Genomic DNA, 272,500 nt, shown 5'->3' on the forward strand with positions numbered 1-272,500 from the left:
TTTTGGGTCTAAACACTTGAAATTTTAGATATAGGTCCCTTGAACATGGATCTAACTTAATAATTTGATTTGAGCCCAAAACAATAAATGTTAATGGGTCATAATAGGGGTCAAAGTTTTAAAAAATTTGACCTCTGCAGTCTCTACCAAATTACTAAAGACAATTTCTGGTGTAAACATTTGAAATTTTACATAAAGCGTAATCAGAGATAGGGCAAGCTTTTTAATCAATTCGGGTCGAAAATTTGAGCTACAAATTGTAGAGTTGAATGTAATAATCAAAGAAGAAAGCGCCCCCGTGTGTGTCATACAACTTACCTTCGGATGGGATCTGAGAGAAAAAGAAATTAAAGATGGCAGCCATGGATTTATAAGGTGTAGTCTCGTGGAATCTCACAAGATCTCATCTTCCACTGCACACGTATGCAAATGGAATGGGGTCAGTTTTCTAATAAAATGCCTCTTGGCAGAGACAGAGGCGAGAACACGTACTGGAAGTTGAGAGAGAAAATTGACAGTGATGAATTCTAGCTGAACCTGTTCTTATTATTGTATTTATTTTATTTTGTTTTGCTGTTTACCAGCCTATTTAACTGCACAAATATATAAATGTATATTTGCATGTCTGCCTAAAACTCTCGACAGAGGTAAAGAGATTTTCACAAGATCAGTATCGTTTTGAAGCTCAACCCTTCAGACGACAAATGCAGAAAAATTGGCTAAAAACATTAATTTCTTCACCTTCAACTGGGTACTTTTCTACAGGGAGGGGTTGCTTTATTTGCTGATATTTTTGAAAGTCATCCCCTCTTTTTGATTGGCTAGCCTTAATTTAAACCTACGTCACTTCCGGTTTGGCGATGGTCGTAACAGCAAAGACATCACGTTTTTTTCCTCCTTTGCGGTACGGGTTTGAGCCGTCTTCCTACTACCATTTTTTTTTTTTTTTGCTCAACACACACCTCCAAACACCCGGGCAACACCGGGCACCCATGCTAGTAATAACTAAGAATGAAAAAAAAAAAATGCTTAAGGTTCTACTCAGTTATGGATGATGGAACGAGAACTATCTACCTCAAAGGATCAACTAAAGTATTGTTTGCAATTCCATATATGTTCACAGCTTTGAAATAACGAATCCTCAGTTTGAAATAGTTGCATCGGAAGATAGTCGGGGGGGGGGGGGCGTTCACTGGCCAAAACATAATGACCAGAATGAGAGCAGAATAATCATAATAATACAAAAAATGTATTTTTATTATTTCTTTTACTTCTTATAGTCACCACTCAAGGTATTCCCCGGTAAAGGTGTCACCCCGTTCAGCCGGTCGGTTGAGACGATTGTCGACCTCAGAACTCTTCCACTCCAATTACGGCAGCCTGAAAACGACCCGACTCTGGCGGTTTGCAGCTCACTATTTTCGTCCTTCCAGTGACCACTGCCGGTGATAATTCTTAGCCGTTTTAATGTTGCTGATATGGAGTAGTGACAGAATTATCAGTTGATCGTCTAAATTTATACTCCGGACCTGTCGTTGTGTACTCGCTTACCGGCGAGCATCGCCGATAAGAGAGCCGTGGATTTTAGTGTGGTGAAAAAGGAAATTAAAATGATTCCACACACGAATAAACAATTAATCTGGGTTTATTCACAATAATAATGGTCTAATAATATTTCAGAGTTTGAAGGAAGTTGGCTGTAGCTATTTTAAAACGGTAGCTGGTGACTCGAGTTCGGATAAGTTTTTTGGCCATTGGAGATACATGTTTTAAGTCAAAAGCCCTCTCTGCTCGACTTTAACACCATCTGAATTCGCCAAAATCGAATTCTCTCTTCTCCTTCTCTTCTCCTCTTTTTTTCTCTTCTCTTTTTTTCTCTTCTCCTCGTCTGTTTACTGTGTTCGAGGAATATATACATATCCATCAATGCCCTTTAAACATCACGAGTTTGTATTTGTTTACAACAAGAAAACTTGCCTGTCATCAGCTTTCAAACCTTGTTTTCTAAAATAAACAACCGCCTGTCATTTCATCTCGAATTCTGTGTTTCAAAATAAACAGCCAGCTCACTCCAAACTCTGACTGTTACAACAATAAGTATCTCTTGACATACTTTTTCCTTTGTTTGTTCTAACCACAGAGTCATTTGATCGTCCTATTTTCGTTCTTTTTGCTCTTTTTCTACAACGGCATATCAACCCCATAACTTGGTTACAAAGGCGCCTCAGGCGATCAGCAGTAAACTAACCTTTTCTCAAAGAGAGAAAGCAGAGCCTGGGAGGGTGGACCTCCTAGAACTGCATAGGACCAGCATTACACCGCAATCAATAGGGAAAAGATCATTACAAATATTTCAGATTTGCATTGAATTAGTTTAATATTCAGTAGACACTTATATATTTTAAAAATAAATATTTGTAAGGTTTAATAATATTTTTTTTATTTTCTTCTTTTGGAAAAAAATTGTCATTTTCAGCTAAATATTCTTTACATGAATAAAACATTTTATCTATTTATTAAAAGCTGTATCAATGAAAAACGTTTTTTTTTTTAATCAGAAAATCACCTCTCATCAAGGCCCAGAAGTCACTCAAGGATAAGGGTTAATGTGTACCGTAATGGAAATTCGGTAATTTATGTTAGAAGATGCCACTTCAAGAACCTGTTCATGTTGAAATTGAAAACAACCAGTCGGGAAGGAGCTTCATAGTACTGCAACTCTAGGAAAGAAACTGCTCATAGAATTTTCGCTTAGATTTAAACACAAATAAAGAGTAAGAGGAATTGTTGATAGTGGTTGTAGCTAGTCGAGTGTTTGATGCGAAAGATTTACTGGGGGGGGGAGGCATAGAGCGAGGCTCACTCAAACACCTGGCATTATTATTATTACTAGCAGGGACACCTGGCATAGTCTGGTCGTAAAATATGCTTAAATATGAGATTTTAATTTATGTAGATTTCATATATATTAATATAAAGTCAATTTTCTATCGATTCTTATATACTATAAAGTTGTGGTTTCAAAAATAAAAAAATGTATCCATATAATGTGGTTGCATCAGCTTGCATCGAAACTGAAACTAAAACTTATAAAGAAAAAAATAAAATTATATATATACTAGCATGGGTTCCCGGCGTTGCCCGGGTGTTTGGAGGTGTACGTTGAGCAAAAAAAAGCCGGTCAATTTTTTTATATCAATATTAAGTTAGATCCATGTCCAAGGAACCTATATTTAAAATTTCAAGTGCTTAGACCCAAAATTGTCGGAGGAGTTTGGTAGAGTTCTCAAAGGTCAAATCGTTGAACTTTGACCCCTTAACAGCAAATTTCTGGCCGAAAACCGATCACATAGATTTTCCCAAATCTCAGTACCCTGTATATCAAATTTCGAATCTGTAGACTGAAAATTAACAGAGTTATTGCGAAGGAAAATGTACACAGAACACACACACACACTTTTACAGATATATATATATATATATATATATATATATATATATATATATATATATATATATATATATATATAAAGAGAGAGAGAGAGATATATATAACTTGAGTTCCTTCAGCTGTAATCGAAACCGAAACCAAAACTTATGAAGAATTCTTGGTAAAATTATTTTTTACAAGATATGGAAGATCATAATTAAATGACAGTCACTAGGAAGAAAATAGATATAACTCCTATCCTTACATCATCAACGCTCTGATCCCCAGCTGGCATCAATTGTGATGGATGGCTCTCGTCTGGGTGAGGCCCCGTGTTTTGACAAGCTTCTGGGTTTGACCTTTACTCCTGATCTGAAATGGAACACGTACATCAAGTCTGTTGCCAAGGTCGCTGGAAAGATGGTGGGATCCTTCTACTGCTCAAGAAGATATTTCACTACTGATGCAATTCTCTATCTATATAAAAGCCAAGTACATCCAAGGATGGAATACTGCTGCCATATCTGGGCAGGAGCTGCTAAAAACAGCCTATCCTGCCTTGACAGAGTACAAAATAGACTTCGTGGTTTAGTGGGGGATGCCCTTTTCTCTACCCTGCAACCTCTCTCCCACAAAAGAGACGTTGCGAGCCTATCCTTGTTTTATCATTATTTCCATGGCAGGTGCTCGTCTGAACTCCAATCTCTGGTCCTCCCTCGCCAATCTTTCACGAAAAACACCCGTCTAGCTGAATCCACTGTGAAAAATTTCCCCCACTCTATATCTGTGACTAAATCAAAACATGGATTCCATGAACAAAGCTTCTTTCTTAGAACTGCACACCTGTGGAACTCTGTTCCGTCTGCCTGCTTCCCACCTGACTACAACTTGGATGTGTTCAAGTCCAACGTTAACAAATTCCTAATGAACCGCCCTCTTAAGTAAACACTTCATCAAATATCCACACTAACGTAATGTACTTGCAATAACCCTTATCCCTGAGTGGCTTCCAGGCCTTGATAAGTGGTGATCATTGTGTAAAAAAAAAAAAAAAAAAAAAAAAAAAAAAGCGTGACACACAAAATAACACACACACAATCGTATCTATATATATAAACTCATATTCCTGTTTGTTTGTTACAAAAGATCTACTACTTTATTATTTCATTTATTTCTATATATAGTATGATTCTTGCAAAATATACAATTGAGAGGTCATCTCATTTGCATATTACAGTAAGGAAAATCGATTTTACTAAATCTCTGTATGTTAGTTAATATTTCTAGCGTTCTATTTAAGATTGTTATGTAATCAACTTTAAATAACAATTATATTGATAATATATTTAATTTAATTTATTTGGAATTATGTCCGACATCAATGTATTTTTTTTTTAGAAACGTAGAGTTTTCTCCCCTGTAGTCTTTGAAACAAAAAAAAAAAAACCAAAAAAAACCTCTTCACCAAGTAAGTTTCTAGCATGAAAACAATGTTTTGCTTTTTTTTTTTTTTTTTTTTTTTTTTTTTAAATTCAAACAAACAAAACACTTATGAATAAACTGAAAGGATTTCATTTGTGTGTTTTTAGCCAGTGAAAGGAATTCCATTTTTTTCTTAAACTTCACTGAAGTCATGTATGCGTTAATGTTTATAAATATTACTTTTTTTTTTTTCCACCTATGAATTGTTCAGTCATTGTGGTACAGCAGGTAAAAAGTTTTGCTAATTACTTTTGCCTGTGTTGTAGTTTCAAGCCTGCCTACACGGCTAATTTTTTTTTTTTTTTTTGTCGGTTGCTCAGACACTCGCTGCTATTTTTATTGAAACAAAAAAATTGTTTTAATTCATTTATTTATTTTGGAGATGGGCAGCGCATGGCCAACAAAAAATGCTCAATATTTGTATCCCTTCTGCCGAAATATCTGGTGGAGAGGGTATCATATACTTCTTTTTTGAGCGATTAAATTTACATGTTTTTATCTGTTCTTTTATTTTGGAAATTGTTGTGTATGCGTATGGGGGGTATCGACATTGCCCACGATGAAAATGATTAATATCCTTAGTATTGCAGGTTTGCTCCAAACGGAACTTCCTGTTGACCCGGGAAATACTGGATACCCATGCTAGTTAATATATAAATTAAAAGAACAAATGAAAAAGTTGAACTGAAATTATATTCCACACTCCAATTATTTCTTTTTAATGCCTAGAAAGATATAATGAAGAAATATGAACAATGGCAGGTTCACCAAACTCTGGTTAGGGTTAAATTCTGGTATTAAGTATCGAATCTGAATTGAAATTTTTAAACAAATCTTTTACTTATTAAAGCCCAATAGCCATTCGAGGATAAGAGTTACATGTAAAAGAAAGCCGGAATAGCTTGTAAACCTGAAAGGAAAATTGACACAACTCCTCTTCACCAACACCGTGATTCACACCAACAAATCTCAGCTCTGATGTTTTTTTTTATTTAGCTGTCAAATACTCAGTGCCTTGTCCTCCCCAATTTGTTCTTCTTAAAGCAGCTATTCCCCTCGTATGCAAATAAATGCCACATAAAAAAAAAAATCCAGCTACAAACACTAGTTCTTTTTTTTTTTTTTTTTTTGCTTTCTGCGATACTCACGCCCAACAACAAACAGGTGTGCGGCTACTTTTGCAAGTAGTTTCTTCTATTACGCCATTCTCCCCATGCCCAAAGAAGCATAACCAACCAATGAATAAACATGAGTATAAACGGACATATTTTGATTTTGTGTTATTTTGATACAAAATTTTTTTTTTAATTACATAAGACAGTGTCAGCCTTAAAAGGTATTTGTTGACTGACCCAGATATAAACTGCCAATCCTTACAATTATTCTCTTTTCAGATGGAATTAGAACGAAACGATCATCAACTTCTTTTCATTCTTAAGGGTTGTTCATCTGTTGCATTTGAGTTTGAAATAACATTTTTGTTGGTCTTTCGAACCAGTTGTATGGTTTGAATTTAGTACTTACCAGATTTAATGCTGATTAGAAGTACATCACGGTACTGAATCTGCTGTTTTTCATTTGCGTCTTTGAAGTTTCGTCAACGTTATCTAGAAGAGTTTTTTTTTACAAGGAAATCACCACTTATCAAAGCCCAGAGGCCACTCGAGGATAAGGCTTAAAGACTGCAGTGGTCAAAAGGACAATATCATAGTAATCGTTAGAAGTGTAAATTTGGTAAATTGGATTACTTAAGGGGAACGGCTTATCAAGAACTTGTTTACATTGGACTTGAAGACGGCCATATTGTAGTCAGCTGGAAAGCAGGAAAACGAAAGAGTTCCACAGGCGTGCAGTTCTAAGAAAGAAATTTTGTTCATGGAATCTATGTTTAGGTTTAGGCACAGATAAAAAGTGAGGGAAATTATTGATAGTGTTTTCAGCTAGGCGAGTGTTTCTTGTGAAAGTTTGGCGAGGGGGGGGATCATAGATTGGAGCTCAGACAAGCACTTGCCATGAAAATAACGATAAAGCAGAGACAGGCTCACAACGTCTCTTCTGCGAGAAAGATGTTGCAGGGAAGAGAAAAGGGCATCCCCCACTAGGCTATGAAGTCTATTTTGAACTCTGTCAAGGCAGGATAAGGTCTTTCTAGCAGCTAGTAGATGCATGCTGAGGATTTAGAAGTTGCCTGTGAAATAAGGAATGACCTACATCAGGGGTCTCCAAACTACAGCCCGTCAGTCACATCCTGCCTGCCAAAGTCTGCAATCCGACCCACGGTGCTCTTATGAAAAACATAATATTCAAGAAAAAAATTTTTTTAATATGGAAATGTGTGAAAATAATGGTGTTTTTTTTTTGTGTGTGTGTGATTAAAAGGATGAGGTTTTGGATAAACAGTTTCGCTAAAAAACAAAGCTAATTAACAAAACAGTATGAAAAATGTCCAGGTGATTTTTTAATTTTTATTTGGGCCCACATAACTCTAAAAAGTCAGAAATATGTCTCCCTCTTCCCCTAAAATGGTGCTTTTTTTTTTTCTTTTTGTTCAGAAAACGAGTAAAAGAAGGAGGGTTTGGAGAAACAGTTTCGCTAAAATTCAAAGCTAACAAGCGAAACAACATAAAAACACGTTCAAGGTTTTTTTATTTTTTTAATTTTGGTCCACGTAGCTTTCAAACATCGGTAATATGGGGACCCCCACTTCATCTTGTTTGAAAACTTGAGATACGTGACGTACACCTTCCCTTTCATAGGCAAGTAGAAAATCATTAGCATACAACATCTCTTTTAGATAACGGATTCATAACTAATGCGTCTAAAACACAAATGAAACGCAACCAATTAAGTACAGAATCCTAATATACTCATGTTTTAGCATTAAAGCTGTTAATTTTAACATGACTTTGAACAACCTTCATCAACCATTATAATCCTAATCCTATCCACGGTTGTTTCTAATTCACACAATCTTAGCATAGTCTTCTTTTGAGCAGAGTCACTTAAATGTCTGGAATATCAAATCTGGCACAGATTGCGGCATTGGGAACCCAAAAAAGGCAATAAAGGCAGCAGAGGTTTTTCTTCAGAAAACGATTAAAAGAATCAAGTTTTAGAGAATCAGTTTCACTAAAAAGCAAAGCTAACGAGCTTAACAGTATAAAACACGTCCAGGTCATTTTTTTAATTTTTTTATTTTGGCCCATGTAGGAAGAACTCTGGATAAAGGTAATTATAATTACAGGGGCTTAAAGTTGATAGATCAGCTCCTGAAAGTGATTGAGAAAATAATTGAGCGCTAAACAAGAATTCAGATAAGCATAGAAAAAATATATTTTGCTTTTATGCCTGGGTAAAGTACCACGGGTGCTATATTTATCCTGAGACAAATTAAAGAGAAGTATCTTGGTAGGAAGAAGAACCTGTATTTTGCCTCTGTGGATTTGGAGAAAGATTCTGACTGAATGTCAAGAGATGTTGTCGGCTTTAAGTAAACTAGGAACTAATGATATAGAAGAAATGCAGTTGGGTTTTATGTCTTGGCAAAGTACCATTTATTCAGTACCAAATGCAAGAGAAGTATCTTAGTAGGAAGAAGAACTTGTATTTTGGTAATGCATATTTGGTGCAAATTTTTCATTTATGTCTCAGGGAGTTTCGTACAGGTTGCTAGCCTGTGAAACAATGGTTCCTGCTCCTCCAACTGTACTGACATGCAGAAGTGTAATGTGAACAGACATCTTGCTGCTCAACTCACTATGTAGTATCCCTGTAACTTATGTCCCTGATAGTAGCTCCCTACATCAAAATGACACTGTGCCTCGTTTGGGATAAAAAAAAAATAAATAAATAAATAAATAAAAAATAAAAAAAATGGAAGGTCTACTTAAGTTACCAAAGTATCTCGATAAAAAGAATCTGTATTTTTTTTTTTGTGTGTTGTGTGTTGCAAGCTTTTCGTTTGTGTCTTAGAAACATTGTGCAGGGAACTTCTTCCCGAAGAGATGTTGGATGCTGACGATTTAGTACTTGTTAGTGAAATAATGAATGAATTGCTTGCTAAGTTACCAAGACCAAAGTGATGATCAATGGCTGTAGATTGGTAACTGATTACGACTGTGAATTGTTACACATGTAAAATGGAAGCACTAGACAGATGTGGAGAGACCGAGGGATAAACGACCATGACTAGCATGTGCACGCTACAAGGAAAATGTAGCTGCACGTGGATGAGGACCTAGGACTGCTTGATTTTAAGGCAACAGTTGTGAAAGAAAGATTTTGACAGAATGCCAAGAAATCTTGTTGGTTTTACATAAACTAGGGATTAACGATATAGAAGGAATACAGTTTGGTTTTACATCGTGGCAAAATACCACTGTTGCTATATTTATCCTGGGACAAATTCAAGAGAAGTACCTTGTTAGGAAGAAGAACTTGTACTTTGCTTATGTATATTTGGTGCAAGCTTTTCGTTTTTGAGTCCAAGAGATAAGCAGTCATGACTACCACATGCACGCTGCAAAGAAAATGTAGTTGCACGTGGACGATTCGATTATAAAGCAAGGGTTTTGATTATGCAAGATAGGCGATGTTGGCAGTCCAAAACAGCTGAATAAAAAAAAAAATATAAATAATAAAATAAAAGAAATTTTTTTAGTTTGGACGCCATGTTGTCGGTGAGTGTTTTCAAAATATACACTGCAGACATCGGTTTATCGTGTTTTTTTTTTTTTGGCTGTTATAGGTGAATAGAAAAAAGATGATATAGAAGAAATGCAGTTTGGTTTTACGCTTTGGTAAAGTACTATTGCTACTATATTTATCCTGGGACAAATTCAAGAGAAGTATCTTGGTAGGAATAAGAACCTGTATTTTGCTTCTGTATATTTGGTGCAAGCTTTTCATTTGTGTCTCAGGAAGTTTTGTACAGGTTGTCCAGAAGAGATCTATGAGATAAAGAGCTTTGTATAGCAGTAATTACAAACCAAGAGATAAGCAGTCATGACTACCACATGCACGCTGCAAAGAAAATGCAGCTGCACGTGGGTGTGAAACTAGAACGGTTCGATTATGAAGCAAGGGTTGTGATTATGCAAGATAAGCGCTGTTGGCAGTCCAAAACAGCTGAATAAAATAAATAAAAAATAAATAAGATAAAAGAGATTTTTTAGTTTGGACGCCATGTTGTCAGTGAGTGTTTTCAAAATATATACTGCCGACGTCAGTTTATCTTATTTTTTTTTTTTTTTTTTTTTTGGCTGTTGTAGATGAATAGAAAAAAGACCAACTCCTGCTGCCGATATAAAGAGCGAATATCTTGCCTGCTGTTGTTGATGAGAACAAAAGAAAGAAAATAATTTGGCTCTCCCTGCATGGGTTCTGCGAGTTGGCATTCTGCATGTTCTTTCAGCTCTAATTTACTCGACTGTAATAGGAATTAATTAACCAAACACATCTTTTGGCAGGTAATTACAGTTAGGGTTAAAGTGGAGGGATCAAATTTCGAAAATGATTGAGGGAATAACCGAGCAGAAAATAAGAAGTCACATAAGCATGGATAAAATTCAGTTTGGTTTTATGCATAAGCAAACTACCACTGATGCTATATTTATCCCAAACGATCAACCTCCTATCTTTCCATCATCAACGCTCTGATCCCCCGTCTGGCATCAATCAAAATGAATGGCTCTCACCTTGGGGAGGGAGTGGGGGCTTCCTGTTTTGACAAACTTCTAGGTTTGACCTTTACTCGTAATCTTACATGGAACACGTACAACAAATCCGTTGCCAGAGTTGCTGAGAAAATGGTGGGATCGTTCTACCACTCCAATAAATATCTCACTGCTGATCCAATTCTCTACCTGTATAAGAGCCAGGTACGTCCAAGGATGGAGTACTGTTGCCACATTTGGGCAGCAGTTGCTAGAAAGACATTATCCTGTCTTGACAGAGTTCAAAATATACGTCGTAGCCTAGTGGGGGATGCCCTTTTCTCTTTCCGGCAACGTCTTTCCCACAGAAGAGACGCTGCGAGCCTGTCTCAGTTTTATCATTATTTTCATGGCAAGTGCTCGTCTTAGCTCCAATCTAGGGTCCCCCCTTGCCAAACTTTCACGAAAAACACTCGTCTTTCTGAAACCATTCTCAATTTCCCCCACTCTTTATGTGTGCCTAAACCGAAATGTACATTCCATGAACAAAGTTTCTTTCTTAGAACTGCACACCTGTGGAACTCTGTTCCATTTTTCTGCTTTCCAACTAATTACAACATGGTTGTCTTCAAGTCCAACGTGAACAAATTCTTGATGAGCCATCCCCTTAAGTAATTCAATTTATCAAATTTTCACTACTAACAATGACTACATTTTCCCCTTGACCACTGTACACTCATTAACCTTTATCCTCATGTGGCTTTCGGGCCTTGATAAGTGTTGACTCCTTTGTAAAAAAAACAAAAACAAATACAAGAGAATATTTTATTTTTTGTTGATCTGGAGAAATTTTTTGCAAGTGCTAATAGATCAAAAGATGTCTGCTGGACTTGGCGTGAATTAGGGGCAAATGAGTGGTTTATGTTCTTCCAGCAATGTACAGAAATCAAATTCTAAGATTTACTTTCAACTAGCGGAGGTACTTGGCATTGCCCGGGTGTGGAGAGGTGGAGTAGTAAAAAACCCCCAAAACAACAGTAAGCAGTCTGGGTGGTGGAGAGAGATGTTAAAAAAAAAAAAAAAAAAAAAAATGCAGGCAGGCTCAAACCCGTAATGCAGAGAAAAAGAAAGTGAAAAAAACCTAACGTCTTCACTGATGCATCCATCGCGAAACCGGAAGTTGCAAGCGTCGGAATTAAGGGTAGTCAATCGAAAAGAGACGATGACTTGCAAAAACGGCTTAGTTGAGGATAAAGGAATTAATGTTTTTGCACAATTTTTCGATATTTGTCGTCCAAGAGACCAAGCTTCAAAACGATACTAATTTTGCCACGTCTGTCGGAAGGTCTTGAGAGACATTCAAACACGTACACAAATATTGTGCCCATATCTTTGTCGGAGTACAAGAAAAAAAAAGTTTTGGTAGGAATGTAAGCTTGAACCTGAAGCCTTGACACAAAGGTGGAAAATAAAGGGGGGAAAAAAAAAACGAAAAAGGAGAGGAATGAAAAGTGTTTTAATTTAACGATTAAAAAGGTTAATGACAGGTGCGTGAATTTAATGAGGTCAAACATCACGCCATAGAGAGAATGAAATCCCGCACTTAACTTTTTCTGCGAGGCAGTTTTCCTCAACTTTGGCTGCACAGTAGGTTTTTGGTTTTGTTTCCCCAAGATGTTGGGAGGGGAGGGGGGAAGGAAACCAGCTCCCCATAAAAAGGGGAGTGTCCAAATGAATAGCAATTGTCTGATATGACGGTTTTGACCACATCGATCAAAGGAAGACACATCGTTTCAATTTAGTTTCACTTTATTTATAATTTGTAGCTATTTTCTCAAAAAGAGGGAAATATTTCTCTACTCTTTTTTCGTTAAATGGTAGTACTAATTTTATGTACCCCCCTACATCAAAAATTACATTAACAAGAAGGTTATTTGCATTTTAATTTGTGTTTTGTAACCTTAATTTTTTATTCTTTCTTGGATTTCTAATTTTTTACTTTCTAATTCAAAACCCCTATCCAATTTACCAAATTTCCACTACTAACAATGACTACATTTTCCCCTTGACCACTGTACACTCATTGACCTTTATTCTCATGTGGCTTCCGGGCCTTGATAAGTGTTGACTCCTTTGTAAAAAAAAAAACAAAAAGAATATGAATTTTTGGAGAAAAATCAAAATTAGCCCCAAAAGGGGGAGGTTTTTTTTTTTTACCCCCCCCCCCCCCATTTAATTTAAAGAAAAACCAATGTCGGAATTCTTTTGTTTTATTACTCGTATTGATCACATCATGGGTGTTATTTGTGCAACATTTTGGTCGGTGTAGCCTTTGACTGTTTTCAGGCACGTTGGTTTTTTTTCTAAATTCATAGTAGTTTTTATTTTTTCTACACATACGAAACCATGTCAAAGCAAACAAAAACAACTCCAAGAATATGAAACCATCAAAAGAGCTTGTAATTTTTCTTTCTTTTCCAGATGGCGATCAGCATACCTGATGAAGGTCGAACACTACACTGACCGAAACGTTGCACAAATAACACCTAAGATGAGAACAATAGTCTGATCAAAACAATACAAACTTTTAAATGTTACTCATCCTAAAGCAAGTATTATCCTTATAAACATTTGTTTTTTTTTGTTATTTTAAATTTATATTAGTTTATTTGCTTGTTGTATGGCATTAACTCTAAGCAGATTGAACCGACTTCCTCCAAAGGAGAAAGTCTCAAGGAATTATTAAATTCACAGGCAGTCCTCCGTCGGCTGTTCGATTTTAAGTTGAAATTTTCCTTCTCATAGATAAATGGCTAACCATGGCTAATGAGTTTCATCTACTCTTGCTGGTTGACCCATAGGTGGGGGCTGGCTTGTGGGCATTAGGGCGTATCCACACACTGCATTTCTGGAGACCAAACCTCTTCAGAGTCTCTCGTGTTTGTGGGCTGCAAGGTACTCAGTTTCCATGTGTCGTCAACATAGGGCTTTGTAACAGAGAGGTTGTGTACTTGCAGGGAGAGACTTACACACTCGGCACTCCTTTTTGTGGTGCTGTCAGACAGCGGTGCTAGAAAACAGTGAGGGCTGAAGCGAGAAGTAAAAAGCACACAGACACTTGGCCAACGCGCTTCATGTCAGCGATTTTGACACATCCTATTATCATAATCATCCATTCCTATTACTGTGACAAAGTTAAAATTATACATTTAGTGATCGATGATGAAAATGCTGGTGACCGCTGGTCTGCAGGACAATTATTTCACTAGTATGCTAAACAAAGTATAACATCTAATGACACATTAAACAACCATCTATATATATATATATATATATATATATATATATATAAAAGGCAAAACGGCCGTGCACATTTTTTTTATGTTTAGCTAGCAAAGGTTTTTTTTTTTGCCGGGGTTCTCGGGGGTGGGGGTGGGGTGTTACTATTTGAAAAAAATAAAAATAAAATAAAATAAAAAATTTTTTTTATATACTCCCTAGATTATAATAACTATGATTTGTGAACGGAGGTCGTCTATCTTTTATTTGAGTGACTTTTACAAAATTCACACTATTCCTTCCTCTTGCGTGTTTTTCGTATAAAAGCGAAACTAATCCAAAGCGAAGGCAGCTTCCTGGCTTTCGTTCCAAGGACGTCCAGAAGCAATTAGCTTTGATCACTGTGGTGGTGGTGTAGGGGGGAAACCCCTCATATCAGAAGACGATTGCTATTCATTTGGACGCTGCTAAGTGTTCCCCCTTCTTCAGGGGAACGACCTCGTGGGGAAGAAAATAAATACCATGAGAAAACGAAAGCTTCACTGGCCCCAGGCCAAGTTTAAAAGTCACTTTTGACATCACTAAATTTGAACACGTTTCACTTCCTCTCGTGTCACAATGTAGTGGTAAAACGCCAGGTTTTCTTTCACTTTCTTTTCCGCCTTTGTGTCATGGATTCGAGCCTGCCTGCCTACTGAAACATTTTTTTTTTCTCAACACACACCTCCAAACACTTCCGCTAATAGTCACTAAAACTCATATAAACCTTGAGCGATGATTAGGGCCGTGACAACAGAATATTCTTTTGACTCAAGTATATATCCGACACAGTAAGATACAGTCAATCAACCAAGAACTACATCAGTTTATATAAAAACAAGATATTAATGGATATATACTCAAGAGTCAAAACAATGAAAAGAATATGCTGTTGTCACAGCCCTAGTGCTGATTGACCGTTATGGGTAAGTGACGCCTTCAACTTAGGATTCAAGTTGTAAAGTAAATGATGAGATACAAATATAAATCTGTTGCCAAGGCCGCTGGAAAATGGTGGGATCCTTCTACCGCACAGGTAGATATCTCACTGCTGATGCAATTCTCTATCTCTATAAAAGCCAAGTACATCCAATGATGGAGTACTGTTGCCATATCTGGGCAGGAGCTGCTAGAAGCAGCTTATCCTGCCTTGACAGAGTTCAAAATAGACTTCGTAGCTCAGTGGGAGGATGCTCTTTTCTCTTCCCTGCAACTTCTTTCCCACAGAAGAGACTTCGCGAGCCTGTCTCTGCTTTATCGTTATTTTCATGGCAAGTGCTCGTCTGAGCTCCAATCTATGGTCACCCCTCACCAAACTTTCACGAAAAAACACTCATCTAGCTGAAACCATCGTCAATAATTTCCCCACTCTTTATCTGTGCCTAAACTGAAACATAGATTCCATGAACAAAGCTTCTTTCTTAGAACTGCACGTCTGTGGAACTCTCTTCCGTTTGTCTGTTTTCCAGCTGACTACGATTTGGTTGTCTTCAAGTTCAACATAAACAAATTCTTGATGAGCCGTCCCCTTAAATACAATTTACCAAATTTCTACTACTAATGATTACTAAGAAATTATCCCATTGACTACTGTACACTCAGTAACCCGTATCCTCGAGTGCCCTTTGGGCCTTGATAAGTGGCGTTCCCCTTTGTAAAAAATAAATAAATAAATTGAATGAAAATGATTCTGTGGAGATCAACAATATAAAATGATTTATTTAACAATTTTACAACTAAAAGAATTACTATGAATCAAGGAGGGATTAATTATCTGTCACTTAGCAGATTTCGGTAGTATTGTTTATTTTGGATGTTCCTTGTTTTGTTTTGTCTGGTCAATACAGGCATAGTTCATTATGAACAGATCAACGATGCATCAAAATAACTTTTAGCAAGGGCGATAACTTTAGAGTAGACAGAGTTATTTCCCTTCAGACATTCTTTAGGTTGTTGTTTAACAAAAATGAAACGATTCTCTAAATACACTGGGTTTCACATACATAGTTTCAGAATATTCAAGAGGGTTAGAGTCTAAAACAATTTCTGAGCAAAGAGAAACTACAACACATACGTGTGTATGACAATAAATCGATAAAATAAATCCGATTGTATAAGTTTAAAAAAGTAAATGCACATCTTAAGCAAAAGTTAGAGTATTAGGTCTTCTGCCTTCCCATTTTAACTTTTATATATAAGTATATTTAGGCAGCATTTTTTCTTTTATGCACGTTTCATTAAATAGCACAGATAACTTTTGCTTGTTTTTCTTGCAATCCTCCTTTTCTCTTGCAATCCAACAAAAAGAAAAAGAGGATTGCAAGGAAAAAAAGCAAGAGTTATCTGTGCTATTTAATGAAACGTGCATATATATATATATATATATATATATATATATATATATATATACACACACATACTCCTATAAATTTATTTTTTTGTATGTATTGATATTCATATTAAAAACCCTTTTTTCTATTTATTTAAAAAGAAAATGCCACTTTGTTATATATGAGCCGTGGAATTGCATTCATCTGCAAAAGATCTAATTTGCATACTTTTTTAAAACATTAATTCCCTATTAGTCTTTTTCGGTTTTCTTATGGGATGATCATCTTTAGTTAACAATTAGGTGTAATTATATTCATACAGATGTTATACATGATTTATACTTGCATAATATTTGTGTAAAAAGCTTATAGTAAGCACAAACCTCTTTCTATATATATATTTATGTGTGCGTATATACATTTGTTTAAAAAATTTTGCCTACCAAACCTCCTGTCAGTTTTTGCTCTACAAACATGAAACTTAATATATAGGGTATTTGGACCCCTGCAAAACTTTATATTTGGGTTTTAGTCGGGGGAAAATCAGTGCAAAAGTGTTAAAATTTAAAAAAATGGAATTTGCCAGGTGAAGGTCGAACGATGGTATTATGAATATGTATACGTAATGTAATACCTATTGGTTCAGGTTTTAGTTTTTAGCCTTGCAACAAACATGTCTTCATACCTCAGGCATTAACGTCAAAAAAAATATAAGCTAAACATTTGGGTTTGGATTCTTAGTGGTGCACGAGTCATGTTTTTTTAACCTATCTTTTTTAAATCATTACTATATATTGGATCCAATATAATTTAATAATAAATACAAAATCTGCATTAATCAAAATATCATATTTAAGCGTATTTTACGACCGGGCAGTGCCGGGTGGCCTGCTAGTATATATATATATATATATATATATATATATATATATATATATATATATATGTCTGTGTGTGTGTTATTTATTTGTTTTTGTGATACTTTTTGAATGAATTCAATTATTTATATGAAAATGCATTTTTACCTAAATGCGAATTGGGAATAATTTTCTGTTTTACCAATTTGATACCCTCAAATGGGAGCGGCATATATATTGTTTAAAATATAATTATCCACTGACGCGTGTTTCTTCGCCGACGACTCATCATCTATATATAAAAGGCAAAATGTGTGTGCACATTTTATGTATGTCCGGCAAAAGCTTTTTTCGCCGGGCTTCTTGGGGGGGGGGGGTTACTATCTCTTAGTACTGCTTATGTACCCGCTAGATCATAATAGGTACGATTTGCGAAGGGACGTCGTGTCTAGATTTACTCTGATCGACTTTTATAAAAATCGCGCTATTTCGCTGTGTTGCCTGTTTGTCCGGCATTTTAGCATAAATAAAGTGAAACTAAATTAAGCAGTGCCTGTTCTTGGCTTTTGTGCTGGAACATCCAGAAAGCAAATCAGCTTTTGATCAATGCGGTCATATCAGACAACTGCTTTCATTTGGTCACCCAACATCTTAGGGAAACAAAACCAAAACAAACTTAACTGCGGGATTGATGTTTGACCTAATTCACTTTTTAGTTAAATCATTACGTTTTTTTTTTTTTTTTTTTGCTTTCATCTCAAACATTCGGATTGGAGCCTACCACCCTCCTCCCCCAAACTTTTTTTTTTTTTTTTTCAAACACCCGGGCACTGCCGGACCGTTCGCACTGTTTTTTTTTTTTGTTTTTTTTTTTTATTGTTTTCTTGATATTTTTTAGAAGTTTTAATAGTTTTTTTTTTTAGTTTTTTTTTTTAATAATATTTAAACAGGGTTATTACTTTGTTTTGATTCGATTTTACCCCCCTCCCCACCTCTAAACACCCGGGCAATGCCGGCTACCCCTGCTAGTCTATAATATAAATCTCACCTGTCTGTTTAAATGTATGCATGTATGTATGTCTGCCTAAAACTTTTAATAGAGGCGATGGACGTTCAAGAGATCGGTATCGTTTTGAAGCTTGAACTTTCAGATGACAAATATTGAGAAAAATTGACTAAAAACATTAATTCTTTCACTCTCTATTGGGCACTTTTCGACAAAGAGGGGTTACTTTTTTCTCCCCCTGATATTTTCGAAAGCCATCCCTTCTTTTCGATTGACTAGCCTTAATTTAATTTAAACCTTCAACACTTCTAAGGGAGATAACCAATATAGACATAGCAAAAATAAGCGTATTTTACAAGATATAATTTATGACGCTGAAATAATCAGTAGAACACTGAAAGAATGTTAAATGAAAAAATGATTACACGATTACTGTAGCCGAGTTCCAGAAATTGCTTACAGAAAGGAAACAAGTTAGCGAAGTTAATCCACGAACTTCAAATATAACAATGTTAAGTAACAAAATAAACGTATTAATTAATGTATTACACAAAAAAAAAGTAAACTTTTTACAATGTAACGATGGTACTTAATCCACACCAAAAATTAAATAAGCTTGTTTGAAACGATGGTAAGGGAGAAGTATCCCCCCCCCCATAATTATTGCCATCAGGGAGCAATATGTGATGCAAGTGATTTTTTACTTCCATTAATTAACAAGTTTAATTAATTTTTGTTTTTGGTTAATTAATATCATTTCATTGTACCTATTTACTATGCCTCCCCACGGGATAGAGTTAGACACCAGGGTCGTTTTTTAACGTGGAGAAAAGGTACAAAAATAAAAATTGTCTCAGTCGTGAAGGATTTCTCCTCCACCGAAAGAGAACAAGAAATGGAAGTGCAGCATCTGAAGAACAGATGGTATTTATTTGCTCCCCCACCGAGCAAATTAGGCACAAGGCCGATTTTTAATGTGAGGAGTGAAGGGAGGGGGAAGGGGAAAAGGGGACCAGCTCCCGAGAGGTGGGAAATGGGAGCTGGTTAAAGGTCAGGCATGTGGGGTTGCCCCCACATCTGGTCTTTGCTAGTCATAGCTTGCAGTATCTGCCGGAACAGATACTACACTTTGATCTTTACCAAAAGGCCAGGATTTCATTGTAACAGGTTGTTTACTTTTGTTTTATGTGCATTAATTAATAAGTTTATTTTGTTATATTTGAAGTTCGTTGATTAGCTTTTTCTTTTTGTTGAAATTTCTGGAACTAACTTCAACTTCACCCGGCGATTGCAGGTATAGTATTTGTGTAATCATATTTCTTTCTCTCTCTTTTTTTTCCCCCATTTGACATTCTTTCGTTGTTCTACTGATTATTTCAGTGTCCCAAATTATATCTTGCAAAATATGCTTATTTTTGCTATGTCTATGCCGGTTATCTCCCTTAGATTTAATGATCCGTTGACATAAGCGCCTACACACACACACACACACACACACACACACTAGCAGGCGTCTGGCATTGCCCGGTTGTAATATACGCTTAAATATATTTTAATTCATGTTGATTACATATTTATTATTATAGAGACAATTCTCTATTGATTATTATATTGTACCTAGTATATAGTAGTGAGATCAAAACTAAAAAACATGCCCATACACATAATATATATATAGATAACGTCACCTTTTACACCATTTTTTTTTTTTTTTTTTAAATATGGAACTGCCCAACCATTGAGGACAAGATGCAAGCAAGAAAGATCCACAGTTTTATAATTATACATATGTCTTTGAAGTTTTTCAATAAAAATCCCAACATTACTTAGCATCTAGAAATTTATGCTAGTTCTAATATTTTTAAGATCAATATTTTACCAGCAAAAACTATTTTGGGATTTAAAAACAAAACAGTTTGAAAATATTCTCCATAATTACAAGTTTTTTTTAACGCATACTGTCGGATTTATTTTATCCTTTTATTTTTATTGTTATATTATTTTTAAGACATATCTACCTATTAGGGATATGCTACACATATCCACCTATTAGGGATATGCTAAACAGTCTTCTAGCTAAATTTGTTGATATAAATATTTCATAGTCTATAAGTGTTTATTTTTAGTATTAACAGTAACATTTTTACTTTTTAGCATGATGAGTTATGGAGGAGAGAGTTATGGGGGAGAGAGAGAGTTTAAAAGAAAAAAATTGTGACATTTGAAACTTCCTGTCTTTAATATAACTTTCTTAACACATCAGCTTAAATTCTATTCTTGGATTTCTAGTAATTTTTTTCAACTTTTTACATAATCTGTAATTTCTACCTGAGCAGAGTTAGCACAGATATTTTGGACAAAATTATTCTTTATACTAAAGTAAATATGGTTTCATTTATAACTAAATCCATTGATCCCATCAGAATGTCGAAATCTTCAGGTGTATTATTTCTTGTTCAGTATTTGTTATCAAATTAATAGATATTTTTCTGGCCAAGATAATCAGATCTATTTCAGAGGTAATTCTTTTAGCCATCCAAACGATTATTGGTGAAATGGATTGATAATTGGCATCATATATATTTGTTGGGTGAAAAGAAATCCAATAGAATGCTCAATTATTCTATAAGAGAATAATATTTATTCAGGGATAATTTTTTTTTTTTTACAGAAGTTTAGATTGCCTCATGATGTGACACAAGGCAGGCGGTGGTGCTCCTTTTTGCACAACTTTGAACCAAAAATAGCTAAAAAGGGGTCAACTAAAATGACCCCACTCCATTGCTAATACAAGGGGCGAAGTACTACATAGACACACGACTGAGGAACTGCATCGTCATCCTCATCCTGTCTCGTACCGAAGCAACAATTGACTTGACTTTGAAATATCAGGTGAAAGAGTGTGGCAAGCTAAAAACCACACGGAGATGATGGTCCACAGTCAAGCAGAGGTTGGAAGGTTGTGGGGGGGGGAGGAGGGAAGATGCTTGGTTGATTGGCAACTGTTGCTTTTTCTTTGTATTCTATTTTACTGAGGATTTTTAGTTTTATACAACGCGGCGAGTGAAACAGTTGTTCTCTGTCAGCTGCTCTATGAAACAAAGAATTGATACATGGAACATGGAGGAATGGAACGTTAAGAAATACATCTTTCGTAAAAAAAAAAAAAAAAAAAAAAAAAAAAAAAGACATGAAATATCCTCATCTTTTATGAAGCTACTCCATTTTGCAGCTGCAACACTCAACGACTCCTGAAGTCAAGACAATCCATTCTCTGCATTTAAATGTGAATTTACGTGAGCAGACCCTCGCCCAACTATTGTCTGGACAAAGTGACATCATCCTCAAAAGGTTTTGACAATTTATTCATAACGTGGGACCAGGATGATGGATAATGTTATCGGTATACACTATCGTAAAACATTTGCTTAGTATCATTGGTGCACACTAACAAAACATTTGCTTAACGTAATTGGTATACACTAACAAAAAGCATTTAATTAGCATCATTGATATACACTAACATAAAACATTTGCTTAATGTAATTGGTATACACTAACATAAAACATTTGCTTAGCATCATTGGTATGTACTAACAAAAAACATTTGCTAAACGTAATTGGTATACACTAACATAAAACATTTGCTTAGCATCACTGGTATACACTAACATAAAAGAGCTTGGTAGTGTCATTGGTATACATTAATATGATAAAATAAATCCAAAATAATTGGGATGAGTTTGGTAGGCACAATGGTGTCTTCATTACATTTCCGGGAAACATTTAAAAAATAAAATATCTTGGAGAAGTTTATGTTGAAGTTGGACAAGAGATTCTTCATTGTTACAGTTTTGTTTTTGTTTTTTTTTTGTTTTTTTTTTTAGAGAGAAACAATTTTTTTTTTATATAAAAGTCTTTAAAAAAAAAAAAAAGTAAAGAAATTATCTAAAGAAACAAAAATTAACTTATTTGTTAATTTTAATCGATTTGAGTTATGAACCATCGCTCATAGTAACCGCAATCTGTTTTTTTTGTTGTTGTTTGGTATGCAGTTTTAAATCTGACGTCTATCAGAATACTTTTGTCGTCAGAAATTCCTAGCAGACTGGAAGAAGGGAGAAAAGGATAGAGTGTGTTACTTTGTTTGGACGACAAGTCTACCACTCCAAAGTAACGGGATAGTCACCAGTCAAGCATGCCATGCAATGACCGTGCTTGCCCTCTTTGACATCTTCTTTGATGCCTTCTTCCACTGCAATACGTAGCCCTTCAACAGACAGATATTCCAAAGAATCCACACCTGAAAACAGAAAAGAGGTACAAAAATGAAATAAAATAATCACATTAAACAACATTTAGAATTTTTCCAAATGTTCATTACTTAAAGAAAAGTTAGTGGAACTAAACTGAAAGTTGGGCTGATCTTATTAACAGATATTTTCTTTTATTGGTTGTTTAACAGCATATCAAGAATTTTTGGGTTACTATTCTAAATCCAGTAATTTTGGAAAAACTTTATGCTTTGAGTTGTTTATATTTTCAAATATTTATACATGGAATTCAGTTTGGTTGTTTTGTTTTACGGCATATCAACTTGTTTCAAGTTATTTAATGCTGAATCTGGAAATTTTGGAAACATTGGTTAATCTTGCAGAAAGTTTAAACAGCATTTTCAGAAGTCATACAGAAATCTGAAGTAGTTTCCTTGTGAGTAGGTCAGTCATAATACATAGCGAAATAATACCTTCACCGGACAGTCCCGCCGAGCTAAGACGGGCACTTCTGCCAGACAGTTCTGCAGAGATGAGCACCTCTGCTGGACAGTCCCGCACAACAGTTCTGATGAATTTTCTTTAATGTAACTGAACTTCAAGAATTAAATACAGAAGTACTGAATACATTTGTCTGTAAAGTTATTTGAAAACTTGGACCACCAAATAATGTCATAACACTTTTTTTTTTATTACATGAAAAATATGATTAAAAATTCTAAAAACTTAATCTTTTTCAGTCTTTTTTTATATACTTTATTTTATTTTTTTCTAATCCTTTGAGATGAGGCATCATAATTTGTGTATTCATTTTTTTCGGACTGTGGTCCTCATTTTCATAGTTGTTTCATCACGTTTTGGTCAACCCACCCCTTGATCTTCTTCAGATGGTTAACCGCGACGGGATAAAAATGCTGAATTTTATAAATGCATTCCCAGTAATTACTGCCTCCCATAGTTGTTGTTGTTGTTCTCTCACCACGTTTTGACCAACTAATCCTCTGACCTACCTTGAATAGGATTGAAACCACTATCTTCAGACAATGCTCACCTAGAACCATAGAGACTCAACGGTCTATCCACTGTGCCATAGGCTCCAAAACAGATCAGAGGATTAGTTAGCAAAACCGCGGTGAGACAGTTTTGGAAGGTAGTGATTGCTGGGGATGCAGTTACAAGACTCATCATTCCTATCCCATTACACAAGCCTTTGTTTTTTTCATCCATCTTCATTTTGCTGGTATTAACTCTTTAACTACAGGTTAAATAGCATTACTGCCTGTAATGATACATAAGTACATCAAAATTTTTTTACTGGGAATGCAATTTTCATGGATGTCTTTTTTTGTATAAGCGCCTGAAATATGTAAAAAAAAAAAAAAAAAAAAAAAAAATTGTTTAAGAATTTTTAATGGAAAATGTTGTTCTGAGAAAAAAAAATCTACAAACATTTTGCCGACAGAAAGACGCAGCATTTAAATGGGATCAAACATGGCGTAAAGCTAAATCTGCTCCTTTATACTCTCAGCATAATTGGTTGGTTTTGTTTTACGGTGTATCAGCCCTTTTATTTATTTAATATGGAATTCTTTTTTTTTTTTTTTCCTTTTCCTCCAAATTAAATTATGTGAGTTAGGTATTTTGACTTATTTGTTGAATTTTATTTTTTATTTGTGAGATAATGTTGGATTTTTTTTTTGGGGGGGGGGGGGGGCTTAAGATGAGGTCAAGTAACATTAGATTAAGGTTACATTTTCTTTTATAACTTCACTTTTTTCTTGTCCAAAAATGTTAATACTGTGTTAGGATTTATTTTTTCAAATAGCTCTTATGTTGTTGACAGTGTAAATACATCAAATATGGTGTAAAACTAAATCTACTCCTGTCGACTCTCAGCAAACCAAATAGCATGAATAAATATTTGAAGATATGAAGAACTTGAAGCATAAAAACTTTTTCAAAAACCACTGGATTCGACATTAATCCGAAAAGGGTTGATATGCTATTAAACAAAACAACGAAACAAAACCAACTTTTCTCATCTTGCATGTTATTCTTGCAACATTTCAACTGATATAGTCTCAGACTTTCTTCAGATGTATCTCGTTGAACATTAGAATTTGTATGGAACCGTTTAATCCACAGAGGTAGATTGCTTTCGTTCCATTATACACAGAGTGAAACGATAAAATTCTAGCTCTAAAGAAAACAGCAATAAAGCTTTATTTTAAAACTATTATTGAAAAAAATCAATTCAGGTTACTTGATTGATTATGTAGTAAAGCTGACATCTATTTAATTCAATCTATTTAATTCTTCAGCCTCAATCACTGCCTTGATACGGGTCCAGAACTGGAGGCATGCCTTATCCTTATGCGCCAATGAGAGTTCAGTGAATACTTGGTGGATGGCGGCGATCAGACTTGGCTTCGGTGTTGTAGGAGGTCATGTTGGTGATGTTCTTAACGTATGACCAAACAATGTAGTTCAGCATGTTCAGGTCGGGGGAGCAGGAGGGGCAGTAAGATAAGGGTACAAAGTCATAGCACTCCTGAAGCCAAATCTGGGTCTCGTTGGACTTGTGGGTCAGCTGCCACACCCAGGATCTGCCAGTGGCCACCTGATTGCACCAGATCACCACACTCTTCAGCACATCCGGATACACTTTGATGTTGACTTTCAAGCTGACTTCGAAGATGTGAGGTGGCATGATGTGGCCCTCACTTGAAACCACACCGAAGACCATAACTGTGGCCGGAAACTTTGTCGAATTGTGCAATTCAGCATTGAACCATCCAGATTTGTATTCTGAGAGTGCTGGCAATGGTCCTGTTGTCATAACTTGGATCGGTAGAGAGCATGAGTTGTACAGCGCTGCATCTCTAACCTCGCTTGCTGAACATTGTGTCACTTTCAGACATGACAGATGGCTCCTAGAACTCTTAGGATTTGTACACAACTGGCCAACTAGTAGATGGTCAAAAAAAAGAAAACTGGTTTTCATCAAATGGAAATGGAATCAAGTTGTTTTGTCTAGGACAATTTTTATCATTCCACCTTGTATGATCAGGTGGAAGTCTTCGGTAATGTAGTCAGTGTGTATATAACATTGTCAGTGTATATATAATGAGTTTCTATTATCGTCTAATTTTGAGAATGTGTGCGAGTGTATCTAAAATTTGTTGCGTGTGTATAACATTGTTAAGTTCACATTCCTAAAGTAATATAAATTAATATTTATTCTAAATATTTTTATTATTCTAAAACATTTTTGGCCGGAATAATCAGAATAATCGTCGACCAGCACAACTTTTGGTATTGCCTGGTCAATATTAAACCATAATTAGTGATTATATTCATAGTATCTTGCCTGCAGTGAGGATTCAACGTTAACCTCCAGAAGACTGTTATTAAGAACTGATGTTACCGGGGAAAACATCAAGTGACCGTCAATAGTCGACTTAGAACATATTAAGATTGGAAGAGTAGTGCGACTTATCTTCTATATATTAATACGATAGCGTGTGTTATTTTCTGTGTCACGCTTACATTCGGGTCGTTTAGTTGTTATGTACTACTATTTCTTGTCATGACTAATTCTACCAAGAATTCTTCATAAGTTTTGGTTTCGGTTATAGCTGATGGCACTTAAGTCATCTATTTTTTTTTATAAATAATTTTATCAAGAATTTGTCATAAGTTTTGGTTTCAGTTATGGATGAAGGAACTCGAGTTACCTTTTTTTTTTCATAAGTTTTTATTTCGGTTTCGATTCAAGCTAATGCACCCAAGTCATATGGATATATTTTTTCTATTTTTGAAATTGCAAGTTTATAATATATAAAAATCGATAGAATATTAACTCTATAATAATCTATATGGAATCAGCAAGAACTAAAATATCATATTTAAGCGTAATTTACGACCGGGTTTGCCAGGCGTTTGTGCTAGCTTAGATAAATACTTTTGCAGTTTTAACAAAAAAAAAAAAAAAGCTACAATAATATCAGAGCATCTCCATTTACACTGAACATCTACAAAATGCCAACATGAATATATTACATATGAATGAGTCCCCTGTAGAATTTCCACAGGTCCCACAAATGAACATTATTATTGTTTTGTAACTTATGTAGAAAAAGGTATGCAGTGTGAATGTTTTGAAAAAAAAGAATGTTTAGTTAAATATTTTGGTTAACAATCAAGGAAAGGATGCAGTGATAAATAAAATGTTTCTAAGAAATATTAAAACAGAATTCAAAAGTCACATGTTATGAGATGGGAGTTGAATTACGTCGTAGCATAGAATAGTTACACATACACAAAGAGAGTTAGGAATTAGGAGACAGAGCTAGAGAAAGGGTTAGACAGACGAAGAGAGTGTTGGAGACAGGGCCGTAATGGCCCTGTACAGGGGTGAAGCAGAGTCTAAGACAAGCATGCAATCTTCTAGCATGGAAACAGTGAAATAAAAGCCGTCCAAAAATACAACCAAAGACTCCGGGTCGTTTCTTTGAAAGAAATATTAATTTCAGCTTTTGCAGATTCATCAACCAAGATCCGGATGAACAAAGTTACGATTCCTTTATTGGCAAGATGCATAACCACACAAAACTGTGTTCCGTCCCCTTTGTGTTATCTGTATTATCCATGTTGTAAATGTTACCCATGCCACATACACACATCCACAAGGATTATCAACACTAAATGACACAAAGAAACTTCATCTATATATATAAAAGCGAAAATGTATGTGTGTATGTGTGTTCTCTTTTTCTCTATGTCTACAAAAGGCTTCTTTCAGAGAAGCGGTCAGTCGGTTCACAACTTTTTAAAACTTTTTATATCACATATAAATCGTAATATCTCAGAGTCAACAACGGAGCTCACCTGTCTATTTAATTTGCTCGACTTCGGGAAGATAAATATTCAACATTTGTCGCTCGCCACATGTGGATTAGTCTTTTTCCTATAATAAAAGCGACACTAATTCTGGCGGTATTTTCCGTCTATCAGCGGAAATGCCCAAAAGCAATCGGCTTTGATCAATGTGGAAATATTTTCCATATATCAAACAATTGCTATTCAATTTGGACAAGGGGAGATCCCCCCCCCCCAATATCTTGGGAAAATAAAAATAAAAGAAAGCATTCCCGCAGTAAATGAAATACTATCCCGCAGTCAAACTTGACCTCATTAAGTCATTAAAACATGCACCTGCCAAATCCAAGTAATTAAATAAATTCAAACGTCTTTCCGTTAGCATCTTGCGGTGGCCCAATGGTTAAAACCGTCGCACTCTTTTTTTTTCACACTTTAATTTCTAACTTTGCCTCAAGGGTTCGGGTTCGATCCTCATACTTACCTACCAAAACATTTTTTTTTTATTTTAACCCTCCCACCCCCGGAGTTTCCACACACACCTCCAAACACCCGGGCAATGCCGGGTACCCCTTGTTAGTCTATACATATAAAAGGCAAAAGCGGTGCGCGCATTTTTGTATGTCTCGAAAAGGCTTTTTTTCGTCGATGGTCCCAGGGTCATTACTATTGCTTAAAAGTGTTTATATACCCCTAGATAATAATATCTACGATTTCGGAATGCGGGTCGCATCTAGATATATTTACAGCGACTTCTTTTACAAAATTATTGCTAGTCTAGTTTAGCTTCTCACATGTTGATTCGGCTTTTTCGTATAAAAAGCAAAACTAATTGAAAAGTAAGACGTTATTCTCAGCAATCAGCTTTAATGCGAGGAAAATTCCTTATATCAGACAATTGCTATTCAATTTGGACAATCCTCTTTTGATGGGGGAGCTGGTTTCTCCCCAACATCTTGGGGAAACAAAACCAGCCAAAGTTGAGTAAACAAAAAAAAAAAATTCCTGCCCCGCAGTAAATGTTAACTCCATTATTTCTATTTGACCTCATTAATGAGGTCAAAATAATGGTGTTAACTTTATAGCAGGCACCTGTCAATTCAAACATCTTTCTGTTACTATTTCTTGGTCAGCGAACGGTTAACGTCGCACGTTTTATTTTTTTTTCACACTTTATTATTTTCCAACTGCGCCTCAAGGCTTCAACTTCAATTCTTCCTACTTACCTACCAAAATGATTTTTTATTCTTTTGTTTTGATTTACCCAAAACCACATACATCTCCAAACACCCAGGAATTCCCCCCCCCCCCAGCTAGGTATATATATAACGGGCCTGTACCGCAACCTCCACATCGGGTGTCTCTAACCTCGTCGGACTGCACCCGATATGACAGGTGCTCTTTCGATTGTACGTTGTCCTGTCACAAGTTGGCCTATTGATCGTTTTCACACGTTGTGTTTCCATGATGGGGCACTTTGCCTCTCGACAAAATTATCTCCTACCCTACATTGGTCCCTCCGCTGGTCTTTGCAGCTCACTGCATAAAGAAGTGAGTCCTCACCACAACCAAACAGAACTCCGGTTTATAATAATAACAACTATTTATTAAGTTCATTACTTCACAACGGCTACTGTCTAAATTGAGGTGGCTGACTATAGCAGTAAACGATGTATTACCAGACAAGTAAAGTCAAATATTTCCTATTAACACAGGCTAGTTAACATCATAATGTCAGGCCCTGAGAGCCCTCAAGTTGGGAGCGCTTGACCAGCCCAGCCATTCAGTTTGCTGGCTACAACTATAATCATTTTAAAATTCCTTTTTCCAAATCCAACACTTTTTTCTCACCTCTTCCTCGGAGAGTAGTTACAAACATCCTTTCTCTCTTCCTCTCAGAGCCTCTCCTTGTCTCATTCACTCAAAATTTCTCTCTCTCTCTCTCTCTCTTTCCTGGGAGGGGGGGGGGTTGATCACACTGATATCTATTGGCAGTCTTCTGGGTTTCTTCGCCCATTACTGTGTGCGGCCCTTATCATATATCACTTCTAATACAAACATCTCCTTTGACATCTCGGATGTAACTCCAATTCTGTCTCCATTTTTGAGATAATATACCATCTTGTTTGCTTGTAACAAGCCCATAATGACAACTTGGCAGTTGGTCCTATTTTGCTAGCTAAATCTATGCATTTCTCTGAACTCCTTCACCTCATCCCATCCGGTCAAACATTGCACCTCGCTGCATGCATTCATGACACCAAAGTGTCACATATACTCATGCAACCTGGATATAAGAGATAACTTTTATTGTCCCTATAACTCTCTTATATCCAGGGTAATTTTTCGATATTTTTCAGGCGAAGGATGCGGCTTCAATATGAACACATGAAAAATGGCTTAAATAAGCCTGTTTCGATATTAAAATTTAAAAAAAAATCGGTGGGTACCCAGGTGTTTTTGGGTGTGTGGCCGGGAGTGGATAAGCGAAGTAAAAATACCCCCCCCCCCCAAAAAAAACAGAAAAACGAACGCTACGTGAAAAATGGCTTGAATAACACTGGTTCAATATTTAAATTTAAAAAAAATCGAAAAAAAAAAAAGAAGACATCTCACACCACGATTTAGATAACGAACCAACGCACTAACCAACTGAGCTAATGCGATGTACATGAAATTTAGCCAGTTCTTTAACTATTTAAAGTAAATCAGGTCATGACGTCATCTGATGCATGCGTAGAACTGGTCGTTGTCACGAGGGGACGGTTTCTTTTGACCCCCCCCCCCCCCCCGCACCCTGTCGAAAATTGTCGATTTTGGGGTGAAAAAATGAACGTTTTTGGGTAATTTTTCAGGCGAAGGATGGGGCTTCAATATGATACTGAGTTTGTGAATTTTCGTTGTGTCTGTATATAGGCTCTTATATCCATTTTTCTGATATTCGAGTTTCTTATATTCAGGTTACACTGTATATAGAGCTTATACACACACAACGTAATACTGATTATCACCCAGCACTTTATCCATAGCACAGCAGATAATATCGCCCTGCATTGAGGATTAGACCTGAATTTATTTTAGCCATTAATCCATTATACTATGAATTCTTGTAGACATGATGAGAACAATAGTCTGAATGATCCAAATTATCCTCATCTAAAAAAAAAAAAAGAAAAAAAAAAATCTAGAAACATAAAAAAATATATTAAAGTTTAACGCACCCAAATAATCTGCTAGTTCTTCAAGGTCATACTGATTAGCAATTAGTTCCTCTCTTGTGGGTATATTTATACCCATGTAGCACGGGTATTTCACTGGTGGAGAAGCAACTCGAACATGTACCTAAAAAATAAAATAAAAAGAAACCATTGAACGCGAATCATTTTTTGTATTATTTGGATTCATCGGACTACTGTTCTCATCTTCAGTATGATTTTCGCAACGTTTTGGTCGATGTAACCTCCGACCTTCTGCAGGTTTATCCTGAAGAACGGAAATGTTTTTATTGAGCTCGAGATTTGGACTGAATTTTGATTTGAGTAGAACCCTATATTTACTTCACTGGGGTAGTGTGCTCATGTTCTGTCAGCCATAACTGGATAGAGGTCCTAGTTATTCCAAGTACTCTAACCACTGCGACATGGGACTCATGGTGCAGTGGTTATGAGTACTTGGAAAAATCAATTGTAAAAAGTGATATTCTCCTGAAGGTTGAAGGTTCAATCCTCAGTGTGGGCGACTGAAAAATACACTTGCTAATTACTTAGAACCATTATCCAGTTATGGCTGACAGAACAAGAACATGCTACCCCCGTGAAGGGTTCCACTTGAAATTCCATCCAAATTCCCGAGTTCAACATACACCTGAAGAAGGTCAGAGGTTACATTGACCAAAATGTTGTAAAAATCACTCAAGATGAGAACAGTAGTCCAATGAATCCAAATAATCCTCATTTCAAAAATTTAGAAACACCATAAATCATTTCAGCATAACCTGACAATGTCAATCATACCAGTTGAAGTATCTGCAGTGGAAATTTGACAGCGTGTATTCCAAATGAGGCAGTTGTGGGATAATTAAGTGAGTCATATCTTATTATGCAAATTATTTGTTCCGCTGATATTTTAGACTTATGTATACACACACACACACTAGCAGATGTACCCGGCATTGCACGGTGTTAAACAATGCAAAATTCTTAAAAAAAAAAAAAAAAAATGAAGTAAAAAAAAAAAAACAGAAAGAAACTGAAACATGTGCATGTGAGCATTGTTTTTTTCTAAAAAAAAGTTGAAAGAAAAAAAAAAAGTTGAAAGAAAAAAAAAAAGTTGAAAGAAAAAAAAAAAGTTGAAAGAAAAAAAAAAAGTTGAAAGAAAAAAAAAAAGTTGAAAGAAAAAAAAAAAGTTGAAAGAAAAAAAAAAAGTTGAAAGAAAAAAGTTGAAAGAAAAAAAAAAAGTTGAAAGAAAAAAAAAAGTTGAAAGAAAAAAAAAGTTGAAAGAAAAAAAAAAAGTTGAAAGAAAAAAAAAAGTTGAAAGAAAAAAAAAAAGTTGAAAGAAAAAAAAAAGTTGAAAGAAAAAAAAAAGTTGAAAGAAAAAAAAAGTTGAAAGAAAAAAAAAAAGTTGAAAAAATAAAAAAAAGTTGCAAAAATAAAAAAAAGTTGCAAAAATAAAAAAAAGTTGCAAAAATAAAAAAGTTGCAAAAATAAAAAAAAAGTTGAAAAAATAAAAAAAAAGTTGAAAAAATAAAAAAAGTTGAAAAAATAAAAAAAAGTTGAAAAAATAAAAAAAAGTTGAAAAAAAAAAAAAGGTTGAAAAAAAAAAAAAAAAAAGTTGAAAAAAAAAAAAAAAATAATACTTGAGCTGAGATTGAAACCAAAACCTAAAGGCAGTGAGTCAAGTACAATGGCAAGCTTCACACATAATGTAAAAAGAGTTTTCAAGCCTACTTATTCTTAACAATGTGAAGGATTCGAGCATGTGCATTCATTGAACAAATAAAAATCCGACCACATACCAATTTTTCAATTTATACCCTTCAAAAACCCTTTTTTTGGATTAAAACTGATTAAAATATTTTCCACATGTCTGATTACCCTATATACCAAATTTCAAGTTTGTAAATCCAAAATTTGTTGAGTATATAGGTTGATAAATGTCCTCACACACATTCTCACTTATAATAGCAGGTTAAAGATATTCAAGAGTAATAACTAGGGCTACGACAACAAAATATTCTTTTCATCATTTTTACTCTTGAGTATATACCGACACAGTTAATCAACTGAGAACCACATCACTATATAAAATCATATAAAATATACACGGATACACACTGGAGAGTCAAAAAATGAAAAGAATATGTTGTAGCCATAGCCCTAGTGATAACTCATGAATTTAATAACGTTATTAAGCATGCTCATTAAAAAATGAGCAGAAGAGGAAAAATCCTTCTTGACTGGAGTAATTTTTATTTTTGTCTCATCCAGAGTGCACCTTTTTCATTCGTCCATCAAAGTTTAAATCGGCCAAAAGCAGATTAATTTTTCACCTTTCTATAGATCTCATTGAATGCACCGGAGGAATAAAGGCACAAACAATACCCAGATATATGACTCCACCCTCCCAAATCTATGAGTTCCTGCACTGTCGGCCAAGCTCCAACTTCTGTCCCATTGTTGCAATATTGCATTTCTGTGCTTTTTTTTTTTTTTTTTTTTTTACAAATACTTTAACATAATGTGCTCTGATGAACTCTTACCACTTGTGTCCCCTCGATATATACTCCTGACAAGTAGCAAAATCCCACCCCTTTATTGTTGTGGTCCTTGAATGCCTATTTTCTTCACTGCAAAAGTTAAAATTTAATTTGAACAGACGTCTCGTTGCTCAACTCCCCAAAGTCCCTTGTTAGACATGATCCCAAATGGTAACTATTACGTCCAAGTAGGAATATGCTTTGTTTAAAGTAAAAAACAAAAAAAACATATCATAACAGATCATTTTTGGGGAGCTAAGTATTCTTTCACAAAAAAACTGACAGTGTGTTAAACTTTTCCCTCATGGGGAGTCAAGCAAATAAGAACTCTTGGTTTGTTTATCCATCAAAGTTGAAGCCAGTCAAACGCAGATCAACTTTGACCTTCCTGTAGATCCCGTTGAGTGTACTGGAGGAGTAAAGGCACAAACGATACGTGAATATACCCCCCCCTCCAAATCTAATAGGACTTGCATTGTTGACTAAGCTCCAACCTCTGTTGCACTGCTGCAATGTTGCATCTCTGTGCCTATTTTACAAATAGCTTAACGGAATGAGCTCTGATGAACTTGTTGCACTTGTGCCCCCTTGACATATATACTAACTAACCTGACAAATTAGCAAAATCTCGCCCCTTTATTGTTGACCTTCTTAACTGTACTAACCTGCTGAAGTTTAAATTTAATTCGAACAGACATCTCGCTGCTGAACTCTCCAAAGTCCCTTGTTAGTCATGATCTCAAACAAAAACTATTGCATGTAAGCCTTGTTTGAGGTAAAAAAAAACAAAAAAAACAAAACAAAAAACACAGACTACGTGATGGAAAGATGGTAGGACCCTTCTACCGCTCCAGAAGATATCTCACTAATGATGCAATTTTCTATCTATATAAAAGCCAAGTACGTCCAAGTATGGAATACTGCTGCCATATCTGGGCAGGAGCTGCTAAAAACAGCATATCCTGCCTTGACAGAATTCAAAATAGACTTCGTGGCTTAGTGGGGGATGCCCTTTTCTCTTCCCTTCAACCTCTCTCCCACAGAAGAGACGTTGTGAGCCTTTCTTTGTTTTATCGTTATTTCCATGGCAGGTGCTCGTCTGAGCTCCAATCTTTGATCCCCTCCCCTAGCCAATCTTTTACAAAAAACATCGGTCTAGCTGAATCCACTGTCAAAAAATTTCCCCACTCTTTATCTGTGCCTAAATCAAAACGTAGATTCCATTAACAAAGCTTCTTTCTTAGAACTGCACGCCTGTGGAACTGTTCCGTCTGCCAGCTTCCCACCTGACTACAACCTGGATGTTTTCAAGTCCAATATAAACAAATTCCTGATGAATCGCCCCCCCCCCCCCCAAGTAGACACTTCATTAAATCTCCACACTAACGTACTGTACTGGCAATAACCTTTATCCCTGAGTGGCTTCCGGGCCTTGATAAGTGGTGACCACCGTGTAAAAAAAAAGAAAAGAAATTTTGAACTTACCTGAGTTGCCCCAGAAGATTTCAAAAGTCGAATAATTGGTGCCATCGTGGTTCCTCGCACAATGGAGTCGTCAATGAGGACAATACTTTTGCCTTTATAGTTCTCGTACAACGCTCCGAATTTCTTGGCAACTCCAAGTTGACGCAGTCTTATGCTTGGCTGGATAAAAGTTCGACCAATGTACCGATTCTTGCACAGGACCTCACAATATGGAATTCCAAGCTAAAACAAGGATGAAATTGTTTACTTAGAAATTCCAAGAAATATGACGATTGTTCCAAGAGTAAGTATTTTTAACTCAAAAGTTGAAGAGTTATGAAGACTGAAGTGATACGATTAAAACTGGTCACCTTTTGTGCTCAAGATTTTGTTTTTTTTTCTACAGTCACCACCAAGTTCCTGATAAACCGCCCCCTTAAGTAAGACACTTATCAGATCTCCATTACTAACGATTATTACGATATTGTTCCATTGAGTACTGTACACCCAATAACCCTTATCCCAGAGTGGCCTCCAGGTCTTGATAAGTGGTGACTTCCATGTAAAAAAAAAAAAAAAAATAAAAAAAATAAAAATAAAAACATTCTCAATGCACTTTTGCCAGCCTCTTTTACTGTCTCCGTCGTAAAAGTCTGAAGCGCGCTTTGTCACTTTTATCTGTCGTCACTTTGAAATCAACAAACCCATCTCCTAACTGTGCTGACATGGACTGCATCGGCTTCGTAAATGTTCAACAGGTGCTGGGAATGTCGATCGGTTCAATTTTTTTCTGCATAAACAATTCAATGATGCATCCCTGCTCCTGACGTACGTTCATGACAGGAATTGCTTTCTTAAGAATTTCACACTGTCAATATTTGCAACAGAGACATGAAATTTTCCTCTCTCCGTCGCAGATATTGACTGTGCATGGACGGTGTAAGCAGAGATGTGTCATTGAATTCCTGGCAAAAGTGCATTGAGAATGGTGGTGACTATGTAGAAAACTAAACTCTGGAACACAAAAGGTCGCTCAATTTATTGGTACCAACTCCCATTTTTGAAGCTCTAACTTAAAAAAAAAAGAAATAAAAAAAAAAAGGCTTCACTGATACAATAAAGGAGAACATAATATTGGGAGAATTCCCTTTAAAAAGGTAATTCTTGAGAGAACAGTCTTAAACAGAAACAGAATCCATACCATATTACCCACTGCAATTAAGATATTCTGATTTTATATTCATCTAAAAAAAAAAAAAAAAAAAAAAAACTTGCCCTACATGTGAATACACTTTATGTAAGATTTCAAAAGTTTAGATCAAAATTTGAGTAATTTCGTAGAAACCACAGATGTAAATTTTTTTTTTAACTTTGACCCCAATTTTGACCCCTTAACATTTATTATTTTTGTATCAAATCAAAATACAAAGTTTTTCCCATGTTGAAGTTACCTACATCTAAAATTTCAAGTCTTTAGACCCAAAATTGATTGATTGATTGATTGGTTTTACGGCATATCAACCTATGTGGTCATTTAATGCCAGAGTCCTTTTTTTTTTTTTTAACTTTTTTTATTGGGAGGGGGGGAATGACTTTTTCAGCCTTTCCTCCCTTTTTTTATAAAATTGAATTAAGAAATTAAATGTTGTATTTATACATGGATGTGTATATTTGGGTGACTTTAAATTTCCTTAAATTTTCTTATATAAATTTACTTTCCTTAGGTATGCTAGAATATTTGCTGAGTTGACCTTTTCAAAAAGGTCTTCCATATTGCTTTCTGTATAATATAATTTTCTAGTTGGGGCAAGGTCATTACACCCAACTAGGATATGTTTTACTGTGAGTGTCTCCTGGCATGGGATGCACTCTGGCGCCGATTCTCCATTTAGTATATAAGAATGAGTAAAGTTGGTGTGCCCTATGCGCAGCCGAGTCAGTATCACATCTTCTCGGCGTGATCTCTTGATGTCCGGACATCGTTCCTTAAGTTCAGGTTTGATCGAGTATAATTTGTTGCCCTCTTGCTGACTCCACCGCAGTTGCCATTTTTCCTGTATGTATGCTTTTATCTGGGGTCTAAGATCAGTATGTGGAATCTTAAAATTGTCAGTTGGAAGGTGAGAAGATCTTTTTGCAGCTATATCTGCCCTGTCATTGCCTTTGATCCCCACATGGCTGGGGATCCAGACAAGAATAATGTTTTTAGTAGTTGAAAGGATATTGATTTTTTCTATTAATTTTGTTGTTAGTGGATTTTCTTGTTTTTGATTTTGTATAGATAATAGGACTGATAGAGAATCTGTGAGAATGATGAAGTTTTTGGTGGTTTCCTCTGAAATTATGTTGAGTGCTAGATCGATAGCTATAGTCTCTGCAGTGAATATAGATGCTTCATTTTGAAGATTTCTCTTCATTGTGGTTTTATGGTACGTTGCTGCACATCCAGTGTGATTGTTGCTTTTAGACCCGTCTGTGTAGATAAAGGTGTAGTCTGAATATTGTAATTTTAAATGTTGAAGTTCGTCGTGGTATTCAATAGGGTTTGTGGTAGATTTGGACTTTTTGTTTAGGTTGAGTTTTATTTCAACTTGTTTCATGGTCCATGGGGGTGTTTTAGGCAGTATGAAGTTGTGAATGCTGGAGATTGGAATTTTCGATTCTTCAATGCTTTCCTTCATTCGGAGCCCGAACGTTTTGATAGTTTTTCTTCTCATGTTAAAGAGTTCTTCATATTTAGGATAGAAGGTACATTGGTATGCAGGGTTGTTTGGGCAAGACTTCAGTTTCAGTAAATATTGAAGGGCTAACTTTTCTCGCCTTAGATCTAGTGGGGGTTCGTGTGCTTCCGTGTATAGACTGTTCACGGGGGAAGTTCTGCATGCTCCTAGGGCCAATCTTAGGCCAGTATGGTGAATAGGGTCTAGGCTTTTTATATATGATGTTCGGGTTGATCCATATATGAAACAACCGTAGTCTAGCTTTGAGCAGACTAGTGCTCTGTAAAGTTTAAGGAGTGTTTCCCTGTCTGCACCCCAATCGGTATGTGCTACCACTCTCAAAAGATTTACAGCTTTGTTACATTTTTTTTTCAGGTAGTTTATGTGTGGGATGAATGTTAACTTTTTGTCAAATAAAATCCCTAAGAATTTGTACTGGTTAGTAACGGGTATGGGCATTCCTTCCATGGTTAGGACAGGATCATTATGCATGTTCTTTAGTTTGCAGAAATGCATGCATTTCGTTTTTCTTTTGGAGAATCTAAATCCATTCTCTTCCGTCCATCTCATTACTTTGTTTAAGCACAATTGAAGCTTCCTTTCTATTATAGATATATATCTAGATCTACAGCATATTAGGAAGTCATCCACATATAGGGAGCAATCTACCCCAGGGTTAAGGTTTTTTACAATGTTGTTAATTCGGATACTGAACAGGGTCACTGACAGTATACTCCCTTGAGGTACTCCATTCTCTTGTTCTTTCAAGTCTGAGAGAGCTGTGCCAACCTTTATTCTGAACCGTCTATTTTTTTAAAAATTTTCAATAAAAATTGGCATTCTGCCTTTTAGTCCAAGCGCCTTCAGATCCCTTGTAACACCGTACTTCCACACAGTATCGTAGGCTTTTTCCATGTCAAAAAACACTGCTGTTAAATGTTCCTTCCTTACAAAGGCTTCTCTGATGAAGGTTTCAAGTCTGACTATGTGGTCTATTGAACTTCGGTTTTTCCTGAATCCTGTTTGAAATTCTGTAATAAGATTCTCTGTTTCCAGGAACCAGATTAGTCTTTTGTTTATAATCCTCTCCATGGTCTTACAAATGCAGCTTGTTAGAGCTATTGGCCTGAAATTCAATGGATCTGAGACGTTACTTGATTGGGATTGGATGTTTGAGTTTTCAGATTTGGGGATTGGTATTATTGTGGCCTCTTTCCAGGTCTCGGGTACGTTTCCACTGGACCATATAATATTGAAAATTTCAAGTAGGTATTTCATTGAGGTTTCTGGAAGTTTTTTGAGGATTTCATATGGAATTTCATCGGGCCCTGTAGCTGTGTCATGGGATTTGGTTAGCGATTCTTTTAATTCAGGCAAGGTAAGAGGTTGGTTGTATTTTTCAGTATTTTGTGATTTAAATAGAATTTTCTTTTTCTCTTCCTTTTCTCTAATCTTTTTGAATTTCTGTTTGTCACATGATGAAATTTTTGATAAATTATCTGCCAGGTTATTGGAAATGTCTTTTTGATCGGTGTATATTTTGTTGCCTTTTAGAGATGTGGGATATTGGTGTACTACTACACTTTCCTTCTATTTTCCTCATGTTCCAAACTGTCTTCGCCTTGGTATTCACATTAATTTTGGATATATAATTTCTCCAAGTTGTTCTTTTGGATTCCTTTATGATTCGTCTAGCTTTTGCTCTGTTGTTTTTGAAGAAATCCAGATTTTCGCTTGTTGGATACTTTTCGAATTTTCTCAAGGCAGCTCGTCGAGCTCTGATGGCTTTTCTGCATTCTTTTGTGAACCAAGGTTTGTTGTGATTGTTGGTTTTGGTTGTTTTCGGTATGGTATTATTTGCTATGTTTGTGAGTGTTTTAATGAAGTAGTTCAAATGGTCATCTTCATCATTCTTTCCGATAATTAATTGGTTTTTGCACTGTTCCTGGAAGTCTTCCCAATCCGCTTTATGTAGGTTCCATTTGGGTGTTTTTTGTTCAGTGCTAGTACTTAGACTTTCCAGGATGATTGGGAAATGATCACTCCCACAGGTGTCATTGTGTACTTTCCAGTCATAGTCCATATATATGGAAGGATCACATAAGGTAAGGTCAATGGCGGTGAAAATACCTGTTGCTGGGTACATATAGGTGTAGTTTTGATTATTAAGGAGGCATAGATTATTTTTATTCATTATGTTTTCTATTTCTTTTCCTTTTTTATTTGTTTCTTTACTTCCCCATATTACATTGTGACTGTTGAGATCTCCTAGTAGAAAAAAGGGTTTAGGGAGTTGTTTTATTAATTGAGTTATCTCAGTTTCGTTGATTGTATCTTTTGGAGGGATGTATATTGAGCAAAGTGTTATAGTTCTATGTAGAGTCACTGAAACTGCAATTGCTTGCAAGTTTGTGTTTATATTTATTTGTCTTTGAGGGACTTCATTCTTCACAAGTATTGATGTGCCTCCAGAAGCTCTGTCCGTATCTTTATTTATGTAGTTGTAAGATGTGTAGTGTTTTATGTTGATGGTATTATTTTCTTTCAGAAAGGTCTCCTGTAGACAGACAAGTGCTGGGCTCATATTTGTTATTAATAATGTGAGTTCATTTTGGTTTGCTTTTATCCCTCTGATATTCCATTGTAATATTTTGTTCATCATTTGGAATTGTGTTCAACTTCCATCGTCTCCAATCCCTCAAATCTATTTTCTGTCGGAGTCCCTGTTCGAGATATAGATCGGGATCTTTCTTTTCCTGTTTTTGTTTGTTTTTTTTTTTTTGTCTGGGGGGATTTTTGATTCTTTTCTGGCTTGTGATGTGTTTGATGGTTGTTCGGTTGTTTTTGTAGAAATGGTTTGTGGTTTTGTTTCTTTTTGTGGTTCAGTAGTGTCTTTACTTAATAATATCCTTGGATTGGTTGCAGACATTGCACTATACATTTTCCTCATTTCTTCTAATAGTTTTTTCATTTCCTTTATTAGTTTGCTTAGGACATCAATTTTCTTGTCAGTTGTATCCGTTACATGTATATGACCATTTTGATTGTTGATTGGATTAGTTTTTTTTGTTGCATCTGCATATGTTTTAGTTTCGATGATTTTCCTGGCCTCTGGGTAGGATATATTCTTTATATGTTTTAGTTTGGTCACTTCTTTTTCTCTTTTCCATATTTCGCAATATCTAGAGCCAGCGCTATGGTTTCCCAGGCAGTTGGCACACTTGAAATCTTTTCTGCAGTCAATGTGTGGGCCACTTTCTCCACATCTTCCACACACTGGTAATCGTGTGCACCGATCTTGATGGTGTCCAAACTTCTGGCACTTGAAGCATTGGAGGGGGTTTGGAATATAAATTTCTACATTTATTTTCATATATCCGACTTTCACTTCTTTGGGTATGGTGAGGGAATCGAAAGTTAGTATATATGTATTGGTATCGATTTTCTCAGTTTTTTTTAATTTGAACTCTGCGAACATCTAACACATTCTGTTTCTGTAAGTTTGTCCTGATTTCCTCCAAGGGACAAAGTGCAAGTTCGTGGCTTTTCACTACTCCTTTGCAGGTATTTAGGGTTGGATGTCTGTAGCATTTGACTTTGATGTTTTCAAATAATTTTAGTTTCAATATTTCTTTAGTTTGTTCTTCGTTATGGGTTTCTATTAGTAGGCTGCCGTTAAATTGTTTTTTAATAGACTTTGGTTTTAGAGTTTTAAGATTTTTTTCAATTTTAAAAGGTGATAGTTTGCTCAAAGGAGTTTCCTCCATTGATTCTATTACTACGAATGTTGAGTTCCTTGGTTTTATCGTCTCTTCGTCAGAGCTACTGATGTCAGAGACATCAGAGTGGGTTCTCTTTGGGTGGTTGGGTGGTTTTTGGGAGGAATAAGCCATATATTTTGTTTTCTTTTTTCGTCATCTTTGTTCCCCACCCACCTCGGAGTCCTATTTGGGAAGAGCCTGGGGGGAAACCCATTCGCCCAGCCTCTACAGGGATACAATGATGATATAACCGACTTTGGTGGTATCATAATGATTATCTGTTCTCTCTTGATATTGCTATGGGATCTGTAGCAATCCTGAGGGGTTTACAGCCTCGTCATCGATATTCACACCTAATCGATTGACCCTCAGCCACCGCTTTCCATCATATATTAGGGAGTAGGGTTATTTTTGGGAGAGGGGGGATGTGTTGTATTAGTAGTGAGTTTTTGGAATGGGCAATATATGGTGGGGCTTGGCGTGACTGGCCAGATCGGGCCTCTCCGACCGCCCGTCTAATCGAAGTAAGGGCCAAAGTAATGTGTTGCGGTGCCTAAACTTCTATGTATCCTGGTTTAGGTTCGCTCAATCACCAGGATCACGTCCTAAGACTTTACGGGTAGCAACCCACGGCTAACTGGTTGCCCCATTGAGGGATTTTTACCCTCTGCAGGGGGGCAGTCAGTTTGTTCTCATGCCCTACCGACAGGGCAAAAAAATAAATAAATAAATAAATAGATAATTTAATAGAATATATTTGTTTTCTTTTTCTTTCTTTTTTTGTTGTTTCTTTTCCTTTTTAAAATCTGTTTCTATTTAACCCATAGTTGGGACCCTAACAGGTACTACCACTCCGGGTCAGGGTGGACCTGGGAGCAATGGCAATTAAGAGGTGGCTCCACACTCCCCAAGCCCGTAAGCCGGATCTCACCATCGGATGTAGTTTAAGGTCATATCCAGGACCGGGAGTAAGGTAGGAAAAAATAAAATAAAAAGGGGGGGGGGGGAAATAGGCTGTTGTTTTTGTTTTTGCAGAACATAATTAAGTTTTACAAAAAAGATCAGAAAACAAAAAAACGTCAATGTAGGTGCATTTCGTCTCAGGAAGCCACAGGGCAGCCTGATCTGGTAGCACCAGAGACCTAAAATTGACGGAGGAATTTGATAGAATCTGCAAAGGGCAACTCTTTCAACTTTGACCTTTTGGCAGCCAAATTTTTGCCCCCAAACTGATTAAAATGCTTGCCACATGTCTGAATACCCGTTATCTATAAATTTCAAATGTTCAGACTCAAAATTGGCTGAGTAGTTTGCTAGACACTGGAAAGGTCAAATCTCAAATATTCGATACAAACCAATTAAAAGCTTGCCCCATACTCTTTATGTAAAATTTCAAATGTTTAGTCCAGAAATTAGCTGAGTAATTTGGTAGAGACTGCAGAGATCAATTTCTTTTTAGCATGGACCCCAATTTTGACCCCATAATATTTAATTTTTTGGGCTCAAATCAAATTAAAAAGTTTGATCCATGTCCAAGTAACCTACATCTAAAATTTCAAATGTTTAGACCAAAAATTGGTGGAGGAGTTCGGTAGAGTTCTCAATGGTCAAATCGTTGAACTTTGACCCTTTGACAGACAAATTTCTGGCTGAAAACCGATTAAAAAGATTTTCCCAAATCTCAATACTTCTGTCAAATCTCTAGTCTCTAGACCGAAAATTGACAAAGTAGTTTGGTAGGGAAATGTACACACACACACACACGAAGGTTGGAACGTAGACCCCTGATGTTGGAGAAGGAGACATAGTAGTAGGGGTCTACGTTGGAGGATGGGGTTCTAGGTTTATTCGTGTTATTTTTTTTTGGAGATATTTCATGTTGAGGATTTTGGGATTTGTGGAACAGGTCAGTATACACACACACACACTTTCACTTTTATGGATACTAGCAGTTCCACCCAACTTTGCTCGGGCCCTATGTACTTTTCATAAGATTATGTGCATTTGTATATATTAAAAAGTGTGAATATGTAAATTAATGCCTTTCTATATAATAGTCTTCCTTAACTACCATAGAGAAAAAACAGACAGACATTTTCACTTTTATAGCTATATAAATAGATAGATAGATAGACTGGATGCAATATATAGTAATGATTTAAAAAGTATAAAATAAAAAGACTCATGGACCACCACCGAGAATCAAAACCAAAACGTTCAGCTCATGATTTATTTTGCCTCTACCGTCAATGACTGGGCTATGAAAATATGTTTACTGCAAGCTTAAAAATTAAAACATGAACCAATAGCTACTACTTTATGCATTCGTAATGCCGGCGTTCGACCTAAATCTGGCAAATTTCATTTTTTTTTTTTTTTTTTTTTTTTTTTTTTAATTTTCACACTTTTGCTCCAACTTTTCCGGGCTAAAACCCAAATATAAAGTTTTGCATGGATTCAAATACCTTAATATATGAAGTTTCATGTCTCTAGACCAAAAACTCTAGGAGGAATTTGGTAGGCAAAATTTGTTAAACAAAAATATATACATATACATAAATTTCCTCCTGTATCAGAAAACACGCTATGTGATATACGTATATCTGTACGTGATGTTGCCAAGCTAATCAAAAACCTTGATTCCAGTAAAGCAACTGGCCCTGACGGTATTCCAATTATAGTACTCAAAAGACTTCAACCTGAACTAGCGCCCATACTTACAAAACTGTTTAAACGTTGTCTTAAGGAGAATAGTTTCCCATCTCCCTGGAAAATCTCATCAGTATGCCCTGTATTTAAGAATTCAGGTGATCGCTCATCCCCCTCTCAGTACAGGCCAATAAGTCTCCTGTGCGTCATGAGTAAGTTGCTAGAATCTGTGTTAAATCCAGAAGTAATCAACCATCTCAACAAAAATAACCTTCTTAGTGACACTCAATATGGTTTCCGTTCTGCTAGATCTACAGCAGATGTGCTTACAGTTATATCGCATAGGATTAGCAAATCTCTCGACGGTGGCAATCTTTCTAGGGTAATTGCTCTTGACATATCTAAAGCCTTTGATAGGGTATGGCATAAAGGTTTACTTCATAAGATCGCTAGCTATGGTATAGCTGGAAAAGTCTTCTCAATTATTAAATCATTTCTTTCTGATAGGTTCATAAGAGTAGTAGTTGAGGGGCAAAAATCAGAAGCTCACAGTATTAATGCCGGTGTCTTTCCATCCTGGGCCCAACTCTTTTCCTGATCTACATTAATGATCTTCCAAATCACATCCTTACATCATTTGTAGACATTTATGCTGACGACACTACCATTTATGGTAGCACATCTAAGACAGTAAACGACCAAGTTCTCTCCAATTCTCTCTCCTCTGATCTTGATCACGTAGTACAATGGGGAAAGGAGTGGCTGGTTACTTTTAATGCATTTAAAACCAAGCTTCTCTCTTTACATCATCAACATCCTAATCCACATTTGGCATCAATTGAAATGAATGGCTCTCGTCTTCAGGAGGCCTCAAGTTTTGACAAGCTTCTGGGCTTGACCATTACTCCTGATCTTAAACGGAACACGTACATCAAATCTGTTGCCAAGGCCGCTGGAAAAATGGTAGGATCTTTCTATCGATCCGGTAGATATCTCACTGCTGATGCTATTCTCTATATAAGAGCCAGGTACGTCCAAGGATGGAATACTGTTGCTACATCTGGGCAGGAGCTGCTAGAAAGGACTTGTCCTGCCTTGATAGAGTTCAAAATAGACTTCGTAGCCTCGTAGGAGATGTCCTTTTCTCCTCCTTGCAACCTCTATCTCACAGAAGAGATGTTGCGAGTTTGTCTCTGATGTATCGTTATTTTCATGGAAAGTGTTCGACTGAGCTTCAATCTATGGTCCCCCCTCGCTAAAATTTCACAAGAAACACTCGTCTAGCTGTAAACACTATCAATAATTCCCCCCACTCTTTATCTGTGCCTAAACCTAAACGTAGATTCCATGAACAAGGCTTCTTTCTTAGAACTGCACGCCTGTGGAATTGTCTTCCGATTTCCTGCTTTCCGGCTGACTACAATATGGTTGTGTTCAAGTCTAAAGTAAATAAGTTCTTGATGAGCCGTTCCATATAAGTTATCAAATTTACCAAATTTTCATTACTAATGATTACTATATTGTCCAATTTCTACTGTACACACTTTAACCCTTATCCTTGAGTGGCCTCTGGGCCTTGATAATGTGGTGATGCCTATGTAAAAAAAAAAAAAAAAAAATATATATATATATATATATATATATATATATATGGAAACAATTTTGTGTTTACTATAAACTTTTTACACAAATATTATGCCAGTATAAATCATGTAGAATATCTGCATGAATATAATTACACGTAATAGCTAACTAAAGATGATTATCCCATTAGAAAACCGGAGCAACTAATCAGGAATTAATTAAAATGAATGTTTAAAAGAATATGCAAATTAGCTAGATCTTTTGCTAGTGAATGCAATTCCACAACCCATATATAAGAAAATTGTATTTTCTTTTTAAATAAATAGAAAAGAGGGGTTTTAATATGAATATCAATACACACAAAAGAAAAACAAATTTATAGGAGTATAAATATAGAGTTGTCTTGTTGATCTTAGAAAATCGACTTATTATGAAAAAGTTCAAATGTTAGATAATGAACATTATCATTTTGTTAACTGTTATGTAGAAAAAGGTATGCAGTGAGAATGTTTTGAAAAAAAGAATGTTTACTAAAATATTTTGGTTAACTTAGAAACAACCAAGGAAAGAATGTGGTGGATAAACAAAGTAAAACGGGATTTAAAAAATCACATTAAAATATGCGAGTTGAATTACGTCATAGCAAGGATTAGCTTGAATATATATGCAAACAGAGAGAGACAGAGCTAGAGAGTCAAGAGACGAGGAAGGCCAGTTCTTAGCTTTTTGCCCGGGCGTAAAATACGCTTAAATATGATATTTTAATTTGTCCAGATTTTGTATGTATTATTATGGAGTCGTGATTTCAAAAGTAAAAAAGTATTTGGATGCCATCAGCCAGAATCGAAACCGAAACTGTAACATTCAAAGCTAGTGACATTACCACTGTACCAACGTGACATGCACATGAACCAATAAAAAATTAAAAATAAACTAATGAATGTAGTCATGTTAAGAAAGAAAGACAAAAATAAGTGACATTCTATATATATATATATATATATATAAAAACAGTGGACATTCAATTGTTTTTCTGAGCATTTTACAGTCAATGGAGAAAAAAAAAGGCCAAAGACCCTAGTGTCTTGATGTGATGTTTTGAATATAATAAACTAGTTATGACCAAAGTTTCATTTCATTCGGACAAAACACTAAGACACAGGGCCTAATTAGAGTTTGGGCCCGTTTTTTTAGGTCACCCTGTGTATGTGTATATATATATATATATATATATATATATATATATATATATATATATATATATATATATTATGTTAATGTCTTACTTGAAGAGTCTAACTTTTGCACAGTGGTCTATTGTGTGTGACAGTGTTCCATGATATATTTCAGGGAAACCTCTTTGTCAAATGGTGGATGTTACAAACCTATTCAAAACATGCTAGATGGAAAGTTGGACTCTTCAAGTAAGACAAATTATTGATACCTAACATAATAAATATATATATATTAGTGATGGGACGATTCCAATATTTTTCCCCCAATTCCGATGCAAATTCCCAATTCCGATACACTTACTGATTCCGATTCTTTATAAATCTCTTAATACTTAACTATAAAAGTGTTATTTTGTTCCGATTACTGTAAAAAAACACATCTTAAATGTGCATGCATTTTTTCAAACGTAAAAACACACTTGTGAGGGGGGGTGATCTGGAGATTTTAGTCTTACTGGAAGTTTAAATCAGGAAATATTTATTTTATTATTACTGCAAGCAGTGGAAATTGTTTCTTAAACCAAAATCAAATAAAAAAAAGATAAATTAAGGAATCGGTTTTGGCATCGGAAAATAGGCTAAAATTTTTTCCGATTCTGATACCGATTTCAATACTCCAATTTTTTCGATTCCGATTAATTGTCCCAACACTTAATATATACATATATATATATATATATATATATATTGATTTATAGATTGACACTTGTCTTCATCTTTCTTCCTTTAAACTGACTACGTTCTATTCCCTGCATTGTGATAGCCTTCTAAATCTCTTCTATATACTTAAATATATTTCATGCAGATTTCATATTTATTATTATAAAGCCAATTCACTATTGAATATTATATTGTACCTAATATATACCACAGATTTCAAAAGTTAAAATAAAAATGACTTCAGTGCTAGCATCTAGAATCGTAACCAAATCATTTAGGGATCTAGCCATGTTCCCAACATTTTTTAACCCCCACCCCCGTCACGGAAACAAACACTCGGGCAACACCGGGTACCCCCGCTAGTAATATAATATAATATAATATATATATACACATATATATATATATATATATAACAAAAAATACAATTATATAAAATGTGTTTTATTTATGTTGTCCAATATTTAAAAATGGAAACAAGAAGTCAACTGGATACAAATATTTAATCATGTACCTTACTATTCAAATATGTAAAGAATAATAAAATTGTATACAAGAACACGACTTCGGTGGTTGACTTTTAAAGGTTCTTGTATTCTTGGATTGTTGTTAATTAGAAGTGATTTAATACGTCAGCTAATGTTTTATGAGTATATTTCTTTGCATTTTCACTCAATTTCTTTTTGAAGCAGGTACTGATATCACATTCTTTCTTAATGTCCATTTCCGCCTTTTTTCCTATGTGATTTTCTAATATAATCTTTGACGGTTATTTTAAATCAAATCAAATTTATTGACAAAAACAAAGTTGGTTAACTCGACAGATAGATAAAAAATTTTTTAAATTAAACAACTTCTAGTTATAACTATGACTATATAGTAATACTAGCAAGATCCCCCCCCCCCCAAATTCCACATCTAAAACCTGTCCTCTGCTATTAAGTAATTACTCTTTATATTATTATTTTTGATGTTTGGCAATAAATAACTATTTAAATTATACAAAATAGAGTTTCATTTTGGCAAAAACCTCCAAAATAAACTCTCGAGTTGTATAAATTTGAAGGAAAAATAATTGCGCGCACACACACAGCCGTACACACACTTGTATGAACACACAAAAGCCCACACACACATATAAAAGAAAACACTATCAGATTTAAATTAAAAATATTAAAAACTCACATACTTGCGCGTGCAGACACAAAGAAACACACACAAACGAGTATAAAAAACAGTTGTATTAAACACACACACCAAGAAAAAAAAATACTATAAATAAAACCCAAATTCTCTAACTTTAAAAAGATACTAAAATGAGTAAGTGCATAAGAAAAACCACTGTCGTAATGAAAAAAAAATAAATAAATAAAAAATAATGTAAAAATAAATTAAAACACAAAAAAAAAAAAACTTGTTCATTGTAGTTTATATAAATGGTATTAGTAGTATCGAAAAACAGTAACCGTGATTTATGTTTGTAATAGAAACACGCACACACGGATATAAAAAAATTGCTGTCATAATAAAAAAAAAAAACCAAAGAAAATTTCCCTATTGTAAAAAAGTCATTTAAAAAAAAAGAACCTGTTTGTTGAAGTTTATATGAATGTTTTTAGTAATATCAAAAAACCAGTAACTTTTATTTATGTTTGTAATGATCCACCCTTCCCCGCACACAACCAGTTATAAGAAAAAAAAAAAAAAAATTTCCATAATGGAAAAAATATGGGTATAAAAGAAAATACTGGCATGTTTTAAAAACAAAATAAATGTCCTTAATGTAAAAAATAAATTACAAAAAAAAACTTGTTTGTTGCAGTTTATACAAAAATGGTCTTAGTAGTATCGGAAAACAGTAACCGTTATTTATGTTTGTAACGCAAACCCACACACATACACAAGCAAAGAAAAAAAAAAACACACACACAATTAAAAAATAAAAATGTATTAAAAGAAAATAAAATTCCCTTAGTAAGAAATTAGTTCCATCATGTAGAGTGAGCGGCCATCTTGTTTTAGAGTTTATAGTGTTCGTTTTTTGGAAGAATGTGGTATTCCAGAATAATAGAATGTTATGTTCTCAGCCAATGAGAGTAGCTGGAAATTGTAGTGGGGAGAAATCATTATTTTCAACTAGGGTATGAGTCTGTGTTCAACTTAATAAGGGTGTTTGGGCAAGATAAGTATACTGGTTATATAATTACCCAATCTCCACTGGAAGCGGCAAGAGTACTTTTGTTTTAGAGGGGAAAATACGAACTACTTCGTCTAAACATGATGATGGTACTCATAGGAAGTAATGTAAGATTTTAATATACCCAATAAATGTGTATGTAACGGCGTTCAAAAGTTACATAAGATGGTGGGTAATAATTTAGACATGAAAAATTTGTATGTGGCATCTGTTGTTGCAAACCTACGGTATTTTGGTCCAGAGGGGAATTTCTGCAATCAAAATATATACAGGAAGTTGAAATGAACATTTTGCTTTTTCAACTTGCCAATATATTTCTGTATGCATTATTCATCTATCCAAACAAAGATTTTTACTCGTTATAAACCATTCTTGGTGTATGACTATTTCTTGTTAATTTCAGTAGTTTTTAAGACTATCAAACGTATATCGATGCGAGGAGAATACAAGTTATCTCCCTTCCGTTTATGTAAAAGGCTGGATGAAAAAGAAAAGAGACAAATTATAGGTACGCGAATCATAATCTGGCAGCAGGATTAAGTCGAAATATACACGGAATATATACAAAATGAACCGACAGATTGTTCACAGTATTAGATACAAACAAGTCATAAAATCAAAAGTGTTTCTGATCGTACATACTTCTTGAGCGTATGCCATGGCGGCAGGAGTTGCCGATTCAGGAACAGTGCTGACTATGTCGACATCCATTGGGTGCTCTTTTGCAAGTTGTCGGCCACATCGTTTGCGTACAGAGTAAACCATTTGGCCTGCAAAGCAAGAAATAACAAGAATAATAAAGGCGTTTTGGGGAGAGATGGTTACATTGTCAGAGATAACAGGCAATGTCAAAAAGAGAAAAAACAAGAAAAGAGAAAAAGATGAAAAGAAAAAACAAGAAAATAAGAAAAAACAAAACAAAACAAAGAAAACAAAAAAGAACAATGAAAGAAAAAAGAGAAAAGAAACAGGAAAAACATAAAAAGAAAAAAAGGAAAAAAAAGGAAAAAAAAGAAAGGAAAAGTCAATTTACCAGATTTCCATCAAAAATAAATTTGTTCCAGATGTGTATAGACACTGTATACCTATTTCTACTTATATATAAAAAGCACTGTGTGTGTGTGTGTGTGTGTGTGCGCGCGCTTGCATGCGCGATTGAGAGTTTATTGCCTATATGGACTCCGAAACAGTTAAGTTGATTATTTTTTAATTTCACCCAAATGTACTGGGAGTGTTCTTTGTATCGGAATGTTTTCAATAAGTATTGCAAATCAAAAAAATCTGATTAAAGAAAGAACACTATGATTTTGATCAAAGTTAACACTCTTATACAGCTTAACATCACAAGTGAATCGAGAAGTTTTATCACCTCGCAAGCAGAACGACCCAGCATATATACAGCAGTTTCTTTGATATGACAGGCACATTCAAAACAAATGTTCCTGTTTAGAGCACAACTAAACCATGATACTTGACTTGAATTTTTAACTTTAATTAAAGCCATTATACATAAAAATGATTTTATAAAATCAGCATCAGGTTTTCTATAATGTAATGTGGACGAAGTCACTGCAGGGAGGCATGTTGAGCTTCCTCCAGATGCAGCTCAATGGGTTCCCGACTAGAGCAGGCAATGAATTTGAAAAGTGGGTGATTTCACAGATTTCGAGACAATAAAAATGCTGGAAGTCTGGAACATTCATTGGTCCTCATTCAACCATGGGCAATGTCAAGTCTCCCTGCTAGTAGATATCATAAAGATATAAAGCAACCTAGATAAAAAAAGATATGTTTCAAATTCAATACGAATAAATTTAAATGTCTCATGTACCAAATTTCATATTTGGAAGAAAATGGGGAGGGAAAAAAGAAAGGAAGGGGGGAAAAAGAAAGGAAGGGAGAAAGTAAGGAAGGGAGGGAAATAAGGAGGGGTGGGAAGAAGGGGGAAGGAAAAAGAGGGAAAGAAAGGTGGGAGAAAAGAAAAGGAAGAAGAAAAGGGGAAAAGAAAAAAGAAAGGGGGAAAAGTAAGGAAGGGAGGGAAGTAAGGAGGGGGAAGGAAGGGAGGGAAGTAAGGAGGGGGAAGGAAGGGAAAGGAAGAAGGGGGAAATAAAGGCACGAGAAAAAGAAAAGAAAAGGGGAAAAGAAGAAAAGGGGAAAAGAAAAAAGAAAGGGAGGAAAGTAAGGAGGGGGAAAGTAAGGAGGGGAGGGAAGTAAGGAGGGGAGGGAAGTAAGGAGGGGAGGGAAGTAAGGAGGGGGAAGGAGGGGTGGAAAGAAGGGAAAAGGAAGGGGTGGGAAGAAGGGGGAAAGAAAGGCGGGAGAAAAAGAAAAGGAAGAAGAAAAGGGGGAAAAGAAAAAAGAAAGAAAGGGAACTAAAGAAAAATACTAACCTTCCAAAATTGAATCCGGTCGCGCAAAATAAACGTATTCAAAGATACAAAATGCTGGTGGCGCATTTTCTTTTCTTGGAACGACACACAATGATTTTATACCCGTTTTACTCACTTCAACTATTTCACCTGAAAAATTAATAAATATGTATTATTTAGAGGATCGCTTTACCTTAAAGATCATAGTTTATCCAAAACAAAGTATCCCCCCTTCTCTTTGGTATACAAGATCACAAAATGATGAGGTCATCCAGCATACATACAAAAGCAAGGTCCATAGAATTTTTTTAGTTGTTGCAATGAAAATTGGAAAGTTTTATTTGATAAGAATTGACCAATAAAATGGAGCCACGCTCTGCTAGCAACCAAGTAGAAACCAGAATCACCCCATAAAACATACTAGGTATTTTAGGATTCGGCACATACTTTTCATTCTTCACACAAGGGGGAATTTTGCAATTCAAGACTTTTATGGATTGACTATTCAATGGGAAACCTCATTCTTCATCTTCGCTTGTCCAAAAAGTCACTGAAGTGTTTTGAACTTAAATAGATTCTTAATAGTAAAAAAAAAAAAAAAAAAAAAAAAAAAAAAAAAAAATGCAAAATTCAACCAATCTTTATTTATGAAAAATAATGTCTTAAATGTTGCCTATTTTCTGCTTCGCATATTTGTGCTCTTTCCAAAACATTATTCATGACAGATTGCAGAATATCTGGATTGCGATTCAACTCCCTTAGTTCATTCCTGATGTTTTCCTTCAATTTTTGCAGGGTTTGGGGTTTGATGTTTCGAGATCTGCCAGCTCATGGAATGATGGTTTGAATTTTGCATAAAAAAAAAAATTCCCCAATGTCTTAGTCAAATTGTGTTAAAATTACAAAAAAATATCAAAAATAAAGAATCTATTAAAGTTCAAAACCTTCAGTGACTTTTTGGACACCCCGTATAATTCAAAGTTGGACGACCGCCATTTTGTTTGGAACAAAATCTCTTTTCTTCTGAAATCAAAATGGCTTACAACTCAAAAGTAGTAAATGGGACGTTTTTAAAATTGCTAAAATATTTGGAGAGTTGGCGTCATCATGTTATGAAGACTTAATACAATTTGAAAATCGGACTTTTTATTTTTGAGCAAATGCAGATTTTCAACTTTTCACTGCAAACTAAGAAAGAAGAACACAAGCTACAGATGAGATGCTTCCAAAAGATGCTCAACATTTCATACAAAAAACTCATTACACACGAGGAAGTGAAAAACAGACAAGTCAGGTCATATGAAGATCTGACACTGAAATGATAAGCAAAAAGAAATAAGAAAATAATCTAACATTTTCTAAACAAATATTTTCACCCTCACCACAAACTCCACTTTCTAAAATACTAGCAGTTCAGCTAGCTTTTCTTGGGCCCTATGTACTGTTTATAACTTGTCCTATGTGTGAATACACTTTATGTAAGATTTCAAATGTTTAGACCAAAATTTGTCTGAGTAATTTTGTAGACACTGCAGAGGTCAATTTTTTTTTTTTTTTTTAACTTTGACCCCACTTTTGACCCTTAACATATATTATTTTGGTCTCCAATCAAAATACAAAGTTTTACTCATGTCCAAGTTACCTATATCTAAATTTTCAAATCTTTAGACCCAAAATTGGCGGAGGAATTTGGTAGAATCTGCAAAGGTCAACTCTTTGACCTTTTGGCAACCAAATTTTCACCCCAAAACTGATTAAAATGCTTGCCGCATGTCTGAATACCCATTATGTATAAATTTTAAATGTTTAGATGCAAAATTGGCCGAGTAGTTTGCCAGACACCACAAGGTCAAATCTTTTGAACTTTGACCCCTTGGCAGCTCAAATTTTCAACCTAAACCGATTAAAAAGCTTGCCCTATCTCTGAATACCCTTTATTTAAAATTTCAAATGTTTAGACCAGAAATTGGCTGAGTAATTTGGTAGAGACCACATAGGTCAAATTTTTTTCATCTGTAGCTTGTATCCTTCTTTTTAACTTTGACCTCCTTAACATTTATTTTTTGGGGCTCAAATCAAATTAAAAAGTTTGATCCATGTCCAAGTAACCTACATTTAAAATTTCAAGTGTTTAGAGCCAAAATTGGCGAGGGAGTTTGGTAGAGTTTTCAAAGGTCAAATCGTTTAACTTTGACCCATTGACGGCCAAATATCTGGCCAAAAACCAATTAAAAAGATTTTCCCAAATCTCAATACTCGTTACGTCAAATCTCGAGTCTCTAGACTGAAAATTGACAGAGTTATTTGGAAGGGAAATGTACACAAACACACACAAACATTTTCACTTTATAGATATATAGATATTTCACAAAACTATGTGTTTAAGAATTATTTCATTTATTCCAAACAAACGGAATTACTAGAAATGTACAACTAAAAATTATGTACAATCAATGTACGACTAATTGCTGCTGCTGATTAAAACAACTTTGACACAGGAAATCAACAGGGTCTGTCGGCATAAAATATCGTAAAACAATCTTGTTATAAACAATAAAACAAATTTACTCAGAAGTTTTGAGATGTTATTTTTGGCAAATATTTTTTGAAGTTTATACCTAAAAAAATATTTATTGAAGAAAACTGATTTTATTAATTATTCCCTCTCACACATGCGATCTACCGAGTCTGTTAGCGCAAAAAAATGTTAGTAAAACAAATAAAACAACATTAGATATCAGTCGCAATCATTTTGTGCAAATCCTTAAAGACTGAGACTTTTTTTTCAACTTAGTATCCCACTTTTTTTTATTTTTTAATATTTATAAAAAAATAACAAGCAAGCTTATTTTCTTTATTATTGAAAAAAAATAAAAAATAAATAAATTTAGTGAAAGTCATAACTTCCAGCTGAGAGTTTATTTTTGCAAATTAAATTTTACAATTGACCTTTTTTGTTTAAAATTTGCATTTTGTAACAATAACAATGTAACACTAGAAAAACTTTGTAAAAAGTAGAAATTCTTCTTATTATAAAATATTGCTTGCTTTTGTTTGTTTGTTTTAAATTAAACTTAAACTGTCGAAGTTGCTTTTACTAATTAAACACTTAACGACTGAGAATTATTTTTTTCCAATACAGTGTGCCAAATCATTGTCTTTTGTCAAAGTCTTTTAGGATTTAATTAGACGTACATAAACTCATGTTTAATTTTTAGTCATGCATAATTAGTAAAACCAAGGCACGAATAATCTAAAAAATAAACTTGTTTATTTTTATACAAAGATTTTTAACGAAAAAAGTGGCACACAGAATTGGAAAAAAATAATTGTTTCAGTCTTTGAGCAGTTCATTACGTAAATAAATACTTATGTATATATTTACTATTTGCAGTAAGAGAAAATATTAAAAAAAAAAAAAATTATTTTTTGTAAATACTTTTTATATAAATCTAGAAATATATTTGCAAAAAAAAAAAAAAAATAAATAAATAAAAAAAAATAACCTCTCGACTGAAACTTGCGAGTAAATTAATTTTATGGTTTATCTAAATAATACCACAACAGATTTTTACAATATTTTGCGCTCATAAACCCAAAACTGTTGTGGTTGCTTTAATAGCAAATCAGATGCAGGAGTAATAATCGTACATTAATTAGTCGTACAATTTTAGTAAAGTGCCTTATGTACGACTAAAATCCAGCATGAGTAAATGTCTGATTTGGCTCCTGCTGATTCAAGCAACTTTACACGAATACAGAAATATTAGATTATATAGTTTGAGTATTATATTTACTATTTCTTACAATTTATAACCGGTTTTGGATCATAGCATTGCTTAAAGAATAGATAAATTCAAATAAAAAACTTGTAAGTTTCCGGTTTTCGAACAGAATCCTATCCTCCTAAAATATAGGTAAAAAAAAAAATTAAAAAAAAAAAAAACAACTGGGAGGGGGGGGAACAAAAAAGAAACAGAAACAAAACAAACACAATGTAAATACATTTTCTCTCAAACAGGAAATCTGTTCTATTAATATTTAATTTTCTTTTTAGTCATATAAACATATGTATAACTGTATGCATGTATCTATATAATATATTAGAAAAGCAAATTTGGCAACCCTGGACAAGAATATGAGAGTAATCTCCTTTTGATGTAGCTGTGTTTTTAAATCTCATAACAATATATGATCATTGTTGTAATTATGCAAGAAAAAAAAACTTATAATTTCAACATGCAGCGATCCTTCACTGAAGAAAGTGAAATCTATAAATATAAAAGCGAAAATGTATGTATGTTTGTATGTGTGTTCGCTTTTTCTGTATGTCTACAAAAGGCTTTTTTCAGAGAAGCGGTCGGTCGCTTCACAACTTTTTAAAACTTTTTTTTATCACACATGAATTGTAATATCTCACAGTTAACAACGAAGCTCGTCTGTTTATTTAATTTGCTCGATTTCGGGAAGATAAATATTCAACATTTGTCGCTCACTGCATGTGGGTTAGTCTTTTTCCTATAACATCTTGGGGGGGAAAAAAAAAGCGTTCAGCAGTAAATGAAATACTATACCGCAGTCAAACTTGACCTCATTAACTCCTTAAAACGGACACCTACCAAATCCAAGTAATTAAATAAATTCAAACGTGTTTCCGTTAGCTTCTCACGGTGGGGCAATGGTTAACGTGGCACTTTTTTTTTTCACACTTTAATTTACAACTTTGCCTCAAGGGTTCGGGTTCTATCCTCATACTTACCTACCAAAACATTTTTTTTTTTAACCCCACTCCACACGCCCAGAGTTTCCACACACACACCTCCAAACACCCGGGCAACGCCGGGTAACCCTCGCTAGTGTTACATAAAAAGGGAACATTCAAAAGAAACGAGACAAAAAAATGGTCTACCAAGCAGTATTGGACTGAAAGAGTAAATTAAAGATTGTCTCTTACAATGTGGTTTTATGATTTGTATTGAACTATGTAGCACAATATTACTTTTTGAGTACTCATTAGTATTTATTAAAGGTAAAAACCTTGCTTTGAACGCTGTTTGTAAACTGTGCATCTGTGAATGGTCAATTTGTTGTTTTGTTTTAAAAAAATATATTTGCAGTATCATAACATTTATGTTGTCATAGTCTGGTCGATAATACATTTGCTTAAAAACTTAACTTTTACGTGTTCGCACCCAGCATATGGCATTTAAAAAAAAAATTTTTTTTTATTTATTTCTTATTTGCTTACAAAATTTTGCTTTTGGTTTTGCTTAAGTCTGTTTTTTTTTTTTTTTTTAATGACCAAGCAACAATATAGGATTTTTTTAATGATCAAGCAACAATATAGGATTTTTTTAATGATCAAGCAACAATATAGGATTTTTTTAATGATCAAGCAACAATATAGGATTTTTTTAATGACCAAGCAACAATATAGGATTTTTTTTAATGACCAAGCAACAATATAGGATTTTTTTAATGACCAAGCAACAATATAGGATTTTTTTAATGACCAAGCAACAATATAGGATTTTTTTAATGACCAAGCAACAATATAGGATTTTTTTAATGACCAAGCAATGATATGTCTGATCTAGCTTATTAAAAAAAAAAAAAAAAAAAAAAAAAAGATGATGTCATTTACCAGGAAGAACTTCACGGCAGAATTTGCCACCAACTGCTTGAAAAGCACATGATTCAGATGATATAACCCAGCCATCAATTCGCTCTTCGACATTATTACCTAAATAGATTAAACATAAAAATGAAAAAGAGAAAGAGAGGAAGAAAGAATGAGAGAGAGAGAGAGAGAGAGAGAGAAAGAAAGATCGAAAGAGAGGGAGAAAAAGAAAAAGGGAGAGAAAGAAAGAAAAAGACAGCAAGAGAGAGAGAGAGAGAAAAAGAGAGAAAAAGATAGAAAAGAGATAGATAAGGTCACTCATATATATAAACATGTAGAAAATATTCATAAATAAAACTGAGCTTAATAGTTAAATGAGACCAATCATCCAATAAGAAACCATAAAAATGAATAAAGTTCGTTTTTCAAAAAATATGCAAATTAGTTAACCTTTACTTAGTCGCATGCATATCCATGACTGAGTATATGAAGCAGTTTGTTTTAATAATTTTTAAATAGAAAAAGTAGGCTTTTAATATCAATGTAAGTGCGACAAAAAAACTCAACTTCACTCACACACACACACACACACACACAATTTTAGTTTAAATGATTTTTGTTGTACAATATTTGCTTTTGGTCATAAGTACATACATCGTTAATTTTTCTTTATTTAATAAAAGGAAAATTCTTGATAAGCACCAAAATCTAAACTAAATGCAGTATTATAATTTATAAGTTATCATGCCGTACCAAAATCATTCTTGGATATAAGTTGGCCGATACATAGTGGACGGTTTCCATACGGATCTCTGATTGCATAGATTTTAGACTTGTGCATCACCAAAAGAGAATACGATAAACTTGTTTGGTTCATCAAATTCTTTATTCTGAAAAAATAAAAATTAAATAAAATTATAAAAAATAAAAAAAGAGAATTATTTTACAATTGTGACATTTTTCAATAATGGCCAACATGCCAATAAAAGCAGCAGCAGACTATTACATCTATTAAGGTTCAGATTTATCACATAAGCAATCAGGGTTTATCGTCAGCTAATATCCTCCATAATTTTCTATAGGGCACAACCAGAAGCGGTAACTAGGCAAATTAGTTCCTTCATTGAAATAAAATATAAAAAAGGACTTTATTGAAAAATATACAATAACAAAATTATGCAGATATAATAACAAATGTCTTGATTTGGACTTTTAATAAAATTAAAAGAAATTTTTTTTTAATATATGTTTATGAAATAAAAAAAAAAAAGATTGGAAAAAAAAAAAAGATTAAAAAAAAAAGAAAAGTGTTTTCAATAATATATTGAAGAGATATAGGCACGAGAGAAAAAAAAATGTGAAGGAACTAATTTGCCTTGTCACTGCTTCTGGTAGTGCTCCGCAGAAAATTAAGGAAGATGTTAGCTGAATATAACTGCAACCAGCTGTACATAGCTCATACAATAAGAGATCAGACAAAATATCTTTAGGTTAGGTTTCTAATCAGAGTTCTTGTTATCCACTTTTCTTTTTTGTAAATCCATTATTTATATAAGAATACATTATGACATTTCATGTGAGTATGTACATTATCACCTTACACACATCTATTAAAAAAAAAAAAAAAAAAAAAAAAAAAAAAAAAAAAAAAAAAAATGGACATCGTCTGATCAGTAAAATTAGTGATTAATTTGATATCACCAAGGTAAAACAAATTCCGACTTTACCCATTTTGCAATTGTTTCCGAATCAAATTCTATTACCCCATCGTCTAAAACAGCATAATTTTAAATAAACATGCCAAAAAGTGATATTAGTTTTAAAGAATACTAGTAGGCCGTCCAGCGTTGCCCATTTGTAAAATTTGCATAAATATTATATTTAAATTAATACAGAATTCTTATTTACAGTAGAACCCCAGGATACGGTGGCCCTGGGATACGTTTTTTTCAGGTTACGAATCAAATGTTTTTCCGGTCCCTGGTTATGGTATTTGGCCCCCACCCCTTATCGTGTTATTTATAATGTTATTTGATTATATACATGTGTATTATATACTATACTGTATTGTTACTAATTTTTAATGGGTTCTACTGCATTATAAACAGAAATAACATGGGTATTAAACATTACATTAAATTTGTTAAAAAAAATTAAAATAAAAAAGAATGAAGGAAAAAAAAAGAACTGAGACATGTGGATGCAAGTATTATGTTTTTTCTAAACAGTTCACTTCTTGTAAGAAAAAAAAAAAAATTGAGCAGAGATCAAAATCAAAACCTAAATAGTGAGTACGATAACCATTAGGCCAGCTTAACACAATCTTTAAAAATGTGTTTTCAAACCTACTTATTCTTAACATAAGTAATCTGTCATGTTAACGAAACAGTTGACAGATAAAAATCTGATGACCCCCCCCCACCACATAGCAATTTTTCAATTTTGACCCCTTACAGCTCCTCTCCCCACCACCCCCAGATAAAAATTGATTAAAAAGTTTTCCACATGTCTGAATACTCAATATATTTCATGTCCGCAGATCAAAAATTTGTTAAGTATTTAGGTTGAGAAGTGTCCTCACACACACACACACTTTTTTTTAGATATAGATTTTACTGCCAATTATTTCCACAAGAGAGAGAATATTTGTATGAAAAAGAATCAACTTACTACAAAAACAAAAAAAAAAAAAAGTAATTTGTTTCTTAATCTAATATATAAAAAGCTATATGTCTGTCTGTCTGCCTCCATATTTTCAAACTATCTCTTCTGAAACGAAAAACTGCTAGGGGCATCAAATGATTGGAGTTTTATGGACCGTTCTTTTTATGGATCTTTAGCCGATTAAAATAGTTTTTAAGGGGTCAAAAAAATTGGGTCAAAATTGAAAAAAATCGTTATGCATTTTTTACATTCAAATTAATAATTATAGATCAGTTTATAAGCGTGTCACGTTGGTACAGTGGTAACGTCACCAGCTTTGACTGCTACAGTTTTACTTCTGGTTTTGATTCTAGCTGATGACACTCAAGTACTTTTTTTGTTACTTTTGAAATCACGACTATAATATATATATATACAAAATCTGGACAAATTAAAATATATTTAAGTGTATTTTACAACCAGGCAAAGCCGAGCCCCCTCCCCCACCTAGTAGTATTTAAGACATTCATCATTTTTTTTTTTTTTTTTTTTTTTAAATCATGTTCATCCCAAAAAAGGCATTATCACTTGGCAATAAGAGGCTACTATCTGGGACTATATTTAGGAAATTAGAAAGATGTTTGTTTACATTACATTTAAACTTCTGCATATTAGTACAGTCAGGGAATCGAGTAATAGGGAGAGAATTCCAAAGCCTAGCAGTCCAAGAGAAAAAAACTACTTGAATAGAAGGCCTTCCGGCATCTAGGGACCTCTATAGTAAAAGGGTGGAACTTTGTTGTTAAATAGGTTTGTCAGGAGGAGAAAGTACATCTGGAGGAGGGGTCACAAGTGCGATGAGTTCATCAGAGCACAGTTCATTAAAATACTTATAAAACAGCCACAGGGATGGAACACTGCAGCAATGGGATGGGGTTGGAGCTTGGCTGACAGTGTGGGACTTATTAGATTGAAAAATTTTTTTTGGCCCTGTCCAAATAGGAGAGACTAGTGGTAGATGCACCAGCTCAGATGTGGTAACAATACTCCATACATGAGTAAATGGTGGCCTTGTACAGATACAAGTTACTCTCAGGTGTGAATAATTTTCTAGCATGATAAAGGGAACCTACCTTCTTTGCAGCAGCCTTTGTAATGTCCTTAATGTATTTTTTTCAGTTCATGATGCTTGTGAATGTTAAGTTGAAGCGTTTGAATGGTGAGCTCCCAGATAAAGAGTCATGGTTATCAGTAGTTAAGAAGGCTTCTTATAATTGTTAAAGGAAAGCAGTTTAGTCTTAGTAGTATTAAATGTTACCATTTAAAAAGGAGTATTATTATTAACAGCTAACTGTAGAGATTGATTATGACTGATTTCTACAAACTGCGATCAATTTTAAATTATGCAGACACACACAGGCACTTGTCAGATCACCAAAGTTAAGCAACATTGAGTCTTAATACTTAAAATGGGTGAGCCTTTGGGAATATCAGATGCTGTAAGCAAACACTCAGGCGAAAAAATGGTTGTAGTGAGACAGGTGAATACAAATAGTGTTTCCAAAACAAATTTCCATGAACAAAGTTTCTTTCTTAGAACTGCACACCTGTGGAACTCTTCCGTTTTCCTGCTTTCTTGCAATTGTAAACCATATGGTTGTCTTCAAGTCCAACATAAACAAATTCTTGAGGAGTCATCCCCTCTTAAGTGATCCAATTTACCAAATTTTCACTACTAACGATTACTATGACATTCTCCTATTGACTAATGTACACTCATTAACCCTTATCCTTGAGTGGCCTCCGGGCTTTGATAAGTGGTGACTTCTTTGTAAAAAAAAAGAAAAAGAAAAAGTAGGTGTTAACAGCTGAACTCAAACTACTGGTCGCAAAACACTGAAATTAACAAGAAATAGTAATCATACACCAAGGATGGTTCATAACGAGCAAAAGTTTTGAATGGATGGATAACGCGTACAGAAACATGTCAGCAAGTTGAAATGCAAAATGTTCATTTCAACTTACCGTCATATTTCTATTACTTTTGCGCATGTGCAAATTCATTCATAGCTTGAAGTGTTTTGATTAAAAACTTTTCTTATCTATTCATCAACAGCTCAAATGGCAGGGAATACGGCTACAGTGCTAAATGTTTTTGGTTTCTATTCACCCAAGTCATTTTTTTAAACTTGGGAAATCAGCACTTTCGTTTTCTAACCCATTTTTAGTCATTACACAAAGTTTCAACTCAACAAATAATTCTAAAAAAAAACAATCTATAAATGTCTCGCTTTCCCTATATTTTTGTGTTATTTATTTCGTTATTAAATATTTTTGCAGTTTTTGGAGACATTTATATTTGAGGTTCACAAAACGGCTGGTAGAGGGTGTTTCTCATTCAAAGAACAGGGGTCGATAACTTGTCTCAGTCGCCCCATGGCACTGTCATACAGAAGTGCCGAATTGTCTAATAAGACATTGAGTACTTACAAGAGACCACAAAAAGGTTTCCAACATAAGTACAAGTTTTTTCCGTAGAATAAACTGGATTTGAAACAACTCTTGCAAACTTTATTAGATATATACATACGGAAAGAGAGTTTGTGATATATTGTTAGATCGGTTCTAAGAGATGATTTGCCTATAAATTAATTTTGAGATAATTATTAATCATTTTATTGTTGGCATTAGTTTCCTAGATATCTTTCTAGTTAGAATTATCTAATAAGACAAGAGAGACCACAGAAAGGTTTCCAATATTCTAAGTACAAGTTTTTCCGGGGAATGAACTGGATTTGAAACAACTCTTGTAAACTTTATTAAATACATACAATTTGAGGTTGCTATTTTTCAAAGGTAGAGTAATCAGTGAAATATAACGAGGTTAATACAAGAGTGCTCAATACGGAAGTAGGGCAAGTTTTTTTTTTTTTTAAAGTCAATTAAGAATTCTGCTCTTGAATATAAGTGTTGTTGCCTGAAGAGGTCTCTAGTTACTGAAAACTAGAAGACTGAAACATGCTCATGACTGTGTAGCAACAAATTACTGCTTATGTAAAGATAAATTGAAAATGTGAAATATATACATATGGAGAGAGAGTTTGTGATATATTGTTAGATCGGTTCTTAGAGATACGATTTGCCTATAAATTAATTTTGAGATCCAATTATCTAATTCTATTTTTATAGCAACTTTTATACTTCATAAAGGCTTTTATAGGCTGCAAAAGAAGAGTTTTTATGTTAACCTTGTGACCCAGTTTCCACCATTTGGCTCTCCTTCCTGCGGCGTGTGCGTCAACACTTGTGTTATGAGTTCGCTGTCTGTACTCGTTGAAAGGCCAACACCATGGCGCAGGAGCTACAAAGAAAAAAAAAAACAAACAAATAAAAAAATATATAAAAACAACAAAATTGGTTTTACAATAAGAAACAGACAATAAACTTTGCAAACATTTAAAAAAAAAAAAAAAAAAAAAAATTTCTTTTAAAAGTCAACTTTTTTTTTTTTTTAAGCTATGGAATGTCCAAATCTATTACTAAACTGCAGTTAAATGGGCTGGTAAACAAAAAAAAAAAAAAAAAATAAAATAAACAAAAAAGTTCAGCCAGAATTCGTCACTGTCAACTTTGTCACACACAACTTTCTCAACTTCTAGCAGGCATTTGGCCTCTCACCACTACCAACAGGCATTTTATTAACAAACTGACTCCATTCCATTTGCATATGTGTGCAGTGGGCGGTGTGATCTTGTGCGATTCGATGAGACACACCTTATAAAGCCATGGCCGCCATCTTTAATCTCTCTCTCTCTCTCTCACAGATCCCACCTGAGGGTAAGTCGTATAGCCACATAATGCACACACATGTGGGCGCTTTCTTCTTTGCGTATTACATTCAACTCTACATAAACATATAGGAGTTAGTTACATCATTTAAAAGTATTAAGGTTAAATTAGAAAATTTTAGAAAATCAAAATAATGTTAAAAACAAAGAAATAAACACTGTTGCTCGTTTCCCAATGCACGGCCAACAAAGTTAACTAAATTAACGATTTAGAAACAAAATTTTGGAAAACCAAGTAATGTTATATATATATATATATATTTTTTATGAAATGAAAAATCATTTAAAATTTTTTTTGTTTTCTGAAACTTCAGTGGCATCCAGCCTTATCAAAGACTTATTTTGTCATTTTTTTTAAATATTTTTTCCCTCTTTATTGTATTGATGTTGCCATTGGTGACTCCTAACAAAGAAAATTGTATGTCCAATCTAATTCTTCTTTAACTATCCATTTGGGACAACACCATATCCATTATGACATCATCCTACAATGTCTAAATTTTGATGAAGAAAACTAAAAGCAAAAAATAAATAAATAAAAATTTCTTTGTTCACAAGGAATTAGTTACATCTCTTTCGTAAGGTTAAATTTGAAAATTTTAGAAAACGAAGTAATGTTGTAGAAAAAAAAAAATCTTCATTGAATAAAAATTTTAATTTAATAAAAATTTAATTATTTTCTCAGACTTTGTTAGTATATAATTTCTTTTTCTTTTTTCCCCTCATTTGTGTCAAAAAAAAAAAAAAAAAAAAAAAAAAAAAAAAAATTACTTAGGTGCCATCAGCTAGAATCAAAACCAAAATATTTAGCGCTCCAGCATTACCCTTTCAGCTATTGCTAGATGCATAAAAAAAAGACATGTTAAAATATATCTGTCTTCAACGTGTATAAATGTATATTTGTGTATGCATACATAAGCACTTTAAGTCGACGTACACCTGCCTAGTTCCAATTTTTTTTCAATTTTGACCCTTTACAAACTATTTTTACTTGCTAAAAACCAAATTAAATTTGTTCCACAGGTTAAAATGTCCTATATATAACGTTTCAAGTCTGTAAACTAAAAACTGACAGTGGAATTTGGTAGAGATTGTTCTTCAGACAGACAGACAATGTCACTTAAATATATACTAGCAGACCGCCCGGCGCTGCCCGGTTGTAAAATATGCATAAATATATTTTAATTCATGCAGATTTTTTATAGAGCCAGTTCTCTATTGATTACTATCCAATCTATAGTGATGATTTCCAGTTATAAGAAAAAAATATAACTTGGGTACAATCCACTAGAATTTAAACTAAAACATTTAGTGTTTCAGCCTTAATCGTTATTTATCTTTCCTAAATGGCTACCCTGATTTAAAAAAAAAATTTCACATAAATGTACTTTATGCGTCTGACAGTGTTCTTAGATATGTAAGGTATTCCAACACAAAACCTAAGTATAGATAATCGAAAAAATCCGCTGAAAGAAAGAACTGGCGATTTTGAGTGAAGTTAATGCCTTATATAGCCAAACATCACAAGTGAATTTGAGAAGTGTTGTAACCACACAAGCCAAAAGGACCAACATATAATCGTGCTTTTAACAGTAACATTAATTTTGAAGACGCCCGTTATATCAAAGAACCCACTGTTGATTTTATATGCCGAACCTTTTGGTTTGTATGGTAATAAAACTTCTCAAACGCATTCATGATGTTAGGCTGTGTAAGGTGTTAACCTTGGTCAAAATTGCCTGTTCCTTCTTTCATTGGATTATTTCGATTATCGATACTTATCGAAGACATTCTGATACAAAACCTATCTAAGAACACTGTCAGCCATATAAAGTACCTTTGTGTAATTTTATAAAAATCGGCCCAACCATTTTTGAGTCCATAGGGATTGAACTCACACACACAAAGTTCCTTTTATATAATAGTAGATATTGACATTTGCAAAATTGATAAAAAAGCAAAAAATCAAAAAAAAAGTATTTATTTTTTTTACCTTTTTCTTTAGAGAGCTCGCATTAACAAGTTCTCCATTATGGGCAACCCCAATCTTGCCGTGGAGAGTTTCAACAATAAACGGTTGACAATTTATTACGTTTGACGATCCGGCAGTGGAATATCGAGTGTGACCTAAAATAAATTAAAAAAGAAAAGTTTTTTTAAAAGTTTGCTGTCTTATCTTTCATTTCCTTCTTATGAGAGTTGTCTCTGAAAACATGAAATAGAAATTTGCTGACGATAACAAATGTCTGGCATCTGTTAGGATGCCGCATCCTCAGCTAAAACAAAATGACTAGAAAATTTAAAAAAATAATTGAATGATTTTAAAAATATTTTGTGAAATAATGAAAGTTTAAATATTCCCTCAGCAATGCCGTCTCAGGACAGCTAGTTGATCATAACTGCAACAATGTATTACTAGCGGGACCTGTGGAAATTCCACAGCAGCATCTTTCATATGCAATATATATTGCTGCTGGCCATTCTGTGGGCGTTGAGCATGAATGAAGACACCCTCATATTATTCTAGCCCTTTTGTTAAAACTGTAAAACATATTTATCCAAGCAAGTCTATAAATTAATACAGTAGCGTGTAGCACAATAAAAAAAGAGGGGAGTTATTTATTTTTCCCTATTTAATAATGTAAGCATGAACGTTAAAAAGCAATATAAAGTAGTGATTTCAAAATGAAAAAAACAGGAGTTGAGTGCTATCATCTATAATCGAAAACAAAACCAAAACTTATGAAGAATTCTTGGCAAAATTATTTATTACAAGAAATGGAAGGACGCAACAATTATTAAACGACAGCCACTCGAAAGAAAAAAAACGATGTAAGCGTGACACACAAAGTAACACACACGCTATTGTATCAATATATAGATTATTAGCAACAAAATTTGCTACTTGCAAGAAAGATGGCAGCCATTTTTATATAAATTTGATGCTGAAAACAAATGGCAACCATAAAAAAAAATGTTCCTAGTTGAATGAAGCATTTTAAAATTATATATACATACTATTTATTATATACTAGCAGACTGCCCGGCATTGCCTGGTCGTAAAATACGTTTAAATATGATATTGTGATTCATGCAGATTTTGCATTTATTATATTGACTCAATATACAGTAATAATTAAAAAGAAAAAAATAGAAAAAAAAAAAGACTCGTGTGTCACCACCAAGAATTGAAACCAAAATGTTCGGTTTACGATTTACTTTTTCCTTTGATGTTAATGACTATACTATGAAGACATGTTTACTGCAAAGCTAAAAATTAAAACATGAACCAATAGCTATTACGTCACGCATATTCATAATGCCATCGTTCGATCTTTACCTGGCAAATTTCATTTTCTTTTTTTTTTCACACTTATACACCGATTTTCCTCGGCTTAAACCTATATATAAAATTTTGCATGGGTTCGAATACCCTATATATGAAGTTTCATGTCTTTAGCCCAAAAACTGACAGAAGATTTTGGTAGACAAAATTTTTAAACAAAAATATATTGGCATATATAACTATATATAGAAAAAGTTTTGTTTACTATAAGCTTTTTACACAAATATTGCACAAGCATAAATCATGCAGAATATCTGCATAAATATAATTACACAAAGATGATCATCCCATCATAATATTCCTTCATTTTCTTGAGTTGCTTTTTTTCTGATGAATAAAGGCGGAATAAATTCAAAAATTAACATAATTACATAAATGATTTTGCACTACGAAACAGGTGCTGTTAAGAATTGAACATTTTAATATGCTTAAACGCAGGGCTCTATGGACAAACTTATCTTTAGTTGACCTTTGACAACTAAATATTTTCGTTTACTAGCCAAATAGAAAAGTTACTAGCCAAACTCACATGATTTTTAGAATATGACATCTTCGTTCTGTGACGAGTATGTACATCATAAAGATTTTTCTGTGTTTTTTTTTTTTTTAATAATTGTAATTCTAAATATACTACAAATTTTATGTTGATATTTGAAGGTATAAACATTCTGATTTCTTCAGATTTTTTTTTAAACAGCTTTCATTAAAAACTAAAAAATAAAAAGTATATTATTCTATTAAACTTTTGTTGTTTAAATAATTTAACTTTGTTCGTTTTATTAAAAAAAAAAATTGAAAAGATATTTTTCACTCAGTAGTGAGCTTTGGAAGATTGTCAGTGAAAGAAATACAATCGCCAAAAGATAAGCGTTTTATTATTTCTAGTCGCCACTTTGAAAAATTACTCGCAAATGCGACTGTTTCACTTGCAATGTAGAGCCCTGTTAAAGGAATAAATTGTAAGATGGAGAATATCTTGAAATCTCTATTATAGAAAAGTCACTTTGTGTGTATGTGTTCCTTCATCATAGGTGCTGAAATGTCTGAGCCCATCTTTTTGCAAATTTCACACAAAGCTAATTTATATGTCTGGCAGTGTTCTTAGATATGTTTTGCCCAGAAATTCATCCAATATGTATCGAAAATCGAAAAAATCCGATCCTAACAATAATCTTTTTTTTTTATAGATAAAAAAGAATTTTTTACAGGGTAATATTTTATGTTACACCGGCCAAGGCAGATAATTCTCAGTAAATAATTTCTTCTTAAAAAAACAGATTTATTGTTATCTGCAGATGTAGCTCAGTGATAGAGTATTCGACTACAGACTGAATGATCCCCTGTCCAAGCTGAGTGTACCTCACTATCTTATTTTAATTTTTTTCTTATTAATGAATTCAATTTACAATAAAAGTAGAGGTACCATTTAAAATCGTTGCAAATCATTTCTTTGCACATTTTTAAACTAAATATTAATCAGAAGTGACTTTTCCAAGGCATCCATCGTCAACCCCAAATATCAACTGACATGATATTGTGAACAAACACAGACGGAATTTGATAAAAGACATTATCATTATATTTTATTTTTTTGCAAATGAGTCCACTGGGCAAATTATCGTTGATTCTATTATAATATATACGCAATCAGCATAATTAAAATATCATGTTGAAGCGTATTGTACAATTGGGCAACGCCGGGCATCCAGCTAATATATATATAAATTTTTACTGTCTTTGTAATTCTTCAATGTTTTAGTTTTTGAATTAAAAGTAGGAGACTTTACTTTTGGAATGGCTCCTTGTGTGTGTGTGTGTGTGTGTGTGTGTATGTATGTATGTATGTATGAGGTGCCTTCAATAAGTTCCCAGACTTTTTGTACAATTTAAAATTGTCATAGACTCTTAAAAATACAGTATGTTACATCTTATGAGACGACTGACCATATTTTTATGATTTCAGGTTCAAATGAACAACTACAGCAGGAATTGGAATACACTCTACTAAAGTCTGATTGTCACAGCTGGTGAATTTCAAAAATGCAATCTGGACGAGAAGACACTTTTGAAGAAAGATATGCAATAAACTTCTATTTTAAACTTGGAAAAAATGCAACAGAAACGTATGGAATGCTTCACACTGCTTTTGCAGCATCCTGAATGAATCGACTTCAGTTTTTGAGTGGCATAAGAGATTCAAGGAAGGCAGGAGTCTGAGAGGTGTGATGAGGTGTGGGAGGAGTAAGGAAGTCAGAACACCAGAGTTGATTGGCCAAATAAAGAATTTCATGGATAAGGACCGTCGTGTGTCTATAGAGACAATGAGTGCACAGTTTGATGTGAGTGTGGGAACTCTACACACAATTATTGATGAGGGACTGAAGATTTGCGCAAAGTTTGTCGCAAGAGTGCTCAGAAAAAATTAGAAAGATGTCGTAACAGCAGGGAGATGGTGGAGTTGATCAATTCAGATCTTATACTTCAGACCTTACCCTCTGTGACTTTTGGTTATTACCTAAGCTCAAGGAAAACCCCAGAAGCTGTTGCTGTGAGACGAATGATGCAATGTAAGAGGATTTCTATGGCGTGTTCCAGAAGTTGTTGGAATCGTACAACAAGTGCATTGCAGCCGGAGGAGATTACTTCGAAGGGGACTAGAGTTTCATGTGTGTACTATCAACAAAAGTGTCCATACTCGTACAATGTGACCTTTAGCATTTGGAAGATGGATGGTGTCACATGCACCCGAAATCCAACAAAGATGCATAGAAAGTATCAGAGTCTGGGTTTTCCTTTGGAGTTGTGTTTTATTTAAGGCTTACATTCGTCTGCTGTGTAACTTTTACTTCCTATATTTTGTCTTTTAGTCCTCACATTCTAGAAGCGAGGTTTCTGACAAAGGGGGAAGAATGCCTGTTTTCGGGGTCAGAATTTATTCAATCTAGCACTTATCTTTGGCAAAGACTAGAGTTTCATGTGTGTACTATCAATAAAAGCGCCTAGATCGAAAAAGTCTGGAAGCTTAGTGTAGGCACCACACACACACACACACACAAATATACGTTCATAAACAAAATAAAATAATTGTTGACATTTAATGTGAATATTGTGTCATAAACAGGGATGAAAAGATGTTTGAATGACATTTGTATTTTAACAACTTCAAAAACTACAAACATTTAAAACAATAAACAGTTGGGAACAACAGTCTTTAGTGGGTAGTAATGACCCTTTTTTCTCTCTCATGCTCTCTATATGATATTTATCTTTTTTTTTTTTTTTCAATTGATTGACAGAAAGGGCAAAGAAAGATTTAATTGCAAGATTCATCATCCAATGAATATATATTATGATATTTGAAAACAAAAATTAAATTAAAAGGGAGGTAACTCTCCTATTCTTATCCGGTTTACCAGATTGACCTTTCTAAATCCAATTTTCGTAAATTGGATCCTTTTTTTTTTTTTTTGAAGTAGTTTGGCCTTTAAAAATTGTACTTTGCTTTGTTGTGTATGATTAACTAAAAGAATACCCGTCCCAGGACAAATAAAATTAATTCCCCAAACAGAACAGTTCTGCACCACTTTTACATGAAGATTAAAATCAATATATACTCATACTAAATCTTATGTCTAGAATCATTCTTCTAATGTTGATCAAAATCCATTACATCATTTTAGACGTTTTTACTAGTGACGAAACTATTATATATACATATAAGAAAACGTGGCAATGCAAATTGTTATATATAGCAGCAGGGCAACGCCAAAGGTATTGCTAGTCAATTGTTATGATTGTTGTAGTATTTGTAAAAATAGAATGTTGTCATAACAAACTAAGTATTTACAGAGAAAATTATTTATGTTGAGATATTTTAATAGAAAAGAATGTTAGAACATAAACAATAATTTAAAATAGATTGACCTCTAGAATCTGACGACTCTTACGTAGAGGTCATTATAAAGTGATGTGGACTTTAGGTAGAGTTTTGTGAAAAGATATGATGATTTGATCAATCAGAGATCAGAAGCAAGAGAAAGCAAACGTAGTCAAGGATCGGGAGTGAGAGAGAGTGGATAGAGTCAGACGGTAATGGCTTCCAATAAAGGGGATCAGAATGTTCCCATGGGGAAACATCGGTAATAAAAGTTGCTGAAAAGAGATTTGTTGATTCATTAGGATGAATCTTTTTTGCAGCTGTCCTTGAGGATCCGTCATACAAGATCAGGAACAGACCAGGTATGTTTCTCCGATTGGCCTGATGTTACAACCCCAGCAAACTGTTATTTGTCCCTATTGTTACAAGTCCTTTTTTAAAATGTATCTGTTGTCGTAAGTTTTATACGTTACTAGACATTACACGAGTTAGACACACATATGTAATACATACACCTCTCCAGGTGATACAGACCCCGTAATGTAACAAAATTACAAATGTATATTAATTTATTAAAAACTGTTTAAAAATAGATATACAAATTAGGAATACCTAAAACGATGAACGTTTGCAGATTACTATAGATACAGCATTATAAAATCACTTAATTAAAAATTTGATCTTAATTTAGTTAGGACAGGTCAACAAAAATGTTAAAATAATGATAGAGCAGAGACAGGCTCGCAACGTATCTTCTGTGAGGAAAGAGGTTGCAGGGAAGAGAAAAGAGAACTATCTAGTAGGTTTCAAAGCCAGTTTTAAACTCTATCAAGGCTGGATCATATGCGCTGAGCAGCTCCTGCCCAGATGTGGAAACAGTACTCCATTTTAGGATGTACCTGGCTCGAGGATTGCACTGGCAGTGAGATACGCACTGGAGTAGTAGAGCGATCCAACCATTTTTCTACTGATCTTGACAATAGACTGATATGTTCCATTTCAGATTAGATGTGAAGGTCAATCCCAGGAGCTTCCCCAAGAGGGGAGCCATTCATTTCACTTGGGTCATGATGGGAGTCAGAGCGATTAGAATGAAGAGAAGCTTGGTTTTCGATGCATTAAAATTAACCAGCCACCTTTTCCCCCACTGCATAAAAATTGTTGCACCTGAAAAAACAGGATTCCATTTGCCTTTAATGAAAACCTGCTTTCTTTTTTTGTTGCAGACCATCCACTAGTTGGCCAGTTGTATACAAATCCCAAAAGTGATAGGAGCCTTCTATCAAGTCTGAAAGTGACACAATGTTCAACGGGTGAGATCAGAAATGCACTGTTGTACAACTCATTTTCTCTACCGATCCAAGTTAGGACAACAGGACCATTGCCAGCACCCTCAAAATGCAAATCTGGATAGTTCAATGCTTAAGGGCACAGCTCAAAGTTTCCAGCCATGATTATGGTCTTTGGTGTGGTTTCAAGTGAGGGCCACATCATGCCACTTCACATCTTTGAAGTTGGTTTAAAAATCAACACCAAAGTGTACCTGGATGTGCTGAAGAGTGTGGTGATCCCTGGTGCAATCAGATGGCCGTTGGCAAACCTTGGGTGTGGCAGCAGAACTTGCCACTGACCCACAAATCCAAAGAGACCCAGGCTTGGCTTCAGAAAGAGTGCTTCGAAAGCACGATAGAAAGATCGCATAGCGTAGAAGTTGATCATCACGGTAAAAGTTAGGGCGACATGGAATGAGATCTACTATGCCTGCAATTAGTCAGCTCCTTGAACGGAAATCACCGGTGTGGACAATGCCCACTCAACTTGTACATTAATAATAGGCCGTAAATGATAAAGTTTTCTCTGATTCTCTCTTCTCTGATCTTGAGTGCATGGTACAGTGGGGGGAAGAGTTGGCTGGTTACTTGTAATGCATCTAAAACCAAGCTCCTATCTTTACATCATCAACGCTCTGATCCCCATCTGGCATCAATTGAAATGGACGGCTTTCGTCTAGGGGAGGCTCCATGTTTTGATAAGCTTCTGGGATTGACCTTTACTCCTGACCCAAAATGTACATCAAATCCATTGCCAAGGTCGCTGGAAAAATGGTGGGATCCTTCTACCGCTCCAGAAGATATCTCACTCCTCATGCAATTCTCTATCTATATAAAAGCCAAGTACATCCAAGGATGGAGTACTGCTGCCACATCTGGAAAGGAGCTGCTAAAAACCGCCTATCCTGCCTTGACAGAGTACAAAATAGACTTTGTGGCTTAGTGGGGGATGCTCTTTTCTCTTCCCTGCAACCTCTCTCTCACAGAAGAGACGTTGTGAGGCTGTCTTTGTTTTATTATTTCCATGGCAAGTGCTCGTCTGAACTCCAATCTCTGATTCCTCCTTCACCAATATTTCATGAAAAACACCCGTCTAGCTGAAACCACTGTCATTAATTTTTCCCACTCTTTATCTGTGCCTAAATCAAAACATAGATTCCATGAACAAAGCTTCTTTCTTAAAAGTGCACGTCAGTGGAACTCTCTTCCATTTGCCTGTTTCTCACCTGACTACAACTTGGATGTCTTCAAGTCTAACATAAACAAATTCCTGATAAACCGCCCCCTTAAGTAAGACACTTTATCAAATCTCTATCACTAACGATCACTACGATATTATTCCTTTGACTACTGTACACACAATAATCCTTATCCCCGAGTGGCTTCCGGGCCTTGATAAGTGATGACTACCATGTAAAAAAAAAAAAAAAAATGCAATTAGTCGGAAATCACCAGTGTGGATAACACCCACTCAACTTGCACATTAATAATAACTAGCAAGACCTGTGGAAATTTCATGCGATGAGAAATATATTTAATCAACAAATGTCTCGCAAAAAGCTGATAGTCATTTTGTATAGTGTGAAAAATTTGTTTTTCTGGAGATAGAAAAACAAATAGCATTTCTATGAAAACAGCGTCCATTGTATTTTAAATATAGAACTGAATTCAAATGAGATAAATAATTAAGTACTAATAAATACCCAGAAAGTAATATTGTGCTACATAGTTCAATACGAACAATAAAAACACACTGCAAGAGACAATCTTTAAATTTACTCTTGCAGTCCAGCACCTCCAGGCAAACAATGTCCTTTTTGTTTTTTCCCTATTTCTTTCAAATGTTCCCTTTCTTACCTAACGTTTCGCTAACTTCTTTCTTCAGTGAAAAACCACGTTGAAATTTCTATGAGTGGCTTTCTCACACCATTACAATAATAATCATATTATAATATTTGAAAACGAGGCTACGAGGGGCGTGCAATAAGTAATGCCCCTGACTCACTTCCCATAGCAGTAGAACAACGAAACTTGGCACAGTTATTAGTCTTTCTCTACATAGGAACCACCCAGAGTTATGCATTTCTCCCATTGTTTGATGCAGCTCTGGAGACCGTTTTTGTAGAACACCCCAGGTTGGTCCTCCAACCACAACGTGACTTCAGAAATCAAGGCTGCATCATCTGGGAAACGCTTCCCTTTCAAAAACAACTTCATGGCTGGGAAGAGGTGAAAGTCAGAGGGTGCAAGGTTCGGAGAGTAAGGAGGATGGGGTAGGATTTCATAATCACATGCCTGATCTGGTGACATGCGAGTTATTGACGAGAGCGTTGTCCTGCAGGAGGAGGGTACCTTTGCTGATCTTGTCCCGCCCCTTGATTTTGATAGCTTCCCTTAATTTCCTCAAAAGTGAAGCATAATAGGCTCCTGTAATTATGGTACCCTTTGCCAGGAAATCTGTCATCACTACTCCGTGCTGGTCCCAGAAGACTGTGAGCATGACCTTGCCAGCGGAGGGCTGCACCCTTGCCTTTTTGGAGGTGGTGAGTCCAAGTGCTTCCACTGCATTGACTGGGCTTTGGTCTCTGGATCATAGTGATGGACCCAGGTTTCATCCTGTGTAATCAGTCTTTTGAAAAACTTTGACTCATCAAAGGGAGGTCATTCATATTCTTGTCCAGGGTTACCAGACTGATCTTTTTTAAGCCAAAATTTTGTGACTTTTATGAAGCAGTTTGATCTTCAAAAATTGTATTTGTCCTTTTCCAAATAGCAACAGCTTTTGGGACAAGACCACAGTGTAGTATCTGTTCTGATGCTGCACTTCGCCTTTTCTGTCCTCAGCCAGTGGAGGAGATATCCTTCATGACTTGAGACAATTTTTATTTTTGTTCCTATCCAGTGCCTCTTTTTGGGGAGCTGGATTTCCTCCCTCACATTAAAAACCGACTGTGTCTAATACTGTCCTCGTGGGGAGACAAGTAAATAAGATTAAAGGAACGAGCAAACAGAAGATTATGTAGAGAGAAAAAAAAAAAAAAGGAAAGAAGATATAAACATTTATGTTTAACATATTAACACGTGGACGATGCTGGAGTGATCCTCTTTCATGTACCTATTTACTATGCCTCCCCACGGGACAGAGTTAGACACCAGGGTCAGTTTTTAACGTGGAGAAAAGGTACAAAAATAAAAATTGTCTCAGTCCTGAAGGAGTTCTCCTCCACCGAAAGAGAACAAGAAATGGAAGTGCAGCATCTGAAGAACAGATACTACACTTTGATCTTGACCCAATGTTGAATATGGTCATAGTTGCAGCATTCACTCTGGGTTGGTTGGGTCGTCGCTTTCCGACGAGTTCAGTCCTGGATATGACCTTAAACTATATCCGATGGTGAGGGCCCTGCTTGCAGGCTTTGGGGAGTGTGGAGCCACCCTTTAATTGCCATTGCTCCCAGGTCCACTCTGACCTGGAGCAGTAGTACCTGTTAGGGTCCCAACTATGGGTTAAATAGAAAATGACTTGAAAAAAACAAACAAACAAATATACTCTATTTAAAAAATTTTCTTCAAAATCACTGGATTCGGCATTAAATGACCTGAGAAGGGTTGATATGCTGTAAAACAAAAACAACCAACCATCCAACAAGTTCATGTCCCGAACCCTGCCTGATCAGACACAGTGATCCAAAGCTGCTTCCATCATACATGTAAGCCAGTCGCAGTTCCAGTGATGGACCCTGTAAAGTCTAGTCTGGCGGTGGTGTTGGGTCAATGAAATCACAGATAAAGTCACCTGGGTGTTGTCAAAGAGCGTGGCTAAACTAAGGAAAGCGTTTAGCGAGGAGAGATTTTTGGAGAGGGTGGATCTCATAGCGAGCGTGAATTGTATTGTTGGGGAAAAACTGTTGCAAGTGGACAATACGTGAATGACAATTGAAAATTTTAAGGTCTATAAACTTACCAATTCCCAAGTTTCCACGCATCTGTAACATATCTTGTTCTGTGAAAATGGTGTTGACCAGACCCATGCCTTTCTTTTGGACGAATTCAGTTTCCTTCCCATAACTAGTTGCAATTCCTGCACTCTCCTGTCCTCTGTTGAGAAAAAAATAAAATAAAATAAAGAACTACAATTTACAAAATTAATAATAGGTGGAATCTCGTGGAAACTCTGCGGGACTTTCTGCATCAATTTGCATAATTTACTGTTAATGATGATAACAATAACAACAGTAACAATAATAACGATAATGATGATGATAATGATAGTGATGATAACAATAGCAGTAACGATAATGATGATGATAATGATAACAACAGTAACAATAATAACGATAATGATAACGATAATAATGATAACAATAACAATGATAACAATAACCATAATAACAACAACGATAACAATGATGATGATGATATTCCTTACAAAATTTCTGGTGCTACCAGATCATACTGTCTGAAGATATCGCTTTCCCAACTTAAATGCACCAAACATTGATGTTATTTTCTTCCCCCCTTTCCATTGCAATGTCTTTCTATAAAGATTCTAACTAGAAAGATATCTAAGCAATGAATGCCAATAGTCATCCGATTCACCCCACCACCTAAAAAAAAAACCCAAAAAACTTTTTATCTAGTACTGCAACAACATTAAAAACTGATCAGCACCACGCACACACATGTAATAAAAGTATACCCGTCCCAGGACAAGTAAAATTACTTTCCCAAAACTTCTATGTTCCCTTACTACTACTAATAAATAATGCTTACGAAATTTCTGATTAGACTGTCTAAAGCAGGGATGCCTATCATGTCGATCACGATTGATTGGTTGATCGCAGAGACATTGTGGATAGCTCGCACGGTATTGGAAAAAAAAAAAAAAGTTGGCACTGGCAAACTTCCAGAATCTCGTGGCAGACACAAGAGCAGTCACGAGCACAGCTTGAGAGTACATGCTAGTTAAAACAAATTGGCAATTGTCTGTCAGAGTTTGAAAAATGCTTTAAAACAGCCTTACTCGAGCTACTCGCTACATTCATGTGCTAATCTTCCTAAGAAGATGCTGCGGTTGTTTCATTTGCATCGAATATTGTAACACCGTTTCAACTGAACTCTTCTGGAGTGAGGGATAAGATTCTGACACTATGAGGCAACATTCAGCTGATGCAGAGCTCATGAACAATTGTGGAACTTGTTCGCAGAGGACCCCCAACATCAGTAAATGTGCTATCTTCTTGCCTTCTGATAAAATGATGTCTTAATATATTAACTAGTTGTGGAACTTGCTCGTAGAGGACCCCCACATCAGTAAATGTGTTGCCGTCTTCACTGCATTATTTACGTGCACTTGTTCATGCGAGTCAGCCTTTTCCTACATGAAGATCAAAATCCAAATACTGACTGATGAGCATCTAGAAGTCTGCTTGAGGCTGGTTGTTAGCAGCTACTGTCTGGGCTATGCATCCACGACTCCAATATAGGTTGACATAGTAATGCGAGATACAAATACATATACTGTACATATAAAAATATTTTTTAATATATTTATAATGTTTTGAAGTTTCTGAATTTTTGAGATGAGGATTAGTTATTTGTATTATTATTCATCGGACTACTGTTCTCATCTTGAGTGTGATTTTCACAACGTTTCGGTCAATGTAACCTCCGACCTTCTTCGGGTGTATCTTGTCGAACTCGGGAATGTTTCTGTCAAACTCTGAAATTTGGACGGAATTTCGAGCGGGACCCTTTATTTATGTCACGGAGGTAGCGTGCTCTTGTTCCGTCAGCCATCACTGGATAGAGGTCCTAAGTAATTCACAAATGTATTTTTTCAGTCACCCACACTGAGAAACATTCTAGAGTTCGACAAAATACACCTGAAGAAGGTCGGAGGTTACATCGAACGAAACGTTGTGAAAATCACACTCAAGATATAAGAACAGTAATCCGATGAATAATAATACGCATATTTATAATGTGTTTTGCATTTTTAATAGGTGGTAGATCATTTTAACTTAGTAGTCAAAATGATCTACCACAATGATGAGTAGCTCTCATGCACCTCTGGTCTATAGATATCTTCTTCCAGACTTTAAGGCACCAAATATTCTTGCTTTTGTTTCTCCTTTCCCATTGCAAAACTCAATGATGTTCTCAAAAAAAAAAAAAAAAAAAAAAAAAAAAAAAAAAAAAAATTTTTTTTTTTTTTTTTACAAAACAACCAAACCAAAAAACTATAAAGAATATGAAAGCATAAAACCATTTTTTTTTTTTTAAAGTTACCAGATTCAGCATTAAATAACTTGAAAAAAAGAGTTGATATGCCATAAACCAAAACAACCATACAAAATTACAGCAACATCTGGGAGGCTAAATGATTAATGATACAAACGGACAACATAGGTGTGCCAAATTAAGACTCCAGTTTGGACCAAAAACACTTTCACCTGGGAATGTTAGCAACCATCACATGGTCCTTGTCGTAAGTACCCGATGTCTTTCTATAAAGATTCTAACTAGAAAGATATCAGGGCCACGAATGTCAACAATGATCATCTGATTCACTCCAAAAGAATCAAGATCTTTTTTGTCTATTACAACAACAATATTAAAACTGATCAACATCATTATATATATATATATATATATATATATATATATATATATATATATACACACACACACACTAGTAGTAGTAGTAGCCGGCATTGTCTGGTATTAAAACATAAATTCCTAAAAAAAACAAAAACAAAAAAAAAAACGGAAAGAAACTGAGACATGTGTATGCGTGTATCATGTTTTTTCTAAACGGTTCACTTCTTGTAAGTAAAAAAAAATCCTTGAGATGAGATCGAAACCAAAACCTAAAGACAGTGAGTCAAGTACGATAATTATTAGGTCAGCTGGACAATCTTTAAAAAGTGTTTTCAAACCTACTTATTCATAAGGAAGCTGTCATAGGAATGATTAGCACATCCACAGTCCTGAAAAAGTTGATAAACAGATAAAAATCCAATGATCCATACGTACAAATTTTTCAATTTTGACCCCTTAGCAGCCGTTTCTCCAGATGAAAACCGATTAACAAGTTTTCCACATTTCTAAATACTCTATATATTAAATTTTTAAAAATTAAAAAAAAAAAACTAAAACTTATTTTAATTCAATAAATGTTCAGATGTTTTATCTTGTGCTATTGTTAATCTAGTCTGTTTTGCTTTTATTAATGCGTTAAACTTTAACTTTTTGAATCGTCTCCCCTTGAAATTCGTCAAAAATGAAAAAAAAAAAAAAAAAAAAAAAATTCTCCAAACCTAAAATGCACAAGTGCCAAATAACCGATTGTAAAACTTACTGTTAGTCAGAAACTCCAAATGCTATAGGAATGGCCATGATAATAATGGAATCCTCCTGTTTTTTTTTCCCCCATAACTTTAATATGAACACACAGTCCCATTATTTTGCAAACACACCTCATTTTATTATGCAAACATGACGAAAGTACTGTGTCCCTGACAGGTAAACAAATCGAAAACCAAGTTTTCTATTTCTACTTCCCAGGGACTTGTCAAAATTTTCCCACGAAAAATGATACATTATCTCACCCCCCTCCCACACACACTCACATCATCGTTTGCCAGTAACAGTGCAGTAACAGGCAGTAAACGGAATTTGTTAGTTGATAGTATGTAAAAAAAAAAAAAAAGCATCAGTCTCATAAAAGGAAGTGTGTGTGTGTGTATGTAATGAGTTCCCTATTGACTCCTAAATGTTTGGACCCATTTAAAAAAAAAAAAAAAAGATTTCACACTTTATGTGACTGGCAGTGTTCTTAGATAGGTTTTGTAGCAGATTGTCTTCAATAAGTATAGATAATCAAAAAAAATATGATGAAAGAAGGAACAAGCGATTTTGACTAAAGTTAATGCCTTATGCATGTTCTATTATCACACAAGCAGAAAGGCCCGACATAAAAATCAACAATAGGCTCTTCGATATGACGGGCACGTTCGAAAGGGAGCTTTCTATATAAAGCACAATTGTGTCATGATACTTGACTTTTGCATTTCAACCTTTAATTCAAGCCATTACACATATAAAAAAATAATTTTGTAAAAGCAACAGTCGGTTCATTACAATGTATTGCGGACTAAGTAATTGTGGGGAGGATTTAAAAATGGGCGATTTTACCGCTTTCGAGCACAATAAAATGAGAGTGAAACATTAATTGATTCTCATTCATTCCCGGGCAATGTGAGGTCTCCCTGCTAATTAAAAATAAACGTATCTTTAGTTTTGCTGTTCCAGTTGGCCTAATAAGTCAAAATGGTGGAAAACTTTTTATTTTTTATATAAAAATTTTTTTTTTACTCTTGTTCACCATAAAGCAAAACATTTTGCAACTTGGACATAAGAACCCATGTCTACTGGGGACTATGTGAGGAGATGAGAGCAATTACTGTTCACATTACATTTAAACTTGTGCATGTCAGTACAGGGAAGCAGGAAACAGGGAAGGAATTCCAAAGCCTGGCAGTCGGTGGGAAGAAACTATTAGAGTAGAAGGCTTTCTGGCATATAGGGACCTTAACAGTGAAGGGGTAAGATTTTGCTGCTAGATGGGTTTGTCTGGCGTATGTACGTCAATGGGATACAAGTGAAATTAATTTGTCAGAGCACATTTCATTGAAATACTTGTAAAACAGACACAAATGCAACATTACATTATGATGGGACAGAATTTTCCTGTATTACCGTTTTCATTTTGAGTATTATTCTCACGTTTCGGTCGAAGGAACTTCTGACCTTATTGGGGTGTGTTTTGTTGGCAATCTACACAATTTAAAACGGAACCCTTTATTTAATCTACAGAGGTAGCATGCTCTCGTTCTGTCAGCCATGACGGGGTAGAAATCTTCTAAGTAATTTGCATACTTAGTATCCCCAACACTGAGGATTGAACCTTCGATCTCTAGAAGACTGTCACTTAGAACTAAATTTTACTTAGTACCGTATTTGTTACATCATGGGTCCTTATAAATTTCTACTCAGTCACGACTGATGTAACAAGAGCATGCTACCCCCAAGAAAAAAAAAAAGAAAAAGTTTCATTAAAAATTCTGTGAAAATTCCAGAGTTCAACAAGATGCACCTGAAGGTCAAAGGTTAAATAATTAGCCAAAACATAAGAATAAAACCAAAGTTAGAGACAATAAATAAAAAATATTTTTAAAAAATTTTAATTAAAAAAAAAAAAATCAATAAATAAACGCACGATTGAAAATAGTAATGTAATCTAAATAAAAAAATAATTTCCATCCAAATCTTATTAAAAATAAAAATAAGTAAACTGTTTATCTATAAATCTATATTTATGGCGAGATGATGTGATAAGGATCAGAAAGTGAGATTTAAAAAGTCAACATCCCAGAGGAAGATAACTGACTAAAAACAAACAAAAAAAACAAACAAACAAAAAATGCTTAGGCAACCCAGTCTGCAATCCTCGATAGAAGACTCATAAGCTATTTGTAATAAACTAACCGTTTTTCAAAGGGAGAAGATAAAACCTGGGAGAGTGGACGCCATAGAACTGCACACCACTAGAAGTATACCTCAGTCAACAAAGAACAAACTCTCAACAAAGGTCTATATTGCTAGTTTTGATGCTGTTATCACGAGATGAAATTGAAAAAAAAAAAAAAAAATTTTTTTTAATCACTATTTAGGATGGTTTGTGATATATATTAGTAGCGGGGATTATTTTCATTTCATCAACCAAATTTGGTTGGGAACTCAAAATAAAAAGATTGTCAATGACACAAAAATAATATGGCATGTAATTATTTTAACAACCAAAGCAAAAAAACAAAAAAAACAAAACATTTTTTTAAATGCTGAAATATATGTCATTAAGAGGCTAAATAAATAAATACAAACAAAATGGCTGACATTTAATAAACAGAAGATAAAAAGGATTCATTGAAAGCAACAGCTTGATTAATAGGCAAAAAAAAAAAAAAAAAAAAGATAAAAACAAAGAAATACATATTATAAAGTTGCGATTTCAAAAATAATAATCATCTCATTTGGAATGCCATTGTACATTCAGAAATAATATTCGATTCAATCTATCTATATATCTATAAAAGTGAACGTATCTGTATGTCTGCGTACATTTCCCTACGCAATAACAGTCAATTTCAGTCTACAGACTCGAAATTTGATATAAAGGGTACTGAGATTCGGGAAAATCTTTGTAATCCGTTTTCGGCCAGAAATTTGGCTGTTAAGGGGTCAAAGTTCAACGATTTGACCTTTGAGAACTCTCCAAACTCCTCCGCCAATTTTGGGTATAAACACTTGAAAGTTTAGATATAGGTTCCTTGAACATGGATGTAACTTAATAACTTGATTTGAGCCCCAAACAATAAATGTTAAGGGGTCATAATAAGGGTCAAAGTAAAAAAAAAATTGGACCTTTGCGATCTCTACCAAATTTCTGGTCTAAACATTTCAAATTTTATATAAAGGGTATTCAGAAATATGGCAAGCTTTTTAATCGAGTTGGGTCGAAAATTTTTAGTTACCAATATGCATGTATGTATGCATGTTTGGATGTCTGGCTAAAACTTTTGACAGAGGTGATGGATTTTTACAAGATCAGTATCGTTTTGAAGTTCGATCTTTCAGACAACAAATATCAAAAAATTGGCTAAAAACATTAATATCTTCACCTTCAAGTAGGCCCTTTTCAACCGGGGGTGGAGAGATCGCTTTTTTCACCGATATTTTTGAAAGTCATCCTCTCCTTTCAATTGTCTAGCCTACGTCACTTCCGGTTTAGCGGTGGTCATAACAGAATGGTTAATTGTAGGTATAGACCGTTTCATACCCTCAAAAAAATTCCAGCAAAAACCTAACAGCTAGCCGTGGTTATCTCTGGTATGTGTTGCTGCCATTGCGCATCGAAATTACTTTTTCCATTGCTCCCAACATAATAGATGTACTGAGACTAAATCCGCTTTCAGAACTGCCAGCAACCACTGTAAAAAAGTAATAAAGAACGCAAGAGAGTAGTATGTTCAGTTCGTCAAGTCCAAAGTAGCTGAGCAGCGGATTTGTTCCCACCAGTTTTGGCAAATAGCAAACAGAATCCTGAACAGAATCGTGCGCTCTATCCCAACTCTCATAAATGGACCTGAGGTAATCTCGTCAGCATCAGAAAAGCCAAACTCTTTGCCAAGAACTTTTCAGCTAATTCTAACCTTTGCGACCAAGGCTGCCAACCTCCAATATTTCCTCCTGTATCAGAAAACATGCTATGTGATATACAAATATCTGTACGTGATGTTGCCAAGCTAATCAAAAACCTTGATTCCAGTAAAGCAACTGGCCCTGACGGTATTCCAATTATAGTACTCAAAAAACTTCAACCAGAACTTGTGCCCATCCTTACAAAACTGTTTCAACACTGTCTTAAGGAGAATTGCTTCCCGTCACCCTGGAAAATCTTAGTATGCCCCGTATTTAAGAATTCAGGTGATCGCTCATCTCCTTCTCAGTACAGTCCAATAAGTCTCCTGTGCATCATGAGTAAGTTGCTGGACTCTGTGTTAAATAGAGAAGTAATCAACCATCTCAGCAAAAATAACCTTCTTAGTGACATGCAATATGGTTTCCGTTCTGCTAGAACTACAGCAGATGTGCTTACAGTTATATCTCATAGGATTAGCGAATCTCTCGACGGAGGCAACCCTTCTTGGGCAATTGCTCTTGACATATCAAAGGCCTTTGATAGAGTATGGCATAAAGGTTAACTTCACAAGATCTCCAGCTACGGTATAGCTGGAAAATTCTTCTCAATTATTAAATCATTTCTCTCTGATAGGTTCATAAGAGTAGTGGTTGATGGACAGAAATCAGAAGCTCTTAGTATTAATGCTGGAGTCCCTCAGGGGTCCATCCTGGGTCCAAATCTCTTCCTGATTAATGATCTTCCAAATCACATCCTTACATCATTCGTAAACATCTATGCTGATGACACTACTATCTATGGTAGCACATCTAAGACCGTAAACGACCAAGTTCTCTCCGATTCTCTCTCCTCTGATCTTGAGCAAGTGGTACAATAGGGAAAGAGGTGGCTTGTTACTTTTAATGCATCTAAAACCAAGCTTTTATCTTTACATCATCAACGCTCTGATCCCCATCTGCCATCAATTGAAATGAATAGCTCTCGTCTTGGGGAGGCTCCAGGTTTTAACCAGCTTTTGGGCTTGACCTTTACTCCTGATCTTAAATGAAACACATACATTAAATCCGTTGCCAAGGCTGCTGGAAAAATGCTGGGATCCTATTGATCCAATAGATATTTCACTGCTGATGCAATTCTCTATATAAGAGCCAGGTACATCCAAGGATGAAGTACTGTTGCCAGATCTGGGCAGGTGCTGCTAGAAAGGACTTATCCTGCCTTGATAGAGTTCAAAATAGACTTTGTAGCCTTGTGAGGGATGTCCTTTTCTCTTCCCTGCAACCTCTTTCTCACAGAAGAGATGCTGCGAGTTTGTCTCTGATGTATCGTTATTTTCATGGCAGGTGCTCGGCTGAGCTCTATTCTATGGTCCCCCCCCCCCGCCAAACTTTCACAAGAAACACCTGTCTAGCAGAAAACACTATCACTAGTTTCCCCCACTCTTTATCCGTGCCTAAACCTAAACGTAGATTCCATGAACAAAGCTTCTTTCTTAGAACTGCACGCCTATGGAATTGTCTTCCGTTTTTCTGCTTTCCAGCTGACTACAACATGGTTGTCTTCAAGTCTAACGTAAACAAGTTTTTAATGAGCCGTTCCATATAAGTTAACAAATTTACCGAATCTCCATTACTAACGGTTACAATATTGTCCAATTTCTACTGTACACTCTTTAACCCTTATCCTCGAGTGGCCTCTTGGCCTTGATAAGTGGTGATGCCTATGTAAAAAAAGAAAAAACAGCAAAGCATTCTTTTCCTCCTTCGCAGTACTGGTTCGAGCATGCCTACCGAGTACCACTTTTTTTTGTTTTTTTTTGACACATCCAAACACCCGGGCAATGCCGGGCTGAAATGCTAGTATATCTATAAAAGTGAACGTCTGTGTGTATGTGTGTGTGTCTGTGTGCATTTTCCTACACAATAACTCTGCCAATTTTCAGTCTACAGACTCGAAATTTGATATACAGGGTACTGAGATTTGGGGAAATCTTTGTAATCCGTTTTCGGCCAGAAATTTGGCTGTTAAGGGGTCAAAGTTCAACGATTTGACATCTGAGAACTCTACCAAACTCTTCCGCCAATTTTGGGCATAAACACTTGAAATTTTAGATATAGGTTCCTTTTGACATGAATGTAATTAATAACTTGATTTGAGCCCCCAAACAATAAATGTTAAGGTGTCATAATAGAGGTCAAAGTTAAAAAAAAAAAATTGACCGCTTTTTTTTTTTTTTTCTTTTTTTGCTCAACATATAACTCCAAACAGCTGGGCAACGCCGGGCAGCTATGCCGGGCTGAAATGCTAGTAGAGAATAGTTGTAACATGTTTTTTTACCTGTTAATGGACCCAATACGTAGATAGAAGTCTTGCAAAGAAATGGAAGGAAGGAAAAGGTAAGAAATCCAGCTCACTTTTCCACTTTTAACAAAAAAGGTATTTATTCTTGGTATTTCCAACAACGCAAATCATTTTTTAATTTTTTCTTATATTATTATTATTATTGCTATTATCTTTATTATTTATGTCTTTCCACGTTTTCTTTGGCCTTTCTCTGTAACCCGAATTTGCTAACTCAATGGTGCTACATCTACTAACCCGAAGTTTCATCCCTCCTTTCAACGTGGCCATACCATAAAAGTCTCCTATTCTGCATACATCTCTCTCTACTGCCTAGATTCAATCTTCCTCTGGAAACCTTTCTTCAAGACTCGTATTACATTTCCATTGTATCATTCTCATATCATTTCTTACCATGCAACGCATGTCCTCAATCCTCCCAGATCAGCTTTTACACTTTCATACACCATTACTGAGGAGACGATTCCAATAATTTTCGATTCTCTGAACATTGCTTCTTTGTCCACATGTGTCCTTCTGTCTCTCCTGTGACATCACTTTGTGCAGCTGGCTTGGTCATTTGCATACATCAGCTGTTATACAGCTGCTGCAGCTAACAGTGCTAGTGGCTTTATTACATAGTTAATAAATTGAAATTCTTTTACGTTGTTATTATTTTTATTATTTTCATCTTTATTACTTTTTATAATTTTTATTTTATGCATTTTCATATTTTATTTAAAATATTTTTCATGCTGAACGATGTTGCAGGCAGCATAACGTTCGCCAAATCTTTTCACGTCCGTCGCGTGTGCTCGGATTGAATCTGTTCAGATCGGTAAAGAGCACAGGGTGCCAGTGGTGTAGTTGCCAATTTAGACCTACAATACTGGGCAGTGAGAATAGCGCCCCCTACAGGATGTCAGGTCCTTAGGCCACCCACACGGAATCCATTTCTGATTATTTGGTCAGAAACATTAACACTGCTGGAGGTCATTTTGTAGGGCTCTGGCAGTGTTCATTCTGTTCTTCCTTGCATAAAGGTGCAGAAACTGATCCTGCTACAGGTTTAAGGATCTTCTACAGCCTTGTCCTATTCTCCTGGAATAACTACCTGTAATCTCCAGGTTCTTGAGACTGTGCTGAGATAGCGAAACTTCTTGCAATGGCATGTATTGATGTGTTATCCTGGCGGAGTGGCATTACTTATGCAACCTCTGTAGCATCCATGTACCGCATCATGCTATCAACAGAGGTTAATCCAAAGTCCCCCTCTGGTGCTGCATGTGAGATGACGCCACAAAAAAAAACACTGAAGAAATGATGAATGTAAGAAGTGTAAAGGGCCAACATTGCCTTCACATTTTCAACAAGTTTCAGAAAAATCTAATGGATGCGGCAAAAGTTATGGGTTAAAAAAATGTCATTTTTTGCAATTTGGGGGCATTTGTGATCCCTTTTGAGCTCCTGGGAATGCTGAATCCCAGTGAAAATGGATGAACGGTACAGTTTCACGTCTTAAGACATGTTTATTTGAATTCAGCACCATGGAAAACCACTACGTAGACATACATATTAAGTTTTTGAGTAATATGAAAAAAGAGCTCCAAAAAGGCACGTTTTTTTAGCCCTGAAAGTCTCCGGGGATGCGAACCAGAAGTTTTCCAGGATCACCCATACTGGATTTATATTACGAACAATGGGCTCCACATTTTGGCCAAGTTTCAGAAAAATCGAATGGATGGATCAAAAGCTATGGGGCAAAACCTGTCATTTTTTTTGCCATTTTTTTTTTATACCTCTTGAGCCCCTGGGTATGCAACGGGAATTTTCACAAAAAAAAAAAAAAAAAAAATTCTTTTTACTGTACACCATCTATTTAATGAAATACAATTTGTGGCAAAATTTCAGGAAAAACTAATGGATGATTATCTGACAATCGTCCGGGATAACGGACCGACGCCACTAAAAACATAGGTCCCTCTCTGATAAATCGGAGGACCAAAAACAAAGCAGTAGAAAGTAAGTAAAAAAAAAAAAAAAAAAAAAAAAAAAAAATCAACCAAAATAGATGAGAAGGAAAAATAAGTATCAGTAGCCTTAACCATTCCTGTTTTGGAAGGCGTTTCATTACTGCCCATTCTGAAGCACCTGTTGTTGATTTCATAAAATAACAAAGCAGCTGAAACTGCTACTCAACTGACCAACAGATCAATATTCCAAAAAGTTTGATAGGTTGCTATACTCTGATTAAAAAGTGTTTCTCCAAATTCTTTTTAACAGTGTGTATATACATAAAAACCATCAAGTGCTAAACATCGATCCGAATTAACCATTCAGGATCAACATAGTATCGATAACCTTTACCCCTAAGTTGTTTTGTAATGTTGTTGTTACATGTCTCCACTTGGACCCACACGTTGTACGCAAACAGTCGCAAGGAAAAAAAAGACAAGGAAAGAATTTGACTCATTTACTTTTTCGTTGAAACAGACATTTATTTACAGGTACTTTCCAGAATAATGCCTTGTCTCTTGTTCTCAAGTCGTATTGAACTCTAATATGCTTAATATATGTCTGGCGTGCGAACATATGATACTCTTTTAGTCCAACCATGTTTAAGATGAATCACATGAGGGATGTCACAACAGTAACGAGAGAATGAGGAAATAACTGTAAAAAAAAAAAAAAAAAAAAAAAAAAAAAAAAAAAAAAAAAAAAAGCTAGTTAAGATTTCCAATTTTTTGTCTTGTTACAACATGTTGGTTCCCAGTCAATGTTGGAGATAGGTCCTGAATATGACCTTAAACTATATCCGAAGGTGAGGCTCCAGCTTGGGGGCTTTGGGAAGTGTGGAGCCACCCTTTACTTGCCATTGCTCCCAGGTCCACTCTGACCTGGAGTGGTAGTACCTGTTAGGGTCCCAACTACGAGTTAAATAGAAACCGACTTGAAAAAAAAAACATTCTGTTAAAAACTTTTTCAAAATCACTGGATTTGGCATTAAATAACCTGAAAAAGGTTGATATGCCGTAAAACAAAAACAACCAACCTTCCTGGAGACAGTGCTGTGGGGAGCGCTAGGGGTGGATACCCTGGGAAGTAGAAGGGACTTTAACCGAGGAAGAAAATGATTCACAGAAGGGAGCGGTTAAAGTTGTTTGCGACAGTTCATTTTACGGCCTGGACAAACAGGAGCACATTATGGTCGATGCAAAGAAGAGGAGCTGATTAATAACAGACAGCTACAACGTTTTTTTTAAGGGGGGGGGAAATCCTTTTTCTGTGCTGACGGTATCGCACACATCCAGAGTATAACTGATTTGTACAAACATATTAAAATGGAAATAAATTGAACATTAAAAAAAAATAGAAGGGTCACCAGTTAGCACGTGCTAACAAAAACAGAATTTTGTAAATGGAAAAAACAAAAAAAACAAAAAAAAAAAAACAATTTTATATCACAGTCTTTTCATACAAGAGATGAGAATAGAAAAGTTATTTTTCAATCAGGAAGTGTTCATTCATGCGAAACTTTGGGCAAAAAAAAAATTGAAGGAGTCGTCAAAAGGCTTAGAATTATGTAGGTCATTTGTGTCAGAGTTTGTATTATAATATTTTTTTTTCTGGGTTAGTGTAATGAAAAACGTCTTGGCCGAGTCCATTTTGTCACCACCTCACAAAAACACCAAAACAAACAAACAAACCAACACAACGACAACCCAACCAACCAAATGACAACCAAACAACAACAAAACCAAATGACAACCAAACAACAACAAAACCAAATGACAACCAAACAACAACAAAACCAAATGACAACCAAACAACAACAAAACCAAATGACAACCAAACAACAACAAAACCAAATAAACAAACAACAAAACCAAACAAACAAGTTAAAGGGAGACCACTCTAATCAAAATTCCTTTTATACAGAGACAAGAGGAGACAACTAAACAGTCTTAACTCAGCTTAACAATCCGGCCTATAAAAAATCTTATCTCAAATGAAAACAAAAAAAAAAAAAAAAAAGAAATAAAAAAGAAAAAGGATAAAGAAAGACCTGACCAGAGATACGTTAGTCTGGAAGTCAATTTCTAAAACGCATGCCAGCATGTAAAAATGCTCATCAACCCAAATATAGTGACATGCGAAAACATCTCCAACGTGATATGTATATTCAGATGTCTGTCTCACTTTGCCATGACCTTGAAAAATCAGACAGATCAATTATAAAAAAATGAGAGACAGATGTTAATTACTTGCTTTGTTGTTTCAATGAATGAATTTAATTTATCAATGAACATAAATATTAGTATTAGCAGGCCACCCGGTGTTGCCTGGTCGTAAAATACACTTAAATATGATAATTCAATTTATGCAAATTATTATTATTTATTAGAGCCAATTCTCTATTGATTAGATATAATATCTAATATACAATAAGGGCTGCTCGGCATTGCCAGGTCGTAAAATATGTTTAATAAACTATATCTGATGGTGAGGCCCCAGCTTGTGGGCTTTGAGGAGTGTGGAGCTACCCTTTAATTGCTATTGCTCCCAGGTCCACTCTGACCCGGAGTGGTAGTACCTGTTAGGGTCCCAATTATGGGTTAAATAGAAACTGACTTGGAAAAAAAAAAAAAAAAAATTCTATTAAACTTTTCTTCAAAATAACTGAATTTGGCATTAAATAACCTGAAAAGGGTTGATATGCCATAAAACAAAAACAACCCACCAATCAATCAATGTATGCACATTTCACATTTATTATTATTATAATTATTATAAAATCAATACTCTATTGATTATTATATTGTACCCAATATATAACCGTGATTTCAAACAAAAATAACTTGGGTGCTATCTGCTACAATCGTAATCAAAACATTTAGCATTTGAGCTTTAATTGTTTGAACTCTCGCCGTAAGGAAAGGAAAATGTTAACATTTAACCAACTTTAATAAACAAATGTATATTTGCGAATGTGTAGAATTGAACTTTAAGTCAACTTATGCCTGCTAAGTTCCAAATTTTTTTTTCCATGTTGACCTCTTAACAAATATTTTTACCGTCCAAATCCCCTATGTATCAAGTTTCAAATCTGTAGACCAAAAATTGACAGTAGTTTGGTAGAGACCTTTCCTCACACAGACAGACAATGGATGAAAGTTTTAAAGATAGGCTTAAGAAGATTAAGTCTGGACAGTATAGAGTGATACATGCAGAAGAGGAGACTTTGTTGGTATGGTTACATTGAAATAATCAGGGCGCTATGGACAAATTTATCTTTAGTTGACCTTTGACAACTAAATATAATCGTTTACTAGCCAAATACAAAAGTTACTAATCAAACCAACGTGATTTTTAGAATATGACATCTTCGTTTCATGACGAGTATGTACATCATAAAGATTTTTGTATTTTTTAATAAAGTGTAATTCTAAATATACAACAAATTTTATGTTGATACTTGAAGGTATAAACATTCTAATTTCTTCAGGTGTTTTCTTTTTTTAAAGTCTTTGTTAAAAAAAAAAAAAAAAAAGAGTATATTGTTCTATTAAATTTTTTCTTGTTTAAATAATTTAATTTTGTTCGTTTTATTAAAAAAAAAAGTTGAAAATATATTTTTTATTCTGTAGTGAGCTTTGGAAGATTATCAATGAAAGAAATGCATTCGCCATTATTTCTAGTCATCACTTTGAAAAATCACTCACAATGTAGAGCCCTGATAATGAATGGTTGGTAGACGTAGAACAGTTGAGATTGGAAGGTTAGTTGACATGGATAGAGCAAAGAACATGGGTGGAAGTGATAAGGATGGATTTCAGAAAAAGAGGCATAAAAAATTGGCTAGAGATAAATTTGTTTGGAAGTGAATTTGTTCAACACAAGCCAGTTAATGTTCTAAAAATTAATATCCGTTCAACGAATATTAGTTTTTAGTGTGAATAGTTAAGTTTTCTTTCATAATCAAGTTGAATTCAATGTTATCAAATTTCAAACGGTTTGTTTTGATGAGACTGGAAGAGGCTTGCAAATGATAAATGGTGGTTTTGGAAGACATTAATTTCTACCTCATCATTGATAGCAAAGAAAAAGAAAAAAACGAAAAGTAAAAAGAAAAATGAAAGGTACTGAAAAAACGAAAATTAAAACAGAAGAAAAAAAGAAAAAAAAAGACAAGAAAAGAAAAGGACAAGAAAAGAAAAGGACAAGAAAAGAAAAGGACAAGAAAAGAAAAGGACAAGAAAAGAAAAGGACAAGAAAAGAAAAGGACAAGAAAAGAAAAGGACAAGAAAGAAAAGGACAAGAAAGAAAAGGACAAGAAAGAAAAGGACAAGAAAGAAAAGGACAAGAAAGAAAAGGACAAGAAAGAAAAAAGACAGGAAAAAAAGAAAAAAGAAAAAGACAAGAAAGACGAAAAAAAACGAAAAGACAAGGAAAGAAAAAAAAGTGAAGAAATAAAAACGCAATAAAGGAATTTTTATTAAATATTGTTGAAAAAAAAAAAAAATCCGCATTTAATATTTAACAAATTTAATAACATTTTTTTTATATTGTTTAAAAAAAAAAATTCTTTTCGTCATAAATTTCGTAAAGTTTTATCAAAAAAAAATCCATTCAAATTATCTCTCCTTACATTTGCAACAGCATTCGCTTAAATAGCGCCTTTCTATTTATAAAACATTTTAGTGATGAAGCTATCTTGTATTCACAGAATCAGTTTCTGTTTTTTATTTTTATTCTACCGATCATGATACACAGCGTATCGCGAAAAGTGCACCATGGTACTTATGTGACCTGCTTGCCTAGTAACGTGCCTATTCACAAGATAGGGGGGCGCATGGTGATTAGGGGGACATGGACTAAATGTCAAGAAATAAACAGATTCAGTTTGAAAAAGTGTACCAGCCTGCAGGTGTAACTATTTACACCTGGGTATGCGAAGCAGCATCTACCATGAATGGAACTGCATGTTATCGTCAAACATTCGACTCCAAGTAACCGGATACCAACAAGTTGTTGTCTGACAATGTCATTATCAAAGGTACTATTTATTTACAAGTGAAGAAGTACTGACTCAGTACGTACTGGTATCAGTGAACATGGCTTGCAAAGACTATTTATAAACACTAGAAGATGTACCCGGTGTTGCCCGGTATTAAACGTAACGTTAAATTCCTTGAAAAACAAGACGAGCATGCAAGGTCTCCCTCCATCAGTGAAAAATTTACTTTCACCATGACTAATGTTTGTGGAATTTAAAAAAAAAAAAAAAAAATCCAAGGTGTGATTATTGAGAAAAGTGAACAAACGAACAGGAGTGAATTACTAGGCCCAATCCCTCCTTTGTCGAGGGACCAAGAACCCCCCCCCCCTCAAGAAAAAAAAAACCCAAAGAAACCAAGACATGTGCATGGGAGTATTTTTTTTTTTTTTTTTTAAACAGATCACTTCTTTTAAGTGAAAAAATAAATTTTTTTTTAAATACTCGAGCTGAGATCGAAACCGAAACCTAAAGACACTGAGCAAGTATGATAACCATTAGGCCAGCTTGACACAATCTTTACAAAGTGTTCTCAAACCTACTTATTCTTAACATAAGTAATCTGTCACGTGAACGATTCACACATGCGCATTCGTGAAACACTTAGCAAAGAAATAAAATTCCGATGACTCCCACACACCGATTTTTCAATTTTGATACCTTAGCAGCTCTTTCTTCCGGACGAAAACCGATTACAAAGTTTTCCGCATGCCTGAATACCAAATTTCAAGTCTGTAGATCAAAAATTCGTTGAGTATATAGGTTTAGAAGTGTCCTCTCTCTCTCTCTCACACACACACACACATTCTCAGTTTCATAGATATATAGATTACCTATAACGATGAAAATTCAAAAGAGCTAAGATAACATCAATAACTAACTAGCAGGGTTACTTAACACTGCCCTGAGGGTAAAAGTGTAACATTTTTAGTAAAATTTCTATCTCTTCCCTCTTTTTCTTCTGGCCAACTCATTCTTTCTGGGCACACACACATGCACACCTTTATGGATTCATCAAGAAAGGAGTTGGCATAAAGGAAGTAATTCCTTCATTGAATAATCTATATATCCATAAAAGTGGGAATGTTTGTGTGTGAGGACAATTCTCAACCTATATACTCAACAAATTTTTGATCTACAGATTTGAAATTTGGTATATATGATATTCAGACATGTGGAAAACTTTTTAATCAGCTGCTAAGGGGTCAAACTTGAAAAATTGGTATTTAGGGGGGTCATCGGATTTTTATCTGTTTGTCAATTGTTTTATGAATGCGCATGCACGAATCGTTCATAATCATATGACAGTCCTTATGTTAAGAATAAGTAGGTTTGAAAACACATTTTTAAGATAATGTCAAGCTGGCCTAATGGTTATCATACTTGACACACTGTCTTTAGGTTTTGATCTCGATCTCAGCAAGAGTTTTTTTTTTTTTTTTTTTACTTACAAGTGGACGATTTAGAAAAAAAACGTAATACTCGCATGCACATGTCTCAGTTTCATTTCATTTTCTTTTTTTTTTTTTTTTACTTAATTTTTTTTTAATAAAGGAATTTAGCATTACGTTTAGTATGTATGATATTTATGTTTATAATAAATAAGAAATCTGAATTAATAAAAAATAATTTAATAATAAATAATAATTTAATATAATATTTATGCATATTTTATGACTGGACAATGTCGGGCGGCCTGCTAGTAGTAATAGTAGTAGTAATTATTATTATTATTATTAGTAGTAGTAGTAGTAGTTCCTTTTGGTAAATATACTAGCTGAAAAACCAAACTCTCCTGATAGAAACCAAGCAAGTTTAGGGATGAAGAATTATTTTTTTTTTTTAATATGATTTTTCCAGAGCAATGCTAGTCAAGAAAATACTAACTTTGTGGGTTTTTGTTTTGTAGTTTTTTGGGGTTTTTTTTTTTACTTTTAGCTGGACATACAGACAACTGACCTTTATATAATAGATAAGGATTTGGTATCTGTTTGTCTGAAGCTGAACCTATACTATTACTTTCATTATTAACGGAGATTTAGTATCTGTTTGTCTGAATCCAAAATTATACTGTTACTTCCACGAATGCTCAATTTAGGAAGAGTGGTAACGTGATACCATCCTTCCAGACATTACTGTAGTAGTTTACTCGATGTCATGAAACCATTCTCCCAGGCTTACCTCCTCATTTTTTTTGGGGGGGGGGGAGAAGCATGTTTATTAGTTATGATACCAGCTTTTTAGGTATTATTCCCCCCTCCCTTTTTTGGGGGGGGGGGGTAAAATAAGTGTAGTATTTGCTTTATGGTAATGTTACCATCCTCCCAGGAATTATCTTCTCCATTGTTTTTTGGTGAGGGTGGGTATATATTGGTGAAAATATACAATCTCTGGTTACATATTTTTCACTAGCAAAAGTCACAGATAATTACGATGGTAGCAATTCACAGAGAGCAGTCAATATCTGTCTGCAATTTAAAACTGCTAATTTTGTGCATTTTTTTTTTTTTTGTTTGAGACTATCAAAATACATTCCAATATTATTGATAATGTTGCCTCATTCATTTTTTTTATCAGTTTTGTATGAATTCATATTTTGAAACATGACGTAAATCATAAATTTATGATGTCACACCAAAGCTATAATGATTTTGTCAAAGTAAAGTTTTAAGCCCTGTTTGTAAGAAAGTTCAAATAAATCGGTTGGTAGAACCTCAGACTGAATGTTTTTATTTTATTTGTTTTTACAAGAGAGTAAACATTTAAAAAGTTCAGGTTAAGATGGTCACTGAAACAGTGTAGTGATCACTAATGGGGAAAATTTCAACATATTGGACTTAAAAACAACTGTTTGATATTGAAGAAAAAGAAATAAAAAAAAATAGGAAAGAAATGGAAATAAAAGGGGGAAAAGCCAAAGAAACTATAAAAAGGAGGGGAGAGGAAAGAAACCGTAAAAAGGAGGGGGGGGGAAGAAACCGTAAAAAGGAGGGGGGGGAAAGAAACCGTAAAAAGGAGGGGGGGGAAAGAAACCGTAAAAAGGAGGGGGGGGGGAAGAAACCGTAAAAAGGAGGGGGGGGGGAAGAAACCGTAAAAAGGAGGGGGGGGGAAGAAACCGTAAAAAGGAGGGGGGGGAAAGAAACCGTAAAAAGGAGGGGGGGGAGAAACCGTAAAAAGGGGGGGGGGAAAGAAACCGTAAAAAGGAGGGGGGGGGAAGAAACCGTAAAAAGGAGGGGGGGAAGAAACCGTAAAAAGGAGGGGGGGAAAAAGAAACCGTAAAAAGGAGGAGGGGGGGGGAAAGAAACCGTAAAAAGGAGGGGGGAAAAAAAAAACCGTAAAAAGGAGGGGGGAAAAAAGAAACCGTAAAAAGGAGGGGGGAAAAAAGAAACCGTAAAAAGGAGGGGGGAAAAAAGAAACCGTAAAAAGGAGGGGGGGAAAAAAGAAACCGTAAAAAGGAGGGGGGAAAAAAGAAACCGTAAAAAGGAGGGGGGAAAAAAGAAACCGTAAAAAGGAGGGGGGGGGGAAAGAAACCGTAAAAAGGAGGGGGGGGGAAAGAAACGGTAAAAACGAGGGTGTGAAAAGAAACGGTAAAAACGAGGGTGTGAAAAGAAACGGTAAAAACGAGGGTGTGAAAAGAAACGGTAAAAAGGAGGGGGGGGGGGGAAAGAAACCGTAAAAAGGAGGGGGGGGGGGAAGAAACGGTAAAAACGAGGGTGAAAAGAAACGGTAAAAACGAGGGTGTGAAAAGAAACGGTAAAAACGAGGGTGTGAAAAGAAACGGTAAAAACGAGGGTGTGAAAAGAAACGGTAAAAACGAGGGTGTGAAAAGAAACGGTAAAAACGAGGGTGTGAAAAGAAACGGTAAAAACGAGGGTGTGAAAAGAAACGGTAAAAACGAGGGTGTGAAAAGAAACGGTAAAAACGAGGGTGTGAAAAGAAACGGTAAAAACGAGGGTGTGAAAAGAAACGGTAAAAACGAGGGTGTGAAAAGAAACGGTAAAAACGAGGGTGTGAAAAGAAACGGTAAAAACGAGGGTGTGAAAAGAAACGGTAAAAACGAGGGTGTGAAAAGAAACGGTAAAAACGAGGGTGTGAAAAGAAACGGTAAAAACGAGGGTGTGAAAAGAAACGGTAAAAACGCGGGAGTGAAAAGAAACGGTAAAAACGCGGGAGTGAAAAGAAACGGTAAAAACGCGGGAGTGAAAAGAAACGGTAAAAACGCGGGAGTGAAAAGAAACGGTAAAAACGCGGGAGTGAAAAGAAACGGTAAAAACGAGGGAGGAAGAAGAACCGGTAAAAAGTGAGATAGAAGAAACGGTAAAGGGGTGGGGGAAAGAAACAGTAAAGGAAAAAAAGAAACAGGGAAGGGAAAAAAGAAACAGGGAAGGAAAAAAAGAAACAGGGAAGGAAAAAAAGAAACAGGGAAGGAAAAAAGAAACAGGGAAGGAAAAAAGAAACAGGGAAGGAAAAAAGAAACATGGGGGGGGGAAATGAAAAAGGAAAGGGAAAAGAAAATAAAATAAAAAGAAAGATCTAAAAGAAAAAAAAGAAAAAAAACAGAAGTTTTCATCAAATCAACAAATATCCAATGAAATTCCATGAACCAGTCACCAATTCTATTGATCTAATCCAAATATATTGTCTTATTTTCCCTTTTTAAAATTGAATCAACCAAACTGTTTGTGTAAGTACTTGCCATAGAAACAATTTTTTTTCATATATCAGAAAACATGAAAACACTGGTAAAGCTTCCCCAGCACCATCAACTCACTTCTTTACACACTGATAACGTAATTGACTAAAATTGCATTAGACACATTTTAATAAAGGAAGTTAAAAGGTTGATTGATAGAAATTTGTTTTATCTGTTCTTTATTTCTTAATTGGTCAAAGAGAGTTGGGTTTAATTGATGTATTTAAAGACTATTTGTCTTTAAGTACAGGATGACCCACTTTAAAAGTAGCCGAATATCTCTTCTCTTTCTTTTAATGACCAACTGACACAAGACAAAATGCAATTCTTTTTCCAACAAGATGGCGCTACATGCCACACATCTCACAGATCACTGACACGAGTTCATGGCATGTCATGTTTGTATGTCTGCCTAAAACTTTTGACAGAGGCGACGGATTTTCACAAGATCGGTATCGTTTTGAAGCTCGACCCTTCGGACGACAATATTGAAAAATTGGCTAAAAACATTAATTCCTTAACCCTCAACTGACCACTTTTCTACAAGAAGGAGCCGCTTTTATCGCCGACATTTTCGAAAGTCATCCCCCTCTTTTCGATCGACTAGCCTTAATTTAAACGCACATCTAAGACAGTAAACGACCAATTTCTCTCTGATTCTCTCTCCTCTGATCTTGAGCACGTAGTACAATGGGGAAAGGAGTGGCTGGTTACTTTTAATGCATCTAAAACCAAGCTTCTCTCTTTACATCATCAACATTCTAATCCACATTTGGCATCAATTGAAATGAATGGCTCTCGTCTTTAGGAGGCCTCAAGTTTTGACAAGCTTCTGGGCTTGACCATTACTCCTGATCTTAAATGGAACACGTACATCAAATCTGTTGTCAAGGCCACTGGAAAAATGGTGGGATCTTTCTATCGATCCGGTAAAGAGTTCAAAATAGACTTCGTAGCCTCGTAGAAGATGTTCTTTTCTCTTCCCTGCAACCTCTATCTCACAGAAGAGATGTTGCGAGTTTGTCTCTGATATATCGTTATTTTCATGGAAAGTGTTCGACTGAGCTTCAGTCTATGGTTCCCCCCTCGCCAAACTTTCACAAGAAACACTCGTCTAGCTGAAAAAAATATCAATAATTCCCCCCACTCTTTATCTGTACCTAAACCTAAACGTAGATTCCATGAACAAAGCTTCTTTCTTAGAACTGCACGCCTATGGAATTGTCTTCCGTTTTCCTGCTTCCCGGCTGACTACAATATGGTTGTGTTCAAGTCTAACGTAAATAAGTTCTTGATGAGCTGTTCCATATAAGCTATCAAAATTTACCGAATTTTCATTACTAATGATTACTATATTGTCCAATTTCTACTGTACACTCTTTAACCCTTATCCTTGAATGGCCTCTTGACCTTGATAATGTGGTGATGCCTGTGTAAAAAAAAAAAAAAAAAAAAAACCTTTGCGATTTCTGGATGTCACTTTTTTTTTTTTTCCAGATTCTTTTCCTCCTTCGCGGTTCGAGCCTGCCTGCCTAATACCACTTTTTTTTCTTCTCTCAAAACACACCTCCAAACACCCGGGCACCCAGGCTAGTTTATACATACATATATAAAAGCTATTGATGTGTGACTCTATAAGAATAAATACAAAGTCTCTATAAATTAAAGTATATTTAAACATATTTAAGGACCAGAAAACGCCGGGCGGCCTGGTAGTTTATATATAAGATCTAATGATGTGGCTACATAAATCTTAGTACAATGTAAACACATATAAAAATTTATTTTGATAGGACAGTTGGGATTGTTCAATAGAAATTAAAAAATATGTGTCATCAGTTCAGAAATAAAAACTTCATACTGTATAAAAAATGCTGGCTTCAAACAGATGAAATCCTTAAAAATGGAGCGCCATCTTGGAAATGAAAATTAATCACAATCATCTAACATTTAATATAAATTTACTGCTTGGATGAAGTCAGAAAGGTGAGCTTCCTTTGATGGGGGTAGGTCTGTTTTTAGCTGAAAGAGGGGATGAATTCCTTATTGAACATCGGTAATATAAAGTTCAACTTAAGAGGGAGTTTATAAATAGCAAGTAGATTTATAATTAACTAGTGGCGTTGCCCAGGTGTTTGTAGGTTGGTTGTTTTACGGCATATCAACCCTTTTCAGGTTATTTAATGCCAAATCTGGTGATTTTGAAGAAAAATTTTTTTAATAGAATATATTTGTTTTTTGCAAGTCAGTTTTTGGGGGCCTAACAGGTACTACCACTCCGGCTCAGAGTGGACCTGGGAGCAATAGCAATTAAAGGGTGGCTCCACACTCCCCAGAGCCCGCAAGCTGGGGCCTCACCATCGGATATAGTTTAAGGTCATATCCAGGACCCCCATCAAGGGACTTTTACCCTCTGCAGGGGGGCAGTCGGCGTATTCTAATGCCCCACCGACAGGGCCAGGTGTTTGTAGGAGTAAAAGGAAAAAAAGTTTGGGTAGGGAGGTAGGCTCGAACCCGAAGCCTTGAGGCGAATAACTTGGTAACTTACTACGACGTGACGAAGGCAGGGGAGTGATAATGGTTGAAATTAAACGTTTAAAAAAGCAAGTGGTTAAACGAACGTCAATGTGTGGTTTTCTAGGTCAAACATCACGTCATAGTAGTAGAGCGCAAATTTTTTTAACATAAAATATACAGATGACCTCCTTTCGTAAATCGGACATATAATCTAGGGAGTATATAAAAAGTCCTAAGAAACAGTGACCACCTTGAGCGCCTCCCACCCCAAACCTTTGGTGAACATATGAAAAAAAATGCACACAAACACATTCTCGCTTTTCTATTATAAATAAAAAAGAATAGCTAAAGCCTGTAGTTTATTAAATTCATCCGGTTATGTCTGACTGAAAAACTTTAAATAATTAAATTTACAAGTCGAGAAAAATTATTGAATTAGAATTAGCAATAAGTTGCAAATATTTTAAAGGATACGGACTAAAATAAAAAACTAAGCATAATCCATTCAATAGATACAATTTAAAATCCCGGAATCCCCTTCCTTCTCCCATACCCCCTATTATATAAAGAAATGTTGGATCAGTATATTTTAAAGCAAAAGTTAAATCAACTCTGAAACAAAATAGTACTAATTAGTGTAAACATTATTTTAGGTACAGTAAGAAAAAAAACTTTTAGCCGCTTGGTAAAATAATTTCAAACAATATCAGCAGATATTATTAAATCTGGAATACCATGAACTCAAAAGTACGCTAGGCAAGTATAAAAACAGGTGTTGAAAATGTCACTAGTAAAATGACAAAAACTATTTTAGCTAACATTATATATATATAGTCTTTGAAGTTTTTTAACATTTGAAACTACACAAAAAATTACTTTTTATCATTCGTTAAAAAAAAAACAAAAAAAAAACACTTAGTCAGTAAGTCATTTAATCACCTGCAATCACTGCATCAACTCTCTCGAATTTACTTTATTATAATACCAATTTTTTTATTTTTCAAGGGATCATCAGTTGTTTACCATGAAACACTGTTTTGGGGATTTAAAAACAAAACAGTATATTACTTCATGGCTCCCCAGCAGTGTTGATCAAACACCACCACCCTTAATCTAAGGAAGAAGACATGTTACAAAAATTTTTTTTATCCAATTTCCTATTCTTAATTGCAATTACTAACCTTTTCATAGTATAAAAATGAATTTCTTACCTGTGCGATTCATCAATTTCCACATTTAAAATGGATTATATTTATTTGCTGTCCACTCAGCAAAATGTGGCACAAGGCCGGAAAGTGGTAACCCAGCAGGCTCCCCTAAAGGAGGGGCACTCCTGCAATTTTAAAAATTGCCTGAGTAACCCCGTCGGCATTCCCCGGTCGGGGCGCCTCAGGCAGCAAGCAATAAACTTGCCCCACCGGAAAGCCCAGTGGCAAGGCCTGGGAGGGTGGACCTCCTAGGTATTACCCAGGCGGTGTACCTCAGTCCAACAGGTGCTGGGCCGGTCTCCGGCCCCTCACCTGTTGGGCTGAGTGTCAAGTGACGGATCCTTGACTGGTACTATCCATTTAAAATGGATACATTTTTTTATCTATCAGTCTTGTATTTATAAGCTTTGGATTAATCCATTTAACTACTTATCACCCCCACTATAATTAGTAGTTTTTATATTTACATTCTTATTTATTTAAAATTAGATATATAAAGGTTAAAAATATTTTATTTTTACACATATACATTTTTTTTTTTTTTATATATATATATAAATTTATTATATGTAATTATAAATACATTTTATACATTGCTAATATAGTTTTGGATTTCCTTTATTAATATAGTCTGGTTTATCTTAAACGATTCAAAAGCATCAGGATAACGAACAAATGCTTTATTTAACTGTTTAAATATTTTATTTTTATCCCCACCTTGTTTTATCATCCTTATTACTAAGCTAGAAACTGGTGGTATAAAATCTGTTAATTTTAGAGTAACGCGAGCTATTCTCAAAAACTCTGACATAATGGTTCCATAAAACACAAAAAACAGGGCAGGTGCTATCTTTATGGGGCATACGTACTATTTTAAAGGGGAATGCGTTTCTTTTATCAAATATTTTATAAAGAAAAATCCCATCCTCAATTTTTATATCTAAATCCAGAAATGTAGCCTGTTGTCCTCTATGTTCACAATTCAATTTTAGTTCGTTTGGATATATATATATATGTGTGTGTGTGTGTGTACGTGTGAACATACATATATGTACGTATGTATGTATGTACATATGTATGTGTACATACATGCATACATATACACACTAGAGGGCTTTATAGGGGTAAAATTGCCCTCCAATTCGTTCAGCCATTGATTTGTTCGTACTTTTCATAATGATGTTTCAGAATTTTTGAGATGAGGACTGACGACTTGGATTATTCGGACTACTATTCTCATCTTTGTTATTTTACGTTTCTTTTTTTTTTACATATACATACATGCATATCTATATCATAGATCAAACCGGGCTATAAACATTTGTTACCTCTTTAACAACATAAAAAAAAAATAAAAAAATTAAAAAATTAAAAAAAAAACCCAAGTATGTGGGGTTCCACTCCAGGAGTTAAAAATTTACTTTAACCATGACTAATGTTTGTTTAAAATTTCAACAAAAAAAATCCAAGGCATGGTCATTGAGAAAAGTGTAAACAAATGAACGGATGAATGATTTGAAGGCAATTTTACCCTTCTAATGCCCTCTCGGGGGGGGGGGATAACCAGAGTTATCCCAGAAAATCCGTTATGGCAAAAATTTACTTTCACCATGACTAATGTCTGTGCAAAATTTAAAAAAATCCAAGGTGTGATTATTGATGAATGGAAATTAATTACTAGGTCCAATCCCTCCTTTATCGAGACCCCCGTCTCCTCAAAATAAAATGTTTATATAAAATTCATTTCAACAACTAACACATTGAATATTTGTAATATGATTCATAGCATAGTAGAGGTTGAGTTAGATTTTTCGTTTTAATTTTATAAAAAAAAAAAAAAAAAAAACGATAATTAACTAATTATAAAAAAAATAACTCGGTTTTGGTGTCTTCCACATGACGTAGACATTTTTCAAACATACTTTTCTCAGTTTTGAATCTATAATCTTGATTATAAAACTCTGGTGGACAGTCCCGGCATTCTTGCTTACTTGAATTTTGCCTTCAATGAGTGGGCGATTCCACCTTTTAAAGAAGAGATGCAGGTAATTATATATATATATATAAATAAAACTAGCATTTCAGCCCGGTGTTGCCCGGGTGTTTGGAGGTGTATGTTGAGCAAAAAAAAGCGGTCAATTTTTTAAACTTTGACTCCTATTATAACCCCTTAAAATTTATTGTTTTGGGCTCAAATCAAGCTATTAAGTTAGATCCATGTTCAAGGAACCTATATCTAAAATTTCAAGTTTTTAGACCCAAAATTGTCGGCGGAGTTTGGTAGAGTTCTCACAGGTCAAGTCGTTGAACTTTGACCTCTTAACAGCCAAATTTCTGGCCGGAAACGTATCACAAAGATTTTCCAAATCTCCATACCCTGTATATCAAATTCCCAGTCTGTAGACTTAAAATTGACAGAGTTATTGTGTAGGGAAATGTACACAGACACACACACGTTCACTTTTCTAGATATATAGATTATTTACTATAATAATTATTAAATACCTACAGACACTACTGTTTCATCCTTTCGGGAATCATCAGTGCAGGGTGTCATGATTAACACTGGTCAACAGATTCGAACCCGGCAACAGAAGCCACCTCTGACTCCATTACCAAGAACCTAATCCATTCGGCCACCGTTAACCGCAAGAAACACTGTTGAAATTTAAACATTTATTTTTAAATGCTTTTTTAATGTCTGTTAGAGGGACGTAACCATCATATGATGATCTGCACACCCACCCACACACACACACACACATATATATATATATATATATATATAGATAGATAGATAGACACACACAAGTCAAAATATTGTTAATTTACTACCCAGCATAGCAGCAGCAGCCGAATAGTGTAATGGAAAGAAGCGTCAACTGTTGTTCGGGCGGCGAGTTTCGATTCTGGTTTGAGGTAGTTGCTTGTCTAACTGCATTGATGAGCTGTGATACTGCAAAATAGTAGTGTATGTAGATGACTATAATGCTCCCTATCTTGGGTTGAGCATATTAGAAAGTGATAAACAAACTGCCACTAGCATATTAAGTGATGCTCTTTGTGTAAACAGATTGAGCTTAGGCGTTTGGACAATGTCAAAACATTGTTAATTCACTCCCCAGCATAGCAGCAGCCAAATAGCGTAACGGTAAGAAGCGTCGACTGTTGTTTGAGTGGTCGAGTTTCTAACCTGGCTTGAGGTAATTGCTTGTCTAGCCGCACTGATGAGCTGTGATGCAGCGAAACAGTATTGTGTGTGAATATATATAAAATGAAATAAGAATTACAAATAAGATAATCCAAAATAGCAAACTTAAAATATATTAAAGACTTAATATTTATAAAGTAATTCTAACCAGATATAAAAAGCTCAATAAAACCAAATAGGAAATAAAGTTTATAATAAGAACAAAGAATTAATAAAATGTTAAAAAAATATTTTAACAAGAGTTAAAAACATATATGGCATAGCTCAGAGGTTAAGGAATGAGGTTGGAGAGTTGTACATTTTGATTTGGATTCTAGATGATGGCACCCAAGTGATATATATATATCGTATTAGTTTTGATCTCACTACTATATTTTAGGTTTGATATAATAATTGATAGAAAATTGTCTCTATAATAATAAATATGTAATCTGCATGAATTAAAATATCATATTTAAGCGTATCTTTTGACCAGGCAACGCCAGGCGTCCTGCAAGTACTTATTGGATTTCTAATGGAAATGATCCTTCATTTAGTAATATGTAGCCAGAACAGAAAAGTACTTTTAATGCCGAGTTTGTTTTTTGTGTTCTTTCATGGCTGACATCTTTGAAGATTATTCAGTTTTTGTATATGAAACGGATTGTTTTGTGATACCTAGGATTAAAAAAGACAGCTTTCAACACAGTATTGCACTTCAATTTAAGCATTTAAGCATGTAAAATTTATTAACTCCGTTGCGCTTGAAGTACCCTGTAGGGCAACTTACGCCTTTTGTTGACACTCAAAAAACTTCAACGACACTATTCTCATTACATTCCGGATCTAAAACAGTTACTATTTCGTGTCATTGAAAAAATGACAACGATTTTTTTTTTTTTAATTTTTTTTTTTTTTTTTTTAACCAATCCTAAAACAGTTCAAATTCATTGAAAACTGCAGAGTAATGACTTATTTTTTTACCAATCATAATTTTATCAACATCCTTTATGCTCAGAAATGTAACAAAAATTCCATGAGATCACTTTCCTACAATTGCCCGTCTGTGGAACACCATACTGTGGAGCTGCTTCCCAGCTGATTATCGCATGATCGTTTTCAAATCTAATGTAAATAACTTCCCGTTGAACCGTACTTTTAAATAATTAAGGCCTATCCAAATTCCACCATAACTGATCATGTTTCACTATCTTGTGCAACCTTGGTTGATGGATGGATGAGTTATTTAACCAGAATATCAGCCTTTGTGGGTCATTTAATGCTGAGGATGTTATTTTGTTGTTTGTTGTTTATTAGGTAATTTGATTTTGCTGGAAAGGTTGTTTGGTTGTATTTTGTTTGTTAATTGGGTTTTAGGTTTTTCTGAAGTGGTTATTTGGTTATGTTTGTTTGTTGTTTATTAGGGTTTTAGATGTTGTTATATAATCTTGTTTCTCTTAGGAATTTCAGGATATTGCTAGGGTCCACTCCATGAAAAAGATCTTTTAGACTACCTTCACAGTAGTACCTCATTCGTATCTGCTGGAGATCCACGCAGTCTATCAGGATATGTTTCACCGTGTAAAGCTCATGAAATGGCACACAGAATGGGGCCTCTTCGCCTTTTAACAGGTATGAGTGAGTAGCAGTATCAGAATTTTGGGGGAATTTTTGACACCCCTAACAGAAAACTGCGATTAAAATATAGAAAACTATATAAATAGTAATTTCTCTTTCTAAAGTGGGTTATTTATTTTCTTTATAGAATATGCTTCCAAAATAAACTATTTAAGTTGTTTAAAAAATAATAGAAATATTATTTTTCATTGTTTAAAAAACATTGTTTACAAAGTGCGTGCGTGCGTTCTGGGAAGCCATTTTGTTACGTAGTGAAATCAATTGATTTTTATGAGATGAATATTTTTCAATTTTTAAACTTTAAAAATCTATCAAAATTTTCCTATTCGTTCAATTGTTACGTTTTTTTCAGGGTGAATGTAAAATTTTATGCTCTTTCCGATAAACTAAATATAATATTTTAGACAAACGTTGTTTTATAAATTCACCCCCCCATTTTGGAATGTCTATGAGAAATTTAATAATTTTGCTTGAAACGTTTTATATATCACAAATTGAAGATAAAACATGAATAAATAAAATACTCAAATTTAAAACAACAAAAAAATATCACTTATCTGGTAATTTACCGGTAAAGTCCAAAATTTAAATCCTTCTTTTTTCGATAACCACGTGTTTTTTTTTTGTTTTTTTTTTACGTGGAAGCTTAAGTTTTGTTTAGAATGTTCCAGTAATTAATAGTCCATCAGTTTATATAATTATATTTAATTCCTGGTTTCCTTTTTTTCGATATATAAAAAAACAAAGACGAATTCGGATAATGCAGATTTATAGTATAATAAAAAAAATATTCAGGTATTTCTTTAAGATATTAAAAAAAGAAAAATACCATTGAACATCTGCGTCATATAGTAATCCGTGTTAATGAAAAAATGAAAACTATCAGATTTTGTCTACGATAGCGTCAAGGCACAAAAATAAAAAAACCGGACAAGTTATCTCCCTTAAGTCAGGCAAAAACGTACTGCTACCGTCAATCTGTTCATTGCAATGTGGCCATAAAGTGGGTGCCCATCTGACGTCACATCATTATAGAAAAGTGACCCCCCACTTTGTGACCATTTGTAAAATTTTTTATCTTGGAAACTATTAGTTTCGTTTGCCGTATATATAAATGTTTATTTATGTTTTCAGCGCCTCCGAAAACCTTTAAAAGTGGAAAATTTGAAGGAATATAATCCAATATCGAGATTATTAAGGTTTCTGAATTAGTGGGGTTTTTTTTACACTTATAGGCCTCCGTACATAAGTAAGAGATAATTTCTCACTTCCTGTGTCGTTACAACTTGCTTTAAAGACACGCCGTCGTCGCCGTGTGTTGGAAAAATCCTTCCATTTAAAAATACATGGATTATAATACATAAATATGAATAAATTCTCATACAGGAAGATTAAAAGAAAGAATATCTTACTCATTAACCAGGTAAGTTCTTTATTTTGCCGTTAAAATAATTATCGTAAGATTCAAGTAATGTTATTGTTCGAATGTTAAGTGTCACTTAAGTGAAGAAATCGACGGAAAAATAAATTAAATTGTTTATTTCTCTATTAAAGCTTTTATGATATTAAAATTTGGTCTTTGCTCGTTTTATTGAAATAAAATTTACGGGTTTAAATTACGTTTTACTATTATTAAAATCTGATAGAAAGATAGGTGTATATTCAAAATGGCGACTTCGCCTGCGAATGTTCCCAAAATTCTGATACTGCTAATGAGTGAGTGATCCTGGTGTGTCCTATTTGAAGTCTTGTCATTACTGTTTCTTCTCTTGTCTACTCCCAGCTAGAGGTCCCGCCCTTCATTCTTTTACCCGAGGTTGGGCTTCATCTGCTGGAGCTTATTATTTTTGCAGGCATTCCATGACTCCTGCCACTTGGAAGTGATGTATTTGTTGATTAGTGGTTTGTAATCAGGGTGAGGTACTTTTGTATTGCTGATATTCATTTTTCAAGATTTTTTTGCTGCTGTATCAGTTTTTTCGTTGCCTTTGAGTCCTATGTGGCTGGGAATCCAGCAGAATACGATGTCAGTGTTTTTGGAAAGGGAGGTGATTCTTTCCAGAAGGTTTATGATTAAGGGGTTGTTCAAGTTTTTGTTATATAATGACGTTGAGACTGAAAGTGAATCAGATAATATTAAGTTTTTTTGGACGATGTCTAAAGCTAGGTCTATGGCTGTTGATTCAGCACTAAAAATTGAGCAGTTGTCTGGGAGACGTTTTTGTAGTATAATGTTGTTAGATATGCCTGCACTTCCAGCTTTGTTTAGTTCTTTGGAGTCATCTGTGTAGATGTGTGTCCAGTTTTGATCTTGTTCTAATATATTATTGAAGTTATTTGTATAAGTTAGGGGATGTGTGTTGGATTTAGAAGATTTTGTTACATTCTTGAGTTTTAAATTTACCAATGACTGTTTAATTAGCCAAGGGGGAGATTTTGGTTTGAGGGAAACATGGATTTCTGTGGTATCTATTTGGGCTTCTGTAAGAATGTCTTTTATACGTAGGCTGTATGGTTTAATAATATTTTCTCTCCCATTGAAGAAGTTTGTGTGTTGTGGGTGGAAAACAATTGTTTGCAGGGTTTGATGGACATGATGAGAGTTTTAAGCTGTATTGAAGGGCTAGTTTTTTTCCGTCTACTTAGTCAGTGGAGGTTCATTAGACTCGGTGTATAGGCTTTCTACTGGTGAAGTGGTGAATGCTCCGAGAGCCAGTCTTAAGCCTTGATGGTGTATTGTGTTTAGTTCTTTTATATATGATTCTCTGGTTGCCCCATATATGAAGCATCCATAATCCAGCTTGGATCTTATTAAGGAACGGTATAGTTTAAGTAGTGTGGTTTTGTCAGCGCCCCAGTCAGTGTGGGCTAGGACTTGTGACATTTTGTTTTTAGATTTTTTATGTGAGGTATGAAGGTCAGTTTCCTGTCGTATATTAAGCCCAGGTACTTGCGTTGTTCAACAAGAGGGATGATATTGTTATCCAGTTTTAGGATGGGATTATGGTGAGTTCTTTGGAGTTTACAGAAATGGACGCATTTTGTTTTTTCTTTTGAGAATTTAAAACCATTTTCTGTGGCCCATTTGTTTATTTTATTTAGACAAAGTTTCAGTTTTCGTTCAGCTGTGGTTATGTATTTTGATCGGTAGCAGATGAGTAAGTCGTCCACGTATAGGGCAAAGTTAGTACCAGGGTTTATGTTTTCAATGATTCTATTTATTTTTAAATTGAAAAGGGTGACGGATAAGATGCTACCCTGAGGTACCTCCATTTCTTGTTCTTTTGGGGCCGAGAGTGTGTTGCCTAGTCTTACTTTGAAGTGTCTATTATTTAACAGATTGCAAATGAATTCTGGCATTCTGCCCCTAAATCCAAGTTCATATAGATCTTTTTTAATGCCATATTTCCAAGTAGTATCATATGCTTTTTCTAGGTCGAAAAAGATTGTTATTAGGTGTTCTTTTCTGGCAAAAGCTTCTCTGATGAATGTTTCTAATCTGATTAGGTGGTCGATGGGACTTTATTTTTTCTGAAGCCTGATTGATATTCCGTTATCAAGATTTTGCTTTCAAGATACCATGTTAGTCTTTCATTGACTATCCTTTCGAAGGTCTTGCATACGCAGCTGGTGAGGGCAATGGGTTGGTAATTTGTTGGATCTGAATGGTCTCTTTTTGGTTTAGGTATTGGAATTACTATGGCTTCTTTCCAGTTTTTGGGGATGTTATTGTTCATCCATATATTGTATATTTGTAGAAGGTAGTTGAGAGATGGTTCTGGTAGGTTTTTTTAGAAATTGATAGTGAATTTCGTCAAGGCCTATTGCTGTATCATGAGATTTTTGGATTGCCTCTTTTCGTTCTGTTAAATGGTTGGTTGTAATATTCTTGTTTTTTTTTGATTTGAAGTTAATTCTTTTCTTCGTTCTGTTTTAGGGTTTGGAATTTCTTTGATTGGTTTTTTGATGAAGAGTTTATGGAGAATTGTTCAGCTAGTTTGTTTGCAATATTTTCTTTGTTAGTAATTTTTATGTTATTGCAAGTAAGGTGTTTGATTGGGTCTTTATTGTTTTTCCCAGATATTTTCCTTACCATCTCCCATACTTTTTTGATTTTGGTGTTCGCATTTATTTTTGATAAAAAGTTTTTCCAGGTGTCCTTTTGCTTCTTTGATGATTTTTCTTGCTTTTGCTGTTTTTAAATTGATCTACGTTTTCCTTAGTTGGATTCTTTTTAAACTTTCTTAGTTTGGCACGTCTCATTCTCACTGCTTCCTGGCATTCTTTGTTGTACCATGGTTTGTTGACTTTTGTAGGGGGAGAACGTTTTGGTATGTTTTCTTTTGCAATGGAAAGGAGTGTATTGTTGAAATATATTATGTGATCCTCAGTCTGGGTGTTTGCTTCTGGTATCAGTCTAGATTTGCAGGAGTTTTGGAATTTTTCCCAGTTTGCTTTTTTAAATTCCAACAGGCGGGTTTGTCGTCTGGTTCTGGGTTTTTGTTTTCTAGTATAATTGGGTAGTGGTTGCTTCCGCATGTATCATCATGTCTTTTCCAGTTGTAGTCCATAAATAGAGTTGGGTCGCAAATTGCTAAATCAATAGCTGAGAGAGTGCCTGTTGCTGAGTGTAGATATGTATTTTCTTTGGTGTTGAGTAGGCATAATTGATTTTGGTTAAGTAGCGTTTCGATTATTTTACCACGTTTGTCATTTCTTGTACTACCCCATAGTTCATTGTGGCCGTTTAGGTCCCTCATTAGTATGAATGGTTTTGGTAGTTGTTGGATTAGAGCATTTAGTTCAGTTTCTTTTATTCTTTCACTTGGTGGGATGTATAGTGAACAGAATGTTATTGTTTTATGGAATGTTGCGGTTATTGCAACAGCTTGCATGTTTGTTTTTAGGTTTATTTCACTGTGTGGGATGTTTTTGTTAATAAGTAGTGATGATCCACCTGTAGCTATGTTTGAATTCTTGTTTATGTAGTTATATGAGCAGTAGCGTTTTATATTAATTGTATTATCTTCTTTTAGGTGGGTTTCTTGTAGGGCAATTATAGCAGGGCAGACAGTGTTTATAAGGAGTAATATTTCTTCATATTTGGGTTTTGTTCCTCTTATGTTCCATTAAAGTATTTTATGAGCCATGGTTTGTCTTTTTCTGGTTTTGGACTGTTAGTGCTTATGTCTACATCCATAGTTTCGATGTTTGCTTGGGTATTTCGGGTTTCAGATCTCGAATGGGGTCGCGGTGGGTGGTGGGGTCCTGATCTAGAGGTTGAGCGGGATCTGTTTATTTTGCTTTTATTGGTAGCGGTCTTGTGGGGTTCTTTTGGGGGTCTGTTTTTTATTTTTTCTGTTGTAGGGGTTGTTTCTATGGATGCTGTTGTTTGGAGTTTAATAGGTTTTTGTGGTAGAGTTTTAGTTTGGGGACTTTGTTTTATTTTGGCTATATTCTTTAAAAAATCTTTACTTTCTGTGATGGTTTGTTTCATGGTTTTTTTGAAGTCTTCTATTAGTTCTCTCATTTCGTTGAGTAATTTCATGAATACTTCAGTTTGGATGTTTGAGGGATTTGTTTTTGTTGTATCATTTGGTTCAAGGTTAGGCTGTGTATTTCTTTTTGTTATCTCAGAGTGTTTTGTGTTTTCTGCTAGTTTACTGTCTTCTTGGAAACTTATGTTTTTGGTGTATTTTATTCTGAGAGTTTCTTTTTCTTTTTTCCATTTTTCGCATTCCTTGGAGTTTGCGCTATGATTTTGATGGCAATTGATGCATTTTGGTGCGTTTTGACAATCAGTATGTGTTTCTTTGTCTCCGCATTTCATGCAAGTTGGTGGTCGTGCACATCGATCTTTATGGTGCCCGTATCGATGACAATTGTGACACCTGAATAGGCTTGGTATGTAAATTTCAGTGTTTATTTTTTCATATCCTATTTTTATGTTGTTAGGTATTTGAGGAGTATCAAATGTTAATATGTAAGTGTTTGTGTCTATGATTTCGCCGGATCTTGCTTTTATCTGAATTCTTTGGATATCAATCAGGTTTTGACTTTTAAGATTATTTTTTGTTTCTTCTAAGGGGCACAGGGCTAGTTCGGGGCACCTGATAACACCTTTGCTAGTGTTCAATGTTCTGTGGGGGTAGGTTTTTATTTTTCAATCATCAAAAAGTTTCCATTTGTAAATTTCAGTTGCTTATTTCTGGTTTGTTATTTCGATTAACAGTGTGCCATTTTTTTGTTTTTTTATAGTTTTTGGTTTGATTCCTTTTGATAGTATTCTTTCTATTTTGAAGGGAGACATTTTTGTTATTTGTTCTCCTTCAATTGTTTCTATTACAAAAAATCTCGGGAAGGTTTGTTTGTTTATTTCAGTTTCTGAGTCCGAGCTAGTCAGATCAGAAACTTCTGAATGACTACTCTTTTGAGGCTTATAGTGCGCCATTTTTGTAGTTGGTAATTTTTCTTCTCTCATGCTCCCCACCCACCCATTCGCCCCAAAAGCAACAGGGATACACGGGAGGTATACTCATCTCGTTGGTGGACCTAAGCACCTGTAGTTCATCCATTTTTACTAAAAAAAATTTTCAAAAGCCTTTCTTTAGTAAGAATATTTGTTTTTCAGCCATGATAAGTCCATTTGTCCAGCGAGTTGATTGACCCATGAGCCACCGCTTTCTAAATCTGTTTATTGTAAAAAGGTGGGGAGTGCGAGTGAATTTTCTTGTTATGTTAGTCAGGTTTAGAGCTTGACGTGACCAGCCGATTGATTGTATCAGGCCCGTCCAACCACCCGTCTAGCCCAAAGTGGAGTATTGCAACTGATACCTTTGTTTTCCCTAGGTATCAGATTCTCAGCCACCAGGATCCCTTTCCTAGGCATTATGGGTCACCACCCACGGCCAACAGGTGGCCCCATTGAGAGGTTTTTACTCTCTGCAGGGGGGGGGGCAGTCGGTGTATTCTTATGCCCCACCGACGGGGTTGGGTAGTAGGGATAGAAAAAGGATAGTGGAAGGGGGGGGAATGGGAGGCTGTTGTTTTTGTAGAACATAATTAAGTTTTACAAAGGAGAATAGAAAACAAAAACAGAAAATCGATGTAGGTGCATTTCGTCTCAGGAAGCCAATAGACAGCCTGATTTGGTAGCACCAGCAACCTTGGTTGAAGCGAGTGTCCCTAATGATGGAGGTCTGAACAGAGCTGAAAGGGTTGGTTGTTTGGTTGGTTTTGTTTTACAGCATACCAACCCTTTTCAGGTTATTTAATGCCGAATCCAAAGATTTTCAAGAAAAATTTTTTTTAATGGAATATATTTGTTGTTTTCAAGTCGGTTTCTATTTAACCCATAGTTGGGACCCTAACAAGTACTACCACTCCGGGTCAGAGTGGACCTGGGAGCAATGGTAATTAAAGGATGGCTCCACACTCCCAAAGCTCGCAAGCTGGGGCCTCACCACTGGATATAGTTTAAGGTCATATCCAGGACCAAGAGCTGAAAGGGAGAAACAGAGCAAATATCAAGGTCTCATGTATGATATGAAAAGAAACTGGAATCTTAGAGAGATATCAATCATACCAGTTATTATAGGTGCCACAGGGCTTATGAAGAAGAACCTGAAGTCCTACCTAACTAATATTCCTGGTGAACCAAGTGCAAAAGAGATCCAGACAATTGCACTTAAAAGAACAGCAAGGATACTAAAAAGAGCTCTCGGTTGGTTTCAATAAAAAGCAGGGCAATGTTGGCAGCTGTTTTGGCTGCCCCATACCCAGCATTACAATCTTTAAAGGAGAAAATTAAAAGAAAAAAAAAAATGCCTCTGTTCCGTCTCAAGAGACAACGGACACTCCTGTAAGGGTAGTTGCGCATGTAATTGTGAGGCAAGGGTGCGCAATCCTTAACCACATCTCTCCTGAATCGGCACTGCTTGGGTTCAGTGGCAAGGAGAGGCCCAAGATTGACTGGAAACAATGCAGAGATAAGCGGAAAGCACATACAATACCTGGTATTTTCAAATGGTCACTCATTTTAGTATTGACCAGGCTCAACATTGCTTAACTCTGGTGACCCGACGGGAACCAGTGTGCCAACATGATTATGCCATAAATCTGCCCTTATCCTAGAGTGTCTTCTGGGCCTAGATAATTGATGATCCTCACCCCCAAGTAAAAAAAAAAAAAAAGGGAGTCACTACTTATCAAGACTCGAAAGCCACTCGAGGATAAGGGTTAATGAATGTAAGGTGGTAGTGTAGTAATCGCTAATGGTGTAAATCGGATAGAATGGGATTATTTATGGGGACGGCTCAACAAGAACTTGTTTACATTGGATTTGAAGGCTACCATGTTGTATTCAACTGGGAAGCAGGCCAGCAAAACAATATTCCACAGGCGAGCAGTTCTGAAAAAGAAGCTTTGTTCATGGAATCTGTGTTTAGATTTAGGGACAGATAGAGAGTGGGCGAAATCATATATAGTGGTTGTAGCTAGTCGAGTTTATTTTTTGTGAAAGTTTGGCAAAGGGGGAACCATAGATTGGAGTTCAGCTGAGCACTTGCCATGGAAATAGCAATAGAGCAGAGACAGGCTCACAATGTCTCTTCTTTGGGGGGAAAAAGGTTGCAAGGAAGAGAAAAAGGCATCATCTATTAGGTTTTGAAGCTGTTTTGAACTCTATCAAGGCAGGATAGGTCACCGAACAGCTCCTGCCCAGATGTGGTAAGAGTGTTACATCCTAGAGCATAAAACAATCCTCACCTGGAACCGTAGAGTCTCAACATCTCTATCCACTGCGCTATGGGCCACGAAGAGTGATGAAGGTCGGATTTTTTGGTCTTATAAATCCAAGTTTTTATTTATTTTTTTTTTATATCTGATCTTTCATTGCCAGGTTTGTACTAAATAGTATTATATTTTTTTTTTTTAATTTCAGATGAGCATCGTTTGAAGATAGTTTCAATCCTACCCAAAAGCAGACCAAAGGATTAGTTGGCCAGAACGTGGTGAGACTACAGCAACTATGGAAGGCAGTAATTACTGGGGATACAATAACAGGACTCAGCATTCCTATCCTGTCGCGGTTAACCACCTGAAGAAGGCCAGAGGATACATTTGACAAAAACGTGGTGAAACAACAACAATAACTATGAAGATGAGGATAACAGTCGAGAAAATAAATTAAAAAAAAAAAAGTAACAAAATTAGTTCCAAACAATTTATAATGAAAATCACTCCAGACAAAGCATGAAACCACTTGAGGTAAAAAGCTTAAAAAAAATATATATATATATATATATATATATATATATATATATATATATGTTGTGTACAATATAGTAATCAAGAAAATTTGCTCCATAATAATACAAAATCCGCAGCTTGCTAGTTATGTACTGTTTTGAAAATAAAATGTCGATTAATTCCACAAGGAATCTATTATATAAAGGAGAGTTGTGTATGTATGTAAGTCCAGCTAGATAGGAGAAATGGGGGGTGGGGGTGGAGAGAGGGATGATAAAAAGAGGGGGGTGGAGAAGGATGATAAAACAGAAGAGGGGGTGGGGAGAGTGGGATGATAAAACAGAAGAGGGGATGGGGAGAGAAAGAAGTTTTAATAGAAATATGTGAGACTTTTGCCCAGACAACACTAGATAGCCTTGCTATATAAAAAAAAACTAATTCAACAATCCAGCAATGTCTCAATTACAAATGAAGTCTTGCTTTTGTTTTAAGAAAATCAGGACTGATAACTCTTCCTAAAAAGAGAGTTCCCACCCTTTTTTTGTTCGTCTTGTTTTTTTTTAAGGTGCATACTAGCAGAGAGACCCAACGTTTCTCCGAGATTGAATGAGGATCAATGAACGCGCCACACTTCCAATACTTTTGTCACTGAAATCGGTGAAATCACCCATTTTTTAATCAAATCGATTGACTCTAGTCAGAGACCCAGTAAAGTAGATTTATATGAAATATAAAAAAACTTTTTTTTAAAATCAGCCCAACCGTTTCGGAGTCTATAGGGAACTCGCATGCACGCACACACAAACACAGACAAAGTGCCTTTTATATAGAAGTAAATTTAAGAAAATCCATATTCTCAGACTAGCAGATCTGATTAGGTACTTTTCTTACATAGATTATGGCAGAGAACATCAGTTTATGACAAATAACATGATACAAAAATAACAAATGACAAGTGGCTAGTCAAAGTCAGCATTTGATTTCTCAGCATACATGCTATTTAGGTCTAACCTTCGAAATCCAGCTGATACATTTGCGTTTATTAGATGTTTAATATATTTGATAGCTGGGCAAATCTGCAAGCTTATAATGGAATGAAACAAAAGTTCAACGATAGAAAAGCCAACACGACCAGCATGCTCAGACTTGTGTACAACAACAAACTCATCATGGGACACAAAAAGGTTCATTTTGTCTTGACAAACAGCAGCAGGTTGTTTGCAGCAGAAATAAATTAGCAGATTTGTTCTTGCTTTGCTATTAAGAGGTTTTATTCTACCAAGCTACAAATTAACATCAAGTAACAATTAATAAGCAGCCAACTGACCGCATTTTGCATTTATTCAAAAATAAATCATTAAGCTTAAATGGAGATTATGTGTGTCTGAAATCAAAATTATGTCACAATGTTTGGGGGAAAATTAAGCTTTTATGGCCCCATATATATGAATGGACTTTTACCTAGAGCAAAAAAAAAAAAAAAAAAAAAAAAAAAAGCTAGCAGGATTTTTTTCCCGACATTACCTGGGTATAATATAAAATATTGATTTAACTTGGGGGGGGGGGGTGAGTTCTCTTCAAGTTATGCATTCTCTGGTTTACATTGGTTTGGTGCGGTCCTTATGTTCAGCAAATTTCCTTGTACTGATAACCAACAGTATACATAATTTAACATTATAATCTTGATAAAAAAGTTTGTTTTGTTTTTTTTTAAATAAAGTCTTTATTCAAACTTTTTTTTTTTAACATAGAAAAAACTTTTACAGAGGTTTTAATTTTTTTTTTTTTTTTTTTTTAAATCAAACAGAAAAATATAACTTTTATAAAACATAAAAAGTACTTAAAAAATAAAACTCTTATAATAAATGTAGATTTATGAAATGTGTTTTTATTAATGAAAATATTATTGAACTGGTTTTTTTTTTGTTTTAATCAAACTCCCAACTTATATTCCAACTAGCGGGGATACCTGGCATTGCCTGGGTGTGTCGAGGTGGTGTAGTAAGGAACCCTGGGAAGTGTTTAAAAAAAAAAAAAAAAAAAAAAAAAAAAGTGATAGTTGCAGAGGGGGGGGGGAATCAAAAATCAAAACAGTAGGCAGCCCGAGCGGAGAGAGGTGTTAAAAAAATGTGGTAGTAGGCAGGCAGGCTTGAACACGAAGGAGAAAAAGGTTAAAAAAAAACAAAAAAAAAAAAACATAATATCTTAGCCGATGCGTCCATGACGAAACCGGAAGTCGCGATCGTTGAAATTAAGGCTAGTCAATTCAATGGAGATGATGACTTGCATAAATGTCGACAAAAAAAAAAAAAAAAAAAAAAAAAAAAGCAACCCCTAAAGCTGTCCAGTTGAGGATGAAGGAATTAATGTTTTTGGCCAATTTTTCAATATTTGTTGAGCTTCAAAACAATATTGATCTCGTCAGGATCCATCGCATGTGTCTGAAGCTTTTGGCAGACATACAAATATACACACATTTTGCTTTTTATATATTAGACTAGCCTGGGTGCCTGGTGTTGCTCGGGTGTTTGGATGTATGTGTTGAACCAAACAAACAAAAAAAAGGCTCGAACCCGTACCACGAAGGAGGAAAAGAACGTGAAAAAAAAAAAGAAAAAGAAAAATGTGACGTCTTTGCTGTTGCGCCCATTGCAAAACCGGAAGTGATGGAGGTTTAAATTAAGGCTAGTCAATTAAAAAGAGGGGATGACTTAAAAATATAGGTGAAAAAAGCGACCCCTCCCTGTAGAAAAGTGTCCTGGTGAAGGAATTTTTCAATATTTGTCGTCCGAAGGGTGAAGCTCCAAAACGATACCGATTGTGAAAATCCATCGCCTGTCAAAGGTTTTAGGCAGACATACATACATTTAAACAAGACAGGTGAGATTTATATTATAGATAATAAAATAAAGTGTGATTTTCATATAAAAATAAATTTAAAGTTTTAATGTGGTATATTTAAAAACTTTTTTTTTCTTTTTTTTTTTAAATGAAAAGTTTTTTTTTTTTTTTTTTTTTTTACTCAATATTTTTTAGAATAATATTCCAATAATAAAATGAAGTGAGATTTTCATACTATATTAAAAAATTTTTTAATTAAATAGTAACATTTAATGTGTGTTCCAACAAGATGTTTTCCATGCGGGTATTAATGGTATTTTGTTTAATGGGAGATTTTCTTTTAAAGTTTTAAAATGAACAAATCGGTCAATATTGTGATGCCAGCAGCAGAACTTTGCAACACAAAGACAGTTTTAAAAGACATTGTTGAAGACACACGAGATATATTAAAAATAAATTATGTATACTGTTATTCATCCATACAACAAAATTTGCCGAACGTAAGGACCACACCAAACCAATGTAAACAAGGGATGCATAGTTTGAAGAGAACCAAAAACAAGTGAAGCATGCATGGTCCCCCGTGAGTACACTGTGAACGAGGCATTAAAAAATGACTAAGTTCAGCATTGCCCTCCCCGCTTTAGCCCCAAAATTCCCCAGGAGATGTCAAATCCTGGTGAAAATGAACAAACGGTGCAGTTTTAAGCCTTAACATATGTAAATTTGAGTTCTGCACTAAATCCATCATTTGTCCCCCTTTCCCCCCTCATTTAGCCCTAAAAGTTCCCAAGGTCTTAACATATTTAAATTTGAGTTCAGCACCATACAAAACTGCTAAATAGACATACACGGAAAAAAGAAATGACTAAGTCCATCATCATCACCACCTCCCCAAAGACCTTAAAATATTTAAATTTTAGACAAATATGTTAAATAGTCCCCCCCCCAAAAAAATGGAGTGTTTTTATTAGCCCTAAATGACCCCCTGGAGCACACCCAAGAGTTATAGCGAAGTATAGACAAACAAAATTGTATGTACTTAGTTACAACTTTTCAGAAAGTTTTATAAAAATCTAAGGCATTATCAATTTTTTTAATAAGCAAAAAAATGTGTCAATTTTAGCCCGAAAGCCATCCTTAGTTTTACCCGGAAAATTCGTTCTGTTACCTTTTCGTCATATCATGTTTAATGTTTGTACAAAATTTCCAAAAATTTCAAAGCGTACTTATTGAGAAAAGTATGAACGGACAAGGGTGAATATTTACAGGTCCATCCTACTTTTGTCGGGTAGGGGGGTGGGATAAAAAAAAATTAAAAATAAGCATAATTGTACAGATTACATAATTTCTGTACGGGGAATATGTATTTGAAAGATATTTTGATGGAATAAATGTAATAATTTGTAAACGAAGGACATCAAATGAACAGATTTTTTTTTTTTTTTAAACACTTTACAAAGTACTGTAATTGATGCATGTAAAAGATTTTATGAAGTATTCGATTATTTTTCTATGAAACTGTTAGAGGCAAGGGGGGGGGGAATAGAGATTATTTTATATATATATATATATATATATATATATATATACACACACACATACATACAGGGTGTCCCAAAAGAAGCTGATGGTGAAAAAAAAAAAAAAAAAAAAAAGATTAATAACTTTCTTAATTTTTTAAGATCATCTAGAGCAGGGATTCTCAACCGGGGTCCACATGGACCCTAGGGGCCCATGGAATATTTCTGGGGGTCCACAGCCAAAACATAACAGAATGGGGGTTCACAACGATATTTTGGTGGTCCATGAAGAAAACCAACTCAGAATAGTTTTTATTATTAAAAATTTAATTTCTACTGTCTGATCGCCATCGGCTTGACCATGGAAGAAACATTGTAATATTGTAATACAAGATATTGGTAAACAATTATTATTACTCTAATTTAGATTATTATTATTATTACTTATTATCATTATTATCATTATTATAGTTGTTGTAGAATACCTTATTTGCATTAAATTAGTTTTCATTTAAAAATAAAGCTTAATTTTATATTATTTCTTTGATTATTAAAATCTCAAAATTTATATGAGTGAAAAATAGAAGATTGTCTTATGGCCAATAGTTATGAAGGGGTCCACCAAGATAAAAAGAAGGGAAAAGGGGTCCATGAGTAAAAAAAGGTTGAGAACCACTGATCTAGAGTAACCCTTCCAAGGTCATCATGAGTCATTACACTACCGAGGAGCTGATATTTATCGTAGAGTTGTATTTTCGGTTGAATGAGTCAATATCAGAAACTCAAAGAGAATTTCAACGAAACTTCAACACAAGAAATTCCCCTTCTCCCAAAGTAATAAAAGCTATGGTGGCTCAATTTCATGAGCAAGGGTCTGTATGTGACCTCTCTAAATCTGGTAGACCCCGTACAGCAAGAAGTGATGAGAATCTTCAGAGATTAGCAGAGAGTGTGGCCGAGGATCCATCCACATCAGTAAGGAGATCAAGTCAAATTGGAGTCTCTCGATCATCTCTTCACAGAATGCTTCATGAAGAGAGCAAATTTCCATATAAAATTCAATTGGTGCAAAAGCTTCAGCCAATGACAATGGACAATGTCCAGCAGAGAGCACAAGAGTATGAAAATGAAAATGGTGGACATTTGAGTAACATCATTTTTCATAACTAAAATTAAACCTTGTGAAAAACATACCTTAGATTAAGTTGTGTAAATAAAATTATAATAAGTAGACTATGATATCTTACTCTATTTCAAAACATCACGGAGAGGCTCATCTACGTACATATGTATATTGGTAAGCATAACTTAAATATTGAGGAAGTTAATCAAATTTTAAATCTGTACTCTTCTTTTGGGACACCCTGTATATATATTTATATATATATATATATATATATAAAATAATTGTATTTTTAGTTTCCTAGATATAAATTCACTAAAACTCATGTGGGTGCTTCTACAGAATGGGGACGAGATTTCATAGTCAATAAATAGTTTTCAGATAAAAAAAAAACAAAAAAACAATGGTTTCAACTGATTTTTTTTTTGCCAATTCTAATAAGTTACAATGGTAACTTCCAAATTATACAGTCGAAATTACCTGAATATTACTGAATTATTAAACAAAACTTTAATCATGTTAGCAGCTAAAAAATTGCCGCCATCTTGTTTAAATCAAAATGGAAACTTACATCCCTTTTGAACCTTCTTGTGTCTTATGATCGTTGTCATCAAATTCTTTTTTTTTTTTTTTTTCTTTAATAAATAATTTTCTACCTTATTGATTTTCGTAATTTTTGAATACAAGGAATACTAAGACACCATTGTTTTTATGTGAAATTCAATATTACGATTTCCGAAATTTCGTCATAATAGCGTAGAAGCGCCCACCCGTGTAAGGTGTGCTCGATGAATGAACAGAGTATGTTTATAATGTGTATGTGTACATATACATAACTCTATAGACTCTGTGTTTGTGTGTGTGTGTTGTATATCTTGTAGATTTCAACATCTTCATAGGCATATATACATATGAGCGAGTGCAGACGTGGGTGGGTATATTTAGATATAAATTTACATTTATTTATATACTGTTCTTTGAGTTTAATAATGTAATGAATCCAATTAACAAGTAATAAAAAGGAAACATGATACACCAACCCTAAACAAGCCGTGCACGAGTGGTTTCTCCCCTCTGATGCTGCATATGAGATGACGCCACAAAAAAAAAAACGTGAAGAAATGATGAATGTGAGAAGTATGAAGGGCCAACGTTGCCTTCACATTTTTGCCAAGTTTCAGAAAAATCTAATGGATGCAGCAAAATTATGAGGTAAAAAGTGTGATTTTTTTTGTAATTTTAGAGCATTTGTGACCCCTTTCGAGCTCCTGGGAATGCCGAATCCCAGAGAAAATGGACAAACGGTGCAGTTTCACGCCTTAAGACATGTATATTTGAATTCAGCACCATGGAAAACTACTATATAGTTTTTGAGTAATATGAAAAAAGAGCTCCAAAAAGGTATTTCTTTTTAGCCCTAGAAGTCCCAGAGGGATGTGAACCAGAATTTTGCCAGGGTCACCCATACTGAATTTATATTATGAACAATGGGCTCCACATTTTGGCCTAGTTTCATGAACATCTAATGAATGGATCAAACCATTTTGGGGCATTTTTTACCCCTTTTGAGCCCCTGGGGATGCCGAATCCCAGTGTAAATGGATAATGGTGCAGTTTCAGGCCTTGACACCTGTATATTTGAGTTGACCACTGTGAACAACAAAATGATACATTTCCACCTGGATTTAAATAAAAATAATGGATTCATTATATTCCGTGATCATTATTTGATAAATGCTGAAAATTTCATTAAAATTGGTTAATTTCCTGATTTTTGGTGAATTTTTAAGTAAATGGAGGGGTCAAAATGTTTATTCATTTTGAGCACCGGCATTCATTTTGCACTTACCTAGTATAAATACAGTAACTTCATCAGAAGATATTCTGTGAAAGAACTTGCAAAAACATGGTCTATTAAGTTAGAATTTGTTTTTGTTTTGTGCCCTTTACAGGAGGGGAGGACCCCCAGGTAATGATTGCTACACCACATGTGTCACCTAAAACCATTTTAAAAACAAATGTGGATTTACAGCGTTAAGTTTTATCAAGAAGATAAAATTTAATTTTAAATTTGGAATTAATTCAAAACATCTATTTATTAGTGTTGGGGCCTTTAATCGGAATCAAGGACAAAGGACTGGCTAGCTTCACTTAGAAAAGAACAGTTTTACCTTCACCATAGCAGGTTTTTATTTCTCGCTTTTTTTTTTGGGGGGGGGGGGTCAAACCTGCCTTTTTTTTTTTTTTTTTTTTTTTTTAATTTTTTCATTTGTATATTTTTCCGATGCCAAAACGATTCCTTTAATTTTTTTAATTTATTTAATTTTATTTATTTTTTTTTTTAAACAAAATCTTCCACTATTGGTAGTATTTAAACTTTCAGTTAAACTAAATTCTATAGATCACCCCCCCCACCCCAAGTATTTTTTTTTTACATTTGAAAAAAAAAAAAAAAAAAACACTTGCAATGTAAAGCCCTGAATGTAAATTTTTTCAAAGATTATGACATGCTGAAAGTACTGAAGTTAAAAATTTAGTATTACATATGAAATAGAGAGAAAAATACTGTATTGGTGTTCTTTAAAATACAAAGGCATTAAATTGCATATGAGAATAATGACTGCATTAAAAAGGACAAATTGGGAAGGACATCGAGTCAAGCGTTTGGCAACTGAGAGTACACAAAGTTAAGACGTGGTACAAATTACAACATCAGTGAAAAGGAGTCCTGTCAATTTTTATTTCAGTGTGAAATAAAAGGTGATGCGATTAATTGGAGTGATGTCGAGTTATCAGCAAAAGAGAAAGAAACAATGGCTTCATGTTTGGAAGAATTGTTACTTATGATTCGAGAGTCACATCTTTTGGATTTTGTTTTTTGTATTTGGAAGTCAACCATGAGAACTTCAAGACTGCACATGGAGGGCCACTTGTGCCTGGCCGTGCAAGGAGGGCCAATTCTGCCTGGCCGTACAAGGAGTATGCAAATACAGAGCTATGTGCAAAATGATGTCAGACTAAGGAAAAAAAAAAAAAAAAAGACTATAAAAAAGAAGAGAGACGTTACAGCTATGATGAGAAGTCATGTGCGGTGGGAGAATGAGGGGATAAATGTCGCTGCCGCCCCGCCCCTCCCCAGTATAAACAGAATTTTTGTGAAATGTTAAACGGTGTTCTACTCGGTAAATGCCAGCACGTTACTTACGGAAAAAACGGCTGCTGTTAAACTACACAAGTTCTATAATTGAATACCCCCGCCCAAAAAAAAAGAATGAAAAACAATGTTTTTGTAAACCACTTGTGAAAACTTTACTTTTAGATCAATTAAAAAGCATTAAAAACCATGTAGTGCGCACACACACACAAAAATAAACCACATCTTTTTTTAAAAACATTCTTGTTATTTCAAATGTCTGCTAAAGATTCCTCCGCGATATAACTTACTTCACTATGCTCGATGTAAAAGTCACTTCACTATAAGAAAACACTACCGAAGGCAGTGAAATGGTGTAAAATAGTCCCGGGGCCCAGGGGTTCATACCATGCAAACGGTAAATTTGCGATGGATTTGATTATCAGATTCATTGTCAGCGACCTCGAATACCTCTAAAAAGCAAATTAGTAGTCGGTGTTCTGTTGTAGCGTAAGGTAAAATTTACCAAATTTTCCGCGAATAAGTAGTTTTCCGGATATTAAGCAATGTGATTCTGGCACTTGTGCCATTGTGCTGAAATACACAATATTATTTTGAAAGCCATCTTTAACATCGGGAGGTTGTTTTGTAACTATTCTGTGCTCCCACCTAACAATTTAATACAAAAAAAAAAAAAAGATATCGTGAAGCTTCAAATTAACCTGTAAAAACTATTTAAAAATAGCGTGGTGGCAAAAGTGCACAAGCACCAAAAAGATGAACACAGGTCGTCCGAAGACAATCGACCCAACAACTAAAAAGGTAGACATGGGCAAAAAGTAAACAGCACAAAAAAGGCAAAGAAGAATCAGAGACACAGGTTGTTTGGTTAAAGACGACGGTTCACCTTTTATTTGCAAAGAAAGCGAAAAATCGTATGATCTGGATGCTGGTTGTCCGGAAGGTCACGCGTCACTGGAGGCTAAGTTCTGGAGGTCTGGAACAGGTACTCCAGACGTAGCGTGGTTCAGCGTTGCTCGCTGGGTCTGGAACAATCAGCTGGATGTTAAGGCGATCTGGAAACGGACGGTGGAGACTGAGAATGAGGTGGTTAGTGTTAAGGAACGGACGACACCGAGAACGGAGGATCAGCGTTAGGGAACGGACGACACCGAGAACGGAGGATCAGCGTTAGGGAACGGACGACACCGAGAACGGAGGATCAGCGTTAGGGAACGGACGACACCGAGAACGGAGGATCAGCGTTAGGGAACGGACGACACCGAGAACGGAGGATCAGCGTTAGGGAACGGACGACACCGAGAACGGAGGATCAGCGTTAGGGAACGGACGACACCGAGAACGGAGGATCAGCGTTAGGGAACGGACGACACCGAGAACGGAGGATCAGCGTTAGGGAACGGACGACACCGAGAACGGAGGATCAGCGTTAGGGAACGGACGACACCGAGAACGGAGGATCAGCGTTAGGGAACGGTCGACACCGAGAACGGAGGATCAGCGTTAGGGAACGGTCGACACCGAGAACGGAGGATCAGCGTTAGGGAACGGTCGACACCGAGAACGGAGGATCAGCGTTAGGGAACGGTCGACACCGAGAACGGAGGATCAGCGTTAGGGAACGGACGACACCGCGAACGGAGGATCAGTGTTAGGGAACAGACGGTCGGTAGGGAGCTAGGTGCAAATGAGGTTGGAGACTGGAAGAACGAAGTGCAAGCTAGTTTGCAGGCCAGAGGAATGGGGTGCAAGCGAGGTTGCAGGCCCGAGGAGCGAGGTGCAAGCGAGGCTGCAGGCCCGAGGAGCGAGGTGCAAGAAAGTTTGCAGGCCCGAGGAGAGAGGTGCAAGAAAGTTTGCAGGCCCGAGGAGCGAGGTTGCAGGCCGGAGGTGCGAGGTGCAGGCGAGGTAGGTTGCAGGCCGGAGGTGCGTTGTAGGTTGCAGGCCGGAGGTGTGAAGTGCAGGTGAGTTTGAAGGAAAGCTGCTGGAGGTGCTGAAGTGAGCTGGAAGCACCAAGGGCTGAAAGCTGCTGGAGTGAGCTGGAAGCGCTGAAGACTGAGAGTGAAGTTCAGTGCTTGTGGGTCTCTGGAGGCAAGCAGTAGTGAATCACATTAGTGAACAAAACTTATTAGCCTTGATAAAGGCTGGTTGTTTCTGCTGCTGAGACGACTGGTGTCGCTGGGAATCCTTTGGCAGGTGGGTTTGGTCGACATGACTGGTAGTGTCAGTCGTCGCTTCGGAAGCCTCCTCCTACTCTCTGGTAGGGGGCTGGCACTCGGCCGAAACTTGGTTCTAGTTGGGGTGAGGCTGGCTGTATTCATTTGACTAGCGTAATGTTAGTGATGTCGCTCCCAATAAGACAAACAATCGACTCTAGAACGAAATTTATGCAATCAAAAGTAGATTGCGAGTTTATTGATTCCATTTAAATTAATTTCGTCTAAAAAGTAAAAAGTCAATTGCTTGTTTTGTTGGTGTTTTGTTGATATATTTGAATTCCGACGTGCATCATCGAAATCGATGGTGAAAAGAGAAAAGGAAGATGAATGTATTCACTGAACCCGGATACGTTTAGCTAGTGTTAGCTTATCGCGTCCTTTATTTAAGGGAAGGGAAAGTGAAGAGAAACCGCAACACACTTCATTATCTAGAAAATTCATTACATTGTTTAGTTTTACCCAAATATGGCGGCCATGTGACATTACTACACGAAACATGCGAAAACGTATCTTTTCAGTATCATGAAAACTAGTTGCCGGTCCCAATTGTAAATTCGATATTCGTTTTCGGCACATCTGAAAACCCCTAGAATACAATTTTTTTTCAGGTAGATTTTGTTTTGGTCTACCAAATCACAATTACCCGAATGTGTGTGTGTGTGTGTGTTTATATATATATATATATATATATATACATACACCCACACACATGTATGTGTGTGTGTGTGTAGGCGTATCAAAATTTTTTGTAGGAATTTTTGACACCCCTAACACGAAACTGCAAATAAAATATAAAAAACTTGCAATTTCTCTTTTAAAAGTGGGTTGTTTATTTTCCTTATGGATTATACTTCCAAAATAAACTAATAAAGTTGTATAAAAATTTTTATATTGATTCTATTTTTACGATGTTTTCAGGGTCAATGTGAAATTTTATGCTCTTTCCAATAAACCGAATATAATATTTTAGACAAACGTTTTTTTTTTAAATTCACGCCCCCCCTATTTTGAAATGTCTATTAAAAAGTAAATAATTTATGTGCCAAAGTTTTATATATCACAAATTGAAGATAAAGATCAATAAATAATATATTCTAATTTAAAACAAACAAAAAAAGTACAGTTTTTTTTTGAAAATTACCGAAGTTTAAAACTTTTTTTTTTTTTAACCACGTTTTTTGTATTTTTTTTTTTTTTTTTTTTTAAATGAAACCTTGGTCCTTTAATTGGAAAAAAAAAGTAGGGTTTGGATTACATTTTTCGAGTAGTTATAAGCTTGGAAAGATAGGGGGGGTCAAATTATTCAATATTTTTCACGAAGTTTCTGACACACCTAGTGTGTGTGTGTAGTCAGCACCAACCCTATTCGGGTTTAACCGGCTTCCTCCGAAGAAGGAAGTTTCATGGGAGTATGAAATTCACAAGCTGTCCCCAGTCGCATGTATATCCCCGTTAGGGGAGATGACAAGACGTTAGGTTTTTGCAATTTTTTGCAGGGAGGTGTCGACGTCCTCCTACATACAGCACCTGGACTTCAAATTGGTCACCCATTTTAGTAATGACCAGGCTCAACGTTGCTTAACTTCGGTGATCTGACTAGGGAACCGGTGTGTCAACGTGATTATGTGTGTGTGTGTGTGTGTGTGTGTGTGTGTGTGTGTGTGTGTCACACACACACACGACATGGTTTAAAAAAATAAATAAATAAAATAAAAGTTATTCCCGCCAACATAGGAGAGCTCAAATTGGGTTTGTTTTTCTTACCTCTGTAAAACAAAAAGTATTTTCTCAATAAGTGTTATAAAAATTAAACTATTTCAAATAAATAGCTTCAATCTCTAAGTTAGGAAATTGTCGAGGCATTAAACAAAATCGTATAACTCCAAAACTGGTAACGAAGTTTAGAAAACGGAAAAGAATTTCGAAAATCAAGCACGTGTGTCATTCGTTGTTTTTTTAGAATGAACAAAAAGAGAAAAAAAAAGAAGAAAAAAAGAAAACGCACAAATCCGAAAACAAATGTTTTGTTTTGGAACTACGATAAAACAGAAACGACACGTGAAATGAAGAAAAAAGTATTTAACGTAAAAATCAAATACGATATGAAAGTTTTTACAACACAAATGCATAAAGATAAAGAAAAAAAAATGGTTCTTATCGAGTATTCAACCTTCCTTCACGCAACGAAAATGTCATATTCCAAAAAAATAAATAAAATAAAATAAAAAAATAACGTACCAAATAATTTTTTTAGAAATAGAAAACCATTTTTTTAACGATTTTTTTTAGCATTTTTAACAGTACATTTTAACTATTAAAAGGCCGATTTTGATCTCAGTAGTTCGAATTAAGTTGTCTGTGTTTATTAAACATGATGGAGCAAGACATTAATGTGGGAGTGCATCATCAGAGGTCGATCCTTGGACCACTATTATTCCTGATATTCATAAACGATCTCCCTGATAATATTGTGTCCGAGATGGGCATCTTTGCTGATGATACAATGCTCTATAACATGCATGAGGGAAGAACGAATGTACACAAATCTAAGACAATGGCAAAATCGTAAGACAATGACCGCCAGACCATAGTGGAATGAGGCCGCAAATGGATGGTAAGATTTAATGCTAGTAAGACTAAGTTACTCTCCTTCAACAATTACAATACCGTTTATATCCATGACAAATAACACCCTACCTGGGAATTCTTCCTTCGAACTCCTTGGCCTAACATTTGTGGGTAATATGAACTGGAACAAATACATAGAGGATATTGCAAAAGTGGGTTCCCTCTATCGAGCTAGAAGACTACTCACACCTGAGAGTATCCTGTACCTCTACAAGGCCACCATTCACCCATACATGGGGTATTGTTGCCACATCTGGGCTGGTATATCTACCACTAGCCTCTTCCTCTTGGATAGGATCCAAAAAAGAGTTTTCAATCTAATAGGTCCCACTTTGTCAACTAAGCTCCAACCCCTGTCCCATCACTGCAGTGTTGCATCTATGTGTTTGTTTTACAAGTATTTTAATGGAATGTGTTCTGATGAACTTGTTGCACTTGTGCCCTCTCGACAAACCCGCTCAGCAACAAAATCTCACCCCTTCACTATTGAGGTTCCTAAAAGCCATAGAGCTTTCTACTCTAATAGTCTATTCCCCTGAACAGCTAAACTTTGAAATTCCCTTCCTGCTACCGGCTTTCCTGGTTGTGATGATTATGGAGAAATTTAAATATAACAAACCAACATCTTGTTACTCTTTCTTAGGCATGGTCCCAAATAGTAGCCCCTTACGTTCAAGTGGCGATATGCCTTGTTATATGGGTAAACGTGAATTTAAAAAAAAAAAAAAAAAAAAAAAAAGAAAAGAAAGAAAGTTCTCGCTTACTTATAAAATTTGATTTTCTTGGTTAAAAAATACTTTATCAATTGACATGATTTTTTTTTTAATATGCCATTTTTGTTCCGTATTAAAAAAAAAAAAATTAGGTTGAATTTTGGGCTAGCACATACACACAACATAAATGACTTTTATACAAATGCAATTTTCTTGGCCTTTTGGTTAGAGCAAAGTGTAGTATCTGTTCCTATATCACACTATCTTTTCTTTCCTACGTCACTTTCAGGGGCATATTTTTTTAAAAAGATTTGTCCAAAGTTAGTAGGACCCTTTCAAGGGGAATGGCACTTGTACATTTTAGGATCCCGATAAATCTAAGAAGCCATTCATATAGCCAATAAACATAGTTTTATCTAGATTACCAATATATTAACAAGAACTATAACTTGAACATAAGGCAAATGACAAGTATTTTAATGGTGAATACTCTGACGAACTGCAGACACTTGTGCCCCCACGATGTAGACACCCGCGACAAACCCAACAGGCAGCTAAATTCCACCCCCACGCAGTAGAGATCCCTAGATGTAAAAGATCTTTCTACTTCAGTAGTTTCTTCCCCAGAACCGCTAGACTCTGGAATTCCATTCCAGGTCCCTGCTTCCCCAACTGTACTGACATGCAGAAGTTTAAGTGTAACATCTTGCTGCCCAAATCCCAACATAGTGGCCCAGTAGTTGCTGCCCCTGATAGTAGCCCCCTACACCAAAGTGGCAATGTGCCTTGTTTGGGGTGAAAATGTAAAAAAAAAAAAATTAAGAGCTTAGTGTGATACTTATTCCAAACATTTCGGGCAAATCCCCTCCCCAAGAGTATCCTGTTATTTCACCCCAACACAGTCAAAATGGTATTAACTGTCGCAAGCGTCACAGCACACCATAGGAGATGATCCATCATTTGCAACGGAACAAGTTGGACAGAAGAAGGGACTACCTTCCTCCATGAATTCTGCCGAAAACAATGCAGAAACACCCTTTAAATCCAGGGGAAATAACTGTTCTAAGGAATGAACCTGTTCGCAACCGCTCCTTAATACACAGGCAGAGCAAACTTTACCATCGTTCAAATTAATGAGTCTAAGTACCATTGCCTAGACTCCAAAAAGGTTGAGTTTTATTCGGATAGTTGGTTGGTTGTTTTACGGCATATCAAAATTTTTTTAATAGAGTATATTTGTTGTTTTCACGTCGGTTTCTATTTAACCCATAGTTGGGACCCTAACAGGTACTACCACTCCGGGTCAGAGTGGACCTGGGAGCAATGGTAATTAAAGGGTGGCTCCACATTCCTCAAAGTCTGCAAGCTGGGTCTCACCACTGGATATAGTTTAAGGTCATATCCAGGACCCTCATTGAAGGACTTTTACCCTCTGCAGAGGGGCAGTCGGCATATTCTAATGCCCCACCGACAGGGCCAGAGTTTTATTTGGAGATTTAATTAATACGATTTCTCCCATCGTCACCTTCTAAGGGCGATCACCCAACATATTAGCATCAACTTCTCTTAAGGACAACAAGTAATTATTGCGCCTCTTTCTCATTTTTCAATATACCTGTATCTCAATTCCAGAGATTGCAAAAGTTTTGCTCTACCGGGAAGATCAGGACACAAATCGTTGGATCCATAATTATTGATCAACAAACGTGGATTTTCACCAGTTTGTAAAAAATGTTTAGCAGTTAAAATTTTGAGACTCCCTTTAGAAGCAGTAATATATGTAAGCAGTCAGTCACTGATCGTTTTCTCCGCATCAGAAAGGATAGTTAAGTCAAAGTAGCTGACTTTCTTTCTATGTATTAATTTTTTCAAACATTGTTTTTATCATCACCTCCCATGCATCTTTTTGTCAAGCTGAATCAAGAGGAATGTTGAGATGACAGTTGACCTAAATTTTTCTTTGAATTTGTTAGAAACGAAAATTTTGGATAACATGATGCCGGGCGCTAAGAAGGTCTTTGCATTGTCCAAATAAACACGTGTAAGAACACCAAAAAGATTGGTAAACCTAATAGACGCTAATATAAAGGATCTAGTGCTCATGTCCGGTAATAACTCCAGATGTACGGCACATAGACGTATACACGTAAACAAGACATACATTGTCACATCTTCATCTTTGTATTTTACTAAAAAAATGACCAGTAAAGTATATACCCACTTGTTGAAATGGGTGAACAAAATTTGCCCGGCGAGTGGGCAGTCGAGAACTTGAAGGTGCTTTATATGGCAACGAATTGATTTTTTTTTTTTTTACAAGTAATATAATCACAGCCAATTTTCTTTACAGATTGCCTCCCTTGGAGAATCCAGAAACCAGATAACCTCAACTTAGAATTGGTTCCCATATGGCAACAATGTAAATGCGCCTCTTTAATAATCAATTCAGTTAATCGATGATGTTTTCTCAAAAGTATAGAAAATTTAACTTCAAAGAGGTGAATGTTGGAATTCGGTATATGCCCTTTAGTCTGAAACAGACTATCCTTATCAATAAACAAACCAAGATCTGATACCCTTGGAGGCATAACTTTATTTGAAGTTTGGTTCAAATATTCCAACTCATAGGGAAATTCTTCCCTCTGCATACAGGAAAAGAGCAACAATTTAGCTCTATGGTTGGTATCTGTGCATCAGTGTCTGAACTTATCACAGAAGTGCAAAACTTTCTTACGGATGTTGATAACCCTAGTCAATGATGAAAAGTCAGAAATATCTATTGGCAAACCATTTTTTAGAACAATATATATATATTTTTTTTTTTTTAAATTATCGATTTTCACTTCATCATAAGATAGTTTAGAATTCTCATTGATTCCGACGGAATGAAGAGAAAGTTTTCGATTCCGCATTCAATAGAAGGTTCTTAAAAAAAACAGACCATGTGTCCGGATAAGTGGACACAGGATTCAACAAACTTTCAATCAAATTAGGAAGAACATTAAGGTAATGATCGGCAAGCTGGATCAAAGGGAGACAACTCGAGCTTAGTTATTAGATCTGGGCGTCAAAAAATTACACCTGTTACCAAAAGGGATAATTTTATTAGAAATTTTCCATACTGTCTCATTGAGACATTTAACTATACGGAAATTTTTTATCTGCTGGATTAAGTCCAAGCCGACGAAGCCATGAAGCACGGTGTAATTTAAATCCTTATAGCCATAATAGACACAAAATCCTACCTCCATTATATTAGATGTAAATGGAATACGTACATCAAATCTGTTGCCAAGGCCGCTGGAAAAATGGTCAGATCCTTCTATCGATCCAGTAGATATCTCACTGCTGATGCAATTCTCTATCTATATAAGAGCCAGATACGTCCAAGGATGGAATACTGTTGCTACATATGGGCAGGAGCTGCTAGAAAAGACTTGTCCTGCCTTGATAGGGTTCAAAATAGACTTCGTGGCCTGGTGGGAGATGTCCTTTTCTCTTTGCTGCAACCTCTACCTCGCAGAAGAGATGTTGCGAGTTTGCTTTATCGTTATTTTCATGGAAAGTGTTCAACTGAGCTTCAATCTATGGTCCCCCCTTGCCAAACTTTCACAAGAAACACTAGACTAGCTGAAAACATTATCAATAATTTTTCCCACTCTTTATCTGTACCTAAACCTAAACAGATTCCATGATCAAAGCTTCTTTCTTAGAACTGCACGCCTGTGGAATTGTCTTCCGTTTTCCTGCTTTACAGCTGTCTATAATATGGTTGTCTTCAAGTCCAACGTGAACAAATTTCTGATGAGCCGTTCCACTTAAGTTAACAAATTTACCGAACTTCCATTACTATCGATTACTATATTGTCCTTTTGACTACTGTACACTCTTTAACCCTTATCTTTGAGTGGCCTATCGGCCTTGATAAGCCTATGTAAAAAAAAAAAATTTTCGTCAAATCTGTTAAATTGAAATTTTAACTTAAGACTGTCCGTGAATAGGGTAGCGAAAGGAAAAGGTTTCTGAGATCACAATTTTAGGAAGACATTGAGCGCTAGAAGGTCCAGGGATCTTGTTCCAATAAAGGTGTTCAAAGGTATTACTACAGCTCTAGGTACTAATTTTTCCCTAAATCTCAATTCCTGCAAAATAGCCTAGGAGAAAAAAGATTTTTGACTACTGGTGTTTAAAATGTAATGAAAAAACACTGGACGTCCTTTTCCTTGCAAGGAAACTGATAACAGGTAATGTACAATTATCCTGATCAGATAAAGAAGTCCTTCCTACAAAGGACTGTGATGTCTTTGGGCACATTACAAAGAAGTGAGTACACATCTCACATTTAATACACGAGTAAGGAAATCTTTTTTTCTTTATAGTCTTGATCCAAGTGATTACTAAGACATGTGGTACAGATTTGAAGTTCTTTGGCTCATAGAACCTTCGAGTCATAGAAAGAATATTTGGAGCAGTCCTTAACTGTAATGGTCTGTCAATTTACACAATTTAAAAATTTTATACGGTTCACAATTTAAAAATTTTTTATACAGTTCACAATTTAAAAATTTTTTATACAGTTCACAATTTAAAAATTTTATACGGTTCACCAGAATTTTTAAGTTTTAAGGGATCCATATCCCTTTTATGATTAACCTGAGCCAGCTCCCATTTTGTGTTGAACTTCTGATGAAGAAGATAAAAATGGCGGTTTTGGCAGGCAACTTTCTCACTTCTTTACATTCAAAGGCACTGCCTGTAGAAATTCTATTATGTCAAAAAAGAATGACATAATAGATATAAACGAAGGATAGCGCTCTTTCGTTCTTGACATTAATTCCCTTCTGACATTAATAGGGAACTTGTGGAACAGAATGTAAGCAACCATTGATTCAGAAATAGAGCCTTCTGTGAAAAAATCTGCGCCGAAAGATTTGTCCAATTCAGACAAGTCCAGTTTAACTTGTTCTACATAGATCTTGAGTTCTTCCAATTCAGTTTTCTGCACCGCCTGAGGAATAGTTTCCTCTGAAATTCGATCCTTGATAAAAGAAAGATTCAGAAATTTTTCCTTCAAACAATCCAAAGCTATAGTATAATTATCAGAAAAAATATCCATATTTTCCCTTCAACTTAGATTTAAAGAGAAGCAATTCATCCGCTTCCCTTAAATTGATAGTGTGAAATTCAAATTTGTTGCCGGATAGAAATCCACTAAAACTTGGACTTTCCAAATACAACCTTAAAGGCTGAAAAGAAACAGAGTTTTTAACATCAGGGTCAGTCTTTAATTTATGCAATACTTCCCTAATATTAGAAGAAAATATTTCAGAATTTTGACAAAGTGTCAATCTCTGCTCCTGGGAAGATTTCAAAATTATCTAGTCATATAAGTCATCCAATTCATTTAGCCATTTTTCCACATCTGCTTCTCAACTCAATCGTAGTCAGGGAGGAATTATCATTCGGCCATTTGATTGGTCGTAATACGGCACATTTTAGCTTCCGTTTTGGTAATTAAATCCTTAGAAGCAGCCATAATGATAATTAGAAATTTCACGTAGTCTGAGAACATGCAATAATATTCAAAAACTGATAATGGCAACAAAATTAACGTGAAAGGAAATTATAAAGGACCCTTGCTAAACAAGATCAGGCAATATACACAATATGGAACAAATGAGAATAAATACAAAAGGAGAGAATAATACCTAATACCCCTCAAATTGCAACAAATTGTATTTATATAGGCAAGACAATTACATTAATTATTAAAGAGAAAAAGGAAAAAAACAATTTTTAAGAAAAAGTTTTAGTTAAATAAATATCATTAGTAATTAAAGTTATTGCAAAATGGGGCAAAAGCCCCTTAATAGGTATGAACTTTATTTTTTTGCTATTAGCAGCAACTTTAAAAGAAGTAATTATCTTATTTTGCAATTAAGTCAGAACTAAAGTAACTAAATCTTAATTTTGCAATTAAAGTATGCGAGAAATTTATTCACTCATAGCTTAGAACTCTAGCAGAGCTGTAATTAACACGACATTGAAAAGTGCACATCTGGTGGATTAATAAACAGGTTGTTTCTTGTTGCAAAATTATGTTGCATAATTTTGCGGCTTCTGCTGAGCCTGGTAGGTTAGACTTCGTAAAGAAGTGGTATGGAAAAAATCTTCTGTGAACATTATCATTAATGTTTGGCTTGTGGTTCATCGAAAACAATATTCGAATTGAAAAAAGCGGATAATTCCAACGAAGTGGTAAAAACAAAATTCAACATTCTTTACAGATTAGAAAGACGATATTACATCTTGAAAGAAATCTAACTTAGGTTAAATTGTCTCAAAAGGTATTGAGACAATATTGGGTGCCAAAAGGCCTTTAAATTAATAAGAAAATCAGGGTTTGTATTACTGTACACATAGATTGGAAAAAATTGTCAAAAAACAAATATATAACAAATAAATATTACTTTTTTTTACTACCTTACTGGATAATTTTTTTAGTGTTTTTATTTAATGTAACATGTTTATTCAGCTTGAAAAACATACAGTGTTTACCAATGTATTGTAAAATACAAAATGGCGCCCAACTCTCTCTCTCTCTCTCTGACATGGTAAGTATGGGAAAAGGGGTTAAAAATAAAAAACTAGGCAAAACACTGTTAGAAACTCGCTCAATATATGTTACCGTGACATAGGCCAAAATATATTTGGTGGATTTTTAACAGTATTTTGTATATTTTTTATTTTCAACTCCTTTTTCCAAACTTACCATGTCAAAGTCATTTTGTATTTCCCAATACATCGGTAAACACTATGTTTTTCGAGCTGAATAAACATGTTACATTAAATAAAAACACTAAAAATTATCCAGTTAAGTAGAAAAGTAACTTATCTTGCTTTTGATAACATTTATTTGTTATATATTTGTTTTTTGGCAACTTTTTCGAATCTATATGTACAGTAATACAAACCTGAAAATTAATATGAGTCCATCTCATACAAAAGTTTTCAGTTGAAATATGCCTGCGCTCATGGGTTAAAATTCAAATCAACCAATGAAGTGACACGATTCAAGACGTTAATTTCTCACAGTACTTAATTATCATGTCGAAAATAGTAATATATCCAAAATCACGAAAATTCATAGAGTAGAAAATTATTTATAGCTAAAAGTAATCTTTACGGAAAGTTGGGGGAAATGGAATTTTCCCTAGATGTGTACACCTTGAAGATTGCGAGTACAGGGGGGCACACTTATCTCCCACTTTAATTTTAATGGCTGACGTTTTGTTTTAGCAGATAGCTTTTTCTACTAACAAGGCCGATAGCCATTAGTCGCATGCTCTCGTGTAATGAATGAATGCGTGAATGTAGGATTGACATGAAATTCTTAAAGATAACCTAAAATGACCGAAAAATGGGCTGAAATGACTTAAATAAATAAAAAGTAAATGACTTAGAATGACTTTAATGAACTTAAGGATGAATTGAATGACCTTAAGAATGACTTGAATGCTTAAAAAATAACTGGAATCCTTCAAAAACAACTTGAATGATCTGGAATGACTTGAATGGCTTTGAGACTGACTGGTTGTAAAGTGGGTGATCATTTTACATTAATACAGAAAAGTAATCCCCCACTTTATATCACAAAGTTACAAACATAAGTACAGCATGTAGTAAAAACAGATACTACACTTTGATCTTGGCCAAAAGGCCAAGAAAAGGGTATTTATTTGCTCCTCCACCGAGCAAATTAGGCACAAGGCCAATTTTTAATGTGAGGAGTGAAGGGGAAATGGGGACCAACTCCCCGGGGAGTAGGGAAGCTAGATAGTGACAATTGGTATGAAGGGTTGCCCCTACATTGACCAATAACATATGTGGGGGCAACCCCACATCTGGTCTTTGCTTGTAGTATCTGCCGGAACAGATACTACACTTTGAGACATTAAATCTTTTATTCAGGAAAAAAATGAACATGAACAAAAAACTTAGGCACAAGGCCAACTCAAAAGGGGGGAAAATGGGGGTCGTTGGTCATCCTTGTCACTAGAACTAAAGAAAAGTTTCTCTTAGCTAGAATCTTCTTTCACCATAATACCGCATTCACCCTTTCGTACTTTGGGACGTCTTACTTAGCACCCAATTTTTAAAACATTTTTTATTAGCGTGTAAAAACAAAAGAGATAACAATAAAGGTAATACAATAATTCATTTGTGTCGAGGGCGGGAAAAAAAAAAAAAAATCCCAGTAGTGATTAGTAGGGCCCTCCCAACCCCGTCTAGTTGATAGACTGCCCGTTCCACTTTGGTTTGTAAAGGAACCTGAGCTCCTGCGGGCCAGTCTCTAAGTGGGGATGCTCTCTAGATGGGACGAAATGGAGAAAATAATTTTTTTTGGGGGGGGGGGGGTTAGTGATTGATTTCTTTCTCTCCAAGATGGGTGAAATTTAGAGAGAGGGGTGAAAAGAAAAAATTGCAATTAGGTGGGGATGGGGATCTTGGAGGCTTCTTAATCGGGAGGGGGGCGGTGGAGCACTCACTCAGCTAGCTAAGAGGCTAAGGATAAAATTACTCTTGACGGAACTGCGTGTTCCACACCCTCGCGGGGAACACGTATTCAAATTTGACTCCTTTTCGTACACACAGACTTGCTACATGTATCCATCTTCTGTCAAATGCTGCGCGATGCAGCCTTCTATCACATCGGATCTTCACCCGTAGTTGGTGTTTAAAGAAAGCGATCAGATCCTGATCAGAAAAAGGCAACACCCCCCTCGGCCACCCTGCAGACGCGATGTCCAAATCACCATTCTCGCCACAGCCAGGATCGTAATGTAGACCATTTGTCTTTCCCTGTCCCACGGCGGCCTCACGTTGTCAACGACATTGGATACAGTAATCGGGCAAGAATGCTTGGGATCGATGCGAGCCGTCACCTTGCTGACATACGACCAGTACTGGTGTAGTTCGCGGCAATCGAAGAAAGCGTGATCAGTCATCTCTACGGCTGTTGTTCCACCACAACTGGGACAAGCAGGCGATTCCAAAAAACCAGAACTGTATTGTATGTTGTTAAGTGAAAGTGCATTTCGGGCCAATCGCCAGGTCAGAGAGAACTTCAAATTATTCAGATGACTAACCTGGTGCTCAACTCCACGCGGAGCGGATCTCACTCTGCTGCCAACCCAAACGCACGCATAGCGGGTCGTCGGCAGCCCCCCTCACAAGATCCCTGTGGTGTTCCCTACGGGTAGCAGTCACAAGGTCGCTGCAAAAAGGCCAAGAAAAGCTTAAAAAGCTAAGAACAGCATCTATTAACAACAGACCTTTGATCTTAACTAAAAAGACCAAGCACAAAAGTGTTACGAACAGACCGACAGACCGACTTATAGTCGCTTGCATGCGACTAAAAACACAATCATTTCTCTCAGATAGGTTCATAAGAGTAGTGGTTGATGGGCAGAAATCAGAAGCTCTCAGTATTAATGCTGGAGTCTCTCAGGGGTCCATCCTGGGCCGAATTCTCTTCCTGATCTACATTAATGATCTCCTAAATCACATCCTTACATCATTCATAGACATTTATGCTGATGACACTACAATCTGTGGTAGCACATCAAAGACCGTAAACAACCAAGTTCTCCGATTCTCTCTCCTCTAATCTTGAGCATGTGGTACAATGAGGAAAGAGATGGCTGGTTACTTTTAATGCATCTAAAATCAAGCTATCTTTACATCATCAACACTAATCCCCATCTGGCATCAATTGAAATGAATGGCTCTCGTCTTGGGGAGACTTCATGTTTTGACAAGCTTCTGGGCTTGACCTTCATTCCCGATCTGAAATGGAACACGTACATCAAATCCGTTGCTAAGGTCGCTGGAAAAATGGTGGGATCCTTCTATCGATCCAGTAGATCGATCACTGCTGATGCAATTCTTTATCTATATAAGAGCCAGGAACGTCCAAGAATGGAGTACTGTTGCCACATCTGGGCAGTAGCTGCTGGAAAAACTTTATCCTGCCCTGATAGAGTTCAAATTAGACTTCATTGCCTAGTAGTGGGTGCCCTTTTCTCTTCCCTGCAACTTCTTTCTCACAGAAGAGACGTGGCAAGCCTGTCTCTGCTTTATCGTTATTTTCATGGCAAATACTCGTCTGAGCTCTAATCTATACCCCCCCTCACCAAACTTTCACGAGAAACATCATCAATAATTTCTCCTACTTTTTTTCTGTGCCTAAACCTAAATGTAGATTCCATGAACAAAGTTTCTTTCTTAGAAGTGCACACCTGTGGAACTGTCTTCCGTTTGCCTGCTTCCCAACTGACTACAATATGGCTGTCTTCAAGTCCAAGTTCTTGATGAGCGATTCCATTTGAGTTAACAAATTTACTGAATTTCCACTACTAAGGATTACTATAATTTTGATACTGTACACTTTCTTTAATCCTTATCCTCGAGTGGCCTCTTGATCTTGATAACTGGGGACCTATGTAAAAAAAAAAAACTTGTTCTACTCGAACTTTCGTAATTTTTGGAAATATTACTATTTTCGACATAAGTACTGCTGTTTTGGCTGAAAGCCACATATTTAAAAAATCGATCTGTCTTCTATCTTGACAACAGTTTATCTTGTTAGGGGAAAAAGAATAGTTACAAAACACCCTTCCCTCCCCATGTTAGGAATGATTTTCAAAATATTTCAACACAGAACATTTTTCCTGCATAAGTACCAATAAAAGTTAAGAAAGCAAAAATTGAAGACCCCCCTCCCCCAATATGTTTAATTGGGCATGCTTTACAATGGAAAATAGTACGAAAACGTGGTCAATAAACAAATATATAACAAATAAATGTTACCAAAGGCAAGATAAGTTACTCTTCAACCTAACTGGATAAGTTTTCAGTGTTTTTAAATTATTTTTAAAGTGTGTTTTAAATAATATTTATACGCTATATATTTGTTTCTGGACCACTTTTTCGTTCTGTTGTCTATTCTAAAACATATCCATTTTTGTTAGGTGAAAGTACAGAATAATTTGGCTTATTTCTAAATAACGTTATTTTAGCACTGTCCGTATTCTGCACAAGTACAAATTTATACATCTACATATAAACAAATTGTAAATTTTTTCGACGTGCCCCAGCGACAACCTCCCTATGTTAAGAACGGCTTTCGGAATAACCCCAACCTCGAAAGAGAGGTTAGGTTGGCGGTTGTTTATTCCGAAAGTTATTAACGTCGCTGGACGCTGGGGTAGGTTGTAAAAAAAAAAAAAAAAAAAAAAAAAAAAAAAAAAAATACCAAACAAATAAATGTGTGCTTGTACAATTTAAGGATCGTGCTTTTTTTTTTTTTTTTTTTTTTTTGGTTTACTTTCCAAGCTAAATTCAATTTTTACGGTATCTTGTTTATTAAATTGTTAGACAAAAGTGCAAAATAGTTAAAAAGGGCTTTCTAAATAATAACGTCATTATTTCAGTTGTTCGTAAACTGCACAAGTAAAAATGTTACACAAGGCAAAATAAAATAAAAACAAAAAAAAAGTGATCGTTTTTATGCGTTATTTCCTTTTTCCTACGAATACAAAGTTAGACACGAGGTGTTACTTTTTTTTTTCTTTTTCTTTTTTTGTTATGTGGTGGGAAATTCAGCAGTTCAGCAGTCAGCACCCCAATTGAAAAGGCGCGGATAATTCCTGGGATGATGCCTTCCACAGATAAAACAGATACTACACTTTCATCCTGGCCCGATGCTTGTTGGGATTATAGATAGTTCATTTTATTTTAAGACTTTTGTTGGTGCATGTACAGTTCAACACCTCCGCCCAACGCCAAATTAATTGCTTTCATTATAGTAGAGTTCCGTCCGCAGCAAGGGAAGAGTTTAAAAAAAATAAAATAAAAAAGTCGACGCTTATGCACTTATGTTACCGTGCTATATATGTGTACAGTAATACAAACCCTTTTTTTTTCAAATCGTATTTTCAAGTTAAATTCGAGTTTTTTTTTTTTATTTTATTAATTGTTAGGTAAAAGTAATAAATAGTTATAAAACTCCTTCCTCCCTCCCCCATGGCTTTCTAAATAATAACATTATTATTTTAGCACGGTACCAATAATAGTTTCCTAAATTTTGTACAAATTCCCATTTGTTTTCTTTTGAAAAACTTAATGATGTTAACACCTGATCCTGATTCCTTAAAAATTCCCAACTTTCTAATTTCTCTTATTACATAAGACACAGACACACCACACCACTACCACCACCCGCTCGCTCGGCTATTACTTATATAAGAACATCGGTATTTTTTACGAGAGTACCCAGCATAGTACAAACACCCCCAACCTCCACATGTGAAAAACGGTTTTTGAGGTTGGGTGGGGGACTGGGGGGGGTGTTTATTCCGAAAGCCGTTCTTAACATGGGGAGGTTAGTGCTTATAGTACGTTGGGTACTACTGTCGTGAAAAGAAATATATATCTTTGATATTTAATGCGTTTTTTATTGTTGGCAAACAGTTATCTTCTCTACTTTGAACCAAATATAAAAACGACCGACGATATTTTTCAAAGACAAAACAAAACAAATATATAGCAAATAAATGTTATCAAAGGCAAGATAAGTTACTTTTCTACCTAACTGGATATATTTTTTGTGTTTTTATTCAATGTAACGTGTTTATTCAGCTTGAAAAGCATACACTGTTTACCGATGTATTGGAAAATTCAAAATGGCGCCCGACACTCTCTTTAACACGGTAAGTTCAGGAAAAGATGTTATAAATAATAAACTAGACAAAATACTGTTAGAAATTCGCTCATTATATGTTACCGTGACACAAGTTGATATATATTCGGTGTTTTTTAATAGTATTTTGTCTAGTTTATTATTTATAACACCTTTTACGGAACTTACCATGTTAAAGAGAGTGTCGAGCGCCATTTTGAATTTTCCAATACATCGGTAAACACTGCATGCTTTTCGAGCTGAATAACATGTTACATTGAATAAAAACAAAAAAAATGTATCCAGTTTGGTAGAAAAGTAACTTATCTTGCTTTTGATAATATTTATTTGTTATATATTTGTTTTTTTGACAACTTTTTCGAATCTATGTGTACAGTAATACAAACCGGAATTTAACTTAAAGTTAATTTTGGTACTTTTGCAGAGAAGGTACCGTGCTTTTTTTTTTATATAGTCTTCTTAAAAACACTTATTTTCAAGTTAAAAATCCAAGTTTCACAGCGTCTTTTGTTTAGGTGAAAATACAGATTAGTTACAAGAACAACCTCCCCACTAAGAACGGATTTCTAAATAACGTGGTTATAATCTTAACACGGTACAATTTCAGCATGAGTATATGTTTTGTTTATTAAATTGTTAGGTGAAAGTACATTTTAAAAAATAGCTTCTCCTGATTGATGTTAAGCATGGCTTTCTAAATAATGACACTATTTCAGCACGGTCCGTAAACTGCACAAGTAAACAAAAGTTGGGGGATTGTTTTACAATAGACGTACGAAAAAGTGGTATACGTATAGATATGTGTTTTTATTTAGTTGAAAACGTTTATTCGGTTCGAAAAACAAGTAGTGTCGAGCGTTACGCGAAATAGAAAAAACGGCGGAGGTTACTCTTACATCTTTGAAGTCTCTATAATGACTTAAAAATAAAAAATTAAATAAAATACTGTTAGAAATCCGCCAACAGATACCAGGATAATACTTATTGGATGGGGTTCTGCCAATATTTTATTTAATTTTTTTACCATCAAGACTTCAAAGATGTAAGAGTCACACCGCGGCCATGTTTTACTTCCTTTCAGTTCAACAACACTAGTAGTTTTTCGAAGTGAATAAACGTTTTAAAGTAAGTAAAAACACTAAAAACATTTAGCTGGATAGAGGAAGAACTTATCTTGTCTCTAATAACGTATATTTGTTATGTGTTGTTTTTTGTTTTATCACTTTTTCGTATGTCTATTGTAAAACAACCCCCTTTTTTTTTATTCACTTACCTGTGTTGTAATCCGACGAGACCAAGGCAGATAATGTGTGGAACGTCCAGGTTGGTAGATTTTGGCGGTACAGGCCATTCCCCGGCTGCGACGCATCCGAAAACTCCGCATGCCTCGTGTAACTCGTCATCGCCATCGGGATATTTTTTACTCCGAGGGGCGAACAGGTCTTCGTCGGCAGTGGCCATGGTTTTCTCTTCTTAATCAACGAAAAGAAAAACACTCACGCGCGAGCATTAAAGAAATCTGTTGCTATGGTGGGGGGTGGGGGTCCTATTTTTATTTTTTATTATTATTATTTGCTTTAATACGCAATGCAAGGGGAGGGTAATACGAGGAGAAAGGTATTAAATATTTTTTAGCAAGTAAAAAAAAGAGAGAAGAGTTCGTGATACAGAAAGATAACTAAAAAATACTCCACGTGGTTGTCCCTAACCTCTTGTGTATATTGGCGTTTTTGTTGTTGTTTTTTTTATTTTTTTTTGTACTTTTATTATTTTTTTTTTTTTTTCTATACCAACCATTCACACAAATGCGATCCGCCCTCCCCAAAAGCCCTTAACTCGATTCCGATTGGCTAACTTTACATCAACTCTAAAAAGCGCGTTATTAATATTAGCAAGGTTATTATTTTTTACAAAAAGGACAGTTGCGTTTTTTTTATGTTTATTACTAGTTAATTATACTTTTGGACTTATATTAAATATTACGATCAGTTAAGTTTAAAATGTGTGTGTGTATATATATTATTTATATATAATAATATATATTATATATATAAATAAAATACACAGGGTTGTGAAGCCGGAGTCTGACTTTTTAATACTTTTAGGAGTCGAAGTCGAACGTTTGAGCTGCCGACTCCATAGATCTCCTTTGTTGTTGTTTCTATTATCGTATATAACTTTTCGATTAAGTTCAAGTTCCGTATGTGATGGTTTACAAAAGGATTTCTGCGAAGCAAGCGGTCGGCTGCACGGTGAACTCCCTAAAACGTCCCTTTGAAATGTCTTTTGTCTTGTTTTTTTTTGTTTTTTTACAAAAAAGGCAAAAAAAAAAAAAAAAAAAAAAAAACGAACAAAAAAGAAAACGAAAGTGCTCAAAGAGCCTCGTAAACAAAACAAACAAGCAAAAAACGTCCGTGTTCTTTAAAAACCAAAACGCTATAAAGAAACAAATAATGCAGAAAAAAAAAAACAAGAAAAACAACAAAAAAAAACTGCTGCCGTCTCTATTACGAATCTTCGCTGAAGATTTATTGTAAAAATAAATAAAATCGCATTTTCTTTTAACATATTAAATTATCTTCTCAGATTTTCCATGTCAGACCCAAATGGTATTTAAGCTGATAAATCCGTGTCCTCTGGGCAATGTTTAAAAGTCGCGGCTAAGGAAAAAAGTCTTTTATTTGATTCTGATTAGTTAACTTTCCTTAGACATTAAAAAGGTTATTATTTTTTAAATCATACTTTTTAACATTTATCTTAAATATTAGGAATGCCTGCTTTTAAAAGTCTCGATTAAATATCTAAAAAAAAAAAAAAAATAATAAATCTATATAAGTGAAATTGTCTGTGTTCATTTCCCTACCAAAAACTACTCTGTCAATTTTCAGTCTACAGATTCGAGATTTGACATAAGGGGTATTGAGATTTGGGAAAATCTTTTTAATCGGTTTTCGGCCAGAAATTTGGCTGTCAAGGGAGCAAAGTTCAACGATTTAACCTTTGAAAACTCCACCAAACTCCTCTGCCAATTTTAGATCTAAACACGTGAAATTTTAGATGTAGGTTACTTGGACATGGATCAAACTTTAATTTGATTTGAGCCCAAAACAATAAATGTTAAAGGGTCAAAATTGGGGTCAAAGTTTTAAAAAGTTCGACCTCTGTGGTCTCTACCAAATTACATAGCCAATTTCTGGTCTAAACATTTGAAATTTTACATAAATCTAGACATTCAGAAATAGGGGAAGCTTTTTAATTGGGTTTTGGGCCAAAAATTGGGCTGCCAAGAGGTCAAAGTTCAAAAGATTTTACCTTTGCGGTCTCTAGCAAACTATTCAGCCAATTTTGGATCTAAACACTTGAAATTTTAGATGTAGATTACCTGAACATTAGTCAAACTTTTTAATATATATATATATATATATATATATGCACATAAAGTTATGAACAATACATGGGGCCCAAGCAAAGCCGGGTTGAACTGCTAGTAAAAAAGAAAACTGAACAAAATACACACAAGTAGGGTTGTGAAGCCGGAGTCTGACCTTTCAATACTTTAGGAGTCGGAGCTGAGCATTTGAGCTACCAACTCCATAGACATCCTTTTTTGTTGTTGTTGATTCTTTCATCGTGTATCACTCTTCTTTGATCCCCCGACATACAAACAAATAAATACACAAACAAATAGATACACAAACAAATAAATATACAAACAAATAAATACACAAACAAATAAATATACAAACAAATAAATACACAAACAAATAAATATACAAACAAATAAATACACAAACAAATAAATATACAAACAAATAAATACACAAACAAATAAATATACAAACAAATAAATATACAAACAAATAAATATACAAACAAATAAATATACAAACAAATAAATACACAAACAAATAAATACACAAACAAATAAATATACAAACAAATAAATACACAAACAAATAAAGATACAAACAAATAAATACACAAACAAATAAATATACAAACAAATAAATACACAAACAAATAAATACACAAACAAATAAATACACAAACAAATAAATACACAAACAAATAAATATACAAACAAATAAATACACAAACAAATAAATATACAAACAAATAAATACACAAACAAATAAATATACAAACAAATAAATACACAAACAAATAAATATACAAACAAATAAATACACAAACAAATAAATATACAAACAAATAAATACACAAACAAATAAATATACAAACAAATAAATACACAAACAAATAAATATACAAACAAATAAATACACAAACAAATAAATATACAAACAAATAAATACACAAACAAATAGATAAATAAATAAAAATAAGTTTATGACGTCTCTGAATTTTTTTAGATGAGGATTGGTTATTCCTGTTATTTGCATTCTTCGGACTACTGTTCTCATCTGGAGTGCGATTTTCACAACGTTTCGGTCGATGTAACCTCCGACCTTCTTCAGATGTCTCTTGTCAAACTCGAGAACATTTCTGTCGAACTCGGGAATTTGTACGGAATTTTAAACGGCACCCTTTATTTACTTCATGAGAGCATTCTTCCCCAAATAAAGTAAATAAAAAGTTCCGTTCAAAATTCCATACAAATTCCCGAGTTCGAGAGAGACATTCCAGAGTTCAACAAGATACGTCTGAAGAAGGTCGGAGGTTATATTGGGCGAAACATTGCGAAAACCGCACTCAAGTTGAGAACAGTAATCCAATGAATTTTAGAGGCATAATACTAAATGGATTTTAATGGAAATGATCCCACATTTAGTAACATTGTGGAGATTTTATTCTGCACAGCTAAAAAGAATCGTGAAAGACGGAGAATTTGCAATTAGGATTACTCTCTTAACGTTGCACCGTTCAAGCGTTCGTAATTGCAAAACGATTGTGAGTTAATCCAAATCTACTATCCAGATCTGCTAGCAGTCACTCATAGTTTCTTTTCCTCTAACTGTGGCTGGCTAAAGTTAGAGGTTTTCTTTTAGTAGAAAGCTGAAAAGTTCAATGAAAATACTGAAATTTCTGAATAAGGGAAAACGAAGTCCTTGTAGACTGAGGAAGGAAGGACGTGCGAATCTTGATGAATCACAATTTAATCATCGCAGCAAGTTGAACATAGAATAAGGTTCAGATATGTTTTCCAAAATTTTTTAATGTAACATAGTGTGGGCGGTAATATGCAAATGTATGCAGAATGACGTCACCAGTAAAGAAAAACGACTATAAAAGGGAATGATCATGTAAGAGATGTGGATGATGTTCGAGAGCATGTTTGAGAAGACAACCAAGTGAGAGACATCACAATGGTAATGAGAGAATGAGAAAATAAATGTCATTATACAACAACAAAAAAAGCGAGTTGAAGTTTTTTTTCAGTTCTTTGCCTGCTTTGCGACTGAGGCCACAACGCGTTGGTTCCCAGACAACGTTACATTAACAATATAAATCCGTAATAGCAGAGGCTTCAAGTTCCTTCTATGTCTTCTGCATAAATACCATGCAGGAATTACTTTCCCCTAAATTGGATTCGATCTGATGCAACAGACTGCGTGTTGACGCAGTAAAAGATTTCCAGGAACTATATATGCATATATCGGATTTTGACCGTGCGACAGATCGCGTGTTGACACAGGGGAACATTTTCTTGAAACTTAGAATTAAGGCGTTTCAAGTTTGCACTTTTTCTTAAAATCATGTTCGAAATAACGTTCATGCGTTATTTCGTTTTGATAAGAACAAGTGACGCATGCATGGTCCTCTGTGAGTGCACAGTGAATGAGGCATAAAAAAATGACCAAGTTCAGTATCCCCCCCCCCTATTTAGCCCCAAAAAGTCCCCAGGGCACGTCAAATCCTGATGAAAATGAACAAATGGGGCAGTTTTACGCCTTAACATATGTAAATTTGTGTTCTGCACCATGCAAAAAAAAAAAAAAAAAGAAATGACTAAGTCCATCATTTACCCCCCTCCTTCCCATTTACCCCTAAAGTCCCCAAGGCCTTAACATATTTAAATTTGAGTTCAACACCATGCAAAACTGCTAATAAATAGACATACAGAAAATTTTGGACAAATATGGTAAAATAGTCCCAAAAATGGAGTGTTTTTATTAGCTCTAAAAGAGCCCCTGGGGCACACCCAAGAGTTATTGTAAAGTATAGACAAACAAAATTATATAGAAATCAGTTACAACTTTTCAGAAAGTTTTATAAAAATCCAAGACATTAATTTTTTATAATAAGCACAAAAGCGTCAATTTTAGCCATTTTAACCCAAAAGGCACTCTTAGAGAGGGAAACCGGTGTTTTCCCAGAAAATCCGTTCTATTATATTTGATTCCTATAATTTTACTTATTTTAATGTTTGTGCAAAATTTCAAAGGATTCCAAGATGTAGTTTTGTGGACAGAGGAACGGACAAACGAACAAGGGGGAATTTACAGGTCCACCGTCCTTTTGTCGGGAGACCAAAAAAAGTTTTTCATGCAACTCCCATAATGTCACAGTGAGTTTCTAGTTGAGAATTCCAACAACATATAACAAAAAACAGCTTAAAACTATTTTTAAGGTTTACAAAAAATTTTCACGCGTTCTTCCATAGTTGCACCTTTAATACATTATCATCTGTTGTTTGAGAAAGAGGGGGAGAGAGAGGGAGAGAGAGAGAGAGAGATTTTTATTTGATCCAGGACTAGTTTATTACTCCATTCTTCAATACGCCCCCCCCCCCCGAAACAATTCCATCTTTAAAAAGCCACTTTACTATAAGCCACAATCATGCCGGCACACCACTACTCATTAGATCACCAAAGTTAAGCAACGTTGAGTCTGATCACTACTAAAATGGGTGAACATTTGGGAATACCAGGCGCTGTATGTAGGAGGACGTCGACGGTTGGCGTATATCAAATATTCAAACACTTATTTTCACATAAATACTTTGAATTCAGCAATGATTTTTTTGTGATTAGATTCTCCTTTGATATTTTACGCGTTTTTGCAACAAAAATCTCAAAATTTCAACTTTTGGCGCTCACCTTGTTCTTCCATTCTACATTTCGGTACAGTTAAGATGTTGGATAGCAGGGGTATATATTTAAAGATGACGGGACATATATAACGATGATGAGGGAGACATTTATACCGTTCTGGGATTCTTGGGGACTTCATATTAATGCGGACTGAGTGATGTATGATGCAATTCTTATAACACCAATATTAGAATGATAATACCATTTATATATCAGACAGGGGATTGTTCTTAACATACACCGAGGAGAGGGTGATATGACGCACAGTTCCTAACACAGAGGAGGGAAAGTACATAATCTTCAAAGGGTTTACACAAGAGTTCATTATAAGATGATAAACACAATTACCTTTCGTTCATGATGAAGGATGTGACACAAGACAACAGTTAATGATGACTTCTTTATTCATCTGATCGGCCGATCGATGACGTCAGGAATTCAATTGGATCTACATGGTTAGTCTTCTACCCTTCGCCTCTAATGGACTGACCCCAACTCATCAACTGACCAACTGACTGCCCAACTCTCTGACTCTCAACTCAACTCTCTCCTAACTAACTCTTAGATCCTATAGTGAGAATCTCCTTTGTCTATGACGTCAGAAGTGTGTTTTTCAAACGTGACCAATTTCACGTGGCTTTACATATGTTTGTCCAACACACTCTTGACAAACAAAAGAATCCTCAATTCTAATTCTAACCTATTTTTAAACAATATAATTTAATTTGCATTGTTCATTCTTTTAGCTGACATTTTTAATATTCCGATTTCTAAAACAATGGACAATCAACTCTTTTTCCGATATAAACAATATTTAACTATTCTAATAGAATTTAACACTAGACTAAATTTCTAACATTCCATTTCTTAACCTTCACTACAGGGTTCGATTCCAGGCTTATCCTAAACTCATTTTCACTTATCTAATATTCTTCTTATTTACATGGAAAAGGGCTGTCCTTTTCCATGTAACAGTGGAAATAGGTTGTAGGAAGGGAATTGCAGAGGCTAGCCATTTGAGAGAATTTGCTATTAGAGTAAAAAATCCTCTCCACTGTGAATAGATGGGATTTAGCTGATCGTTAGGTGTATTTATGTTGAGGGGTGGTGCGACTAGAACGACAATTTCATCAAAGCACTTTCCATTCGAGTAAGCACACGGGGTGCAACAGTATTGCGGCATAATCACATTGACACACGGGTTCTCGCTAGATCACCAAAGTTGAGCCTGGTCATTACTAAAATGGGTGACCAATTTGGGAATACCAGGCGTTGTATGTAGGAGGGCGTTGATGCTGCAAAAACCTAACATTGTCATCTCCCCTACCGGGAATATACATAGAACTGAGGACCGCTTGTGAACTTCATACTCCCATGGAACTCCTTCCTCCTGAGGAATCCAGTTCAACCCACCTAGGGTTAGTATCACTTTGGTATGATAAGCCACCTTACTGTAGTCGAATTTATTGACTATGTTCACCGCATAAAAGGAGAGTAGAATGTGAATCTTGGGTTTCCTTTCAACAGCTTCGTAATTCCGTCTTATTTTGTTCTTTAGTCCTCATATTCCAGGAGCGATGTTTCTGATAAAGGAGGAAGAATTGCTGTTTTCAAGGTCTGAATATATCCATATAACCCTGAAGCAACATTGAGCCAGGCCATTACTAAAATGGGTGACCAATTTGGGAATACCAGGCGCTGTATGTAGGAGGGCAACGCTTCCCTGCAAGAGCTGCAAAAACCTAAGCTTGTCATCTCCCCTAACTGGGATATACTTATGACTGGAGACTGCTTGTGAATTTCATACTCTCGTGAAACTTTCTTTAGAGGAAGTACAGTATATAAGGAAGTGGGTGAGTTGTCTGTTTATATTATATTTAGACTTTTGTATGTTAGCACAGTCAAAGAAGCATGTAGCAGGAAAGGTGCTCAGAAGTCAAGCAGGACTAAGAAAGAATCTATTAGAGTAAAAGAATGGAGAAAAGTCGTTAAACCAATCTTGAGTTGGTGCCATAGTTGTTTTTTGTTTTCTCAATAAGACAAGGGGTTGGAGCTTTATAGACGCCGAGAGACCTGTTAAATTATGGTCTCTTGGGTTTCCTTTGAACAGTTTCATAACTCCCTCTTACCTTATTTTGTCCCTTAGTCCTCATATTCCATGAGTGATGTTTCTGATAAAGGAGGAAGAATTGCTGTTTTCAAGTTCTAAATCTATCCGTACAACCCTTATCATTCGCAAGTTTTTGACCTTCAAGTGTATTTTTTTTAACATCTCCTTTCATCAAATGGCTTTGTATATATATATATATATATATATATATATATATATATATATATGCATGGAATATGTGCCTACATTAAAAATGGCTTCCCACGTGGCAGGAATATCTCTAGAGAAGATCCTAATTTACCTTATATGTGCTTCCGGGTTGCACTTGCTTACACCACTGCATTTATATTTGCCCTCTATCGGCCCCATAACAGCGGAGTTACTATCTTTAAGAGTATATCTGAGAAAATAGACAACATCCTGCTTGCACATCCCTCGGCTAACTGTGGTGACTTCAACGTCCATAACGTGGAATGGCTGATCCACTCAAATAAAACAGAAAATGAGAGGAGGTTCTGTCATGATTGTGCCATTGCTTATAACCTCACTCAGATTGTTCGCGAGCCCACCCGTGTGCCCGATACTACAGGTCAGTATGCAAACCTTCTAGACCTTTTTCTATCCACTTCCCCTGAGCTATGTTCATGTTCCGTTCTTTCTCCTCTAGGATCCTCCGACCACTCCATCGTATCAGTTAAGATAAAAATGAAATGTAATAAATCCCCAGACGTACCCCTCCACCGTACTGTATACCGATACTCCATGGCTGACTGGGATAGCTTCCATACATTCATATCTGATCTACCTCTGTATTCCATGTTTAAAAAGGATGCGTCCTCTATAGTATCAGACCTGACTGAATGGCTAATTGTAGGCATAGACCAATTCATACCATCTAAAAAATTCCAGAATGTGCTACTGCCATCGTCCACGGAAATCACTTTTTCCATAACTACCAACGTAATAGATGCACTGAGACTAAAGCTGCTTTCAGGAATGACAGAAACCACTGTAAAAGAGTAATAAAAAATGCAAGAGAGCTATATGCTCAGTCTGTTAAATCCAAAGTAGCTGATCAGCGGCTTGGTTCCCACCAGTTTTGGCAAATAACAAATAGGATCCTGAACAGAAGTGTGCGTTCTATCCCAACCATTATCAATGGACCTGAGGTCATCTCGTCAGCACCAGACAAGGCCAGACTATTTGCCAAGAACTTTGCAGCTAATTCTACCCGATGCGACGAAGGCCATCAACTCCCCATATTTCCTCCAATAACACAGAACATGCTAAATAACATACAAATACCTGTGCATGAGGTCGCCAAGCTAAAGAACCTTGATTCCAGTAAAGCAACTGGCCCTGACGGCATCCCAATTATAGTGTTAAAAAAGCTTCAACCTGAACTTGCTCCCATACTTACAAAACTGTTTAAGCTTTGCCTTAAGGAGAAGTGCTTTCCATCACCCTGGAAAACCTCATCAGTTTGCCCTGTATTTAAGAATTCAGGTGATAAGTCATCTTCCTGTCAGTACAGACCAATAAGTCTCCTGTGTGTCATGAGTAAGTTGCTGGAATCCATATTAAATAGAGAGATAGTCAACCACCTCAGCAAAAATAACCTTAGTGACATGCAATATGGTTTCTGTTCTGCAAGATCTACCGCATATGTGCTAACAGTTATATCTCATAGGATTAGTGAATCACTTGACAAAGGCTTCCTTTTTAGGGCAATTGCTCTTGACATATCAAAGGCCTTTGACAAGATATGGCATAAAGGCCTACTTCACAAGATTTCCAGTTATGGTATAACTGGAAATGTTTTCTCTATCATTAAATCATTTCTCTCTGATAGGCTCATAAGAGTAGTGGTCGATGGACAAAAATCAGAAGCCTGCAGTATTAATGCTGGAGTCCCTCAGGGGTCCATCCTGGGCCCAACTATTTTCCTGATCTACATCAATGATCTCCCTAAACACATACTTAAATCATTCGTTGACATCTATGCTGATGACACGACCATCTACGGCAACACATCAAAGGCTGTAAATGACAAAGTTCTCTCTGATTCTCTCTCTTCTGATCTCGAGCGTGTGGTTCAGTGGGGGGAAGACGTGGCTGGTTACCTTTAATGCATATAAAACCAAACTCCTATCTTTGCATCATCAACACTCTTGTCCCCATCTGGCATCAATTGAAATGGATGGCTCTCATCTAGGAGAAGCCCCATGTTTTGACAAGCTTCTGGGCTTGACCTTTACTCCTGATCTGAAATGGAACACGTACATCAAGTCTGTTGCCAAGGTCGCTAGAAAGATGGTGGGATGCTTCTACCGCTCCAGAAGATATCTCACTATGGATGCAATTCTCTATCTATATAAGAGCCAAGTACACCCAAGGATGGAATACTGCTGCCATATCTGGGCAGGAGCTGCTAAAAACAGCCTATCCTGCCTTGACAGAGTACAAAATAGACTTCATGGCTTAGTGGGGGATGCCCTTTTGGCTTCCCTGCAACCTCTCTCCCACAGAAGAGACGTTGCGAGCCTATCTTTGTTTTATTGTTATTTCCATGGCAGGTGCTCGTCTGAACTCCAATCTCTGGTCCCCCCTCGCCAATCTTTCACGATAAACACCCGACTAGCTGAAACCACTGTCAAAAATTTCCCCACTCTTTATCTGTGCCTAAATCAAAACGTGGATTCCATGAACAAAGCTTCTTTCTTAGAACTGCACGCCTGTGAAACTGTTCCGTCTGCCTGCTTCCCACCTGACTACAACCTGGATGTCTTCAAGTCCAACATAAACAAATTCCTGATGAACCGCCCCCTTAAGTAGACGTTTTTATTAAATCCCCACACTAACGTACTGTACATGCAATAACCCTTATCCCTGAGTGGCTTCCGGGCCTTAATAAGTGGTGACCACCGTGTAAAAAATAAAAGAAATAAAAAAGATTATATATATATATGCACACACTATTAAATGCGGAATAATTTCAACTTAAAATCCACTTATTATTACGCATATAATCTAAGAAAAACATGTTTGAAATGTGTAAATATGTATAGAACCTAGCAGGCCGCTGCAGATTTCATATTTATTTGGTTGTTGCAGAAGTCCCTCCGCCATTTTTTTTTTAAGACAATCAAAAGATTTTAACAGCAAAAGTAACTTCATGTGGGACCCAAGCTCCAAGGTATTTTTGTGTGAATCCCATCAACTGAAGGTGGCATGAAACTGTCGCAAAATCACATCTTCATCTTTTCACTCAATTCTCTACATGTTTGATGGCCATCTTCCTTAAAAAAAAAACCGGAGTTGGTCTTCGTCTATCTTGATTGGTCTTCTGGAATGAGGAGCATCACTGAGGTGAAAATTACCGTGTTTGAATCTGGTAAATCAATCTTGAACAGTTCTCTTAGCTATAGCGTTTTCTCCATATATGGCACAAATATTCTTGGTCACTTCACTTGCTTTTTGACCTCGATTAAAAGGCAAAAAGGTGTCAAAAATGTGATTTTTTTTTATCTACTTGACAATCCATTTAACGGTTCTGAAAAACGAGAAAAAAAATTATATGAGCAAAAAACGATGACCATTATCTTGTAAAGCAGAATACATGCTTTTTAATGATATATAACACTTTGCCAAATATCAAAACATGTTTTAGAAAAAAAAAAATGTTTTATGAAACTTATGCAACAACCTGATATTATTATAAAGCCAATTCTCTATTGATTATTATATTGTACCCAATATATAGTAATGATTTCAAAAGTTAAAAAAAAAAAATGACTTGGGTGCCATCAGTTAGAATCGAAACCAAAACATTGAGGTCACTAGCCTCATCTGTTACTATCTGTACTATGTCTATATATATATATATATATATATATAGAAAACCTTGCAGAATAACGTTTTAAAAAGGTATAAATGTGCATTTGTGCATGCTTAGAAATAACAGGTTTAGTCGACTTTCCAAGGTCAACTGTTTTTGTTTTTTTTTTAATTTTGACTCCTAGCAGCTATATTTCCCAACTAAAAGGAAATCAATTTTTTTCGACAGGTCTAAATACCCTATGTATCAAGGTTCAAGTCTGTTGGCCAAAAATTGACAGAGGAATTTGGTAGAGACCTTTCGTAAACGCACACAGACAATTCATTTTTATATATATATATATAAATATTTTGCTAAATCCTACCCTCTGATGAGAAGGAAAGTATTTCTTTGAAACTCCGCGGATCAAGGACCATCCACTTATTTAGTGTTTCCTTTTTAAAATTAAATATGTTTTTAACCCTTTTTCAAAGTGTTTTTTAACATGTTTTATTAACTATTTGTTCTTATATATATATATATATATATATATAAAATAAAAATTACAATTAAATTTACCAAAATGATCCAAGATGGTAAAATTAAAGTATATTATAAATATTAAAGAATTAATATTTATAAAATTATCTCAGCCGGATGTAGAAGCTCGATAAAATCAAATAGGAAATAGAGCTTATAATGTGAGCAAACAGTTAATAAAATATGCTAAAAAACACTTTTGAAATGAGTTAAAAACATATTTAATCTGAAAAGGAAACACTAGATAAATGGATAGCCCTTAATCCGCAGAGTTTTTTTTTTTTTTTTTTTTTTACATAGGCGACACCACTTATCAAGACCGATAGGCCACTCAAGGATAAGGGGTAAAGAGTGTACAGTAGTCAAAAGGACAATATAGTAATCGATAGTAATGGAAGTTCGGTAAATTTGTTAACTTAAGTGGAACGGCTCATCAGAAACTTGTTCATGTTGGACTTGAAGACAACCATATTATAGACAGCTGGAAAGCAGGAAAACGGAAGACAATTCCACAGGCGTGCAGTTCTAAGAAAGAAGCTTTGATCATGGAATCTATGTTTAGGTTTAGGCACAGATAAAGAGTGGGGAAAATTATTGATAATGTTTTCAGCTAGTCTAGTGTGTCTTGTGAAAGTTTGGCAAGGGGGGGACCATAGATTGAAGCTCAGTCGAACACTTTCCATGAAAATAACGATAAAGGAGAGACAAACTCGCAACATCTCTTCTGTGAGATAGAGGTTGCAGCGAAAAGAAAAGGACATCTCCCACCAGGCCACAAAGTCTATTTTGAACCCTATCAAGGCAGGACAAGTCTTTTCGAGCAGCTCCTGCCCATATGTAGCAACAGTATTCCATCCTTTGACGTATCTGGCTCTTATATAGATAGAGAATAGCATCAGCAGTGAGATATCTACTGGATCGCTAGAAGGATCACACCATTTTTACAGCGGCCTTGGCAACAGATTTGATGTACGTATTCCATTTAAGATAAGGAGTAAAGGTCTAGCCCAGAAGCCTGTCAAAACCTGAGGCCTCCCCAAGACGAGAGCCATTCATTTTAATTGATGCCAGATGGGGATCAGAACGTTGATGATGTAAAGATAGAAGCTTGGTTTTAGATGCATTAAAAGTAACCAGCCACTCCTTTCCCCATTGTACAACGTGATCAAGATCAGAGGAGAGAGAATCCGAGAGAACTTTGTCATTTACTGTCTTAGATGTGCTACCATAGATGGTAGTGTCGTCAGCATAAATGTCTACGAATGATGTAAGGATGTGATTTGGAAGATCATTAATGTACTTTCCTTCTCATCAGAGGGTAGGAATTAGCAAAATGCGGGATCGGATTTTGCATGCAGAAGTATTTGATGGAACAACAAGTAAGTCAAAGATCTTACTTGAAAACAAAAAAAGTGAAGCAGAGGGAATATGGTGAAGAAAAAGGTGATTACACATGAATGGATAGTCTGGTGGAAGATAAAAAATCCAGTAACGGTAAAATCCAAATGTATAACTTCAAGAAAGTTAAAAGAATTTCCATTTGTACAAGTAAAATCCAAGGAAATCCCGTAATTGAAAGAAGATGGTCCATAATAATCCAAAGGCAGAAATCCATGGAATAATTAACAAAAATGTGTACAAGGAAAAAAGAAAAGATTCCAATAATAATAATGAAAGAAAAATAAGATAAGCTTTTCACTCTACTTCTGAGACATACACATTGATCTTCTTAAATAAGGATTTGTATATAGAAAAAGGAAATATAAGTGAATAAAGAATATTTCCACAGAAATATATACATATATATATATGGACATGTCTGATTGAACACGACAGAGTTATTCCTTTTTCCGACCTTTCTGGAAATCCTTTCGATTTGCCGAACTGTCTTTTTAATTTCGGCAGGCATATTATATAGACTCACCGACCAAAATAAGAAGATCAAACTAATAATATATTATACTAAATTTAAAACTTCTAATTTAATAATTAAAAACAATAAAAATACAAACACTACACTAAACCAAACTAATTTAGTGTATGAATATATTTGCCCCTTCAAAGAAGGTCTCCGAACCCACTCGAAAAACTCATACAACGCATACATAGGCCACACAACAACACTCTCCCAACGACTAACCTATCATTTAGCTGACAATAGTGCTATAAAACAACACCTAACTTACAAATATCTTAACTAAAAATACTAAAATTCAATATCTTAACAACTGCACATGACAACTAAAATCACTAGAAGCCATCCTTATCAAAAAACTACAGTCCTTTTTAAACCGGATCTCATTTAAAACCGGGAAAAATACAGTAACAATATTTAATAACTAACATGAAACTAAATTAATAAAGTATAAAATAAGAAAATCGAAAATAAAAATAAAATAAAAATAATTCGCCCCCAACCCTTCTGCACCCACCTTTATAGCCAATTAAAAAGAAAAAAAAAATTATAATACACCAAGCCTCAAAGGAAAAGAAAAGAAAAAGAAAACAAAAATTGCTCCGGACGATAATCGGATGCACTGATTGAAAGCGCTTGAGAAAAAAAATATGGTCAAGCAACAACTTTTTGGCGCCATTCTATATATATGCCTTCTAAAATTAAAAAGACTGCTTGGCAAATTGAAAAGATTTCTATAAAGATTGGAAAAAGGAATAACTCGTATTCAATCACACGTGTCTAAATACTGACTTGCTGCCAAAATATACAAATATATATATATATATATATATATATATATATATATATATATAATTGCTGTATAAATTGGTTTCCTAGATGTAAAACCAATGAAACCCACATAATTATTAATGAGTACTCAATGGAGGACAGAGCAGGTATATAATCTGTTTATTATAAACCATTATTGGTTACATATGTGCATACATGTTTCAGTGGAGTCCCAATTTAAAGGGACCTTCTCGTCAGACCAAGGAAGGACACATTATTTTTTGGTCTGATGAGATGTGTCCCTTTAAATTAGGACTCCATTGAAATATGTTTGCACATATGTAACCAATAATGTTTGCATAATAAACAGACCATATATATCCTAGCTTGAGGTAGTTGCTTGTCTAGCCACACTGATGAGCTGCGAAACAGCGAAACAGCACTATATGTGGATGACTATAATGCTCCCTATCTTAGATTGAGCATATTGGGAAGTGATATACAAATTGCCATTAGCATATTAAGCGATGCTCTTTGTGTAAACAAATTGAGCTTAGGTACTTTAGACAATGCCAAACATTATTAATTCACTGCCCATGTAGTAGCAGCAATATAGATCAACAGTTAGAAGCTCCGACTGTCGTTTGGGCGATCGGGTTTCGATCCTGGCTTGAGGTAATTGCTTGTCTAGCTGCACTGATGAGCTGTGAAACAGCAAAACAGTACTATATGTGGATGACTCAATCAAATAAATGACAAAAGTCTATATCCAAAATTTCATGATGTTGACCATCTTACAATTTATTACTTTAATTCTTTAAGAGAAGTTGCAAATAACTTATATTTTTCTTTCATTATGTCATTTCGAATTTAGATTTCTAAATTCAAAATGCCGTAATGTAAGCAAACTATAGTGTGTTTGCAGCTTCTCTTCCAATTTTTGGATTTTTGAATCATGTCCAAACGCATTTTATTTCCCTTTAGTGGATTGATTGTTGCTATTTCTTCTGATGAGTTAAGGGCAAAATAGATTCATTGACTGATAAAATTATATTTTGATACATAATTAAGTGATTGATTTTGTGCTAGGAAACAGATACTGTCAAGAATTGTAAGTGTCAACTGAATTAAAGAAATAAATTGTAAGATGGTCAACATCATGAAATTTGGAATATAGAATTGTCATTTATTTTTATATGCTCTGTAATTACATTGAGCTTTTTAAATAAGGATTGGTATATCTAAAAAGGAAATATAAGTGAATAAAGACTATTTCCACATAAACATATATGTGTGCATGTGTATATATATATTGTTATATTGGTAGAGAGGCTGGTTGATATCGGTTGATAAATTAGGAAATAATCATGACGGAATAAGAAATAGTTTGTTTTTTTTATCTCTTAGGGAATGCCTACGACGAACGGTGAATTTAAATTCAATAAAAAATAAATAAATAAATAATAATAGCAACAAACAAATGAACGCACTAGCGTTCGAAACGTACACACCACCCCTCCCTCCTGAAAATGCAATGCGCGAGAGAGCCCACTATCAGCGAAGCTGATGAAAAGGGAAGAGAGAGAAAGAAAAAGTGAAATCAACGTGAACAAAAAAAAAAGAAAAAAGCAGTTTTGAACTGAGCGTTCTTTTTAACAGTGATAAACGATAGCGTTTGTATAAAAATATTGAGAGGCAAGAAAAAAAAGAAAAAGAGACTGCGGAGAGCAGTGAACGATGTCAAATGGACCGGTTGTTTTGTTTACGTTTGAGCGAATAATGAATAAGAAAAAATAACAAAAATTCGATATGAGCCGGTGATGCTTAGGAATGCCCAAAGCGCAGCGTAAACAGATTTCCCTAAAATAAACAGGAGTTGAATTCTTTCGGCTGAGAATGGACATCATGAAAAGTTCACGGCGAAGATATTAAAGATCAATCAGAAGAGAGTTGCAACGAACAAAAATATCATTATGTGGACGGACGTCCCCATCCAAGAAGTAACCAAACAGGAAAAATCTTGTGAACGATGAACTTTGCAGAGACATTATGAAATACGAAAGTCCAATTGAATAAAGTTAAATGACTATTATGATTTCCCCATCCCGATATCCCCACTCCTTGTCCTTAGCCGAACTGTCATACCATAATGGAAATGGTATATACATTTTCTCTCATATTATTTTTTTTTTGTTTGTCACCTTGTTTTCTTTTCTTTCTTTTATGATGTTTCCTTTTTTTATCATCCGACCTCACCCCAACCTATTGTGGTGTGATATTAAACTTTTTTAAGGATGTTGAATAAAATTTGTGTTTTAAGATTTTAGCGTTGTGTCATTCTTGCTTTGAGTTTGAATCGTTCAGAACAAAATGTGCTAATGATAACCTCAGACAACGTGTCAAATAGGTCACAAATCGTGGACGACACTTTACTTGTCATTATTTTATTTTTATTTTTATATTGTGTTACGGACAACATAGGGTGAAGTGCTGACATAGAGTCATAAGATTCTTACCAGGAGACATCCACCCCGACTCAGCTTCATACCAGTCCGTAACTATACATACATATATATATATAAGTAGGTTGTCGTTTGCTTGAAACATTGTTGAAGAAAATTATAAGGTGAAATTAAAGCCAAGAACAATGCGAGATTTTTTTTTTTATTTTATTAAATTTTTTTTTATATTATTATAATTTTCTTCAACAATGCTTCAAGCAAACGACAACCTACTTATATCCCTCAGTCTCGGCCAGACAGAGTTTGCACTCATGAAGAACACCCTTCCGCTGTCTTCTTTTGAAAAAGGACTAATAAGTCCGAAATATATTGAGATTTATAACACCATTGGATACAACAGGAAAAAAAAAAAAAAAAACTACTGTTGTTTAGAGTTGAAATAATTTTACTCTATATAAAAAAAAAAAAAAATCTCGCATTGTTCTTGGCTTTAATTTCACCTTATAATTTTCTTCAACAATGCTTCAAGCAAACGACAACCTACTTATATCCCTCGGTCTCGGCCAGACAGAGTTTGTACTCATGAAGAACACCCTTCCGCTGTCTTCTCTTGAAAAAGGACTAATAAGTCCGAAATATATTGAGATTTATAACACCATTGGATACAACAGGAAAAAAAAGCTACTGTTGTTTAGAGTTGAAATAATTTTACTCTATATAAAAAAAAAAAAATCTCGCGTTGTTCTTGGCTTTAATTTCACCTTATATATATATATATATATATATATATATATATATATATATATATATATATATATATATATATTCGCGTGTACTAGAACGTTGGCATTCTAAATGCTATGCAATTATGCACAATCCTGAAACTATGCATAAATAGAATTCAATGTAATAATGAAATGAAACCAATCATTTAATAAGAAACCATAAAAATGAATAATTAAAGTTTGATTCTCAAAAAATATGCAAATTAGTTCACCTTTATTTAGTCACTCGCATATCTATGATTGAGTATATTAATAAGTTCGTTTCAATAATTTTTTAAATAGAAAAAGTAGGCTTTTAATATCACTGTAGGTGCAGTGAAAAACTCAACTTTATATAGGTATAGATAATCGAGATTTTAACAAAATGGTGGAAGCCAGTTCAACTCGACTAGGGTTAATACCACTGGCTAAATGACTAAGACAAAAACTTCTTTCATAAGAGTGGATGTTACCGAAAAATCTCAAAAAAATTCAAACTCACTTTTCAATTCATAAAAAATTCTATAACATTACTTATTGTTCTAAAATTTTGAAACTTAACCTTACGAAATAACGCTTTCAAAAGATATTATAAACTCTTCTGAACAAATAAACTTTTATTTATTTATTTATTTTTTTTATGTTTTCCGGTTTTAGTTTTCTTCTTGAAAATTTATACCGTGTAGGATGACGTCATAATGGACGTCATAATGGATATAGTGTTGTTTCAAATGAAGAGCAAAGAAAAATTAGATTGAATATGCAATTTTCTTCTTTAGGGATCACCAATAGCAACATAGAAATCGAAAATGTCAAAAAAAAAAAAAAAAAAAAAAAATTCAAGAATGGTGGATGTGGGGCGACGTAATTGTAGCGTCGGATGTTATCAAAATGCATAAACACGTTTGTGAGCACGTCGTCTGCGCATACATTATCCTAAATAAAAATAAATAATTATATTTTGGACCAATCAGAAAACTTTCTGAATCTATTTGAAATGTTTTTGGTTTTTTTTTTTTTTCCTGGAGATTACCCATATCCTTTAAAAGAACCAAATTTTCTTTATGGTGTTGTCTCAAATGATAGTCAACAGCACACCTGCAACCGCACAACCTCAGAAAATTTAGCACAATAGAAAATTACTGAAAAGTATCGAGTTCTTTCATTTTTAAATTAGAAAAAAAAAAGGTACTTCTACAGTATCCTACCCAGGAAATAAGGTACTTGTACACTGAATTACCAATATTAAAAACAAAGAAATTCTTATCCGTGACGTACATAAGTTATCAAAATCGAAAATCATGTAATATATTCGAGTAGTATAACATTTATATAAAAAAATCCGGTGCTTCTTCACTATAGCACTCTAATGTAAAAACAAACTTACCTGTGAAATAAAGAAAATTATGCAAATAATTTTAAATATGTGTTGTACATTACCCACCCTAGGTAAGGAAATTTTTTTCCACATACGTGCTGTAAATTTCCACATACGTGCTGTAAATTTCCTGTCCTTCAAATTAAAAAAAGAATAAATAAATAAAAAAAAGCATGTTCAGTCGAAAAAAGTAGAGGGTGGGACGCAATTACTTGCAAAGCAAACGGGAGATAACTCTCATCGCTTAAGTAGTAAAATAAAATACAAAAAGAAGTGTTTCAAAAAAAAAATATCAGAATTGGAATCAGAATCGGTAATTGTATCAGACTCGGGGAAATATATTGGAATCGTCACATTACTAAAAACAATAGCGAAGAATATAAGCGGTTATAGACTACCTGAGTTTTTTTTTTATATAGGTATCATCACTTATCAAGGCTCAGAGGCCACTCGAGGATAAAAGTTAAAGAGTGTACCATAGTCAATTGAAGAATATAGTAATCGTTAGTAATGGAAATTTGGTGAATTTGTTAACTTAAGTGGAACAGCTCATCAAAAACTTGTTTACATTGGACTTGAAGACAACCATATTATAGTCAGCTAGAAAGCAGGAAAACAGAAGACAGTTCCACAGGCATGCAGTTCTAAGAAAGAAGCTTTGTTCATAGAATCTACGTTTAGGTTTAAGCAAAGATAAAGAGTGGGGGCAATTATTGATAGTATTTTCAGCTAGACGAGTGTTTCTTGTGAAAGCTTGGCGAGGGGGGGGGACCATAAATTGAACCTCAGTTAAGCACTTGCCATGAAAATACCGATAAAGCAAAGATAAACTCGTAACATCTCTTCTGTGAGATAGAGGTTGCAGGGAAGAGAAAAGGACATCCCTTACGAAACCACAAAGTCTATTTTGATCTCTATCAAGGCAGGATAAGTCTTTTCTAGCAGCTCCTGCCCAGATGTGGCAACAGTACTCCATCCTTGGACGTACCTGGCTCTTATATAGATAGAGAATTGCATCAGTAGTGAGATATCTACTGGATTGATAGAAGGATCACACCATTTTTCCAGCGGCCTTGGCAACGGATTTGATATACGTGTTTCATTTCAAATCAGGAGTAAAGGTCAAACCTAGAGGCTTGTCAAAACATGAGGACTCCCAAAGACGAGAGCTATTCATTTCAATTGATGCCAGATGGGGATCGTTGCGATGATGATGTAAAGATAAAAGCTTGGTTTTAGATGCATTAAAAGTAATCAGCCACTTCTTTCCCCATTGTACCATGTGCACAAGATCAGAGGAGAGAGAATCGGAGAGAACTTGGTCGTTTACAGTCTTAGATGTGCTACCATAGATGGTAGTGTCATCAGCATAAATGTCTACGAATGATGTAAGGATGTGATTTGGAAGATAATTTATGCAGATAAAGAATAGAGTTGGGCCCAGGATAGACCTCTGAGGGACTCCAGCATTAATACTGTGAGCTTTTGATTTCTTCCCATCAGCTACTCTTATGAACCTATCAGAGAAATGATTTAATAATTGAAAAGACATTTCCAGCTATACCATAGCTGTAGATCTTGTGAAGTAAACCTTTATACCATACCCTATCAAAGGCCTTTGATATGTCAAGAGCAATTGCCCTAGAAAGTCTGTCGAGAGATTCGCTAATCCTATGAGACACATCTGCTGCAGATGCTAGCAGAACGGAAGCCATATTGTGTGTCACTAAGAAGGTTATTTTTGCTGAGATGGTTGATTACTTCTCTATTTAACACAGATTCCAGCAGCTTACTCATGATGCACAGGAGACTTATTGGCCTGTACTGAGAGGGAGATGACCGATCACCTGAATTTTTAAATACAGGGCATACTAATGAGATTTTTCAGGGTTATAGGAAGCAATTCTCCTTAAGACAACGTTTAAACAGTTTTGTAAGTATGGGCGCTAGTTCTGATTGAAGTTTTTTTAATACTATAATTCGAATACTGTCAGGGTTGGTTGCTTTACTGGAATCAAGGTTTTTAATTAGCTTGGCAACATAACATACAAATATTTGTATATCACATAGCGTGTTTTCTGATACAGGAGGAAATATTGGGGGTAGGCAGCCTTGGTCACAAAGGGTAAAATTAGCTGCAAAGTTATTGGCAAAGAGTTTGGCTTTGTCTGATGCTAACGAGATTACCTCAGGTCCATTGATGATAGTTGGGATAGATCACACGCTTCTGTTCAGGATTCTGTTTGCTATTTGCCAAGACTGGTAGGAACCAAGCCGCTGCTCAACTACTTTGGACTTGACAAACTGAGCATACAATTCTCTTGTGTTCTTTATTACTTTTTTACAGTGGTTGCTGGCAGTCCTGAAAGTGGCTTTAGTCTCAGTACATCTATTATGTTGGAAGCAATAGAAAAAATGATTTCTGTGCACAATGGCAGCAGCACATTCTGGAGAGAACCCCAGCTGGCTGTTAGGTTTTTGCTGGAATATTTTTGAGGGTATGAAACGGTCTACACCTACAATTAACCATTCCGTCAGGTCTGATACTATAGAGGACACATCCTTTTTAAACATGGAACACAGAGGTAGATCTGATATAAATGTATGGAAGCTATCCCAGTCAGCCATAGAGTATCGATATACTGTACGATGGAGAGGTATGTCTGAGGACTTGTTATATTTCATTTTTATCTTAATTTATACAACAGAGTGGTCAGAAGATCCAAGTCGAGATAGAACAGAAACTGAACATTCTTGTGTGACGCTTTTAAAAAACTTTGCTTAAATAAGTCAGTTGAAGAAAAAGACCTCTCTTCAGAAAAGTTCAGATTTGCTTGTTATCCTTAATTAAAAACAAACTCGTTTTCTTTCATCTACTAATGCAGAATTAATACAAGGACCCATGAGTTATCAGCACAAGTTCAGTAAAGACATCTTCATCATCCTCTCATATATATATATATATATAAGCTTAATGATTAAAGTTAAATTCTGTAAATTAAAATATATATATATATATATATATATATATATATATATATATATATATATATATATATATATATATATATATTCTCTCCAGTACTTTTCTTTTAATGATTTGGAATTCATTCCATTTGCGCTTTTTTCCAAGGAACTCTGCCTTTTGGATTACTTTGGACCATTTGGAATTTACCCATTGGATTGAAATTTTAAATTCGACCGTTTTGCATTTTACCATTTTTGCATTTTTACCCTTCACCGGACTGTCCATTCATGTGAAATCTTTTTATCATTTTTCTTTTGCCTCCTGTTCCCCTTACCTCACCCTTTTTTTTTAACCAAGTAAGATCTGTGACTTACTTGTAGTTTCATTAAATACTTTTATATGCAAAATCCGATCCTGCATTTTGCTAATTCCTGCCCTCTGATGAGAAAGAGAGTATTTCTTCGAAACTCCGCGGATTAAGGACTATCCACTTATCTTGTGTTTCCTTTTTTAAAATTAAATGTTTTTAACTCTTTTTCAAGATGTCTTTTAACATGTTTTATTAATCATTTGTTCATATATATATTATATATATATATATAAGCTTAATGATTAAAGTTAAATTCTTTAAATTAAAATATATACAAATATATTTGAGTTAAGAATTTATTGTTTGAAACAAGGAATATATGGAGAAAAATTATTTTTATTTCCTTAATCCATGGATTTTCAATAATGGCTCATATCATCAGAGGAAACGAAATGCAATTAGGAAAATGTTCAGCTATGAATAAACAGATATTTTGCTTTCCAACGCATATATTGAAAATGTTATTTAAAAGTTATTTAAATGGTGCTTAAAAGTCATAGAAAAAGGATATCATACAACCTGAGCAGTCCAATATCAGAATGAGTTCAATAGTTTCCAGGATATTACTGGCAGGTCGGACGAGTAGTGATCCAAGGGAAAAATCAAAGGTGATCGAGTAATCTGATATATCCAGAATATTTGGTTGTCCCATACCGTCAATTTGAAGGGCATATGTGATGGTCGTCCTCTTCAGCGATATAAAGATTCGTTGATGTTGAGGTTTAGAAGAAATCCAGAGTCCTTGGGGATGTGGATATATTGCATCAATTGTTGAGTCAGATGTTCAATTTCATTGCATATATTTCGATCGATAATAACAATGCGCATATAGGTGTGTAAATTTGAGCTTTACCTTTTTGAAACCTTGGTCCTTGCTCCTTTAATTGAAAAAAAAAAAAGAAAGAAAATTAGGGGTTGAATTACATTTTTCGAGTAGTTATAAGCTTGGAAAGACAGGGGGTCGAATTAATTCACGCCTCCCATTTTGAAATGTCTATTAAAAAGTAAATAATTAATTTACTCACCAAAGTTTTATATATCACAAATTGAAGATAAAAGATCAATAAATAATATATTCAAATTTAAAACAAAAAAAAAGAAGTATTTTTTTTTTAGAAATTTACCTGTAAGGTCCGAAGTTAAAAACCTTTTTTTTTTTCTTTTTTTTTTTAAATGAAACCTTGGTCCTTGCTTCTTTAATTGAAAAAAAAAATTAGGGCTTTAATTACATTTTTTGAGTAGTTATAAGCTTGGAAAGACAGGGGATCGAATTATTAAATATTTTTCACAAAATTTCTGACACACTTAGCCGGGCACTATAAAAGTGAATGTGAATGTGTATCTGTCTGTGTGTCTGTCTGTACATTTCTTTACGCAATAACTGTCAATTTTTAGTCTACAGACTCGAAATTTGATATACAGGGTACTGAGATTTGTGAAAATCTATGTAATCACTTTTCGGCCAGAAATTTGGCTGTTAAGGGGTCAAAGTTCAATGATTTGACCTTTGAGAACTCTACCAAACTCCTCCGACAATTTTGGGTCTAAACACTTGAGATTTTAGATATAGGTTCCCTGGACATGGATCTAACTTAGATCACTAAACAATAAATGTTAAGGGGGTCATAATAGGGGTCAAAGTTAAAAAAAAATTGACCGTTTTTTTTGTTTTTCTTTTTTTTGCCCAGCATACACCTCACACCCGGGCAACGCCGGGCACCCATGCTAGTATATATATATATATATATATATATATATATATATATATTATAATAGAAAAATGCGAGCATGAAAAGTAATATGGTTAAGCTTAAACATGGAAAAGAAAAGGACAAGAGATTCTAGTGAAAAATATAATAAATTTATAACTTAAAATATTGCAGCATTAAGAATTGGTTATATATATTAAGGTTTAATAATGTTTCCTCTATAAATTTTAAAAATAAAATTGAATTTTTTACATTTTGGACATAGGAATTCTGCACGCTGCCTTGTCATTTTTTTTTTTTTATAAAGGAATCACCACTTATCAAGGCCAAGAGGCCACTCGAGGATAAGGGTTAAAGAGTGTACAGTGGTCAAAAGGACAATATCATAGTAATCGTTAGAAGTATAAATTTGATAAATTGGATTAAGAGGAACGGCTCATCAAGATCTTGTTTACATTGGACTTGAAGACAACCATATTATAGTCAGCTGGAAAGCAGGTAAACGGAAGAGAGTTCCACAGGTGTGCAGTTCTAAGAAAGAAGCTTTGTTCATGGAATCTACGTTTAGGTTTAGGCACAGATAAAGAGTGGGAGAAATTATTGATAATAGTTTCAACTAGGCGAGCGTTTTTATAAAGGTTTGGCGAGGTGGAATTATAGACTGGAGCTCAGACGAGCACTTGCCATGAAAGTAACGATAAAACAGAGACAGGCTCACAACATCTCTTCTGTCAGAAAGAGGTTGCTGGGAAGAGAAAAAGGCATCCCCCACTAGGCTACGAAGTCCATTCTGAACTCTGTCAAGGTAGGATAAGCTTTTCCTAGCAGCTCCTGCCCAGATGTGACAGCAATACTCCAACCTTGGACGTACCTGCCTCTTATTTGTTTTGATCCAGCAAAGGCTGATTTCTGTATTAAAACTCGCTTTTTGGGGACTAATAAGGCAATTAAAAAAAAAAAAAAAGAATTATTATTAAAAACAAGTGTGTGTGTGTGTGTGTGTGTGTGCAATGCACACAGGGTGATGTGATGCGCAAGTGTGTTAGCTATAAGGTAGCGTCTTGGCTTACGCACCATCTCGCTCTCAGCAACCACCACTGGCTAGCCTTGCGTGAAACGAGAAGCCGAGTGCGTAAGTCTTCTCCTGTCAGTACACAGCCTCTCCATCATCAAGACCTCTGCTGTGCCTCCTCGTGGTCACACACGGTAACTGGTTGTCATGCGACTCCAGGCTAAATCAGTAGAGGATCTCGGAACAGTAGGGAGTCCCAGAGGGACTGTGCTACGGCCCACCGACGTGTGGACATGCCCTGACACATTACCAATCCCTATCCCAGCCATGGGTCAAATGGCCTCACTGCCTTGTGAGAGCCATGGAAATGGATAAGGCTAGGGGAGCAACCCCGACAGAAACGATGGAGTGGAGCCCCTTAGGCGGTTGGATGGCATACTTGCCTCCCTCCGGCAGCTCCTGCACCCTTGTTCGTCCCCAGCCGTCTCGACTATGTCTTGCCGTTGGAATTGGGCGGGCCAGGACGAGAGAGTGAGGCCGATGCAGCGCAAGTCCCCCTCACTATAATCCAAATCCAGCGCAAGTCAGGGTGTCAAACATTGCGTCAACACCAAGCCCTGTGGCGATGGGCGAGCGGCAAAGCAGCAGGTGTGGAAATCACTGGGAGCTGTAGCTGCAAACCTGCACACAGGCGGCCCAGAAACTGGTCGTACTCCACTCGACCGAAGCAGCGAGGGGGTGCAGGCAACTGGCTGGCCGACCAAGCAGTCCTTTTCAGGATCACTCTGCTCGCCTCCATGGCATGAGGACAGGGCGATAAAAGGAGCCCTAAACATAGCTGCTTCACCATCACCCCTGGCCAGCATACCGCGGCTGGTGGGGTTTCCCTCACAGCGGTCGAGACATGAGAAAGAAAGGGTTGGTGCTTACCTTAGCATCATGGAATGTCCGTACTTTGCTCGACAACACCAGAGCTGACCGACCCGAGAGAAGAACTGCTCTCGTAGCAAGGGAGCCCTTTCCGTTATAAGGTAGACATCGCAGCCCTCAGTGAGACTCGCCTCTCAGACAAGGGTCAACTGACAGAGTCAGGTGGCGGCTACACCTTTTTTTGGAGTGGACGCAGCGGCGAGGAGCGCAGAGAGGCTGGCGTGGGCTTCGCCATCAAAACTGAGCACGTGAGGAAGCTGGTTAGCATCCCGGACGGCATCAATGACCGGCTGATGAAGATGCAACTTCCGCTTAACAAGGCAAGAATCGCCACACTGATCAGCGCCTACGCACCAACCATGACTAACCCCAAAGATACTAAGGACCAGTTCTATGAAGATCTGGAAAGCCTCATCTCCGCTGCTCCACAGAGAGAGAAGCTCATCGTCCTCGGCGACTTCAATGCCCGCGTTGGCATGGACCATTCCACTTGGGACCGGGTCCTTGGCCACCATGGAGTGGGCAAGTGCAATAGCAACGGCCTACGGCTGCTCAGCCTTTGCGCTGCACACGACCTTTCCATCACCAACACCATGTTCCGCCTACCCACCCGTAACAAGACGTCGTGGATGCACCCACGCTCCCACCACTGGCATCTGATTGACTACGTCATCATCAGGGCAAGGGACAGGAGAGACGTAAGATTGACCAAGGCTGTGTGTGGTGCCGACTGTTGGACAGACCACCGCCTGATCATATCCAAAATGTGCCTCTACATCCAACCCAAGAGGCGGCCTCAGGGCCAGAAAGTCACAAAGCGCCTTGACCTGGAAAAACTTAAAAGTCCAGATGTCATCCATGAGCTACAGGAAGCAATCAAAGACAAGCTATCTGTCCCCCTCACCATCTCGGACACTATCGAAGATCAGTGGGCACACCTCAGAGACTCCACCTACTCCATCGCTCTCGAAATCATTGGACCCAAGCAAAAGAAGCACCAGGACTGGTTTGATGAAAATGACTCTGAGATTCAGCCCCTCCTGGAGGGGAAACGCCAACTTCTCCGTGCACATCAGAGTGACCCCAAGTGTTTTGCAAAGAAAGCTGCCTTCATCAACATCCGCAGCAAGGTGCAGGCCAGACTCCGCTCCATGCAGGATGCCTGGCTCAGCGCCAAAGCAGATGAGATCCAGGAGCATGCCGATAGCCAGGATATGAGGAAGTTTTACGATGCGCTGAGGGCTGTCTACGGTCCCCAGTCCTCTAGCTCCTCCCCCTTGCTTAGCTCCGATGGAACAACTGTCTTGAATGACAAAAAGCAGATCCTTGATAGATGGGCGGAGCACTTTAACAGTGTGCTAAACCGACCATCTTCCATCAACGATGAAGCCATCGATCGACTACGCCAGGAGCCTATCAATGAGGAGCTCGACATCCCACCCTCGTCAGAGGAAGTAAGCAAAGCCATCAAGCAACTTTCCTCTGGGAAGGCCCCCGGCCCCGACTCAATTCCAGCAGAAGTATATAAAGCTGGTGGACCTACACTGCTTTTAAGACTAACAGAACTCTTCCAATCCATGTGGGAGAGTGAAGAATTACCACAAGATTTTCGTGATGCTACTATCGTTCACATTTACAAACGCAAGGGAAATCGTCAGTCATGTGACAACCACCGCGGGATATCCCTTCTTTCCATCGCCGGGAAAATCCTGGCCCGCGTCCTTCTCAACCGCCTGCTGGTGCACCTTGAAGATGGTCTTCTTCCCGAGAGCCAGTGTGGCTTTCGAGCGGGCCGCGCGACGACTGATATGATCTTTGCTGCACGCCAACTGCAGGAGAAGTGTGTCGAGCAGCACCGAGGCCTCTACACCACGTTCGTCGACCTGACCAAGGCCTTCGACACTGTTTGCCGAAATGGCCTCTGGCGGATCATGAAAAAATTTGGTTGTCCAGACAGGTTCATCGCCATTGTCAGGCAGTTCCATGAGGGCATGACCGCTCATGTCCTGGATGACGGCGACCCCTCAGAACCCTTCCCTGTGACCAACGGGGTCAAGCAGGGCTGTGTCTTAGCCCCGACGCTCTTCAGCATGGTTTTCTCTGCCATGCTCCAGGACGCTTTCAAAGACAGTCACTCTGGCATTGTCATCAGGTACAGATGTGACGGGGAATTGTTTAACATCAGGCGAATGCAGGCAGTCACGAAAGTGAGGGAAACCATCATCAGAGATCTTCTCTTTGCCGATGACTGTGCCCTTAATGCCCCAAATGAGATAGAGATGCAACGGCAAATGGACGGATTTTCCACCAGTTGTGACAACTTTGGTCTCACCATCAGTACAAAGAAGACAGAAGTTATGTACCAACCCGCCCCAGGAGATGCATACCATGAACCCGGCATCACTGTCAAAGGACAGAAGATCCATGCTGTGGAGCAATTCACCTACCTTGGCAGCACCCTCTCCCGCACCGCCAACATTGACATTGAGGTTAACCATAGGATCTCCACAGCGAGCAGTGCATTTGGAAGACTTAGAGACAATGTGTGGAAGAGGAGAGGCATTACACTCGCAACCAAACTAAAAGTATACCGAGCGGTCGTCCTGACAACCCTACTCTACGCCTGCGAAACTTGGACGCCATATAAAAGACATGAAAAACAGTTAAATGGCTTCCACCTCAGATGCCTCCGTAATCTTCTCAACATCCGCTGGCAAGACAGAATTCCTGACACAGAAGTCTTTAAGCGCGCGGGGCTCCATACCATCACCACCATAATCCGCAAAACCCAGCTCCGGTGGGCAGGCCATGTCTATCGCATGCACGACAGCCGAATCCCCAAACAACTTTTCTATGGGGAACTCAGCCAGGGGAAGCGGAATGCAGGGAGCCAAAAGAAACGATATAAAGACTGTCTGAGAACGTCCCTAAAAGACTTTGACATCAGCCCCCAGTCTTGGGAGAGTCGTGCTGCTAAACGTTCGGCCTGGTGTTGCGTCATCAGCCTAGGAGCCAACAGGGCAGAGAATCAACGCATGACACACGACCAGCAGAAGCGCAAGAGGAGGAAGGAGAGAGCTGCCTGTTCACAGCCTGCCGATACCGCCTTCACGTGTCCAGAGTGTGGAAGAGTCTGCCGAGCACGGATTGGCCTCATCAGCCATCTCAGGACCCACAAACCCCTGACGCCGAATTGATTGATATCTTGGTCGTCGTCGATTCCGACGGACGAGCAAGAAGTGTGTGTGTGTGTGTGTGTGTGTGTGTGTGTTATATATATATATATATATATATATATATATATATATATATATATGACTCAGCTATCTCCACGGGGAACTGTAGAGATAGGATTGCAACGATAATAAAGAAAAATTTTTTTCTTCCGGGATTAAAATGTAAATAAATAAATACGGGAAGGGATTATCCAAATTCTTCAGAGACAATGGTAAAACATAAGACAGAAAAACACAACCAAAATAACAAACAAAAGGTCGATGGGAATTATGGATGTAAATTTATTTATAACAACACAAAAATAAATAAAAATGCAATTATTTTGATAATTTAAAGAAGTAATGCATAAAAGAAAATAAATTGTCTTGATCGAGAGAGAATGTTCAAGAAAAATGCCAGATCTCAATACGACATTTTCATACTGGTTATTGTCGTCTGCTCAGTTCAAAGAAAGAGAGAGAGAGAGAGAGAGAGAGAGAGAGAGAGAGAGATTTTGCTTCACTCACTGTCTTAACGACTTTACTTCGTTCTTCTTCTTCCTATCCGATTTCCTTAAAATAAAATCTAGCTCCAAATATATCAAATAGACTCCTTTTCCAATGTTCATTAAAAGCACCTCCTCATCTTTGATCCACCGCAGTATTACTGCTAATCATATCTGTTCCCAATGTCGCCGTTGTCAGCTGCTTCCCTCAGCAGCGAGGTGCAGACTGTCTCTTCTGTTCTTCCTAAGCATGCAGGTTAAAATGCCCCCTCTCCCTCTATATATTTTCACCTCTCCCTCTCTATACAGCCTGCCAGCGTTCGCTAGCTGGTTCCTTTCTTTCTTTTCTGTCAGCGCTCGTTAGCTATTCTTTCTTTTTTTTTTCTTTTTTTTTTGACCACTCTCTATATATCTCCTCATATCCCCTCTCGTTGTGATTGTTTTTGTTTTTTTTCTCACTGAACGCAGACGACAGTACAATTGATGAAAATAAAACAAAAACAAACAAACTCCTATTCTCTCTCAATTTCGAACAACATATAAAAGAATAATTAATTACATTTTTTTTTTACACAGGCACCACCACATTATCAAGGCTAAGAGGCCACTCAAGGATAAGGGTTAAAGATTGTACAGTAGAAATTGGACAATATAGTAATCATTAGTAATGAAAATTCGGTAAATTTGATAACTTATATGCAACGGCTCATCAAGAACTTATTTACGTTAGACTTGAACACAACCATATTGTAGTCAGCCGGAAAACAGGAAAACTGAAGACAATTCCACAGACGTGCAGTTCTAAGAAAGAAGCTTTGTTCATGGAATCTACGTTTAGGTTTAGGCACAGATAAAGAGTGGGGGGAATTATTGATAGTGTTTTCAGCTAGATGAGTGTTTCTTGTGAAAGTTAGGTGAGGGGGGACCATAGACTGAAGTTCAGTCGAACACTTTCCATGAAAATAACGATACATCAGAGACAAACTCACAACATTTCTTCTGTGAGATAGAGGTTGCAGGGAAGAGAAAAGGACATCTCCTACAAGGCTACGAAGTCTATTTTGAACTCTATCAAGGCAGGACAAGTCCTTTCTAGCAGCTCCTGCCTAGATGTGGCAACAGTATTCCATCCTTGAACGTACCTGGCTCTTATATAGATAGAGAATTGCATCAGCAGTGAGATATCTACTGGATCGATAGAAAGATCCCACCATTTTTCCAGCGGCCTTGGCAACAGATTTGATTTACGTGTTCCATTTAAGATAAGGAGTAATGGTCAAGCCCAGAAGCTTGTCAAAACTTGAGGCCTCCTGAAGACGAGAGCCATTCATTTCAATTGATGCCAGATGTGGATCAGAATGTTGATGATGTAAAGATAAAAGGTTGGTTTTAGATGCATTAAAAGTAACTAGCCACTTCTTTCCCCATTGTACTACGTGCTCAAGATCAGAGGAGAGAGAATCGGAGAGAACTTGGTCGTTTACTGTCTTAGATGTGCTACCATAGATGGTAGTGTCATCAGCATAAATGTCTACGAATGATGTAAGGATGTGATTTGCTACCATAAATGGGAGTGTCGTCAGCATAAATGTCTACAAATGATGTAAGGATGTGATTTGGAAGATCATTAATGTAGATCAGGAAAAGAGTTGGGCCCAGGATGGACCTCTGAGGGACACCAGCATTAATACTGTGAACTTCTGATTTTTGCCTCTCAACTACTACTCTTATGAACCTATCAGAAAGAAATGATTTAATAATTAAGACATTTCCAGCTATACCATAGCTAGAGATCTTGTGAAGTAAACCTTTATGCCATACCCTATCAAAGGCCTTAGATATATCAAGAGCAATTACCCTAGAAAGGTTGCCTCCGTCGAGAGATTTGCTAATCCTTTTCACTTTTTTTTTTTTTTTTAATAATTTTACTAAAAATGTAACAGTGTGTGTGTGTTTTACAGTATCTTAAGACTTCGCTTTACTAATTATCTTTGAAATTGTTCCAGAAAACTAATATCTTCCAAGGGATTTTAACTTTCATATTTACTGCTAATCATATCTGTTCCCAATGTCGCCGTTGTCAGCTGCTTCCCTCAGGATTAATTAATAATTAAACACTTCATAAAATCTCCTCACTAACGTGATGTACTTGCAATAACCCTTATCCCTGAGTGGCTTCCGGGCCTTGATAAGTGGTGATCACTGTGTAAAAAAAAAAAAAAAAAAAAAGATGAATTTCCAAGTTTTTGTAGCCGCCGTGAAAACATTTTTCATTGAAACTTTTTTTTTTTTTTTTTTGTGGAAAAATACATCTTTCAAATTAATCGCAGACATAAAAAAAAAAAATTATTGATCAGCCAGCTTTCCAAACCATGGACTCTAATAGTTTTCCCCACCAAATTGCACGTAGCTAGTAAGTGGTGAGCGTTTTTCGATGCCACTAGCCTAAGGGAGATAACTCCATTTTACTAAGAAATCCATTCATTTTGGGGGGAGGGGGGCGCTGTTTTACAGTTTGTCACTGTGCAGAGGGAGACAACTCTCATTTACTAAATGATTCGTTCATTTTTTTCATCTCTTAATTTAGGACGCGATATTCTTTATTAAGTCAAAACATTAAAAAAAAGAAAGCTGCGACGATTTTTTTTTTAATGTAACAAAGTTGATAACAATAATACAAAATGTAGTGGCACTTGTACAGTGTAATGATTAAACTTTAATCAAGACATTAAAAAATGAAAATATTGAAAAAAGGTTACATTATACATATCCGTTTTGAACTGAAGATCTCTGAGAAAAAAAAAAAAAAATTCACTTAATTTGATCGAGTAATTTTTATTTTATTTATTTATTTATTTTTTTTACATAGCGGAAAAACACATTTTTATGAGAGCGCGTTGGAGGCAGGCATCTTGGATTTTTTGTAAATTTGTGTTTGAATTTTAGAAACACAACGGGGGAGATAACTCCATGTAAAGCGCCGACACACCCTCCCCATCTTTATTTCTAGCTTTTCTTCCTAAAAATCGAACCTTTTGCTCGGTATCATAACAAATTGTTGTTTTTTTTCGTTTAAAAAAAAAAAAAAACAAAAAAAAAACTTCTTGATGAAAGTAAGTTTTTTTTTTTTTCAAAGAACTTCATTCTATAACGGACGGATACGTACAATTTAAACTTTTTTCGATATTTTCATTTTTTAATATCTTGATTAAACTGTACAAGTGCCAACGTAGTCTTTACGCAACTATTAAGAAAATCGTTTCTCTTTTCATAGTGGCCAATCGGCCTTGATAAGTGGTGACGCCTATGTAAAAAAAAAAAAAAAAAAAAAAAAAATCATAATTTACGATGCTAAAACCAATGATATTTTCATTAGATAAATAACATTTAAAAATAAAGCTGCGGCAACAATTTTTTTTTTTTTTAATTAAAAAGTAAATGTTATGGAAAAGTTTTAAATAAAAATAGTCTTTAACCTTAAAAAAAAAATACAAAGAATGAAACTTTTAAAGATGCGGCGATGTTTTTTTTTTTTTTTTTTTTTTCCTGTAGCAATGAAAATGCAATGATAGTTGCAGATGAATTGTAAACAAAGTTGATAACATTAATAATACAAAATGTAGTCTTTACGCAACTATTAAGCGAAAACCAATGAACCAACGATATCTGCATTACATGAAAACATTTAAACAGTACGATGCTAAAACCAATGATATTTTCATTAGATGAAAACATTTAAAAATAAAGTTGCGGCAACAATTTTTTTTTTTTAAATTAAAAAGTAAATGTTATGGTAAAGTCAAGTAAACATCTGACGAAGAGATCTTTCTCGAAATATTATATTACACGGACATAGTCCGATGCTGTTACTATTTACTGTTTACAACAACACGTTTGAACCAAAGATAAACTATTATATAAAAAAACAAAACAAAAATAAATAAATAAATAAAATATAATATAAAATAAATAATTTAGAAATAGAAAATAAGAATTGAGATTAAAAAAAAAAAACCTTACCATATACTACCCACAAGTCCCGGGCAATGATTTGCTGCGGTATAGTCACTGCTTACAACTACACATTTGTCAAAGTCAAGTAAACATCTGACGAAGAGATCTTTCTCGAAATATTATATTACACGGACATACCACCAGACCGACTTTCCCAGGTAACCACTGTGCAAATATAAATATACTGCGTATATGAAATATGAATATGTACACATGTATTTATAAGTTGTATTAATAAATTTCTCACCTGCTTCAGCCTGTGTCTTTCCGTTAGTTCTGCATTGTACTGCCTTCTACAATTCCATTTAACTACATACTATACAATGCTTCAAGCAAACTACACCCACCTCTTATTTAAACAGTTGTTTCCCTTTGCAGAGTAACAAACTGTAAAACAGCACCCATTTTTTCACATGATAATTTGGGATGCTAAAACCAAGGCAAAACATTTAACATACAAAAACATTAATAAAGAAAAAAAAAAACAGCTGATATTTGAGTTTGACGATGAATGCCCTGGAAAAGTCACTTCTAATTAATTGTAAGAAAAAAATGTGTTTGTCAACTATTTTATTTAATGTAACAAAGTGGAAAAATGGTGGAATTATTCTTACCGCTCCAGTAGATATCTCACTGCTGATGCAATTCCCTACCTATATAAGAGCCAGTTACGTCCAAGGATGGAGTACTGTTGCCACATCTGGGCAGGAGCTGCTAGAAAGGACTTATCCTGCCTTGATAGAGTTTAAAATAGACTTTGTAGTCTCATAGGGGATGTCCTTTTCTCTTCCCTGCAATCTCTTTCCCACAGAAGAGACGTGGTGAGCCTCACTCTGCTTTATCGTTATTTTCATTGAAAGTGCTTGCCTAAGCTCCAATCTATAGTTCCACCTCGCCAAACTTTTATGAAAAATACTCATCTAGCTGAAACAACTACCAATAATTTCTCCCACTCTTTATCTATGCTTAAACGTAAATCTAAACGTAGATTCCATGAACAAAGCTTCTTTCTTAGAATTGCGCACCTATGGAACTCTCTTCCGTTTGCCTGCTTTCCAACTGACTACAATTGGGTCATCTTCAAGTCCAACATAAACAAATTCTTGATGATCCGTCTCCTTAAGTAATCCAATTTACCAAATTTCCACTACAAACGATAACTACAATATTGTCCCATTGACTACTGTACACTCATTAACCCTTATCCTCGAGTGGCCTCCAGGCTTTGATAAGTGGTGACTTCTATATAAAAAAAGTTTTAACATTACGAAAAACATTAATAACGAAAAAAAAAAAAGAAAGAAAAAGCATCGCTAATTGCAAACGATGAATGCCTTAGAAAAGTCACTTCCTTAATTCCTTTCAGTTGACATTTACAATTCTTGACAAGAATTATAAATTTCAATTGAATTAAAGGAATAAATTATAAGATGGTCAATATCATGAATTTTGGAATATAGTTTTTTGTTATTTATTCACTATATTGCTCTGTAATTACATTGAGCTTCTTAAATAAAAAAAAATAAAATAAAAAATAAAAATAATTCTTTATAAGAAAATACATTTCTATAGAACTATACAGATCATTCAAACATGGTAGTGTTTGAATATATGGTTAAGTGGTTGTTTTAATCATTTAGAACTGCTTTAAAGCTTCACCAATCACTCATTTTTCGACCAAATTTCAAACAATTATTGCAGTCTATAGATCACCTTCTCAGCTATATTGTGAAAAGAAATTTTCAATTTCCGTTCAGAGATGTATCCTATATTCCAATTATCATCAATAGACCTGAGGTAATTTCATCAGCATCTGACAAAACAAAACTCTTTGCCAAGAACTTTGCAGCTAATTCTACCCTTTGCGACCAAGGCCATCTACCCACCATATTTCCTCCTGCCTGAAAACATGCTATGCAACATGCAAATATATGTGTGTGATGTTTCCAAGCTTATCAAAGACCTTGATTCCAGTAAAGCAACTAGCCCCGATGGTATTCCAATCATAATGCTCAAAAAACTTCAACCAGAACTAGCTTCCATACATACAAAGCTTTTTAACCGTTGCCTTAAGGAGAAATGCTTCCCAACACTTCATCAGTCTGCCTCATATTTAAAAATTCCGGAGACCGGTCATCTGCCTCTCAGTACAGACCAATCAGTCTCTTGGGTCTCATGAGTAAGTCGCTGGAATCTATGATAAATAGAGACGTGGTCCACCACCTCAGCAGAAATAATCTACTCAGCGATATGCAATATGGTTTCCGTTCTGCTAGATCTACAGCTGATGTGCTGACATACAGGATTAGTGAATCTCTCGACAATATCTTGTCGAGCTGTCCTCCCTCGTTAAATAATCAAATTCTAACCAATTTTCACCATAAACGATCACTAAGCTATTGTCTCAGTGACCCCGTTGTTGTACTATTAGTATTAACAGTCCCATCCAGTCCTCCTCCCACTCCTTTCCCATATCCCCTCTTCCGGTTTCAGGCTAACCGTCAAGCAATTCTGGTTTGGTAAATAAAACGCGTTTCATCACATCCTTGTCTAATCCCTAACCATCCGCACGTATTAATATCATAACATGGTGTCAGAAGTGTCTGCAAAATAACCTACAGATATCTACAGTTATAGTAGAAATTCAAAACAAGCTGAAAAAAAAACAAAAAAAAAAGATCGAGTCATCATTCTACATACATGGAGTCACTGACAACAGGCAGACAACACGAAGTGCCAGCACCAACTGAAAACTTATTGTAGCACACACCGAGTTTTCTTACCTTCACAACACTATACCAGCACAAGACCCAAGGCCAGCCGATGGTCACCTATCAACCATTCCATGCATCCATTCACCAGTTCCATTAACGCCTGCCAAACTGTGTAGATCAAACAGGGTGAGCAAACCTATATGGAGGCTCAACCTGTGATATAAACAAATGAACAATCACCCCACCCCCCTCTCCCCGCAAACCACTTCCAGCCCATTACAACCCAATGATGAGTAGTGGCTCCTTTGCAAAAACAAACAAAAATATGCAACAGAGATTTTTATATTTTTAAAGTTTTGAAATGGAAATCATTTTCTTTCTTTCTTTCTTGCCTTTTTTTTTTTTTTGCTAATTAAAAAAAAACCAAAAAACAACGTTCCATTGAAATAAACGTTGAAAAACGACAATAAAAATGAAATTTCAAAAGCCAGTTACATCCAAGGATGGAATACTGTTGCCATATCTGGGCAGGAGCTGCTAAAAACAGCCTTTCCTGCCTTGACAGAGTACAAAATAGACTTTGTGGTTTAGTGGGGGATGCCCTTTTCTCTTCCCTGCAACCTCTCTCCCACTGAAGAGACGTTGCGAGCCTATCTTTGTTTTATCGTTATTTCCATGGCAGGTGCTCGTCTGAACTCCAATCTCTGGTCCCCCCTCGCCAATTTTTTACAAAAAAAACACCCGTCTAGCTGAATCCACTGTCAAAAACTTTCCCCACTCTTTATCTATGCCTAAATCAAAACGTAGATTCCATGAACTAAGCTTCTTTCTTAGAACTGCACGCCTGTGGAACTCTATTCCGTCTGCCTGCTTCCCTCCTGACTACAACTTGGATGTCTTCAAGTCCAACGTAAATAAATTCCTGATGAACCGCCCCTTTAAGTAGACACTTTAAATATCCACACTAACGTACTGTACTTACAATAACCCTTATCCCTGAGTGGCTTCCGGGCCTTGATAAGTGGTGACCACCTTGTAAAAAAAAAAAACAAAAAAACAACATTTTGGCGCTTCTACACTATCAGAACGAGATTTTGTAGTCGACAAATGGAGTTTTCAGATAAAAAAAATGGTTTCTGATTTTTTTTGTCAATTCTAATAAATTACAATGTTAGCTTCCAAATTATGCAGTCGAAATTACCTAAATATTAATGAATTATTGAACAAAAAAACTTTAATCGTGTTAGCAGATGAAAAATTGTGACCATCTGGTTTTTATAAAATAAATCGAAACAGAAAATTACCTCCCTTTTGAACTCTCCTGTTTCTCACATAGCAAATACGATTGTTTTCTTCAAATTCTATTTTCTTTAATGAATCATTTTCTACCTTATCGATTTTCGTAATTTTTGGATATAATCATCTTAAAAATACGAGGAATACGTAGATGCCATTGTTTTCATGTGAAATTTAGTTTTACCATTTCTGAAATTTCGTCACAATAGTGTTGAAGCGCCATTTATTTTTTATCTTTTGCTTGGGGTCACTGTTTATCAAGGCCTGGAGGCCACTCGAGCATAAGGGTTAATAAGCTAAACCATAAAACAATCCGTGATAAGTAATGGTGGAACTTGGGTAGAGTTTAATTATTTAAGAGGACGGTTCAGAAAGAATTTATTTACATTAGACTTGCAAATAACCATGTTATATTTAGTTGGTAAGCAGCCCGTTGTATTGTGTTCCACAGATGGACAATTCTAGAAAATAAACTTTGCTCATCGAATTTTCATTTAGTTTAAGGCACAGATAGGAAATAAAGTGAAATTGTTGGCAGTTGTTGTAGTTAGACGAGTAAAATTCACAATAAATGTTTTTGTCTCCTTTTCCATGCATGTAAAAACTTAAAACATTAGATCAGCTGCTGGATTTAGTTTGTTGCTGTTGGTGATTTTGGGATGCAAGTATATTTATGTCAGTGGTTGTTTCTAGTAGCAGTTGTCTAGCCATTTAATTAGCACTCGGACTTGGGGTTAGTAATAAAAAAATTTTTTTTTTAAATTGGTCAATTGCCCTAAAAAACTATAATGGTCCGGTAATGGGGGTTATTTCACGTTAAATTTATATGTGAAACTAAACTCTAAATAATTGGACACATTAAGGGCATTAATTGTACCGATTTAGGACCCTAAAGTAAACATTTACTTCATTTTTCTCAACCTCATTTTATTTATTTTTTGATTGTACCATGAATCTGTCTAAAAATATTGTTGAAATTTTTGTTGTGATGAATTACGTAAAAACAAAGAAACACAAAAAATTTACAAATGATCTAAGGGAGACAATCATGTTCTTAATTCAATCTTGTTTACGTTAAGAAGAAAAGACCGAGTTATAATAACAATATTCTTTGGTCAGAGAGAAGGCCAGAAAATCTTTATAATTACCAAATGTTCAGTTTTTCTTTGAGGGTGTTTGTAATTGTTTCTTTTCATAAGATTCTTTTCGACCGGATTTGGATCCCAGGAAATATTGGTCGCAGTTAATCTAGTCAGCGTCTAACAACCTGGAGAGGCAACACGACTCAAACCGTGGCCTTCGTTATAAAGATGGCCGGCTAGCTAAAAAAATGACGTCATCGCCGAGGTCCCAACAAGCAAGATATGTGGAACTCTTAGACTGTCAATAATGAACAGTAATTTTTACAGACAGCGTTACAAAACTTCAAAATTGGATTAAAATAAAGAAATAAAGAAAGAACACGATTTATACTGAAACTCATCTAATATTAATAATAAAAAAATAATTAAAAAAAAACACAAGTTATTTGTTTAAGTATATTATAAGCAATTGAATATTTCGTTGTATTATAGATTTTAAAGATTAGAATGCGTTCTTTAATTACTTATAAATTACATTTTAAAAAAGTGAAGGAACACGATTTGATTTGAAATAAACTTGAAGTTTATTTAATATAATTAAATGAAAATTATGCATGTAAGATTATGAATATTTGAAGCAGAACACAAGCAAAACATTTGATATGAGTTAAGACAATAAACAAATATTAAAATTAAACTTTTTTTTAAAGCAAAATGAATATTTTTTTTTAAATCAAAATGAATATTTTTTAATCAAAATGAATATTTTTTAATCAAAATGAATATTTTTTAATCAAAATGAACCACAATATTTTTTCAAAATCAAAAACAATATTTTTAATAAATTCATGAAATATTGCACAGTAAAAAAATTAACCTAAAGAAAAAATCATGTTTCTTATTTAAGATTATTTCACCACATAACAAAAATAACATGCAAATTCATTTTTTTATATCCATATTTTCAGTTTGTTAAAATACGTGGGTTTGTATTACTGTACACATAGATTCGAAAAAGTTGTCAAAAAACAAATATATAACAAATAAATGTTATCAAAGGCAAGATAAGTTACTTTTCTGCCAAACTGGATATATTTTTCGTGTTTTTATTCAATGTAACATGTTTATTCAGCTCGAAAAACATAGTGTTTACCGATGTATTCGAAAATTCCAGATGGCGTCTGATTCTCTCTTTAACACGGTAAGTTTGGGAAAAGGTGTTATAAATACAAAACCGGATAAAATACTGTTAAAAAGTCGCTCAATATATGTTACCGTGACATAGGTTGACATATATTCGGCGGGGTTTTAATAGTATGTTGTATAGTTTTTTATTTATAACACCTTATCCCAAACTTACCGTGTTAAAGAGAGAATCAGACGCCATCTTGAATTTTCGAATACATCGGTAAACACTATGTTTTTCGAGCTGAATAAACATGTTACATTGAATAAAAACACGAAAATATTTGGTAGAAAAGTAACTTATCTTGCCTTTGATAACATTTATTTGTTATATATTTGTTTTTGACAACTTTTTCGAATCTATGTGTACAGTAATACAAACCCAATTATGTTAATGAAATGAATTGTACTTATTTACTATGCCTCCCCACGGGACAGAGTTAGACACCAGGGTCGTTTTTTAACGTGGAGAAAAGGTACAAAAATAAAAATTGTCTCAGTCGTGAAGGATTTCTCCTCCACCGAAAGAGAACAAGAAATAGAATGCAGCATCTGGAGAACAGATACTATACTTTGATCTGGTCCCGAAGGCCAAGACTGTTTAAGACCACGAGTGAACGCGCGTTTTTTTTTTTTTTTTTTAGTTTAGTTTCATATATATATATATATATATATATATATATATATATATATATATATATATAATTTTTTTTTTTTTTTACTATAATAATTAAATACCTACAGACACTAGTGTTTCATCCTTTCGGGATTCTTCAGTGCAGGGTGTCACAATTACTACCAGTCGAACGATTCGAACCCCGCGACACGAGACATCTCTGGCTCGATTAGCGGAGGCCGTATCCATTCGGCTACCATTAATCGTGTGAAAATAGCGTTGAATTTTAAACATTTTAATTTAAATGTTCATTACGTCAGACAGACAGTGATCAAGTCGTTATACGACGATCTACGCATAAGAGCTAAATTGACCGACTTTTATTCAACAGAAAGTGCTCAACGATAAGAAACGTATTTCTTAAAGGGGCTGTCATAATTTTTTTTTTTTACTATAATAATTAAATACCTACAGACACTAGTGTTTCATCCTTTCGGGATTCTTCAGTGCAGGGTGTCACAATTACTACCAGTCGAACGATTCGAACCCCGCGACACGAGACATCTCTGGCTCGATTAGCGGAGGCCGTATCCATTCGGCTACCATTAATCGTGTGAAAATAGCGTTGAATTTTAAACATTTTAATTTAAATGTTCATTACGTCAGACAGACAGTGATCAAGTCGTTATACGACGATCTACGCATAAGAGCTAAATTGACCGACTTTTATTCAACAGAAAGTGCTCAACGATAAGAAACGTATTTCTTAAAGGGGCTGTCATAATTTTTTTTTTACTATAATAATTAAATACCTACAGACACTAGTGTTTCATCCTATCTTTCTAGCTTTAAAAAAAAGTTTAAAAATTTTATCAGCCGGCATAATTTATTTTTAAATATTTAAAAATTTCAGGAAAATTAATTTTTGTTAGATTTTTAAACGTGTGTCAACAGCTTAAAAAAATCGTGTTTTAAAGAGTCGATGTTGTCTCGCATTTTCATTAGTTTTGTATGCTGTAAAAAATTTTTTTTTAATATTAGCAATTTATTTGAAGCTTCTTCTTTTGAATGGTAGAACATTTAGGATGATAATATTGAATTAAATTATAGTTACATCGTGTTAAATACAGGGGGGGGGGAGCACGTTAAAACTTACTTTACTGAATGGAGATGGTGTAAAATCTTTTTTTTTTTTTTACTGCATTATAATTCTTTATCTTTCGGAAATGAAAATACTGTCACTTTTTGGTCCTTTACGATAATTTCCTCAGCAAGTTGGAACGATGCACCGTGAAGGCATTTTAATAAAAAAAGAAATATTACACTGACTTCAAGACGTTACGAATGCCTACCGGTGACTACCGGTGTCACCGGTATGGACTATCCGTGATGACGTCAGCAGATTAAATTATTTTTGCCCACCGGCCATCTTGTCTTTTAAGACGGTCTTGCTCAAACTGACTCAATAAATGAAGAGTTGATGCTATCAGCGTTCTTTTATAGTTTTGGTGAATAGAAAGTTCTGGAAACGCTCAAAATGAAACACCATAACTTAGAACATTCCAGAAGATTTCAAAAAAGAATATTTTTTATATTCTAATTTTACGGTAATATTTTACCTTAAATTCTTTTACTTCTGCATGTCAGTACAGTCGGGGAAGCATGAACCTGGAAGGGAATTCCAAAGTCTTGCAGTTCTGGGGGAAGAAACTATTAGAGTAGAAGGTTTCCTGACATCTGGGTATCTTTACTGTATATGAGTGGGATTTTACTGCTTGTTAGGTCCGTCAGGGGTATTTACATTGAGGGGGTACTAGAGTTTGTAGTTCGTCAGAGCATCTACCATTGAAATATTTGTAAAACGGGCAGAGGGATGCAACATTTCGTCGATGGGACAGAGGGTGAAGCCCAGCTGACAGTTCAGGACCTATTTAGGTTTAAGACTCTCTTTTGAACCCTATCCAGGAGTGAGAGACTAGTAGCAGATGCACCAGCCCGAATGTGACAGCAATACTCCATACATTGGCAAATGGTGGCCTTGTAGAAGTATGGGATACTTTCAGGCGTAAGTAACTTTCTAGCATGGTAGTGAGAGCCCACCTTCCTCACAGCAGCCACAGCAATGCCCTCAATGTATCTGTCACGCTTTCAATATCACTGCCTCCATTTTTCTCTCTCTCTCTCCACCTCCACTGTTCTTTTTGCCTTCCCTTACCTTAAACAAAGGACGCAATTGGCTAATGTGAGCTAACGTATGAACAATATCCAGGTTCAGTGAATACATTTGCCTTCCCTTTCTTTCCATCGACTTTGCTACGCATATTGGAATTCAAATATATAAAACAATATGCTAATAATTCAGGCGATTGACTTTTTACTTCTTCGACGAAATTAATTTAAATGGAATGAACAAACTTCCAAGCTACTTATGATTGCATAAATTTCATTCTAGAATTAATTAGAGTCATTTGTTTGTCTTATTGGGAGCGACACCTCGCTTGCATCTCGCTCCTCCAGTCTGCAACTTTGCCTGCACCTTGCTTGTACCTCACTCCTCCGACCTGCAACCTCACATGCACCTTTCTCTTTCGGTCTGCAACTTCTCCTGCACCTGGCTTCCTACCGACCGTCTGTTCCTTAACACTGACCCTACGTTCTCAGTGTCGTCCCTTCCTTTACACTAACTCCTGCATTCTCAGTGTCCACCATCCGTTCTGGATCACCCTGACGTCCAGCCGATCATTCCAGATCCAGCGAGCAACCCTAAACCACGACCTCCAGACCTTAGCCCTCAATGACGTGCGACCTTCCGGACAACTAGCATCCAGATCATACGATTGTCTGTGGACGACCAGCCCCGCAACAAGTGGTGACCCCGACATGATGCTAAGACACATGCAGAAAGGAGAAGTAGGCAAGTAAGATAACAATAAAGTCCACATCATCATTGGACACAGGACGCAGTTGTTCAAAGAAGATAATATTTCACCCAAACTTGACCAACCAACCACAGTCAACCAGTTTAACCAACTCAGCACAAAATCAACACCGAGCTTTTGACTTCATACAAGATATAAAAAGTTAAGCTCTGCGAACATTGACAACTCCATTCAAGGCCCTACCAACTCTCTCCGATGACTTAATTCATCAAACCCAAACCCTCCTGGATTTTTAATACATGCACATAATCCGCAGACAGCATAAACAACCGACATTCAACTTATACCAGTTTGAGTTAACTGCGATGTGCAAAAAAAACTCAATGACTGGACGTTATGGAAGAAGTCACCAATTTAAAAACGAGTTAGTTGCTCCACGCACATTGAAAAACTCAATGACTGGTCATTCGTTGATTCAACTGACTCATGGGTACCTGATCAACACGAACGATGCACACCAACCTCAGTACAGACTCGCTTGTACTTGGCACTGCAGACTCGCTTGCAAGCCCTCGTGCAACTGACTTCAACCATACTCTGCTTAGACTCTGCAGACGCACTTGCAGACTAAAAACGTGCAGACTCATTTGCACTCACACAGCACTTTCAATTTCAACCACATCACAGACTCTGCAGATGCATTTACAGGCTGACGAACAATTGTGCAGACCCACTTGCACTTACCAATCATTCTTAACCAACTCGGCCGAGACACAATACAAGACGTATATCTATTATTAATTGATAATGATCAATTATCCAGGGAAAAGGCCTTGTTCCATTTCAATATCACCACCTCCATTTTTCTCTCTCTCTCCAACCCCGCTGTTCTCTTCTCCTTCCCTTACCTTAAACAAAGGGCACGATTGGCTAACGCGAGATAACTGACCTGCAACCTCGCACACACCTTGCTCCTTGAGTCTGCAACCTTTCCTGCACCTGGCTTCCTACCGACTGGCGTTCCTTAACACTGACCCTATGTTCTTAGTGTCATACCTTACTTAGCACTGACCCCCGCATTCTCAGTGTCCACCGTCCGTTCCGGATCGCCCTGACGTCCAGCCGATCATTCCAGACCCAGCGAGCAACCCTAAACCGCACTACATCTAGAGTACCTGTTCCAGTCCTCCACACCTTAGCCCCCAGTGACGTGCGACTTTCTGGACAACCAACATCCAGATCATACGATTTTTCACTTCCTTTGCAAATAAAAGGCGAACCCTCGTCTTTAACCAAACAACCTGCGTCTGTCATTCTTCTTTGCCTTTTTGCTGCTTACTTTTTGCCCGTGTCTACCTTGTTAGTTGTTGGGTCGATTGCCTCCGGACGACTGGCCCTGCAACATATCTGGTCCTACTCAAATTCGCTGTGAATGTTAAGCCAAGGAGTTTGAATGAAGTAATGCAGCATAAGCCATAGCTATTGGTGGTTGAGAAGGTTTCTTGTAATTATTAAAGGAAAGAAGCTTAGTCTTGGCAGTGTGTGCAGTCAGGACCAACCCTATACAGGGTTTAACCGGCTTCCTCTGAAGGAGGAAGTTTCATGGGAGTATGAAATTCACAAGCGGTCCCCAGTCGCATGTATATCCCCGTTAGGGGAGATGACGACGTTAGGTTTTTTGCAACTTTTTGCAGGGAGGTGTCAACGTCCTCCTACATACAACACCTGGACTTCCCAAATTGGTCACCCATTTTAGTAATGACCAGGCTCAACGTTGCTTAACTTCGGTGATCTGACGGGAACCAGTGTGTCAACGTGATTATGCCGTAGGCATTCAGTTCTAAGAAAAACGTACCCTTCACGCAATGAAAATGTCATATTCCAAAAAAACATAAAAATAAAATAAAATAAAAAATAACGTACGGTGTGTCAACGTGATATATGCCGTATTTAGTATTGGCAGCATTGAATGTTATCATTCATTTTATCCTCATTCCATTGCAGACTGGAGGTTTCCGCTATTGTCTTGGATATGTATTCATTCATTTTCCATTCGTGCCTGCTATAGAGCATGTGTGTTGTCAGCAGATAAACCATCTCAGAAACAATTTTTTGCTTTCATTTTGATACAACCATAACTACAAGGAGGATCTCCATTATTTTCATAAAAATTGGAAATATATTCAAATTTTCACTCTTACGGAATTTGTGTTTCTTTTTTACAGAATTGAAAATTTTCTTCCTCTTTTACTGTGGACCTCCGTGTGTTATATAGTCGATTTATATAGTTTATTAGTTGCACTTTTATCAAAGTACGAGGGGCGTGCAATAAGTAATGCCCCTGACCCACTTCTAGTTTTCGGATCTAGCTGAAATTTTGCATGTGCAATGATTTATATCTCTACGGGTTATGTGGCAAATTACAGCTCTGAACTAATTGTGGTTTCTGTTTTACAGGTGTTTGAACTAAGTCAGGTGTGAAATGGAGCCTGTTGAATGTCGAGCAGTTATCTGGTTTTTGTATTTGAAATAACGCACACCACAGGAGACTTTTGATGAAATGAAAGAAACTTATGGTGATAATGCCCCATCATATGACCTTGTAAAACTCTGGCATCGTGAATTCAAACATGGCCGAAAATATTTGGAAACAGCTCCCAGACCTAGTCGTTCCCCCTTCTGCCATTGATGAGGCATCTGTCTGTCAAGTTGAGGCTGCCATTTTGGAAGATCGGCGCACTACTATTCGCCAAATAGCCCAAGATGTCAAGATTAGTACAGGGTCTGTGGAAACTATCATTCATGACCATTTGCATATGCATAAGGTGTCTGCCAGATGGATTCCCAGGTTGCTTACACTATTCCAGAAGCGAGAACACGTCGAGTGCTCGACGATGAATTTGGAGATGTGCCAAGAAGATGAGTCAAAGTTTTTCAAAAGACTGATTACACAGGATGAAACCTGGGTCCATCACTATGATTCAGAGACCAAAGCCCAGTCAATGCAGTGGAAGCACTTGGATTCACCACCTCCAAAGAAGGCAAGGGTGCAGCCCTCCGCTGGCAAGGTCATGCTCACAGTCTTCTGGGACCAGGACGGAGTAGTAATGACAGATTTCCTGGCAAAGGGTACCACAATTATAGGAGCCTATTATACTTCACTTTTGAGGAAATTAAGGGAAGCTATCAAAATCAAGAAGCGGGGTAAGATCAGCAAAGGTACCCTCCTCCTGCAAGACAACGCTCCAGTTCACAACTCGCATATTGCCAAATCAGAAGCACATGCGCGTGGTTATGAAATCTTTCCCCATCCTCCCGACTCTTCTGACATTGCACTCTCTGACTTTCACCTTTTCCCAGCCATGAAGTTGTTTTTGAAAGGAAAGTGTTTTCCAGATGATGCAGCCTTGATTTCTGAAGTCACATCGTGGTTGAAGGACCAACCTGGGGTGTTCTACAAAAACGGTCTCCAGAGCTGCATCAAACGATGGGAGAAATGCATAACTCTGGGTGGGCCTATGTAGAGAAAGACTAATAACTGTGCCAAGTTTCGTTGCTCTACTGCTATGGGAAGTGGGTCAGGGGCATTACTTATTGCACACCCCTCGTATGTACACACTGCTCTCGTTTAACTGTGGGTTTTGAAATCAAACAGACAACTTGTTAAATCAACAAAGTTTATTTACATTTCACTGATAGCATATGACAAGAGTCATTGGTCGGGACGTGGGTTTGGTGGTGTTGTGTTGCACAGTTGGTTGGTATAAGGCAACAGTAGAAGTGTCACTCTCTCTCTCTCTCTTTCTTTCTCTCTCTCTCTCTCTCTCTATCTATCTATCTATCTTTCTCTCTCCCTCTCTCACTTATTCTTATATCTTATATTGACATCAAATCACATACCTTGATCAGAATTCTTATTGTTCCTTCGGAATGTTCTATCTTTGGTTGACATTCCACATCAGGTTAGAATATATGCCATCTCATTGTTCCATGACCCCAACTCTTCCATCGAAATTTAGGGTTGACGTCATCATTCAGCAATTGGATTTAACATCTGGCTTTGCCCAGATCCTGAATTCTCATGTATTTAATGCATCCAATATTTTCCTAACCTTGTCCGTCAACTATACAACACATGAAGATAACAAGGTTGTTCCTATCTCTGTTAACAACACAGCAGAACATAGGTAGAGAGTCATGTCAGCATTAGAATCACTGAAAAACAAGGCTATAGAAATTCAGAAATTTCCATAACTAATAAAATATAAAAAATCATTAAACTTTATTGTTTGTGATGCATGAATGAAAGTTGTCTACCCTTACTGTGCACTCTCCAAATCTCTAAACTTAAAACCAAAGAAGTGGTTCCCTCAAGTGTCAAACAAAAATAAAGAAAAAATGGTGTACCTACTTGTCACGGCATGAAGATGTAGAACCCTGGGATACGATGGCTCTAAGAGATATTTTTTCAGGTTACGATGTGGAATACAATGTTTTCCCAGGCCCCTGGTTATGTATTTGCTTTGCCTTACGGTTTTATTTATAATGTTATTTAATTATATACATGTGTACTAATATACTGTACTGTATTTTGTTACTAATTTTTAATGCCATATCTCGGGTTTCCAAAAATCACAAAAATCGATCAAGTAGTTTTTTTTTAATCTAAGAAAATCAAATTTTACGTTTTTTAGCGATTAAGTATTTTTAGCAGCCATTGAGGAGCCCTTGCTCCTGGAGAGATTGTTAAGAGGGAGGCAAGCAGGAATGAATTTTAATGAATTAATCAAATATAGCGACTAGTGTCTCTTGCATCGAACAACTCATAAAATAAAGAAAAATCTACTTGATCACATTACGTGATTTTTGGAATATACTATCTTCATTCTGTGACAGGTATGTACATCATAAAGATATTTTTGTGTTTCTGTTTACTTAAAATTTTCATTATAAGTACAATAGGTTGGCACTTATAATGAGCACCAAAAATTATAATCAAAACTTCCTCACTCAATTATGCAAATTATATTTGATTGAACATTATTAATAAACGTCAATATTCATTTGTTTTCATTGTAGAAAGAAAGTTCAGTGAGAAAAGTCGAGTGTATTAAAATGAATATTTATACATTTGTTTTTGATGTGTAGAGAAAATTGAGAATAATGAATGAGTTGGGCGTATATGTGCTTGTTAGTGTCTGCGTGTCTTCTCACACAAAAACACACGTTCACATTTCAAGCCATATTACTTGTCATATACATATGTGCACACAAACATACATGCACAAATCCACATACGTACATATATTCACGTTCGCGTACATACACTCATATTCATGTGTATATACACATATGCTAACGTACACACATGTACTCACATGTAAACACACGAACGCACACATGGACGACGTCACTTCTCCTTTCAAAGGAAATCCACACATGCGCAAAAGACCACCGGAAACACCTATAAAAGAAAGAGCAATAAGCGGCTTCTTCCTTTTCGGACCAGCTTTCGAGCTGTGCAGTCTACGGATCGACAGCGTGCCTTTTCGGCAGGTGCGTGCACGCGCGTACCTCACGCCACTTGCTACTATGTGGGACAAAAAGCTAACAGACCGTACGTACACTTTATACGCTTTCTATCTCCATCACCTGGATTGATATTCTCACTCTTTCTCTCTCTTGCCCCTGAGAATACCTTCGCATTGCTGATTGCTAACTGATGTCAACCCTCTATCCTTTGTCTACACGCTGGACTATCATTCTAATTTCTACTATATTACTCACTTTTCTTCCCATACGCGAACAAACGATAGTGAGATGAACACACATTTCCTTTTCTTTCTACACCACCAGTCCCGCAACAAACGATGGTTACACCCGCGCGGACATGAACACATGTTATATCTAAAACATTCATTCTTTCAACAGTAAATAAACGACACGTTTATCTATTCCATCAATTGAGTTTTTGTTTCCTTCATTCCATTCGTTTCATTATTTTCTTTTGTATCAGGATTAGGATTTATATATCCTAGTCCTCTACAGTGTATATGTTTATGACTGTGCGTATGTCTTAGTTGATAATTTAAGAGCCGTAAATCATATGGGTTCTGAAAAATCGTAATCAAAAATTCACCACTAAACTACAAAAATTACATTTGTTTAAAAGTTAGTAATAAGAGTCAATATTCATTTGTTTTCCTTGTAGAAAAAAAATGTTCAGTGAGAAATGTTGAGAGTATGAATAAGTTTAAACTTTTTTTATGAGCAGACGATAATGAGAAAAATTAATGAGTTGCATGTATGTGTGTTTGTTAGTGTCTGCGTGTGTATGCTTGTGACTGTGTATGCGTGAATTTAGATGACAGAGAAGCGAGAGTGGCTGAGTTAGCCCCATGTCATGAATTTTGGCTAAACTGAGACTGAAAAATCTGGGTTTTTTTTTTTATGAATTCAGATTGGATCAAAATAACAAATTTGATATAAATATAAAGAAATGCATCTGATTGGATTAGAATGTTTGTTTCTTTAAAATTTGTTTTTATTAATTTAGGCAAGTGTATGTGCAGACATATAGCAATGTCTTAACAGATGCTAGTTATCTCAATGTTCATGACAATCTTCATTGCAGTTGCTAGGTGAATCGTCAAACCACATCCATGGACGTGAAGGTGACTTTTCAAGCCAGCAATGGACTTGCGCACTCTGTTACATATATGGCAGACAAGGTTAAGTATTGAAACTTGTTTCACTTCTGTCTCCGCTTTTCTGCTCTCTCTCTCTCTGTCCACAGCATGACATATACAGGGTGATTGGAAGATCTGTGGAGAGATGCAACTTGACAGATCGCCAAATATTTGGGAACATGAACCACCACCAATAACATCAAACAGAAATGTGACCGTGTTCTATGACAAAGACATACAGGCAGACAGATACATAAAAGACAAGACCATCAAACCAGATATTGTTATATGGAACAAGCCTGAAAGAACTGCACTCATTGTCGATGTCACAGTCCCAAATGATTTCGGCCTTAACAGAACTGAACGGGAAAAGATAACAAAATATCAGGACCTAAAAAATAATCTAAAAACGATATGGTCTCTGAAAGAAATAAACATTATACCAGTTGTGACAGGAGCAACTGGCTTAATAAAAAAGAATCTTCATAAATACTTAGAAGCAATCCCTGGAAAACCAAGCTGTAACGAAATACAGATAGCAGCCATAAAGGGAACAGTGTCTATTCTTAAGAGAGCCCTTGGATATAAATTTAAATCATAACCGAATCAAGTGTTAGCTCCAGGAAGGAGCCCCTTGATTCTTAAAGTTTACTGAAGTAAAATACAAAAAAAAAAAGTGATTGAAAAGTAACTCTCTATTTTAAAATGCATACAATTTATTTTTTGAAATATGATTTATTACAATTAATGAATCTGAGAAGAAAGTATAATACATGGACTTTTATTTAAATTTCAATATGGCCGCCTTCCTCTGTCACCAGCTTTTTAAACCAACCAGGAATTGACACTATCGTATCTATTTTTGTTGGACAATGTACAAGGGATTTTATCGGGTAGACAAAATACACATTGTTGCTTCCAAGGGTCCCCTCCAAAGACCGCTTCTTTTTTACTCAGCGAAATCAGTTGCCTGGAGGCTATCGCAGCAAATAGTAAGTTGGTCTGAATGTAGGAGAAAGATAAGAAACGTCATCAGACACAAGAATAAAGTCATACTATTCAACAAATAAATATTTCAAAGTACAGTTAGTGATTACGCAACACTTGCTAAATGAGTTGCATGTGTGTGTGTTTGTTAGTGTTAGTGATTAGACAACACTTGCTTAATGAGTTGAGTGTATGTGATGTGTGTAAGGAAGTGTGGCCTAATAACTAACAATAACATACACACAACTCATTAAGCAAGTGTATGTGTGTTTGTTAGTGTAAGTTATTAGGCAACACTTGCTTAGTCAGTTGCGTGTATGTGTGTTTTTTAGTGTTAGTTCTTAGGCAACACTTGCTTGATGAGTTGCGTGTATGTATGTTTGTTAGTGTTAGTTATTAGGCAACACTTGCTTAATGAGTTGCGTGTATGTGTGTTTGTTAGTGTTAGTTATTAGGAATCACTTGTTTAATGAGTTGCGTATATGTGTGTTTGTTAGTGTTAGTTATTAGGCAACACTTGCTTAATGAGTTGTGTGTATGTGTGTTTGTTAGTGTTAGTAATAAGGCAACACTTGCTTAATGAGTTGTGTGTATGTGTCTTTGTTAGTGTTAGTTATTAGGCAACACTTGCTTGATGAGTTGTGTGTATGTGTGTTTGTTAGTGTTAGTTATTAGGACACACTTGCTTAGTCAGTTGCGCGTATGTGTGTTTGTTAGTGTTAGTTATTAGGCAACACTTGCTTAGTCAGTTGCGTGTAAGTGTGTTTGTTAGTGTTAGTTATTAGGCAACGCTTGCTTGATGAGTTGCGTGTATGTGTGTTTGTTAGTGTTAGTTATTAAGCAACACTTGCTTAATGAGTTGTGTGTATGCATGTTTGTTAGTGTTAGTTATTAGGCAACACTTGCTTAATGAGTTGCGTGTATGTGTGTTTGTTAGTGTTAGTTATTAGGCAACACTTGCTTAATGAGTTGCGTGTATGTGTGTTTGTTAGTGTTAGTTATTAGGCAACACTTGCTTAATGAGTTGTGTGTATGTGTGTTTGTTAGTGTTAGTTATTAGGCAACACTTTCTTAATGAGTTGTGTGTATGTGTGTTTGTTAGTGTTAGTTATTAGGCAACACTTGCTTGATGAGTTGCGTGTATGTGTGTTTGTTAGTGTTAGTTATTAGGCAACACTTGCTTAATGAGTTGCGTGTATGTGTTTTTGTTAGTGTTAGTTATTAGGCAACACTTGCTTAATGAGTTGCATGTATGTGTGTTTGTTAGTGTTAGTTATTAGGCAACACTTGCTTAATGAGTTGTGTGTATGTGTGTTTGTTAGTGTTAGTTATTAGGCAACACTTGCTTAATGAGTTGCCTGTATGTGTGTTTGTTAGTGTTAGTTATTAGGCAACACTTGCTTAATGAGTTGTCTGTATGTGTGTTTGTTAGTGTTAGTTATTAGGCAACACTTGCTTGATGAGTTGTGTGTATGTGTGTTTGTTAGTGTTAGTTATTAGGCAACACTTGCTTAATGAGTTGCGTGTAATTGTGTTTGTTAGTGTTAGTTATTAGACAACACTTGCTTAATGAGTTGTGTGTATGCGTGTTTGTTAGTGTTAGTTATTAGGCAACACTTGCTTAATGAGTTGTGTGTATGTGTGTTTGTTAGTGTTAGTTATTAGGCAACACTTTCTTAATGAGTTGTGTGTATGTGTGTTTGTTAGTGTTAGTTATTAGACAACACTTGCTTAATGAGTTGTGTGTATGCGTGTTTGTTAGTGTTAGTTATTAGGCAACACTTGCTTAATGAGTTGTGTGTATGTGTGTTTGTTAGTGTTAGTTATTAGGCAACACTTTCTTAATGAGTTGTGTGTATGTGTGTTTGTTAGTGTTAGTTATTAGACAACACTTGCTTAATGAGTTGTGTGTATGCGTGTTTGTTAGTGTTAGTTATTAGACATCACTTGCTTAATGAGTTGCGTGTATGTGTGTTTGTTAGTGTTAGTTATTAGGCAACACTTGCTTAATGAAGTGTATCTGTGTGTTTGTTAGTGTTAGTTATTAGACAACACTTGCTTAATGAGTTGCGTGTATGTGTTTTTGTTAGTGTTAGTTATTAGGCAACACTTGCTTAATGAGTTGAGTGTATGTGTGTTTGTTAGTGTTAGTTATTAGACAACACTTGCTTAATGAGTTGTGTGTATGCGTGTTTGTTAGCGTTAGTTATTAGACAACACTTGCTTAATGAGTTGCGTATATGTGTGTTTGTTAGTGTTAGTTATTAGGCAACACTTGCTTAGTCAGTTGCGTGTATGTGTGTTTGTTAGTGTTAGTGATTAGGCAACAGTTGCTTAAGTATAGACTAATCAAGAAATTAGATTGAGTACTGTATACTTAATTTTAACTAATACTAAACAAAAATGGAGACAATGCATGGGAGGAACCTACAGAAAATAAAGAAAAGAAAGGAAATGTCCTTATCTGTTGAAAACAGGACCATGGAGAAAATACGACTCGTCACAAATTTGGATCCTGAATATATTTTTTGTCACAACCAAAACTATGCAAAGACTGTACCGCGGCGACCCTTTCACCGTAACTGATATGCATCGCCATCGAACATTTATTCCAGATTTACTAACAGTTTCATTCGATATCGGAAAACAGTGTACCAAAAAAAAAAAAAAAAAAAAAAAAAAAGAGTTGACAAACAGTAATCACTCTTTGGAATTACAAGATATAAGCGTGTCTTTAAAACTCACGTTACTCATTAAGCATATCATCATCATCATCATCATCATATCATTCCTATCCATGCAACACATGTCTTTAACCTTTACTAGCCAACATTCACTTTCATACATCATCACGCTGCACAGACATAACTAATAAACTCTTTTCTTCCTTGTTCTTCCTTGACAGTGGTAATGCTCTGCTGGTTAGTAATTGTAGAATTTTACTGAATTTTTATTCCATTTACCAATTTGCATATGTGCAGCTGTTGCTTCTTTTCTTCGTTCGTCGACGTTCCGTTACAATAATAATGTTTTGTTATGTTTCTATTAATAACAACGTTTATTCACATTTATGTCCGAGAGTTTACATTATAAAACATTGAACAAAGGGGGGGGCAACTCCGACCGATCCAAGGGACATAACAAATAACGCACCGATTCATTACACTACTTACACTTATGTACATATTAATGAGAACATGGTAAACAAGTAATTGTTACCAAAGGCAAGCATAATATACTATATGCACATTAATAAGAACGTGGTAAACATGGCCGGAGCAAATGTTCGGTAGAGACATTTTCATAGCAATCACTGTTTCAACACCCACGGATATCAGAACGCACTGGATTACAGCATCATAATTTGCCCATCCTTACACATGCGATAAACGAATTACGTTGCACTCCATGTGCAGTAATATAACAAACAGACTGGAATGTAGCAGAACACCCCTATATAAGGTTTTGTCCGCAAAAAATCAAATCAGTTCAGTTTAGTTTTATTTCAGTTTCTTCTCCTGTTTCCTCTGAGACTGGAGACTTGAAAGGCGTTAAAATTCCCTGTCTTGAATTTGCGTTCCTCAATTCTCATCATGGAAAATTACCAGCAAACAAGAGTTATTTCTTCTTTTCAACAATGCTAGCCTTAACTACTGTTTTCTTATGTGATGAACACGCGTGCGCGCGCACACACACACACACGCATGATGCTTACATGGTTTAAGGACTTCTTTTTCCTCTAATAAAATAACCACGTGTTTCCCTCTGTTCATAACAATTAGTAATCTCAAACTTCATGTCCTTTTCACAAGACATTCCTGCCTAATGAACACTCGTTGCAAAAAAAAAAACCTTAACATTGGAACGATTTGAATTAATATTTTTGAAACACGTAAATAAATATTATTTCATTTCCATATAGCGATCTTGAATTCTTTGTGAAAGGCCGTTGTTTTTCCGAAGTTATTCACATTTTTTTTGTTTTATATGTGTGAGGATGTGGTTTGGTGGAAACCTTTTGCAAATCAGAGATTACGTTAAGTTTACCTTTAACGGTCCCGTGAATACTCTACTGCTTTCGACGTCTAGAAATTCCTGCACCTGCAATCTCGGTCTTAAAAATCGATAGATCCCGGTTATGAATTGGTGAACACCAACTCACACCCTCTAACCTATAAACATATAAAGATTTTTTTCAACACAACACAGAAAAAGGTAAACATCGGTTAAATTTTTCGACATCACACAGAACAAGGTAAACATCAGATATGTTTATTCAACACCACACTGAACAAGGTAAACACCAGATTAAATTTTTTTCAACATCACACATAACAAGGCAAACATCAGATAATTTTTTCAACATCATGCAGAACAAATATCGGAAAATTTTTTTCCACATCACACAGAAAAAGGTAAACATAAGATAAATTTTTTCTACCCTACACAGAACAAAGTAAACATCAGATAACAAATTTTTTAACACTTCGCGGAACAAGGTAAACATCAGATAAAGATTTTCAACATCACAAAGAACAATGTTAACATTTCATAAAGTTTTTCCCCCATCACACAGAACAAGGTAAACATCAGATAAAGTTTTTTCAACACCACACAGAACAAGGTAAACATCAGATAAAGTTTTTTCAACACCACACAGAACAAGGTAAACATCAGATAAAGTTTTTTCAACACCACACAGAACAAGGTAAACATCAGATAAAGTGTTTTCAACAACACACAGAACAAGGTAAACATCAGATAAAGTTTTTTCAACACTACACAGAACAAGGTAAACATCAGATAAAGTTTTTTCAACAGCACACAGAACAAGGTAAAAATCAGATAGTTTTTCAACACCACACAGAACAAGGTAAACATCAGATAAAGTTTTTTCCACAACACACAGAACAAGGTAAACATCAGATAAAGTTTTTTCAACAACACACAGAACAAGGTAAACATCAGATAAATTTTTTTCAACAACACACAGAACAAGGTAAACATCAGATAAATTTTTTTCAACAACACACAGAACAAGGTAAACATTAGATAAAGTTTTTTCAACACTACACATAACGAGTTAAACATCAGATAAATTTTTATGCATTACACAGATTAAGATAAAAATTAAATAAAGTTTTCTCAACACCACACAAAACGAAATAAACATCAGATAAAATTTTTCACTCCTACACAGAACAAGATAAACAAAAGATTAATTTTTTTCAACACTACACAGAATAAGGTAAACATAAGAAAAAGCCTTTTCAACATTACACGGAACAAGGTAAGCATCATATAAAGTTTTTTCAGAACTACACAGAATAAGGTGAACATCACATAAAATGCTTTCAACATCGCACAGAACAGGGTAAACATCAGGTAACAATTTTTTGTAACACTACACAAAACAAGGTAAACATCAGATGAAGTTTTTTAAACACTACAATGAACAAGGTAATTATTAGATTACTTTTTTAAACATCACGCAGAACAAGGTAAACATCAGATACAATGTTTTTGAACATTACACAGAACAAGGTAAAAATCAGATAAAGTTTTTTAGACACTACACAGAATAAGGTAAATATCAGATAAAGTTTTTCAACCCTTTACAGAACAAGGTAAAGATCAGATGAAAAATTTTCAACCCTACACAGAACAAGATAAACATCAGAGAAAGTTTTTTTAAACATCACACAGAACAAGTTAAACATCAGATAAAATGATTTCAGCATTACACAGAACAAGGTAAACATCAGATAAAGATTTTTTTAACACTACATAGACCAAGGTAAACATCAGATACACTGTTTTCAACATTATACAGAACAAGGTAAACATCAGATAAAGTTTTTTCAACAGCACACAGAACAAGGTAAACATCAAATGAAATGATTTTAACATCGCACAGAACAAGGTAAACCTGGGATATTTTTTTCAAAACTACACAGAACAAGTAAACATCAGATAAAGTTTTTTCAACATCAAACTGAACAAGGTAAATATGAGAGAAAATGGTTTCAACATAAAGGGAGTATTTTTTTCAATACTAAACAGAACAAGGTAAACACCAGATAAAGTTTTTTTTTTAAACACAACACAGAAAAAGTTAACAGATCAAAAATTTTAAAATAAAATAATATAATTTATTTTGTTTGAATTTTTTTTTTTTTTTTTTTTTTGGCAAATTATTCAGAATTTAACATTGGGTTCCATTTTACCGTTTTATCTTTTGGAGAATTAAAAAATTTTATCGGTTTTACGAAGAGTAAAAACAAATATGAGATTTTTTTTTTTTTAGAATCTTTCTTATTGAGAATAGTGCAAAAATTATAATGAATCAATTTTATTTAACAAGTTTTTACTGTTATTATTTGTTCTGGGGGTCGAAAATTCTGCCATTGATTGTGTTCATACCTAGTATACAAAAATATCACGTGACTTAAATTTTCTGAGACCAGAAATTTAGGATTACTCCAAATACATTAGTGCCGATGCTTTTGGGGCAATTTCTATCGAAAATTCATCCCAGGTATGTTCAACCATCCTCTATTGACCAATTTCCTTCAGAAGAAAAAGCAAAACCATCTCCCAGGAGGACGTCAAGGCAAGGCTTTCCAAATTAACACGTCTTGCTGTCATATCACATATCCCTCCATATTTACATGAATAAACCAGAAATCAGCAGGAGCAGCGACAGTGAGAATAATGGCGATGCTAAGACAAAGCCTGTTCGTCGATACAACATAAATGAACACACTAAACACACACAACAACTTCAAATCCCATTTTTTTTTTATGTACACATATCAATTGAAATAACTCGCACCTCACCTCAACTAAGAAAACTGCCAGAGGATTAGCTGCACATGATAAGAAAACTCAAAATACAAAATACAAACATAAATAAAAAGCGAAATCACTGACCAATGATAAAACCCATCTTTTGTCTACTACTATGTCCGCATCACAAGTATAAAAATGTCAGCTTTTTTATCAAGCAAGCAGATCGGCCCCTACGTATCAGCCATGAACTTCGCTCCGTCAGCAGCCAGCAGCAGTTAACCCCTCAGCGACACCAGCTACTGAAATTATTGCCACTCACTCGTGATACTGGACAGCGAGCCTTCAAAGATCAACCCTCTTCCGCCACCACCACCGCCAGGTCAGCACAGCTCACCAGCCAGCGAGATTTGCCCGCCAATAGCAGGAGCCACTGTCACCAACTCTCCACAGCAACATCTGCCATTAGGATAATTTCTATCCCGCCGTTACCGCACCCTTATCCCAGACACCAGAATGCTAAGTCACATTCCTGTCATCCCCGTCACCGCACACATATTTCAGACGGCAGAACACACAAGCCACAGTGCTATCATCGACACTCCTCACCTCAGCCTGACAATAACTTAGATTGTCACCGAGTTCATATCAACACCGACCAGCATTCCTACCGACTCCCTGCCGCCGCCGAATTATACTGACACGCCAAACAGTTCGTTCCATGATCATTTAAACTATAAATAAAACGTTTAAACTCAACTTTTTCGTTTGTCACTTTCTTGCTTCCATATGCTCAGTTTTGTAATATAACACTGCTAAAAAAAAAAAAGCCTGTTATAATCTTCGTTAAAGGGTTACGAGAAAAACACAACACAGGAATAGAGTAGAAAAATGTATTAACAGGAACACACACAAGTGTGAGTCGTTCGTCTAGCCGACGAACAACCTTGGTTAATCCACCGGATATCAACTCCTGCCTTACAGCCTCTTCTTCTGGTATTTATTATGTACTAGCCTGGTTGCCCAGCGTTGCCCGGGTGTTTGGAGGTTTGTGTTAAAAAAAAAATAGTGTTAGTAGGAAGACAGGCTCGAACCCGTACACTGAAGGAGGAAAAGAATGTGAAAAAAAAAACCCAAAAGCGTAACGTCTTTGTTGTTGCGCCCATCGCCAAATTGGAAGTGACGTAGGTTTAAATTAAGGCTAGTCAATCGAAAAGAGAGGATGATCTTGGAAAATATCAGCGAAAAATGCGACCCCTCCCTGTAGAAAAGTGCCCAGTTGAGGATGAAGAAATTAATGTTTTTAACCAATTTTTCGATATTTGGCTCAAGCTTCAAAATGATACCAATCTTGTGAAAATCTGTTGCCTCTATCAAAAGTTTAAGGCATACATACATACATACATACATACATACATACATACATACATACATACATACATTTAAACAGACAGGTGATATTTATATTATAGATTGATCAGTTCATTCCTAGGTAACACAGGTAGTTCTGTCACAACAAAAACAATGAAATACACATCTAACGAATATATAGGACACTAGATTAGGTGATGTATGTGAAGGAGTTCAACGATCAATGCAAATCCATTGCATTCTTTTTCGTCATCTAGATACAGTACCTTTTCCGATGAACGATGTACCTGTAGAGAAAATCGTAACTTACTTTGTTAGCATGTCTAACTTGACTAACATGTGTGCGTGCTTCAAAGGGTCGGTTGTAACAAGCAAACAACAAAACGCAAAGAAAGCCTAAAATGGCGGCATCCAGTTGGTTTTATGGTTGACGTTCATGTGAACGACGTCGTTTCGATGCAAATGAGATGTGAATAAAAATGGACGGGAAGCGAGCAGAGAAACGAGTTGGAAGAAGGCGTGTGCTACGTTTTGTTATATCGTATATCCCTCCATATTTACATGAATAAACCAGAAACCAGCAGGAGCAGCGACAGTGATAATAATGGCGACGCTAAGACAAATCCTGTTCGTCGATACAACGTAAATGAACACGACAACTTCAAATCCCATTTTTTATGTACACACATCAATAGAATAAATCGCACCTCACTTCAACAAAGAAAACCGCCAGAGGAAGCTGCACATCAAAAGGAAAATCGAAATACAAAACACAAACATAAAAGCAGACGCATCTCCGGCACCATATAAACACAAATAATTATTTCACAAAACACTGCAACAGTACAACACCTACTAGAATACATTCACAACTTTCTTAGCTTTAAATTGATATAACACATGTATACACACACCAAACGGACGACTTCCTACAACACATTAAAACACAAAAAAACAAACATAAATAAAAAAAAAAAACGTTGACAAACGTTAAAGCCGCCTTTTGTTCACTACTACGTCCGCATCGCCAGTATAAAAGCGACTGCCTTTTCGACAAGCAGGCAGATCGTGACAAGCTGTGAATCTCGCTCCGTCAGCAGCAGTTAACCCCTCGTAAGCGACACCAGTTACTGAAATTGGACAGCAAGCTTGAAGATTACTTTCCTTCCACCACAGCCGCCGCCAGATCACCACAACTCACCAGCCAATAGCTGTTAACCCCTCATCAGTGACACCAACTATTGAGGTTCGTCGCTAAGCCACGTTCCTGCCATCGCCGCCCCTCACCTCAACCTGACGATAACTTAGGTCGTCGCCGAGCTCATATCAACACCCGACCAGCAGTCTTACTGACGCCCCACCGCCACTACCGTCGTCAAAATTATCCTGACACACCAAACAGTTCGTTTTACGATCGTTTAAACTTTAAATAAAACGTTTAAACTCAACCTTTTCGTTTGTCACTTTCTTGCTTTCCATACGCTCAGTTTTGTAATATAACAGTATGTAGGCGTGTGCAAGTCAACTTGGAAGAGTGTCGAGTTGTGGAGTTGGAACTTTTGAACAACAGTGTTGAGTTACAGTTTGAAATTTTGACAACAGTGTCGAGTTACAGAGTTTGAAGTTTGGACATCAGTGTCGAATTTACTCGAGAAATCGTTAGTTCAACTATAGTACGCGGACATCAAAGCACTTCTGCCACCTACCGAAAGACCAGAATTTCACAACCCTGACCGACCACTAACCCCTGACGACTTCTTTGTCCAATAACTCGAGCAAGCACACCTCTCGTGAAATTAGACACTTGCACTATTTCTCAGAGTTTACGTCCAACATCCCCTAAGTTAAAGGAACAGACACCACTGTCACTGATGCCCTGTCCTGATTTGATGTTAATTCTATCTATTTATAATTCATATAAGTCGGACCTAGGATGCATTTCAGCATCTTTCTTAGAACTGCACACCTGTGGAACTCTGTTCTGTGTGCCTGCTTCCCACCTGACTACAACCTGGATGTCTTCAAGTCCAACGTTAACAAATTCCTAATGAATCGCCCCCTTAAGTAAACACCTCATTAAATCTCCACACTAACGTACTGTACTTGCAATAACTCTTATCCTTGAGTGGCTTCCGGGCCTTGATAAGTGGTGACCACCGTGTAAAAAAAGAAAGAAAAAGAAGCTGAACTGGTTTTTCATATAATGTCCTCTTTACCTGAACAATAATGGACACTCCCACCCTCCCTTACAAACAGGACATCCTTCCTTCACATATGAACTCTTCTCTCTTAAGTAAATTTGATTTGTTCATTAAATTTCCTCCTCTTTTGGGAAACAATAAACTGAAGAGGAAAACAAAAGTAGAAAAGGCAAAGTAGCAATAAAAAAGTGAGCAAATAGAAACTAGAACCGGAAGTAAATTAACGTCTAAATTCTATTAAAAGGGAAACAAAATGCCCTTTACTTTTCCTTCCCAACGCGCGGCTGAAAGATCAACGACATTAATAATATGAAAATAAATTAAAATAAAATAAACGTATATAAGAGCGGGTACAGACAACGGTTTTTAGAAAGAATATTCACCTCGAGCGGTATTATGGAAGAAAAAAAAACGGGAGTTTATCTCACCTTCTGTAAAAAAAAAAAAAAAAAAAAAAATGAATTAAAAAAAATAAAGGATGGAATACTGTTGCCACATCTGGGCAGGAGCTGCTAGAAAGGACTTGTCCTGCCTTGATAGAGTTCAAAATAGACTTCGTAGCCTCGTAGGAGATGTCCTTTTCTCTTCCTTGTGACCTCTATCTCACAGAAGACATGTTGCGAGTTTGTCTCTGATGTATCGTTATTTTCATGGAAAGTGTTCGACTGAGCTTCAATCTATGGTCCCCCCCTCGCCAAACTTTTATAAGAAACACTCGTCTAGCTGTAAACACTATCAATAATTCCTCCCCACTCTTTATCTGTGCCTAAACCTAAACGTAGATTCCACGAACAAAGCTTCTTTCTTAGAACTGCTCGCCTGTGGAATTGTCTTCCGTTTTTCTGCTTTCTGGCTGACTACAATATGGTTGTGTTCAAGTCTAACGTAAATAAGTTCTTGATGAGCCGTTCCATATAAGTTATCAAATTTACCAAATTTTCATTACTAATGATTACTATATTGTCCAATTTCTACTGTACACTCTTTAACCCTTATCCTTGAATGGCCTCTTGGCCTTGATAATGTGGTGATGCCTATGTAAAAAACAAAAACAAAAAAAAAATAAAACAATCAAAATACAATATCGAGTTACTTACAAAGGGCTGTGAAGATTCTTTCCAACTCCAAAAAACCTGCACGATGACGACTTTTATGGGTTTCCGGGGGTGTTGAAAACGAATATATATTAAAATATATATACAAAATATGCGTAAAAAATATGCACGCCTGTGCGTACAAAAATGGCCACTACTGATAATATCAGGAATTACATTGCTTAATATCTGGGAAACTATTTGTTTGTAGCAAATTTTAAAGTGATATTCGTTTTCAGCATTCCCCAAAGGCTATAATAGTCGTCATTTTAGGGGTGATCGTTCAGATAGAAAGTAAGTAAAAATTTACCAAAACGAGCTTTCAGGCATCCCAAAAAGCAAACAAAAAAAAATATCACTAAGTGACCAGAAAGTGGGTGCTCATTTTACGTAAAATTTATATAAAAATATAATTCCCAATTTTTGAAAAAGTAATTTCTTGATATCATGAAAACTATTTCTCTGCGCCACTTTTAAATGTTATATTCGTTTTCAGCAGCCCCGAAAACCTCTAGAAGTTGTCATTTTAAAGGTTTTTTTGGGTTTTTTTTTTTTTTTTTAGTTGGAAAGAATCTTGACATTGACCAAAAATTCAATATACAAAGTAAACCTACATAAACGTTTCACTAACGAGTTCGTTTTTAGTCCTTTTTCTGATGTTTTTTTTCTTTTCAAGAAGAAATATTCTTTCTTTAACAGTTGTTTTTTTTCTTTTCTCTTGAAATGGGACTTTTTCTTCTTCAATTGAAAAAGTTTCTATTTAATCGCCGATATATTCGTAAAGTTGGTCAGCAAAATCTGATTAATTCAAATCTGACCGACACGAGACAAAAACGTGTCTTATGCAAATTGTGAAAAAAAAAAAGAAAAAAAGATATGCAAATTCAGTTTCTTGATTTTGCGCGCGTTCCTTTTTAGTCGCGTGCAAGCGACTCTATTTTACTCCGTCGGTCCGTCCGTCTGTCCATAACACTTTTGTGCTTGGCCTTTTTAGTTAAGATCAAAGGTCTGTTGTTAATAGATGCTGTTCTTAGCTTTTTAAGCTTTTCTTGGCCTTTTGGCCAAGACCAAAGTGTGAACTGCAAGCAAAGACAATATGTGGGGGCAACCCCACATATAAGACCTTGGTCAATGTAGGGGCAACCCTTCAAACCAATTGTCACTTTCCAGCTCCCCTACTCCCCGGGGAGTTGGTCCCCATTTCCTCACATTAAAAATCGGCCTTGTGCCTAATTTGCTCGGTGGGGGAGCAAATAAATACCTTTTTGGCCAAGATCAAAGTGTAGTATCTGTTCTTACTACATGCTGTACTTATTGTGATATAAAGTGGGAGATCACTTTTCTGTATTAATTTAATGTAAAATGATCACCCACTTTAAAACCAGTCAATCTCAAAGCCATTCAAGTCATTCTCCAGATCATTCAAGTTGTTTTTGAAGGATTCCAGTTATTTTTTAAGCATGCAACTCATTCTTAAGGTCATTCAATTCATCCTTAAGTTCATTAAAGTCATTATAAGTTATTTACTTGTTATTTATTTAAGTCATTTCAGCCCATTTTTCGGTCATTTTAGTTTACCTTTAAGAATTTCATGTCAATCCTACATTCACGCATTCATTCATTACACGAGAGCACGCGACTAATGGCTATCGGCCTTGTTCTTTAAAAGACTTTCTTTCTCTCTTGCTTGAATGTTGTTCAATAAATTAAAGCCTTGGAAAAAGGTTTGTTTTACGTCTTCATTCATTTACAACACTACAGGCGGGTTTGATGATATAAAAAGCCAGCATTTCTTCAGTTGGGGACAATTCTTTTTTTGTTGTTGTTGTTGTTAGCTCGACGTCGGTACGGTGTACTTTGCAATCTGGTGTCAGTTGAAGAAAGCTTGTTTGTGATAAGGTCGCAAAGAGAACAGGATAGATTTTTATCACGTGTGCTTCGACGTGGCGATCTTGGCGATCTGCTAATCATTCTTCTTTTTCTTTTACTCAACCATTCAACGATTAGAGAAAAATATGGTGAAATTACATTGTATCCTTTCTCTTCAAAGCAATCTTCGTGTACATTTAGCGTAAGAACTTGACGGAGAACGCTGTGAACGATCCTTATCCGACGACAGCCAGGCTCGATCTAATTAAAAAAGGACACAAAAAAAGGATTGTCTTTGATAACCAATCACCTTTATCAACCTTATCAGCGACCCAGCCTCCTCACCCATCCTCTTGGCCAACTACTACGGTACTATTTTGATTTTCTTCATCATCCAAATCCCTTTTAACTCCCTGGCTAGCTCTTTGTATTTGCTTCGTTTCTCCTTTTCTTTCATACTCACCCTGTGGTAACCTGGGACAGCAAAGTCTACGATTTGACAGGATTTTTCTTTCTTGTTAATTATTACGACATCTGGTCTTCTTGCTTGGATGGGTTTGTCCATCTGTATGTCCATATCCCATAGGATTTTGTGGTTCTTGTTTTCAAGTGCTGTTGCGGGTTTATGCTTGTACCATTTGTCTGTACGCTCAAAATGCAGTCGTTTGCACAATTCCCAGTGCGCCGCCCTCCCCACTTAGTCATGCCTGTTTTTGTATTCCTTTTGGGCCAGATTGCTGCATTCACTTACTATATGGCTTATCGTTTCGTCTCTTTGTCCACATAGTCTGCATTTGCTGTTTTTTTTGTGTTTTATCGATCCTTGCTTTGATATGGTTGGTTCTTATCGAGTTATCTTGTGCGACAGTTATTAGAGATTCAGTTTCTCGGTTTATATGTCCTTTTCGCATCCATGTCCAGGTGTTTTCGTTATTCTCATCTTTTATCATTCTTATGAATCTTCCGTGGAGTTGTTTCTCTTCCCATTTCTCTTTTCTCGTTTTGTCGTTTGTCTCTCTGTTTTCTGTTTTGTTGTTTTTTTTTTTCAGTGTCTTTTGCTGCCATAATTATCCTTTCAGTGTTTTGCATTATGTATTTTTCTAGTTCTTTTATTATTATTATTATTATTATTATTATTATTATTATTATTATTATTATTATTATTATTATTTATTTATTTTTAATCATGTTCACCCCTTACAAATCATATTGCCACTTGGGCGTATGGGGCTACTATTTGGGGCCATGTCTCGGAAATATTAACAAGATATTGGATTATGTTACATTTAAACTTCTGCATATCAGTACAGTCAGGAAAGCAGGCAGCAGGAAGGGAATTCCAAAGTCTAGCTGTTCGAGGAAAGAAACTATTAGAATAGAAAGCTTTCTTGCATTTAACGACATCAACAGTGAAGGGGTGAGATCTTATTGCACTTGCTGTTCTTGCTGCTTTTGCTGCTGTGGTAGTTGTTGTTGCTGCATATGCAGAGGCTGCTGTCTCGATTTTTGGGTTGGTGGTGGGACAGTGGCGGAAGGGATATTGGGCTTCCGTTTTTTTTTTGTTTTTTTTTACATGGAGTTCACCACTTATCAAGGCCCAATGGCCACTCAGGGATAAGGGTTATTGTGTGTACAGTAATCAAAGGGATAGTGTAGCAGTAGTATTGGAGAATTGGTAAGGTGTCATTACTTAGGGGGGGGGTTCATCAGGAATTTGTTTGTATTGGACTTGAAGACATCCAGGTTGAAGTCGGGAGGGAAACAGGCAAGCGGAACAGAGTTCCACAGGCGTGCAGTTCTAAGAAAGAAGCTTTATTCATGGTATCTACGTTTTGATTTAGGCACAGATAGGGAGTGGGGAAAATTATTGACGGTGGTTTCAGCTAGTCGGGTGTTTTTTGAGAAAGATTGGCGAGGGGGGACCAGAGAATGGAGCTCAGACGAGCACATGCCATGGAAGTAACGATAGAACAATGGCAGGCTCGCTATGTCTCTTTTGTAGGAAAGAGGTTGCAGGGTAGAGAAAAGGGCATCCCCCACCAAGCCACGAAGTCTATTTTGTACTCTGTCAAGGCAGGATAGGCTGTTTTTTGCAGCCCCCATCCAGATGTGGCAGCAGTACTTCATCTTTGGACGTGCTTGGCTCTTATATAGATAGAGAATTGCATCATTAGTGAGATATCTTCTGGAGCGGTAGAAGGATCCCACCATTTTCCCAGCAAGCTTGGCCACAGACTTGATGTATGTGTTCCATTTAAGATCAGGTGTAAAGGTCAAACCCAGGAGCTTATCAAATCCTGGGGCCTCCCTTAGACGAGAGCCATCCATTTCAATTGATGCCAGATGGGGATCAGAGCGTTTCTGATGTAGAGATAGGAGCTTGGTCTTAGATGCATTAAACGTAACCAGCCACCTCTTTCCCCACTGTACCACGCGTTCAAGATCAGAGGAGAGAGAATCAGAGAGAACATCATCATTTACAGCCTTTGATGTGTTGCTATAGATGGTCGTGTCATCAGCATAGATGTCAACGAAAGATTTTAGTATGTGTTTTGGGAGATCATTGATGTAGATCAGGAAGAGAGTTGGGCCCAGTATGGACCCGTGAGGGACTCCAGCATTAATACTGTGGGCCTCTGATTTCTGCCCATCAACCACTACTCTTATGAGCCTATCAGAAATGATTTAATGATAGAGAAAACATTTCCAGTTATACCGTAGCTGGAAATCTTGTGTAGTAGGCCTTTATGCCAAACCTTATCAAAGGCCTTTGATATGTCGAGAGCAATTGCCCTAGAAATGAAGCCTTTGTCGAGAGATTCGCTAATCCTATGAGATATAACCGTTAGCACATCTGCTGTAGATCTAACAGAGCGGAAACCATATTGCGTGTCGCTAAGAAGCTTATTTCTGCTGAGGTGGTTGACTACTTCTCTATTTATTGTGGATTCCAGCAACTTACTCATGACACACGGGACTTATTGGTCTGTACTGAGAGGGGGATGACTTATCACCTGAATTCTTAAATACAGGGCAACTGATGAGGTTTTCCAGGGTGTTGGAAAGCACTTCTTAAGGCAACGCTTAAACAGTTTGGAAAGTATGGGGGCAAGTTCTGGTTGTAATTTTTTTAGCACTATAATTGGAATACCGTCGGGACCAGTTGCTTTACTGGAGTCAAGGTTCTTGATTAGCTTGACGACCTCACGTACAGATATTTGTATGTTGCATAGCGTGTTGTCTGTTATAGGAGGGAATATGGGGAGTTGATGGCCTTCGTCGCATAGAGTAGAATTTGCCGCAAAGTTTTTGACAAATAGTTTGGCCTTGTCGGATGCTGTCGAGATGACCTCTGGTCCATTGATAATGGTTGGGATAGAGCGCACGTTTCTGTTCAAGATCCTATTTGCTATTTGCCAGAACTGGTGGGAACCAAGCCGCTGCTCAGCTACTTTGGACTTAACGGATTGGGCATATAGTTCTCTTGCATTTTTTATTACTCTTTTACAATGGTTGCTGACGGTTCTGAAAGCAGCTTTAGTTTCAGTGCATCTATTACGTTGGTAGCTATGGAAAAAGTGATTTCTGTGTGCGATGGCAGCAGCACATTCGGGGGAGAACCATGGCTGGCTGTTAGGTTTTTGTTGGAATTTTTTGGATGGTATGAATTGGCCTATGCCTACAAGTAACCATTCGGTCAGATCTGATACTATAGAGGACACATCCTTTTTAAACATGAAATGGAGAGGGAGATCAGATATGAATGTACGGAAGCTATCCCAGTCCGCCATAGAGTATTGGTATACAGTACGGTGGAGAGGTACGTCTGTAGATTTATTATATTTCATTTTTATCTTAACTGATACGACGCAGTGGTCGGAGGATCCCAGAGGAGATAGAATGGAACATGAGCATAGCTCAGGGGAAGTGGATAGAAAAAGGTCTAGGAGGCTTGCGAACTGACCGATACTATCGGGCACACGGGTGGGCTCGCGGACTATCTGAGTGAGGTCATAGGCAATGGCAAAATTATGACAGAACCTCCCCTCCTCATCAGTCTTATTTGAGTGGGTCAGCCATTCCACGTTATGGACATTGAAGTCACCGCAAATATGAATGTTAGCCGAGGGATGAGCAGACAGGATGTGGTCAATTTTTTCTGATATACTCTTAAAGACAGTAACTTCACTGTTGTGGGGGCAATAGAGGGCAAATATAAATGCGGTGGTGTAAGGAAGTGCAACCCAGAAGCACATATAAGGTAGATTAGGGTCTTCTCTGGAGATATCCCTACAACATGGGAAGCCATCTTTAATGTAGGCACATATTCCATGCCCGTGGCGATCCTGGGGGTCAGATTTAGATGTTAGATTAGAGTATCCTTTAATTATGAATTCATCTAGGGAGGTGGTCGGCCCTATTCCAGTTTCGCTTAGAAAGAATATGTCAGGTTTCGTCTCCTGTAATTGAGTTTCAACCTCTGGAAGGTTAGAACGTAGACCCCTGATGTTGGAGAAGGAGATATGGTAGTAGGGGTCTACGTAGGAGGATGGGGTTCTAGGTTTATTTGCGTTTTCTTTTTTGAGATATTTCATGGTGAGGATTTTGGGGTTTGTGGAACAGGTCAGCATACTTGGTTAGAGCAGAACAGAGAGGGAAAGTAAGAGAGGAAAGACAGGAAAATTTTTTTTTTTTTTTGTAGCACATGATAAGGTAAAGCCGTAACAATTACCCACTAGTATGGCATCGAGAGACCCCACCAGAGACTACTGCATGGTCCAGAATCCATTCACCAAATGGCAATACAGCAACCCCAGTACTTTGCACCTGCTGATAGGACAGCCTCCTTAGTGGTTATTCCAAAGTTCGGGTCCCTGACTATCAGGCGGTTAACGTCAGCCCAGATGAAAACGTTTACCTCCAGCACCCTTACTAGTTACATGGCCGCAAGGATAGACATAGAGACAGAAAATTTCCGACATCTCAGACTACTGTTCGTGAAGTACTACCAACCTGGGAAGCAGCTTTTTCTTCACCCTTTGTCAGAAACATCACTCATTAGAAATGAGGACTAAGGGACAAAAAAGGAGAAGCGAGAGTTACTGGAGCTGCTGATAACACATCCACTGCATTATCTACTCTCCATTAAAAAAAAAACAAACGGTAAGAGGGACTTATTTATATCTACTTAGTATAAGTCCTTTGGCCATTCCCAGTTTAGAATAGAATTTGACGATAGTCTCCCCTCCCATATTAATCCGTGGAAGTTTTTTTTTTTTTTTTTTTTTTTTTTGTCTCACAACTGTTCTCCATTCCTCCCCCTTGGTCTCCTGGGTGGTTTGGGTTTTCCTTGGAGCTGGGGTTGGTGCCGCGGTTGCAGGGGTTGTTGTTGCATGTTTTGGTGTTTGATTAGGGGTTACCCTTTGGGGGCAGCTCCTAACCATGTGACCCTGCTTTTGGCAGAACCAGCAGTGCGGACGATGGCCCTCCACCACTACCGTCATGCTGGCATCCTTGTAGCAGCGCTGGTATCATCCAAACACCCTCCCTCTTCAGCTTCATTGCTATTGCGTAGCAGCCCAGGTGAGTCCCAGTTTTTGACCGTACTGGGGTCACCTGTTCCACCTCACCATACTGGCTGAAGAGGCATCCTAGCAGTTCCGCAGGTATTTGTATTGGCACATTAAATACCTGCACCCGAGTCCTTCTCTTGCCCTGGTATTCGGGTATTAGTTTGACTCTCCCATGCTTTATTTCTTGGAGGGAGAGTCTCTCCACATCGTCCTTGGTGGGTAGGAGGATGTCCCACACGGCAAAGCTTCTCTGGTACAGGTATAGTACTGGGATGTTAAGTTTGTGGAGGAGCCCCACCATATCTTCCTTCTTCATCCTCAGGAGGCGGTTTTCCGGTATATCGGAAATGGTGAGGGACAGGACTCTGCCCTCAATCACCTCTCAGGCACCCGGTATGGGTTTTATATCTGCCCCCTCTATGTATTGTCTGTACTTTGTCAGGTACAGGTCTCTATACTCTTGAGGGGGCAGTTGTTTTTCTACGGTCTTCCCCCATGCAGACGTTCTTGGTGGTGTTGGTGTTGGTATGGGGGCTTTGGTGGGGTTAGACGATCATGCTGGCTTTGGTGTTGTGGGAGGTCATGTTGGTGATGTTCTCAGCGTATGACCAAACGAAGTACTCTAGCGGGTTTAGATCGGAGGAGGAAGTGGGGCAGTGAGAGAAGGGTACAAAATCGTAACACACCTTCTGAAGCCAAGCTTGTGCCCCTTGGGATTTGCGGACCAGCGCTGAATCCTGCTGCCACATCCAGGGTCTGCCAGCAGCCACCTTAGCCACCAGGGGATCACCACACTTTTCAGTATATCCAGGCACACTTTGGTGTTGACTTTCAAGCCGACTTCGAAGATGTTACGTGGCATGATGTGGTCCTTACTTGAAACCACAGCAAAGACCATAACCGTGGCCAGAAATTTTGCTGTCGTCACTCTGGGAACGTCCCTGTTATTTGTGACAATCCAACGAGGCATTTTGAGGGTGTTGATAACTGTCCTGTTGTTATAACTTGGATCGGTAGAGAGCATGAGTTGTACAGCGGCGCATCTCCGATCTCGCTCGTTGAACATTGTATCACTTTCAGACATGATAGAAAGCTTCTATCGCTGTTGGGATTTGTACACAACTGGCCAACTATTATATGATCTGCAGCATAAAAAGAAAGCAGGTTTTCATCAAATGGAACTGGAATCATGTGTTCTTTTCTAGTGCGACAATTTTATCTTTCCACCCTGTATATATATTTTTTATATTTCATGTTTTATTTAGTAATGGAAATATTTAGTTAAAAAGCCAACAAACAAAAAAGGGGATGTAAAAGCTCAAATACGATAAGAAATAAATGTTATCAAAGGCAAGATAAGTTACCCTTCTACCCATCTGGATACGTTTTGTATGTTTTAACGTATTTTAAACAGTTTATTCGGTTCGAAAAACAAGCAATGCCGATTTGTCAAGTTAAACCGACGACAACATGGACGACAACATGGACGACAACATGCTGTTTTCAGGGTGTTGTTTATGGCTTAAAAATCAAAACATTAACAAAACATTGACAGATATCCACCCAATAATAACTTATCTTGCCTTCGGCTACATATATTTGTAACTTTTTCCCCCGTTTGTTGGCTTATCTACTAAATCCCCTGTCATTGTTACTGAAGGTTAATTTCAACCTTTACTTTGGGAAATAAAAGCAACGGCCTTTTATTGCTCTAATAAAATTTGGACTTTTTTATTTTTTTGTTTTATTTCCTCCCTTTTTTATTTTTTTGTTTTATTTCCTCCCTTTTTGCTTCCATTTATTGTTTTTCAGAAAGAGAATTCGAAGAAAAAAATCAATTTCTTTTTGTTAGTAGCATGAGTTTATGTGTATGAACGGACACCAAAGGTTAGGAAGTCCTGCCCCCCCCCAAAAAAGTTAATGCGTGTATCGCATTGAAGTCAGGATCTGAATTATTTATTTCTTCATCGAAGTCGAACAGAACGCCAAAGACTCAGATGGATTCTGTCGCGCGCCAAGAGAAAAGTTAGATGGTTGGTCCGAACTACTTCCAAATGTTGTCAGTCCCGTCTCCTGACTGAGAAAGAAGAGGAAGTTGCCGTGCGTTTTTATAAACTCTGTCACGTGCTTACGCCGCCAGAGAGATGGTCTGTATTTGGGCAAGTCAGAAGGGTAGTCGACTGCTTGAACCAATCAGCACCCAGATCATAAATCAAAGGCAGATTCAACTCTAAAACCGCGAGGTGTCGCTGCTGCGGCTGTTGCCTCCCACTCGTCTTGCACCTCTAACACGACATAGCTGAGTAATATTCACTCACTTATCAACAAAATCACGCAGAGAGAGAGAGAGAGAGAGAGAGAGAGAGAGAGAGAGAGAGAGAGAGAGAGAGAGAGAGAGTCAGTCAGTCAGTCACCATCTTAGCCATAATGCAAACTTTGAAAGAATAACGGTAGAAGTGTAACTTATATTGCCTTTGGTAAAATTTATTTGTTGTATATATATATATATATATATATATATATATATATATATATATATATATATATATATATATATATATTAAATTGTAATTCAATGAATTTCAAAAAGCTCTCATTGAAATGAAATGAAGTGGTTGAGTTTCATATCAAAGAATTTTTATTATTCTAAGCAAGACAAAGAATGCTTTAGAAAATTAATCTCCTTAACCTATAGGGTTTCGATATCTAGGGTGCATACCTTTATAATTATTTGCTAATATTTTCTCTCCTCTGATGAGATGGTAGACATCGAAACCCTATAGGTTAAGGAGATTAATTTTCTAAAGCATTCTTTGTCTTGCTTTGAATAATAAAAATTATTTGATATGAAACTCAACCACTTCATTTCATTTCAATGAGAGTTTTTTGAAATTCATTGAATTACAATTTAATTTATTTGCTCTATCTTGCATATCGATCAATTCTTGTTTAGATGGGATAACTTATAGAATATTACTGCCAGTAATATTTTGTAAACTTTACAATCTCACGTTTACATAACCACTGATTGTTAAATAAAAACTATTCTGAAGTATATATATATATATATATATATATATATATATATATACATATATATATATATATATATATATAACTACTTCATTTACTCACATAAATTAATATACGAAAGTATAGATTTATGCGTAAACTTTAAGTATTTACTTCAAAAGTGCTCAATACGTAGGTAGAGCTAGTTAGTAATTTATAAAATATATATGGCGATTAAGCTACACTGAATATTCGGCGTTTCATCCACTCTAGGATTCGTCAGGCTTATGCGCGAATTCTGTGGTTGTTTCTCGTTTTTATATGGTCCTCTTTTGTTGAGGATTTTAGTTACTCAATCAGCTTTCTAGTATCCACCGGGCCGCTTCCTATCAGCCAATGGGCATGCATTTTATCGAACAAAGGATCTGTTTTAGAACTAGGTTAGTGGTTTAAGGCAGACCCTTTCCTCCTTTTTTATATATATATATAAACATACATATGTGTATATACATATATGCACATATATATACATATATATATACATACATATATGTGTGATCGTTTATGTATATTCATGTTTATTTAATTAATTTATTTGTTTATTTTCTATTGTTTTTGTTAGTTTTAAAGCTATTTTGTATCGCTATCCTAGAGTAAATTCTATTTTGTGAACACAGTTTTTTGCGCCGAATATTCAGTGTAGCTTAATCGCCATATATATTTTATAAATTACTATATATATATATATATATATATATATATATATATATATATATATATATATATATATATATATATATATATATAGGGGGGGTTAAAGGAAGAGAATAAAATAAATTCTTTAAGAGGAGACTTATCAGGATAATACAAAGTTCATTAAAATTGTATCAGAGCTTATTTAGAAGTAAATAAGGAAGAAAAATGAAGGTATAAAAACTATGTATATGTATGTATATATATATATATAGAGATTTATTTATTTATTCAATAAGGGTAAACATCAATTGTGGGTGTTGGGTGAGCGAGGACTATTTATACATGGTATCAGCAGGTTCGTTTACTAACATCTATGTTAGACTTTGAACCGCTCAAACCATCAGTCAACAAGAGTTTAAGGCAACAATCAGCAATTTTGAAACAAGAGGCAGTTGGACGACCGAAACTATAATTTTAGAAAATAATAAGGCGTCTTTTTATTCATTTATTTATTTATTTAAAAATAAATAAATAAACAGAAGAAATGTTTATAATGTAGCAGGCGAAATCGCAACGAACACCAGGAGCGACTTCTCACGGCTGGGGATTTTCAATACACTTCCTTCCTAGCTTGTCAAATCAGAAAGCCAGCTCTCAATCACGTGACCGAGTCTATAAACAGTTAAACCAGCAACACATACGCTCTTCTTTTTTTTTTTTAATTTCTTGTTGTTGTTGTTGTTGTTGTTCTTCTTCTTCTTCTTCTTCTTCTTCTTCTTCTTGTTCTTCTTCTTGTTCTTCTTCTTCTTCTTCTTCTTCTTCTTCTTCTTCTTCTTCTTCTTTATTCTTTATTCTTTTTTCTTTTCTTTTCTTTCAGATCGTGGATTGACAACTCTGCCTGAAACGGACTTGTCACCCGAACTTCTCCCTTGGGACAACAGAGCTCACCCAGCCTTCAATTCGGTACACGTAGGGTCTTATCCTAAAGTACTGTCTCTAATCTTTCTATTACTAACTTCAAGGTGGCAAATAATCAATTATGGCTGTAAACCATAACTTCAACACACACACATGAATTCTGTGTCTTTCAACATGCCTGTCTAATCTTTAATTTACGTCTCCACACAGAGACACTTTCCACGACTAACCGTTTCCTTATTCTTACTAACAAAGATGACAAATAAAGCTGTTTTTAAATTTTAAAATGAGATTTCATGTCTTTTATTCTACAATGGTGTGAACGAGTTTCTAAAATTTCTCCCAACAAATTAAAGATCGCCCGACGGGATAGAAATGTCACTCACCCTAGACGGGCTGAACCGGTTTGGTCCGAAAGAGGAATTTTTATATATATATATATATATATATATATATATATATATATATATATATATATATATATATATATATATATATATATATATATATATATATATTAGGGATGGGACGATTCCAATATGTTTTCGATTCCGATACAATTACCGATTTCGCATTAAATTTCCGATTCCGATACAATTACCGATTCCGTTTCCGATTCTTTATGCATCTCTAAATATTTTACTATAAAGTTGTTATTTTTCACGATTACACACACACACACACACACACACACACACACACACACACACACACACACACACACACACACACATGTTAAATGTGTAGATACTTTATCAAACGTAAAAAATAAAGTTGTAGGGGATGATACATCGATTTTAGTTTTACTAAAAGTTTAAAATTAATATAAATTCATTGTTTTAGTATTACTATCAATGATAGAATATTTTTCCTTAAAGAAAATAAAATAAAAAAGCTAATTGCAAGAATCGTTTTTGGCATATGAAAATAGGCACAAATATTTCCGATTCCGAAATTTAAAGGGGGTTAGAACAGTAGTCTAAAGATTAGAGTGTATTTTAATGTGATAGTAAAATTACTAATTTAATTAAAATACAAGAAAAGAACGGTGCTCGTTGTAAAACAGATTTTTAATTTTTAATTCTAATATGAATTTAAAAAAAAAAAAATTTTTTTTTATTACATTTTCACCCCAAACAAGGCGCATTGCCACTTTGGTGTAGGGGGATACTATCAGGGGCAGCAACTACTGGGGCACTATGTAGAGATTTGGGCAGCAAGATGTCGGTTTACGTTGTACTTGAACTTATGCATGTCAGTACAGTTGGGGAAGCAGGAACTTGGAATGGAATTCCAGAGTCTAGCGGTTCTGGGGAAGAAACTACTGGAGTAGAAAGATATTTTACATCTAGGGATCTCTACTGTGTGGGGGTGGAATTTTGCTGCCTGTCGGGTTTGTCGAGGGTGTCTACGTCGTGGGGGCACAAGTGTCTGCAGTTCGTAAGAGCATGCACCATTAAAATACTCGTAGAACAGGCAGAGGGATGCAACGTTTCGTCGATGGGACAGAGGCTGAAGCTGAGATGCCAGTTCAGGGCCTATCAGATTTGCGACTTTTTTTTTAACCTTGTCTAGGAGCGAGAGACTAGTAGCAGATGCACCAGCCCAAATGTAACAACAATACTCCATACATGGGCGAATGGTGGTCTTATAGAGGTACAGGATACTTTCAGGTGTCAGTAGTTTTCTAGCACGGTAGAGAGAGCGTACCTTTTTCGCAGTGGCCCTGGCAATGTTTTCAATATAATTGTTCCAACTCATGTTTCCTATGAACGTTAGGCCAAGGAGTTTGAAAGATGTACTTTCAGATAGGGAGTCACTGGCCATTGCTATTGGTGGCAGAGAAGGTTTCTTGTAATTATTGAAGGAAACTAGTTTAGTCTTGGCAGCATTGAATGTGACCATCCATTTATGTCCCCATTCCACTACAGATTGGAGGTCATCCTTTAGTGTTTTTGCCATTTCTTTAGATATGTGTTCATTTGTTTTCCTGTCATGCCTGTTATAGAGTGTAGTGTCATCAGTATATATACCCATTTCAGAGGCAGTTTTGTCGAGGAGGTCATTAATAAATATTAGGAACAATAGAGGTCCAAGGATAGACCCCTGAGGCACTCCTGCATTTATATCACACTATTTAGACGTACGACTGTCAAGGACAACCTGGATTTTTCTCTTATCTAAGAAGGATTTAATTATGTTAAGTATTCTACCAGTGATACCGTATGATTTAATTTTCTTGAGGAGACCCTTGTGCCATACCCTGTCAAAAGTCTTAGATATATCTAGAGCTACCGCTCTGCCCTCCCCTGCTTTGTCCAGTGCATGGTATATACGTTCAGAGATTACAGTGAGGATGTCAGCTGTGGAACGGGCTTGTCTAAATCGATATTGTTTGTCAGTCAGAAGTTTAGCATCTGTAAGGTGCCAGACTAGAGCATGGTTAATTATGGTCTCAAATATTTTGGCAAAAAGTGGGAGGAGGCTAATGGGGCGATAATTTGATGGGTCAGTTCTTTCGCCAGAATTCTTGAATATTGGTACCACAGAAGCAGTTTTCCAACAGCCCGGAAAGCATGATTCATTAAGGCATTTCTTGTAGAGTTTGGAGAGAACTGGGGCTACTTCGGCTGAGCACATTTTTAATAACACAGCTGGGATGAGATCAGGTCCACATGCTTTTGAAGTGTCAAGGTTTTTTATGATAGCGTGTACTGGAGCAGGCATGATTTTTAGATCGTCTAGCATGGAGTCTGTCCACAAAGGAAAGTCAGGCAGGGGGTGGTTGGGAGGGTCCAGTATGGAGTTCGAGGCAAACCGGCTGGCAAGCATATTAGCCTTGTCGGTTGCTGAACAAACAACCTCGTGATTGTTGGTTAGCGGGGGAATTGTTGATTGCCCATTATTTACTACACTGTTGTAGATTTTCCAGATATATTCAATTTGTCTTTACATAAGCAGTAATTTGTTGCTACACAGTCATGATCATGTTTCGGTATTGACTGTGTAGTAACAAATTACTGCTTATGTAATGACAAATTGAAAATGTAACTTGCTCTACTTCCGTATTGAGCACTCTCGTATTAACCTCGTTATATTTCATTGGTTACCTTACTTTTGAAAATAGCAACGTCAAATTTTATATATATATATATATATATATATATATATATATATATATATATATATATATATATATATATATATAATTCACAACCCCCACTCTTGCTTGCATATCCCTGTTAAAGGAAATGACGACGTTAGGCTTTTGCAGTTCTTGCTAGAAGGTGTCAACTTCCTTTTATATTCTGTCAGAATTATCTTACCGACGAATAAAGTTTGGGGGAAGAAAAGACGTTCAAGGCTTGCAACAAAATGGCGTCGTTGCAATTTAAGGTAAGATATTTCATCAACGGAATATAAATGCGCCCTTGCTATCCAATAAGAAGCTGAAGCAATAAATGGCAACAGATGCAGAAGTATTAAGAAATAAAGACTTTACATTGGATATAAAACCTGCAGACAAAATAAGATAAGAATTACCTAAATACAAATACGGATTTAATTTATTTATTGCAGTCTTTCTGGTTGTTGTTTCACAGCGTTTTGGCCAACTATTCCTCTGGCCTAAAACAATGTGACTGTAAGATGTTTTATTTTTTATTTTAATAACATTTTTTGTACTAACGGACTTAGATCACTAGTGTAAGAGAATATTTAATAAAAATTGGGAGTTTTCTTTAATAAATATCTTTTTAGGTATGGACTTAAAAAGATATTTGCTAAAAATAACTTCTCAAAACTTCTGAGTAAATTCGTTTTATTGTTTATTACAAGATTGTTTTACAATATTTTGTGCTGATTGCCTGTGTCGAAGTTGCTTTAATCAGCAGCAGCAACAATTAGTCGTACATTGATTGTGCCTAATTTTTAGTCATACATTTTTAATTAGAACTGCTGAAATGATTAAAATGCGATTCTTGTCGAGAATTCCCTAATTAAAAACAAAAATACACGGTGAAATGATAAAATTGTTGCCCTAGAAAAGACAACATGATTCCATTTCGTTTGATGAAAACTAGTTTTCTTTTTTGTTGCAGACCATCTACTAGATGGCCAGTTGTGTACAAATCCCAAGAGCAGTAAAAAAATTAATAAATAATACCCATCTCAAGAATGAATTCCAATTGAATAATATATATATACCATTCTGTACGGATCCGACTATGGAAGATCAGATAAAAAATAAAATGTGGATTTATAAGTCCAAAAAAATCCAACCTTGATCGCCCTTCGAGCACTGTGTATAGAAATGTTGAATCTCTCCGGTTCCAGGTGAGCATTGTCTTAAGATAGCGGGTTCAATCCTACCCTTAGCCAAAAAACGTTATAAGACGACAACAACTATGTAAGGCAGTAATTACTTAGAAATATAGTTCTCAAACCAGGTAATCACTAAAAGGGACTCTTAAAAGTCGTCACCTGTATCGAGCAAAAGTTTAAAACCACCGATTATGTCAGCCTACGTCACAGTAACATATATTGAGTGAGTTCCTAACAGTATTTTGTACAGTTTTTTAGTTTAAACTAATTTTCTGCAAGAGTACCATTTTTTTTCATTTTCGCCTTCTTTTTCACTTTTTGGAGTGGATTGCTGTACTAAGAATATAAGAAACATGCATTTTCTCTTTTTATTAGATTTTTCCATTACACCAAATTGAGCTATAGCAACGCGTGGCAGGGTACAGCTAGTAATAAATAAATACGGATTTCTGTAAGGAAGGTAGGCTCTCTCTACCGTGCTAGAAAACTACTAACACCCGAAAGTATCTTGTACCTCTATAAGGCAACCATTCGCCCATGTATGGAGTATTGCTGTCATATTTGGGCTGCTGCATCGGCTACTAGTCTCTCGCTCCTTGAAAAGGTTCAAAAGAGAGTCGCAAACCTGATAGACCCTGAACTGGCATCTAAGCTTCAGCCTCTGTCCCATCGACGAAATGTTGCATCCCTCTGTCTGTTCTACAAGTATTTTAATGGTGAATGCTCTTACGAACTGCAAGCACTTGTGCCCCCACGACGTGAACACCCTCGACAAACCCGACAGACTGCAAAATCCCACCCCCACACAGTAGAGATCCCTAGATGTAAAAGATCTTTTTAGTCCAGTAGTTTCTTCCCCCAGAACCGCTAGACTTTGGAATTCCATTCAAGGTCCCCGCTTCCCCAACTGTACTGACGTGCAGAAGTTCAAGTGCAACGTGAACCGACATCTTGCTGCCCAAATCCCTACTTAGTGCCCCAGTAGTTGCTGCCCCTGATAGTAGCCCCCTACACCAAAGTGGCAATGTGCCTTGTTTGGGGTGAAAATGTAATTAAAAAAAAAATTTTTTTAATTAAAAATAATTTTTTTTTTTATTGATCCATCCGTTATAACACCCAGACTCGTCCGGACATTTTCGCATTTAGTGATAAGAGATATGTCGGAATTGTCTAACCGACAAATGAGGAGGGGAGAAAAGACGTCTAAGGTTTGCAACAAAATGGCGTCGTTGCTTAGAAGTAATCTTTTCTTGTAACGGTAACACGCTGGTAATGTAGACGAATTTAACACATGTGTCTACAGTCTAAAGACCGCAAGAAAACCGCCGACTTCTCGTTCCGCGAGATTCGACGAGATTTGAAATCTATCTAGGTAACATATCAAATCCGGGCACCCGGTTTCGAGTAACAGAAAAATGGTCTAGCGTCGTCCATAGATAAGAGAGTTCTTTTACGTGCCCTCCGAACCACTCTCGGCAAGTTCAACTCTTCCAAGTTAGCACAATAACAGCACCTGGTATGACCAAATTGTCACCCAGTGGTATTGACCATGCTCAACGTTAAATTAATGTGAACTTCTGCATGTCAGTGACATGAAGCGAATGTGTGTTGCAAGAACCGCCGACAGATGTCGCTTGTCAGCCAAAGAACACGGGTCGATAGCTCTTCCTTTTCTAACAGTGCGTGCAAACTAAAATTATATTTTGATACATTTTTATACAATCTTTCTGTAAAAAACAAAAAAAACAAATTATTCTTAAACCTCTATAAATGTTTCATGTTTTTTTTAAATTATATTTTGCTACGTTTTTATAAAACCTTACCGTAAAACCCCCAAATAAGTCTGAAAACAATCTATAAATATTTCATGTTTTTTTTCATATTTATTTTATTTTCAGTTATGAATCACTCATTGAAAATAAATATATTAATACATTAAAATGATATTTTGATACATTTTTTATGCAATAAATGTTTCGATTTTCATATTTTATGTTATTTATTTTGTTATTATATATTTTTGCGTTATTGTAAACACTTGTTTAAGTTTGAGGTTCACATAATGGCCACTAGACGTCATTTTTCTTTCGAAGAACAGGGGTCGATAACTCGTCTCTATTGCTAATGTCGCTATCCTTCAGAAGTGCCAATTAATGATGCGATCCATTAATTTTTTTTCGTAGAATCCCGGTGTTTTTTTTTTCAGGTCAATAATACGATGTGGAATACGATGTGGAATACGATGTGGAATACGATGTTTATCTGGCCCCTGTTTACGGTATTTGCACCGCCTTACGGTGTTATTTAAAATTGTTAAATGTTTTTGACTTCTAATAGGGTATGAGACCAATGATTTCTCCAATCGTTTTTATAACCATCGGCTGTGCTAACCAACCAATGAAAAAAATCTTCCAAAGTTACTATAAAAATTATCGAATTTTGCATTCAATCAGTTCGCCGTTAACTACGTCACGGACCGCGTTTGATTCTTGGCCGCCATCTTTGTTACTGGCAATTACTTTACACTCAGAATCTGATCTGAACTACACTGCTTATACGCCGCCATCTTTGTTACTGGCAATTCCACTCAGGATCGTACTACTACACTCTGTTCAACATAATGTCGCAACACTTGACGATAATGTTGTTTGATTATATGCATGTGTATTTTGTTACTAATTTTTACGGGGTTTTACTGTATATACGTTGGTCTACATCAGCAGGTGCGCCTAATAATATGTATGTTGAACTTGGGACCGCTCAGCGCAGCAACGGCCACCGCCGGTTAAGAAGAGTTCAAGGCAACGGGCAGCAGGTTAGCAGCAACAATCATGAACCAAGAGACAGTTAGATGGCTGAAATTAGACATTTTAGAAAATAAAATGAATAAAAAGTTTCTTTTATTTATTTACGTTGCCCGTGTGGAGAGAGGTAGTATAATAAAGTTATTGAGCAACCAACCCTAAAAAAAAAACCCAAATTTTCTTTAATCAAAATAGCAGCGAGTGCCCATGCGAGCACATACACAAAAAAAAAATAGCCGCAGAAGGCAGGGAGACTCGAACCTGTAACGCGAAAGAGAAAAAGGGGGTGAAAAAAAAAAGCTAACGCGTTTGTTGTCTCGCCCACGGCGACTTTTAACGTCACGGCCCTTCGAAAAAACGTCTTTTAAAGGTACGTTGAGATTGCTAGGCGTATGATGACTTGCAACTTGATACCAGATGATTTACGCTTTCCAATTCCGTGTTGCAGAATCTGCCGCAGGAAGATTTTCTTTTAAACAAAATCAAATTAAAAATAAGATTATAAAAAGAATCGTTTTTTGGTATTGAAAAATAGGCACATTTTTTTTTTCCAATTCCAGTACTAATTCTGACCCCCAAAATTTTAATTTTTCCGAATCCCGAATCCGATTCCGCCCTTTTGCTAAGATCACAGTGTAGTATCTGTTCTGATGCTACACTTCACCTTTTCAGTCTTCGGTCAATGGAGGAGAAATCCGTCATGACTGAGACAATTTTTATTTTTGTTCCTATCCAGAGTGTCCCTTTTTTGGGGAGCTGGATCTTCCCCACATTAAAAACCGACCTTGTGTCCAACTCTGCCCTCGTGGGGAGGTAAATAAATAGGGACACTATCAAAAACGGCCGGTGACTAGAACCAAAGGTGTCACAACTCGACACACGTATTATAAATAAAAATAAAAATAAAGGTTATAGGGCTTACACGCATGTAGGTACGTTTGAAATCGTTAGAACACGAGATAGGACGACGGTGACAATTCGGGGAAACCCCTGAGAGGTCATACCTTTTTTTGCAACTTTCTCTGTTTTCTCCGCTTTTCCCCTTTCGGGTTTGTATTACTGTACACATAGATTCGAAAAAGTTGTCAACAAAAACAAATATATAACAAATAAATGTTATCAAAGGCAAGATAAGTTACTTTTCTACCAAACTGGATACATTTTTTTGTGTTTTTATTCAATGTAACATGTTTACTCAGCTCGAAAACCATACAGTGTTTACCGATGTATTGGAACATTCAAGATGGCGTCTGATTCTCTCTTTAACACGGTAAGTTTGGGAAAAGATGTTATAAATAAAGAACCGGATAAAATACTGTTAAAAACTCGCTCAATATATGTTACCGTGACATATGTTGACATATATTCGGCGGGTTTTTAATAGTATTTTGTATATATAGTTTTTTATTTATAACACCTTTTCCCAAACTTACCGTGTTAAAGAGGGTGTGAGACGCCATCTTGAATTTTCGAATACATCGGTAAACACTGTACGTTTTTCGAGCTGAATAAATATGTTACATTGAATAAAAACACAAAAAATATATCCAGTTTGGCAGAAAAGTAACTTATCTTGCCTTTGATAACATTTATTTGTTATATATTTGTTTTTTGACAACTTTTTCGAATCTATGTGTACAGTAATACAAACCCCAATTTTTTTTTTTTTTTTTTTTTGGGGGGGGGGGGTTAAAGCGACGGCCCCCTTCCTTCTAACTAATTTTAATTCCTCGTCCGTTTCCAGCCATCGTGACTTTATATCTGGGTACTTCTTGAGTCCGTTTCACAACGACAATCTCATCCTTTCCTTCCGCGTTCTTTCGTTTTCTATCCTTGTAGGCCTTGCCCTCTCTCTTTGAAAAGGGGTTAGTTTATTGCTAACCGCCCGAAGCGCCCTGCCGAGACTACTGACGGGGCTGCACAGGCATTTTTGTAGGTCAGAGTGCACCTCCCCGGAAACGGTCACTTCTCAATCCCACTTTCCGAATCTGATGTCACCGTTCTTTCAGTGGGATAGAACTATGTACCCTACTTCGCACTGATATGTCTAATAAATACAAAAATCAGTGATGGATTTCTCCATTGTGTAAATCAGATGCTTCTCGTTTAAAAAGGCCCGTTTTGGAGTTGAAATACATTTATAATGAGATTGGGTTAAGTTTGCGCTGCATTCTTTATTTTAACTAGCAGCTCCAAACAGGACATTCCCTCTCTCTCCCCACTGGGCGCAAATGGCCTCGCACGCATTAACTGTTCATAGTACTACTAACCATCATCCGCTCGTCAGCACAGTCAATCTTACATATTCTCTTGACAAAAGACGAAAAGAAAGTAAGAAAAAAAAACAAAAAAAAACAAAAACAAAAAAAAAAACAACCAAAATAAAACGCGACATCCTTCGAAGAGAAAAATCTAACTATGGGACATTTATTAATACCTTTTACTTATACATAAAAATATCATCAGAAAAATTGAAAAATTAAAAAAATATAACTAAGCAAAAGCTCCCTCTTGTCTGTAACAATGTCTATCTATCTATCTATCTATCTATCTATCTATCTATCTATCTATCTATCTATCTATCTATCTCTCTCTCTTTCTTTCTCTCTCTCTCTCTCTCTCTCTCTCTCTCTCTCTCTCTATATATATATATATATATATATATATATATATATATATAAAGATGGTGTGTAGGTCCAATTGCTTGTTCTCTAAAAACAGAGATTATGAATGTATCCATATATGTATAAATAGTGTATTTTGCCGTCTGAAGAGTAGCTGTTTTGGAATATTTCTTAATGATATAATATTTAAAATTGTCCAAACAATTGTAACGCATAAGAAAATACACAATAAGATGTTAACAGTTTATATTTTGTTGTCTTGATTTTTGAGAAAATATTATATATATGTGTGTGTGTGTGTGTGTGTGTGTGTGTGTGTGTGTGTGTGTGTGTGTGTGTGTGTGTGTGTGTTTATGTATGTATGTATGTATGTCAGGTCATGTCATATGCTACTGGTACCATGTAACCCAGTACTACCTGCCTCATGGCCGGGTCACCGGCGACTAAACTGGTTCCCCCACCAGACTTGTTTGGTGAGGAGGGCGGCTAGTCTCCCTGAAGGATTAAAAATAAGACCTTCCAAAGGGCGAATGAACTCTTTTTCTGGGTCAACGGCCAACTAGCACCGTGTATATTTGTGTGTGTATATGTGTATTGGGGTAGAGAGGGCTCCCGTAAGCCGTGGTGAAGGCAACCTTTCTAGGAGAAGCAAATCTCTGATTTAAAAAACCATAAAGCGGAAGACCAGTGCCCGCATTAAGCTGGTCTGCAGTTTAATTTGTTGCTGGCTATCTTGCTCTTGCTTGTTGCTGGATCTCAACATTTTGAACCGAGAGAGAGAGACTTAGCTGTCGTACAAAGCTAAGACTCTGTAACATCATATTTGTATAGATACTCCCTCAGACATTTGGGCTCATGGATTTTAAATGTCTGAGGGAGTGGCACTCGTCTGACAAGACGTTGCAATCATCATGTATGTATGTATGTATGTGTTCCTTTTTAATAGTATACACCCTGTGTATCGCTTTATTGCAGGTCAATTTTTTTAAATTTTGAAATTGCTATGAAACGCATACAAGTGAAATTTAATACACTGGAAGAGTATAACAAGGTGCCTTGTTTCCCTGATTTTTGTGGAATTTGAACAAATATTTTAAAAATTATGCTAATTTTTCTATTTTCTTGTAATTTTAAGTGAGTGTCACTTTCTTGCATGTCTCCCAAAAATGCTTAGAAAGAGTCGATTGACAGTTAGTGGAAAGGAACGTGTTGTTGAAGGCCTTTCAGAAGGCTTATCCCTTGTAGATCTAGCCAAGGAGCTTGAAAGAAATAGAAGAACATTGTGTTCATTCGTTGAAAATTCAAACATCAAACCAAGGAAGGAAAAAAAAACACAAGAAAGTCAATTTCTGCTTGTGATGTAAGAAAAATTCCTTGTCAACTTATCAAGTAGCCAGGCAGCAACAGCGCTGCTATATTTGACAAGGCTGGAATACCTTCCTTGTCCAGAAAGACACGCTGCAATGTTTTAAGCGAAATTGTAAGAAGTATTAAGGCCATGGAAAGACCTGTTTTAAACCAAACTGATAAGGAAAACGATTGCCTAAGGTTCAGAAATATATGAAAACCAGCTTTGTAAATGTTTTTTTCACTGATGAGGCCAAAACAACCCTTAATGGACCAGATGGGTAGGCCAAAGTTTGGAGTCCTCTTGGATTCCCTACCCGTCATTGATTTTGTTGTCAACAGGGAGGTGGAGGTGTCATCTTTTGGACTGGAATAATCTGCGATGAACTAATTGGACTATTTCGAATGCCAGAAGGTGTCAAACTGACAAGTCAGTCTTATATATTTTTTTTAAAATGATCATTTGTCACTATGACTTGATGACCTTCCATTGGTGCGTCACCGCAAATTGATTTTTACGCATGACAATGCGCCATCCCACTCAGCCAAGGCTACGACATCCTACCTTAAGTCATTAGGCATTAGTGATGAAAATTTGTTCTCCAGATATAAACCCAATTGAGCAGCTTTGGTCAATAATAAAGATGGAAGTTTATGGAAGAGGTGTTCAATTTCCGCCAAAGGATGAACTTTGGAGGAAGATTTTGTAAATTTCCATCATCAGTTGACAAGAGGCTATTCAAAGTTATTTTGAAGCATGGGAGTTATGTCGATAAATGAAACAAAATATCGTTCATTCTTGTTTTTGGTTAATATTGTTACTGGATAGGTTCTTTATTTCATATAACTAAAAATATAAAGTTAGAGTCTTGTTCCTATTTACTTTGTCTCTCCATGAGGGCAGAGTTAGACACCAGGGTCGTTTTTTTTTAATGTGGAGAAAAGGAACAAAAATAAAAATTGTCTCACTCGTGAAGGATTTCTCCTCCACTGACAGAGGACAAGAAATTGAAGCGCAGCATCTGAAGAACAGATACTACACTTTGAAATATTAAATCTTTTATTCAGGAAAAAAAAAAACCTTGACCCGAAGGCCAAGGACAGTTGAATCTTGTTTTATTACCGAAAATATACATTTTTAGACACTTGCAATAAAATGATACACACTTAAAATTACAAGAAAATAGAAAAATTAGCATAACTCTCAAAATATATGTTCAAATTCCAAAAAAAAAATCAGGAAAATAAGGTATCGTGATATACTCTTCCAGTGGACCAAATTTCACTTCTCTGCGTTTCATAGCAATTTCAAAATTAAAAAAAATATTGACCTGTAATAAAGCGATACACAAGGTTTAGCATATACTTTTAATGTATATGTACAATAAAAATGTATTTTTTAATTGTCAAATCTATTTAAGCTCAATGAAAATAGATTACACTTTCAGAGCATATATATGGTTTGTAAACAATTCAAATGCCACAGATATATTTATAGCACATTCATATCATTTTCTTTGAAATATGGTACGCATTGCACGTGTTTCGTTGAATGGTATACCAAAAATTCTCTCTCTCTCACACACACACACACACACACACAGCGTGAAAAATATAGTCGATGAAAAAAAAAACAATAATGTGCTCGATCGTTAAACGGTGTTTTTCTTTGTTTACTTTGCGTTGTTTCGCGGTTTCAAAGTCGCTGATGAATTGCATTGATTCCATTCAGTCTTTAATGGTTGATTCAATGCAATGAAACCACCGATAAGCCTTTGAAATATGTATAGTGTTGAAATATATATATATATATATATATATATATATATATATATATATATATATAAAGCTGAACGTCTGTGTGTGTGTCTGGTCACGAATACGCTCCTATATGGTTGACTATTATAGAAAACTGATCACATATAATGATAGAAGATGTATCGAGACACACGAATGGGTATGTTTGATCTGGCATAATGATGATTCATTAAAATTGTGGGGTCTCATACGTGCCTGGTCCACAAAGTATGGAAATAAAAAATTTAAAAATTAAAAAAAAACGTTTGCGTTTTTGATATAGATGTACATAATAATACTTTGATAACTTAAATAGAGATGGTATAATAAAAGTGTGAGGTCTGCGTTCGCGCCTGGCCTCCATAGAATGGAAATAGGCACAAACTTTAATAAAGACTTTTCATATCTATCTGCGTAAGTATACTTTGATAATTATGTTTCGGTTTGAAGAAATATGGTATAATAAAATTATGGGGTGTTTGTTCGCACCTGACCTCCATAGAATGGAAATATGTCACAAAGTTTAACAAAGTTTTTTTAATATAGATCCACAGAATATTGTGATAAGTGTTTCAGTGTGAACAGGTATGATATAATAAATTATGGGGTTTATCTATTTTTACTTTCATCATATTTTGCTTTGGTTTTGATACCCCCAAATTCGAAGCTATCTCTTTACAACCCTTCCTTTTCATAACCTATTCATACTTTCATAAATCAGAGTCCATTTTCTGTAGGCTGTTTTTGAACCCAGTCAACGACGGGTACTTTTGCTAGTATATATATATATATATATATATATATATATATATATATATATATATATATATATATATATATATATATATATATATATATACATACATACATATATATATATATATATATATATATATATATATATATATATATATATATATATATATGTATAGTAAGTTATAAAATATATATGGCGATTAAGCTACACTGAATATTCCGCGTTCATCCACTCTAGGACTCTTCAGGCTTCAGTGTAGCTTAATCGCCATATATATTTTATAACTTACTAACTACCTCTACCTACGTATTGAGCACTTTTGAAGTAAATACTTAAAGTTTACGCATAAATTTATACTTTCGTATATTAATTTATGTGAGTAAATTAAGTAGTTTTATATATATATATATATATATATATATATGTGTGTGTGTGTGTGTGTGTGTGTGTGTGTGTGTGTGTGTGTGTGTGTGTGTTCAATTGATATAAATTTTAAATTTTCGAATTAAAAATTTGGAATATTCAACTCTTCTGTGTTAGGGTACATACTCAAATCAAGCTGACAAAGTTTATACCATTTTTTAGGGATGACTTGCTTTCTGTCGATCTGAAGAATGATCATGTGTAGTCCCAGGTTTTGCCTTCTCACTCTTTGAGAAAGGAATAGTTTATTCAGATCACCTGGGGCGTCCCTTTGTGGAAGTGCCGACGGGACTACTTATGCCATTTTTTGTTCGGCCAAAATGCTTTCCTTCTAGAACGCTGGATTTTCAAATCCTTCTTTCTTGACTGTGTGGGGTGGGGGGGGGGGTAAATAATAAACCCTTTTCATAGAGTTGGTCTTGGCTTTAATGGGTGATTGCCCCAATGGTAAAATAAATTTTTTTTAAATAAAAAAGATGCTATTTGTTTGCTTCCCAATCCAGTAGCTGGTTTAATGTGGAGATAAATCCATCTCATTTGGGGTTTGGGACATTTTGGAAGGGTACAAAAAAAAAAAAAAAATAGCCAAGAACGGACAGGGGCGCCTAAAGCGGCTAGCAATAAACCAATCCTCACTCTCGAAGGAGAAGGTGATATTTGTGAGAATGCAGCTTTTAAGATCGAGAAGGGTCATATCTTAAGACGGTAAAGCATTGTCTAGTTTGTAAGAGACACCGCGCTTAGGAATTAAATGAACCCCTGGAAGTGTCGACCTGTTCCTGAACTTAAAAAAAAAAAAAAATAAAAAAAAAAGCCAGAGTTGCTTACTTACTAAATCTTTACATATAACTCTATCAGTGAAGAAGTAATCCTTCTAGACTGAGACAATTTTTATATGTGTTCCTATCCAGAGTGTCCCCTTTTCGAGAACTGGATTTCCCCACATTTAAAACCGATTTTGTGTCTAACTCTGCCCTCGTAGAGAGGTAAGTAAATAGGCACATCGTATGGGGACGCTACTTCATAATCACGGGCAAATTAATCAGAATGTGGTAAAATAGCCATCACTTCCCCTCTACCTCCAGCCCTCCCCCCAATAAAAACAAAAACAAACGTGCGCATCAAACGAAAACACGAGAGCATACATTCACTGAAGAGCTTCGCCGCATCATTGAGAACAGAGCTTCCGCCCAGGCGAACCTCGACTAATATGACGACCGGACAGAATCAGAGATTGGATATGGTAAACAGCTGCTGCGAGAACTACAAGTAAGCACTATTTATTTATTTTAATTGTTATGAATTAATTATTTTGACCTAGTTTATAAATAGGGAGGGGGATTGATGGCCCCCCCTCCCCTATTCTGTAGTGACCTGAAACATGATACCCCCCCCGTTCGCTGAAGTACAAACAATAAGGATAAACATTGATCCAACATCTAAACAAATGATGCAGCAGCGAAAACGCATCTTTGTTTTAGCCAAAAAGTCTTGAACAATACAGACTCCAAAGTCCAATCGAAGACGTTTCATTAAATAGATCACCGTGCGAACGGGTTTCTAATTTAGTCTTCAACCCAAGCAGAGACAACATCATTGGTCTTTCTTGAAACCCTCAAAAGGTAAGTCTGTTTAATTTTAAACTTTGGCCATTTTTTTCTTTTCATCATTTAATTGGACATTGATCGTACTTGTTGATCCTGAGTGGTTTCTTTTAAGTCATATTCCAAAGAACCACGTAAATTGATCGAGTAGTTTTATTTTTATGAAGAAAATCATTTTGGGGCGATTAATAGGAATTCGTTGGCATTATAGCATAAATCTAGTAGTTATAACTTGGGCTATGACAACAGCATATTCTTTTAATTTTTTGGCTCTCGAGTATACATCCGACACAGTTAGACACAGTTGATCAACAGAGAACCACATTACTCTATATAAAAGCATATAAGATATTAATGGATACACACGCAAAACAATGAAAAGAATATGCTGTTGTCCTAGCCCTAGTTATGACTTATTACTGAGTTATCTCCTTTTGATTTTTTTTTTTTACATTTATTTTTTGAGAATTTTTTTACGACCTAACCCAACGTAGTATAAACACCCTCAATATCCCCATGTTAAGAACGGTTTTTGGAATAACCCCCTCAACCTCGAAACCGTTCTTCAAATGAGGAGGTTGGGAGTGTTTATTTCCGAAGCCATTCTTAACATAGGGAGGTTGGGGGTATTTCTACTATGCTGGGTACTGTCGTAAAATACATTTTTATATATAATGGCGGGCGGGATAGTTATTTCTCAGATATTTATCAAATCAAGTAATTACAAGTAAAACTACTTGATCAATTTACATGACTTTTTGGAATATGACATCTGCGTTCATAAAGATTTTTCCTGTGTTTTCTGTATTTTTTTTAATTAGGTCGAATTTTTTAATTTTTTTATTTTATGTATTCTATTTTTACACACCTTTTGTCAAAAATGATTTTTACTTTAAAAAATTACTCGTCGCCAGTGTTTGTCGGTACTCACTTATTTATCTAGTTTTCACTTTTTGATTTATAAAAATATTAGCAAGAAGACCCGACGTTGCTCGGCATTGAATGACGATCACTACTATGTATAGATATATATTTTTTTCACTATGCTCATAACACCATAATAATTTGGGGGAGGGGTGATTTACAATACAGAGACGTATGAAAAAGTGTTAAAAACAACAAAAAAAATATAACGAATAAATGTTATCAAACGTTTTAATGTTTAAACGCACCAAAAATGGCGCCGCTCGTGTAATGCAAAAGTGCCCTAATTTTTAAATAAATTTAAGCCATGCATATAATACCACTAATTCAGAAATGTTTCCAGCATTTACGTTTCTTCAGCTACGTTATGGATCGAAACGGGAGCAGGGTAGAGGAGGGGTCAGTAAAAATTAAATTGCTTTACAATACACAGACGTACGAAAAAGTGATAAAATATTTTTAAAAATATATAACAAATAAATGTTATCAAAGGTAAGATAAGTTACTCTTCTACCTATCTGGAAAAGTTTTTTTTAGTGGTTTTACTCTAAAACGTTTAATCATTCGAAGATGATACAGTGTTTATCAAAATATGTGAAAAGACAAATGGCGGCGAGCTGACTGCTAAATACGTGAAGTTTAGAAAAATGAGTTAAAACTAAAATATATATTCAAAATAGTGTTATATATACTCAATATATGTTACCGTGACATAGGCTGACATATATTTGGTAGGTTTATAACAGTATTCTGTATATATTTTTAGTTTTAACTCATTTTCCCAAACTACACGTATTTAATAAATCAGCCGCCGCCATTTGTCTTTTTCGCATATATCGATAAACACTATGATTTTCAAACCGATCAAACGTTTTAAAGCTTTTTCAAATAGGTAGAAGAGTAACTTATCTTGCCTTTGATAACATTTATTTGTTATATTTTTTGAAATTTTTATCACTTTTTCGTACATCTATGTATTGTAAAAAAAAAAAAAAAATTAAATTTTTTTTTTACGCCCTTCTCCCTTTCAATCCAGCTTCCGTTTCGATCCCTAACGTAACTGAACAAGCGGAAGAAACGTAAATGCTGGAAATATTTCTGAATTTAGTGTATTATATGTAGGGCGAGGACAACAGCATATTCTTTTCATTGTTTTCACTCTCGATCTTGCTATCTTTAGGCACCTCCAAAATTACCCTCCCCCTATATATAACACGGTGTAACTTTATTATGAATTAATATTATCAATATAACTTTTGTACCATTTAAAAGGGCAAAATAAGCTGGTAATAATTTTTTTTTAATTTTCATCGTACGAAAATAATGAAATTGCGAGACGAAAATCATGTTTACATAATTGGCGCTTTAAAATAACGTTCCCACGTAGTAAGCATTCTGAACGTGAAAACATATCTGTGTTTTAATAAATCTAGCAAAAATCAACTAATTTTCAGATTTTAGTGAAATTTTCGATACTTATCCATTTTAGAATGAAATTACATATAAAATACAGTTTCCGTAAAATATATGGATGGAAATATTTTTTTAGTGCGTATCCCCACCCCTCCTATTTATATTTTCGGAATTTGAACAAAATATATTTAAATCTATCGAAATTTCTATTTATTATGAAACATAAGAGTTCAAATTAGTAAAAAAAAAAATATTTATTTTTTAAAAATTTAAATACACGTATTGAACAAAAATTTACCTTGAAGTTGCAATTAAAAAATTGATATCAATTATTATGTTTTTTTTTAATAGCGTTTTTTCTCATTAACATATACTATTATCAGTTGAATTGCCAAGAAAAAGAAACTTTGTAAAAATTAATTATTTTTTAAAAGATTAAACTTATTAAAATTCCATTATTTCAAAATGTTCCGTTACAACATAGATTTTTAATTGTGTTTAAAAAAATTTTCATATTAAATTTTAATATAAACATGGCTCTTCCAGCTACTTTATCGTCAGATTAAAACCGATTAAAAATAGTATTGCACAAAAAGTAAACATTTTGTAGACCCACTACGATATCTTGTTTGTTTCTTTTCACGAAACAAAAGTATGGAAGCCGGTAATTAACCAAACGAATACTCGTAAAACCGTATTTCATATTTAATATGCAAATGTTTATAATATTATTAATCATTAAACTGTGTGAATCTTAAAACCCAACAAAAGTATAACAAAGAATAATTATTAATTGCAGTTTGAAGAAGATAAAGAAATGTTTTAAAAATCATTAAGTCGCTTCTGCTTTTCCATAGTTCGTATAGTTAACACATCATGCGTTACTTTTTTCACAATTCTTCATTTTCGTTTGTGTGCAGTCAGCACCAACCCTATTCAGGGTTTAACCGGCTTCCTCCGAAGGAGGAAGTTTCATGGGAGTATGAAATTCACAAGCGGTCCCCAGTCGCATGTATATCCCCGTTAGAGGAGATGACGAGACGTTAGGTTTTTGCAACTTGTTTCAGGGAGGTGTCGACGTCCTCCTACATACAGCACCTGGACTTCCCAAATTGGTCACCCATTTTAGTAATGACCAGGCTCAATGTTGCTTAACTTCGGTGATCTGACGGGAACCGTTGTGTCAACGTGATTATGCCGTACATACGTATATGCGTTTGGCAGTGCCTAGATATCTTATATGCTTTTATATAGAGTGATGTGGTTCTCGGTTGATTAACTGTTTCTAACTGTGTCGGATATATACTCGAGAGTCAAAACAATGAAAAGAATATGCTGTTGTTATAGCCCTAATTATATGTATGGCTTAAATTTATTTAAAATTAGAGCACTTCTGCATTACACGGAAGGCGCTATTTTTGGTGCGTTTAAACTGTCGCCAGGTGGCGCTTCTTGGTCAAAGAACAGGGGACCAAGTTCATTTATTTCATTCTATTCAAATTGTTTATCAATTTATAAATTTAAAATAGAAACTTTGCTGACCCTTCAACAGGTGCAAAAAAAAAAAAAATTAAAACTATATTTTGAACAATGACAATTTTACTTTAATTTAAAAAAATGTTTCGAAATTTTTTTTTTTTTAAATCAAATGTTGCTTTAAAATGTTTAAATTATTAAATTGTTAAAAAAAAAAATACACTTTTACTTAGATTCAAAAATTGTTTCGGGGGAAAAAAAATCCAATGTTTGCTTTACTTCAAAAATTGTTTTATTAAAATTATATTTTCTTACCCAGACTTTTCATAAATGTTTTTACGATTGTATATTGATACATTTTTATACAATAAATGTTTCGGTTTCAAATATTTTTGTGTTCGGAAAAATAAGAAAAAAAAACTTGTTTGTTATTTATTAGCCGTGTTATTTGACCAAGAAACCTATTTATTTTATAAAAATCCAATGTTGCTTTCATTACAAAATTGTTTTATTGAAATTATATTTTCTTATGCAGGCTTTTCAATAAATGTTTTTTTTTTACAATTATATATTGATACATTTTTATACAATAAATGTTTTTACAATTATATATTGATACATTTTTATACAATAAATGTTTTTACAATTATATATTGATACATTTTTATACAATAAATGTTTTGCTTTTCAAATATTTTTTGTGTTTGGAAAAAAATTCTTATTTGTTACTTATTTGCCATGTTATTTGGCCAAGATAAAATTGAAGTCATCGTCTCTAATAATGGCGCCGTCCATGTATTGCAGAAATGCTAAAATTAGATATGCATATTTGAGGTTTTCACACGCACGCGCTCACGCATGAACTTGACTTCCTACTAGATACTGTCCTCGAGTGTGTAAGGTTTTTATATTCAGATTTGTCAGAACAACCTGGCATGAGAATACTTTTCCTTACAAGTAAACCCTGACTAAATATTCAAAGGTAATGGTGAATAAAACGAGACAGGAAGTTTTAAACACACCGGAAGTTGGCACACACGTCTCTCAATTTAGATATGGAAGCACAGAATCGATACAATTTTCAATTATATTTTTTCACCTCCATATAATAAAAATATATAAAAATACGTATTTTTTTTTTTAATTTTAATGGCATAAAATATATGCAATTAAAAAATTAAAAGAAAAAAAAAACAATTGATAAAAAGGTTTATGTATTTTTATATATTTTTATAAATTTTATATTTTTATTTTGTTAATATATTTTTCAAACATGTTTAGTTTGTTTTTGTTGTTGTTGTATTTGTTGTTGTTGTTTTTCAAATATACTTAGTTTAATTATTTGAACCTGCGTAATCTATTACGATCTTTTCCGCCATGTACGCTCTGTCTGCAACCCTTCCCAAAACGCATAATGGATGAAAATTTTTAGATAATTTTACCCATAAGTGTTTCTGAATAATTCTTTAAAGTATCTAGAAAAAAAAAACGTAATAGATATATGATAAAAAAAAATACAAATTGAGAAAAAGATATGCGATTAAAATTTCTTTTTTTTTTAAATTGATAAAAAAGATCGTAATAGATTACACAGTTTTAAATAATAAAAAAAAAACTAACTATATTTGAAAAAAAAACTAATCGCATATTATTTTCAATAACTATGAGTTAAAAAATAAACATAAAATATAATTGAAAATTGTATCGATTCTGTGCGTCCATAACTAAATTGAGAGACGCGTGTGCCAACTTCCGGTGTGTTTGAAAGTTACTGTCTCCTTTTATTCACAATCACCATGGTGAACCTTTATTAAGTAATGTCACCTCAAGTAACAACAAGAAGCTGGATACTCCATCAGACAAGATAAATTTTTTCTCCTGGAATCTTATTAGATGGTATGATGCCTCTAATGAAAAGATTCAATTCTAGACTTGAGCCGATATTACAGAAGTTTATAATTAATGTTCATTTGAAGGAAAAGTCATTAATGTCGATAATTCAGAGCTTTAAAATGTCTCTGAGAAACATATATAATAGTAACTTAGCCTAATCATTTAGGCTAAAAAATAAAGTCTCAAGGAGACGAATGGCGGAGGCGCCTAAATGCCTCATATCCATAAAGAGTTGAGTTCCGTGTTCCTTCTTCGTCGACTACATGTTTGGAACTGCCTGAAAAGCAAAAGGCAATAAAAACCCCAGCCAAACTCATTGCTGGCGGTTAAAAACATCAACCAATTTGATTGGTTTAAACAAGGACAGTGGGTGGCCAAATCAGCCAATGAGGGGTTCGTTTATAATTGCAGAATTTCTCACATTTGTATCTGTTGAAATCATTTCTATATATTGGGCAATAATCAATAGCGACCGAGAGACTACAAGAAAAGTATACATGAGACATTGATCGTACTTGTCGATCCTGTATGGTTTCTTTTATGTCATATTCCAAAAATCACGTAAATTGGGCGAGTAGTTTTATTTTTATGACGAAAACCAGTTTTTGGCGATTAATGGGAATTCGTCGGCATTATAACAAAAAGTTTATTTAAATTATCAATTGGAGAGAGGAAAACTATATTCCAACTTTTTTAATGGAATATTCGAATATCTATGTACTTCATATGGAGATTTAGTGTTAGATACTAGGAAGGGACCCTATGATTTTTTAGACTTTCGACTGAAGTAAATTGAAACCAGAGTAATGATACACTAACTTTTTTTTATGGAAATCGCACCAGACAAGACATGAAGCCACTTTATGTTAGGAGCTAAAAAAAAAAATAATACTTCAAAGTAAAAAAAAAAAAAAAACTTGCTAACGATAAGTGTTAGATAAAATAGATTATGACCCAGAAAAACAGCAATGCTTCCCTTTTTGTCAGGAAAATCGCTCATGGAATATGAGACCTAAAGGATAAAATGAGGTAAGAGAAAGTTACGCGGCTGCCGAAAGTAAACCCAAGATCCACTTTATATTCTCTGTTGAAATAATTTCTATATATTGGGTAATAATCAATAGCGAATTGGCTCTATAATAATAAATAAGAAATCTGCATGAATTAAAATATAATATTTATGCGTATTTTACGACCGGGCAACGCCGGGCGGCCTGCTAGTTATTTATTTATTTTTTTTTTAAATTATAGTTTCGGTCGTCTGTCTCTTGCTTCGTGGTTGCTGCTGTATATTGTCTTCAACTCTTGTTGACCGGTCCGTTGAGCGGTTCAAAGTCTAACATCTGCTGATCAAATGTGGGTCAACTCAACGCAATGGTCATGGCTACCGTATGGTTCATACAATTGACAATCTTCGAGATTCTAGGCTGCTGCGTTGATGGTTTTTACGGGCATTTTTAACAAGAGTCAAAAAATAATATTTTAAAAAGTAGGCGAAAAAATATACAACAAATAAATGTTACCAAAGGCAATAATATAAGTTACTTTTCTACCGTTATTATTTCAAAGTTTGCATTATCGCCGAGAGTCTGAGTATCTCTCTCTCTCTCTCTCTCTCTCTCTCTCTCTCTCTCTCTCTCTCTCTCTCTCTCTGTGATTTTGCTGAAAAGTATGTGTGAATATTGCGTAGCTATGCTGTGTTAAAAGTGCAAGACGAGTGTGGCACACCAACAGCAGCGAGACCTACCGGTTTAAGAGTTTGAATCTGCCTTCGGTTCGGTGCTGATTGGTGCAATCAATCAACTTCCCTTCTGATTTACCCAATCAGAGACTATCGCTCAGGCAAGCGAGCTGAGTACGTGACAGAATTTGTAATAAAAAAGATGGTTTAAACGCACGGGAACTTCCTCTTTCTTGGTCACGACATTCTATTTCAAACAAATAACTTTATCGTCTGTAATTTCTACGGACGGAGCCCAAAGATATGCTTTCTCTAAGGTGAATCTTTCGGAACTTGGCTGAAATTGTTTTTAGACGGAGACATCAAAACACAATTCGTTTCTTCGGCGGTAATTCTGGATCTGGTTAAAAATGGCGCAGGCAAGACAGCGCAAAAGACTTTCTTCTGTAAACATCCCCTCTTCCTCTCTTTTGCCTTTAGCTACCTAAACTCTCTACCATGTCAAATAGGAGTGAGGGGCAAAAAGACACATGCGAAGGAAAGGGCCGAACTCCACCACCACTCTTGATGGCTGAAAGGGTTAAGGAAAATAAAATTCATACTCTACAAACTCTCTTTTCTTTTCCAATCCACTCTTATTAACGAAGATAACCAATAAAGTTATTATTGCCCCCCCCCCCGACATTCACCCTTGTCTGTTCGGCTGTCTGCATTTTTCTAAATAACTACGCCTTGGATTTTTTTTTTTTTTTTTGTAAATTTGCACAAACATTAAACATGATATGAGTAAAAAAAAAAAAAAAGTAACAGAACGGATTTTCCGGGAAAAATCCGGTTGCCTCCCACCCCCACCCCTAGTGGTGCCTTTCGGGTAATAATGGCTAAAGTTGACATTTTTGTGCTTATTAAAAAAAAAACTCATTTAATTCAGGAACAAATGTACTAACTGTATTCAATAACTAACAAGAAACTAAATAAATAAAGTATAAAATAAGAAAATAATTCACCCCTACCCATCCTGCACCCACGATTATAACAAAAAATAAAAAATAAAACTAAAAAAACTAAAAAAAACTAACTAACTATAGATACATCAAGCCTCAAAAAAAAAAAAAGAAACAACAACAGTCGCTCATGACGATAATCGGTTGTACTGATAGAAAGCGCTTGAGACGAATATGGCCGAACAACAACTATATATATATATATATATATATATATATATATATATATATATATATATATATATATAAAATAAAAATTACAATTAAATTTACCAAAATGATCCAAGATGGTAAAACTAAAGTATATTATAAATATTAAAGAATTAATATTTATAAAGTAATCTCAACCAGATGTAAAAGCTCGATAAAACCAAATAGGAGATAGAGCTTATAAGAGCAAACAGTTAATAAAACATGTTCAAAAACACTTTGAAAAAGAGTTAAGAACATATTTAATCTGAAAAGGAAACACTTGATAATTTGATAGTCCTTAATCCGCGGAGTTGCGAAGAAATACTTTCCTTCTCATCAGAGGGTAGAAATTAGCAAAATGCGGGATCGAATTTTGCATACAAAAGTATTTGATGAAACAAAAAGTAAGTCAAAGATCTTACTTGATAACAAAAAAGTGAAGCAGAGGGAATATGGTGAAGAAAAAGGTGATTACACGTGAATGGATAGTCTGGTGAAAGGTAAATAATCCAATGACGGTAAAATCCAAAAATATAACTCCAAGAAAGTTAATTGAGTTTCCATTTGCACAAGAAAAATCCAAGGAAATCACGTAATTGGAAGATGGTCCAAAATTATCCAAAAGGCCGAAATCCATGGAATAATTCACAAATATCTAGAAAGAAAAGAAAAGGGGGAAAATTCCAATAATATTAATAAAAGAAAAATAAGATATGCTTTTCACGTGACTGCCGAGACATAATAAAAAAGATCAGGGAAGAAGAAGAAGAAGAGGAGAAAAAATTAAATAGTGATAGAATTAAATATAAGATAGAAAAACAAATGTCAAAATGACCCAGACAAAAAGGATGTTAAAAGGCGCAAAAAAATATAGGGAAAAAAAAATAGGTCAACTTTAGAAAATGTCAGCAAGAGTTGTTAAAAGACACTAAATGAAAAAAAATAAATTAATTACTAAATAAATAAAAAATAAAAAATAGATAATATATAAATAAATAATAAAATATAAAAATAAAAAACAAAAAAATGTTTAAGGGGAGAGGATGGCCGGTATCTGCAAATTCAGGATAAAGCAAGTAAGTATATAAGTAAATGCATATAGTAAAATATAAGTATTAGCGTTGAGACGATTAATCGGAATCAGAATCGAGAATTGGAAAAATCAGAACTTTTAGTGGTATTGGAATCGGAATTTTTTCCCCCTATTTTCCGATGCTAAAAACGATTCTTTTAATTTTCTTTTTTATTTGATTTTTTAAGCAAAATCTTCTACTGCTGATAGTAATGATGAAATAATTAAAAATCAATATATTTTTAATTATCAGTAAAAATAAAATCGATAGATCACCCCCCACAATTGTACGTTTACGTTTGAGAAAATATCTGTACATTTAACATATGTTTTTATGGTAATCCTGAAAAATAACAACTTTTTAGTCAAATATTTAGAAATTTATAAAGAATCTGAACCAGTAATTGTATCGGAATCGGGAATTTAGTTTGGAATTAGCATTTGTATCAGAATCGGGAAAAATATTGGAATCGTCCAATCACCTATACAGAGTGGCGCATAAGTCACTTCACGTTTTTAAAGTAAAGCGTTTTTTATGAGTATAGTTAATTAATGCATTTTATTACATAGTTTAAAAATTGAAATTTGAATTTATGAATGAAAAATAATGTCACGCAAATGGACCCCATTTTTAGCTTCGCAAACACGAACTCTTTATATATATATATATATATATATATATATATATATATATTTATATATATATATATATGTGTGTGTGTGTGTGTGTGTGTGTGTGTATAAATACAGCCATATTTTTGATATTCTTAATTTTTGGGCATCTTTCTATCTGAAATTCAATTATTCTTAATTTTTAATTATCTTTTTGGGCGGTCGGGTTTCGATTCTGCCTTGAGGTAGTTGCTTGTTTAGCCGCACTGATAAGCTGTGAAACAGCGAAACAGTAATGTATGTGGATGACTATATATATATATATATATATATATATATATATATATATATATATATATATATATATATATAGAGAGAGAGAGAGAGAGAGAGAGAGAGAGAGTTTCTAAGAGGTGATTATGTCAAAATCGGTAAATTGAACGATTTATAACGATTCGAAGGGCCCATATATTTGGGGGGGGGGTAACACCCTGTAATTTTCATCCACATCAGAATAACATTTTTTTGTCTGATTTTAACAGGTTCTTCAAAAAAAAAAAAAAACAAACAAACAAAAAACCACAATGCCCCTGAAGAAACTTGATAGAATCGATTTGTACACGACACATGGTTTTTGTCAAATTGAACTTCTTGCTGGTGACATTACTTGCATGACTTTAACCGATAAGGTTGACTTGTTCGTTCTCTCGACCCATCCACGTAAGTACATTTTTTTATTTTTATTTTCATTTTCATACCAAACAAAGCATGTTGCCACTTGGATGTAGGGAGCTACTAATTGGGACCATGTCTACATGGAGCTATGTGAAAAGCTGAGCAGCAAGATATTTGTTAGCTTTACATTTAAACTTAGTATCTGTTCTGATATCACACTTCACATTTTCTGTCTTCAATCAGTGGAAGAGAAATCCTTCTAAATTGAGGCAATTTTTATTTTTGTCCCGATCCACTAGTTTTATTCTAAATCTTAGATATTAACTTGATATGTCTTTTTTTTTTTACACCTTTAGATTTTTAATCAAACAGACACACATGCGCGAACTCACACACGCACACATACACATGCACAGACAACTACCCTTTATATTATAGACTAGCCTGGGTGCCTGGCGTTGCATGGGTGTTTGGATTGTGTGTGTGGATCAAAAAAAAAAAAATACTGGATAGGCAGGCTCGAACCTGTACCGCGAAGGAGGAAAAAAACGTGAAAAAAAAAACACATAAACAAAAAACGTGACGTCTTTACTTTTGCGTCCATCGCCAAACCGGAAGTAACGAATGTTTAAATTAATGCTAGTCAATCGAAAAGTAGCGATTAATTTCGAAGATATCAGCGAAAAAAGCGACCTATCCTTGTAGAAAAGTGCCTAGTTGAGGGTGAAGAAATTAATGTTTTAAGCCAATTTTTCGATATTTGTCGTCCGAAGGGTCGCGCTTTAAAACGATACCAATCTCGTGAAAATTCGTCGCCTATACATACATACGTACCTGATGATCTCAACGTCTTGTTAGACGAGTGCCACTCCCTCAGACACTTAAAGTCCATGAGCCCAAATGCCTGAGGGAGTATCTATACAAAGATGATGTTACAGAGTCTTAGCTTTGTACGACAGCTTAGTCTCTTTCTCTCGGTTCAAAATGTTGAGATCCAGCAACAAGCAAGAGCAAGACAGACAGCAACAAGTTAAACTGCAAACCAGCTTAATGCGGGTACTGGTCTCCCGCTTTATGTTTTTTTTTTAAATCAGAGATTTGCTTCTCCTAGAAAGGTTGCCTTCACCACGGCTTACGGGAGCCCTCTCCACCCTAAACACACACACACACACACACACACACACACACACACACACACACACACACAAACACACACACACACACACGGTGCTAGTTGGCCGCTGACCCCGAAAAAGGGTTTATTTGCCCTTTGGAAAGTCTTGTTTTTAATCCTTCAGGGAGACTAGCCACCCTCCTCACCAAACAAGTCTGTGGGTGAACCAGTTTAGTCGCCGGTGACCCGACCATGAGGCAGGTAGTACTGAGTTACATGGTACCAGTAGCATATGATATGACCTGACATACATACATACATACATACATACATACATACATACATACATACATACATAAATTTTTACAGTCAGGTTAGATTTATATGACAGAGGATAATCTCCTCCAATTGTGATGATAAGTTTTCGTCGATTTGTTATTAATCAGACATGGTAACCATTTCGTTTCAGGCACCTATTCCATAAGAAATGAAGTTTTAATAAAATCTATGCGGAAAAATATGAAAGTTATGGTGGACGAACTGTCGCGTGATGTGGAGCTAGACCTGAGGAAAAATTACGACTGTTGGGTATCGAAACCGTCGCCTTCCAATTTCCCATTCAATCAGATTGTGTGCTTCGAAAGGTAAACTTTAAAAAAAAAAAAAATTTTTTTTGTTATCTATCACGTGACGTCAATAATGGCGGAAAAACGTATTTAACTTGTTAAATCTTTTGGATGTTTGCATGTTTCCTGTCGGCGCCATTTTAGAACTCGTCATTGGTCTGAGGAGGAGAATTCCATTTTACTAAAAAGATTCGTTCATTTTATTTTTTTTTATATACGAGAATTCAGGACATTAAAACCAACACGACTTTGAGGAATTTCAAGAAAATAAAGATGTTGATTTTTTTTTTTAAATAAAGAATGAAAATATTACAAAAGAAAATGAATTTTTATGAAAGAAACTTGCGACTACGTCTTTTTACTTTATATATATATATATATATATATATATATATATATATATATATATCTCATATCAACTACTATCAATAAGAAAGTTTCTAATTTTCATAAACCCAAAGAAATTATAGCTAATAGATGTCCTGTGTACCTGCGTCTACCCTGGCTAGGTAACATCAGTGACTGTTTTGCTAAGCAAATTTCTTTGTCTGTGCAACGGTGTTATTTTGCATCGAACCCGCGTGTTGTTTTTCCAACTAGGCCTATGTGCCGTCTATTCGCAAAGATGTTCTCCCCCCCCCCCACCATAATAATTCTATTATTTATTTATTTAAATGTAGTTGCAGTGCGCACTATGTTGGGCGAACATCGCAAAGATTAGATTTTCGTTTGAAACAGCATGTGCCGTTAAAGATTCGTTATGCAAATTTTTCACCTTCGGATGTTCTGAGTAATATGTATGGTTCTGCGATTTGCGACCATCTTATAAATAACCATGCGTGTGCCACGATTTTCAGTGCTGACATGTTTACGATCCTTAGTAAGTCGCACTCTCCCTATCATTTGAACATTTTAGAGACTCTTTTTATTAATCTTTGAGACCTCTTTGCAAACAAAAAGAAAATCTTCTCGGACTTAATTTAGTCTCTATGTAATTTTTTACCCCGTTTATTTCTGTTTATTTTTTGTTTTTGTTTTTTGTTTTTTTTTCCTACCCCGCCATATTCATGGACTTTTTTTGTTTTAAATCGTATTTTCCTCGATTTAGCTTTGATAAGTGAGGAACGAAACCTGGTTAGCTAACCTTTATTTTCATTTTTGTTTTTTTAAATTCATTATGCTTTTTGGTCTGTATTTAGCCGTTATAACCCCCCCCTCCCAGAAAATTTTCAAACATATATATATATAAGTTTAGTGCTTAAAGTTAAATTCTGAAAATCAAAACATAGACACATATATTCGAGTTAAGAATTTATTGTTTGACAAAAGGGATATATAGAAGGGGTTATGTTAATTTCCTTAATCCATGGATTTTCAATAATAGCTCATATCAGGAATGAAAATGCGATTAGTAAAATGTTCAGCTGTGAATAGACATCAGTATGGAGAAACCATGCATTCTTATTATATGGGATTACTGCCTTCTCCCCTGGACCAATATTCTGTCTACCTGGCAATAATACCCCGGAAGATATCGTACTCCTTCCGATAATGGACTGCCCAGACTCTATGAAACTCCTTTTCCTATAATTATTGTTCACCACCCAAAAACATTTTCAATATTTGTGCTGAAAAGCAAAATACGTGTCTTTTGTCAAACAATAAATTCTTAACTCGAATATATGTGTCTATATTTTGATTTTCAGAATTTAACTTTAACCACTAAGCTTATATATTGCTCTATTCTTAAATATTGAGCTTCTCCTTTTTGGCTAGGATCACCCTGAAATTATTACCTCAAGTAATATCTATCAGTCAGGATATTTCACCTGATTTTTAATCTGTGAAAAGGAGTTATCTCGCTTATATATATATATATATATATATATATATATATATATATATATATATATATATAGTGCAAAACCTTGTTAAAATTCATAAACTTGGATTTTTTCTTTTTTATAACTCTTGTTTATTTCATCCTGGATCTCTTCATTACAACCGTTTCGTTAATGGGATGACAATTCTATGATTTTATGTTTTTATAAAAATCTCATTTCTCACCAACTCGTCAGATGTGATTTCCATTAGATGTTACCAACAAAAAGATAATTTTGTACATGATAAACCTGGTGCGTTCGTTTGGGGAAAAGGGATTACATCCCCACGTTGTTACAGGTCGGCCATTTTGGGTACTGTGCAAACCAAATTTCTTGTTTTAAACCTTATTTTCGTATTTTTTATTTTTTGTTTTAGTCTTAATTTCCAATTTTTTCTCCAATTTTTTTTCTCTCCTATTTTTTTCATAAGTTTTATATATAGATAGACAGAAAAGCTTTGAGGAGGAATTTATTAGTCAAGGAAAAAGCAAATTCCAAAACCAAATATAAATATAATTATTTATATCTTAATCCCAACCAAATGAAAAAGCTACCAGCTTTGAAGTATTCACACACACACACACACACACACACACACACACACACACACACACACACATCGATGTATTTTCTTTCGTTCCGACGAACACTGAAGATTTATGTTAAAATAATTCAGCCAAAAAGGGTTGACTAATCATAACGAAAACATTGGCACGCCTCTGGAATATGTAATGCATAGTTTTTAAATATTCGAATTAGGCTGTCAACATTCGCGGTCAAGCATTATTGGCTTTGGAAATCTTTTTACCCGAATACGATGTTCAGCATGTTAAAAATATATCTTTTGTTGTAAAGATGTAATGGATAAACATCTGAAGAAGTTGGTGACGACAGGATATTTTTATGGAAACTTAAATCGTAAAATTGCTTACACATTAACGAAACAGCTGTAATGGAAAAGATCCAGGAAATAAACGATGGTTATAAAAAAGAAAACGTGAGTCTTTGAATTTTTAACAAAATTTTACACTATATATATATATATATATATATATATATATATATATATATATATATATATATATATATATATATATATAGTGTAAAATTTTGTTAAAAATTCAAAGACTCACGTTTTCTTTTTTATAACCATCGTTTATTTCCTGGATCTTTTCCATTACAGCTGTTTCGTTAATGTGTAAGCAATTTTACGATTTAAAACCCGAAAGGATGAAACACTAGTGTCTGTAGGTAATTAATAATTACTATAGTATATATATATATATATATATATATATATATATATATATATATATATATATATATATATATATATATATATATATATATACTACTTTTTATCAAAAATAAATGTTACGGTTTAAAAGAAAAAGTGGCTGCGACTAATTTTTGATAACGTTAATAACAATTCGTAAAATGATCACACGCACACACACACACACACACACACACACACACACACACACACACACACACACACACACACACACACACACACACACAAAATGAAAACATCAAGAAAACAAAAGAAAGGCACGTCTGTTTTTTTTTCCAATACTTTTTTTATTGAAAATTAAGGAATCTCGGCGCTACTTCGTTATAATACCGAGATTACAATGGCAAAGTAATGAACAGATCCCAAAATTACGAACACCGACAAGATGGAAAATTAATTCGTAATATAAATAGTTTTCGGAGATAATTAGTGAAAATGAAACCGAAGAATTCCAATCGTAATAAGGGAGGTAAATATTTTCTGATAACTGAAAATCTTAATCCAATTTAGCAAAACTTAATTTTCGCTAATTCATCATCATCATCATCATCATCATCATCATCATCATCATCATCACCACCACCACCACCACCACCACCACCACCACCACCACCGTTGTCGACAGTTTATTATTATTATTATTATTATTATTGTTGTCGTTGTTGTTGTTGTTGTATAGAGTTCTCTCACAAAGGTCATCATCAGTGGTTGCTCAGTGTCAACAAGCTGTGGTGTTCCCTGGGGTCTGAGTGTTAATTAGTCGGTCCTTCCATCCTCCTTGACCCTTCATGACTATTTGGTGTGGTGCCAGTTTCTACCAACACTATTTTTGGGGGGTTGTTGCTGTTGTTATTATTTTTAGTAGTAGTAGTAGTAGTAGTAGTAGTAGTAGTAGTAACATGGTCTTGTTTTTATTTGTGTTCCTTTTTCTTTGACTCCTCAGGCAAGCTGATTCCAAAAACGTGGTCAGATCAATCAGAAATATATTCCGTGGTTTTACACCAATTTTCGACTCCAAAGATCGAACCGTTATAACCAATTTACTCGGAACATGGTATCAAGTAAGTTTTGTTTTTAATTATATCAGACATCGATTTCGTTGTGTGCGGCTGGTGTGTTCTACAAATAATTTTGACGTGGAAGCATTAAATTTTGTAGAAATCATGCCTTAACTCCTATACACACTGCCCCTAAAACGTGTCATATTCTCTCTACTACCCCATCCCTCCCTCTCTCTCCCCCTCGCTCTGTCTCTTTCTCTCTCTCTCTCTCTCTCTCTCTCTCTCTCTCTCTCTCTCTCTCTCTCTCTCTCTCTCTTATCTCTTGCTAGATTCAGCCACGCTGATGAACCGTAAAAGACGAAAAACGTTTCGGTCGATAATTAAATTTGAAAAAAAAAATTATGAAGAGGAAATTATTCCCAACTAGCATTAAAGTAAAATGCTAAAGTATATATTAAAAAATCATGATCAAAAACTAATAAGCATTAGATGGATGGATTCTTACACAGAAAACAGCAATTTTTTATTTTGATGTAATTATTTAAAAATACCAACAGGTTACTATACTTCCAGGCTGGACAAAGTATTTTTATGCATAAATTTTAAGCAAAGCATGTTAATTATTGCAACTGATATATTTCAAAAATAACAAATGAAAATTGGCTAGTCAGAATCAAATTTTACTTGTCAGATAAAATGCTATTTATGTCTAACTTTTAAAACCCAGGTAACATAAGAAAAGAAACTGGAAGAAACAAACAGAATTGTTTCTTTTTCTTTTTTCTTTTCTTTTTTTTTTTTTTTTTTTTTTTTACTATTTTGTAAGAGTTATTTCCTTTAGCTGACTTTCCTTTTAAGGTAATTATTTAAGAATACTGACAAATTACCACATTCCCAGGATTGTATTTAATATTTTTTTTAATAAATTTAATTTAGTTTATTGCAACACATACCAGATAAAAATTGGCCAATCAGAATCAAAATTTCATTTGTCAGATTAAATGCTATTTAGGTCTAACTTTTAAAATCTGGTTAACATAATTTTATATACGCTAGATAAAGAAACGTAAAATCTTGAAGAAACAAGTATAATTGTTTTCTTTTCCTTTTTTTTTTTCAAACATTTTTGCAAGAGTTATTTTCCTTAGCATAACATAATTTTATATATAAAATATATAAAAGAAACTCAATCGTTTTCTTTCTTTTTCTTGGAGGATTTTAATCGTGCTGAGGTGTTAAATATGACCGTAAACGCAGCTTGCAATTGGATAAAAGTCGGCCTGCCGTTAAGATGCTTCAAGATCGTCCTTTGCGAAAAAGATGATCGAAATAATCCCATCGACAACGAAGACTGCATCGAAGAATTTTTAAAATTGAAGGAAAAATGGACAGCTTCGAAAATTCTTAAGGTAGGAACGCTGTCTACATTCTTTGGTGCTTGTTTATGATTAGACTTACAGCGGTATTTTTTTTTAAATATGTTCTTTTAAACAAAACAATATTACTTCACTGCCATTTCGAAAAGTTTTCCTTTATATTTGAAAAACTCAATCATATTCTGCAAAACCAAAAACAAAAGCCACAATTTTCCTCTACAAAACAATCGAATCAAACACGAATAAACATTTGAAGATATAAAGAACTTGAAGCATAAAACTTTTTTTTCCAAAATTATGGAATCGGCATTAAATAATCATAAAAGGGTTGATATGCCATAAAACAAAACAACCAAACCAAACACCATAAATAAATATTTCAAGATATATATGCAAAAAAAAAAAAAATGTTAAGCATAAAAACATTTTTCCAAAATTAGTGAAGTCGGTTTTTCTCCTGAATTCTCCAAACCGGTTGCACTGAAAAATACAAAAACGTATTCCTTTGGCCGGGGAAGGCGAAATGGGATCTTCAATGACTCGCATACAAGCCTCCATCAGATTTCGCACACCTTTACACGCACCAACACGAACAAGGTAATAATTAATAAGCTGACGCAGACTTAGAAACCGTATAAAAGTTAAAAATCAAGACGTGAAAAGAAGTCTGATTCTAACATTTAAAAACCACTTTATTGGTTTTGTTCGTTAATAAGAATATAGAAGAGAAACGAGTTAGTAGCTGAAAGTTTTCTTGTGTAGAAACGTAGATTGAATAATATACAGGCTTGTTGAAGGAGAGAATAGTTCAGTGTACACGTGTAGTTATTGGTAGTAGAAGCGTGCGTCCATGTAGGGACGGGAACAAAAGATTAGAATGTCCTGAGACATAGAATAGAGAGGCCGGTTTAACGAGAAGGAAAGATAAAAGAGTTAAGTGTATATGTGTTGAAGTTGGTAGTAGGAACGTACGTCGATGTATGGATGAGAGAAGTCCTGTAGCATAAGAAAGAAAGTTCCTGTGTGTACCGCATGTGGAAGTAAGTTCGTGTTTGAAGATAGTCATATTGGCTTGTTTGTGCTCATGCTATCCCATGCCCCAAAGGGCCCAGATGATGTCTGCTGCTAGAAAGAGCAGTAAAGAAAGACAGGGAATGTGTTGCCAGTTTCACGTTCTATATTGCGGTCACATGCTGGCAGAGCTGGCCTCCGATTAGATAATTCTGGGCTTGACCTTTACTCCTGACCTGAAACGGAACACGTACAGTCAGTTGCCAAGGTCGCTAGAAAAATGGTAGGATTCTTCTACCGCTCCAGAAGATATCTCACTGCTGATGCAATTCTCTATCTATATAAAAGCCAAGTACGTCCAATGATGGAGTACTGCTGCCACATCTGGACAGGAGCTGCTAAAAACAGCCTATCCTGCTTTGACAGAGTACAAAATAGGCTTCGTGGCTTAGTGGAGGATGCCCTCTCCCACAGAAGAGACGTTGCGAGCCTGTCTTTGTTTTATCGTTACTTCCATGGCAAATGCTCGTCTGAGCTCCAATCTATGCCCCCCCCCCTCGCCAATATTTCACGATAAACATCCGTCTAGCTGAAACCACTGTCAAAATTTTTCCCACTCTTTATCTTTGCCAAAACCAAAACGTAGATTCCATGAACAAAGCTTCTTTTTTAGAAGCACACGCATGTGGAACGTTTGTCTGTTTCCCACCTGACTACAACCTGGATGTCTTCAAGTCCAACATAAACAAATTCCTGATGAACCGCCCCCTTAAGTAAGACACTTTATCAAACCTCCAATACTAACTATTACTACGATACTATCCCATTGATTACTGTACACACAATAACCCTTATTCCCAAGTGGCTTCCGGGTCTAGATAAGTGGTGACTACCTTGTAAAAAAAAAAAGATAAGCCAGGAAGAAAACGGATTTCAAAATCTCGAGCTGCAAGAATAAGCTCCTGCTTGTACGTGTCGCAATTTCGACCGCTACAAAATAAACAGCTAGAAACAGATTTGTTCAGCAGGCCGCATCTTGAACAGGACCCAACAATATATGCTCTATAACTTCCCTCTGTGCATTTTGCTGAGCGTGACAAGTCTCAAGAAATTTTCGATGAATCAAATACAGGCCTTTTTCATTTCGAACACACATTTTTACGCACTAGCAAGCGTCAGGCTAACAGAGACAAATTGATACTCAAAGCTACACACGCATCAACAAGAACAAGGTAAACCAACACATATACACAATATCACGCTGCCAAATACTCACATAAATATATTACTTACACACGCATATTATTCACATTATGAACATATTGACCTACACATTTCTAAACTTTGTAACTATTGCTCACTTAACTTTATTTTTTATCAAAAAACAAATTTGCATATATGAATACTTTCTGGGTGAAAATAACTTTTATATTTTTCTAAAATTTTAACTATAAAAAATATTTTGTTATAAAATTTCGTTTTTCTCAATTTTTCATTTATAAAACTCTGTTCATGTTTTAATCAGCACTTGCTAACTGGTGACCCTTCTTTTCTCCTCAAGGTTTGTTCATTTCTATCAAGCATGCCTGTATACAGGGTGACCAAAAAAAAAAAAAAAGAAAAAAAAAAGGGCCCCAATTCTAATTAATTAGGCCCCGTTTCTTACTGTTTTTTTTTTCCGAATGAAAAGAAACTTTGGTCATAACTAGTTTATTATATTCAAAACATCACATCAAAACACTAGGGTCTTTTGGCATTTTTTTCTCCGTTCTACAGCATATGTTCTAGATGGCCTCCATTTAGCTTTTGTTTTGTTTTTTTGGGTCACCCTATATATGTATCTTCTATTTTTTTTTTTTTTTTTTTTTTTTGCCTTCAATAAAACAATCGTTTATGTCCCATTCATATTAAATATTGATCTCTCAATGTTTCATTTATTACCATTTTTATATGCAAACATCACCTGTATTTTTCCTCCAATTTCTTCCTTCGTGATTCCGCAACTTTTATAACCCAATTATTATTAAATGCTTGTGTGGTTATTGGCTATAACTAAAGACGCTATCACCGTCCAAAATGGTCCTATCGAAGACTAGGGATAACACGACAGTCTCTCATATCATTTACTAGATAAATATTTTTGCAATATTTTGGGTTAATGGGGTATGATCCCACTCAGTCGGAAGATTCTATTTATAAACGATGCTGCTAAGAACTGGCGAATCAAATTAATTCACGTTCTGCTACCAACCAATCAGGAACCAGAATTGCTTCATGAATATTAAACCTTTTCTGGAGCAATTTCACATGTTCTTTCCCGGGTTTCGACACGGAAAGAATATTTTGTTCTGTGGAACTGTCTATTACAAACAAGTCACCTCCCAGGACTTGTGTGTATCAGCGAACCATCTGAAACTGTTGTGAAAATAAAAATGGCTTACACTTCTAGAGGTTATGCGCCCAGCGTGCGTCTTTATTTCGATGGATCCGAATCAAAATTCGAATTGTGGCAAGTTAAATTTCTGGGATATCTACGAATCGAAAAGCTACACAAAGTACTACAAACACAACCTGAAAACAGAAACGACCCCGACTTCCTTGAAAAGAACGCAACTGTCTTTGAGGAATTAATACAGTGTTTAGATGACCGAAGTCTATCACTGGTAATGAGAGAAGCCCTGGACGACGGCTGCAAAGCATTAAACATATTGAGAGAGCATTATTTATCGAAAGGAAAACCCAAAATTATTTCTTTATACACTGAACTGACCTAATCACAAGAGTTTCCAATGTAGATACAGGACTCAAAATGGCGACTACATTAAAAATGTAGAGAGCTCTGTTAGCGAACATACATTTTTATTTTCGTGTACATTTGATGCTTCAACAAACAATAATAATTTTTTTTAATCATTTATTTCCACAGTTCAGCACAAGATATGACGTCTACATTTCGTACAGCCAACCAGATGAGAAGAAGGTCGAAGTCCTAGCGTCTAATTTGTTGAAAGCAAATAAGGAACTGTCGATTTTCTATAAGCCCAAAACGAAGATAACAAAGGCCTGGCCCGACGAAGCCATGCTGAAGATACACGGCTGTAAAATGTAAGTTCATATTTCTGATTAAAAAACGAACAAAGTTTATATAAAACGACATCTTGATCATCATTCTAAGGTAATTTATAAAGATCGCGGCCATAGACGAATGCGAAGAAAAAAAGAAGCATTTAAGCATTGAAATTAGTTTTATATTGTTTTCGTTATCTATAAATATAAAAGCGAAAATGTATGTATGTATGCATGTATGTATGTATGTATGTATGTATGTGTGTTCGCTTTTTCTGTGTGTCTACAAAAGGCTTCTTTCAGAGAAGCGCCAAGCGGTCGGTCGGTTCACAACTTTTTAAAAAACTTTTTATATCACATACAAATCGTAATATCTCACAGTTAACAACGAAGCTCGCCTGTCTATTTAATTTGCTCGATTTCGGGAAGATAAATATTCAACATGTGTCGCTCGCCGCATGTGGGTTAGTCTTTTTCCTATAACATCTTGGGGGCGAGGAAAACAGCGTTCAGCAGTAAATGAAATCCCGCAGTCAAACTTGACCTCATTAACTCATTAAAACGAGCACCTGCTAAATCCAAGTAATTAAATAAATTCAAACGTGTTTCCGTAAGCATGTCGCGGTGGGGCAATGGTTAACGCCGCACTTTTATTTTTTTTTTCACAACTTTGTCTCAACGGTTCGGGTTCAATCCTCATACTTACTTTGTTTTACCCCCCCCCAACACCCGGGCAACGCCGGGTACCCCTCGCTAATGTATTTATAATGGGGAATCATTCTTAATGAAAATGAAAATCCATTAAGTATTGTGCAGCTAAAATTGAGAAAAGCCCGCTTGAAAAATGTCAATGTTATGTAAAGCTAATATGAAAAACAATATGGCCACTAAATTTTACCCTGATGCCGTCTTTATCTAACAACAAAACTCATATTTTAACTCGAAACGATTTCACATTTAATAATTTGCTAGTGGTAACTTCCTTTAATCTTGATACTCACTATAAAGATATCTGCGCGTGGAATATTTTGTGGCAGGAGTTGCGCAATCTCTAACCAAATATCTCCTCCCCCCCCTCTCTCTCTCTCTCTCTCTCTCTCTCTCTCTCTCTCTCTCTCTCTCTCTCTCTCTCTCGTTGTTAAATATCAGTGGCAAATGGAGGTTCACGACGAATGGAATGGATAAGCAGAGAGCACGTACAGCGCCTAGAATTCCCAAATGGTTACCCATTTTAGTACTGACTAGGTTCAACGTTGCTTAACTTCAGTGACCTGACGAGAACCGGTGTGTCAACGTAATTATGCCGTGTGTAATAATTTATATCATCTAATGATAATATGAATTATAATGCCTAACAAAAAAACAACATAAAATATTTTTAGAGCATAAACAGATTTTTGTTGCATTCTTCTTTGGCCGCGATCTTTATAAATTACCCATTCTAAATATTTCAAAGCCGGATCCCGCTCCCCCTCCCGCTAGTATATAGTTAAATTGGCGAACAAAAAGATGAATAAAAACATGAATGGATACGATGCCTCCGTTCAGTCTCGAAAGACAAAGGATACCTCCTGTAGGAGCAGCTGCGCATGTAACTGTGAAGCAAAGATTGCGCAATCTATAACCACACCTCTCATAAATCGGCACTGCTTGAGTCCAGTGGCGAGGAGAAATCCAAGGCGACCGGAAACAATGCCGAGATAAGCGGAGAGCACATACAGCACCTGGAAGTCCCAAATGGTCACCCATCTGGTACTGGCCAGGCTCAACGTTGCTTAACTTCGATGATCCAACGTGATTATACTGTACACTTAACTGACTACGAGTTAGTAAATTAGGGAATTTGAGAATGAGATGAGAAAACGTGAATTAACAAAAATATATTTATATATCAACAATTTTGCAGAAATGTAAAATATATTTGGAAAAACTAAAATTTGTTAGGAAGTTTTAAAGTTCATGAATAAGAAATAGAAAAAATTAATTTCAAACGTCCTGTTGTGTGTGTGTGTGTGTGTGTGTGTGTGAGTGAGTGTGTGTGTGTGTTTGTGTGTATGTTTGTGTGTGTGTGTTTGTGTATGTGTTTGTGTGCGTGCGCGTGCGTGTGTGTGCGTTCGAAAGTTTAACTTCTGGGTCGCATGTGTTCATCGGAGATCGATCATCAGTCTTAAAGGGATTTCAGCGTCCCTCATTCCAGTCTTTTGGGATGAGCGTTTTGAGAGTCGAGGCATGCGTCGTCGCGGGTGTCCGAGAAGAATTTCAAAATTTCTGTTCATCAAGACACTTTTTCAGAGGCCTGTAGAATCTCATGCTTGATTACTATATCCACGTATAGGTGTTACTTTTTAGGATTTGGAAATATTTTCATTGGTTGAAATTTTTTTTATTTAACACCTTTATGTTAAATGTTGGTACCTTTAGGAAGTGGCGAAGAGAGCATATCGAAAAGAGGGTAAACAATAAGGACCATTTGCGTTTTAGCATTCGTCTGTTTATACGGCACAATCACGTTGACACACCGGTTCTCGTCAGATCACTAAAGTTAAGCAATGTTGAGCCTGCCTAGAACCAGATGTGTGACCATTTGAGAAAGCAAGACGCTGTATGTGCTGGTGCGGTCTGTTCTTCTCTCGAGGGTAGATGGGATTCTCTTAAGCCGTAGTAGGTACCCCGGCTAGTGATGACATCACGATAAAAAAATACCCTAGATAGACCTGGCTGAGCATCAAGTATTCAGCTACCGACAAGATTTGAATTACGCAACAAAACTCATGCACTGAGTTCAATCTCGGCTATGGCCGCGCTGGATGGATGAATTCGTCCGAATCGTATCTCGATGTATAAAATACGACGATGAAAGCAGTCAAAAGGAAAGAAAGGAGGAAGAGTAAACAAGAAGAGACAAAGAGAGAAAAGCTGTTGCTTATTGTGCTCGTTCGTTTCGTCTCGCACATCAATTTCTAATATACCGCAAGTCTATTTATTTATTTATTTATTTTATTTTTTTTTTTTTTTTTACACAGTGATCACCACTTATCAAGGCCCGGAAGCCACTCAGGGATAAGGGTTATTGCAAGTACATTTATTTATTTATTTATTTTTTTTTTTTTTGGTTTCAGATTCATCCCAATTATAACGAGTTATTTTCTGAAAGACAAGGATTGTTTGGACGAGTTTTTCACTGCCATCTGCTACACGAATAAGATCAAAGATCTCAAGCTGATGCCTTTAGTCATGGAAACGATCCAAAAATTACCGCCTACAATAAGAAATTATCCGGGCACGGATTGCAAGTACGTTATATTTCTCTTCATTCTTAGTTCCTAGTCTTAACACTAGTGAACGGACGATTCTGGTACAGTTACAGATTCTGTTCTAAATTCCCGATTCCGATACGATTACAGATTCTTTAAAAATGTCTATATAAATGCATATAGTTTTGCAAAAAATAAAACACACACTCGTGTAACCGTTCTAATTTCCTCGATTCCGATACAATTGTTGATTCTGATTCTTTAAAAATATCTACATTTTTATTTGTAGAGTTATTATTTATTTATTTATTTATTTATTATTATTATTATTATTATTATTATTATTATTATTATTATTATTATTATTATTATTATTCACATACTAGGAGTTTTCACATAGGCTATCATCAAAGAATTATCCTTGAGGACAATTTGTAGTGCTCCCTGGAGTCTGAGTGACTACAAGTCTCCCCATATTTCAAATGCTTTCCACCTCTTTTGATACGATTTACAAATTAATTTACGTTATCGCACTATTGATTTCTCGTTGGTATCGGCTATTGTTCCTCACTGGAATTTGAGTGGCAATAAGCCTTCTTCCTCTTCTTTTGATTATTATTATCATTATTATTATTATTATTATTATTATTATTATTATTATTATTATTATTAATAATAATAATAATGATAATAATAATAATAATAATCATCTGCATTAATTAAAATATCATATTTAAGCGTATATTTTACGACCGGGCAATATATATATAAGCAGGCCACCCGGCATTGCCTGGTCGTAAAATATACGCTTAAATATGGTATTTTAATTAATGAAGATTAATAATGATAATAATAATAATAATAATAATAATAATAATAATAATAATAATATATATATATATATAAATAAATATATATATATACATATATATATATATTTATATATATATATATATATATATATATATATATATATATATATATATATATATATATATATATATATAGTGAACCCCTGACATACGAGATTAATTAGTTACCGGATGAAGCTCGTATCTCGAATTAAAATGGCACCATTAAAGAGATGTAGTGAAACCCGACATACTCGACCACCTAGCGGCTAGCGGTTGCATCTGGAAATTTGTAACTTCGATTTTCGCTCGTATGTAGGGGGAGGATTTTTGCTCTGAGGCCATCTCGTATCTCGAATTTCTTGTAACTCAGGTAGCTCGTATGTTGGGGGTCCGCTATATATATATATATAGTCTTAGAAGTTTTTGAACCTATAAGACTATAGAAAAATAATAATAAATTAAAAAAAAAAAATTGGAAAATCAGATCATTTAATCTTCTGCAATCACTAAATTAACTCGCTTTCTCGAATTCACAATAGTTCCAATGATATTCTAGAGGTCATCAGTTGTTTACCATGAAACATTGATCCGCGGATGTGTGTGTATGTGTGTGTGTGCGCGCGCGCTCACGCGTGTATGCGTGTGTGTGTGTGTGTGTGTGTGTGTGTGTGTGTGTGTGTGTGTGATACGAAATAAAAAGGGGGCAATGGTGTATAAAACGAGACCCTAAATTTCAAAGATGGCGGAAGGTCTGCCAATTGAAGTATGGAAGCGCAAAATTGATACAATACTTCCGCTATTCTTCAAAACTGATTACTTATATATTTGGACAAAATATAAAGATTCTTTTGTTTATTATTTCTAACATAGGTACGTTTTTTTTTAAATGTAATATATTTAAATATACTTTATTTACATGTACGTTAATAAACCTAACCTAGGCAGTCTATTACGATTATCGCCGATTAAAAAAAAAAATCTTTATAGTTAACTATGATTTAGGTTTACTTTTCCATCCCACCATTAAAAATAAAGATATATAAAAATACGTAAACATTCTATATCAATGGATTTTGTGTTTTTTAATCGCATGTCTTTTTCAAATAACCATGCTTACATTTTTTCAAATTGTTTAGATATTTCTATGCGATTAAAAAACATAAAATCAATTAATGAAGAAAGTTTACGTATTTTTATATATTTTTATTATGAGGGTATGAAAAAAATAAACGTAAAATATAGTTAACTATAAAAAAATTTTTTTTTTAATCGGCGACGATCGTAATAGACTACGCAGGTTTAAATAAAGTATATGTAAATAAAGTATATTAAAATAAAGTAAATTTAAATAAAGTATATTTAAATAAAGTATATGTAAATAAAGTATATTTAAATAAAGTATCTTTAAATAAAGTATATTTAAATAAAGTATATTTAAATAAAGTATATGTAAATAAAGTGTATGTAAATAAAGTATATTTAAATAAAGTATATATAAATAAAGTATATGTAAATAAAGTGTATGTAAATAAATTATATTTAAATAAAGTATATTTAAATAAAGTATATGTAAAAAAAGTGTATGTAAATAAATCATATGTAAATAAAGTATATGTAAATAAAGTATATGTAAATAAAGTATATTTAAATAAAGTATATGTAAATAAAGTATATTTAAATGTAGTACATTTAAAAAAAAAACATAAATAAAAATATATTAACAAAAAAATCTTAATATTTTGTCCAAATATATAAGTAAGCAGTTTTGAAGATTGTATTATCATTCATCGGTCTACAGTTCTCATCTTGAGTGTGATTTTCACAACGTTTCGGTCGATATAACCTCCGACCTTCTTCAGGTGTATCTTGTCGAACTCGGGAGTGTTTCTGTCGAACTCGGGAATTTGGACGGAATTTCGAGCGTAGCCCTTTATTTACTTCACGGGGGTAGCGTGCTCTTGTTCCGTCAGCCATGACTGGATAGAGGTCCTATCAGTAGAAACACTCCCGAGTTTGACAAGGTACACGTGAAGACGGTCGGAGGTTACATCGACCGAAACGTTGTGAAAATCACACTCAAGATGAGGACAGTAGTTCGATGAATAATAAAACAAATAACCAATCCTCATCTCAAAAATCCAAAAACGTCAGCGGAAGTATTGTATCAATTTTGTGCTTCTATACCTCAATTGACAGACCTCTCGCCATCTTTGAAACTTGGAGTCTCGTTTTACACACCATTACCAAAAAAAAAAACGTATGAAGTAAAACATTATATAACCTTTTATTTATTTATTTTTCAGGTTGACCAAGTATGAGAATTTGGCAGATAAATTATCGCCCGTGTGCGAAGAAATGGCGACATATTTAGACACATGCAGTCAAAACAGAGCGAAACAAATCGCTCTGCGACAAAAGCCATGTGATATCTACATTTCTTATTCAGATGCAGGGTGGAAGGAATTGGAAACTGCCTATAAGATACTCAAGGCGAACAATCCAGATTTAAACATCTTTTATGACAAACTCGGACTTGAAAACGGTAAGAAAAGACGTTTGTTTTCTTTGTTAACACATCATCAAATTAATCCACGGGCCTGACCCATAGATAGAGCCACCAATTTAAAAAAAAAAAAAAAAAAGAAGGTACTTGTACAGTTTAATGAAGACATTAAAAAATGAAAATATCGAAAAAAAAAATTTATACGTATCCGTTTTGGAATGAAGTTCTCTGAAAAAAAATTTCACTTAATTTGATCACGTAGTTTTTTTTTTTTTTTTTATTACAATGAAAAAAATTATGATACCGATCAAAAGGTAGCCATGTTTCCACTTTTTAGGAAGAAAAGCTATGATTTCACATGGAGGGGGGGGGGGGCGCATTAGACCGAGTTATCTCTTCGTGGCGTGTTCTACAACCCAAACGTGGCTACCTTGAGGACGCTGTCATAAAAACGTGTTTTTCTGTTGTAAAAAAAAAAAAAGTACTATTCGATCAAATTAAGTGAAATTTTTTTTCGAAAAACTTCAGTCCAAAACGGATACGTACAATATAACTTTATTTTTCGATATTTTTTATTTTTTTAATGTCCTAATTAAACTGTACAAGTACCAAAAATGATATGATTTTTATAAAGTACTAACCTTCAAGTAGCACGTGTCAAAATTTTAGCCTAAAAGGATTATTAGTTTACAAATTACATTTTTTTTTAAGTTGGCGATCTTGCGTATTCATAGGTGCGTGCAAAATGAATAGCCAATGTTTAAAATGTATTAATATTTTAACCTCTCCCCTTAACTTAAAAGTTCACTAACAATCAGGAAATAACCAATTTTAATGAAATTTTAAGTATTTATCAAATAACGGTCACGGAATATAATGAACACATTATTTTTATTTGAATATTAGTGGAAATGTATTATTTTGTTTAAACAAAGAACACCTTTACTAAAGTTATGATTTTCAGTAGTAAAAAAAAAAAGAAAGAAAAATTAATTTTTTCAGGAACATTACGAAAAAAGCCCCTAAAGTCCATATTAATTAATTCGATATAACTTCGAAGAAAAATTAATTTCTCGATATTATCATTAAATTGAGCATTGATTATTTAATGTTTTCATAGACAAAAATTATAATAGCAAAAATATTTCTACTTGTCTTTTAGATTACAGGTTTCGTATAATTTTTATATGTAAGATTTTAATATTTCCCTTGCTTGAATGAATGTCAAACTTTCGGCGTAACATAATTTTTATAAAATCTTGAAAAACAGTTTGTTTTCTTTATTTAGAAAGCAGGACATAGAAAAATTAAATTAAAAAAATGGTAAAAATTATACAAACGTTTACGATGGGATGTACGGCTAAGGGGAAAACAGCATTCCCGACCTTACTTTAACTACCTGATGTTATTTCCAGAAAGTCTTGACTTTCTGACATTTTGGCCTTCTGTAGAATCCATATTGTGACGATTTTTTGTTTGTTGTGATTGCGCGAAGCCAGAATCTCTCGCTTTTGGGGGCTAATTAAGCTAAATTTTTTTCTTCCTTGATTCAATATCTTAGGAGTTTACTAATTATCTTTGAAATAGACTCATAAAACTAATAGTTATCTTTTAAAAGATTTTTACAATTAATTTCTTTTACTTCCAAATTTAGCTGAATTTGTCAGCTTCCGAATGTGGCCGTGAAAGCATTTTTCAGTAGAACTTTTCTTTTCACGTGTACAAATATTTTTTCCTTTTGGAATTTTTTAGTCCTTAATCTTTCAAATACAATCAAAAAGTAGTCGGAAACCTACAAAAAAAAAAAAACGATGATAAACGTTCCGTCTGCCTGCTTCCCTCCGGACTACAACTTGGATGTCTTCAAATCTAATGTTAACAAATTCCTAATGAACCGCCCCCTTAAGTAAACACTCCATCAAATCTCCACACTAACGTAATGTACTTGCAATAACCCTTATCCCTGAGTGGCTTCCGGGCCTTGATAAGTGGTGATCACTGTGTAAAAAAAAAACAAAAAAAAACAGCTTTCAAAACTATGCCTCCCCCCCCCTATTTTCTTCCGCCATTTTTGCCCGTATCTAGTATTTAATTATTAAAGAGATTTCCGGGGAATTCCCGCATATTCCTCGAGACATTTCATTTTTGCATTATCTCCCCTGTTTTCTAGACGGTGATTGACGATTCGGCGTCCCCGACAAAACATCTTCCAACAGATATTATGTATTATAATATTATAATATGGAATTTATTATTTATTATTAATATCTTTTTTCAGCACCTGCAACCTCGGTTCTAAAAATTGATACATCCCGATTATGAATTGGTGAACACTAACCACACTCTTAAAATAGAACTTCGCCGTGAGTTCTTATAATATAATCTATATATTAATACGATAGCGTGTGTGTTCTTTTGTGTGTCACGCTTACATCCGGGTCGTTTAATTGTTATGTACTTCCATCCCTTGTCATAAATAATTTTACCAAGAATTCTTCATAAGTTTTGGTTTCTATTTCGATTATGGCTGAAGGAACTCAAATTATATACACACACACACACACACACACACACACACACACACATATATATATATATATATATATATATATATATATATATATATATATTTTTTTTTTTTTTTTTTTTTTTTTTCATAAGTTTTTATTTCAGTTTCGATTCAAGCTAATGCACCCAAATCATATGGATATATATTTTTTTATTTTTGAAATCGTAACTTTATGACATATAAAAATTGATAGAACATTAACTTTATAATAATGTATACGAAATCTGCGATAATTAAAATATCATATTTAAGCGTACTTTACGACCAGGCTTTACCGGGTGTTTGTGCTAGCTTAGATAAATACTTTTTCAGTTTAACAAAAAAAAAAGCTACAATAATATCAGAGCGTCTCCATTTAAACTGAACATCTACAGAATGCCAACATCAATATATTACATATGAATGAGCCCCCTGTGGAATTTCCACAGGTCCCGCTAGTATGTAATATTATAATATTTTTTTATTATCTATATATTGATAGGATAGCGCGTGTGTTATTTATTTTGTGTGTCACGATTACATCCGAATGACTGTCCATTTATTGTAATAAATAATTTTACCAAGAATTCTTCATAAGTTTTAGTTTCGGTTTCGATTATAGCTGATGGCACTCAAGTCAGTTATTTTTATTATAAATAATTTTACCAAGTTTTATCAAGAATTCTTCAGAAGTTTTGGTTTCGGTTTCGTTTTCCATTATAGCTGAAGGAACTTAAGTTATATATATGAAAGAGAGAGAGAGAGAGAGAGAGAGAGAGAGAGAGAGAGAGAGAGAGAGAGAGAGAGAGAGAGAGAGAGAGAAAGAGATCTTTCTTATTTATATTTATGCCTCGGAAGTAGAGTGAAAAGCACATCTTATTTTTCTTTTATTAATATTTTTTCCTTGTACACATTTTTGTGAATTATTCCATGGATTTCTGCCTTTGGATTATTATGGACCATCTTCTTCCAATTACGGGATTTCCTTGGATTTTACTTGTATAAATGGAAATTCTTTTAACTTTCTTGAAGTTTTACATTTGGATTTTACCGTTACTGGATTTTTTATCTTCCACCAGACTATCCATTCGTGTGTAATCACCTTTTTCTTTACCATATTCCCTCTGCTTCACTTGTTTTGTATTAAAGTAAGATCTTTGACTTGCTTGTTGTTTCACCAAATACTTCTGCATGCAAAATCAGATCCCGCATTTTGCTAATTCCTACGCTCTGATGAGAAGGAAAGTATTTCTTTGAAACTCCGCGGATTAAGAACTATCCATTCATCTAGTGTTTCCTTTTCAGATTAAATATGTTTTTTAACTTATTTCACATTTTAACATATTTTATTAACTGTTTTCTCATATATATATATATATATATATATATATATATATATATATATATATATATATATATATATATATATATAATTTTTACTATGAGAATTATGAAATACCTACAGATACTAGTGTTTCATTCATTCGATAGATTTGAACCCGGCAACATAAACCATCTCTGACTCCATCAGAAAGGACCTAATTCATTGGCCCATCGTTAATCGTGAGAAATACTGTTGAAATTAAAACATTTATAGTTTAAATGTTTTTGAACGATATTTTTTCTGTAATATGATTATTTACGTTTAAGAATGGTTCACATAAAAAAAAGAACGCTAACTTAATTACAAGAAATAAATATTACACGATGTCGAAATGCCATAATAATATTTAAGTTTTAAATATTATTATTGTGATTATGGTTTTATAAAACATTGTTACATTAAATAAAGTAGTTGAAAAAACTAATTTCATAATCGTATAATTTTCATTTCTTGTAACTGTTAACTTATTTTTTATCTGAAACATTCTTAAAAGTAAATAAACATTTTTTTGCAGAGACTTATCATTCCTACTTATAGCAATACAGATACTAATACTACAAATTCTACTACTAATTCGTTTAATTATGTAATAAATTCCTTCAGTTAAAATGTCTGTTGAAAGAGTTTTCGTCGGGGACACTAAATTATCTATCACTGTCTAGAAAACGGGAAGTAATGCAAAAATAAAATGTCTCAAGATATATGCCAGAATGTCAATATGTTTTTTTTAAATAAATAGAACCCTTTCTTTATTTTCTTTTCAACAAAATCTGTAAGAATTTTAAGCAAAATATTTTAATATTTTTGCGTTTTTAATTTTAAATTTTTTTTTTTTTTTTTTTTTTAAAGAAAAGTAAGATTTTTTTAAATTTTTATTCATTTATAAAAAATATTTTTGTTCTTTTGTGTCCGGGAGGAAACTATTACAGGACAGAATTTTTCTTAAGAAATATTTTCAGTCAACTGGAGGGTAGCTATTGATGACAAAGGTGAGAAGGGCTAGTAGAGGAAATAGAAGGAAGCTTCCTTACTGGGTGGCTTTCTGTGATGTGGTTTATAATGAAGACAAATGGATTTTTTCCAACTTTTTGTTTCCATATAAATTTCATTAGGGAACTATCGAGAAACTCTCGGCTGGTTTCACATTCTTTTTTGTTGCGTTGTTTGGCCTTCTTACACATCCTCTCTTCGTGATTTGTAGTAGCCTTCTTATACATCCTCTCCTCGTGATTTGTAGTAGCCTTCTTATACATCCTCTCCTCGTGATTTGTAGTAGCCTAGTAGTCTAGATAGTGACAGCTAATTTGGTGTTCCCGCATTAGTATCTGTATTGTTATAAGAAGTTTGGCATAAGAATATTTTTCTGTAATATGATTATTTACGTTTAAGAATGGTTCACATAAAAAAGAACGTTAACTTAATTACAAGAAATAAATATTACACGATGTCGGAATGCCATAATATATTTAAGTATTAAGTGTTATTATTGTGATTATGGTTTTATAAAACATTGTTACATTAAATAAAGTAGTTGAAAAAAATAATTTCATAATCGTGTAATTTTTATTTCTTGTAACTGTTAACTTTTTTTATTAATACATTCTTAAAAGTAAATAAACATTTTTTTACAGAAAAGTATTGTTCTTACGCCAAACTACTACAACTACTACTACTACTACTAATAATAATAATAATAATAATAATAATAATAATAATAATAACAATAATAATACTTCGTCTAAGAATGTGATAAATTTTTTCAGTTAAAATATCTGTTGGAAGATGTTTCATCGGGGACATCAAATCATCTATCACTGTCTAGAAAACAGGGGAAGTAATGCAACAATGAAATGTCTCGAGAAATATGGCAGAATGCCGATTTCCGGTTTTGAAATTCGTCGGGAGTAAACGTTGTTACTTAAGTAAATATTTCGACGAAAATGTACGTTAACACATAATTTTGCACCGCCCCCACCCCCACCTCCTGCCTCTAAGTGTCGGGAATTGGTGGAGAAAGAGAAAAGGAATTATCACAAAAGACAGGTGAAAATAAAATTGCATTAGGTAAAAAAAGACATTTAAAAAAAAGCTTTGAATAAACAGATAAAACTGTTTTTAGAACACGTGAAGATGCAAAAATATTTCATTAGAAGAAGAAAGAAAAACACGATCTAATTTCTTTCTTTCTTTTCTATTTTTTTTAAGTTGAAACATTTCAGACCACAGTAGGTTCATCTTCAAAGAGAGAAAACGTTTGATTGACTGTTTTTTTTGTTTTTGTTTTTTTGCAAGTAAAATCCTTGCGTTGTAATGTCCGAAATGTGCTGCTTTTGTTGTTGCTGTTGTTGTTAAACGCACGAGGAGTCAGCGATCTGCAGAACTTCTTGGAATGGTACAAGTGCATTGCAGCCGGAGAAGATTACTTTGTGGGGGACTAGAGTTTCATGTGTGCACTATCAATAAAAGCGTCCATACGAAAAATATTTGGAAAATTATTTAAGGCACCTATTGCCCCCCACCCCATCTAAGTGTTGTGAATTGGAGAAGAAAGAGAAAAAGAAGTGTGACAAAAAAACAAATGGAAATATATTTATCAGTTAAAAAAGACATAGGAAATAAGTTTATCGGCAAAACAATGAAGAGGAAGTTGTTCACCAAGGTACACAAACGAGAGCTGAGGTAGGATTGGTCAAGGTGCGGCGAGGATTAGGGCAAAGACGGTTCGTACATTTAAGAGTTAGTTTTGGGAGTGTTGATGGGTTTTCGACAGTTTTACAATGGTAAACCGCTCCGGTTTACAGAATTTATTGTTTGCGATGTTTTACGGCAGGCTTAGTTAACGACGAGTTGCCAGTTGGACACGGTCGAAGGCAGATCCTCGCTTGGACTGGGAGATCAAGATGAGTTGACATCAACTGACGAACTCAACAGAAAAACTAAGATACGGACGTTAGGGCTTAGAGGGTAGTTACCCAAATTGGGCTCCACAGAGCCATAAGGCTCTGTAAGGGAGGCTGCATGGCTCCGAAAGACATTTTAAAGAGGACCAAATGCTTTATATGGAAAAATTAAATGGCTGCAGAAATTTAATTATTGATTTTTCTTTACTAGAAACCTATAAGATACATGTGGTTGCTCTCTTTGGCTTAAGTCTGAAGTCAAGGAACCCCAAAATCATTAGTTAGTGTTAAAATTTGAAATAAATGTTTTTCATAATTTATTTTAGAAATTATCTTGTTAGTGCTCCATGAAAAACATTTGCCTTGCTAAGGTGCTCCATGGTGTTCTAAAGTTTGGGAAACCCTGACTTAGAGGATAGTTTCCCACGATTGTGTCACACATGCACCCAGATCCCATCTTACATCCAAAAAATGTGGTTGCTTTTGAGTCGTTTTATTTCTTATGCACTTGTGAACCCGTACGTACCACCTCAACAGCTACTAATGTGAGAAACGACAACACGACCAGAAAAGAAGATGAAAGGAAATATTACGTCATTTGTGCCGTCAGTAACTATGTGATACTATCAGCAATCCTACCCCTTCCCACACACACACAACTAACACAGAGTGTAACTAATACAGGGTGACCCCCCCCCAGGGTGACCCCCCCCCAAAAAAAAAAGCTAAATGGAGGCCATCTAGAACATATGCTATAGAACGGAGAAAAAAAAGGTCAAAGACCCTAGTGTTTTGATGTGATGTTTTGAATATAATAAACTAGTTATGACCAAAGTTTCATTTCATTCGGACAAAACACTAAGAAACGGGGCCTAATTAGCATTGGGACCCGTTTTTTGGGTCACCCTGTATTTCCAGAAATTGTTTTGTTTTATTATACTTTTGTACTTTCGACTCAGCAGTCGCCAATGAATTACAGACAACGACGAGAGCAAAACAAGAAGATTAAATAAAAGAAACCCACATCACAGAGTTGGCGATCGTTGTAAAGTGGGAGTGGGGGGGGGCATGTGGTCTTACTATCCGAACTCAGCCACGACAAAAAAAAAACAAACTAAGATACGGGCATTAGCACTTAGAGGGTAGTTTCCCACGATTGTGTCACACACACACACTAATGTTTACAGAAAGTGCCAAAGTCTTTGTTTTTATTTGCTTCTTTTGTTTGTTTTTTTTTATACTTGTGAACCAGTGCAATTCTTAGCAGACCCCAATGCAACGACAAGGGCAGTGTGGCACAATAAAGTAGCACCTTTATTTGGGGAACTGATGGCATCTGCATAAATAGTTTGTGAGCCAGTGCAAGCCAGTGGCGATCGTTGTCAAAGGGGAGGGGAGCCACGTGGTCTTACAGCTGTTTGTTAAATCTTATTTTTCATCAAATTTCATCTTTTATTGTCTCATTTCAGGCCATAACTGGACGTGTTCCGTTTACAAAGTGCTTGAAGAAATCCGATGCTGCATCCTTCTGGTCACTCGTGAGTATTTTAAGTCGACCAAGTGTAAAGAAGTATTTAACATTGCTGTGGCGCAACGACTATTCGAAGATCGCGTAAGTCTAAAACAGAATTTTATTCCTAAACGTTCTTTTCGCCTGAACATAGCAATCTATAAATATAAAAGCGAAAATGTATGTATGTTTGTATGTGTGTTCGCTTTTTTTGTATGTCTACAAAAGGCTTGTTACAGAGAAGCGGTCGCTCGCTTCACAACTTTTTAAAACTTTTTATATCACATATAAATCGTAATATCTCACAGTTAACAATGAAGCTCGCCTATCTATTTAATTTGCTCGATTTCAAGAAGATAAATATTCAACATTTGTCGCTCGCCACATGTGAGTTAGTCTTTTTCCTATAACATCTTGGGAAAATAAAAATCCCGCAGTCAAACTTGACCTCATTAACTCATTAAAACGGGCACCTGCCAAATCCAAGTAATTAAATAATTTCAAACGTGTTTCCGTTAGCATCTCGCGGTGGGGCAATCGTTAACGTCGCACAATTTTTTTTTTCACACTTTAATTTACAACTTTGCCTCAACGGTTCGGGTTCGATCCTCATACTTACTTTTTTTAACCCCACCCCC

The 272,500-nt window shown here is 35.4% G+C and overlaps 3 protein-coding genes, 1 long non-coding RNA gene and 4 pseudogenes across 6 annotated transcripts in view; 2 read left to right on the plus strand and 6 right to left on the minus strand.

Annotated features, from left to right (window-relative positions):
- Nucleotides 1-15,587: 15,587 nt before the first annotated feature.
- LOC145260633 (amidophosphoribosyltransferase-like) lies at nt 15,588-144,732 on the minus strand. Of its 2 annotated transcripts, none has more exons than XM_080118955.1 (11): nt 143,681-144,732; nt 76,253-76,386; nt 65,728-65,861; nt 63,135-63,247; nt 57,997-58,133; nt 57,268-57,366; nt 51,645-51,773; nt 49,900-50,027; nt 34,473-34,694; nt 30,454-30,574; nt 15,588-22,380 (listed from the first exon to the last, which is right to left on the minus strand). In XM_080118955.1, the coding sequence occupies exons 1-11, from the start codon at nt 143,866-143,868 to the stop codon at nt 22,238-22,240; spliced, it is 1,548 nt and encodes a 515-aa protein (XP_079975081.1). In that variant the 5' UTR covers nt 143,869-144,732; the 3' UTR covers nt 15,588-22,237. The 2 variants fall into 2 exon arrangements, with proteins under 2 accessions (XP_079975081.1, XP_079975082.1); XM_080118956.1 differs by lacking the exon at nt 143,681-144,732 and adding an exon at nt 81,841-81,934.
- Nucleotides 137,234-137,377, minus strand: LOC145260815 (U2 spliceosomal RNA; annotated as a pseudogene).
- Nucleotides 144,733-153,646: 8,914 nt separating the features above from the next.
- Nucleotides 153,647-185,280, minus strand: LOC145260634 (uncharacterized). 2 transcript variants are annotated; one of them, XR_013864343.1, is made up of 4 exons: nt 183,102-183,732; nt 177,950-178,108; nt 167,077-167,435; nt 153,647-155,125 (listed from the first exon to the last, which is right to left on the minus strand). It is a non-coding gene; the product is annotated as an uncharacterized LOC145260634 (long non-coding RNA). The 2 variants fall into 2 exon arrangements; XR_013864344.1 differs by lacking the exons at nt 177,950-178,108; nt 183,102-183,732 and adding an exon at nt 184,963-185,280.
- Nucleotides 185,281-189,428: 4,148 nt separating this feature from the next.
- Nucleotides 189,429-189,547, minus strand: LOC145260918 (5S ribosomal RNA; annotated as a pseudogene).
- Nucleotides 189,548-238,016: 48,469 nt separating this feature from the next.
- Nucleotides 238,017-238,135, minus strand: LOC145260710 (5S ribosomal RNA; annotated as a pseudogene).
- A 7,309-nt stretch (nt 238,136-245,444) lies between these two features.
- On the plus strand, nt 245,445-260,236 carry LOC145260261 (uncharacterized). The gene is made up of 6 exons (XM_080118088.1): nt 245,445-245,580; nt 247,119-247,293; nt 251,399-251,516; nt 252,671-252,865; nt 256,770-256,948; nt 260,029-260,236. Exons 1-6 carry the CDS (start codon nt 245,445-245,447, stop codon nt 260,234-260,236), a joined length of 1,011 nt encoding a protein of 336 aa, XP_079974214.1.
- Nucleotides 258,103-258,220, minus strand: LOC145260718 (5S ribosomal RNA; annotated as a pseudogene).
- A 2,998-nt stretch (nt 260,237-263,234) lies between the features above and the next one.
- LOC145260229 (uncharacterized) overlaps nt 263,235-272,500 on the plus strand; it is a 21,920-nt gene continuing 12,654 nt past the window's right edge. The window contains exons 1-2 of the mRNA XM_080118055.1: nt 263,235-263,559; nt 271,822-271,964. Coding sequence (XP_079974181.1) covers nt 263,373-263,559; nt 271,822-271,964 — 330 coding nt within the window. The 5' untranslated portion in view covers nt 263,235-263,372. The remainder of the gene's footprint in view (nt 263,560-271,821; nt 271,965-272,500) is intronic.

Source organism: Euprymna scolopes, chromosome 36, assembly GCF_053919585.1.
Source record: "Euprymna scolopes isolate OS-2025 chromosome 36, ASM5391958v1, whole genome shotgun sequence".
Taxonomy (NCBI): domain Eukaryota; kingdom Metazoa; phylum Mollusca; class Cephalopoda; order Sepiida; family Sepiolidae; genus Euprymna; species Euprymna scolopes.

Coding starts and splice junctions, on each gene's coding strand:
- LOC145260633 (XM_080118955.1), bottom strand. CDS start 143,868: ATGGCCACTGCCGACGAAGACCTGTTCGCCCCTCGGAGTAAAAAATAT. Junction 76,387..143,680: donor CTCGTCGGATTACAACACAG/GTAAGTGAATAA, acceptor TTTTCTCAACAG/AGGACAGGAGAGTGCAGGAA. Junction 57,367..57,996: donor TATATCCAAGAATGATTTTG/GTACGGCATGAT, acceptor TAATCTATTTAG/GTAATAATGTCGAAGAGCGA.
- LOC145260261 (XM_080118088.1), top strand. CDS start 245,445: ATGCCCCTGAAGAAACTTGATAGAATCGATTTGTACACGACACATGGT. Junction 247,294..251,398: donor CAGATTGTGTGCTTCGAAAG/GTAAACTTTAAA, acceptor TTGACTCCTCAG/GCAAGCTGATTCCAAAAACG. Junction 256,949..260,028: donor AAGATACACGGCTGTAAAAT/GTAAGTTCATAT, acceptor TTTTGGTTTCAG/ATTCATCCCAATTATAACGA.